At 39.4% G+C, this 288,358-nt stretch overlaps 1 protein-coding gene across 5 annotated transcripts; it reads left to right on the top strand.

The window, feature by feature from the left end:
* Window positions 1–142,246: 142,246 nt before the first annotated feature.
* Phactr2 (phosphatase and actin regulator 2) lies at window positions 142,247–277,513 on the top strand. 5 transcript variants are annotated; one of them, XM_071612956.1, is made up of 14 exons: window positions 142,247–142,465; window positions 164,864–164,938; window positions 179,908–180,075; window positions 210,237–210,317; window positions 215,282–215,440; window positions 220,719–220,958; window positions 225,148–225,682; window positions 231,892–232,094; window positions 233,360–233,516; window positions 238,656–238,711; window positions 243,803–243,864; window positions 246,505–246,642; window positions 258,024–258,100; window positions 270,148–277,513. In XM_071612956.1, exons 1-14 carry the CDS (start codon window positions 142,420–142,422, stop codon window positions 270,161–270,163), a joined length of 2,013 nt encoding a protein of 670 aa, XP_071469057.1. In that variant the 5' UTR covers window positions 142,247–142,419; the 3' UTR covers window positions 270,164–277,513. The 5 variants fall into 5 exon arrangements, with proteins under 5 accessions (XP_071469057.1, XP_027794341.2, XP_071469060.1 ...); XM_027938540.2 differs by lacking the exon at window positions 164,864–164,938; XM_071612959.1 differs by lacking the exon at window positions 220,719–220,958.
* The last annotated feature ends 10,845 nt before the right edge of the window (window positions 277,514–288,358 follow it).

The raw sequence follows: 288,358 nt of genomic DNA, 5'->3' as shown, positions 1-288,358 counted from the left end.
CTCTTAGATATTTTAGTGTGGTAAGAAATTGACATAATCTTGTGAGCCATAATGTAGACTTTATACAATCTTTCTGGAAAGCAATTGTATTTCTGGATTGTTTTACTTTATAGTCTTAAATTTTTATGAAGTCAAACCTATTGATTTTTTTCTTTGTGTGATTTCTTACATTACTTTCATTTCTAGAAAGTGTTTTTCATCCCATATTTACTTGTAACTATTTTTGTGATTTGTGTTTTCTTTGCATTTAACTCTTAAATCTATATTTAGCATGTCTTTACTATTGAATGTGCTAAAAATAATTTTCAAATACTTTGGAAATAATGAAGCCATTATTGATTAATTTTCATTGATTTGTAGTGATACGTTTATGATAGACTAAGATTTATATATATCTGGGATTTTTGAGGACTCCATATCTTGGTCTAAGGGCCTAGCAGTCTAATCTGTAGCCACTGATGAGAAACTACAGGATGGGGTGTATGGTTCCTGGCACTGGAACCAGACTACCTTGGGCACCTGCTCCTGAGCTTTGTGCATGGACATCCTACTAACCCTTTCTGTAGCTTTGCTCTTCATCTGTAAACTAGTGCTACTAGTTATCTGTCGTGTGCAACTTTTTAAGGATTAAATGAGTTATGTGTATAAAACAGAGTAAGGCCTGGTCCATTGTACAAGTTAAATAAGTGGTAGCCAATAGCACATTTCTTCAATGATTACAGCTCTGTCTTTTTTTTTTTTTTTTTTAGTTGTTGATGGACCTTTATTTTATTTATTCATTTATATGTGATGCTGAGAATCAAATTCAGCTCCTCACAAATGCACTCTACCACTGAGCCACAACCCCAGACTCTGTCTTGTTTTTAAAATATTGAATAAATCCTCTTAATTTTTAATTCTTTAAAAAATAGGCTGATTTCTTCTCAACCCCAAAATCTTGAAGCTGTACCTCATTCATTGTTTCCCTTTATTCCCTGCCTCCTGTCTATCAGTACTTACATTTTTTTAAAATCCAGAGCAATATTTATTTATTTAGGTACTGGGGATTGAACCCAGGGGCACTTTACCACTGAGATACATCTTTAGTCTTATTTATTTATTTTATATTTTTGGTTGTCGATGGGCACAATACCTTTATTTTATTTATTTATATGTGATGCTAAGAATCGAACCCAGTGCCTCACACACGCTAGGCAAGCACTCTACCACTGAGCTATACCCCCAAGCCCCCTTTTTATTTTTTCTCTGACATAGGATCAAGCTAGGTTTCTGAGGCCAGCATTGAACTTGTGATCTTCCTGCCTCAGGCTCCCCAAGTTGCTAGGATTATAGGCATGTACCTCTATGCCTAGCTAAAAATCCAGAGTGATTATTTCAAATGCGATTCTGACGATGCTCTTTCTGTTGTCAATGTCTTCCTCTTAGACTAGTGGGGGATGTGGGCCCAGTTAACCTCTGTCACCTAGACCCATCCTCTTACTCATTGTACCCCTGCCTCCCTTCTGTGGCAGTTTTTGCATCTGCTGGCCCCTCAGCCTGTTCTTGGTATGAGTGATGCCTCATGTTTTAAGTCTTTTCAAAGGTCCCATCTTCAGAAAGGTAACTCTAGTTAAGGTGTCCCCTCTTCCAGGTATTTTCTACCACACCACACTATTTTCTTCCTTCAAAGTAGTTACACCTCTGAGAAGTAGTCATACCTTGTTTGTCTGTTGCTATGATTTGGATATAGGCAGACTGTGACCTCCAAGGTCTCATCTGTTGAAATTCCATCCCCAATGTGAGGTATTGAGAGGGTGGAAATTCAACCTGACTATGGTATAGAGATGGGGCCTTTGGGAGGTGATTAGAATTAGGTAAAGTTATTAGGGTGAAGGCCTGTGATTGAACTTTCATGGCTTTATAGAAGAGGATGAGAGACCAGAAAATTTGCATATACACAGGTAGAGTCTCTGACTCCTGTCTAGGATGTCCTGCCTAACCTCAGGATGCAGTAAGCCAAAGGCCATTACCGATGTGGCCCCTCCACCTTACACTTCCAAAACCCAGAACCCAAATAAACCTCTTTTTGTAAAATCTTATCCAGTCTGTGGCATTGTTATTAGCAAAGCAACAACAACAATAAAAACCAGACTCATGCTTCAGTCTTCCTTTCCTGTGCTTGGGTTTCATTGGAAGCTCCCTTTAGGGCCTCTTGCCTCCTCAAGGCCAGGAAACAGGTCAACCTGGACTAGAAATCCTAAACCGGGATGTTATGCTAAGATACAGTGTAGCAGAAAATTTACCAAAAGGTTATTTTCTTATTTCTTTGCAGGTGCAGTCTCCCTGAGGAATTAAAGTTAATTTTTAATCTGACCTTCCCTCTTTGGGGAGTTCAAACCTAAAAACAAATTGGAAATTGCCAAGACCCATAGTAACCCTTAAACTAACCTGTTGTGTCTTTTCATTTTTTAAAATCTTTCTTTGCCTCCATTTCTTTTTTTCCTTCCTTTCTTTCATCTCTCTCTCCCTCCCTTCCTCCCCTCCTTTTTCTTCTTCTTCCCCTCTTTTTCTCCTCCCACTCTTCTTCCTCTTCCTTATTTTCTCTGTGTATGTGGTGTTTCCCGTGCAGCTGGAGAGGCATCAAGAAAGGTAAAAGATAGTCTTTTCTCTCTTCTAGAAGGGAAGCCAGACATTTGCTTCCTGGAAGCAATAAAAGAGTAAAAACAAAACAACAAAAAAAAATTTTTTTAATGTTTTTCTATCTCAGCTCAATGTTCTCAAGTCAGAGAAGTTTCAAAGCACAGAACAAGCTCTAACTGGCTCACTGTTTGCCCAGTCTTTTTCATTCAAGAGAATTAGGTTGGATTGTCTCCAAAGGGAAAGTAAGAGGTAATCGGATGGGATTTGTTGTTGTTGGTATAATTCACACACAGTAAATTTATTCTTTGCATTTAATTCTATGCTTCTTAACAAATAGAATTGTATAACTATCACCACAACCAAAATTTAGAACAGCTCCAGTATCCTCAATGGTCATCCTCTTCCCTACTCCCAACAACTGATAATTACTGATCTCTCTTTCTGTCCCTACATCCTTGCCTTTCCTAGAATATCTTTTAAATGGGACAATATGGTATGGCCTGGATTCTCTGACTTGGTATAATGCATATGAGCATCTTCCATTTGGGTGTATTGGTCGTTCTTATCATGCCAAGCTGTATTACATTGTATGCATGTACTGATTTGGGGTTTCTGTTTTGGAGATTATGAAAAATGCTTCTATAAATACTTGCTTTCAAAGTTTTGCAGGAATGTCAAGCTTTCATTTCCTCTGGGTAAGTTGCTATGAATGGGGTTATTGGGTCATATAGTAAATAGATATATGTTCCACTTTCTAAGAAACATTAGTTTCTAAAGTATCAGTGCCATTTTGTGTTCCTACCAGCAATTGATTTTAGTGTTTTGAGGATTAAACTGAGGAGGCCAGGTCCCCAGATGTTTTGAACACCTCCAACCCCCATCAGAGAATGGGGGACCTTTAGAATCTGAGTGATGGACATCTTAGCTTTCCCTCCAACAGCAATCTAAGTAATCAGAACATGGTAGGGGTGGCTTCCTGGTTTCCTGGGTGTCCTGAATATGACATGTGGTGCCTTGGAAGTCTAATCAAAGAACCACACTGAGCTTGGCATGAATGGAAGGTGCCAGTAGAGACCCCCTGCCTTCAATGGGAGAACCAAAGAGCAGAAGAGGTGTGGACCACCAAAGCAGTCCCCACCTGTCTTCCCAGACCCATATGCCCCAAAGTTTTTGTTTGGACCAAGGAGAAGGAGGGAATCCTGGAAAATGTCTGTTTGAGTCAGCTTTTTCACAGCTATGACAAAAACCCTGACCAGAACAATTGTAGTGGAGGAAAAGTTTATTTGAGGGCTTACAGTTTCAGAGGTCTCAGTCCATATACAGCTGGCTCCATTCCTCAGGGCTCCAGGTGAGGGAGAAAAACATGGCAGAGAGTGTGGCTGAGGAAAGCAGCTCACTTAGTGATAAGAAAGCAGAGCGAGAGACTCCACTTGCCAGATACAAATATATATCCCAACCCATGCCTTCCAATGCCCCACCTCCTCCAGCCACACCCCACCTGCCTTCAGTTACCACGCAATTAATCCCATCAGGTGATTAATTCACTGATTGGGTTAAGACTCTCACAACCCAATCATTTCTCCTCTGAACCCTCTTGCATTGTCTCACACATGAACTTTTGGGGACACCTCACATCTAGACCATAACAATGTCTTTTGGGTAACCTTTGTAGAGGAGCTGTGCTTGGTTTGACTTATAGAAATAAATTAATAAAATGTGTGTTCCAAGTTTCTTCTAATAAAATGTGTGTTCCAAGTTTCTTCGATCATTATATTGAGCTACCATTATATGTAAATCTTCAACTTGACATCTTCCATATATTTTTTCAATCTTAAAACAACCCAACAAATTAAATATATGCATCATTTCAGTATTAAAATTGAAGAAAAAGATGGTGATTCTGATCATGTTATAATTCTGCTAAATCCTTCCACAGCCCCCCACCCCAATTCATATTCCACGTCTCCCCACTCTCCTCCAAGGCTCCAGGCACATTTACCTCCCACGTCCCCTCCTCTGCTTCCTACCTTGGGCCCTTGTACATAGTATTTCCCTTGCTTAGCATGACTGTCCCCCCCTTATCCTTTTTAGTTTTCTGACTGATTTCTTGTATCCTTTCTGTTGCAGCTTTCCCCAATCTACCCCAAAAGGGGCAATTTTCTCTTTCCATTGAAATTTGAATAACCCTGTCTCCTAGGTTGTTAGCACAAGATAGATTCCTGTTCACCTCCATATTCCTGGAAAATAGTCTGGGAATAGTAGGAGGTATTATCTTGGTTTTATGCATTTATTTATTCTTAAGTTTTACTTTGTCATTGACAAATAGTAATATATATATTTATGGGGTAAAATGTGATGTTTCCATACATACACATTTCTGTAGACTGTGGGAGGATCAAATCAGGCAAATTAGTATGCCATCAACCCAAAGATTTATCATTTCTTTGGGGCAAGAACATTGAAAATATTCTTGGTTATTTGGAAATGTAAAATGCAGTGTTATTAACTCCGGTTTCCATGCTGTGTAATACAACACCAACTTATCCCTGCTTTATAACTGAAACTGGTTTACCATGTCTCTCATCTTCACAACCCCTCCCCAGCCTCCTCTACTCTACTTCTGGAGTTCATTTTTATAATGAGAAGAGGAAAGGAAGGGGAGGGGAGAGGAAGGTCAAAGTGAAGCTGTTGACTTTTGCAGACTGGTACCATAGAAGGAAATGGTAGGGTGGGCTCAAAGCTATGAACCAGCTCTGGCCTCTCACAAATAATTTCATCTTCAATTTTAAAATAAATGCAAACAAAAATTTTCATCAAAATCCCAGACCAGAAGAGGCCTTAGAAGTTATCAAACAAATTTCTTGTTTTTCTTTTATTTCTAACAATGCAACTTTAAATTCAGGCCTATTTTTAACTGTATGGTGGTGTTTTATCTCTGCTTTGTTACCAAGTTCTGCTTGTTACCTGAGTTCCTTGCCTTTCTGCTATTTAATTTTGGCTGCATATCATTAGTTCTGATCTCTGCCACTCTTTTCAGATATTATTTCAATCTCCTTTCCTCTACCCACAGTGATTTTTATCTACCTATATTAAGGAAATGCTACTGTCAATGAAAGATGCTGATATACAGTGCCACATATTTTGGAAGAGTACTTTATAATAAAATAAATTGTCTTTTGTATGCATGTTTTTACACATAAAGGATGATAAATTAGCTGGGCACAGTGGCACACAACTATAATCCCAGTGGCTTGCAAGGCTGAGGTAGGAGACTGGAGATTCCAAACACAATATCAGCAAAAGCAAGGCACTAAGCAACTCAGTGAGATTCTGTCTCTACATAAAATACAAAATAGGGCTAGGGATGTGGCTCAGTGGTTGAGAGCCCCTGAATTCAATCCCCGGTACCCGTCCCCTCAAAAAGGATGATAAATTGGGTGATATATAAACATATGGTGGTGCGGAAGATAGCAATGGAAAGTTACAAATATAAAAATACATAAACTTACAAATATAAAAATATATCTCTGCCACTCTGAGATCAGAACTGATGATATGCAACCAAAATTAAATAGCAGAAAGGCAAGGAACTCAGGTAACAAGCAGAACTTCCAATCCAAGTTGGAAGGGGATTGATATTGCTAACAATTAGAACTTCGGGAGTTTGATTTTAACCTGAGTAGCTCAGTTGCTGGCATTACCATGAAAAATCCATGTTTACATATATAAAAATTATCATAGAGTACTATGAAATACCAATACATAAAGTTACAAAATATCTTTTATCTCCCTAGTTTGTCTAATTCAAGAATTGGTGACACCCTTTCTTGCACATCCAAGTCTGAATAAAAATTTCTTCTTCCACCAATGAAACTGTAATCTATATAGGGCCTTCAACTTAGTCCACTGAGGTTTTTGTTTGTTCTATTTTAAGAGACCTCATCTTCCTGGCTTGGGACTCCTGGCCTCAAGTGATCTTCCTGTGTCTTCTGAGTAGCTGGGACAACAGGTGCATGCCACCATGCTCCATGGCCACAGATTAGACATCTTCCAGACCACATCCACTCCCCTGTAGAAAGCACTAATGCATGGAATGGACTAATTGATAAAATTTCCTTTGTCCTTTATGATATTACATGGTTTATAATTTTAAAGAACATGCTAAAACAATGAGGTTATCTCTTTTCTTTTTTCTTTTTTTTTTGGTTTTACAATTGAGGCATGATACTTGTACATTTTGTGGGATATGCTACAGTGATTTGACACATATACAATATGAGACGATCAAATCAGGATTGGAAACATTTCCATCTTTTCACACAAGAATCTTTTTTGGGGGGTATTGGGGATTGAACTCAGGGGCACTCGATTGCTGAGCCACATCCCCAGTCCTATTTTGTATTTTATGTAGAGAAAGGGTCTCACTGAGTTGCTTAGTGCCTTGCTTTTGCTGACGCTGGCTTTGAACTCTCTATCCTCCTGTTTCAGCCTCCCGAGCCGCTGGTATTACAGGCGTGTGCCACTGCACCCAGAAACAATCATTTTTATATGTTGGAAATTTCATACACTTCTAGCCTTTCGAAATATATCGTAGATTGTTTGAGTCTACATTTACCCTACTCTGCTGCAGAGGAACCATAAGTAATTCCTCTACTGTGTTTGGACGCCTCTTTTTGAACTTCCTTCTGTCCCCCTGCTGCCTTCCCCAGTCTCTAGTGACTACTCTTCCACTCTATTCTTCTACAAAACTGACTTATTTTTTTCCACAAATGAATGACAATGTGTCCTATTTGTCTTTCTGTCAACATTTTAATTATGTGATTAAAAGCAATTATCTTTATCTTCATTTTTTATTCCTAATCTTTTGTGATATTTATTGAAAAGAGCTGAATTTAACAAAAAACACATTTAGAAATATTTTACTTTGAAAAAACTGAACTCTAACTCTCTCTCTCTCTCTCTCTCTCTCTCTCTCTCTCTCCAACTATCTATCTATCTCTATCTCTATCTCTGTCTCTCTGTATCAGTTTGTCAAATGGCTATATTTACTAGGAGCTAGGCAAAATATTGTGTTTGGTGTTGAGGGACATTTTTAAGGAAAAAGAAATCTTACAGGAGTCAGGATGCACAAAATTGAGAACAAAAAAGCCCTCACTTAAATAGAAATTTCATTATTTTACCATTGTGCAAACATATGGTATTTGAAAATGAATCTTAATTAAGCTCCCTTTGGGCTGGGATTGTGGCTCAGTGGTAGAGCACTCACCTAGCACGGGCAGGACCAGGTTCGATTCTCAGCACCACATAAAAATAAAGGCATTGTGTTGTGTCCATCTACAAAAAAAAAAAAAAAGATATTCTCTCTCTCTCTCTCTCTCTCTCTCTTTCTCTCTTTCTCTCTCTCTCTCGGAAAAAAAAAAAAAAAAGCTTCCTCATCTTCAGTCCCACATTACCATGTCCTGAAAGCCTTAGCCAAGTCTCTCTATCATTGCATATCCCTACCTCATCTTGGGGTACCTTTGCATCTCAGATGCCACTTCCTCTGGGAAGCCCTCCCTGGTTCTCTGCTCCAGGCAGGTTAGGTGTCTGCTCCTTCAGGTTTCCAGAGCACCTTTCATCTACATCTCAGTTTTACCCATTGCCATAAATTTCCAGATGATCATTTGTTAATGTCTGTCCCCCAAATAGATTTCACTCATTCATTCATCCACTCTATATACAGTGGTGCTGGGGGACAAAGTCAGGTATTGGTACTTCCTGCCCTAAAGTAGTTCACAGGGAGTAGGGAAGACAAACCTGCATGAAAGGTAATATAAGAGACCTACATGGGCCTAATGGCACAGTTCAGCAGGGGCACTTAGCCTGGTGTGGCAGCTGGGGAGAGTAAGAAAAGCTTCATGTATGGGGAGACACTTGAACTAAGGGTGGAATGATAAGTGATGGTCATTTAGGCAAAGTTAGGGAAGAAATGGAGTGATGCTGCAGACAGAGAAAACAGGTTCACGGAGGTACCATGAGAAGAGGAGCTGGCTGCATTCCAGGAACTACAAGTGATCTGCTTGGCTAGAGAGCAGAGCAGTGGTGCCATAGGGAACAGCAGGGAGGGAAGAGCCTGGGCAGGATACAGAAGCCCTGATACACATGCTGAGGATGTATATCTATGTGTCATGGGCTGGGGGTGTGGCTCAGTGGTAGAGTGCTTACCTAGCATGCGCAAGGCCCTAGATCAATCCTTAGTAACACACACACACACACACAGACACACACACACACAGAAGGAGGAGGAGGAGAGGTAAAATCATCTATTTGACTGCACACTGTGTTAAAATAATTTATTCATTTATTTAGATAGGTGCTAGGGATTGAGCCTTGTGCATGCTAAGCACGAGCTCTACCACTAAGCTACCTTCCCAGCCTTCTGAAAAGAATTTAAATGGAGGGGAAGCAAAGTCTTGAGAATGTTTTAGAAAGATCATATTAGGAATGAGATGGGGGCAGAGTGGGAGAAAGTGACTATAGAGGCAGAGAATCCTTTTAAAAGAAAACAGAAGATGAAGGTTCTAACAATACAAGTGACTGAATTGCAAGAAGAAACTGATTCTGAAGACACTTAGGATTGAGAATAGGCAGAGCAGACTTTCAGAGAAGGAATTCAATTTTGGGAATGTTGACTACCCACCCAGTCAGTGTCAAGGAAACTTCAAGAAGGGAAACCCAGTAGGCAGCTGGACATTGGGATCTGGAGCTCAGGGCAAAAATCCGGGGTGGAGATTTGGTAGTCATCTGTGCATAGCTCAAAACCCCAAGTGAGATGTCCCAGGCAAAATCTGTTAATTGCAAAGAGAAAAAGATTGATGCTGGGACTGTAGGCAACACTATGCAAGGGAAGGTGGCAAAAAGAGACCCTGAGAAGAGGGTAAGAAGGAATCAAAAGGCTGGAAGAACATCTAGAGAAATGAGTGCCCTAGAAACCAGGATGGTAGAGTCTAGAAGAGGGGCAAATTATTGAACATGTTAAAGGCTGCGGAAAAAGTCCAACTAAGTGAGAACTGAGAGGTTCCCAGTATACCAGCATCTAGGTGCTTCAAAGTGACAGCTGCCAAAGCAGCATCATGCAGTACTGGAGGCAGAAGTCACACTGCAGACAGCAGAGGAGTGAGTGGAAAGGGAAAATAACAGAAGCACAGGAATTGCAAGTGTAAGCTTCTCTCTCTCTGGAAGCTTGGCTGCAAAGGGAAAATGAGGGGAGGAACACGGGGCATGGAATGTCTAGCACAGTGCCTGGCCCACAAAAGGCTCTCAAGTACATATTTCTTGAATAAAAGTCAAATTAATGGATTATTGGAATACCTGAATAATGAGTCAGGGAAGACTTCTTGTGTTTTGAAGTATTTAATTACTCATTTCTCTTCACAAGAGATGATATGGAAGATACCAGAGACCGGAGAAGCAAGCAGCCTGGAAGACTGAGCACTCACATCATAGGCAACAGGGACAGCAGATGGTGGGGAGACCTACATGGAGCCTCCGGGATGTACACTCCGGGGAGGAGGGGGATTGCACATGGCTGAGCTAGCTGTTGAGGAAGTGGACATAAGGGGAATAGACAGCATTGTCACCACCCATCCAGTAATACAGTATACCAGATTGCCAAGAGCAGTGAGAATTACCATTGTAATCTAGCATTTATTATTCAAGGTTATAATCTCATGTTGTAATCTAATAATAACTCAATGTAACCTAATGTTAATTATTTGGAGGTAAGTATAAAACCCATCTAAGTGCCCTTTTACTTTTATCATTGAAGTGACACATAGCCCATCATTTTAGTATCATAAAGTATTCACTATATCTAGAAAGTAAAGTGACATTTGAGGTAGTATAAATTTAAAGGGTTCATTAGTAGGAAATATTTAGAGCAAGACCAGGCAACCTTGGCTGGCTTTGTGGAAAGGGACCTGTATTTGGACAGTTTTCACAGTAAAGCTGGAACACTTATAACCTTCCCACAGAGTTGCTGTGAGAATATGGGGAACAACCTTTTCAATTATCAAGGGCAAACTATTATTATGATGATGACCTAGTTGCTTTGTAGGTTTCCAGGGGCTTCTCCAGTTTGCACTCCTGGTTTTTGTTTTTCTCTTACATTCACTGTTTGGGTTTGTTCTCTTATTAAATAATATATTATCTGCAAAGTGCCTGATGTAGCGCCTGGAATATGGCTGTGAATGTGTATGGTAAGTGGCAATTGCTAACTCTCTCCTTCCCCTCCATAGTCTCCTTCTCTTCCTGCCCACCCTCTGTGATCTGCAGGTGAGCCCAGGGATATTCCTTCTCTCCCCGTAACTTCCAGAAGTGGTGACTCCTGAGCTTAACTTATAGCCTTTCCATTCTGGACAAGCCACAACTGAGGGACCTATCTGTAAAACCGATTAAGCTCAGGTTCTGAAATCACTGAAGGAATTAGCAAAAATCTCCATTGGGCATTTTGCAACACCCTACAAGATGCGGTGTCAACCAAGATACTTCCCATCAACTCAGCTTCATCCCTGTTAGAAAGCGTTGACTCAGACATCCAATCTATGGTGTTTGTTCAGTTCTCAGAAGACTGGCTTTTTAAACATGACATTTGAATTTGACCCAGCAGACAGAAACCCAGGAATGTGGACAATGGTGAGAATAGAGATGGGCTTTGAGGGCAGGGTGCTTTAGTGGTGGGAAAGGTCATCAGGCTTGACTTTGCAAACAACTCCAGATTTGCCACTAACCCACCGTGAGCCCAAGGACCCTGGGCGCCAGTTTCATACCCGTAAACTGGGTATGATGGTTGCTGTCCTATTACAAGACGGTTAAGTGCGTGCACAAGTCGTCCCCCGCGCCGCCCCCCGCCACGGTGTAGAAAAGGTACCGTCAGCCCTGACTTTGCATCCCAGCTCCTCAAGCCCAGACTCCACTCTTCTGCGGCCAGCCGACTGGGTGAACCGCGCCCCACCAGGGGGGACCCTCCGCTGCGGTCCTGCAAAGGGGCAGTGCCTGGCGCTTGGGGGAGGAGCAGCCGGGCAGGTTCACCGGCACCGAGGGCCGCCCAGCTTCAACCCTGCGGCTTTCGCCCGCGGGAGCGAGAGTCGACTGTAGGCGGCTCCTTCCTGTGCAAACTTTTCTGTCCTCTTCCTCCTCCCGCCCTCTCCACCCGCTTCTCGGCACCGGGCGTCCAGCCTCGCCGGCCTCGCTGCCTCGGGGTCGCGACGCGCGGGGCAGCACCCGGTAGCGCAGCCCTCGGCGCCGGCGCGCGGGCCCGGCTCCCGGAACCGATGGCCGAGGCGGGGAGGAGTCCCGCAGGGCTCCCGGGCGAGCCGGCCGAGCAGGCGGCGGCTGCTCCAGCCTCCGAGTCCGAGGCTCCCGCTCCGCCGCCGGCGTCTGCCCTGCGCTGGCTGCCCGGAGACCTGAGTCCCCGCGGCCGCTCCCAGAGCGACCTCTCATCGTCCTCCAGCAGGGGCCGCCCGCTCCGGGTCCACATCTCCGGCTCAGGTAAGGTGGCTTGGGACGCGGGCGGTGGAGGGCCAGCAGCGGGCAGGTGGCGGAGAGAGCCATGCAGCCAGCCCGGGGCGCTAGCGGGCACCAGCCGGGCAGGCTGGTGGAGACGGGGTGAAGGTGATCTCCCCCGATTGCCGCTTCCTGCTCGGCTGCGGAGGCTTGGTGACCCTCGGTGGAGGATGCTAAATGCAGACAATGAGGAGGTGCGCCCGGTGGGTGCGCGTTTGGCCAGGGCGAGTGCAGTGTGCGGTCTCTGCTGGTTTACCAAGTGCTCCCTCTAGGCTGTATGGCGCCAGGCTGCGCCGGCGACAGCTTTGGTTCTTTAGGTTTGTCCATCAGGAAGAGGAACCTTCTTGGTCTTCAGTGCGACTTCAATCCCTCGGAAGGGTGCGGTCCACGTACTTGAGGGGCTGGGACTAGTGCGGTTATAAGGAGCCCTCGCAGCTACTCAGGTTTCTGAAATTAAGGGTTCTTTGAATGTTTGCTGGTAACAGGACCCGGGATGTGAGTTTTCCTTCCTGTAAAAACCGGTACAAGTGGTGGTGAGAGTTTGTCCAGGCTGTTCGGGTATTTCATCCTTCACTGTTATTTGGAAAAGACTGGAGCCAGCATCGCTGCTGTAGCACTGGCCCTCTACACTGTGTCCTCAGAGATTGCCTGGTGCACCTGGATGGCAGAACCAGGAACTCAGCTGAGGCCCCATGCTGTCAGGCTGTGCTGTAGAATGTTGGGCAAATCACTTGACCTTGTCTCTCATATATCTGTATTTAAAGTGGGAATGATATTATGGAACTATCACATGGGGGAGGTTACATGAATTAAATAACTAATAATTCAAAGTGTTTTTGAACAAAGTATTATCCCCAAAATTTTAGATGATGATGATTGTATTTATTTCCAGTGCTGGGGATCGAACCCAGAACATCATGCATGCTAACAAGCCGTCTATCACTGAGCTACATCCCCAGCCTGTAGAACTAGTTTTTTTTTTTTCTTTTTTAAGTCCACAAGATAAGTTTTCACTGACTGTTTAATAATTTGCAATCTATGGATATGCAAGGGAGCTGGAAAACTCGAAATGAAACTGACATTGCAACCACCACCACCAACAAAGGCCCTTGCTCTGGTGTGCCTGTATGCACTACCTGGGTCACTACCTCTTTCTGGCTGGGTGTTCTGGGGTCAGGCCTTCTGTGATCTCTAACTCAACCTCACTGCTACATGAGGCCATGTTCCTGCTTCACAAAGAGCACATTTCTATGCCTCTATCTCCACTTCAGCTAGCTAGCTGTTTTCCACAAAAGCCTACTATTGTCTTATTCTTTTAATACAGTTTTGCCACCCAGTGTGTGTACTTAAAAAGCATCAAAGCCATTACTGACCTGGTTTTGCAGATCACCATGGATAAAGCCAGTTAGAATTATTAAATACAAGTAGTGGGATGTTAATCATGGAATTTGTGTAAAGAGTCTTCCTCTGAATTTATTTTACGAAAACACAGAATAAAAATGAATTTTACCTCCAGCTTTGGGTGTCTTGAACTAACTGAACTCAAGCCATGAGTAATTTTGATTGATTTTTTATTAGATGGTCCTAAGGAGACAACTGAATATTAGTCCTGTTAATACTATAAGTAAGCATGTATAATATCTCCAATTTGTGTATTTACAGATAGAAATTAAGTCCTGTACTCAGAAAAAGGACAGTAAAAGTCTTTCAAATGTGATTGTGCAAAATGTACATCATGTGAACCATGTTTATTAAGTTAGTTTTACTTCCAAGGATTCTTGTCTTTTCTATGCCTTCTTATAGGATGTTAAGAAATGACAACTTTCAGCTCAGTGTTGCTCTGCCCCATAGCTAGGAGAGTGAGCGTCTTCCATGTGACTGGATTCCATTATCAGATCAGAGCCTTGAACATAACCAGGATTCCTCCCCCTCATCCTTCTTAGAATCTTTGAGAAAAAGAATGAGCCAGTCCCTCACTGACAGAGTATTTTCCAAGAATGCCGCAGCCTTTGATGGATCAGAGAACCAGCAAAATGACACCTGAATTTTCTTAGATGCACATTAAGGAGTTGACACACTTTGTGAAAACATTCCTGGAATAGCCCAATTTCCGGGCCACCCCCAGCAACTCTGGGTACACTTGGAGGCAATATTGAGAGCTAGCTCCTATGTGACTTTGCCAGAACCCAACCCTGGGCCAGCAGCATCAGCCTCATCTCAGAATCTCAGCCCCACCCCAGACCTACTTAATCCAAATCTGCATGTTGATAAGATCCCCAGGCTGTTCTTGGGTAGCTTAAAGTTTGGAAAGCCTTTCTTTTGAACACTGGATACACATAGGAATCTCTTGGGGAATTGAAAAAAAAAAAAAAAAAACAATTAAACAATTTGTGACTGGTCCCACCCCCAGGGATTCTGATTTAATCGATATCAGGTGCAGTCCAGCATTAGGTGAATCCCTGAGGCCAAGCTTGAGAACCGTTGTCCTATGGCCATGTATTATTATGATACTGTGACTAAGGCTGGCCTAGGCAAGTGTGAGCTTGAAGCACTGAAGTACCTTCCCCCGTCTCCATTAGTCCTCTTTTCACTACGCAACCTCCCAAGCAGCCTTTCTCATTCTCATTCTTGATTCAGCTGGTTGTCAAATCATTCTTCCTATGGGATCATTTCTAAGATCTCCCCGGTAGGAGTCCCTGGGAGAGGTTGAGGGGAAAAGGAAATCGCCTTTTGCAGTGCTGTGTTCCCTGCAGGGTGAAGGAAGGGGAAGGAAGTGTTTTCCCCATGAGTTGTCAGAGAACAGCTTCATTCCAAGACAACTGACCATTGCCTGCTTGCCACAGCTGTCACCCCACCTCCCACCACCAATTCCCCTCCATTCTTTCTTCCATGAAAGAATATTAAAAAGCTAACATTTTACCAGGTACTGCAATTACAGTCTAATACCAAACATATTTTTAAAAGACCTGCTTAGTGCTGGCTTTGTGTTTCTGCTGTGGGGATCTCCCTAGAAAATCCCCATTCCCTGAGAGGTCTCTATTATTACTAGGCTTTTGTCAAGAAGCCATTTCAGACAGGGCATGTGGTGTACTCCTGTAGTCCCAGTGGCTCAGGAGGCTGAAAAGGAGGAGGGCAAGTTCAAAGCCAGCCTCAGGAAAAGTGAGGTAGAAGCTACTCAGTGAGATCCTGTCTCTAAATAAAATACAAAATAGGACTGGGGATGTGACTCAGTGATTGAGTACTCCTGAGTTTAATCCTTGGTTACCCGCCCCCCAAAAAAGTCATTTCAGACTTCAGGGGCTTTTATTTGATTCCTGGTTTGAGGAGTTCATTTTTCACATAATAAAAATGCATGTGCTTTATCAGCAAAATCTTTAGTTTTATATTTTAAAATTCATACAGAAATGTTAAGAAACACAAGTGTTTTCAAATACAGAATTAAAAAGAGAAAATTGAAATGACAATAGAACTGATGAATAAGCCTTTTTATTGACCTTATTAAAAAGTGGAATTGCTTTGGCATTATAAAAGCTCCAACTGATTTTTGTCTTATGGTTTTTGAACTCACAGTTCTTAAGTGCAACAAAAGGTCTGGATTTTTTAAAATCTAGTATTTCTTTGTAAATAAAGCAAGGTTTTAATTAAGTTTTAAAAGTAAAATTTTGAAACAAGGTTTACATAGCTACATAGTTCTTTTAATTTGTAGATTGGTCTTGTTCCAAGTTGGAAGCTTCCGTATGATTAGCTGTTTCTTTTTCAAATTTTTTTAGTTGTAGATGGACAAAATACCTTTATTTTATTTATTTTTATGTGGTGCTAATGATCGAACCTAGTGCCTCACATGTGCTAGTCAACTGCTCTGCCACTGAGTTACAGTCCCAGTCCTAAATTAGCTGCTTCTTATAGACTCTTATAAGCCCAGTGTTTAGGAAGCAGAGAGCCTTTGGACACCACCTAGAATTCCTTTTGTAAGTGTCCAGAAATTGATGGCTGTAACCCCACTGTATGCTAAACACCGTTCTGTGCTTATGGGGGCTAGCGGTCTCTTCAAGTGATGCACACTGGGCTCATGGAACAGAAAACCATTTCAGCCACCTCCAAAAGGTGCTGCATAAACAGATGGTCATCTTAGTGAACAAAAACAGTCTCAGCTCTTTTTTTTTTTTTTTTTTTTTTTTTTTGGTACTGGGGATTGACCCCAGGGGCACTTTATCACTTTACCAGCCCCCCTTTTAAATAAATATTATATTTAAATGTTAAGACAGGATCTCACTAAGTTGCTGAGGCTGGCTTTGAATGTGTGGTCCTCCTGCCTCAGCTTCCTGAATCACTGGGACTACAGGCATGCACCACCACGCCCAGCCAGTCTCAGCTCTTTTATTATTATTACTCTAATCACCCCCGCCTCCGCCAGCATCCCATGTGTTGGTATATCTAGGTATGTAGGGAAAGCAAACTCATCTTTTTCTTGATCAGTACTGAGTGAAATGATGAATCTAGCAACCTGGATGTCCTGTCTGTCCATACCCTCTGCTTCCTGGTCACTGTCACGAGGTGCTGTGTTCTCCCAGGGCAGTTCTGCAGTTGATGATCACCTACTCCTTTGGAGGAGGCCTTGCTTGTCCATACCTTGGGGGTGCTCCCAGGGTGCCTGTCAGATACCTCTAAGGTTGTAACTCTTTAAGTTGATGCTTTGCTCACCAAAGCATAGTACTGTGCCAGGGTGACTGGGTCTCAAGGGGTTTCTGGGTCCCAGCGACAAGCTAGACTGGAGGTGCCCTAAACCAGGGACAACAGACACCTGCTCACTTTAAGTTTGTGTGTCTCAGAGTAGGTTTTTGCCAAACAAAGACCATCTGTGTCTAAGTTTACTTTCGGTCTCTGCTTGGTGACAGAACAGCAAGGCCACCCTGCCGGGAAAGGCAGGCAGTGCAGAAGGATGCCGGGTGGAGCGGGTGCTGGAGGGCTCAAATCCAGCCGGTGTTCTGCCTTGGCCAAGCTGTGCACCTGGCATGGACATGTGTGCCCCACCCCCCAAGGAGGGAAACAAGGGGAACTTTCTCTTTGCACAAAGGTCAGTGGCTTCTTACCCAGCTGGGAGGGGCACCTTTGATCTAATTGTCACAAGGTCACCATGTGAGTGAATGGTGCTCCTGTACCTGAAGCTGGCACATTTTAAAAATCAGCCTCTCCTGAAAGTAAGGATGCCCCCTCTAAAGTCAGTTTGCACCTGACTGAGAGCTGAAATGAGAAAATTATCAGGAACTGAGGCAACTGGTTCCTCTTTCTTTAGCACTTGAGGTTGGCATGGGCTCAGCTGACATGCCAACTTCTGTTGGCCTCCCTGCTGACCAGTTTTCTTACTCTCCTGTCTGAGCAAAGCTCTCTTGCTCATAGGTGCATGGATCCTACTGGCACTGCAACAGTCTGACCTTGGTTTCTTTTAGCCATTGACCCTGTACTTGCCTTGGAATTTTTCTTGATCCTTCTTAGTTCAAGTTCTCTAGAAAAGGATCTACTCTGTGAAGCCAACTTTTACAGCAGATGATGGATCATAGATCACAGAGAATCCTGCAGATAGGCTGCCGTTAGTTAGATACCCACCCCAGCCAAGCTCATTTTACAGGGTCAGGTGCCACAGTGACAGTGTGGACACTTTGAAAGGATTGTGCCTAGGCAATTTTCACTCACTCATTCATTCAACTAGTATTAAGTGAAAGTCATTGTGTGCCAGATATTGTTTTAGGTACTGGACATATGGAGATGGGCAGATATGATTCTGTGATTTGAGGTGGGGGTTAGACTGAGAGCAGAGAGACCACTCTGGAAGTATGTAGCAGGTCAGATACAAGCATCTCTAGTGATCTAAGACATCTGTCATGCATGAGGGGCAATAGACGACATGATGGTGATGTTACTGCTGTCCTTGTTTTCAGAGGCAGCATGAACTTAAACTGGGTAAGCTCTAGTTTGCACTCCTGCTCCAGCAGTGGCTCTGAGGCTGCTGGAAAGCTGTGGATTTCTTGTGGGCCTTGGCTACTTCAGAGGGTGCTCCAGGCAAGGAAGTCGTATCTAGATGTTCATTTATTCACTCAGTCAACAAACAGCCAATGGGCTAAACACAGGTCGCGAAGACATCCCTAAGGAACTCACAGTCTAGCAGGAAAGACAGGCCAAGAACCGCAGAGTCATCAAGGATGAGCTGTGATTCGTGCTCTGGCCTGGCAGAGGGAGACCCAGGGCACTAGCTATAGGAAATGGCTTGGGGAGGGTAGTGCAGAAGGGGCCTCCTGGAGAGGGTGAAACCTGTACTCTCCTCGGGTATGAGGAGGAACAGGAAGATGGAGTTGGGTGGGCGGGGGAAGAGTGTTTGGGGAGAGGAAGCAGTACCCACAAAAGCATCAAGGCCTGAAACAACCAGGCACAATCAGAGTCTGCTGGCTCCGAGCTGGGTTCCTGGGGGAGAGAAAGAGCCAAGAGGGGAGGCCAAGGTCAGAGCACACGAGGTGGCCATGCCTGTCTCCTGGGAGACACAATTCAGGTGACATTTGTATGGCATTTGCAAGTTTGATAAGATATATTCTGAATGTGTTTTCACATGGACGCTGAGAGGCAGAGACAAAGACAGAATCGTGGTTATCATCCGTGTGATTTGGTCAAGTTACTTTGCCTCCCCGTGCTTGGCTTCCTTGTATCTGACCTGGAAATGATTAGTAACAGTGACATCTGGCTCATCTGATGATTATGAAGCTGAAATGTGGGAAAAGTGCTTTGAACTTTGAAGTGCTCTGCAAATAGTGTTCGCTTTTGCATACTTCCAACTATGATGCATTCAAATTAGGATGGTTTTGTCTCCTTCCCCAAGCTGGGAAATCATTGAAGACAGAAAACAAGTTTATTTTTTGCATTCTAATGCCTACATATGACGCTCTCATTGGACATTTACGGAATCAAGGGACAAATTACTTAAAAGTCAGCTCTTTTGACATCAAGTGTCTATAATTAGAAAATTGGTCTGGGTATATGAGTGAGTAAAGACATAATTTCAAAATATTGTAAATTTTTAAAATTACTAAGCAGAGTTTTTTGGTTTTGCTTCTTAAAGAGCCAGCATGAGTTCATTCAAGTTTGCATAGTAGGTATCGCACAAGCCTCCTTTGGTGACACCTTTAGGAGGAAGCTTGTGGAAGGGAAGTCATCCTCACTCTGACTTTCATCCGGCCTGAGGCTAGGGGTGATGGCATCCCATGTCTTCTGAGACACTGTACTGGGTACCAGACGAAAGAGTATGGGAAGGAGGGTCAGAAGGCGGTGAACTCTTACTGATCTGGTCCTGCATTGTTTACACACACTGTCAGACTTCATCTTCATAGCAGCCCTGTGACAAGGTGAGGTAGCAGCTTCACTTAAGAGATAAGGAGTCTGGTTTCAGAAAGGCGGAGTAACCCACCAAGCACCACAGGAGGCAGGCAAGTACAGAGCCAACATTCAAGTCTTGATGACCTCAAAGCTCACACACACCCTTTTTCTCCAAGTTACCATAGTATATCCCATCACCCCTGTAGGAGCCACACGGTCATTTTCTCAAGTAGGACAAAACTGATCATGTTTTTAAAACTCTGCGAATACCCTTGTATGAGAGAGCATGAGAGTAAACATTTCTTTCTACCAAAAAGTCTTTTAAGGCCTTAGACAATTGTCTGTCCACTTGAAGGTATGTGTAGTACCTCAAATTTCTACTGTAGACAGCAAATTAGACTTCCTCGTGATGAGGTTCTGCTAATATTTTCAGGCTAGCCCACTACAAGGATCACGCCTAGGTGCACTCTTTATAAATTGAAAACTTCTCAGTGTTGGAATGGTGTATAATTCATGCACAAGAACCATATCTCAAAGTACAAGTGTAGTTTCAGTTACAGTGAAGCTCAGGAAAAGAAAAAAACATCGAAGCAGCTTTAGTGTTTTTAAAATACCACGCTGGATGACTCATTATCTTTGATCACACTAGCTGAAATTTGCACTAAGAAGTAGGTGGCACTGGCTTGTCTTAGGATGGTTTCTGAGATCTAACTCACTTTGTGATCAATTGGCTAAAACTTGACATTTATATACCTTACTTTGCAGTTTCTTGATGCCTCTGTGAAGTCTTAAAAAAAAAAAAAAAAAAAAAAAAAACGTGGCTACTGCTTATCCCTCATAACAGGAAGAAACTTATGACTTTAAAAAAAAAAAGAGTACATTATATCTATCCAGAGCTCTGGACTGTGGCGAGGGCAAGAGTTTCAGAGGCCCAATACTTTGACTTTGGATCAATGGCTAACATAATTGGGTGTGATATATTATGACAGTGAATCAAATTATTGAAGTTGGTCTGTAATCTTCTTTTGTGTTCATATATCTTTTGACCTACCTGAATATTTGACTCTTCTTTAGAAGTACAATTTCTATTGAGTAATCATTTTAAGGAACCTAAACACCAAAAATAAATTTATATTAAACCCTACTTCTCCAATATACTGGGCATCATAAGTCTTTGATTTCTACTCCAGAGGCCTGAATGACAGTGACAGAAAGAGGTGATGATGACAAAGAATGTGGCTTAAATTTAATAAATGTAATAGAACTTATGTTTACAAATTATTATCTTAAGAGTTTGTCCTATAGGAAGAGAATGTGTTTATTATAATTATGAGCTTAATGTGTGTTTGATATCAAGTACTGTAGAGCACCCTGTTTTGCCCAATAATATTAGTAACTAAAATGTGTGACTGTTCTTTCTATCTACCTACCCCGACTAAAAGACTTTTACTCTTTTGAAAATCATGTCAACCTGTGGGAGTGACGGATTCACTATTACAGAGGAAAAGTTGAACAGGCATTTCAGAAATGGCAGGGACAGTGGCCACATGTGGAAATACAATTACTGTGTCATAACATGATTATTTTGTGGTAGTAACAATCATTTGGATGGCTAAACCATTCATATTACTTTCTAGTAGTGCCGCCTATCCCCCAAATATGAAAGCATACAAGATAGCACATGCTAACCAAGCAGGTTGGTTTGGACTGTTAACACAGAGATGGTGAGATCAAGAGAATAAAGAAGTTTTGAAGTTGCCACTGTGACATTTGTGGGAGGGACTCAATAAGCTATGACTGAAGATTGCTAAGTATTCGTGAAGTTTGATCAAAATGAACACATTTCCCAGCCAATCATAGAGACACCCTTGTTTGAGTGAAAGATAAGAGCTGATTTATTTTTATTTTTTCCCCCTTCTAATGAGGATACTAGATCAGCCCCAAACCAGGCAGGAGAGTTGAGCATCATGAGAACCTAGAACCAGGAACTGGACTCTCCCTCACTTTTTTTTTTTTTTTTTAACCTGGGGATCTAGCTAACTATCTAACTATCTTAGTCCATTTGGAAGCTATAACAAAATATTATTGACTGAGTGACTTTTAAAAATTTATTTCCTACAGTTGTAGGAAGTCCAAGATTAAGGTACTTGGTGAGAACTGGGCTCCTGGTTGATAGACAGTCATCTTCTCACTGTGTCCTCACAGAGAAGAGGAGGCAAGTTCTCTTTTATGAACACAGTCTCATTCACGAGGGCTCTACTCTCATGACCTCATATCATCCTAATTACCTCCCCAATACCCCACTTCCAAATGCCTTTACATTAGTGGTGGACTTTTAACATTTGCATTATAAAGGGACACAGACATGTATTCCATTACATGTCTGTGCAATCTGTCTTTCATTCTACCCATCCATCCCAGATTTCTCTGCTGCTATGAGCACATGCTCCCCTCAAAGTTCCCAGATTGACCTATCGTCAATTCATACCAGCAGAGACACTCACTGACCTTGGATCCCAGTTCTAAACACAGCCTGAACCAAGTAGCCAGCCATCCTGTAGCCAGTTGCATCGATGACCTGGGTCAAGTGAAGTTCTGGGTTGCTCTTGTAGGCAAGAGGGTGGTTCTTAAACAAGAGGTAGAGGGACTGAAAATACCCCCAAAGTATCTGTTACCTCACTGTATTAGGGGATCTGAGGTAAGGAGTTTCTGAGTTTTGGGGAAGCATAAGTGTCACTGAGAAAAGTCAGTTGTTCAAGTAAGAAAGAAGGAAAAAGGTGGGACAAGAAAGCTACATAGAAAAGTTTGTTTACAACCAAGTGGGTGTCTCATAGTGTGTGTGGGCTGTGTTGGAGATATAAGGAAGAAAGCGAGAAAGGGGGTTTCCCAGGGAACACCAGGGCAAGGATGGCAAGGGGGTTGGAAGTCGGGGTGGCTGGGGTGCAGGCTGAAGGCCCACATTAGAGGGCAAGTCTTATGGCTGGAGAAGTATCAAGAATCCAGGGGGAAGGTTTGGCATGAAGACAGGCATTCTTCACTCTCCTTGATTAACAGAATGCCAGCCCCCTGCCCTCCACAATGACCACCACCCAAATCTGCATTGCCACAGTGCCTTCTGGGTCCTATTGCCATCAGGATGCTCTCAATGGCCATTTTACCAGATCTCCCCTTCCCTCAGGAATGTCGATGGTGGTGGTGGGCCTCACACACCAGGGCAAGCCTGTGCTGCTTTCCAAATGGAGCCACAGGACAATGGGGCTGATTCAGACCCTGGCTCTCTGGGGATCATGTATTCCCATGTGGTGACCCTGGCTTAAGGGGCTGTTCTGGCTATGAGATGGCATTCCTGTGGCCCCATTTGATCAGACATTTAGCAAGGGTTTAGAGCTGGCATGAGGTCATGTGTGATCACCCCGATCAAGATCTGTGGGTTTTCACTGGGATGACTACCCGCCAGGCAGCTGACAAATTCCCCGAGGGCTGGGGTCTGAAAGTCATTTAGTGGCCTCAGGCAAAGGCAACAAGGCACAGTTTGCCAGGAGCCCAGGTTTGTCATGAAGTTGTTCCAGCTGCAGAAGGAAAACGGTATGTTTTGAACTTTCTGTTTTTGGACAGCCTGCCTCATGCATCAGAATCTGCATGCACACATTCCTGTCCTACCTCCCCTTCTGGGCTGCCTGGCCACTACACCTCCTTCCCCTTCTATACTCACCCACATTAACAGTTGCTCTTTGAGTTTTCGTTCTCACTGGCCGCCCTCGAAGTTCACCTTTGCAGGCCCTCACCTGTGTTAAAGCCTTGCTGAGAAGCAGGGGGCTGTCTTGGTATGATTCAGCAGGTCCCTGGGTCTCACCAAGGGTGCTCTTAATCCCAGGCTGGTTCCCAGCCATCAGCACTTGGCTCTGTTAATAGGCAATAGCCACCAAGGTACAGCACAAAGCGTGGGTGAGTCCTAGTGAACCACAACAGAAAGGAGCAACTCTACCGTCCTCTGCTAAATGGGCAGTGGGGCGATGTTTCTGTGTGACAATGAATGATTCAAATCAACTGCAATGGCCTGTTGATCGAAGTGCTTACCTGAGTTCATACATGCTTTAGTGACAGAGTCATATTATCTAATGTAGCATTTCCCAAATGTGCCGTGCTTAGAAGTCACCTGGGGGATGTTGTTGAAATGCTCTGGGTTTGGGGCAAAGTTTGAGTTTTTGCTGTTATCACTCCCAGACTAGGGCTGTGGCCAAAGATATGGGAAGGAAGGGAGACCTTGGAATCATTGTCTCCTCAGGAGATGGAAGATGCTAAGATACACTTTAGTATAAGAATTTGGGTTACCAGGATGTTGGAAAATATGTGGTTTGAACCTGAAATTAGAAGATTCTGAAATAGAAGTTATGTTAGTTTGGCTCACTGTGGTTCATACCCATGGGAAATATTGTACAGAAGTAAGAAATGTAACAATGGGAAGGTTCCAGTTGTAACTGGAGAACTTTAACTTATTGGTTGTATCAATAACATGACAGTTTCTTATTGCCTTGGACATTGCCAGAGTTTGAAACATTGCATAGTTTGAAATTCTCTTCCATAGCTACTTCATTTAATAAGCAATTTTTAATTATATATGACAGCAGAATGCATTACAACGCTTATTACATATATAGAGCACAATGTTTGATATCTCTGGTTGTATACAAGGTATGTTCACAACAGGCACTAGGCTGTCACCTTTAACTTTTTGTATGAGCATAGACTGTCTCCCCTCTCTTTCAGTGCATCCTTCGAACTAGAGCTTTGTGATCTCCATGGTGCCTCACCCTTAGCAGTTCCAGCTAAAGCATTTGTTACTTAATTTGTTACAAGTCACTGATTATATTGGCTAATTGTAGTCAGCTAAAAATGATGAGGAGCCATGGCTGGAAAGAAAAAAAGAGAAGATCAAGGCAGAAAGAACATGGCAAGGGAGGTTAGCAGCACCCATATCACCTAAAAGAGCCTCAAGAATGCTGAGAGCCACGGCCGAGTCTGTATGGCCCCTGGCATTTTGCCAACAGTATTGATTGACAGGCGAGGCATTACTATCCGCCTCTGCCGCAACTTTTGAGTTCTCACACTATTTTGGAGTTCTCGTGGGGATTTCCGGGGATTCCCCGAGAGTTCCCATTGGTTGGGGAAGTGCAGGAGGAGGGATTTCCGGGAGAGATATTTCCGGCTGGGGGTTCCTGGACAAGCCGCCTGGCGTTCGGGAGGATTCTCCGGGAGCTGTGTGAAGTGTTTTCCTGCAGTTCAAAAATAAAGTTTGTTCCTGCTTCAGTGGCTCGTGATTTGTGCCCAGCCAGACTGCGGCACAAGAACAAGTACTGAAAAGACATCTTTGGAATGCATCTGAAGGAAGTCACTGGAATTCACAGCCACAGCCCCTTTAATTGAATCCAGGGCCTTGCACATGCTACACATGTGCTCTCGCACTGAGTAACACCCACCCCCTCAAAGCACTCTGGATTTCCAGAGAGAGTCTAGGGGAGTCAAGGGTGCGGAAGTAATAATAAGAGCACTGTGGAGTTGATGCTTTTCACGGGGTACCTTTCAATCATCTTTTAGTTATGTGGTATTCTTTGCTGGGTTGCATATGTTTATGGACGGCATTAAGCATGTAGTAGATGGTGCCCTGTCAGGATTTAAAACAAATTAAATGTAAGGTAGGAAAACTGCTATGATCTGTGATAGTTGCCCACCTGGTACCACTAAGCCACATCCCCAGCTCTTTTTGTATTTTATTTAGAGACAGGGTCTTGCTGAGTTGCTTAGGGCCTCACTAAATTGCTGAGACTGGCTTTGAACTCATGATCCTCCTGCCTCAGCCCCCTGAGTTGCTGGAAATACAGGTGTTCGCGACCACACCCAGCTGGCCAGGTGTTTAAAGTCTGAAATAAGCAATGAAATTTCATACAAAAACTTTAAGGTGCTTATCCCAACCTGGAAGTGTAGCTGAGGAAGTTTAGACCCACATGCCACTTTTGGTCCATTCGCCATGTTCAGCAAGTATTTACTGAGTCTCTGTGATGTGCCAGTGAGAACACAAAAATGCCACTCTTGGAGCTATATGTGGAGGGATCGAAAAGGTTCACAAAGCTAGACTCTAAAGTAACAAGGACAGGTTTTGGTCATCGATATGCTGTCATGAAGTATGCAGGGCTGTGGTGTCTGCCTCTTCCCCACTTCCTGCCAATTAGTTAGCCAATTAGCGGATACTCAAGTTGACATTATGTGGAAGTAGCCAAACTAATTGAAGTCATTCTGAAATATCTTTATCTAAACTCCGATTCATCTTTGTCATTGAAGAATACGTAAAACAGCAAACTTGGTTTATATTTGCTCTATCATTACATTCTTATAGTAAAAAGTCGACCGAGGACAGACAAGTATGAAATAGGAAGTGTAACTCCTCTCATGTGCCCCAGCCTCCTTCCTTCTGAATGACCCCACTCGGGATCAGCTTGAACTTTCTGACTACTTCTGTGGGAACACAATAGGAATAACTTTATCCTCCAAAGATTTGGGACTATGCTGTGCGTATTCCTTGCCAACTCCATTTCGTGCTCAAACGTGTCTTGAACATTCCTTTATGTCAATATACATGATTCTGCTTCATTCATTGCAGAGAATTTTATGATCTAGACATACATTTTATATAAGCACTTCTCTGTTAATAGCATTCAGTTTTTCTGAGTTGTTGATATTACATTTTCCGTAAATCTTGGACATCTGTGTCTCTTTGCATATATGGGCATAATTCCATGAGAAGACTCTGACCTTGCCAGGCTGGTTTTACTAACATTTTGTAGTCTCATTTAAAGAAACTTTGTTCCATGAAGCACGTAAGGCAGATTTTATTCAGATACACCACAATGGGATTTTGTAGTGGAGAAGGGAGACTGGGCTCAACTTTGAATACAAGGAAAAAGTGGGAATTTGTAGCCAAGAGCAGGGTGGGAGTCAGTGGATGAAAAATGACTAGGAGGAAACATCAGGGTCAGGGGAGATTCTGGCCAAACTAACCTAGCAGTGGAGTTGTTGAAGACAGGCCAGGGTGCTCAGATATCACCTGGGACGATGTGGGATGTTCTTGCCAAAACTCTATTCCATCTACATGTGCAATAGTTTGAAATTCCAAAGAAAATCATTATGAAATGCAATTTTTAGAGAGCATTTTAACCTGGAGTTGGAAGGCCGTGAGGGAACCAGGATCCACACACTTGTCAGGCTGCTGTCTGAGAAGGTGAACCCTTGAACTAGGCCTGAGAAAATGACAACAGAATGCTAATTTTTGAATAGGGCCAACTTCTGCAAAGCATCTCTTTTGGGGACCAGCGATTAAACCCAGGAGGGCTTAACCAGTGAGTCACATCACCAGTTCTTTTTTTTTTTTTTTTGTATTTTATTTAGACACAGGGTCTCACTAAATTTTTACGGCCTCGCTAAGTTACTGAGGCTGAATTTGAACTTGCCTCAGGCTCCCAAGCTGCTGGGATTACAGGCATGTGCCACTGCGCCTGGCACCATTAGCATCTTTTATTGGCAGTTGCAGCTGATCAACTGTCCCTGATGACTAGCAAACTTTACACCTACAGATAGCTCTGGCAGTCAGTTGTGGGTAGCCCAGGCACGCACAGCTTGGTGCCAGGACAGCTTCTCTGTACCAGACACTTTTCACAGAAGATGTGGAATCTCTGTCCTCAGCTGCTTCTTTCCTGTCAAAAACACGTACAATCTGCGCATCTATGGAGTAACTCATTCCAAACTTTCTGCATCTATCTATCCTGAATTGCAGTTCTCAAGCTCCAAATAAAATACCTTTGCTTCTGTAGTTTCTGAGTTTGAATTGATTGACAACAGATGGATCAAAGTAGGCTCAAGAGACTGACTCAAGTTTGACTAAGCAAAGAATCTTTGTCACTGGGCGTCTAAGAGGTCAGAGTATATTTCCAATTTTGCATTTCCCTGATCACTATTGAACTTGGGAAGTATTTGATAATATTAACCAGTTTTATTTTCTTTCTCTGGGTCTTTGTAGTCAACTCGTTTGCCCATTTTTCTGTGGCAGTTTTCTTAGCTCTTGGTCTCTTGAGGGTAACAAATAACCCTGTGTCTGTGTCTTCATGGGAAGTATTTTCTATTTCACTTGCTTTCACTTTGTTTTCAGTACCTTTTGTTGCTCAGGAACGAATCCAGTTTTGATGTGTGAAGGCTCATGTTTATGTACACACACGAAAGATTTACAAACATGCCGTAGATGTCTATATTTTCTTTGAAATGTCCATCAATAGAAAGAACATGCTTCTAGCGTTTGCAGTTCTTATCTTCCCTTTCTGGTGTGGGAAGCTTCCTGCTTTGCCTTGTCTGCACAATTTACTTTGAACCTGCAGAGCTTAATTTTAACCCAGAGAAAAACACAGAAGAGATTGCAGTCAGGTCATATTACTGTGAACACCTGTGAAATTGAGGATATTTTCTTGGGGGTGAGTTGAAATGTAGGACATCATCTGGCCTGAAGCAAATTTCTATCACCAGGAGTCCTTGTTATTGTGCAAATTTGGAGGTGTCACTGGAAGCCAAAAACCTTATCACTTCCACACCAGCTGCTTTGAAGTTTCATTGCCTTCAATCCTCAGTCCTTTATACTAGTTCAAAAACAATTAATGGAGCCATTTGTTGAAAACCTATGGGGACAAAGTGTCTTTCTGCTCTGTTTTAGATTCTTCCATGATGATCATCAACAGAGAGATTTTAAATTTTATATGTCATTGTATGTTTCTGCTTTTTCCTCTTGTACCAGTTTGTATTCTTAAATTTCTAGCCATAGAGAGGGAAATAAAATGTCTACCCACCTTATATTGTGGAAGCGTCAAACCATACTTATCAAACAATGGCCCCAACCAACCGTGTAAAAAAATTTTTTTCCTACCTGATCACGTGCATTGTCTTGTTGTTTTGGTGAAATGTTGACACCACCACCTACTCCTATCCTCCACCTCCATGTGCAGATAAAATCTAATTATCACCTCAGAATGGTTTCGTGACATATAATCTAATCACACACAAAAGAATTTAGGACACTTTGACATTTAGCTTTTTTTTTTTCATTGAAATGACTGTTGTTTTTTAAACTGTTGTTTTCTAAGTTGCTGTTTCACAATTAATTAAAAATGAAAAGAAAGAACAAAAAGAAAAAAGAAACCAAACCTTTTAGTAATTAATCTACTTGTAGTATTACATTGAAGGTAGCAGGGGTAGTGTAGAAGGGATGGTGAGATTCATGATGTTTATGGAATGAATAAGTGAAGGAGTGACTTTTAGGATGTCAGGCGGGTTTCTGTTCTCTATAGATAAGATACCAAATTCCCTTTGATTAGAATTTTGTGATACCAATTACAGATATAATCTAACCCCAGCTTATTCTGTTTTTTTTTTTTTTCCTCCCCTCTTCAAATTCATTCATTTCCCTCTTCAAATTCATTCAGGACTTTAAGGTATGTACTTTTGGCATAGGCATCTCCAAAGCTCCTGGATAACAGGCCCAAGAAATCAGCTGCAACAGTGGAAATCACAGGCCATTATAGCACATAGTACATTTTAGTAAATGGAGAAAAGATTGAAGGCAATCATCTTGATAATATAACCAGAAATAACAATTGAGGAATAAACCCCAACTAGAATACACATTTACAACTCTGTATGTCAGATTGGAAAGGGGAAAAATGAAAATGAAAAAAATATTTTGAGATAAAATTTACTAGCCCTCTTGTAGGGACAGCATCCAGAAAATCAATATAAATAAACCTCTAGAGCACCAGTTGGGTTTCCCATCTTGGAGTCCTCTAGGTATGAAGCTGAGAACTTTCTAGCTGCTGTCAAATGGAAGCCTCTCAACCCTTCAGGTCAATTAGAATGGAAGGCAAGGTGTGGGTCACTAGAGTAGCATGGCAATGGGCCATCATAAAACTTTCAGGCTGGGCTCACTGGCCACACCTTGGAGTCCAACTTGACATGATCTAGTCAAGTGAGTTCTGATGTGTGTCATTTAAGAATCAATAAATATTTTGCTTAAAAAAAAAGAAGTGGGCCAGGAAGTAATCAAAACAATGCTCAAATGTTGCCAGTGCTTGCCTAACTTTCTCCTTCCAAGAGTCTATATTTCTGTTTGAAATAAAAAGGAGGTCGGATGAAAGGACCTGCCTAGCCCTAGCCTCAGTTTCAGAGGAACTAGCCAAGGACTTGTCTTAAAAATATTTTCTCCATGTAGTTCACCAATAGGAGATTCATGAACTTGGACTTGCTTTTCCTTTGAAAGACTAAACAATATCAAAAGGGTGAAGGCCATTTAGTGACCATTCACATTTGTGTGTGTGTGTGTGTGTGTGTGTGTGTGTGTGAAAGTCACTCTAATCCTCCACCTTGTGATCAGTATTGAAAAGAAATTGAAGAAGCTCCTCTCTCTCCACTATGTTTCATTCTCCTGACCTGTGGATCTGGTAGGACTAACATTTCATTGCACAGACGAGGAAGGTGAGGGGTGGGTAACCAGTGCACCATCAGTAAGCTTGGAGTCCTGATCTAAACCAGGTCCTCTGAGTCCAAGACCTGGGGTGTGGCCACTTGTCCAGATCATCAGATAGATGACATTCCCACACCCGTGGGAGCAGGAGCTTTGTGAGGGCTGGGAAGAGGATGGGGAAGCGGGGAAGTTCAGGGGAGGGCAGGTAAGGTAGGCCTGAGGGTGAGAGGACAGGGTCACCACATGGCCCTCATCCATGGAGTCAGTGCCTCACTTCGGGCTTGGTCCAGTCTTCCAGACTATGATCATTTCCCTGGGCTGAACTCCTCCTAGAGTCTTGTCACAGTCCCTGGAGGCACCAATCCTCTGCATGTCTCATCCCACCTGGTTAGCATTTTGACACCTTTGAGATAGAGGCATCCAGTTTCTTTTACCTGGAAAGAAAATGTAAAAGGTTCCTCTGGCAAGTGGAAAGAGAAATCTACTCCTGCCCTTGAACAGGTAATGCTTAGGCTTATTATTCATGGAATAAACTGGAACCATCTTCCATACATGAAAACCACTTTTTTCCCTTCTTCCCTTTGTCCCTCATTCTTGCACCAGTAACCTTTGGAGGATGGGTGAGCATCTCAGGTCCAGGCCCAGCCTCGTCTGCCACAGGAGACCCAGCCTGAGCTCTTCCCCCGCCTCGTCCCTGTCATCCTGCCTCAGAGCTGGCGCTTTGTTACCTAACAGTCTTTGTGTCTATATTTTTGCTCCCGGTCAGGAACCTATAGATTGAAAGAGACCTAAAAGAAATTCTACCATTCAAATGTATGGGTTGTATGGCTTTATTTGTATTCTTACTCAAACTGTAAAATAAGTTATACTAGTATTTGATGATATTAAGGAATCAGTAGTCCTTGCTTTTAAGTATGAAATGCTATTGTGGTCATTTTTTAAAAAAATGCATCTCCCTCTATTTCCACAAAAAAGTATATAATAGTAGAAAAAAACATTTCCATCTTTTTTTTTCTCCAAAAGATTTAAATCTTTTACTTCCCTCCCTCCCTTTATTCTATAAATGTTTTATCTGCAATTAGAAATACTGCATTTCTAAATTAATGTGTAGTAAAAGTCATGAGTATAAAATCTACTCTAAGAACCGAATTCAGTGTTTCAATCTAATTAAACGTCCATTTTCACGTTTTAGGTTATGTGACAGAGACCAGGATGCTCACCGTCTTATTTATCCATATCATCTTTGTCCCTCCTTGGTAATATTCTGGGAGAGGATGAGGAAGTGAATTTAGTAATGGCAACATAGACTCATTCTGGTTTTTAAAGAATTAATCTGTCTTGCCATTACTCTTGCAAATTTGAGTTTTCTGCTCTTTGCTTCCCCACTGGCCTTTGAGCACAGGTACTTTTGAAATTCTAGGCATTTGAAGAGAATTGCAACAACTTGCAGCAAACTGGTGATCAGGTAGCTTGGAGGTACATAAACACCTCCTGGAAGATTAAGCAGCTGGAATGCATGGTGTATGGCTTAGGTCTCCCCACCCCAGTCCTTGGAAGGAGGGAGATCCATTAGCATCTAATGAAAGGGTTTCCGGACTAGTTGGCAGTCATAAGCAGATATAGAAGCTTGCAGCTCCCTTCCCCAGGTGCATCACAGCACCCCTCCACCATGGAGGTCAGGGAGGGGTGCTGTGCCAGATAAGGAATGGCCTAATCTTTCATGGTCTGAACGATGTCCTGGAATGGGATTGAGTCCCCAACTATAATACATATAAGACTGTGCAATGGAGTCTGTTACCTTTATATGCCACCCTTTGGGCTGGAACATTCTCATTGCCAGCATCTGCTTTACTTTGCATCTGATTGAATAGGTCGGCTCCAACTGCATCTCCCTGGCTACCAAGAATTCAGAGTCACGATCTCCTAGACTTAATGTGAATTGGCCTGTTTCAAAATTGTCACAGATCATCCAAAGAAAATATCTGGAGAAAGGAAGGAGGGCAAGACATGGATGGTTTATGAGTTATTTATGAGTTTGCGATGCTCTGGATGTCAATGGTAACTCTATCCTAGCATCTCTCCCCCCACTTCTAACTCTTGCTGGGTCTGCAGTAGTAGGACAATGGAGAAGGGAACTGAATATAATTCATTCATGAACATGTCAGATAACTCCTTCTCCTCTTTCCTCTCTTAGTTTTGCCATATGGCAAATATTATTAAAAGTACCAATTATTTTCTAATATAAAAAATTTGCAAGCATGGACTATCAGGATTGTTATGAGAACATTACCAAGATGTGGATTTCGGGTACATATAAGGATTGCTTTAGGAAAACAAATACTTGGTATTTTTTGGAATTTTTGGTAATAATTACATAGTATTTTTATTAAAATAAAATTCATTAGGTTTTAAAAATGATGTCAAATAACTCAATACTGGGTTGAAATTGTGGCTTAGTGGAAGAGAGCTTGCCCAGCACATGTGAGGCACTGTGTTCAATCCTCAACACCACATAAAAATCAATGAATAAAATAAAGATATCTACAAATAAAAATATTTTTAAAAAATAACTCAAAATAACTCAATACTCATGGAGAGAGACTTTGGGAAAAGTGCGTTACAGAATTTACATTCTTACAAAAAAAGTCCTGCAGTTCCAATGGACTGCTCTAATCATTGTTTAATTGATTTAAAACTGAAGCAAATATTCAGTTCTGTTTCTTTCAATTCAACTCATTCACCCATAAGCCATGTGACTGTCAGCTAATTAAAAACGATAAGAAGTCAAACCCCATTTGTGGCAACTGTCTTGAGCCCTCTTTCTCACAGTCTACCATTTACCCATTAGTTCATGTAATCAACTCTGAATAAGACCACTATCTGGAAGGTGCCAGGGGCACAAAAGGAAAGAGATGTCATTAGTCCCTGTATCTAGGAGTTTATTTCTGAGGCCTAAACAGACCTGCAACAGGTCCACTTCAATTACATTTCAACACAAAGTAGTATGGAGGAGGGAGACCTGACCTAGACCTGGGTGGCCATGTATGGAGAAAAAAATGAAAGTGAAAAAAAAATGTATTACTTAATGAGTCATGAAGTAGGCGATGGCCAGGGGAGGAAGAAGAGCTTGCTCCCTGCAAGGAGCAGTGGGTATACAGAGGAGAGGGTGAATTGGGATTCTGGGGAATGGTTAAAAAACAAACAAACAGACAACAACAACAACAACAAACCCTGGATGATTATAATATAAAATGCAAGGTGTGTGAGTGTGTGTGTGTGTGTGTGTGTGTGTGTGTGTGATGCACACACAATATTAGGTATAAGGCATGGGCAGGGAATAAGGTCAAGAACTGAAGGAGTTCCAAGTCAGAACCTCAGTGTATGCTATCAGGCATGAGGCATGGACAGGAAATGATATCAAGTGGTGAAGGAGTTCCAACTCAGAACCTCAGTTTGGGCTCAAGTTAGGCTTAGCTAGCAGCCAGCCTGGGGCAGGCCCAGTGCATCTCAAACACAGGCAAGAACCAGGGGAGAAGACTGAACAGGCACTGGCTATCCTCTGACCTTGGCCTGATGCCAGTGTGTGTGTGAACTGTGTGTGCAGGCTGGTGAGCCGTTCTGTCTCCTAGAAGGTTCTAGCCATGCTGAGCACAGCTTCTCTGTCCACCCTGTCATAGCAGCCTTAGCCTTCAAGATGCCATGACCTGAATCGGGGGCCTAGTCCATCTAGCACCATTCAACCAGGCTTCTTGCTTACTGACTCTCTGAGCTTGATGGTGTGAAGACCCTCAGATCATCAAAGACCAACATAGGCGTCTTAAATATGACAAAGGTGTAATCTCTACTTCTTGAAGCTTATTCCTCCAAAATTGGACTTCATTCAAAAAGACAGGGTGACCCCACCCCTGTCAGAGGCCAGATAGGAGGTGGCCTTTAAGAAAATGACCAACCAAAAGGTCTTTTCTTCTATGATTTCTGTGTCAATGCCTTTATTATGTATGGAGAAAAAATGAAAGTGAAAAAAATGTATTACTTAATTTGAACATGGAATATTATTAGTGTATAGCATGACTCTTTTTATTTATTTTATTTTATTTTGGGGGTACCAGGGATTGAACTCAGGGGCAGTCGACTAGTGAGCCACTCCCCAGCTCTATTTTATATTTTATTTAGAGACAGGGCCTCACTGAGTTGCTTAGTGCCTCGCTTTTTGCTGAGGCTGGTTTTGAACTCTCCGTCCTGCTGCCTCAGCCTCCTGAGCTACCGGGGTTATAAGTTTGCACAAAAGAAGTTTTGTAATTCTATTCTGAGATTAATTTTGTAATTCTGAGAAAGATATATTCATAGACTATTATTGTTAACTTGCTTTCAATCTACTCATGGTTTTTGTGAAGGTTCTGGTTAGAAGATAACATTATTCACAGGGAAGTAGGTGATGTCTTATGATTTGGGCACAATCTTAAGTGGTTTTGCGGGAGGGCCTGACTGTACCTCCACCAGCACCTGAGGTCATGTGCCTCTACCCTCCCTGGCTGGTTGTTTAACACAATCCAGCAGTCATTCTCTCCATGCTAATGTATTCTACCTTATTAAAGATATCAGTTGTTAAAATTGCCTTTCTGTACAGAATTTTATACCTGCTCAGAATTCGTATCCCCCTCTGTATATACACAGATGCTAAAAAATAAGCTTTGTGAGATCAGGGACTTCTTTCTTTGACTTTGTCTCCAAGACTTAACACATTAGGTAGTTGCTTAATAAATAACTGAATGTAGGAGGTTGTTGGAGAAGAACTTTCAGAAAGAGTTTTTGTGGTGGGAACCAACCAGGCCCCCTGGTGTAGGTCTCAGCTCTCTGCAGAAAGGAGATACAGGTTTACCTGGACTGGATTTCCGGGGCTGCCGTAGCTCTGAGCACAGGTGACATGACAGGGCCCCTCCTCTGCTTAGAGCTCCCTGTGCTCTGCACAGTAAAGTCTCTGGGGACTGTAGCACCTGTGGGCTTCCAGAAGGCTCTGCATTCCCACAACAGTAAAGTGAGACATGCCATCAAGAGACCTTGAAGGCACAAACCTCTGGGGGGAAGGAAAGACAGGGAGGAAGACTCCTGGATTCATGGGGACAACCTTGTGGGGCACCAGGAGGCCTGGGCAGAAAGCCCAGGAGAGTCGGACTGTTACCGCTGTGTGATCTCACCCCTAACCACTGGCTCAGAAATCTGAGGAAGGACAGATTGGTTTTGATGTTAACCTCCATGAACTATGTATAATTGATTGACATTCAGGAGCATTTTCTCTTCCTTTGATTTATCCATAGCATAGCTCCTGGCCTCTCAGTTTCTCCCTGTTCTCCAATGTGCCCTCTGTTTTGCTCCACGTTTCAAAGGGTGTCACTCCCAGTGATTGGAAGCCATCCAGCTCTTCTTTTTCTGACATGGAAATTCCACTCATCTTTCAAAACCCTGGCCAGTCAATACTGCTTCACTCGAAATTCTTATAGCCCCGCCATCACATTCTTATAGCCCATCACAGTGCTTCTCCCTTGTGCTTTGGAGAGGCACACTGGATCCTGTTTTGAAATTTGCATAACTGTAGCTCAAGTCACAGAATCTTATGAAGGGGGGAAAAAAATAAAGACCGTATCTAAGGCATTGGAACCAGAACATCCACAATTGTTTCTGAAAGGCAGTGAGTAGCCAGAAAAGCAAAATGTGCTTTTTACAACACCGCAATACACGGCAATATCATTAGGCCAGCCAAAGGAAGAACATTCTGGTACATGCTGCAACATGGATGGGCCTTGAAAACATTCTGCTACAGGAAAAAAGCCAGACACCATGTGACTCCATGTACAGGAGGTACCTAGAGTTGGCAAACCCAGAGACAGAAAACAGAATCTGGGGATGGGGGAGGAGGAGAGGGAAGGAATCACTATTTAACAAGTCTGGAGTTTTTGTTTAGAAGAATGAAATGTTTTGGAAATGGTGGTGAGTGTACTTCATCCCCTGAATGGAAAAACAGTTCAAATGTGTTATGTGTCTTTTACTCTAGACTTTAAAATAGCAATGCATGGAAAATAAAGAAATTTTTAAAAATCAGCAATAAAACAATCTAACGACCCAATTGCAGAGAGTATTTTGAAAGTATGCATGCCAATTAAAGGTGACTCACTACAGACTCCTCATCAAGAGAAAAAAAAAAAAAAAGACCTGCATTTTTTTCTTGACATTTTTTAGGGAATCAGTAAGATCTCATCAAAATCAACATTCTGTGATATTATTTTTCTGCAAAACTATCATCAGCAAGTATTTTTTTTTTCTCAATGTTAAATTGAGAAAAATTTTAATGTTAACCTCCGTGAACTATATATAATTGATTGACATTCAGGAGCATTTTTCTCTTCCTTTGATTTATCCATGGCATAGCTCCTGGCCTATAAAATTCTATTTCAAATAAGCTGAGAGAACTCAAATTTGGGTTATTGAAATTCCTTAGAAATGAAATAAATTGGTTACTTTTAGTTTTTAATCTGTCTTAACTATGTGTATCTAAACACTCACACAAATAATGTTCAAGAGTTAAATAAGCAGTTATAGCAAGATTTATGATATATTTTTATTTTTCTGGTTTAGATCCCTCTGTTATCTCATTAAAAACTTTTGCTTGGGTTTTGTATTTTTGGTACTTATGCCCATTTATGGGTACTCCCTAGAGGGGGAAGTCCGGATTTTAAAATTTTCCCACATGAAACAGTTAAAGAGCAGGAGATAGATTGTGTGGGACACAAAGCAGCACAGGGAGGTCCGACGGGGCCTGGGGCTGTGTTCTGGATAATTTCAGGGCTCAAGCCCCAGAGAAGGTGTCTAGAGATTGCCTCTGACTGATCAGATGGCAGTTCTCGGAAAGGCTTCTGATCAGAAGCAGAGGCTACGGCAGAATCCAAATGGCAAAGTCACAAACAGTAACAGGCCCTAAAAATAACAACTGCAACCCCAGCAAAATGAAAGCCCTTCTGTGTGGGAAGTATAATGGGAAATGTATTGATTGGTATTTTTATCTAGATACATGAAGAGTGATCACAAGTAGAGATCCCCTTTTCTACAGAGTTTGGTGGTGTAAAATATTGATCACTGTCAGCACAGTCTTCGAGCAGAAATGACAACTCAAGTCAATGATGCAGGTGAGGAATTTTCTGGTTGCAAGTGGCTGGGATGGATCAAAAGTCAGCTTTCATGTAGCCATTCTCTCATGTTCTCATGTTTAATGAGCACCTACTATAGGCCAGGCATTTTTCTAAGTTCTTGGAACCAAACCAAGTTCTTTGTCCTTGTGAATCTCATGGTCTAGTGAGAAGAAGTAGCAAATAAGGAATAAACATTGCATATAAGTAAATGATATAATCTGTTAGCAAGTAGTGTTACAGAAAGAATAAAAAAAACAAAGCAGCAGTAAGAAGTTCAAGAGTTCCAGAGAAAGGAGAGCATGGGCAAGGGGCAGTAGGTGGGGCTGTGCTAGGTTGACCTGGGTCACTGCCATGAAACAGTAATAATGGGACAAAGGATTGGAGCAGGGAACTAGTAGATACTGGGAAATGCATGTTCCAGGACAAAAATGGGGGAAGGACCCAGAAGGGGTCCTGGTCCACCCAGCCAGTGTGGCTGCTGCAGGCCAGGTGGGGCGGGTGCTGGAGAGAAGGGCCTCATGATTTGTCAATTCAGTGGAAGGGAGCACATGCCAGTTCTGAGCAGAGGAGTAAGCTGTCCCGGCTTGGATGGTCAAAGGGTTCTGTGGGTTGCTGAGTTGGAAATTGATGGCTGGGGGCAGGGCTGGAAGGAAGGGGGCTTTGAGGTTATTCCTACACTCTCATCAAGACATGGTAGGTGGAGCAACAGAACATGTGGTGGTCCTGAGTGTGCCAAGAAAGGGTGCAGGACTAGAGGACTAGCAGGACTTTTTGGAAATGGAATCTGCACTGGTGCAGGAGTTGGCATTGAGGAGCCACAGCCAGCTCAGAAGTGTTAGCTCTGAGCAACAGAAGCATGGAGCACCATCAGTGACCATCGGAATGGAAGGCCATGGGGGTAGCAGGTTCCACGTGAACATCTGCAGTTCATTTTGGACACATGGAGTCTGAGGTGTCTCTGAGACACCTAGAAGGCAGAGGTTGGATAGGTGAGTGGTGTATCTGCTCCTATTGATGTTGTGACACCTTCCCCACATTTGGTGGGTACAGTATCTCAGTCGTATTGTCTTCCAGTTTTTTAGGTCAAAAGTTCTAAAATAAAGATGTTGGCAGGGCGGGGATCCTTTTCCCCAGAAAAGGGGAATCCCTTTCCTTGCCTTTTGCAGCTTCTCTAGGCTCTGGCATTCCTTGGCTCCTGGCCCTTTCCTCCATCTTCAGAGGTACCCCAGCCTCCCTGCATCCTCCTGCTCCTGCCGAGGCTCACCTCTCTTCCTCTTCATGTAGATGAGGACATCGGGCTCTCCCGAACCACCCAGGATGCCCTTTGTGTCTCAAGATCATTGACTTAGTCCTATCTTCAAAGTCATTCAGTTTTGGAGTAGACAGCTGTCATTTAAAGTGCTTAAGAGGGAACTTGAGGCTGGCCTAACATAGCACAGGGTAGAACTTGATACTCTTCCCAGTCTCCTCCTGCACCCACCTCCATCCCCAGTGTTCTGGCTCCCCATGTCCTGGATGGGTTCATTGCCTCCTTTGCAGGATCATCAAATATGGTTGCCAGTAACTCCATACTTCAACTGGCCTCACGGAAAACCCCAGAGAAAAAAGAGAAAACTGCTCTCCTATGGGGTCCACACCCAAAAATTCCATAGAAGGGTTCTGATGGGGACTGAGTCACAGAGCAAGTTGGATGGGACCCTGGTATCACCCTAGTGGATGTGATTGTTGGTCCCAAAAGAACCAAATGGAGTGGGAGGAGGGGCAGTTCCCAGAATAAAGGGGAAGCAGACTATTTCTAGAAGAAGGGATGCTGGTGTAGCAAAAACTAGAGTCATACCCAAAATGCTTCTAACTTTCATTTTTCAGCTTGTTCTTTAGCATTGACAGAATAGTCTAAGGCACCTCAGGTGCCCGTTCCCTGCAGTTACTAACTCAAACGTCTTTCGTCCATGTGCCCATCTGCTCTCCCTCCCCACTTCAGAATATTTAAAACTAGATTCCAGACATTGTATCTGTTTTCCCGTAAATATTTTGGTACATGGTGCTAAAGAATAAGGACTCTTTAAAAAAAACAAAGGCACAATACCATTATGGTAATTTAAAAATGTAATATTAATACCATTATCTATTCAGCCAGTGTTCAAATTTCCCCTCATTGTCTCACAAATGGGATTATTTGAATCAGAATCCAAATAAAATTGATCTATTTCATCTGGTTCAGAATTTCCTATTGAAATGCAGCCGCCAGTTGTTTGTTTAAAGCTATTAGCAGCAAACACTGTGTTCCTCATGGTGTCCACGTCCTTGTCATTATCGGGTCTTTTTCCAGGGCAGTGGCCTTTCTCTTGTCACACTAACACTTTCGCTTTTTAAAAAAAAAAAAAATTATTCAAATGATCAATTTATTATAACTATAACTGATGTGGTAAAAAAGCATAGCGTGTTATAAAAACATGTACTTGGGAGGATTAATGACCAAACAATCTTAGGTATTTTTACAATAAATAAAAGCTAGAGCTATTCCCATTTTGGAAAAAGCATATTAGTAGAACATGAATTTATTTGTGTAAAAAAATGAGTGATGGACCTGATTTATATTAAAAAATAAATAATGGTTATAAGCTATTTCACAAGTTTTGGGGACAGTATATTCATTTATTTTTCCCCCGTTTTCTTTTTATGTTTTTCAAAATGTTGATATACATGACAGTAGACACTTTCACTTCTTGAACTCACTGCCTCTAAGCACTGGGGTGGCTTTAATACCCCAAGTCTCCTGGAGTCATTTTGAAAGTGGCAGATGTGGTTTAGATGTGTTTGGCCTTTGAAAACCCCGGAAGCTCTAGATATGCAGCTATCTGCAGGTTTCCAAGAGGAAAACAGAGCCATTCCTGCTCATGATTCTCTCCACCTGGGCTTCTGTCTTATATTTAGAAATGCCAATTTGCTCCAGGTAGAACCTTCCCTAAGGAGGTTCCCTCTGGATCTTGCCACAGGGGACTGATTGCTGAGTTGAGGCATGGCCTGACTTTGCTCTTCATGGTTGCCATTGTAGACGTTTGACCTGTCCATGTATTGCTCAGATGTGTGAGAGCTTAAGTCATGCTCTGCAGGGGGGATGGAGAGAAGGAAGGGATCTTGAAAATATAGACGAAGGAGACTCCGAGTATCAACCCCACCTTCAGGAAGGTCCCAGCAATCCCCTGATCTCTCCATCCCATGGAGGGGATTGGGGGTATGCTTGCTATACATCCTTTGCACGGAACGGCAGTCATATACATGATGTTACTCCTTTTTCATGATACTATAAACAATTCTTTTATGTTGTCACAGAGTTCCCTTGACCTTGATTTTTAATAGATCCAGGGTGTCCAGGAACATCTTTCCTGGTAGAAAAATGAGTCTCCTTGCATTCTGAGAGGAACACTCAGAATCAGGAAAAATCTTGTGCCTGCTTGTCCACAAATAGAGGTACGACCAAAGCCATCCATTTTGCAGGATTGTGACTGAGGTGAAATGAATTAATAAGGTTGTAGGGCCCTTGTTGGCTCTAAATTAATATTTGGAAATAATTTGTTAGTGTCTATGTTTAGAGGCAGTGAACGAGGCGGTAGGAACTACATAGTTCATTTTTCTGGTTGGTCAAAGGCACCCAAATCCTGCAACCGGAGCCTGACAGCAGAAGAGGGACCCTGGGGCTCCGCCAGTGCTACAGATGCCAGCTCCAAAGAGGATCTGGGTGTGTGGCTGTGGGGCTGCACCTGAGGAAGAGGCCCTCTCTCCTCATCCTCCCCTTCCTGTGGATGAGCAGGGGGAATTGCTCCAGCATGGTTTAAATGTTAAATCCAGAAGGTGATACAGTGGCAGACTTGTAACTGATGGTTTGTAAATGCAGCCTCGAATCTCAGATGCTGCTAATATTTTCATGAAGGTTGGTTTTGCTTTCTCAATCTTCATGTGTCCTTGTATTTTTATTGCTCACAATGGAAGTACTTCAAGCTTTGCATGCTCCTTGCACATTGTAGGAGTCCAATAGATATGTGTTGCCCTAAATTAAAGCTAGATGCAGAAGAGAATTATGCATGCAGTTATGGCAATTATTTGTTCTCTTATCATTGGACAAGTGACTACAGCATCTTGGCAGTGTAATAGATCAAATGCACATTTTGGATCTTATGACTCAGAGTTGCAAAGGAGGTCTCCTGTCCAGTATTCAGCTATGTTCCCTTAGCTCTTCTCTCTGTTTCTGTTCCCAGACCATTTCTCCTCTGGTCTCCTCTCTTAATCTTCCCAATTCATATTTGGTGGAGGCATAGTTAGTGCTCAACTCAGATCCATGAATAAGGATTGCACTTTCCTGCCTCCCTTATAGCTGGGCAGGGTGCATGATTCATTCTGGCTGGTGATTTGGGAGGAAATACTGTGTGTCCCTTATGGTTTGAACCAGTGAGAAGGTTTAGCCTAATTACCTTGACTTTCTTTCCTCAACTCTTAAATGGAGGAGACCAGAAGTTCAGGATATTGTAGCTACATGCCAATAGAGCCTCTATCAGCCTCAACTGTGAGGCATATCACATGAAGACATTTCCTTGGAGAGTTACCTGGCACTTGATGTAATGTTGGCTTTGTCAAGCCAATGAGGTCTGGGGATTATTTGTTAATGTAGCACAATACAGTCTGTTCTGACTACTACACATTCCATCTCTAACATTGCCTCAGTCTGCCTAGTCTTTGATTTTCTTATCCTACCTGTATGTGGACAGTAAATCTTGAAAATGTTGCTGTATTTGCATTTTTTACATTATATAGGAGTGTCTTCCAAACTGGATATGCGTACCCCTCATTGTATGTGAAACAATTTTATGTGGATTATAATCTTGTTTGTATTTTAGATATTTATTTACACTTAAAATTTGCTTCTGCTTAAGGCAAACGATGCTTCCTTTCCATCCTTAGTGCTTGCATAAATTCCTCTTTTAAAATGACTTTGGAGAACATGAAGTAACTGAAAGAGAAATATGCAATGGATAAAGTATAATTGATATGCAGCTATGGCAAAAATCTGAGAGGCGGTATTCAAATGACCGAAGGTATGGGGAACAGTGTGTATGGTTAATTATTTGGTGGAATGTCTACTTAAGAAGATCTCCATGATATAGGGAGTTTTCATTTTTGATACTTAGAGCTGAGCATTAGGGTCACTGGATTCCATTTCTTTCTTTCTTTCTCTCTCTTTCTTTGGTAGTTGTAGATGGACAGAATGCTTTTGTTTTATTTTTTATTTTTATGTAGTTCTAAGGATTGAACCCAGTACCTCACATGTGCTGGGCAAGTGCTCTGCCACTGAGCTACAGCCCAACCCCAGCCCCAGTAGATGTTATCAAGCGGATAGTATTACACATTTTTTTTCTTTTTAAATCCAGGATCTTAAATAGTAAAGGTCCCAGGTCAGCCCTTTAAAGTCAGTTTTGTTGTTTCCTCTTTCTTCTCTGCCCTAAGAAGTTCTGTTTTCAGTACATGTGTTTGGGCTCAAATCAGATTTAACATCCAAACCAGGATCGCACAGCCAATCTGCATGCCCTGACCATGGGCTCTGAAGGCCTCATTCTGCTGTGGCCTTGACTACCTTGATGCACAATAGAAAGGTCCCTGGCCCTGCAGAGCAGATCTGCCAGGGGCTGTATTGGCTACATCAACCTAGAACACAGTGGCTTATGAAGCCGTCTCACCTTTACCTTGGATGGCTATTCCTTTTTTTTTTTGTATGTATTATGGGTTTTTCTGGTTTTATCTTTTAAAATCCAAGTGCAGGGTTTTATTGCGTTTTTATTGTTTTTTGTCTTCTTCCTCCCCTCCCCCAGTCCCTTCACACTGTCCCCAGTTCTGTCCTCTCTATTCTTGCTCAGGGATTATTTCTTATTTTCTATTTAGGCTAATCATTATCCAAAGAATCTAATTGTATTGATTTTTAGAACTTTTAGGATCAAAAGCATTGTGTTCATATAAAGGCATGATATACTTATGTGATTGTACAGAAAATAACCTTTTGGAAGTTCAAAGTGTAAAGAATTTTTCCTGGTCAGATAACGGTTCCTACTTTAAAAGCTTTCCATGCAATAGCAGAATAAGTCTTTTTTTTTTCGATCTAAAAGTATCAGATTAACCAAAAATTCACCTTAATGGCATCATGACCTTTAAGAATGTAAAGCTGTGTGTGCATAGCGGATCTTTTTTAAATGATGATTTGGTGTTCTTTCATTCAACATGTTCTTTCATTCATATTGCTGTGGGTCTGATTGAAGTCACAGGGGTAGGTCCATGGGTGCCTCCATTCCGCCAACCCTGGCCCTAATCACAAATGTCTTTGTATTCATAGTCATTCTGTGCAGTTTTGTACTCTGACTTTCCTCACCATGCTGAATATTAAAGTGTGAGACAAGCAACCTGCGGTCAGAGACAGGGATGACAAACTTTGTTCTTGTGTGATAACACTGTATATTGCATTTCAAATGCAGCCAAGAATGTGTTGTATCAATAGCTTTGTAGTGATGGGTTTTAGGCAAGTGTTCTACCAAGAAAGTTACATTCCCAGCCCTTTTGGTGTATTTATTTTGAGAGAGTCTTGCTAAATTGCTGAGGTTGACCTTGAACTTGGATCCTCCTGCCTCAGCCTCCCCAGTCCCTGGGTGGGGAGGTGCCCGGCTTTGTTGCATGCTTTAATGCTTTTCTAATACAGCCACCAGAGCTGTTCCTGAGGAGGTGACCAGCACCTCACACTAGGTATGTCAGGCCCTCCTCACTCTGCTGTGGGTCTTCCCTCTCCGCTTGCCCTCTCTCCCTTATCTTCACACATTTTTGTGGAAATTAATTATTTTAGTAGCAGTTTTAGAAATTTTCCCAGTGGAAAAGGATCCACAAAATGGTGGCCCTGGGTGAGATGCCTGGGCAAATGGAGAAGGAGCATATCCTCCCTCGTGCTCCGTAGGAGCCTCTACCTGATCCAGTGTGGATCACTTAGATACTTTTATCAGCTGAGTCTCTTCTTGACGGCCAAAGCTCTTCTCTGTATCTCCCCTTCCTCCAAAATTCAGGTGGATGACATTGCCTGAATTTCCTAACCAAAGTCATGGCTCTGAAATTGGTGCTTGATGTTCACATGATGACCCTGCAACCTGAAGATTAGGTTCATATCTTTCAAGACATTTTTAAAACCTTAACTCTTGGGAAACTAGCAAGTTGAGTTCTCATATCCTTTTCACTGGCTTTCCCCCATACAGCATCTTATAGAACCAGAGCACAATTATTGAAACCAGGAAATGAACATGGATAAAGTACTCACTAATCAAAACACCTAATGCAAATGTAGTCGAACACCCCACTGATGACTTCCAGTGATTCTTACCTGCCACAGTTGTTAACTGTGGTGTTTGCCAAATGGTGACTTCCTATGTCCACCATTTCTTCCACATTTATTAATTGAAATTCTTCTGTAAGGAAGAGCTACCTCTTCTGAGCTATTTATTTATTCATCCACCAGGCCCAGAGCTGTCTGGGTCTCAATAACTGTGGAGTTGTGAGTTTTATAGACTACTGTGTTCATTTTCCATTACTATAGCAGCTAACACAAGCCAGCTGGGTCCTCTGCTCAGGGTCTTCCCAGGTTGCAGGTCAGGGTGTCAGGGAATGTGTTCTCTTCTGGAGGCTCCACTGGGAAAGAGCTGCTTCTAAGCTCATTTGGCTGGTGGGCAGAGGCTGGTGGTGCAGGGCCCTAGTGTTGCTGTCAAGTAAAAGCTGCTAGAGGCTCTCGTGGGTGCCCTCTGTTGGCTGCTCACATCTGTTACCACTGGGCTGGTTCTGACCAGGCATGGTATGCCAGTCACCAGAACAGTGAGTTTTGCCAAAGTTTATTCAAAAGGCAGCCAAGAGTATGGAGATGGATGGAGTTTAGGGATATTTGTGGGATAAAGAAACAGGATTATTTAAGGCATGAGTAGGGTGTTTGGAGGTGAAATAATCAGTGATCCATCCATGTACAATTAATCTTCATAGATATAAATAGGACACATGTTTAGAAAATGGCAGCATTGACATGATCTGAGAGTGGAGTTTTCAGCCCTCTGATGTTCAAAAGAGCAGCCTCAAGTCCCTGAAAAGCAACCCAGGCAAACCAGGCAAGATGACATCGTTGACCTACAAGTCAGTCTTGTCAGGAGACTAATGATACAAGGCTTTGCTGTGTGATTTCACTAAAAATTAGTGATTTTTAAAGTCACTGAAAGCAAGTAACTAAAAGCTGGAAAGTTAGAGGATTTTTTTTCCAGATTTTTCTTCTGTTTCACTTCCTCAAGCCATAAAGGAGAATCTCTCACTCTGGTCTGCTAAGACGGAGTCTTATAGAGGGTGCCACACTCAGAGTGGCAGCCCATTCCCATTGCCACGTTCTCTTGGCTAAAGACAAGCCACAGGTCCCATGCGTATTCAAGGAGCCAGGATCGTGCAACTGTATGGGCTTCGCAAGTGACAAATCACATTGGGGTTTGCCCTCCACATTATCCTTACTTGATGTGTAAAGTATCTTCTTTTAGCTCCATGAGTGAGTTTTATGTCATTCAGTGTGCTAACATTCATAGAGCTCAATTAGAATTTTAAAATTCTATTTTTTTTTTCTCCTCAGGAAAGGTCTTGAGTTTCAACTTGAAATTTCTTTTTGTGACCACCTGCATTTTCTTTAGGCTGAATCATTTTATAATAAGATATTCATAAAATCAGTCTCTGCAACATGTTTAAATTTTCAAAACCTTTTTATGATGATGGGAAAAAAGCACTAACTCTGAGTTGGTTGCATTGGAATCTCATGTGGACATATCCAAAAAATGCAAGACCCCAACAGCAGTACTGGAGAGAAGCCCAAAGGACTGTGTGCCCTGTCACATACAGATGTTTCCTTTCTGTTAAATCTAACAGCTGCCCTCTGTCATTTGTTTGTTTTTCTAATACCATACAGAAGAAAAAATCAAATTTCTCATAGAGTCCTGTGAAATTTGGATAGATTTTTATCTACGCACAATGGCTCCATGTGACGGTCAGATTAGATTTCTCAGGGATTTCTTGCCTAGTTATTATAACAAAGTATCTGTACAAAGTATTATTGTATTATAACAAATTATCGTATAAGCAATAATAATGAACAACTCTGAAAACATTTCTAGCCAATAAATTATTTCTTCATGTATGTTTTCATATTTTTATGGGTTTAGCTTTATATCTGCTAATTATCTTCCCCATTTTATTTGTATAAATAATAGTCTATGAATGCCTTGATTCCTAAAAATGACTCATGCTTCAATAAGCTATCTTATGTTTTTCTTTTACAAAAGATCTTTAAAAAATAACTTGGTTAACTTATTCCTACCTTTACCTGTGTTTTAATATATATATATTTAGTATGTGTGACTGTTTAGGTAAAAGATCCTAATTTTCTAGCACCCTTGGAAATGTTACATGGTGCTGAACAGCTTAGACACAAATGATCTATCCTTTATATTCTTGGTGATAAACTGTTCAAAAACTAGTTTACAAAATACCATTTAGAAAGATGAACCTGGAGGGAAAAAAAAAAAAACCCTTTAACTGCCATTTGAAATTTGGACACTAGATGGCACAGTGGTCACACTGATAAAATAAGTCATTCGGATTTGGAACTAGATGTTTGGGCTGAATAGCTTCTATCGAAAAGATAGATGTACTCTACCTATAAATATATTGTTTAAATATTTTTCTCTTGTAAAGTACTATAGTCCTTGAGAAGCACTATTAGGTTATTGCTCTTTGTTTTTAACAACTTAATGTTTATTTATCTTCCAATCTATTAAAATCATTATTGAATTGTTTTGTTAAATAAAAATTAAAAATGTCTAGCTCTTCCTGAGGTAAACTGTTTTCAGGATACAATTGATTCTTAAGTACATTAAATCTTTCTAAGTGGACATTTGTTTTCAATTTAGGGGGAAAAAAACCTGTGTTCTAGTCTGTGAACAAATGTTTAAAAAGTTTTTAGAAACATTAAAAAAGTTGCTGTTTTCAGCCAACTGAGTATAATCACATTTCTGGAATGAGATATGTCAGAGAAAGCCAATGTCCTTGGATGAATTGAAACTCATCTAAATTGATGTCCAGCAGGATTAACATCGATGTATACATCCAAAGGCTGTTTCTTTATTTTGGCTGGAAATTCGGAGCATCTGCAAACTTGACGTCTTCACCTTGGATTACTCTTTGTGGGATGGAATTTGCAATCCAAGCCCGAATCTCTTAATTACCTCTGAGTTATATAACGCCCAGGGGACAATCAGTTAGAGATGCTGCTGTAGAACACTCAGCTCTCATGACAGTTTTTGGAAGGTCTTTCTTCTCACGCATTTTCTAGATTACGTATTTCACAAATCACAAGATTTTTTTTGTTCCTGAAAAAGCAAGTTTGCTAAATTATATTCATTCAGCAAAGAACCTGGGCTTTAAAATATAAGAAACCAGAAAGTTTAACAGGTTTTACATTTATTAACTTTTATCATTGTGTTTATTACCACTAACTGGCTTAGAATGCAAGACTTTTAGCATTTAGCTTTTCAGTCCTAAAGCACAAGTTGAAAAGGGCAACATCTCCTTTCTCAGGCTAACCTGAAAATTCTTTGCAAAAGACCAAACTTTTTATGACACAGATGTGGCACAGATATACTGTACTAAAACTCTATGCCCCACACATAAAAAAGCAAAACACTTTTATATCAGATTGTATGTTTATGTTCTTTAATTTTTATAAGACAGGATTTATGATTCAGAATTTTTGATTTGCTTTTGTGAAATGTATGGAATTCGTCTTTGAGAAGTTGAATGAAATGTTTAAAAATCAGTTTTGCTTTTAAAATTCGTATTTCCAGGACACCAAGAAATTTGTTATGGTGACTCTCCTGATAAAGGGAAGTTTCAATCAATGGCTTTTTGTTTGAGATGTTCTGTGTGTATAACCCTGTGCCGGGAAACATGGAAAACACAAAAAAGGAGATAGCTTGGTCCCTGACCCTGAGAACTCACAGTCCAGGGCAGCAACATTTTAAAATAAAAATACTACCTCACAAAGGGAAATGAAGGTGTGATCTTAAACAATAAGATAAGATGAGAGAAGGACTCCAGGGGTTAAAGGAGCCAGGAGGGGCTTTGGGAGAAAGAAAAAAAATACAAGTGGATTAAAGACTGGCTCCAATTTAGACTTAGCAACAACAACAAAATGTGGAACAAAACCCAGTCAGAGAAGTGGGGTGAGTGGGGGCGTTGAGATGAGAAAGGTGGAGGTGAGTTCTCAGCTTGGCTGCAATCACAGGCGAGGGGAATGGAAGATAAGCCAAGTGGACATGTTGGGCCCCTGTTTTGTAAGGCCTCAAGCCCCAGGCAAAGGATTTGAATAGCCACCAGTCGTCGATGGGGAGTCCGAAATGTTTGTGCACCAGAGTGACATCCTGAAAACTAGGTTTAGAAGAGATAAACCTGATAACCACATACTTAGTGAGAGAAAGAAAAGAGAGAAGGCTAGAGAGCCATGAAGCACCTATTTAAATATGATACCATGGGAGCCTCTGCAAGGTTCCAGCCCTTCAGAAACAAAGGGTGCATGTGAGGCGTGGTGAGGGAAGTGTGGACATAGAGACTGTGGCCCAACATAAGGTACTGAGCACACCAGGGCTCCTTAATGATTTTCCTAAATTAATTTAGGTCTGACCACAGACCATAACAACCAAGCACTGGGCTCCACTGTGGCTAGAGATGGACCCCTAGACCAGCCATCCTCCTGGTCAGGCTAGGGAAGGCATAGCCAGATTTATCAATTCCTCTTTATCAATGCAAAGCCTCGTCCTCCATCTCTCCTTTTCTTGGAAGATCCAGTATGAGTCAATTCTTTTTAGTTTTTACCTTTCCTTAAGGAGGAAACTTAAGGAGGGAACTTGAACTCAAGAGTGCAAATATCTGGCATGAGGCTTTCTTTGTGGAAAGGGTCGACGAGGGTGGGAATGGAAGGATGTGTAGGTTGTTCACTGAATAAGAGCATTGGCTGTGAGGGAGAGTGAGGCCGGAAAGCCGGTGTGTACCCTGCTTGCCAAGCTGGGCACAGGACCATTTCTGCAAGAGGAAAAGGCACCTTCTTAAAAAAAAATTGCATAAAGAAGCCTTATGGGATAAATGAGGTCCTAGTTAAAGGAAGAAAAATATTTTCACTTGGAGGAGGAGGTGATTCTTTAGTAGAAAACAAGATAATAATGAAAAAATAAAACCCAAACCTGGTAAAAAAAAAAAAAACACAAACCAACTTTAGCAAATCACCCTTTTACGTGTATAGTTTTAAATTAGATTTTCACACTTAAATCTGTATGTTTTTAAAAGACAACACTGTAAGCCTGACCACCAAAGAAATCTTATTAGACTGTGTCTTAGAAATGTTCATATCCATTCATGGTACATTCCTTCACCACGTAGTTATCAAGGGCCTCCCTCATGTGAAGGCTGATGGTAGGAACTGAGAATAGACGACGAAGATGCTTGCGAGGTTCTTGTCCTTGCTTAGCTTATACTCTTGGGAGAGAGACAAAGGGAGAAGCAACACTTAAGAGTGATGAGGAGTCCATGAAGGGCAAGATCCCAGAGGAGCTTGTCTGGGGGGCACAGGTAGTCCTGGGAAGAAGGGATGGCAGGAGACCTCTTCCCCCAATGGCTGACTGGTGGAGAGCTCCTTCTCCATTGCCACTTGGGCAGCAGCAGGAAGGATGAGTGGGCGTTTGTACTAATTACCTGTTGCTCTGTGACAAATGACCCCAAAATGCAGCTGCTTAAAAAAATCCACTTATTTATTTCTGTGGGTCAAGAATCCAGGAGCATCCTAACTGGGTCCTCTGGCTCAGAATTGCTCCCAGATTGCAATCAAGGTCTCTGCCAAGACTGCAGTCATCGCCTGGCTCAACCTAGGGAGGATCTGCTTCCAAGCTCACTCGCATGATTATTGGCAGGATTCCGTTTTCTGTGAGCTGTGGGACCGAGGACCTCAGTTCCTCCACAGGCAGATATCCGGTAGACCACCGTGTGTCTTGCCATGGGAAGACCTTTCCATAGCTTACAACATGGCAAGTCAGACAGGAAAGCAAAAGGGAAGAAGACAAGACAGAAGTCATACTCTTTTTGCAACCTAATCTCAGTTACTTGGCCCAGTCCCTTCTTAAAGCAAGGTGATTATTTAGAAACAGGATGGGGAATATTAGGGATCTTCTTAAAAGAGGCTGCCTACATAGTGTGGTTGGTTTGAAATTTGGTAACAGGAAAACCTAAGGAAGAGAGCTGGCACCTCTTCTGGGAGATAAGAGGACTGTTCTATTGTGAAGCTTGTAGACAGAGTCACAGGTTCGCTGGAAGAAATTATTGTTCTGTGTTGGGGAAGAGAGAATTAACTATGGAGATTTAAAAGTAGTGTAGGGCCACCAGCTACAGAACTTGAATTCAAGAGACACAGTTTCCATGGGTGTGTGGACTTCCCCAGCAGTCTAAGCAAAGGAGTGGAAAGAGCAGGCAGTTGGAATCACAGCGTTTTGAACTTTTGCTCAGGTGGGGGCAACTGAAGGGCAGCAGAACAAGACAGTGAAGTCTGAGAGTGAGGGCTGGATCCCGAGATGGAAACTTGATAGGCAGGAAGGGAAGACAGGAGGCACTGACTATGGAATGAAGGAATCATGGGTCCAGAAATGTCAGAGCTAATCAAATAAGGGAAGTGGAGATATAACAGGTTGTGGAACAAGAGTGACAAGATAGAATTTCAAATAATTGAAGGTGCTACCATTGATGTAGTGGAAAAACGTTCATAGTGTCGTAGCTGAGGGAACATGAACACAGAGGTCACTAAAGATGAGCATTACAAATAACTGAGAGGCTAGAATATTGGATGAGTCACCCACGTCAATGTTGAAGTGACTCAGAACGAAGAGGGACCTGGAGCAGAGGTAAGCTGTGGGCTGGATGCTGAAACTTCTGGGGAGTGAGAGAAAGTGACAAGAGGTCTAGTGATTAAAAAAGGCACCACTCCTGGCACTCCAGTGGATGAGATATCCTGGAAAAGTCTTCCATTTCAGGAGCCCTACAAATCAGAGGATCAAAAATAGATAAATCCCTTTGCAGGTTTGAGGCTGGAATTTATCCTTCCTGTTCAGGTCTGTAAATGCCAAACCAAACCAATAACTTGAAGTAGCTCTAGATTGGAGCTTCATGGGATATGCAGCACAACCCAGGGCAAATCCTTCCTGGAAATGGAATCTCAGCTGAAGTTTTACGCCATTCCCATACATGAAGGATTCAATTGAGACTGAACAGGAGCTCACAAATCAAAATTGCAAAATAGGCTAGGAAACAAATCACAAGGAGAGGGAATCAGAAGGGAAAAAATCAGAAATTTAAATTCCAAACTGTCAGGTACAGATAATAGATACCAGGAGAGGAAGCAGGTAATTCGATTCAATGACACATACCTGGAAGATATATTTGGCTGTTTTAAGTAAAAAAAAAAAAAAAAAAAAATCTTAAAAAAACTTTCATTCCTTTTTGTTTAGTCCCTTTATTCCTGCAACTTGTTCTGAAAAAAAAAAAAAGATCAGATATGGAAATATAGGGATATTCATCATATTGTTATTTATAATCGTTAAAAATAAACCCTTGGAAATAACCTGCATATCTAAGAAGAGGTAATAAACAAGTAAATGATTAAAAATTGTAGGGTATTATTCATACTTAAGAACAGTTTTACTGCTATGAGAATGTGCTTATAATACAATATTAAAGGGCAGAAGTTAGATAAGAAACTGTTAAATGTGGCAGTGTTCAACTCTCCAAATTATTTAGATAAACAGAAATATTTTATTCTTCTAGAATTCTGTTTAAGTAGGTATTTGATCTATTCTACAGAAAGAGAACAGGAAAACTGATGGCCTTGCTAATATTTTGTTGAAGGATTTAGGTGTATTAAAAGAGAAAAGGCTACAGATAATTTATATGTAAGGACATATAAATAATAGTGTCTGCAAATAGAATTTAATTTCAAACTCTGGTGTGCTTTAAACTGGCAGACAACATTCACATACTTTAATTAGCAACACTGTCCTGAGTCTTTCTATTTTGGATATAAAGACTTCTCAGAGAATTTAGAAGTGAGTTAAGTTTCTGTTCTTGTCTTTGAATGTAATTATGTGGCAACTATTCTTCCATAATAGCCAGGATACAGGCCACTTAGGTACCGACAATGTCACCATGGGGACACACAGCAGCAGTAAAGAGCGTTCCTCCGTACTCTTTCCATCTCTGTGAATTGAGAAGATGGAATTCTTTTTTACTACACAGTGATTTCGTTAATGAAAGCACTTGTCATACCACACGGGGATGGATTCCAGAAATGCCTGCTAGCAGCAATTCTCAGATTGTCGTCTGCACAGAAACATCCACAGCAAAAACACAATCCCTTTCTCGCTTTTGTGCTCGGTGGAAAATTGCTTTATGCTCTCCAGGTTTATCCCACAGTTGCCGAGTGACACAATAACATGTTTGTACTTTGCTTAATCACAAAAACAGGGACTCTGGCAAGAGTTTATGGAAAGAAATCTATAGAGTACAAATACACAAAACTGCAGCCAGAGCTGTATGTAAGCCACCTCTCTCTTGATTGCAAGAGGGCTAAAGTGGGTCTTGTACACATTACCTCCCTAATGCTATGATTTTCCCAGCTGTTTTGCCAGTCCTCCACCCAAAGACTTTGGACATTGGTCTAAAAGTATATTTGCTTAATACGTGTTAAATGCAAACTGTCATTTATTGATTGCTGCACTATTTAAAAAATACCCGGACAGAAAGTGATAGGCATCATATTGGGGAGAGACTGGGGAACCAGATAAGGAACCAGGGTTTATGCAAAGGAGTTATTTCCAAGATTCTGAGGGTCTATAGAGCAGGAACTGTGTCTTATTGATCTCCTTTACTGTTCTGCCTGCCATTATGCCTGGCACCCCCAGGATATTCTTAGTAAAAATTTGATAAAGGAATGGGTTTGCAAATGGTGGCTCAGGTTCTGTTAACAACTGATCGAATATCCTACTGAATGTGCCTCCCTCCTGGTCTGCCTTTTAGCTCGGATGAATCCCTTCCATACCAGGCTTTCCCACTGCCGTGCTCTGCCAAGCAGCTCTGACTCATCACCATTTCCATGAGAAATGTTCTTCTTACCTTGCTTCCTGCTGTAGATGTCAACTGTTAATCACTCCTTGGGGTCATGGTCATATTTTTGGAGCCCCACATGGACTGGGACCGGAAAATTGAAGAACCAGTATGAACAGAGCTCAAAAAGTGATTTCATGTGGCATCTCATGGTGTTGGATAAAGCATCCTAAATCCCTGAACTGTCCAGGAAGGATTGGTCCAGCTATACAGAGGAGGAAGTTTCCAGGGAAGGTCAGGTAGTCTCAGCTCTGGAGGAAGAAAGGGCAGAGTCGATCAAACAGTGTCAGATTCAAGTAAGGCATCACTCAGCAAGAGGTGGCCTTGACTTGATGGTGTCCCCTGGACAACCTAAAGCAGAGTGTCATCATCCCAGAAGACTTTAAGAGATCTAAATGATATGTAGGATTTGACAGAATTATTCAGCAATTGTTGGTCAGTTTTTAACCACATGGATGAAAGGAGTGAGTACATGTGTCTGTCCACCAGTACTGAGCTCTTGACTTACAGATATTGGCCTGAGACTGTGAGATGGGAGTGGGAGTTCATCTTAGCCACAGCTCTCATGGAAGGGATGGGTGTAGGGTCAGAAGAAGTGGCTGAGTTGGGGACAGAAGATCCTTCCTTGGGACCCTGCAGCTCAGGGATCATATAGGCATCTGATGGTGTCATCTTGGGAATACTGTGTTCTAACAAAGACTAACCACGAGCCTCAAGCCAGGTCCATGAAGACAGGCATTTTCCTTAGTGACCCTCAGGCATGGCGCCTAATAGGTGCTCAAAAACCATTCGGGAGTGAATGAACTCCTTGAATTTCACCCCCAAACCCTTCTAGTGGACATGGAAGGATGAGACTTCTTAGGTAATCTGTGTTTCAGATTAGATTTGGCCAAGAAGTTAATGCAGCCCTGGATGTTGAAATGCAAAGCGGAGAAGTCCTGCCGCAGGGGAGTTTAAGCTGGGCCCACTAGCCCTTCATGGCAAGGATACATTTTGTTTCTTCTTTAAAACAAAACATAAACCTTGGAAACACATTATCATGTGTTTGGATGAGACCCTGGCCTTCTGCATCATATTAAATGGAAGAGAAGTTTTTATCTTAGCAGTTGATATTTTTGTTATTGTTGAGTCATTTTTTTCCTGATGGTAATTAGCTAACAAGTCCAGCTAATTACTGCTCCTGGTTCACATCATCTGTGTGAAGACAGACAATCATCTACTTGCCACGGTGGAAAGACATGATAATTATTCCAAAGTTTAAATCACATTACTTGGCTGCAAGTGTGAGAGAGAAAATGCGGGGGTAACAAGACTCAGTGCTATTCTATAACATTTGAATTTCCATTTTATTTTTCTAAGAAACCATCATACTTTAATTTTTGGCGATGAGATAGGATATCGACATTCTAAAAGCATTTATAGACTGTGTCAAAACATATTCATAAGCCCATAAATTATTTTGGTCAATGGAATCAAATGCTGATATTAGATGATTAATGTTGTTCAAAGTTTCATATTAACAAGTGCACTCTGATGTTAACTTTAACTCATCTCTCACAACATGGAAGGATTTACTGCAGGGATCTATAATGCAATAATTATACCTACAGCTTGTCAGCTCCTCATATAAGATTAAACTAAAAGATTAAATCTGCTGTTAGTTGAGAACAAGAACAAAAATCTCTGAATACGTTTTTTTTTCATGGGCATGTTCAAGAAACTAATGAGAAATGGGAAATCAAGAGTTCCATTTGTTTTTGTGGTGCTGAGGATCAAACCTAAGGCCTCATATGCTGGGGAAGTGCTCTACCACTGAGCCACAGCCCCAACCTGTGTATATTTCCAAATTGCAAAACACTGTTCTTTCATTCATTCCATAAGAACTCTACCCAAAGGGTTATCAAGATCAAAAAATTAGTCCACTACTCAGCACAAATTCTAAATGTTGCTGGCAATGAAAGATCTAAAGCTTTTTTGTACTTAAGATAATTGATCTTATATAAGTGGATAGAATTACAGGATCCCAATTTAGAAGGATTCCTGGCATTGATGAATGTAGAAAGATTTCCCCGGCTATAAATTGGTATTTAGTAATGTTGTCAATAGAAATATATGTATCTAAGAGTACTAAACATTATGATATGGGGGAAATAGACCTCAGTGTCCCAGGAGCTCATTAGTCTTCAAAAATTTTTTAAATATTTTCTTTTTAGAAAATGGAACCTTTTTTTTTTTCCGCCAAATTTTATGAGAGTCTTATAGGTGAAACTGATCAAAGGAGAACTGCTGTGATGGTGACATCTGAGCATTCCCAAGGTGCAAGTGACCCTCTACAGCAACCACCAAAGAGAATACTAGGGTATTGCACAACTAAGCTACCCTGCATGGCCCGCATGTCAGTCACCCTGGAATCCACTCAGAGAGAGAGGAGGAAAGAAAAAAGATAAGTGCAGGAATTTGTGAAATCGCAAATATATGAGGATCCACAGAGCCAAAAGCTGGCTCTGTGAAAAGACTAAAAAAACAACAACACACCTGGAGATAACCTGGAAGGGAGTATGGAACAGCACAAATAAGCCACATTAGCATGAAAAGGGAACACACCTAGAGAGTCTGCAGAGATTAAAAGATGGCCAGAGGATCTCATAAACAAGATGACAGCTAGAGACTCCAAACCAGAAGATATGCAGGTTTCTAAAAAAACCTAACTTACAAAAACTGGTTCAAGAAGAAAGAAAAAAATTGACAAGTTCTGTGTTAGCTAATTTGAATCAAGGATCAAAATGTCCCACCAGATTCAAAAAATTTTATTAGTGAGTTTCACTAATTTTGTTGGTTTGCTGAGGCAGCCATCAGAAACACCAGACTGTGTAGCTTAAACAACAGTCACTCGTGTACTCAGTGTTCTGGAGGTTAGAAGCTCAAGGTCAACGTGATTTCTTCTGAGGTCTCTCTCTTGGGCTGTGGATGGCCACTTTCTTGCTGTACCCCATCTGGTCTTTCCTCAGTGTTCATCTCTGCTGTCTGTTTTGGGGTCCAAGTGTTCTCTTCTTACAAAGACACCAGACCAAACTGGGGCCCACCCTAACAGCCTCATCTTAAATCAGGCATCTTTTTAAGGTTCCTATTTTCAAAAACAGTCATATCCCAAGGCACTTGGGTTAGGGTTTCGACATAGGAGTAATTCAGCCCGTAATGCTAATCTTCACAAACTATTTCATATTGCATAAAATGATAAATTACATTCCATCTCTTTCTGAAGCTAGGCAAGGATAGTATGACAGTAAAATATGGCAAACCAATCTTTACAACAGATTTACATGGAAAGCCAGGTTCAGTGGTATGTACCTGTAATCCCTGCGGTTTAGGAGGCTGAAGTAGGGGGAATCACAAGTTCAAAGCCAGCCTCAGCAACTTAGCAAGTCCCTAAGCAACTCAGTGAGACCCTGTCTCTAAATAAAATACTTTAAAAAAAGGGCTGGGAATGCAGCTCAGTGGTTAAGTACCTCAGGTTCAATCCCCAGGACCAAAAAAGGAAGGAAGGAAGGAAGGAAGGAAGGGGATGGAAAATTTATAAACAAAATCTAACCTGAACCAACAAAGTATTTAAAAATCTAATAATCATATTGTATTCACATAGAAATACATAACACCAAATCCCGTCAATATATACAACCATAATGCACCAATGAAAAAAATCTAATTATCACGCCTAAGTTTAGTTTATTACAGAATCTCATAGTCATTAAAACCCTAGGCTTGGCGATTAAAATTCATGGTAGCAGAGTCTAAAATCAGTTTACCAGTAATTAGTGATTGAAGAAAATGTACTTATTTGAAAACAAATTTGATTGACTTGAATTGAAAGTTTGAGTGGTCTTACATTCATTAAAACCTACGAATCTTTTTATAAGTCCGAGTCTTACTTCAGTATTGTCCCTGTTTTTGGTCTTAAACTCATTAAAACTCTTCAAGTGCTTTCGAGGCCTTTTAGGAACTCAACTGCCATGAAGCTGAAGGGTCCACGTTCATGAAAACATCCTGGAGTTTCACGCAAGTCCTAATGAGCGTCTGGCTGAATTGAGCAGAGGAGAACGCCTGTCTGTGGCTTTAAATGTGCTTTGGGAGCAAATGTCTGTTAGCCCACGGCTGCTTAAGCCTGTTATTTTCAGACACTAATCAAGAAGAACGCAGAATTTCACCTCCCCCATGTTATTTACATGCCTCAATATAAAATCAGTGTTAGAAACTAATCAGAGCATCCTGGATTGTGCAGGGGCATTTGCGATCACAAGTGGGTGCTATTGAAAAGGAGAAAAGAAGAAGACTGGGCCAGGCGACACTATTCAGTGAACTTCTTGGGCTTAAACTTCACCCCATCTACCATCGGTCTGTCTGTCTGTCTGCCTGCCTATATCTCATCTCTTGGAATAAGCTGATATATATATATATATATATATATATATATATATATATATATATATATATGAACATCTAAAGAAAAAGCCTTATGCCTTATTAGCTAAGATTACTGTGGTCAGAAACAGGGTGTCTTAGAATGTCTTTCTGTGGATGAAGCAGTTTCACTCTGTCCTTTGGCCTCAGTCCGTCCCCCAACCTGCACTGGTCGCCTTGCCAGTGCTGGCTGCTTGCCCCTAGACCAGAGTCGTTAGCAGGGCTGGCTGGCTCCGAGGGTGTTCTGACAGCAAGTACCTTATGGACATGAGAGGTGCATGCACCCTCTTACAGGGCAGAACAGACATGGAGGTGGGCAGAGAGGAGGTGGGCCTCCAGCTAGGTGGGCCTTTCTGTGCCACCATGTTCTAGGCCATCACAAAGGTGCACTTGTTAAAGTTGGAAGGTAGAACCTGCTGCAATTAGCAGTTTGTGAACTTGATTTTTAACTTTCAGATATGTAAACAGAGGATGTGGACTTTCCTATGTTCACTTGCCCCAAACCCTATAACACCAATGTTAAGAGCAGGCTTGAATAACACCATGGTAAGATAATGTAGGTGGGGATGTGGGGGAAAAGATACTCTCATACACTGCTGGTAGGATACAAATTGACACAACTTCTTTGGAAAGCAGTATGGAGATTCCTCAGAAAATTTGGAATGGAACCCCATTTGACCCAGCTAGTTCACTCTTTAGAAGATACCCAAAGGACTTAAAATCAGCATAATACAGTGACACAGTCACATCAATGTTTATAGCAGCTCAATTCACAATAACTAAGCTATGGAACCAACCTAGGCCCCCTTCCACAGATGAATGGATAAAGAAAATGTGTTATATATACACAATGGAATACTACTCAGTCATAAAAAAGAATGCAATTAAGGCATTTGCCAGTAAATGGATGGAACTGGAGAATATCATACTAAGTGAAATAAGCCAATCCCATGAAAACCAAAGGCTGAACGTTTTCTCTGATATGAAAATGCTAACTCACAATTAGAGGGGTGGGGAGAATAGAAGGCTTTGGATTAGACAAAGGGGAATGAAGGGAAGGGAGGGAGAATGGGAATAGGAAAGACAGTGGAATGAATTGGACATCACTATCCTATGTGCATATATGATTACATGACCAATGTGATTCTACATCATGTACAAGAATGAGAATGAGAAGTTATACTCCATATATCTATAATATATGTCAAAATACATTTTATTATCATGTATAACTAATAAGGACAAAAAAAGAGAGTGAATTGAAGATCAGATAATGCAAATGTACTTGTTAGAGGGTGTTGAGTCTCATCATAAATAGGGATCCACTAGGTATTGAAGCCAGGTTACATTCCCGAGAAAGAGAATTCTAGTCAGAGGAATCTTTATTCAAGAAAGGGGAAAACCTACCCCAAACAGAAGAGGAGACATTGAAAATCATATTATTCCCTGGCAAAGAGTATAAATTGAACTTGGACTTAGGGATAAAATTAGTTCTTCCCCCTCTCTATCCCACCACCTCTTACTTCTCTCTTTATCCATCAATGTAGATAATAAGCAATCAATAAAATGTAAAGCAAGTAAACTAACAATTAATGAGCATTTTAAAAAAGATAAACATCCTTTTCATTCAGGTCCCCCACATATTTCTTATTACTTAGCAAAGTTTCTAAGCTTCACCTGACTCTAGGGAAAGAGAAACACAAGTAATGGTAGGAACCCCAAATTAACAGATTTTTTTCCGTCTGGAGGCTTCATAAAACATATCTTATATACAGAGATATGATAAATTGTGGTATAAAGGTGTATTAAGAATTGTAATGAAAATAATAATAATAATAAGAGAGCTCATGTAATTAAATAAATAAATAAAAAGTAATTTAAGCTTAAAAAAACAACAACCTAGCTCTACCATTCACAATGCACCTGTGCTCCAAGGGGCACAGATCATGTGGGCTAATCCTTTGAAATCAGAAAGAGGACCCTTGGCTCAGCCACAGGTCCTCTTTCTGACTGCTGGCCTATGCTGTTTCCTTTAGCCTTATAATATCCAACTAGTCTCTAGACTAGAACTTTTCGATCCTTCCAAATTTATTGCCTGTGTAAGTTAGCTGTTGTTAAGAATCCCCAGCTTGTGAGATTGTTGCCTATTTGAGAGAAGAAATTATATCATATATATATATATGATATATTACATATATTTGTATACTCATTGAACAGGTATTTACTGGGCACCTGCTACGTATCAGGTGTGTATTAGATGCTGGGAGTTCAAAACCAATTATGGCCCTGTCCTTACAGGAAATCCTGTGGTGAGGTAGCCAGGTGGCTGCTGTACTATAGATGTGTTTACGGTGATGGAAGAACAGGACCTCAAGGGGGACACAGTAAATGTCTAGCTGTCCTTGGTAGGCCAAGGAAGGTGTTCTAGAAAAACTGGCATCTCTAGTTGAATCTCAAAGGAGAAGTTGTGTGATTGAGAAACGGTATCTAAATTTCTTGGAGATTTTTGGCATGTCTTCTTTTCTGTTTCAAATAATTACAGGAGGGACTTTTGGCTCAAATTAACAGCATATCATGTCTATTTTCAGATCAAATGTATCCATTCTTTTCCTACCTTCAATAGGTCTTCGGAGGAACAAAACCAGTAGAAACTGGTGAAGCAACTTAAGGGAGACTTACTTAGTTTTACCTACAGTCCTGGAGAAATTCCTCATGACCTTGTTTATGTTTAAAGTGGGGAGCACTTAATGCTTGAAAAGTGATTCCTACATCATTGGATTAAGTTTTAGCTAAAACATCAATTCGTTCAAATTTTGAATACCAGTGAAGGCATGATAAATGTGGCAGGCCCTGGGCTGGACACTCTCCCTACATTAGCTCACTGCAAAAGGCGGTGTCAGAGCACTTGCTTAGAATGTGTGAGGCCCTGGGTTCCATCCCCAGCACCACAAAAATCAAATGGAAAAAGACCATAGTGACATGCAAGTTCTGTTTCAACAGCATTCATTTCTCCAAACTCTTATAGTCAACAGTATCTCTACAGCAGGCTTTTTCTCTGTTCTCCCCACTGTTATCAGAGGTACTGAAGTAGTCCTGACTTTGTCAAAAGACACTGCACTTGTCTGTTCTGCTCATGTCACTACCTATCAAAGTCGTTGACCTTGCACCTGTGCTGCCCCTCCGTCCCACTGTGACTTCTCAAAGCTACATTTGGCTCACCACTGAGTGCCCATCTCCTTGCTCAATGACTGGCCTCCTTCTGTGCTCAGTAAGTGTTGACAGAACAAATTTGTAGAACAACCTTGTATTTTTTTGACAGCTGTCCACCTGAAACTCCATTAAAGGACTTGTGTTTAGAACCCGCGAATGCATTCTGGTGAAAATGGCTCAATGCACAGGGGTTTGGCATGGGGTGAACACCACTCATTCTCTTCTAAATGAAACTGGTAGGATGGCGCCCCCAGGGAGGTCAAGTGGGAAAAGCACAGCCCAAGGAGCAAGCCCCAGCTTTCGCAAAAGGCGCCTTCGTGTACACTGTGCCGACCAGCATATGGCGTCCCCTTGAGCTTACCATTGTTGGTCTGGAGCCAGCAGCCTGAACGAGGGCGCATGTGCGCAGAGCTGGGCTGAAGCCGCTACAGAGCACTTGGCCCCATTTTCCTCTCATTAACCAGGTCAGAATTGCTGGCTGCTGTTGGTGGTCAGGTGGGGCGAATCGGGTCTGTGGGGACGTTTGACATCATAGGGCCCCTCTTATTCTAATCAGCCTGTTTTAGCAGAGCTTCTTTGTATAAACACATCAGCAGAGGGAAGAAGTTCTGAAATTGAAGACCGTTGCATAATCACTTTATGAATAACATACAGCTTCCTATAAAGTCAGCCTTTTTTTGTTACATTTTCAAATCAGGTTTTAGAAGCAAGACAATTTTAGATTCTTATAGTAAGAACAGATTTAGAAACCTTCCTAAGGTGTGACGCATTTGATGCAAAATATAGATGGACAAGGAACAATGTTTCTTATTAAAAAGTCCAATTAGAGGATGGTCACTAAAATATATATGAAGGAAGGTAAGTATGTCAGATGTCACGCTGAAGGCTAACTGGGTAGAGTAAGCAGGGTATGTGATAGGCTTCCCATAGTCTAAAACTTTTTAAAACTAAGGTAACTCTATATTTCGGGCAGAAAACTAAAGTGCAAGGCTTTGGGCCACATTTCCTTGGCTCTGGGGGAGTTTTTCAACTCTTGAAGCTGAGCAGACAAGCCTGTGACATCTCCAGGGTCATGAGCTTTCCTCTGGTGCTGCCTGTGTTTGCAACTTAATTATTTAAATGTTTCCAGACTCAAATGACCCATGAGCTAACATATTTTTAATTCAGACTTTCAGAGCACAAGCTATACAATGTGCCCTGAAAAACTGATGTTTACTTAAAGTTCCACACCATGTCTTTTATTTCAGTGCCCACGTTTCACATTACAAATGTAAACTTATCCAAATTTCAAGGGAATGGGGTCCCACATTAGTGCTAGTCCTCCGTGAAAGCTTTCAGGAAGATGGCTAGAGGTGGTCTGTTGTTGATTTCAAAGAGAAAAAGAATGCCGTTAGAATAAAGAAAAAGAATGTTACCAGAACGTTCTACTTAATTTAGCCCTCCAAAGATAAACACGATGGTGAATCATTACATGCGGATGGTGCTATTTTAACATTAATTCCGTAACCTTTTCCTACTCCCTTCCGGTTGACTGAGTGGGTGGGTTATAGGTAGATTTACTTCTGGAAGAGTTTGTTCCTGTCAGGCTCCTTCTTAGTTTTCCTATGGTTCAAACTATTTCTGACATAAGCACTATTTGCTGGGGGCTCTTAAAAATAGGACTTGAAAGGATAAGAGAATATTTGAGAATTATTCAGTTTGTAGAGATACTATAAAGTTGGGCAATGTACAAATTATTAATCCTATTAAATAATTTAACTCTCCCAAATGAATTACAGAAACCTTATAGCACTGGACATATGGCCATTGAATCTTGATCCATAACAAAATTGACCATGGAAAACCTTGACCCCAGCAAGTGAGAGCTGAGAGTCCCTCTATTCTTTTCTCCTCTCAGTTCCGATATGGTATCTTTTTATCTCATGGTCCATTTCCTGAGCTGGGGTGGCTAGGGGAAGGGATCAGCCTGTCTTAGGTTTGTTTCTCGGTGATTATATATTGTGTTGCTGAGATTCTCATTTGCCTGAATTTTACTAGGAAAGAGACTCTTTCCTTTGTTGGTATCCCCAGATTATAAACACCGCATCCATGATAAATGTTTAATAAGCAGTGTTTTGGGGTGCATAATATAGATTTTCAGGAGGAGAATGTTTTTGGAAATAGCGAAACTCTCTATCAAAATCACCACATCCAATCATGAGGCTGTTGCTGGGCCTCCGCAGTTCTTGATGTGAATCCTGTGACCTGGCTGGGCTGGCCCGGATCCCCTGCCTTCTGGCCTGTGACTTGCGTCAGTAGCTCCGTTGCTGTCCACAGCCGCCTTTCTCCCGGCCTGCCTTGTTACTCCCAGGAGCCACATCAAGCCCACATCATTCTGCTCTATGCTCTGGATCTTTCTTTCTTTCCTTCACATGTATTTTCCTCTCTGTGTTCTCCCTCTGCACGCCGCGGAAGAGCACATTGATTGCCCCCCCAGTCTTAGGGGAGGAATACAAATGACCTCCAGGAAGACAGTTGCTTAGAAATGCCACTTCGGAGCTCCCTGCTGTCTCTTCCTTTAGAATTGCTTTGCTTTTTCACACTGAGCAGTTGTACTGAAACATGATTCTGGCTTCCAGGTGAGGGGTGAAGGCCTCGTGCATTTTTATGAAATGTCCAGATAGGAGTTCTTTCATTCCAGATGAGCATCATTCTCTACCTACACACTGTCCTGAAAATCAGGTGAAATCCCTCCACCCTACAATCCAATGCCAAATGTGGGTATGCAAGCTTGGAATCAGATGTGATGCATCTGTGGACTTTTGCAGAGTTCAGTTTTAACTTTTCCTGGACTCTTGAATCTCTCTCCTGCTCTGTTTTCCATGATGGGGAGTCAGTGATAAAGGCATTAGAGGAATTTGATTCCCCCATTCTACCCTCACTTAACACATGCCATTTGGGGTTAGAATCTTGGAAATTCCCTATCTCCATCATATTGATATTCTTCATTGTTTTTAATTCTTCTACTCTTTTCTCCTGCTAAATATTCTTTCAGTACCTGTTTAAATCCCACTACCATCACCCCTCTTGACAACTCCTCAACTATAGATTTCCGTGCACCCATAGGGACTTTGGCTGCCTTGAGCTTGTTTCCAGGGAGAGGAAACTTTATTTTAAGATGACTTGATGACATGTAGTTTGTTAAAACAATGAGGATATGGTTGGTTGAATAATAGCGCCACAAAGAAGCCTACATCCGACTTTCTAACTCTGTTAATACGCTACTTTATATACCAAAGGGACTTTGCAGATGTAATTAAAGATATTGAATTGGGGAAACTATCCTGGATTTTTCAGTTGGGCTCAATGTAATCACAAGGATTCTTATAAGAGGGAGATAAGAAGGTCAAAAGAAGAGAAGGCAATGGTTTGAAAGGGCGAATTTTGAAGAGGCTACAAGCTGAAGAATTCAACATAACCTGTAGGGCTAGAAGAGACCAAGCTGGAGCCTTCAGAAGGAATACAACCCTGTCAACACCTTGATTTTAGCCATGTAAATCTTTATTGTAGATTCTGACCCAGAACTGTAAGAATGAATTTGAGTTGATTTAAGCCTCTAAATGTATAGTAATTTGTTACAGCAGCATCGGGAAACTAATACTGATAAAAAAGACAGTCAAAGAAGGAAACTGAAAAAAACTGAACTAGGTAGAAAAAGCAGGCTGAGGATGGCTAAGAACTTCTCAAAGAACAATTGCCCAAGCCCCTCACCCTCTCACTCACCTCCCCTGCTCCTACACTAGAACCTGGTTAAGCCTTGATTGTCATCCCAGTGCCTCCCATGGTCTTGCCTCTCTATCAGATTCTAATGTTCATCTCCTTTTCTACCATGGCTCCCAGGAACTTTTCTATGACCATCTTGCAGGCATTATTACTAGACCTCACGTTCCTCAAAGGCAGTAGCTAGATGTGTGTTGTGCGCTCAGCAATTCTTCCTAGAACCACTTAGATGAATGGCACTGATGTTCATTGTTTGCTGTGCCAGGTTTAGTGGTGAGCCACTAGGAAATCCTATCGTGACTGAACTTGGACAGAATCTCACCCTGACCCTAGAATAGTGGTGGCAGTGAGAGAAGTCCAAGAACTTAGTCCCAGTTAAGTCAGCCAGGCATTTATTGATTACCCACTGTGTACTCAGCACTTTGCTCTAGATGCCCTGACATATTAACATATATTAATATGTTAATATTTAGAATTCAGGTAAATTGGGAGAATGATTCTTTTTCACATTGATATTTCATATCTCCTTGTCCAGGTGCTCATTGGAGAAAAAAAAAAAAGCAGAGGTGACCCAAATCTTTCCCATCAGCCCAGGGCTTATAGTACCTTCTTTGCTGAATCCCAGAGGGATAGCTCATGTTAGGAACTTTTTTGGGTTGCAAAATTGCATTCCTGAAAGAGTGGTTCATTAAGAGACAGTGTATGGGGCTGGGGATGTGGCTCAAGCGGTAGTGTGCTTGCCTGGCATGCGTGCGACCCAGGTTCGATCCTCAGCACCACATACAAAGATGTGTCCGCCGAAAACTAAAAAAATAAATATTAAAATTCTCTCTCTCTCTCTCTCTCTCTCAATCTCTCTCTTTAAAAGAAAAGAGCCAGTGTATGTCTTTCTATCTTTTCATGTTATATAGATAATTAAGGTATACCACTCTTTATTTAGAGAATCATGAATCCGGAAAAGATGTAAGAAGCCATCAGTTAATTCTGCTAACTTGAGCACAAACACTTTTCAGGAGTGAGGCAGGGCACATAGATGTTCGCAGCTCAAGTAAGACTATACGGAGTGGTGGGGACTTTGGCAAACTCAGAACATATGACTTATCTAAAGCTTTCAAGGTCTGGCCTGGTTAAATGACTGTGTCAGTGGGCTAGATTTGACACTAGACTGCCAGTAGGCAGCCCTTGATTGCTCATCTGAGAAAACAATAGTCTGACCTCTAACCATCACAATTTTTTGGAGATAAGGTCTTACTATCTCTTGAACTTCTCTTGAGCTCCTGGATTCAAGTGATCCTCCCACATCAGCCTCCCAAGTAGATGATGCTATAGCAGTACCCCACTGCACCCCACTCTTGACCCTTTCTTATATCCTATAGAGAGAATTGTCTTATGAGTATGGGTGGCAGGCTGCCCCTGAGCTACCAACCATCTGTCATTTGAAGGGAACATCTCTCTAGTTGGGGTGGGTAATCATTATACTTTTAACTACATGGTAGCCTGCACAGAGAACTAGTTTAGGCTGTATATTTCTGGAGCAGCTTCTCAGAGCATTTTTTCCCCTTTGTTTACTGGTTTTATAACAATAGACTCATCTGCAAGCAGCTGTGAGTGCCCCGTAGGCCACAGGCCACCCTTTGGTTAATCGATAGGGCGAGCTCTTTTTGGCCAATTACTCAGCACTGAATCAGATAGATGCTTTCCTCTACATTCTGGTGACCTGGTTGTATTGCTGCCAACTCAATCATTATTTGAGCATTTGCCATAATAAAGTTTATGCAAAGTTCCTGAAAACTATATTAAAAACTCCTCGAAGTGATAAATAAATTGATCTGAATAATGGTGAGCATATATCATTCTGCCTTGATTTATAGATTTATAATTCGGTCTTCCTTCAGAAATAATTTTTAAATGTAGCTGTCTTCTGGACTTTAGAAGGAAGCTTGTATTTTAACACAATGAGGCAGAAATTCTACCATGTTTATATTCATACCAAGATCACTGAATGCTATTGAAAACCAAGAGCTTCCTTTTTTTTGCCAAGGCACAAAAATATTAGCTTTAAATATTTTATTTGTTCAATTGAGACAAAACCCTTCAGCTTTAAAATAAATTATTCTTTCACATTAAAATCAGGAGTTCAATAAGATCAGATTTTATAAAGATGTTGGACCTATACATTGAGCCTTGCCATTCCTGATCAATGTAGACATTGAAAAGGAAGATGCTCCAAGAAGAAAGATCTGAGACCAGGTAAGGTGGCATATACCTGTAATCCCAGTGGTGTGGGAGGTTAAGGCATGCACATTGCAAGTTCAAAGCCAGCCTCAGCAAAAGCATGGTGCTAAGCAACTCAGTGAGACCCTGTCTCTAAATGAAATGCAAAATAGAGCTGGAGATGTGGCTCAGTGGTAGTGTGGCCCTGAGTTCAATCCCTGGTACCACCTCAACCCCAAAAGAAAAAAGAAAGATCTGAGTTTGAATCCAGGTTTACCGTTTGTGCAACTTGAAGCACATTTCATAACTTCTCCAAACCTTAGTTTATTCATCTAGAAAATGGAAATAAAAATTGTACTAGACTAAATCTTCTTGTTAGATTTAAATGAGAGCAAGTCTAAGAAAAAAATTCAGCTGCACCTGGTAAAAAGTCAATGCTCAAAAAGCATATGCTGCCATTACGGTTCCTGGACTGAGAATCAAAGGCAGGTGTCAACTCTGGGTTACAGGTCTGCAAACAAGAAAGAAAACTTATGAATGGTTTCCTGAGTAAGAATCATCTAGAAAAAGGCCTTTTTAGGATTGTGGATCAGGATAGGTTGCTGGTCTGATAAACTGTCATTGACTTCACTACCAGAGCTTTTAGTGTCTTAGTGACCAGGTCAACATGAAACTTCCTTCTCTGGGGGCAACTTTCAGTTTCTGTAGGAGCAAATTCTGAGGCTCAGACACTCTAGACAGACACAGAGGAAATCTAATTTGCATGTCAGAATTTGCTTCTTAGGGTACACCCACGTGTATTGACCTTATTTACAAAGCTAAAATACTTTACATATTGAGAACCCACTGCTGTATGACTTCTTTCACTGAGATGGGATGCTGGGGTTTTGTTTTGTTTCATTTTTGGTTTTGTTTTAAATTCTATAGCCAACTGTACATTCACTTTGAGGTTCACAGTTAGCAAGTGTGTATTCTTGCGTCTCAGATGGTCCTTCATTCTCTCTCACTTTTTTTTTTTTTTTAATTAGCAGTGAAACAGAAACACATTCCTGGACCTTCTTTTTGTGACTACAGAGGGATTGCTCTACTTAGGACCTTTCCCTAGGCACACACTGGGAAACCTGTCTCTTTCATGCTATGGTAGCAATCTAAGCAACAGACATAAGCACTCAAAATGTTCAAGACCAAAAAGTTGTGCTAAATGCTCATGTTTAAAGTTAACTTGTCCAGGCTGGGGAAGTGGTAGAGTGCTTGCCTGTCATGCAAGAGGCCCTGGGTTTGATCATCAGTCTGCAAACAAAAACAAACAAACCCTGAACTTTCCTTTCAATTCCCACATGAACATTAGTTCTTTGGGAATTGTAAGAGTTATGCCAAAAAGGGTGGAAGACAGGGAAGGTTAGCTGAGTTGAGCGTGAGAAACCCTTGGTAGATCACACTTAGAGAAAGAGGCGTTCACACCTAAGATCTCTCCCTGCCTCCGCCCCCTCCCTGTTTTATTTTATTATTTGGGTACTGGGGATTGAATCCAGAGGAACTATAACACTGAGCCATGTCCCTATCCCTTTTTTTATTTTGAAAGAGGATCTCATGAAGTTACTGAGACTGGCCTCAAGTTTGCGATCTTCCTGCCTCAGCATCCAGAGTCGGTGGGATTGCAAGCATGTGCAGTCACACCTCGCCTATGATCTCTTTTCTGAGAAGCAAGATTTGGGATCTACAGGAGTTAAGGGGAGCGTGTAGAAGAAAGATGGTGGACGATGGCATGGGGGCCTAGCTCAGTGGTAGAGCCCTAGCCTATGGTGTGCAAGGCCCTGAATTCAATCCCCAGCACTGAAAAAAAGGGTGGTAGTGGGAGGTGGAGGTGACTCAGTGATTCAAGTGTTTTGACAGCTTCCTGGAGACTGGTTATCCCAAAGGAATCGTGGTACCAGTTGTCCTTTGGCATCACAAACTTGCACAAGGATTCCAGCTTATAAATGAAATGAGGGACTCTAACCCAGATCATCTGACACCTTTTTCCCTGGTTCTAGATTAATAAAGAGACTGCAGTCCATTCGCTGCATAGAAAAAAATACAAAGAACTTATTCACAATGAATTTTTTAGAACACATTAAATAAAGTGTCAGTACGAACAAACCAAGCAGTGATTACGGTCTGTGTGGTGGTGAGTAAAAATAAAGTAATGGAAGTTTCCTGTGCGTCCTGTTCATTAGGGAAGGTTCCATAGAGAAGGTGAGAATGATGTAATTTCTTGAATGAAGGAAGGAAAGTGATCCAAAGATTGAGTAGGAAGAAATGTGCTTGAGAGTTCAGTGACCAGCAGACAGGACATATAGACCTCATCGGTGGTAACAGCAGTGGACCCTACCTTTATATAAAAAAAGTAATGCAGAAGAGAGTCAAGAAAACAAACAGAACTTTGATGGAAGGAGTGTGTGTTGCAGATGGCTGGCAAGCAAGGCACTGTGGTAATTTGTCACAAGAAAATCAGCATGTTCTCTCAATATATGCATATATTTTAAATTAAAAGTTTTATATTTGGACTGCTGTGTATCATGCATATTATGGGGCATAAAAATAAAACATCTTAAAGGCCAAGATCAAGGTGAGACAATGTTTCAAAGACAGCAAAAGTTTATTGCACTAATAAGACATTCCTATGGACAAAAAAAAATGTTTGTTTTTTTTTTTTAATGAGGGCGATGACTAAGTACATATCATAATTTCTAAAAATTTAATTTGACAGTTAATGGAATAGCAAGTTCATGACTTGATTCTAAAGTTTATTTTGATACTGGTTTTAATGACAATCAGAGTTGAAAGAGAGAGCTCAGTGAAGAAGTGTATCATTGGCTGAGTTTGCCAATCATCATCTAACCCCCTCGACCTTTTGTGCATGAGGCACTATTGAAGCTCAGCTAGTGCAGGGCTCTCCTCTGTTGCCCTCGGTTATTCTTGAGAGCTAATTGGTATGTGTTCCCTCTTTGTATTTTAGCAAATGAGTTGAAAAATACACTGGAATTCTTCATTTCAAAACTTTTACAATCAGATTAAGAATTCAGCTTCAAAATCTGTGTCAACTCCATACTATGGAACTCCTTTCAAATCTGACACATGGAAAAAGTGAAAGTGCCAAGGAAATGCATGTATTAAATACTATAATAGCTTAGTGGTTTCATCTTTGTATTTATTTATTGGCAGTATTGGGGATCCAACCTGGGACTCATGCCTGCTCTATCACTGAACAACACCCCCAGTCTGTTTTCTTATCTTTTATATAAAATAAATGTTAATAGAAGTTCTAATGTTCTTTTCCCTCACAGCACTGAACCACTTTTCACCTTCCTCTGGTGCACATTTAATCTATGATAGAGACATTTGGTTTAAGGAACCAAGTTATTCCCGTTCTTCAAGCAGTTGCTCCTAATTTTCGAAACGATATATAACTTTACATGTTTCTACTAACTTAAAATTTAAAACCATTCATCTTGTCTGAGCCTAAACTTAAAACAATCCAATATTTCTATTCTCCTTTGACACTCTGAACCCCATACCCACATTTCATGATGTTCAGCCAGTTTTATGCCTTTTTGTAAACATTTTTGTTATTTATGAAAGCATTGTTTCATAATCCAAGTATTTCCATATACTGATATATCATAGCAACTTACTCACTGTGCTTTTTGATCTTGTACCAAAGTCCCACACATCCTTTAATGATTTTAAGCTCTGAATCTATAGGGCTTAAAGGGCAGAGTTCTGCTGATGAATGGTAGCATAAAATGTGAGGGTGACAGTCATTTTCTTCCAGCGTCGTGCCTTCTGGCATCAGTAACTGCTCATAAGAAGCCTGCGTCAGTCTAAATGTCATGACTTTTATTTCCAAGATTTCCTGCGGGTTATTTTCGGTATCCGTCTGTTTTTTTTTTTTTTTTTTCCCCCGCCTATCAACCTGTTTTTCTTTCATATTTGCCTTTTTGTTTTGGTAGATGTCAAGCCTTTACTTATCTCTTGGATAAACTTACTTATTTTAAAAAATATGTATTAGGCTCTTCCACAACATGGACATCATTCTGATCCATGCAATCATGTTATTTGGTTATTTTATTGTCCTGCTTTGGTTAGTAGTAGCAGTCTTAAGACAGGCATGCACTGTGTAATGGTGTCTCAGTCGACGGCAGCCTGCATGTGTGACAGTCGTTCCATAAGACTAATGGAGCTGAAGAATTGCCATCGCCTAGGGACCCTGGAGCTGTTGTGATGTCCTAGCCCAATATATTTCCTGTTTATGGTGATGCTGGTGGGAACAAAACTGTGGCACTGCCAGTTGCATTGAAGTCTAACTCCTACAACTGTGTACAGTGCACGATACTTGATAATACATGACTATGCTGTTGGTTTCTGTATTTACTATACTAAACTTTTTATTGTTGTTTTAGAGTGTACTCCTATTTAAGAAAAAATTTTTTTCCATAAATTGCCCTCCATGTCACTCCATCAGTAGCCTCATCTGTCCCATTCACGGCATCTCATAGTTGTACCAGGAGACCAGTGATTGCCCTCTGCCATCTAGGAATGTGTACTTAACGATATGATTTTGCACAGGGACAAGATTGCCCAGTGGTATGTCTCAGGCTGTGTCCCACCATTGGGTAACGTGTGACTGTACTTTGGAATTCAGCGGGTGTATTTATTTTGTTTGCTTGTTTTTGCTTCTTTGGGTTTGGCTTTGATCCCTCTCTCTTGCCCTCTTCAATAATATTATGGTTCCAAAGTCACCTCCACCTTGTCCCTGTGATGCTGCTGTCTAGTCAAGTTTTCTCATGACAGCTTGGAGCTCCTCCCCTATTTGAAGGGGATGTTGTGGATCCAGCATTTAGGGAGTCAGTATGAAGCGAATTTAATTCTTCATGATGAAGATGTATCCTCCCATCTCAGCTTTATAGAGCCATGATTCCTGAAACTAGGACAGTAGCCATTTTTTTTTTCCAACCTCATTTCTTGAGTCATTCACGCAGCCTCTTTTGAACAGAATCTAGCCCTGTCCATTCTTTCTCACCTGGTGCATTTAAACCCTTACCACCCAGGAGCTGAGCAATGAGCCTCTACTTTTGTGTCTTGCACATAGCAAGTCTCTGCAGGCCTCTCATTCACTGCTTTGGGCTCCTTTCTGACTTGTGGCAAGAGTCGTCTACCTCTGTGGGCCCAACCTGTGACTTCCCCATGTGATATTTTACCATCATTACTGTGTGCCTGGAGCAGTGGGCGAGGTCCCACCACATTCACCACATCACCTTGACCAAACATTCAGACTTATCAGGGGACCATCAGTGTGCTGAGAAATTTCCTGGCCTCCAGATAAAGATGCTTAGGATATTAAGTGTAGCTCGAAGGTACAGACCAAGGACCACAAATAAGGAAAGAGAAGGAAATGTTAGCAAGTGATTCAGGAGACTCCCTCCCCATACTCTTTGACACAGGAGAAATCTCAAAAGGAGAATGGTTAGGAAGAATTGAAATGTAGTCATGTCAAGTAAGTATTTTCTTAAAATCCCCATAATAGAACATTAGATAAATGTTTCATATTTCTTTGCCCAGAACTTCCTGGAAAGACTATCTGTAGTAAAACTTTCTCCAATATACTTTTTTTTTTTTTTTTTTTTTTTGGTGTGTGTTTGTGTGTTGTTAATAGTTCAGGGATTTGGAGAGTTATAAATCCAAGCGCTCTGCCCATTGAAACTATCTGTATCCGATAGCTGTTTTTGTAAAAGCAGTGGCCGAAATGCTTTCCAAACAGATTTCCAGTAGAATTGTTCCAAAAGGAACTGGGAGCAAGCTTTCTCTTGGGCAGTTAATATTTTGGCGCTTTTTTATGCCGTTGGATGAGTCAGAAGGTGAAAAGGTCAAGAAGGCCACATAGACTGAACTGCACGGCAGATATGCTGGGCTGAGCAATAGTGTTACTTGGGCAATTCATTCTCTTACTTTTCCCATTGAAAAGAGCAGAGTCTGCCCTTGCAGAGAAGGATTGGTCTTCTGAAAGCCAAACCATGGTGTTTCTAGCCTGAGACTCTGCATTTGCTCTGCTCCTTGAGAAGGTGTTTCTGGCTCTTGTTCACAACATCCACTTGAACTGCCCTTAGTGCCCCTGGGCTTGGAAGTCAGTCAGAAAAGGCAGGTTGTTACTATCATCAGCTTTTCCTGTGCTCCCAAACTATGAAGAAGTCGTGCAAAGGTCTGGGGTGTTGATTGGTGGTAGAGCATTGGCCTAGCATGCACGAGGCCATGGGTTCAATGCCCGCACTGCAGAAAGCCATGTGAAACCCACACAACTGTCGTAGGAAACTAAGATACTCTTCTCTTGGATATTAGGAGAGACAGTTGCTAATAGGGTTCTTTGAGGAAAGATGTGGTTTGAAGTGATATATTGGAAAGTACTAGATATCACTGGCCTTTGATGTTGCTACCTCAGCTGGACAAGTCTGGAATTACCAACATATTTTTTTTGTAATAAACAAAAATTAAAAAATAAAATTGAATTAAATTTAAAAATTTGATTGACACATAATAATTGTAGATATATACGGGGTACGATGTACTGTTTGGATACATGTATACATCTTGTAAATGAGTCAGTAAGTGTGATTAGCTTATCTATCACTTCAGACATGTATCAGTTTTTTTGTGTGTGTGGTGAGACATTCAAATTCCCTTGTGCTAGTTTTTGAAATATACATGTTGTTGACTGTAGTCACCTTACTATGTAATGGCACACAAGAAATGATCCCTCCTGGCTAACTTTGTACCTATTCACTAATCTCTCTCCTTTTCTCTACTCACCTTCCTGGTCTCTGGTAATCATTGTTCCATTCTCTATTTCTGTGAAAACTTTTTTCCCCCTAGTTCCAAGGATTGAACCCAAGGGCACTTAACCACTGAGTTACATCCCCAGCCCTTTTTATTTTTCATTTTGGGACAGGGTCTCGCTAAGTTACTTAGGGCCTTGCTAAGTTGCTGAGGCTGGCTTTGAACTTGTGATCTTGAGAACACTGTTTTAGATTCACAAATGAGTGAGCTCACACAGCATCTGTCTCTTGGTGTCTGGCTTATTTCACTTAACAGGTGTCTTCTGGATCCATCTATGTTGTTGCAAATGATAGAAGTTCATCCTTTTTATGATTGAATAATATTCCCTTGTTTATTGATGGATGCCTAGATTGACTCTACAACTTGGTGTAGGAAATAATGCATTGATGAACATAGGAGTGCAGATGCCTCTTCAACACATTAATTTTATTTTCTCTGTATCTGCACCCAGTAGAAGGATTGCTGGATCATATGTTAGTTCTAGTTTCAGTTTTTTGAGAAATCTCCTTACTGTTTTCCATAATAGCTGTATTAATTTACATTACCAGCAAAAGTTTATAAGTAAGGGTTTCTTTTTCTTCATATCCTTGCCAACACTCATCTTCTTTTTGGTTGTAGCCATTCTCACTGGAGTTAGGTGATATTGCACTATGGTTTTGACTTGCATTTCTCTGATGATTAGTGCTGTTGAACATTTCCCCCCATATATCTGATTGGCCATTCAAATTTCTTCTTTGGAGAAATGTCAATTGAGGTCTTTTGCCCATTTTTAAATCACATTATTTACTCTTTTGCTATTGAGTTCTTTATATATTCTGGATATTAATCCCTGGCCAGGATTATAGTTTGTACATATTTTCTTCTATTCTGTAGTTGTCCCACATCCTTGTGCAAACAATTTCTTTTAAAAACCATAGGGTGTGGGGGGGTTCTTTTTGAAGGTGGGACACACTGAGGGTCCTTTAGGTGTGGGTGTTCCAAATTACCTCCGGTCTCCAACAAGTTAGTCTAATTCTAAGCAAGCTGAGTAGTATACATATGGGAAGGTGAATAAAAACAGGAACTCAACTCATATTTAGAAACGTAATATAGAACACTGAGGTATATTAGCACTGCTTCTATGCCACACAGCATCTCTGGGACATTTATAAAGGGCCCAGGAAAACATTTTAGATTCAAGCATTCCCCAACTAGAGCATATTAATTGTGGCTCTGAATTAAGTCGGGAGGGGGGTGAGGATGGGGGGTGGATTCTCCTGGGGTTTGAGGAAAATGGTCCATTTATTGTGCTTTTTCTTGCACTGTGGCTTTCTGATACTGGGGAGGGGCAGATGGTGATTCCAGTGGCCAGGATAGGAAGATGGGAAACAAACATAACCTTGGCTATTTAGGCAGCATTATTTTTTTAAATTGGTTCTTTTTAGTTATGCATGATATTTAGGCAGCTTTTAAACACAACCTGATTCACAGTAGACACCAACACCAGTTGTGTCCTCTCTGGAATCTTCCTGTATGGCCCTTCCTTTGTCACCTCTTGCATCATCAGTGGGGAAATTTGGATGCTGATAGGTGAGGGCAGAAGAAAGTGAATTCCTAAATACGTGGAGGGGACCCTGTGGCAAGCCAGGGTCAGTGACTGTTTTCTACCATTCAATGTTATTTTAATTTTAAGACTTTTTTATGTTATTGTAAACTGACAGATTTTTGACTCTATATATTCATGGAGTACTGCATGATGTTGTGAGATATATATATATATATATATATATATATATATATATATATATATATATATATATAAATAAATAAATACACACACACACATACACACATATACATATACACAACGTGAGATGATTAAATCAAGCAAACTAACCTATTCATCAGCACAAATACTTGTTACCTACCATTTTAAATTGCAAATATGTACATGTTTTTTCACTCTGAATGGAATAAGAAAAGATTTCAACAGGATTCAAGTCAGGTTGGGACATCAAATGTATTTTGGAGCCAAATTAAAAAAAAAAAAAAAAAGATTCAACCCCCAGTACAAGGAAGGAGAAAAAGAGAGGGAGAGGGAGGGAGGGAGGGAGGTGGAGAGAGAGAGAGAGAGAGAAATATCAAGAGAGGGAGGGAGACAAAAAGGAGAAAACTTTGAAAAAACTGAAGATTCTCAGAACTTTCTGGATTTTAGAATTATCTTAGGGGCTGTGGACCTTAGACAAATCACATCAAAAAACATTTATTGAACCATCTTCAGAATCTGTCAGTATTTAAGAGAAAAATATGTTTCAAATGCTCAACAAAATAAACTTTTGGAACAGAATCTATTTGTCATTTGGGGACTACTATGTTAATAAAGATAACTGACACATTTCAAACTACAGACCAAGCTAATGCAAACATATTCCTATGAGGCAATCTGAACTCTCAGTAGATGAGAGTTCTTAGCTGTTCCTTACCAGAACCTCAGACTTGGTGATAAATTGTCTCTCTAGCTTTCCTATTTCCCTGTTACTTCCCCCCACTCTTTTTTTTTTTTTCTCAAAAATAGTTAGTTTGCCCTAGATTCTGTGCTGATAACACTCACTCTGGGTAGCTGGCAGGTCTTAATCAGGGCAAGCTGCAGAGGTGTGGAAGCCACAGTGATTTAAATCTTATGGGATCCAAGCAGTTTTTTTTTTAACTATGAAGAATATTTTTGAAAAAATATTCAATTTTTAAAATTCATTCATCCTTAAAATCATTTGACAAAATTAAAATAACAGGCATAAAAAATCTCAGGGCAGAATCATTGAGAAATTTGAATTAATACTGATATCATAAATGAAGTATTTTGCTTAAGCTCTAAAAGAACCTTAATTCTACAGTCAAACCTGAAGTTCATGAAAAAAAAAATATTTAAGCTCAGAAGCTGTTGTAATTGAAGATTAGGTTGTGAGTTATTGGTGTGTGGTTTGTCACTAGGAATTCTAATGCCATCCAGAAATGCTTAATAAACAAATTACTTTTTGAATTCACCAACTGTGGGGCTACGATAGTATTATGAACTTAAAAAAAAAAACAAAACTGTCAAAACACCTGTAGAGACTTGTACTGTTGGTTCATTGTATTGTAGGTTACAAGAGGTCATTGTAAATCATTTCCTTTTATTTGAGAAAATGCAGAAGACAAAGTTGTGCTGTGCCCAAAATCTAGTGTCCTAATAGCCACAAGGCCTGACACATGATTTCTTCAGCACCTTGCTCAGCCCTGTCCCCTGATTTTGGAAGCGGTTTTTGGTGTCTTTGGCGGGGGGTCGGGGGGGTCACATTCACTTGATTAAATTAAAGAAGTGAACTGTCTTTTCCTGGGTTAGTTGATGGCTTTTTCTTGATCCTCAGATTTCCATTTCCCTGACCTCTTTTGATAGTAATTTCTTGTATGATTGATGAAATTCCTTTGAATTTTGCTGTTCGGATAGGTGGATAGAAATTTTGACCAGAAATAGGAAAACTGATGACAATGAAAACATAGCCAAGGTGGAACAGAATTCTCAGCCTTAGCCTTTAGATAGAGCAGAGCTATTTCAGATAGTCTTTATTTTTAAATGCTTTATGTTTACTCCCTGCTCCCTCCCCCAACAACAACCAAAACACTTTAAGATTTTAAATTGAAAAGTTGCCCAGTCATTCAGTGATGTCAGTGATAAAGACTGAAGCCTATTCAGACTAACCCCAAAGAAAGAATAATTTATTGTAGTATTTTTAGAGATTCCTTTTTACCTTTTAATTACGTGTGCCTCTTCCTGCTCCTGTTTGCTCTGATATCTTTTGGAAAGCATGGTGTTTTACAAAGCATGTGCACTTTTTTTCCCCCTAAAATGTGCAGCACATTCAACATTGCAGGGATTTTCTTTTTTTTTTTTTTTTCCCTTTTTTTTTTTTCCTTCTTTGCTTAGAACAGAGGTGGAAACCCCAGGGGATTCAAGTACCCACTTGATAGGCTCAGTCTCTCTTAATCAGCCTGTAATGGAGCTAATGGCTGTTTGTCATCCTTGGAGATATAAATTTCCTGGCGGTGTCTCCTGCAGACAGTGCATGAAGGATGCTCTGTGTGCCAGCAAGGGCTGATAATCAGCAGAAGGGCAGGGTGCTTCGTTAGCCAGAAGAGCCAGGGCTTCCCGCTGCCAGCCGCAGAACTCGCCTCGCCACTCCTGAGACATGGACAACGCCGGTAGGTAAAACAAGCCTGAATTCTTCATAGCTGCTGGCTTCCTTTGCAGTCTGCATCCCCTGCTGCAGAGGTTTGCCTATTTGTTGCTCTCAGCCTGCACTTCAGTGCTCAAGACTGGGAGGCATGTCATATGTTAACCCCGATGCATCCTTCACGAGGCAATTAGCGTTCGCTTTGAAGTTGAAGAATTGGGAATGCAGATGATCATGCCACATTCACCTTTGTCAAGGCTGCACTGCTATTTTATTTAGGCTGCAGGAAGTGTGTGGTGTTTGATCCTTTTGTGCTCAGCACAGGGGGTTGAAAATGCAGAGTTAACAACAGAAAAGGAACTATTGCTAAGGGATGGCAAAAGGTAGAGTTAATGAGCTCAACAGAATAAATTTAATAATATTACAACGTGTACCGTGCAGTACATAAGGATTCTTTGGGTCTGATGCTTTCGTATTCATCTTGGGGTGCAATGTTGAAAATGTTCCAATTTCAGAGAATGGACTTCAGTGATCAATGGTGTACCTTTCGAAAATGTATTTGTTTTTAATACCTTTACTTGACAGCGAGGCAAGCATGACTGGAGAAGTAGTTTAGTTAACTAATTCTTAATTAATTAAATCATTAGCCTAGAATTACTTCTCAGGTGGCCCTTTCTTTTTCTTTTTTCTTTGCTGCATTGAACTTTTAGAGGCTATCCACTGTAGAATTGCTCCCCATTCTGGTGCTTTTCAGCCCTAAATGCAGACTTCATTCTCCCAGCTGTGTTCTGGATTCTCTGTCTCCTGAAAACTCATTAGTTCAGTTACTCAGGTGGTGTCAGCTGTGCAGCGATGCCTCTAGTACCTGGATAAACGACCAGCTCTTCTTCCTGGAGGGTGCATCATTTAAGACAAATTCTATAGCCCACAACCCTACACTGCTGGTGAAACATATCCATTATGGAATTTTGCTATTTCAGTCCTGGGGGTAGGTAGTATAGGCAGGGAGAGATTTTGAAGTCAGTGTGTTTTTGCATTATTTATTAAAATAGCTTACCAGGAATGAAACTCTGTGACTACATTTTATCCTTGCCACAGAAGACATTGAAATAAATAAGAACAATGTGATATCAGGGATGAAAACTCTAGGGTAACAGATGAAACAAAACATGTTAGGGGAGTGCGTGTGCACGTGTGTAGGGTAGTAGGAAGACTGGGTCCGTGCATATGTATCACACCCCCATTTCCATCATGAAACCATGCTCTAGTGCTTGTCCCGAAAGCATGTAGGTATGACATTCTATGACAAGGCACAATTTCAAGATCCACTGAAAGCTTCTCTAATTACATCAGTAGAGTAAGTGAAAAATAAATAAATAAACCAGAATCCCTAATTTAGCCTCATTTAAAACTTCTGCCTCCCACAATTAATTATACTGACATCCTGGCAGAATTATCAGTTTAATTCAAGCAAATGCCTTTCTTAACTGACTCATATATTTATTTAAAGGCCATTTAAGAAAGGGCAAGTGACTACTGTTAGCAGCCTTTTTGTAGGCTTCGAAAATGCAAAGGGTTATTATTTTTTTTTTTTGGCTGACTGTAGCTGCAAGGGATAAGTGTTTGCATAATTTGTGGCTATATTTGTTTATGCTACTAAATGCCATTAATAAAAAAAAAACCCTCTGCTCCTGACAAGTGTTCAGAATACACTAGGTCGAGTGACTATTGAAAGAGCAGTTTCCATACCATTTTCAACTTTAGGTTTAGTCACCAATATAGGCATGTAGCCCTTTGAACGGAATATTAGGTTTTTAAATTTTATTATTCAAACAGTTCAGAAATAGCACCTTTCTTATAATAGTTTATAACTGACTGTCAATGATCAACTTTCCATGGTCATTGTTTGATGAGGTAAGCATCTCTCTCTTCCAGGAGGGAAATGTATACCTCCATGACACACTTTCCCATTAATTATACTGAGTGCGATGGGGGGGGCATGTACCCTAGTATCTCAAAACCTGAGACATCTTTGACATTATACCGGGGGTCGGATTAACTTGGAACACTGCATTTTCTCCAACTTAAATAAGATAATGAGGTTGCATATTTGCCTAAATTTTTCTAATCAGAAATGGCTTCAGGCAGTGGATATCTAAGCCTGGCAGCTCAAAGCTGAGCACCAATCTTAACAATCGGACCATCAGGTTTGTTTGCTTTTGTGTTTGTTTGTTTTGAAGTACTGGGGATCCAACAGGGGCCTTGCACGTGCTAGTGGACCATCAGTTTTAAGGATCCAGGTCTCCCTCCAGCAAGGCTTTCTGGGTAGGTGTTAGGTAATTGTTAGGCAGAAACACGCAGGGTCTGTACATGTCTAATGCTTCTAATTTATTAAAATCACTCAGAACATGGATTCAGAGAGATGCATATGTGGTTTCTGTTGTTAAATAAGGAAAGAGGAGCAGCTGGGGACTCCGGCCTTTTTGGTGGGATGTGTCCTCTTCAGCCTTTGTGAACCTGCCCAATCTCCCCTTAGCAACAGAGAGCTGACATTCCCACTGCCTTGGAGAAGGAGACATCCCTTTCCCTTAATTGCTGGCTTAGTTATTCCTTTAAAAGCTTTTCCTGGAATAACAATCAAATATTTATCAAACTGTGTGTGTGTGGAATATGTCAGGGCAATTTCTGCTATACCTAACCTTTTCTTTCTTGTCTTATGGTTATTTCTTCTTAGAAGTTATATAACAACCCAGATAGATGGTCCTTTGTGATGACAGACCTATGGCTATGGCTGCAGTCCATGTTGTTCTGCCAGTGCATTTGTGTCCCTCTGCCAGCTCTCACCTAACTTCAGAAGCGGTGCTCCTGAGTGAGCTGTGGAAAGAGGTGCTGAGGAATGTTGATTAGGAGGGCATGGTGCTCACCTGAGATGCCGTGAAATGTAGTTCCACCTTCTACAAGGCAGAGTATTGTAAAAAGTTCTGCAGCATTTACTGGACTCATTTTTCCATGCTTGATATAAAGATCTTTTAGTGACCGTGTGTGAGGCCTGAGAGGGATCCTCATTTGAAGAGGAGGTGGCAGCTACCAAGGACCCCCGCACCTCCAACTTACCTTCCATCCAAGTGTCCAAAGGATTTTTTGGCCCTTGATGTACAATCTCTGAATTTGAGAAGCTCACAGTCTTGTAGCTGCCTGTACAAAGAGACTGGAAGTTTATTTGGGAGAAGATTTAGGAAAGGTTCACAGTGGCAGTCAAGAGCGTCCAACCACCTTAGTAAATGCTGGCTCTACCACTTGCCATGTCAATGACTGTGAACACGGGACAGAAACTCCATGTGCATTGATTCCTCATTTGTAAGTGGTGGCCATAATTATACCCTCAGAAAAAAAGAAGATAACACATAGGAAGTTTTTGCAACAATGGTTGGCATATTATAATACTCAACGCATGTTGGCTGTTTAGAGAACCATCCAAACAGTGAAGCAGATTAGTTTATGACAAATGTCTTCTCTAGCAGGATGGCTGTGAAAACAGTGCAGATGAAAATGAGGAAAAGTGAGCAGTCATAAGCAAAGAGAGCGTCAGGTGGCTGTCCCAGGAGTGTACTTGGAAATTGATGTGGGTGTGCAGTGGCAGTAGGATTGAGGGTGATTGCATTGGGTATGTATCAGTGGAGCATGGAGAGTGGATATGGAGGCAGGGAGAACTATACCAGGGAGACCTTTGAGGTTTTTATTTGGAGAATCTAAGACAATAGTCCTTCACTGTGGAATACAAAGTGGGTTTTAAGGGAAAGACATGAGTTGCGTTTTAGAACTTGTTGCGCTGAATTATTTCTATGATACCTACTTGTCAGTAGCTGTTCACTGATGATTTTGATCCGTTGAAGGGTATACACACACACACACACACACACACTCACACAGAGACACACACGAAATTCCTTACTGACCATCAATTTGAGATAAGCAGGATGTTTGGTTTATTTGGATTTTTACCCCCAGTTTAAAATCTTTCTGTTTTACATATGTTTTGTTTACTTCAGTTTAGTAAACCCAATGACAGCTAACCTTTCCCCTCAGCCTGAAGGAGATCCCATGGGATTGTGTAGAGAAAAGAGACTTTCTAATGCTTCATCTTTTCAACACAGATGGAGATAAGGCCCAGAGAAAATGCCCCTCAGCACTGAAATAATTTGGCAAAGGCCAAGTTGTTCCATAAGAAAATGTTAGTGCAAAGATATTTCAAGCCAGTTTGAAACTTTAGTGGGAAACCTAGTAGCTCAGGCTGTCAGGTCAAAATCTCTGAACAACCAAAGATGGTGGTTCAGAAGAAGGGATACCAAACAGAATAGACTTCTTATGGAGATTAATGCATTTTGAAAGAAGATACTTCCAAGAACAATTAACTTTGCAAACTATATTTTCTGCAATTTCAACCTTTTTCCTCTAATTCCCTACTTTGATGGTATCTTGGTTTTATCTATAATTCTGTTAACCATATCTTTTACAGATATAACAGAAAACATACACACACATAGATGCATATGCAAATAACATGTACACAGGTGTTTGCATGTGTATACTTCCCATTTGTACCTGTGTAGATTCTATTAGCTCTACTCAGCTCTGATCTATGGGAATGTACTTTTTAACAAACTTATTAAAAATTTAGAATAGATTTTCTTTTTAATTAAAAAATCTAATTTGTTCTTATTCTCTGAAACACCCCTTATACTTTTATTGAACATTTTATTAACTATGAAACAAACAGTGACTGTATATATTTTTTAAAAGCCCATTGTAGTATTTTAGCATTGTATGATTCATTAAGTACATATTTAAGAGTAATTTAATAAGTATTAAATAAGCATCTAATTATGAGCACCTGGGATTTATGTAAAACTATTTTTCTAAGCAAAAGATTAGTATTTGATAAGTTTGGTTTTTGAAACATCCATTTTCAAAATGCTGGTATTATTATAGAAATCACTGTCCTTTAAAACAAAAAAGCCAAAAGGAAAAATAGGTTTATGTTGAAACTTGGCTCAAGAGTGAGTCGGAACAGGGCAATGTCTTTGTTTCAAAGACAAAGTTGTTTTTATTTCGGTTTTCAGAATGTTTGAATTTGTTCTGAGCGGTGTTTCCTTTATAACCACTCATTTCCAGTGGCAAAATAAATTCTGATTTTTCTGTATCCATAAGATTAAAATAAAAAAAGTTTGTCAAATGGCTTCAATTAAGAACTATGGAAAAGGATGTGGAAAACCAACTAGAATGCAATGGATCCAGCATTTTCTAAATTACATGCCATTTTATATCAATTCCATGGATATCAATGAATCCCCTCCCCCACACACACAGTGTAGCGTTGGGAAGCTGGAGAGCCTGAGCATGGGGCTCTTGGTGCGTTAATAGGCACATGCTCACATGCTCACAGAATGAGCATGGAATTCCTTGTCTGTGAAATTTGTCCAGTTTGTTGTGAATTCCTAAAATGGCATATTAAACGCAGCAGCATTTCCCAGTAGCATTCCCCCAGGTTCTTGCGGGGACACCTGGTTACCAGGGAGGGAATCTGTTGGAACCCCCCCACTCTCATTGTTGCTTTCTGTCTTCATCTAATGTTTCCTCTCCTGAATTCTTTTCAGTTCCCTGTGTCCTAATATAGGAAGCTATCTGTGGTAACTAGCAAAGCTAATTACTTCCTTAAACGTCAGAGCTTGGCTATTTGGAGATAAACCTCTAGTTCATCCATGTCCAGGATTTCTCTTCTTCCTTGTTGCTGGGCTGTGGGGCATATCATTGCTCATTAGCATCACCATCTGATGGAGGAGAGAAGGGAAAGGAGCCAGGACTTCAACCTGGTTTGGATGGGAGTGGAATTCAATTACAGCCATGAAATTGGGGATAATGCACATATTTTATTTATCTGAACGTTTCAAATAGATTATTAAAAATTGATGATATAGGCTGGGTGTGGTGGCGCACATGTGTAATCCCAGTGGCTTGGGAGGCTGAGGCAAGAAGATCTCGAGTTCAAAGCCAACCTCAGTCAAAAGGAGGTGGAAGCTACTCAGTGAGCTCCTGTCTCTAAATAAAATGCAAAATAGGGCTGGTTCAGTGGATTTGAGTGTGGTTCAGTGGTCAATTGCCCCTTAGTTCAATTCCTGGTACCCACCTCTGCAAAAAAATAAAAAAAATAATAAAAAAAAATTGATACTATAAAGATTTTATGTGTAAAAACACAAAAAGTGGTTTCAAAGTTCTATTTTTGCAAATCAGGCATCAAGAACATAGCAAATCCTATTTAAATGTTAAATGTGTTAAAAGGAAGGAAGCTTACTTTTTATGAATGCCTGTTTTGCCCTAGGCACAAGTTAAGTATTTTACACATGTTGCAAAATTAATATCTGCAATCACTCTGAATGTAAATATCATTTCCTCCAAGATATATATGAGGAAACTGAGGCTAAGTAAGACTTCACCCAATAAATAAGTGGGTGATTTGTAAACAAATCCAACAATAACAAAATTCAATCCATCATTTTCCATGTCATCATATTTGCCTTGAGCATGGGAATTCTTGATCTTTGTATCCTCCACATTATTGAGTGCCTAGACTCTAGTACAGTATATAATAAATGTATTTTTTTAAGCAAGTTGAGTTGGACATGGTGGTGCATGCCTGTAATCCCAGCAGCTTGGGAGGCTGAGGCAGGAGGATTATGAGTTTCAAACCAGCCTCAGCAATTTAGTGAGGCCCTAAGAGACTCATTGAGTTGCTTGAAATAAAAAATATAAAAGGGCTGAGGATGTGGCTCAGTGGTCAAGCACCCCTGTGTTCAATCCCCAGTACCAAAAAAAAAAAAAAAAAAAGTCAAGTATGGGATTTAACTAATATGAGCAAGTTTTCCAAAAGGAAATCAATTTTGAAATATCACTATCAAAAATGATCCCCTCACTTGTTTGAATACCTCAATGAACAGGAGTCAATATATGGTTAAGAAGAACATGCAGTTGTGAAGTACTTCCTTCGTAAACTTCGTACATTTATGACAATTTTAAAATAGTGTGCTTTTTGGTAGAGTTCACATGTGATATCTGGCACCACTGTAAAAAAAATCATTCAACATTTTCACTGAAGCATGCAATAATATTAGGATCATTAACAGAAATTATTTTAAAATTCCCTCCAAAATTTTCAACAATGTTTAAATCAAATTCAGACACATCTTTGTGGAATATAAAAGAATTTCAACCCCTTTTCTTCTCCCTGAGAGATCAGGATGGGAGAGAAGATCACAGAGGAACAGTGTCTGTTGACTTCTCCACACCTGTTCACGGCTTGTTCTTTCTCTTTCACCAGCCGTGCTGACATGTTCATCTAGATAACTCTTTCAAACTCTGTTATTCTGTGAATAACTACAAGATTTGAAAAACACCCTGTGAAACAGTCATCTTGCTTGCGTTTTGATATATATGTCAAGAGGAGCCACGTTCTCAAAGATGGGCTGGCAGATTCCCCGACGGTTTGCTATGCAGTCAGCAGAACTGTTTGGATAGATAGCTCTTTGGTCATCTTTAAAAAGAATTCCTCAATATTGAGCTATCTGTCACCTAAAAAATCACATTTGGAATTTCTTCACATGAACTAATTTTTCTAAGTATTTACTCTAGTTGTGTTTAAGATTCAAATGATGCCTCATGAGTGTAGGGTCATAATTTCCAATCTTACACCTGAGTCGCTCAGTCCCAGCCCGGTTTTTACACCTCAGCAGGTACAGAGTTCGAATCTGGACATTCACTGGGGCTAGTGACGGGCCATACTTGACTGCTTGCCCTTATCTTCTGTTGTCTCTCCTGTGTCCTCTACTTCACCAATCTCACCTGTGCTCTTCTGCACACACAAAAATGGGTGCATATTCCTCACCTCCGTTCTCGCTGGCCCTCCCATGTAGCATGCCTGTTCCTCCTGCCTTTGGGTGTTCCTCCTTCCACACTTCCAGGAGACGTTTCCTGGTCACCCACCCGAGCCAGGCAATGTGCTCATCAGTGTGGAAACAAGAGAGTGAGAGAGCTTCTGTCTTCCCAGATCTTTTTTTCTAGCAGAGATGCAGAAGTTAAGATGAATAGATAGAATACTTGAACTGTGGTCAGTGTTGGGGAGTTAATGAACTGATAAAGGGTGAGTTCCCCTTATCTGAAATGCCTGGAGCCAGAATATTTCCAATTTTTTATTTTTTTTAAATTATGAAATATTTACATATATATGATGAAGTGTCTTAGGGAGGAATCCCAGGTCTGAACTTGGAATTCACTTATGTTTCATACACACCTTATGCACTGGTGTAATTAGACTCTTAATTTTTTTCCCAAAGGCCCATGATATGGAGGCCTGATCCCCAGGGAGGCACTATTGGTAGGTGGTAGAAATTTTAGGAGGTGGGATCTAGTGGGAGGCTTTTAGATCACAGGACATGCCCTTGAAGGGGAATGTGGGGCCTCAGTCCTTTTCTCTTTCTTTCTTTGACTTGCTGGGCCATCAGGTAGCAGTTTTGCTGTACTGTGATTAGCCACCACAGGCCGAAAGCAAAGGGCCAACTGATTATGGACTGAAACCTTTAAAACTGTGAAACAAAATAAACCTTTTATCTTTATAAGTTGCTTATCTCAGGCATTTGTTATAGTGTCAGAAAGCTGACTAACATGCATATTGCTTGGACGTAATTTTACATAATATTTTTAGCGCAGCTGTGTTTTGACTGTAATTCATCACATGAGGTCAGGTGTGGGATTTTCCAGTCACATCATTTGGTATCCAAAGAATTTCAAATTTTAAGGCATCTCAAATTTCAGATATTCTTTTCTTTTCTTTTTTTTTTTTTTTTTTCTTTTTGTTACCAAACATTGTACCCAGGGGCGCTCAACAACCTAGCAACATCCCCAGCCCTTTTTATTTTTTATTTGACAGGGTCTCACTAAGTTGCTTAGGGCCTTGCTAAGTTGCTAACGCTGGCTTTGAACTTGTGATCCTCCTCAGCTTCCTGGACCACTGGGCTTATAGGCATGTACCATGGTGACTGGCTCAAATTTTGGATTTTCTGATTAAGGATGCTGAACCTGTGTTTGGACAGGGAATGAGGAAGGGTTGGAGGGCTACTCTGGATGGGGCCATCAGGGAAAGCTTTTGAGAAATCAGCATGCAAGCTGACACTTGAGGAATATAAAGAAATCAAAGATGTGAGAGCCAAGGAAAAACGGATCTCTAACTGAGAAGCTAACAAACCCATAGTTCCCAGTGAGGAAATTTATTGGGATGTATGGTCAACAAAAAGCAAGGCTAGATGTTTCTGAGGACTGGTGAGGGTCATGAGAAAGGGCACCAGATGAGGGCGAGGGGCCTCAGGCCAACCGTAAAGAGCCTTGGTGTCTGCCTTTGTCCTTCAGTTCAGGAGCCTGTGAACAGGACTTGATCCTGGCTGATGATGTCAAGGCTTGACAAGACGAGGCGGAGTGGACTGCAGAAAAGCGAGGATGGAGGGTTCTGGATAAAGTCCATGACGGTCCTTGATGGAGACAGCCACAGTTGGGGCGGGACAAGGCACTTCTTGCAATCTCAGCCACATACCCCTTCTTAGGACATCTTCCCAGCTGGTCAGCCAGCCCTGGCTTTCTCAGGGCATTGATGGAATTCGTCACCCTGTTTTGAGTGTGAACACCTTCCATTTGAGTCTTGAAACACCTTGTGGGCAGATATCTTCCAAAGAGTTAGAATGGTTGTTCTGACTCCAGCCACCTATTAGTTTATTAGTCTTTTTAAATATCCCAGGCTCTTGGTCCCATCTTGGACAAATACAAACAGAGTCTCTAGAGGGGGAGTCAGAATTGTGTTTTGTTTAAAAGCTCACCATGATATCATAGTGGGGTGACCAGTGTGAGAAGCCCCATCGCAGGCCTGTCTGCCTCTCTCCACCCGCTTCCTCCCTCCAGCCCTCCACAATGAGCAAGTGGTCTAGCTGAGAATTTGCATTTGGGAATGATCTACTTCCAGGTGGAAGGTGAGGCAGTGAGCCTGAACTAGATCTCCGAGAAACTGGCTGAAACGAAAGAGCAGAGGTGGAAGAATTGCTTCTGGGTGACATAGCAGGATAGGAAAAATGGTAGCAGATGTTCTGTAATCTGTCCTTTAGGAACCCATAGATCTGACAGAACAAGGTGTTACAGAGAGACCTGGTCACTTGCTCCCCATTCAGGAGGTGGCTTTCTCCTGCTGCATCTTCCAAGCACATTAAATGATAAGAGTGAAGATTCCCCACAGCAACCATAGTTGTCTCTGGTGAGACTTGACATGTGAATTTAAAAAAAAAATTTTTTTTAAATACATGATAGCAGAATGTATTACAATTTTATTACACATATAGAGCACGATTTTTCATATCTGTATAAAGTATTTTTTTCATTGCAATTCTTTCTTTTAAAGAGAGAGAGAGAATTTTTTAATATTTATTTTTCAGTTTTTGGTGGACACAGCATCTTTATTTTATTTTTATGTGGTGCTGAGGATCGAACCCAGCGCCCGGCGCATGCCAGGCGTGCGTGTTACTGCTTGAGCCACATCCCCAGCCCAACATTACAATTCTTATTACACATATATACCACAATTTTTCATAAGAAAAACTAAATTTCCCTTGTCAAGTTTTATATTGTAAAAAGACACATTAGTAGACTCTAAAAAGCACTGCTATGATTTAATCATCAACAATTCTGTGTCTGTACTGAGCCACTACTGGACCCTGATGCCACCTTTCCTGCATTCATGTAACTTACTACTGACACACTGCTTTAGTGAGAGAGAGATGGATCCTCTTCCTTCTTATACAGACTATGCACACACACGCACACACACACACACGCACACACACACACACCCCAAAATGAATTTAGATCATTTTCATTTTGAACTGACAAGTGATCTTAAATATTAAAGCGCAGGTAAGGTTTTCTGAAATTTTGGCTAATAAATTTTAAAATCGTGAAGACCATCTTTTGATAATATCTGACTTAACGATCTCACATGATCACCAGGGTTACTTGAGGAAGTGTCAGTGCAAGGGTTTTTAACTCTTAATATTTGTATAAATGAAGCATCTAGTATTGGGAGGACCCCTTCCACCATGGTGGACAGAAGAGCATGCAGGGTCCCATTCCTGCTTCTGCTGACAGCGTCACTGCCACACGGATGCCCCTCTCATGCCAACCAGCTGCCCCTCCAGCTCCCGCCATGCCTCCCCTGGCCCTCCCTCACCCCTCTCTATGGTTGTCCAGAAAAGCATCATGTCACATCCAACTCAAGGGTGCTCTTCTCCTTTGCAGTGTCTGCAGCACCTCTGGACAGAATTAGTGTTCTCCCCCCTCCTCCCAGCCCCAGGGGAACTTGTGTCAGGGGTACGCTTGTCCTCTTTTATGGTTCTGGCCACATGCTTCTCAAGGACAGGGCAGGGCCACTCTTATTCCTGTGTGCCATGCCTAATGCAATACTCAGATGAGGAGGAAAATGAATAAGAAGGCAAATGAAGATCCTATCTGAAATAAGGTCTGAGGCTTGTCTTTACTCTGAAGAGAAACTATGAAGTTACTTTTACTGGCAATTGAAGATGTGGCCGTGCGGTCCTTAACACAAACATCGGTTTCTAAACTGGAGACTCCATCAGAATTACTCATAGAACTAAAATATGTATATCTGCTTATCTGTCTGTCTACCCACCTATTGTCTATCTGCCCATCCATCCATTGAGAGACCTCATAGCCTCACAGCAGATCCACTAATTCAAAATCTCTCATGGGAGGAAAGAAGTAGCTTACTTTTAAAGAAGCGTTTCATGGATGATTCTAGTAATTGTCCCTGGTGAGACCCATTGTCAGTCTAAGGGACATGTAATGAAGCCACTCAGACAGAGTGGGTTGCTTCTGCTTTATGCGGTATTAAGACATATAAATGTTGCCAATGTGAGCACCTTATTATTAGAATAATAAAGGTCTTGGGCATTGTGCAAAATGCTCTGCTATATACTATTAGAGGCCTGGATTGGCCTGAGGATGAAGAAGCACCTCTCACTGAGACTGAAATGGGAGCAGAACAAGAATTCATTCAGCATAGAAATTCTGTAATCTATTGCTCTGCTCACTCGCCGGGGGAAAAACGCTCACTAGGTTCTGTATCATTACAGAGGCTTATGTAAAACGTTGTCTATCCAGCTTGCCTTTAATTTATCACCTGCTGCAGGGCTGTTTGTATTTTATATATTTGAGTCTTATTTTCTTAGTAATGGGAATTTGGCAACCATCCATTTTTAAAAGCAGCTTAATATAGGGCATTTTTAATAAGGGCATAAAATGAAAGATTGCCAATCCAGACCTTGGAGAACAGTTAATGTAGTATAGAGTGTGAAAATATCTTTGGTTTCCTGTAGGGACTTCACTCTTCACAGCACCCATCCTGTTTTCCTGTGGGACCAACAGAACAGATGTCAAGAGGAGGAGGAACTGATTTGTTTCCTCAAACAATAAGCATTTTACAACACTCATTAACCTAAGGGTCACTTTTTTAAATTAAGGAAGTTCAAAGACATTTGTTTAAATAACTGTGTGACTATGATGATGGTTGAAAAAAGCCAGAGAGTTGAAAATTAAAGCCAACCTCATCTGTAAAATTCAGCCTTTGTGGAAAACCAGGAGCCCTGTAGCATACATTTAGGATGAAGTACCACTTCTAACTTCTACATTTCCTGGCTTATGTCAGTTTTTTGTCATAGCCTTAAAGCTTAATAAACAAAGGTATCCCTCATACTAACAGATGTGGGCTTTACCCTTCAGTCTCAGGTAAGGTTTACTTGAAACATCAGAACTTAAAAACAAAACAAAACAAAACAAAAAAAACCTCCTAACATGCTTTTGGGTGCCTGGGTTATTTTAAAACAAAATCAAGCTTCACGAAATTATGTTTAAATGCAGAACTGCAAATAAGTGGAATTTTTGAATGTTGTACATACTTCAACAATATCCCTTTCATCTTCAAAAATGCTTACAAATATAGCTCATTTCTCAAATTCTACAGTGAATTGTATAAACACTTCAAATCATCGGTTCTGCTGTTTCAGATATGAAACTAAGGCAGAGAAGTTTATTTATGTTTTATTCAGAGAGCGGCCTCACGCACAGCTTAACTGCACATGGAAAATGTTGCATTGACATATAAAATGTACGTCCGGTTGAGTATAGGCTTGGCCATTTGCCAACCCACGAGGCATGGTCATGCCAAATCAGATTCCCATTGACTTTTATGCAGAAGGAAAGCCAAACACAATTTACCCTTTGGGTTTGCAGGCAATATTATTTTTCAGGGAAATGTAGTTATATTTGTCCTGGTGACAAAGGCTGTCTCTGAGGAGGACAGCCACAGGGCTTTGGTCATCATGTCCACGAAGCACAACTGTCTCCATCTGCTATCTTGAAGTTGTCTATACTAGGACAGGCAACCTGGTGATCAGGGACTGAAAATCATGCGCAGATTCCAGTGATTCCAATGGGGGCTCATTAATTCGGAGACCATCCATATGGAGGGCATGTATTGATAATAGCAGGTGTCAGCAAGTGAGGGCAGAGCACAGACCTCCAAGGAAGGGACAGGAGTGGGAGCACGGGGGAAGCCCTAGCATTTTCACACACAGATTAAGCATGGAGATTAAGCTCCAGAGTAGAAACCAGAATACTGGACAGGGACATGGGCACATTATAGCCAGAGGGCAAAGCAAATGCCTAGCTCATGAAAAGGTAGAAGAAGACCTCAGGAGAACCCCACAGGTTTTATCCTGGCTAATTCAGTTTAGGGTGATCTGGCAACAAGGAAACCTCAGGAGAGCAAAGCCAAGTTCCCATGCACTGATCCCCTCAGCAGCTCCTTCCTATACCACCACCTCCCCCCGTCCCCCCGGGGAGCAGCACAGGACTTGGGAAGCCAGCCACTACTGAAAGGAAAGTGAGAAAGCGAGAGACAGGCAGTGAGAAAAGGAAGTAAGAAAATAAGGATGGAGAGCAGGCAGAGATCCACACAAAGGATTACTTGTTAGAGCTGACAATTAAAGGCCATCCCTGTATAGAGTGGACAGAGGCCCTGAGATGCTGGGTGTTGAGTTTTTGTGGGGTAGGGGTTTGGAGTGGTAGCTATGGCACTATGGGATGGGCTGGGGTGCTTGCTTCAGAGCTAGGCAAGTGTGGAATAGCATGGGATTGGCTTAGGTCAGTGGCACCATGGGACTTTCCAGAGTCAAGGGGTCATGTCCTTCTGGGATTGGCTTAGTGTTATGGTACCGTGGGGTAGGTCACTATGGGGGTGGGGGGAGTTCGGGTAGGAGGAAGTACAGAAAAGCTAAACTTATCTCATAAGATGGCAGTTAACATTTAAGATGGCTGCTCAGATGTTAAATCAAGACCCTATATTCTTCCCTTTTATATTTTTTATTGCGTGCCCTTAAGGGACAGGGGAGTAGATCAATTCTTGTAGTTTCTTCCTGCTGGGAAGGGACAGTGTCTGGACCTTTGTTATGGGTGTGGGATGTCATTGAGGTAATGGTGACAGTCAGGAGGTATTGGCCATGTTGACTCCTGAAGGCCCAATTTTGGTGAGGGGTTGGTAGTCTTGTAACAGAAGCTGGTTCACAGTTTGGTTAGAGATTTTTTTTTTTTTTTTAATCTGGTCTTGAACAAAATCTAATGACGCAGGGGGCAAGCATTAGCAGAAGGCCTGTGACAAGGAGAGGGGTCAGGAAAGGAAGTGCCCACTGAAGAAGGGGGTTACTTAGCTGCCATCCTCCAACAGAGGAGAGCTGTTGTTTCCCATGTTCAAGGTCCTGCTGGAGTTGTTTTATCTTGTCTTTGACTACCAGATGGACTGACATAAAAATAGCATTCTTCCTGTAGTATAGACAAAGTCCGCCTTATCTGACCTTAAGAAAATTGAGGCCCCTTGGATTCTGCAAAACCACAGCAGCTAAAGAATCAAGCTGAGATTGCATGGTTAGCATGGTTTGAGCAAGTTGCTGTAAGTACCCTAGAAACTGGAATGATAACTCCTGATAATAGTACACGGAGGTGGCTCTACCAGCTGTACCCGTGGCAATGCCAGCCATGATCCCTCTGCTGTTAATAGGTCCAGTCCACGGTGGTTTGGGGGGACCGCAGAGGTTAAGGAGTTCAGTTGATTCTGAAGGGTTAGTATAGACTCAGGAACTTATTGATCCCCTATCAGCTGATTGGAGAGCTGATAAAAATAGATAATGGATTTGGTTCTTCCTGCCATTCCTGTGGCTAGGCCTGCCAGGGCGGCTAGGAGGGAAACAAATTGAATAGCTTGTTTGTGTTGAGGGCTCATATGAGCAGGGACTTACCAATGAGCTGTTTAGGCTTAGAAGACCTGCTATTAAATGAGAGAAGCCAATAATCTCTTGCCAGGAGGTGTGAGGGCTGAGAAGCTGTCCCCATAACAAGGTTGGAGAGGTCAAGGCCTTTATTTGGGAATATGAATCTTTAACATAGCCAGAGTTATCAGGAATGTAAACACAACATTTAACTTTTAATGTTACAGAAGTCCATCCCCATAAGATGTAGTTAAGCTACTTAATGTCATCTGATCTTGTAAAACCTTTCTACTGGTATGACCTCTGTGTCTAGTAAAGAACCCTTTATTTCTGTTACTTATACTGGATAATCCTACTAGCAAACATCAACCCTACTTGTGTAGGTTAGGAATATCTGTAGGCCGGAAACTGAATAAAAACTTCTGGCTTTGGCCATTTCTCTTGATTCTTATCAGACATTCTTGCCTAAGAATCTCTCTTTTGTAGCCTCTAGGCTTACATATTTTGGGTGGCTAACACAAATGTATAAATCTTAAGTTACATTTAATATTATTATTATTTTTTAAATGCTCAGGAATGGCTGTATTTTGATCTTAACATTTTTTTTTCTAGGTGTTTAAGATGAAGCAGGTCAAACTGACTTTTGTTTCTATCTGCTGTTAAGAGTCTGCTGAATTCCCATTTAAAAGTCATCCTTGGGGAACTTGAGAGCAGGTTTTTTACCTCTGCTAATGCCATTTGCACTAGGATGGGTCCAGGTCTTACTGGCCACGTGGCTTCCTTTGGAAGCATCAGGATGTCTCCCTTCTCCAATGACCCTCCTCTTCATAGCAAGTGCACTGATTGGCTTTCTTTTCTCTGGTGGCCTCATTAATCTCCCCAATCGGGAGGTTACGTGGCCCAGAGTTGCAAAGGTCTTTAGAGGAGTTTCCTGTTCTCTGGATTCAGACTGACTCAGAGGGCAAGAGCCAAATATTGGTTTTCTTGGCCCTTTTAATTTAACTTTAATCTTTAAGTCTTTATCTTAAACATCAATTAGTCTCACCAGTCTTAAATTAAAAGTACTGGGCTTCAACTTTAATGTCTATAACCTTACATTCATTTACCCCATTTATTAATTGGGGTCTGTATTATACTATCTGTTCTGCAGGTGATGGCTTATTATCTTAAATTAACCCTGGTTATGTGTTCTTAAAGCACTATCTCTTCGAGACATTAATAGGCAACATTTAGACAGTTTATAAAGAAGATGAAAAATAAAAACAAGAGTAAAAACATATTTAGTTTGTGTAATAACTATCTTGAATTTTGGCTAAGTTTTATATTATACCCCCTGTTTGAGATCCTAGTAATCTTAACAACAAAAATCAATCCTTTGAACACAACTTTAAATGAACTGAAGTCTGGCCTACTTTGGAGTCATTCTGGCATGTAGTAAGGTGGGAGGCAGAGCCTTATCTCAATTAAGGTGGGGTTCTTGTAAATTTCTGAATTTAGATAAATTATTTCATTTTAATAAAAAGAAATGCTTTATATGTTATTTACAGTACTCTTAATTGGAACAGTTGAAATTTGGGGCCTTTGTATATAGAAATCTTCACAAACCTTTGTATATATAAAATCACATCTGTTTACCATTTCATTAAAACACAATGTTCAAGTATATAGAATTATACCTGCTAGGACTTTAAATTTTTAGTAACCCTGTTTTCAGTGATAATAAAGCAACTTTAAATCCTTTTTTAAAAATGTATCAATTTATGAAAGCATTAATCATGTTACCCAATGGAATTCAAGGAGTTAAGAGTACTTGATGGTATATTTAACAGTTAGCATTTTAACCTTGTAAGTTAATCAGATGTCTAACAAACACATTTATGAGTAATCCCATGTCAAATCTACTTTACTTATTTTTACCAAGATGTCAGACAAGTATATTGAACAGCATTAGCCATTCCTTCCATGTTGAAGAAAAGTCCTAGAAACAACGGATATTAGAAATTCTATAGATATTAACATTATATTAGTTCTTTGAGCACCTAGAGAGACTTGTGAGTTAAGTTTAATTTTAAAGATCTCTTTACTTTCATCTATTTACCCAATTTAAATTGAACCATTTTAAATCACATTAATTAAAGGTATTTGAATTCATTTTTTAAAATTTATGAGTGCTCATTTTCAATCTGCCAATCATGATATCATGTTCATGACATGTGGACTCACACACATATGGACAGACAACACACAGTGTGCACACATACAAGAGTAAAGGCCTTGTAGCTCTTGGGGGATGAATCTCCATTGCAATGTTACAGGTATTTAAAAACTCCAAAATTGAATAAAAAATAGGACTGGTCAGAAAAACATTAACCTAGGTGCACAGGACCAAAGTCATGAGCTCCAAAAAATATGGAATTTAAGGAAAAACAACAAGAGTCCTAGAAAAAATGGCTGGCTGATAATTATTAAAGTACCATACAAGTTACTTTTTAGCTTAGTATAGCATGAGGCTTCTTCCATTTACATTTCAATGTAAGTCCTGACATAGGTCTGGAAGCAACTGGGGAAAACTGCTGTTCTCTGTCCCTGCTCCCAAACTCGCCTGCGTTCCTCAGGTAGGAGAGTGTTCAACAGGATCATGGAAAGTTAAATCGTATTATTGCGTTAGTAATGGGAATTCCTTAATGTTCCCTGAAGGATTGGAGGTGACGGACCCTAGCCTCCTTTTGATTTGGGAGAGGTCACTAGAGGAGAAAGGGACGTGTACCCAGACAACTCCCTCTGTCCCTGCTACTTCACAAAAAGGAAGCAGAGTTGCGGGCTGGGTGTGGGGTCTGTGGGAGGTCCTAGAGGAGTCAGAGCAGAAGGTGGAGAACGGTAGGGAAAGGGTTCATCAGCGAGGTCGAAGTCTGGGGTTTTGGGAGGGTCCTGAGGTTGAGAAGAGAGGGTTTAACAGCTAGTAGAACCTGGGCCCAAGAACAGGAAGAGCAAAGGGACGATTTGGAAGGAAGGAAAGAGAAGGCCTGAGGATAGGGGATCTCTTTCCAGTTTCCTAAACACACAATAGTTGAAAAGATCCCTGATAATATTGGGAGCTAGAGTGCCATTAAGTGGCCATTTAGAGTCATTATCCAAATGATATTGAGGCCAGATCTGATTGCACAAATAGATAAGCTTTGGGGGCTTTAGGTCCCGGGTAAGAGAGAGAGAGAGAGAGAGACCCTAGGTCAGCCAGGAGGCAGCCTAGAGGACTATGGGAGGGAATGAACATGGAGCTGCCCATGGTGAGACATAGGAGGTGAGTTTAGAGGTGAGGCACCCCCAGTCTCTAGTACCACCTGGTCAAGACGACAGTTACGTTCGGGGGATCATCACCATCGCTGGGTAAGCGTGAGGGCAGGAGCCTGTACAGGTACTTGGGCACCTGGCCGGGACTATGTACTAGGGGCAGAAGCCCATAGAGATTAACCCAAGGCCAAGAGATCTCCTAATCACCCTTGGTGGTTTTTTCTCAAAACCCAGGACCCAAATAAAAGACCACCTCTAGACTCGGTGGACAGTAGGGATCAGCCATAGCTGTGAAAACTGTGGCTGGGGGTGCCCCTGACCACATGGTAACCCTGGAAGTGCAGGACATTAGTCTCCTGCATGACAGGCAGAGATACTCACCGCTCAACGGTCACTTCCCAGGACCCATATGTCATTTAGGTCGACTGGAGACAGGGGTCTTACCTAAAATTTCTGGTGGTGAGTCCAGAGAGGGTGTTCGGCAGAATGGAGGGCCTGGTCCCATGATGGAACCTGGATTGGGGCCCAGGGATGCTCAGTGACCCTTGAAGAGGGAAGCGGGCACACCAGGGAACCCAATCCTGGGTTTCAGCACCAAAATGAAAGAAAAGAGAGAAAGCAAGAGACATTCGAGCAAGAAATGAAGGATGGAGACCAGGCAGAAATCCACACAAAGGTTTGTTTGTCAGAGCTGACAAGTAAAGACCATCCCTCTGTAGAGTGGACAGAGGCCCTGAGATGTTTGGGTGTTCAGCTTTCATGGGGTAGGGGTTTGGAGTGGTAGCTATGGTGCTATGGTATGGACTCAGGGTGCTTGCGTCAGAGCTAGGCAGGCATGGGATTGGCTTAGGTCAATGGCACCATGGGGCTTTCCAGAGTCAAGGGGTCATGTCCTTCTGGGATTGGCTTAGGGTATGGTACCATGGGGTATGTCACTAATGGGGGTGGGAGGAGTTTGGGTAGGAGGAAGTACAGGAAAGCGAGAAATTTATCTCATGAGATGCTAGGTAACATTTAAGATGGCTGCTCAGATGTTAAATCAAGACCCTGTGACTACAAGGAAGCACACACAATCCACCAGCCACCAACACTTCAATGTCTATTTCTCATGCAAATCATTCCTAAATTGCAACTTCTTTCTTATATTCAGTCACAGTTACTTGCCTTCTCAAGTTAAACATACTCTAACACTTGGATAGTGGAAACTAGATTTGGAGTCAGAAAAGAAGGCTGCAGTTCCTGGCTAGGCCTCTAGCACTTGATGGCCAGGGGCCTTGGGCTTATCCAGGGACTCAGTTTCCTCATTTGTAGCGTAGGGTTGATTGGATGAACTATCTAGTATCGAGTGTAACGCAACAGTAGACTCATTTAGCATCTATGTGAATTTTCAGTATTCATTGATCTCAACTCACTTCACCCCCTGAGTGCTGCCCTGGGTCTCCCCCCCCCCCGGCCCCCCGCCATGCCCCACCACACCCCCCACTGTCCCCCTGGTGTCCTCAGCTGGGTTCTCACATTTTGCTGCTGTGGGTGCACTTGCTTCTGGCAGCTCCTTCTCCCTCCTTTGCAACTGCTGTTTTGTCCTCCTTTGTGGTCTAGGAAACAATCAAGATTGTTATTCTTCTGTCCAAATTAACTGTGCACGGACCCTGAGGGCCGAAGTCCTTTCCCTGTGATTCACACACATGGGCTGGTCCTCATGTACTTTCCACATTTATTTGGACTGAGTCCGTTTGGTTTATTTCCTAGTTGTTGACATAACTGAGGTGGACAGCACATTCAATCTTTTCATGTTACCTCTTGATTGTATTTAGAGATCTTCAATGATCCCACCCACGCCCTTAGAATAAAATTCAAGGTCTTACACATGGCTTTTGTCTGTGTGGCCCTTCTGTGTCCCCAACACTGCTTCACGTAGCACAGCCCTGGGTCCCAGAATCCCAGACCCTTCATCTCACCCCAACTCTGTGTGTTCTTGCTACTTTGTTCTCCTTGCCTATGTCCATTTTTTGCACCAGCAGAGAATAGCCCAAAGGCTAAATGACCTCCCCCTTCGGTTCCTTAAGGACAGCACAGTATGTGGCACACAGTAACTACTTAACACATGCTGGCGGACTCGCAGCTTGTTGTCATTGTTACCAAGCTGCAAAATGTTCTATGGAGCACAATGATGTATTTATACCATCTCATTACACAGATTTAAAGGAAAAAAAAAAAAAAACATTTAGGAAGAAAAGGATAGTTAAGAGAAATGCATTTGAATGCAAAGATGCAAAAGGTAACTTAGTGATATTAGTAAGATGTTTACAGATCCAGAAATAGGTCTTCGGAATCTTGATTTTTTTTTTCTTTCTGTTTGACTGACATTAAACCAAATTTAGAATTTTAAAATGTCTATCTTTGTAGAGATTCCTTGCAAGGAAAGCTGGAATACGTAGTAATTACAGTAGCAAGTGTGTTGGGTTTGATTTCTCATAAAGACAAAAACACCACACATCTAAAAAAAAAAAAAACAAAACTCAAGGGAGATTTGATTATATCAAAGGAAGAAGACTTGTGAAACTTGTCTATAAATTGAGAAGTAGAAAGAGCCCAGTCTGATGAGTCTGATTATCTGTTTCTTTGAACATTGCAAATTACCTTCCCTAGAAAGCATGTATTTCTCAAAATACATACCATCATCAGTTGCTTAAACTGTCCTGCTCTTGATATATGGAAAGGAAAAGACCTTAATCATAACACCCAAATGAAATAAAAGTAATTCTGAACTGTTGTGAAAATCAGTTGATATGAATATAACTCATAAAGTTGACTTTATATAAAAAACATTTTGTGTACATATAGAGCAATATTCAGAAAGAAAATATCCCCAGCTATTAGCAGTTCTCAATCCCTGGGGACTGAAAGGAAATTTTTTTATATTTTACTTTATACTTCTCTACTTTTCATTTTGTTTTTATAATTAATATGTACCACTTTGGAGATGTTTACAAAGACAATAGATTACCTTTTAATCTGTTAACTGGAAAGTAGCACATATTACACTGACTTACCGTGAACAATGAATACTATCCTGTGTGGTATGTCTCATGTTTTACCATGTGTGGTGCATAGAAGCCATGGTAGATCAGAGGACAACTCAGAGCTTTCCCATAACAGGACACTAATGGCATAGCCCCCACCCCAGTGTAATAGCATGAGTGGTTTGAAGGCCCTGCCTCCCCACCCTCTTCCCACCCTGGCCCATTTTAAGCTGTTATTGAACTTTTTCCTTTATTAATCATGAAACTGTGAAATCATACTAATTCTTATGCTCAAAACCCTACCACAATGATGAATTAATATTCACATGCAATATTACCACAACATGAAACTTTTAAACTAGATTTTTTTCTACCTTTCTAAATTGAGGGTCAACTTGAGGCCTATGGAGTAAAATAAGCAATTTGGAAATATACTTCTACCTTTTTGTAACTTTATGGGAAACAGTTAATTTTTATGATATCATGAAATAGCTCTGCTCAAATGAGTCAGTTCCACCCTGTGTTTGTCTAGGTTGGTGGGCGGAGCCGAGGTTCAGACTGTCCTTGAGGAACTCTAGGCCTTTTGGAAGACCCCGCGGGTGCACTGGAACCAGGGGAAGAGGTGACAAGTCTGGCTGAGCCAGGAAGGCATAGGGTGAATGTGTAAAGGCCTGGCCAAGGAGCTGAAGCTGAGCTGGTCATTGTGCCAATGAATTGAGTACAGTGGCAGAAATGAGAGGTGGGGACCACCGCCAAGGGCTGTAAAAACAACAGAGTCAAGAAACATGGCAGAAACAAGTCTAGGACTGTCATCCTGATCTCTCTTATAAATACTTGCTGAATACATCATGTAGCTCATGTTAGAAATAAGTGACCATGATGTGACCACATGTACAAGCAATTGAATTAGATAATTCCTGTGCCAGATTTGTTGTTTTTTGTGATATTTATCAGTACTTGCTTTGATGGCTCAGAATTGAAACTAGACCACTGCTTGGATAGTTTATTCAAATAGTACATGATAGCTTACCAAATAGGTATGTGCTTTATTTTGATTTCATTTTCACCCTGTCCAGTGTGTCTCCAATGTATTCCATTCCACTAGTGAATGTGTGAATTTCTCAGCTGTTAAAAATGATTTTGTGCAGAGCTGGAGTTGTGGCTCAGTGGTAGAGCACTTGCCTGGCATATGTGAGGCCCTGGCACCATAAATAAATAAATAAATAAGCCATTGAATACCAGAAAAACATTTTTTTTTAATGACTGTGTACAGCATATTGCCATGAATTATTTCAAAATACCTTCTTTCTTATTTCCATTACTTATCACAATTTTAGAATATACTGGAGATGAAAGACATATTCCACAAACTTGAATTAAATACCTACTGGGTCAGGCCTTCTTCTGGATGCAGAGAATATGGCAGTGATAAGACACGTGAAGTCCTTGCTCCCATGGAGCTTATATTCTACTGGAGAAAACAGACAACAAAAAGATAAACAAATATATATGCAATAGAATGCCAGGAAGTAATAAGACCCCTAAAGAAAGTAAAGCAGAGTGGGCATGTTATAGAAGTGCTCTTTTAGGTTCATTCCTCACTCATCCATGGTTTTGCTTTTCATTGTTTTAATTAAATGCCAACTGTTGCCTGAAAATATCAAATGAAAGAATTCCTGAAATAACTCATAATTGTAATATTGCATATTATTCTGAGAATTATAATGAAATCTTGTACTGTCTAGTCTAGGACATGAATCTTCTTTGTGCAGCGTATCCATGCTGTATATGCTACTGCCCATTGGTTGCTGAGTGGCACTCTGGGCTATCAGATCAACTGTTGTGGCCCCACATTTCTTGTATTCAAGTAAACTTTTGTTTTACTTACTAATGACCCTCAAATGCAAACTCATATTGTTATAATTGTTCTATCTCATTATTGGTTACTATTGTGCCAAATTTGTAAATTAAATTTATCATAGGTATGTATGTTTAGAAAAGAAACCATAGTATTTATAGGGTTCAATGTTATCCTAGGTTTCAGGCATCCAGGGAGCCTTGATTTATCCCCTAGTTTGAGAATTTTTTTCTCAATGTTTGGTCATCTAATTGGATCTGAGCTACAAAACCCAGGAGATTTGTAAGCAGAGCTTTGTGGAATCTTCTTTTATCAGTTTAATGTGGTTTCAGGTGAACTCTGTTTTTTCTGATTTCAATTTGCTTGAACCCTTTAAGTTTCATGCTGTTTCAAGTTTCAAGAAGTGGCCCAAGGTCAAAGAAAAATGCTAAGAATTTCACCTTGCTTTGTGTGACAACAGAATGAAGGCACATAATTACACACCCGTCCCCACCCCTGCCAAACCTGCAAGTGACCCAGATTTGTTTGAAATTTAGCACAAAACTGCATTGTTTTCAGAGGATGTTCCCATGAGATAAGAAAGGCCTGGAAAGTGAGGTGGCAGCTTGATTACACAAATATTAAAACATCTCTTCTTAGTGACAAAGACCTGTTGTTTACTCTAATAGAGAACAAATTAACAAGTGTTTATTTCTCAAAAGCTTTGGACTTAAGAGCATCTGCCTGGCTCTGCTAAGCATGCCAGTTGCCCCAGGGGGATTCTGTGTGATGTGTCCATTAAAGAAGGACAGGGATGAATTTTAACAAAGACCTAAGAATTTAAACAACCAAAGAGAGTTTTCTTTCAAGAGTCACTTTGAGCAAGTATACATTAATTTCAGAATGTTGGTATTACCCAAAACAGGTTTGGAATTCCACTTTCAGAATATTCTTTAAAGTCAGTGTACAAAACAGATCAAAGGCCTACACTGTTCTCATTCAGTTGTTCATTAGTTCCTTCACTCTTTCGTTAGATAGATGTTTGTGATGCCTTCCATCTGCCAACGCAGGGCTTCTTGTTAAGTGAATGTCAATAAATTGAAACTACCATTTCTTGCCTTTGGGGAGCCGAGACACCGTTGCAGGGAGACAGGTGAAGTGTAGGACCAGAAATGCTTAAGTATCTGTGAACAAAACAAGGTGGACCGCCCAGGAGAGAAGCATGGCTTGGGGAAATGCAGGGGAGATTTCCCAGGAAGATGACATTTGTGCTGGAGTGTTCTAAGAGCAGGTTCAAGTTTGCTAGGCAAGGGGAAATGTGCGTCTCTGTCAGAAGTCTCTTATTTTGTAGATATACATTGTTATTTTCAAAACTAAAGTAGCCTTACTCAATTTGATAATCTAATTTATTCATCTGATTTGACCTAGAATAATCTTGACTAATTGAAGAAAATAAATTTACTTGCAGGACATGATCCCTTTCCTAATCCCCTTGTTTTGTGTTAGTGTCCTCATATCAGAGAGAACATTCAGCCTTTAGTTTTTTTGTTTTTTTGTTTTTTTTTTTTTTGGATTGGCTTCTTTCACTTAGCATGACAGTCTCCAGTTTCATCCATTTAGTGGCAAATGCCATAATTTCATTCTTCTTTGCGGCTAATATTCCACTGTGTGTATATATACCGCATTTTCTTTATCCATTCATTTGTTGAAAGGCACCTAGGTTGGTTATATAGATTAGATATTGTGAATTGAGCTGCTATAAACATTGATGTGGCTCTATCACTATTCCATGCTGATTTTAAGTCCTTTGGGTATATGCCAAGGAGTGGGATAACTGGGTCAAATGGTGGTTCCATTCCAAGTTTTCTGAGGAATCTCCATACTGCTTTCCATAGTGGTTGCTCTAATTTGTAGTCCTACCAACAAAGTATAAGTGAACCTTTTCCCCCACATCCTTACCAATATTTATTGTTACTTACTTGTATTCTTGATAATTGCCACTCTGGCTGGAGTGAGATGGAATCTCAGTGTAGTTTTAATTTACATTTCTCTAATTGCTACAGATGTGGAACATCTTTTCATATATTTGTCGACCATGTGTATTTCTTCTGTGAAGTGCCTGTTCAGTTCCTTTGCTAGGTTATTGACTGGGTTATTAATTTTTTTGATGTTAAGTTTTTTGAGTTCTTTATATAGTCTGGAAATCAATGCTCTCTCTGAGGTGCAGATGGCAAAGATTTTCTCCCATTCTGTAGGCTCTCTCTTCAGGTTCTTGATTATTTCCTTTGCTGGCCTTCACTCCTTTCTGTGGCTGAATCACGTTCCATTATATGGTTAAACCACATTATGTTTCTTCATCTGCCAATGGACATTTGAGTTGTTTCCATCATTTAGGTTTTGTATACAGGGCTTCTATGAACACTTGTGTACATGGGTTTGTTGGAGCATCTGTTTTCAGTTCTTTGGGATATGTATCTATGGTGGAATTGCTGAATTGTATAGTATTACCATCTTTAATCTTTTGAGGAACCACTAAACTTTTGCACATCAACTACACTGTTTTGTATCTCAACCAGTAATAACAAGGATTCCAGTTAATCCATATCCTTCTAAATGCATTTTTTTCTTTTCTTTTTTTCATCTTAGCCATCCTAGTGGATGTGAATTGATATCTCACTGTGGGTTTTTTTTCTCCCCAGTGTCAGGGATCTTCTCTCATGTATGTTAGAGAAGAACTCTGCCACTGAGCTACATCCCCAGCCCTTTTTATTTTTTTTATTTTAAGAGAAGGTCCTACTGAGTTGTCCAGGATTGCTCCAACTTGTGACCCTCCTGTCTCAACCTCCTGAGTAGCTGGGATTATAGGTGTGTGCCACCACGCCCAGCCTTGTAGTGTTGATTGGCATTTCCGTATAACTAATGGTGTTGGGTTACTCTTTGTGTGCTTTGGCTATTTTTATATCTCTCTGTCTTTGATGGCAATTCCAAATAAAACAAGTTGTAAGAATGTTCTGAGCAATGATAGTCTTAGAATAAATGAAGTATCTTACAAGAGGACTGACTTAAGGAATAAAATGTTCATTTGCCTCTGCAAATTATGACAGCAGTTGGTTAAAATGTGAAATCATGGGTATCTTCTCAATCCTAAACATTAGCCTATGCCTTACAATAACCTGGGTCTTATAGGCAGTTTGAACCAGACCTATGATCTACCCATTTTTTCATAGCATTTTGAGATGTTATAGATTTTGCCTATTAGATGGTTACATAAACTCTAGTCAAGTTTGTCTATCTGTATATATAAATCTAAATATATATCTATATCTATCTATCTATATGTGTGTGTGTGTGTGTGTGTGTGTGTATTTTTGCTAAAAACTCCCTGGGTATATAGAAACGCATGGGACAAGGAAAGATCTAAAGCTAATGTCTTTATCTAGAGAAAAAGAGAAGATCCCAACATTATTTACTGTAGCAATTGATACTTACCATAATACTTTTTTTTTTCTTTTTTGTATTTTATTTAGAGACAGGGTCTTAACCAGTTGTTTAGTGCCTCGTCGTTGCTGACGCTAGCTTTGATCCTCCTGCCTCAACCTCTGGAGCCACTGGGCCATAATACTTTTATATATTTAAAATTTTTGCATTGAGCAAAAAGTACAGTTAACGATTGTCTAGGCTCTTAGAATACAGTAGTGACAAAACAGCTCATGTATGTAAAAGGGCAGACTGATGATGAACACACATACCAGGTAGTTGTAAGCATTGGGAAGCAGAATGAAAGAGGTGTAAGGGGCCTGGCAGGCTGCTGCTGTAGACTAGACAGGCAAGAAAGACCCCCTGAGGAAATACAGACACCGCAACAAAGTCAGGGGAAAGCTGTGTGGACACTGAGGGGAAGGAAACAAAGCGCACAGATTCTGCGACTGCTCTGGTTTGAATGTGGTTGTCCCTTCTGAAGCTCTTGTTGAAATGTTGCTGCCATGCTGCTGGTGGTGGAAGGCATGGCTTAAAGAGGTGCTAGGTCGTTCAGAGTGGTGGATTTTCCTGAGAGCGGGTGGTTGGAAAGCAGCCCGAGCCCCTCTTATTTTCTTTTCTCCATGGACTTGTTTTCTTGTCTGCTTTCCCACCATGTTATGATGCAGCCTGAGGCCCTCACCAGTTGCAGCTGACTGGTCTTGGACCTCTCTTCCAGAACTAAGAGCCAAATAAGCTTTTTTCCTTTATAAATTACCTAGTCCCCGACATTCTGTTACAACAACACAATATGTACATGCTTTACCCATTTCTTAAAGTTCAAAACAGGCAGAGTGATGAGATTTCAAAGCAGAGTAGTAGGAGATAAAATGAAAGAAATAGCTAATTTAAAATAGGACAGTGCTAAAGACTGACTCAGAATTGCAAAAATCAAATTATCTGTCTCTGTGCTGGGAACCAGCTCTGGTAAAGTTATTAGTTTCCTATTGTTGCTGTAAGGCTTAAGGCAGTACAAATTTACTATCTTACAGTTCTGGAGGTCAGGAGTCTCTAATATGTGTCAGAAGAGCTGCATTCTTTCTGGAGCCTTGAGGGGAGAATCCATTTCTTTGCCTTTACCAACTTATTCAAGGCCTCCCATTTCCTGCCCAAGGTCCCTTCCTCCATGTTCCAGTCCAGAGGGTAGCACCTTCTCCTCTTGGACATTGCTCCTGTCCTTATATTTTCTCCTGCTGACTTTGACCCTCTTGCCTACTTCTTGCAGGGACCCTTGTGATTACACTGGGCACTGAAATACTTCAGGATAACCTCCTCATCTCAAACTCCTTGATGTAACCACACCTTGCAAAGACATTTTTACCTTATAAGTTAACATATTCACAGGCTCTAGAGATTAGGACAGGGATATTTCTAGATATGGAAGTGGTGAAGAGGGAGAAGAAGGAAAGTGCTATTCAACCTATCACAATGGTCTTTCTTGCCTGAGCAAAGTATGATTTCTGAGTTCACGGTGTATATTCTATAAGTAGAGAAGATGATAGTGGTTGGTTAGATTATTTAATGAGGGAGGTGTCCTTTCATAACTTTCTTAAAGATATTCATAAAAAATAAGATTCTCTTATTCTAAGCAGGTACACAGATTTATTCCATAAAAGCATGTCACACATATGTCCTCTCCCTGGACAGTTATCTGTATGGACACTGTTCAGACAGGTCTGCTGAGGATAGAATTTTACCACCTTCCAAAGAGCAGAACATATTTCTGGTACCCAGTCTACATTTTCCTTTCAGTAGTATTTTAAAAATCAAGTGAAGTTTCTGCATTCAATTATTATTAAGCTCCACAGTTGGCAAGGAATTTGCCAAATATTAAATTCAGTGTCTTGGGCTTTACTCCAAATGAACCAGCACTTCAGTGTGATGGAGGAGTACAGTTGGTGTCATAAGGGCCTCTCCATAAAATGTCTGGAGTGTTGGGGTGAAGCAGATGCAAATCAGTGAGAACAGTGGATGAGTAGCCTGAAGATTTCACTCTCTGCTTGATGGGGCAGGAGGATGCTCCACCATGTAGATGGCGTTTAGCTTGAAATGCTGCTCATCAAACATAAGTGCTGCAGAATCGCTCCCATGTTGTGGAACTGCCAAGGGGAGGAAAGAATTCCAAGAGAGCCCAGAACAGCATTTTGCTCTTCCACGACCAATATGAAGCTGTGAGATAATGAAATTCAAATTAAAGGAGCGTTGTGTTTGCTGCTCAGATTCATCTGGAGTGTTCTCTGTAATGTGCTATTCATTGCTAGGAACAACCTGTGAAATGTGCCGTCTGCAACTTGTGGCATCACAGACTTGCTGAGTGAGCCGATGGTGTGGCCCTGCGGACCTCTGAGAAGCAATCAGCAGCATCATGGTTCTTATATATGTTCTTCTTCTTGTAGTTCACATTTTCTGTCCAGGTAATCTTTGTGACAAGAGAAGATGAAAAACTTGAGTATGTGACCAAAATAACTTCAATAAGAGATTCGAGTCTTTCTTTCCTCTAATACATAAATTTTCATAAATATTCTTTGATGGAATAAAGGTCTTTATTTTATTATCATTTAAAAATCCTCTTGTTTTGCATGGATACAAACATTCAGGAAACAACGTATGCCCATAAAGCTATCATCAGGCATATAAATTTTGCCTGCTTTTAAAGAAAACTTTAAAAATGCATTTTAATGTACTAAATTTCTGATTTGGTGACATGTTTAAATTAGGTGTAATGGCAGGATCATTGTAAATAAATAGTGTATATTTATCCCATTTAAAATTTATCCAAATTTTATCACTAACCTGAAATCACTGTCTCCTAATTATGACTTTAAAAATAAATTAAAATTGTCATAATAGTTGTTATTGATCCAGTAAGCAACTACCATTAATTCTTCATAGAGTTGTTGCAAGGGTTAAATGAGTTAATATTTGCAAAGCCCCATTCCTGACATTTTATAACAGAAATGACAGTCATGGGTATGAATTCCACTTGTACAATGCTCTCTGTAAGGCAGGGCATATTTCTTTGTTTAATTGAAATGCAGCAGAGCAGGTGTAAATTGTACTGAAATTACTCAGGTAGATCTGGAAAGATCTCTGGTGCTCTAAGTCTTCCTCGCAAAAGTCCCTTGTAGGTCCTCTTAATCATCAGCTTCATGGAAGTTGTGTTTTCAGTGGCTGCTTGAAGCAACACTGCCGCATTGCATATGCCACAGATTCTTTCTTCTTTCCCTCCTCAATGCCAGCCTTCTTGGCTTGGAGGCATTCTGAGGCAGGGAATTTAATAAAGTGCTTTGCATGAAGCAAATGCCCAAGATAGCCTCTTATAAAAGGAAGTTTAATATCTTATCTAACTCTCCGCCCGTTGCATCATGTCACAGAGATGGAAGCTTCTACAAGGAAAATGTGTTTCATCCCTTTTTGGCTGCATCTGTATACCCAAGTGGCAGTGCCCTGTGGAACACCGTGTAGTGTGTGATAAATTGAACAGAAGACTTTCTCATGCTCACAGGGAAAAGACATGGCCATGAATTCAGCTGGCTTCCTGATTGATGCCATTCGGATTCATTACCAAAGCCTTTGAACCAGGTCTCAATACCGAAGGCCAGTTTGCAGCTGGTCCTTGGAAGGCTGTGTACATTCTGAAAATGAGATCATCCTAGAAATGTTGAGCTTAACATAAAATGCACACCCTGGAAAAGAGACGTGGTCAGTGCAAAAGAACAAAAGTGATGGAAGTGCTAAGATTCCACCTTGGTTCTGCAATCCTTTGTTCCATCTCTAGGTTTAAGAATCTACCTCTGTTATGGAGCAATACCATTTACAAGGAAAATTAAAATGGATATAGGAAAATAGGTAGTGAAGGAGCTAAGTCAGAAATACACTTGTATAGCCCAGTCCTTGGAGTATGAAAGGTCCTGAGAAGGCTCATCTCCCAGGTCTGGCTCCTTCCCCAAGTCCACCTCAGTCCCACCTTCCTTGAGCCTGACTTTCAGCTGACACTTAATCTCCTTCTTCCAAAAGTGAAGAAGCAGAAGTATTTTTACCACCAGAGGGAAAAGCTTGAGCTGTTTCCTCCCCTTGATCCCCAGCACTGGCTAAAACTCACCTAAAGAGGGTTGAAGTCTGCAAAATATTGTTCTTTAGATTGCTTCAATTTAAGGGAGAATAAGAATGTTTTCATACCTTATCTTAGGTATCTATATTTTACCTACATTTCTGTTATATTTTTAAAAAAAATATTGGTCTAGAATTTGTAAGCATAGGCAGAGATAATCTTTGTGAATGTTTGACTTTAATAAAATTAATAGACATTTTAAAAGCAGTTTTAGGCTCTTAGCAAAACTAAGCAGAAAGTACAGAGAGTTCTCATATACTCCTGTTCCCACACATCTACGTCATCTCCCATGTGGTCATCTCCAGAGTGGTGCATTTGTTACAATGATGAATCTACATTGTCACATCCTATCACCCAGGCCATAGTTCACATTCAGGTTTACTCTTGGAATTGTACATTCTGTGGTCCAGACAAATGATGCCCGGTATCCACCACTATAGGATCAAGTAGAATAGTTTTACTTCCCTAAAAATCCTCTGAGCTCTGCCTGTTCATCTCTCCTTCTTCCCTAACCCCTAGAAACCATTGATCGTTTCACTGTTTCCCTAATTTCATCTTTCCCAGAATATCATATCATTGGAACCATATAGCATGTAGCTTTTCCAGATTGGTTTCTTTCACTTAGTATTAAATATCTATTTAGTTTTTTCCATATTTTTTTCATGACTTAATAGCTCATTTCTTTTTAACACTCAATAACATAGCATTTTCTGGACGTATTATTTACCCATTTCATCTACCTAAGGACATAGTAGTTTCTTCCGAGTTTCAGCAATTCCAAATAAAGCTGCTATTAACATCTATGTATAGTTTTGTTTTTGTTTTGTTTTCTTGTGGACATGATTTTTCAACTCTGGGTTAAATACTAAGAAATGTGATTGCTGGATCACAAGGTGAGAGTCTTTCAGTTTTCTAAGAAACTAACTAATTGCCATAGAGGCTGCACATTTCTTATTACCACGGACAATGAATGAGTGTTTCTGTCACTTGACATCCTCACCAGCATTGGATAATTGGCAGGGTTCTGAATTATGGCCATTTCCATCAGTATGCAGTGGTGTCTCACTGTTGCATTAATGTCCCTAATGGCATGTAATGGTGAGCATCCTCCACATGCATACTTGGCATCTTGTATATCTTTTTTGGTGACCTGTGTATTCAAGGATTTGGCGTGCGCGTGCGTGTGTGTGTGTGTGTGTGTGTGTGTGTGTGTATTGCTGGGGTTTGAACCCAGGGTCTTGTGCATGTGAAGCAAGCACTCTACCAACTGAACTATATCCCTTAGCCCAGTTTCTAAGAGTTCTTTATATATCTTGAGCAATCATTATTTAGCAGGTATGTCTTTTCCAAGTATTATCTCCCAGTCTGTGGCCTTCCTTCTCATTCTCCAGACTTTGTATTTCTCAAAATGCAAGCTTTTCATTTTTAAGAAGTCTAGCATTCCAGTTCTTTCTTTTATGAACTACACCTTTGATATTGTATCTAGAAAGATGTCACCCTACCAAAAGTCATAGATTATTTTTCTCTTGTGTTATCTTCTAGGAGCTTTGTAGTTTTGCATTTTAAATTTAGGTCTGGGATTCATTTTGAGCTAATTTTTGTGAAAGGTATAAAATCTGTGCCTAGGTTCATAGTTTGCATATGGTAGTCCAGTTACTCTTTTATTATTATTTTTTATTTAGTTTTTAGTTATAGGTGGGCACAATATCTTTATTTATTATTATTTTATTTTTATGTGGTGCTGAGGATCGAACCCAGTGCCTCATGCATGCTAGGCAAGCGCTCTACCACTGAGCCACAACCCTAGCCCCTCCAGTTACTCTTTTAGAGATGAACTTTTAAGATAAAATTTTTACAATGGAAGGTTAAAGTAGAAACAGTCCTCATTTAAATTGGTGGAAATTAAGCTAAGTAAGATAAGAAAGGCCCAGAAAGACAAATGCTTCATGATCTCACTTATAGGTGAAAGCTAAAACATTGATCTCATAAAAGTATAGAATTGTGGTTACCAGAGCCTGGGAATGGTGTGGGGGAGAAGAGGATGTTTAATTAGTACAGAGTTATAGTTGCACAGGAGTAAATTCTAACATTGTATAGTGCAGTAGGATAACTATGATTGACAACAATTAATTGAATCTCAAAATAGCTAGTAGAAAGGATTTTGAATGTTCCCAACACAAAGAAATGATAAATGTCTGCCGTGATGGATGACAGTTACCCGGATTATCATTATACACTGCATATATGTATATATGACATGAAATGTCACACTGTATACCAGAAATATGTACAATTACTACATGTCAATTTTTTTGCATTTTTATTAAAAAAGAAACAATCCTGCTTTAGAAGCAAATATTTTACCTGTCAAGGCAGTATCATGAAATGTCTATGATAATTATATTTCATTCTATTTTAGAAAACACTAGGGCAAGTAGATGTGTCTATAGATCTCAACGTACAGTATCCTAATAGGTCTTTGAATGAAATGTAAAATAATCTGGTATCAGAAATGGCCTAGAAATTTTTAAAATTTTGAGTTCCATGTTGGTGTTTTTCTTTATGCTAACTGTCAAAACAAAATGTTTTCCCTTGCAGATAATCCAATAATAAAAATATAATCACTAAATGGCAACCCTTTCAGGGAAAGCCATGCTATATGTTCCAAGTTCTCTTCTGAAAAGTTATATCCTAAGAATGCATCATTCTCTTCAAAGGCTATCATTAAAGAAATGTATTTTCCTGCTGTTTGATCTTTCCAGAATAGAAACACTTAGTCCTGTGCATTCAATAAGACAGCAGTTTTGTGGAAAATTTGTAAATTGTGATATATAGTACTGCATGTATTTTAAGATGGCATTGGTGTACTCAGAGCCTGCAGAAGAGCTGGTCTGATTTTTCAGTTAGGTCTTGCTGCCATCTGTGACTTCACTCCTGAACAGTCTGTGTTCCTTGTAAGATAAGGGTTCACAACAAAGGAGACTGATGATAGTGAGGTCAAGGGAGTTAGATGATTTATCTCACTTATTCCTTTGGAGAATGAGCCTTGGCTTCATTCCAAAGATGATACAGGAAAATGGCATCTGTATCGTAAGGTGTCAGACTGCAGCTGGGCACGTACACGTTGCTGCAGGCAAATCCCAGGTAATTTGCATGCCACAAATATTTGCTCTTTGGATATGGCTAGCAGATGAAGCAGATACCACTGCAAATAGAAAACCTGGCCTTGTCCTCAAGGGATCTCATAGCCACAAATTAACTGGTCACTACACATTTTAAAATCAGCACTGATATATTAACTTTCTTCTCATTTATTTAGAAAGACTAATTTAGGTAGCCCAAGGAAGTGAAAAAATGTCTATGAGCAGAACATGTAATTCACTAGAGGAAATTGACCTTTCTTATGTTCATTATTATCATTAAAATGATGAATAAGGAAAGGTAGTAGAATACAACAGTTACTAATATGGCACATTTTTATGTGGATGTGTAACCGATGTGATTCTGCAATCTGTATTTGGGGTAAAAATGGGAGTTCATAACACTAACTCTAATGTATGAAATATGATATGTTAAGAGTTTTGTAATGTTTTGAACAACCAATTAAAAAAATGATGAATAAATATTCAAAGTTATGGCATTTATCTCCACATTCTTGTTATTTGCAGATAGCAAATATTATTTCATTTACATATTATATCTTTTCTTTTTTAAATTTTTTAGTTGTTTATAACCTTTATTTTATTCATTTATTTATATGCGGTGCTGAGAATCAAACCCAGTGCCTCATGCATGTGAGGCAAGTGCTCTACCACTGAACTACAATCCCAACCCATCTTTTCTTTTGTTCTAATTGGATTATACATAGTTATGCAATAATTTTTTACCTAACAGTACCCATTGGACATCTATTCATAATTACATGTATGGAAATTTTAAATATTATTTCATTGTTTACATATACTCAAATGTATTTCATTAGTCCACTTTTGATGGGGGCATTTAGGATGTTCAGGTGTGTGTGTATTCTGTTACAAAATACCAGACAAAACACACACTTCAGAAACTTTCAGTCACTTAACTATGTACATAGGACTGATTCGTACTTTCACAGATAATGTATTTGAGTGCTTCTTTTCCATACCCTCAGCAATATCTGGTTTTTAAATATTTGGCAACATGATAGATGAAAGCTGTTGTTTTAATTTGTTTTGTTTAGTCCTGGTCATAGGAATTACTTTTCTAAACCCGTGAACCAACTCTTCATTATCCTTGTCTTTTGCCCATTTTACTGGAAGGCCCTTCAATTCATTTGTAATGACTCTTTATATATTAAGGATATTATGCTTTTCTTATAAATGATGCAGATGAAAAACTTTTAAAAATTTCTATTTAATCACCTTTATAAAGCTTGTTTTTTAAGGATTCTGGGTTTTATAGTCTGTTTAGAAAACTCTCCACTTTCCTACTTTATTTTTAAAAAATTGAACCATGAAGCCAGGTATGGTGGCTCACACGTATAATCCTAGCCACTTGGGAAGCTAATGTAGGAGCACTGCACATTTAAGACCAGGCCTGGCAACTTAGTGAGACTCTCAAAATAAAAAAAAAATAAAGAGGGTGGAGGATATAGCTCAGTGGTAAAGCACTCCTGGGCCCAATCCCTAGTATTGGAAAAAAAAAATTGAGGCATGCTTTCCTCTGATGTTTTTATGGTCTCTTTTGTGACATACGTGAAATATATATATATATATAGTTTTATACATGTTAAATGTATAAGAAATGAAATTAAGATCCTCATTTATTATCTTTGCCAATTACAGCTACATTCCATTCACTAGTTTTTTGATTCCCTTGAAATATCACCTTTAGTATATAATCTTTGCCATACATGTTGGGGCCTATTTCTGAATGCCTTATGTCAGTGTTTCTCCAAGAGCAGTCAATAACTCATCTGATCATCTGTGGTCTATCAGGCAATCTGTAAGCAGTGATTTCCAAGAAAAATGTAATGAAATCATCTTATTCATAAATTTTAAATATAAGAAAAATTATGATTTTTGTAGAAAATCCTATTCTTTCTTAATCATTTTCATGTCTTTCAACATTGTCCATGTATTGGCTCATCTTGGCTAACATAAACTCAACAGGGACATTTGGTCATAAACAAGGAATTTTTAGATCACTGTGTAATATTATTTTCATTATGAAATTTGCTTCGTTTCTTATTCCTATTGGGCTATGATATGTACCTAATTCACATGCAGAAAAAATTAAGGGTTTCGAAGTCATCAAAATATGAATGTTGCCTCCTGACTGTCGTACCTTAGTGCATTTTTATATGGGGGAATATAATTCTAACTGAAAGTCCAGTGGACACGTCCTCTCCCATCTTTTGGCAGCCAGCACTTGGGCACATGGCCTGGGTGTCATCTTTGGATGCTCTTGGCCCAGGTTCTCAACCCCGTGTGTTGCCACAAAGGCACAGGTCTGTTGGAGGTTTGTCATGGTGGCTAAGACAGAATGCAGCGCCTGGCAGTAGGGAGGGAGGGTTGAGGGGCTGCAGCACTCAGCCTCATGGCTGCTGGCCTGCGACCATGTCCTGTGTGGTGGCATCCTGAGAAGGTGGTTCTTCTGAAGGATTTTGCTATGCCTTGTTACCTCATTTTTGCCCTAATTTCAATTCCATGAGCCTCTCAGTCTTCTTTCAATTAATTGTTTTTCTGTCTAGAGTAACTTTTTTTGTTGTTTGCAGCCAAGGAAAAGGGGAGACAGAAAGAGTATAGAAAACGTAACAATGATGTTCAGATTTTCTTGTGCTATTAGTCCATCCACTCCTAGTCCTCAATATGTTCTCAGTAGTCAAACTTTGCCCAATAGGATTTTATTCATTTTGGGGGCTGCATAGCAAATCATCACAAATTAGCAGCTTAAAACAGCACAAAATAGTTCTCAGTTTTCATGGACCAGGAGTGCAAACACAGCTTAGCTGGGTCCTCTGTAAGGCTGCAGCCTAGGGGCTGGCCAGGGAAGAGTTCACACACATCTGAACTCTTGACTGGGGAAAGGACTGGTCCTAAGCTCATTCTGGTTGTTCTTTGGATCTGTCACACTCATGGCAAACTGCTTCTTCAAAGTCTGCTAGGACAGCAAGACTCTAAAGCGAATCTGCTCAGAAAACAAGAGTCTTATCTAAGTTAACACATATAATAATATGACACAGCAAGAGAAGCACCCCATCACCTTTGGCATATAAAGGATCATAGTCATGGGGCAACAACCTTTGCTGTATTCTACTGGTTAGAAACAAATCATAGGTCCCATCCACACTGGCATGAACACCAGGAGGCAGAGATCATGAGCATCACTTTCAAATCTGTGTATCACAAAACTTTCAAGTCAATTTCTTTTATTCTTGGGGTGGGGGGCAGAGTACTGGGGATTGAACCCAAAGGTGCTTAACCACTGAGCCACATTTCCAGCCCTTTTTATATTTTATTTAGAGACAGGGTCTCGCTAAGTTGCTGAGACTAGCTTTGAATTTGTGATCCTCCTGCTTCAGCCTCCCAATCTGCTGGAATTACAGGCGTGTGCCACCATACCTGGCTAGTCCTGGTATTTCTGAGAGCCCTATAGACAGATACAAAAATCAAGGATCACCATAAAAAGAAGCAGAAGGAAAAATAATAGGGATAATGGCTTGTACATAGGTAGCACTATGAAAAGAGTTGTTAAAGAACGGATAAATCTTCACTGGTAAGAAAGGGAAGCAAGGAAAGCTATTTAGAAAAAGCTTTTACAAAATTATCAAGTGGCAGTGCTCAGTGGAGAAGCTAAAATTTCAAAGTTCCAATCGTATTTTATGATTGTTTTGAATATCTAGTACCTTTGGCAAAGCCTACCAAAACTTGCTTCCATTCCCAATGGCCTAGTCTTGTGAACTTGGATTTGCAAACCAATTGGAAATAGAAATTAAGGAACCAGTTCAATGTGGAATCTGACCACATTGGCTCAAATGTATCAGTGTGGATATGCCTGTGTGGCTGGAACAGAGACCTGAGGAGAAAAATTGAAGGATGGATGGTTGGGGGCTCATGTCAGGCCCTGTAGGTCAGTAGAAGATGTTTTTACTTGGAGTAGAGTGGAAATGTTTTGATAACATTTCCATAAGACATAAGTGACAGAAGGCAAAAAAGAAAAACAGTCTCCCAGATTATAGCATAATTTTATAATATTTTCTTATACAAAAGCTAGGCATGGTGGCACATATCTATAACCCTAGCAGCTGAAGAGGCCGAGGCAGGAGAATTGCAAGTTTGAGGCCAGGCTGAGCAACTTGGTGAGACTCTGTCTTAAAACAAAAAGGGCTGGTGAGATGGCTCAGTGGTAGAGCACCTCTGGGTTTAATGCCCAGAACTGGAAAAAAGACAGACAATTTAGATATGAATCTTAATTTAGCAGGCTGATTCATGTTACTTTTTTTTTCAAATATATTAATACTCAATCCACAGACATGTTTTACTTGTAGGAAGTACAAGTGTCAGCTATCTCTTTCTAATAGCTTAGATAAATCCCTTTGTCCTTCTCTGTCCATTTTTTTGTTCAGTTACCAAACTTGTTCTTAGCAATCAGTAGTTTACATAATTTATTCCATTCCAAAATTATAATTGGGATTGTAGCTTCCCCAACAACTGTGAATGGCACTACCTCTTTAATTATAATGTTCCATTTGCCCAGTTGTAGAGAACGAAATTATTCTGTGTAGCATCTAAAGCTTCAGCCAAGGGCTTAAAGTCAGTTGAATCTACATAATTATGCCTGTTTTTTTTAAACAGAGTCCACTCTTCTCCTGAATAATTTTTGAATCATTATATCCTTCTGGTTTATAATCCATCAGTGATAAAGCTCATAAAATGCTGCAAAGTACTTTGAAGTACCATTTATCTTTCCAAAACAAATTTGTGGGTGACATGTGCTTATAGTAACATAACATTGTCAAACATACATACCAGAACTTCCTATAGTCCAAAGAGATTTGATCTTCAGGTTCACCACATTGAGCGTTTTTATTTATACCAACAAGGCTACCATGAATAAAACATTTTTGTAACCACTAACATTTTATAAATGACACAGACAAAAAGAAGCATCTTCTTGAATTCACACTTTGTTTTATGTTCTACCAATTTTCACTTTGAGTATCTAGATGATATTTGGCTTTTTGAAGAGAATCAGTTGTGCTAGGGGAAAAGTCTTTGGGTTTTAGTTGGTAAAACCTGAATTATGTGGAGAAAGATTACTAACTATCCATAAGATGAAGAATGGAACATATCCTAAAGTGGGTAAGGATAGAGATAATTTGAGTATCATGATTCACAAACCTGGGCTAATTGATCAAGAACTCCAAACCTAACAAATAGATACACATTTACTTTTACACAAATGGGGAACATATTCAAATACTGATTATTTACACAGTCACAAAAGAAGTTTTAAGGACTCCTGAAAATTGATTTGGTATAAAAAGAAATATATATATTTTTGTACTAGCGATTGAATCATGAGGCACTCAACCACTGAGCCACATCCCCAGCCCTTTTTATGTTTTATTTTGAGACAAAATCTCACTAAATTGCTTAGTTAGGGCCTTGCTGAGTTTCTGAGGCTGGCTTTGAACTTGCAATCCTTCTGTCTCAGCCTCTTAAGCCTTTTGAGCCACTGGGAATTACAGGCATGTGCCACCATGACCAGCAAAACTTTTTCTGAGTATGTTTCCAATAAGTCAAAAGTCAACATAGTTACCCTAAGGTAAGTGTTCCCTGGTTCACAGACTGAATGATTGTCATCATTATTGTCTTCATTCTACTCTATTGATTCTCATCTTATATTTTCTATCTGGCTGATAGTATATAATACTATTAATTCCCATAGGAAAGACATCACACACAGTTTTTTTTTTTTTTTGTATGTTTGTTTGTTTTGTTTTGTTTTGTTTTGTACTAGGGATTAAACCCAGAGCCTTATGCATGTTAGGCAAGTGCTCTATCACTGAGTTACATCCCAGCCCTTTTAATTTTATTTTGAGATTTTAAGACGGGTCTCACTAAATTGCCCAGTCTGGCCTTGAATTTGTGACTCTCCTGCCTCAGTCTTGAGAGTAATAGGGATTATAGGGATGGTTGTGGCTCCCAACATAGATTCATTAGGCCAGGAACACTCCTAGGAAAATGACTCTTGAGCTGAAACCCAAAGGATAAGCAGATGAGCAGTTAACCAGACACCCTGAGTCAAGCAGAGTAGAATAAGCTCCTTGTAAGGAGAGCAGATTGCTGTCCAGCTGTGGTGCAGAGATGGAAAAGAAATGAACAAGGAGAGGACCACAGGTAAAGCAGACCTAATGGCACTGGTGAAGCCTGTGAAAGGTCAATGGATTTTGTTTCCTCTCCAATGAGCCCTGAAACAAATACTTCCTGTTTCTGTGTTCTGTTAGATAACCAACTAACAAAATGCAACCATTACACTGAAACATCACTACTTAATTTGGAAAAATGTCGTTAAGGATCTTGAGATGAGATCTTCCTGGTTTTACAAGGTGGATTTTAAATCCAGTGATAAATATTCTTATGAGAGACAGAGGAGAAGAAATATAGACTCCCAGAGGAGGAGGCAGTGTCTTGTTCCATTTTGTGCTGATATAACAGAATTTCTGAGCAATTTATAATGAGCAGAAATGATCTCCAACTTCCAGCCTACAACAGCTTTGAGACCATAAACATCTGTTGTCTAGGCCACCCGGCCTCTGATGCTTCACTACATGGAGTTTGGTATTCCCTGTTCATTTTCATGGGAAATGTTCATGAACACCAAGATGACTCATAGCAATAGAAAATAAAAGACTTGATTTGAATTTTATTTCAGGTAATTTCATCTGAATTATTTTGGAATTAACTACATTAGTAATATTTTCTATTTCATACATATTAATGAATTCAGTACATTATGCATCATTATTTTATAGACATATCAGTGAGAATATTTATGCGTATTTCTTTTTAAGCACATTTTTAGGGCAAAATATTTCATAAATGATCCACTCCTTCACTCCTTGATTATTCAGAAGTGCATCGGAATAGACATAATCTCAACCAATTTAATATTACATCTATTTGGAGAATGTTTTAGTTCCTCAGTTCAGAAGTATTTTTTTTAAAACAAGTAGTTTATACTGTGAACAGATTACTTATAAAAATTGGTTAGTTTATAGTCCAAAATTAGTATGCCGTTTAGTTTAGTTATTCATTAAATTTTAGTAACATTCCTTTTATGGTGTCAAGACATTGATTAGAATAATATTCTAACAATCAATTGTTTTTAGTGAGTTGTTTCATCTCTGTTTTTCATTGAGGCATAATAATGTAACTTCATCCAACTGGTAGTTCCAAGAAGCAAGGATGTTATTAGAAGTGAACAAAGTTATAAAAATCACTATCATATGGCTCATAAATGTTCAGATCTAGGTATTGAAATTGAATCTCTACTTTTGCTTACCATTTACAATCAAACCTCTAGGTATCTCTAATTTAGCTCTTTAGAATGTTAAGTGTTTTATTTGAAATGTGCATTTAGTTTACAAGCAACAATTCAGTGTTCTGTCTCCATGAGGCGTTGATATTAAGCACTGGAGAGCAGCATGTATTACAACCTGTGTCTCCTTTGTGCAAGCCTTGTGTCTTCTGATTGCTTGCTGGATATCAAAACAGATTAGAGGCAGCATGATTTCTGATCAAAGAATAGGCATCTGCCTACCCCAGGGCTTACAATTTTTAATTTTTTTCTCATTAAAGATAAGTAACTCAACAGAATTTTAAGTAGGATGCAATTTTAAGGAATGAATATAGAACAGTTAATACTGTAAGTTATTTTTAAAGTCACCTTTTTTATTATCTTGAAAGTAAAAGTCAACTTATTTGCTAAAGAATACTTCAAATACACTGTAATTTTGTACAATGGTACAAATATCAATCTATTTAATTATACCACATTGCTGGGGATGTAACTCAGTGATAGAGCACTTGCTCAGCATGTGCAAGGCCCTGGGTTCAATCCCAATACCTAAAAAAAAAGAAAAGAAAAGAAAAAGTATATTATATTTAAACCCAAATGACTCCTACTAGCATTTATTTGGACTTACAAATATTTTAGGCTTATTTTGTTATCCTAATAGAAGGAAAGTTTTGAAGGTAGTGAAGGTCTTTGGCAACTTTGTATTACTGAGGGGTAAATTTCTCATAAGATGATAATTATCCTTAAATCAATGGAGAATAAATAAATTATTTATTAAGAAGTATTGTTGGGCTGGGGTTATGGCTCAGCAGTAGAGCATTCACCTAGCACATGCAAGGCCCTGGGTTTAATCCTCAGCACCACATAAAAAATAAATAAATAGAATAAAGGTATTATGTCCAACTACAACTGAAAAATAAATATTCAAAAAAAGAAGTATTGTCATTGTTAATTACCAATTTGGAGGAGACTGTCTATCCTTAACTTACAACATGTATAAAGCTAAATTATAGATGAATTAAAGATATACACCTTAAAAATTAAAAGTACCAAAAGAAAATCGTTTTTAAAATATATCATCATACCATTAGTGTGTAAGTCATTCCTTAATATGATACTAATATCAAAAGCCATAAAAATTATTCAAAAATTTAACTACCTAAAAATTGTCTCAAAAAAATGGAAAGATAGATTTTTTAAGACTGGGGAGGTGGAGAGAGTTATGCAGGGATAAACATGTCAGAAGTAATGACATATATGCTTTTCCAGAATGTTTTCTGTCAAAATGTATCTATGATCTTTTAACAGATGTTCAGTGAGCATCTGACATGGCTGAGGTCACAGATGAGACAGAGGAGAAACAAACTAGACCCAAGTGGGGTCTCCAGAGAGCTTCAAGTCTAGTTTATTTCCATTGTTAGAATGTCTATGTCAGTTAATGGTTATTTTTAAATTATTAAAGTATATCTCACTTTAAAACCTCTCAACAGAACAAGCGCTATCTAACATTAATATCATCGTTCCTTAAAACTTATCTACTGTAATACAACTAAATCTACTAGCTCCCAAGTATCCATAGTGTATGTGTGATAGAATCCCAAGATCTAACTATCCTTATTTTTTACACAAAAGCAAATACACAAACACATATTTTATTACAATACAGTGACCACTTAGACATAACCTCATCCTTCAACTACACATGGCAAACAATTCACAATAGCCAAACTACGGAACTAACCTAGGTCCTGTCAGCAGATGAATAGATAAAGAAAATGTAGTCTTTATACACAATGGAGTTTTATTCATCCATAAAGAAAAGTGAAATTATGTCATTTGTAGGAAAACAGTTGGAACTTGAGGCCATTAAGTGAAATAAGCCAGAAGGTCAAGGTTTGCATGTTTTGTCTCATATGTGGAAGCTACAGAGGAAAAGGGGAAAGAAAGGTCGAGCAGGGGGTCTCATGAAAATCGAAGGGGATCAGTAAAGTAGAGGGACCACAGGGAAGGCAGAGGGGAGGGAAAGGGAAACACTGGGGAATGATACTGGTCAAATTATAGTGTATATTATTTGTATGTACCAATAAATAACAACAAACCCTGCCATTATGTACAACTATAATGCACCGATAAAAAATATGGCTGAAAAGAAACAAATACAAATACAAAAAGAAGGTGTTTCATTTTGTACAATTTGTCAGTTCCCTATTCAGGGTTCATGGAACGGGAGAGAAGATCATTAGAATTCCACTTTCCTTGAAATGTCAAGAAGGGCAGGTGCACTCTGACCTCAGCTTTAAATTTAAGAAGTAGATGGGAGGATTTGAGGCTACTTGACATGTTTCTCAAGGAATTTCCCCCAAGCGCTAATATCTGAATAGTCTGAAAAATATGCAAGAAATTCCTTATTCTCCCTTGACATGAAGTTATGCTCAGCATGCTAACTACAATGCTCAAGCTTAGCTTTGGAATAGCAAAGAACATTTTCCCATTCTTTGTTGTGTTTATGTTAAAATAACAGTCTTGCAATCATTATTGTTCTGCATAGTCAACATGTCTTAAGTACCCACAGTGGGATAAGGCTTACTTGTAAAGAATTTTAAAATGTGTTTTTAGCAAGGCTCTAAAGATTTAAGTCTTTGCCATGTTGTCAACAGTTACATTTGTTTCTAAGGAGTAAAAACACAAAACATGGAATTTTTCTAGGTCCCTGTGAAACTATAGAACATTCTGTGGTGACGAGTTGCTGGCGAACTCTATTGATAATTGGAAATATTGTTAATCTATTGTACAGGCACTAAGTATTATCTATCATGATATATATCCTTTTCTGTGAATGTAGGTACTATTACCCTCATTTTTCAGGAAACTGCTTCAAACCCAGAACAAGATCACTCCAAAGCCCTACCATTAACCAATTACCTTTTGTCCTCTCAAAGTTTCTGCAAGGAATGGGAAAGATTTAACATGCGTTCGTGCATCCACACTACAGTGTGCCTGCTCTGGTCTAGTCTAGGGATGCAGCGGTAGGGAGAAAGGCTAGATCCCTGTCCTTATAGGCTTGCATTTGAGTGGGACAGATAAATCCTTAATTTAGGTTAATGCTATGGGAGGAGAAAATAAAGGCAAGCAGACAGAGAATCTTGGAAATTTTAACTCATGTAAGGGCAGAGGAAGACCTCCCTCAGACTTTGCTTACTAAAAGGAAAGGGTGGAGGAAGTGGGGGAGAAGGAGAGTTTGCAGTTCACTGGGCAGAAGGAACAGTGGGTGCTAGGGTCCTAAACTGGGAATATGCTTGTGTCTGAGGAACGCAAATAAGACCATCGTGAACTAAAAAGGGGCAGGAGAAAGAGACTGTGAGGGGAAACAAGCACAAAGGGCCAGTCAGGGCGACTTAGGGAGGCCTTGAAGGCCATGATAAGGATTTAGAATTCCCCCCCTTTTAATTTACCTGTGTGATAGTAAGCTAGTGAATGGTTGGGCTTAGGAGACAGATGGAGTCTAATGACCTTAGCTGTGTGCAGAAGAGGCTGTGGAGGGGCTGCGGTGGACACAGAAGGGCAGCTGAGAGATTACTCCTGAGCCCAGGGAGAGAGATGTGGGGACTGATGGTGGGGACCCTGTTGGGTGAAGATTTGGGGTGTCTATTTTAAGAATTCAGGGGATTTATTTTCCAATTGGTGACAGGCACAAAACTCACATCAGAGTAGTCGAACAGCCAGGACAGTGTCCTCTCATGAGCTGCATTGTTTGCTGTCAGTTCTTTCATGCATCTTCTGCACATTGCCAGGGGAATGCAGGGTCTGGTGATGGGTATTTTGAGAGGAGAAGGTGGTGGTAGCCTCATTTGCATTTCCCAGGGCGGCTCATGTACTCCTCACCTTGCCTTGTTAATTAACAAGAATCCATCAATTCTAAACAGAGATCTCAAGAGAGCTAAATCTAAAGGGCAAAGGGATAGTCAGTGCATCTGATTGTCTCTATCGGGAATCATTGGAAAGGGAGGAAGGTGAGGGGTGGAGAAAGCAGAGCAGGGCTGGTGTGGAGAGATGGCTGTGAGAGTGGGCTCAATGGGGAAGGACCAGAGAAGCTGGCTAAGGCTGAGCCATGAAGGAACCGAGTTACTCCTTATACTCTGAGAAGAAAGGATCCAGAGCTAGTGGACATTAAATGTGCTCCAAAGTACCAGTGCGCTCAGTGTGGAACACCATCATGGTGGTCATTGAGACAGGCAGACGACACTCTTCCTTCCTAAAACCACTTCTCCCCAGAATGGGTGTGTTTGTGTGTCCTCAAGTGTCTGCTCCATGCAGCCTCTTAGATCTCGCCTCCCCTCCTGACTTCCAAATGGCCTGGGCTTGACCAACCTCCATCAAAGGCCCATGGCTCATTCTTCCCAAAGAATACTACTTATTTTGGTTTCTGTTTGTAAACAGTGACATTCAAACCCCAGGGGACAAGGGCAGAGTGGATAAGGTGTGTATGTGTGTAGAAAATAGACTCAAATATGAAAAAGAAAAATTAAGAAATACTATTATGAGGTTTTTACTTTACCTTTAAAATGTGGGTTCACTTTTTTGATTCTTGTTCAGACTGAAAGTGGGCTGTATGTGTGTGTGTGTCTGTCTGTCTGTCTGTCTGTCTGTCTGATTGTCTGTCCACTTGTGGATGGAGTGAGAGTTTACCAGAGAACCTTAGGATATTAAAGGCACCACCTGATGTGCCCATTTCTTGACATGTGTTTATTGTTTTGTGATTCATGTAAAATCCCCAATAAAATCTTTTATAAATTCTTCCAAGGAAAAGCAGCTTTACCTGACTGTCTCTAACAGGCAAGGGTGCTTGGGCACCTGTGTCCTTCCCCCTCTCGTCTGGATTATTTTAGCTGAAGGGTTTTTGAACCAGCATTTCTCAAATGAAAATCTCAAAGTAAAACAGACGGTGTTTTTCCTCCTGGGCTGTGTGAATTACCTGTGGACGTTTGTTTGCACTCAAGTACACATTGCTTTTGTTTCCCATCTGATAAATTCCCTCTAAGCCGGGTCAATTTTCAGTTTTTGTTAAAAAAAACTAAGAGTTTTGGGAATCCAACTGTGCTGCTAATTCCTACTGGTGAAGAAGACTAGAAACTGTGACAATTCTTGAATAACCCATGAGGTAAAAGGAGCTGAAGTGGTTTTACCAAAAAAGGATACTTTTCACATCCAAGGACTGAATCAGCCCAGTGACCACTTGGAGATAAGCCTTGGATGCTACACCTGGACTGGTAGTATGTGTGTGTGTGTGTGTGTGTGTTTGTGTGTGTTTGTGTGTGTGTGTGTGAGAGAGAGAGAGACAGAGAAAGACATAATAGGGTTGTTTTGTGATTGAGTATAAAATATATCATTGCAGATTAAGTCTCTTATAAAGAACAATTACAATACAATAATAAAAAGACATCCCAGTTTTAAAAATGGATCAAAAATTTGGAAAGCCATTTCTCTGAAAAAGATATTTAAATTCTTAATGTACATATGCAAGGCTGCTCACTATCATTAACCTTAGAGAAATGCAAATCAAAATCACAATAAAATTCTACTACAGTTTATGAAATTCAGTTACTTTCAGCAGCCATTCTAAGTAGGTATTCAGGGTCCCTAAGCAGAGACTGCACCCAGCAGCCTCTCAGGAACATCCATGCCATTTGCAATTAAGTTAGGCTGGAAGTTCATTGACAGACAATAGGAAATGCCAGGTATGTTCAGCAGCCCTCAACCTTCTCCCTGCAAGCTGTAGCTGGTAAGTTCCCAGAACAGGAGAGCTGCACTTGATGGGATTGTTGTCTCCATGCAGGAGGCTTTGTCCCAGGTGCCTCTGGACACATCTGTCCCAGAAGTGGCCCTTATCACTGAACCCTGGCCCTTTAGAAACAAGGTCAATCACAGCATACATCAGGAATCGGATTGATACTTAGCAACTTGGGTTGCTTCGAGATTTGCCTCTGGATTTGGATAAGGCTGCTACAACCTAAGTGGCTTGGTATCTTCACTGTTGTATAAGGCAGTGGCTCTGACTCCTGTTCGTGAACTCCATCTTCTTGCCTTGAGTGCTTAATAGACTGTGGAGATAGATGGGTAAAGGAAAAATCTCCAGGCTGTTGGCTCTAGTGCTTTGAAGTTTACTAATGGCCTGAAAGAATTCATGTAGCTTCCCACTTGGAAAGCTTATTTTAGAGGGATAGTTTATATTTGGAATAAATGGAATAGACTTGAGAGCCAGTAATAAACCCTCACATTTCTGAAATATTGACTTTCAGCGAGGATGCCGAGACAATGGTATGGAGAAGGAATCATCCTATCAGCAAATGGTGCTTGGCAACTAGATATCTACATGTGAATCCCTGCCTCATGCCATATACAAAAAAAATCAACCTAAGATGGATGAAAGACCTAAAGGAAAGAGCTAAAACTACAACTTAACAGAAAACATAGGTGCAAACCTTCATAATTTTGGGTGAGGCAAGAGCTTCTTTAACATGACACCAAAAAATATAAGAAACAAATGAAAAAGTAATTTGGACATCACTAAACTAAAAACTTTAGTACTTAAAGGACACCATCAATAAAGTGAAAAGACAACCAAAGAATGGAAGAAAATTTTTGCAAGTGATATATTTTATAAGAAACTTATGTCTGCAACATATAAAGAACAATTACAATACAATAATAAAAAGATACCCCAGTTTTAAAAATGGATCAAAAATTTGGAAAGACATTTCTCTGAAAAAGATAGTTAAATTTTAATGTACATGTGCAAAGCTGCTTACTATCATTAACCTTAGGGAAATGCAAATCAAAATCACAATAAAATTCTACTACATAAGGACTAGAATGGCTGTAATCAAAAAGACATATAGTAACAAGTGTTGGCAAGGATGCAGAGAAATCAAAACCCTCTACACTGCTGATGAGGATGTAAAATGGTACAGACACTTTAGCAGTTTGGCAGTGTTTCTCAAACAACTAATCATAAAGTTGCCATTTGCCTGGCAATTCTACTCCTAGGTGTACATCCAAAGGAAGCAAAAGCATGCATTCACCAAAAACAGGCCCATTAAATTCACAGCAGCATTATCCATAGTACCGAAGGGCAAAAACCAAAGTCCTTCAAACTGATGAATGGATAAGTAAAAATAGTATATCCATATAGTGGAGTACATTGGACAGTAAAAAGAAATTAAGTACTGGTACATGCTACAAATACAGGTGAGTCTTGAAATCATACAAGTGAAAGAAACAAGTTACAGAAGGATAAATATTGTATGATTCCATTAACACGAAGATTCCAGAGTAGGGAAATTTCTAGAGGAAGAAAATACACTTGTGGTCTCCTAGCACTGCAGCCAACCATTGAGAAATAAAATGATGCTGATGGATACCGGGTTTCTTGTTGCCACGGTGAAAACATGATAAAATTGATTGTAGTGATGGTCACTATAATGAATATACTAAAAAATATTCCACTTGATCATTTTAAATGGGTGAATTGTGTACTATGCAAATTATATCTCAATAAAGAAGATATTTCAAAATTTAAAAAGAGATGAGTATACAATATGGGATATGTCATCAATTATAGGTTTTCTTTGTGTTTCCTTGCTTTTATGTATTTTCCCAGATATTTCTTAGAGAGAGGGGAAAAAAACCCATCTGAACTAATAAAAAACAAACAACAAACAAACAAACAAAAACCAACTAAACAAAGATTTACAACCAATTGTATGAAAGTCACTAAGTTTTCTAGGAAAAATTAATTGTAACATAGTGGTCTCACTTATGATTTACTTTTATAAATTATATAACGACATGCCAGTTATTACCTTTCCATAAAAATGAAAGTTCTTTGGAATTTTTAGTAAAATGCCCTTAGTCTCTTGGCCAAACCTGTCTACTAAAAGTCACATGTGGTTTTCACCAAAGTTGTTTCCTACAAATTGCTGTATGAGAGGAAGAAGAGGAGAGCCAACAGCTTTCTCCTATATTGTGCCAAAAATTAAATCTCTATTAAAATCAAAAGAGTCTTGTACTCCACTAACTAAAACTTCTTAAGTTGATGACTGGAGGGTTTTAAAATAAGAAACATAAGTAGAGGGAAGGAGAAGTCTGGGACAAAAGACATTCATTGACTTTCTTTTCCAAACCAAACTGCCAGGAGACAATCGGCACAGAGGAACTTCCTTTGACCTTAGCAATTCACTTACCTGGAGGCTAAGCTTTCTCATCTGCAAACTTCAGGAGCTTTCAAGTCTTTCCTAACAGTCTATAATTTTGTAATGTGATCCAGAAAAATTCTCTGGGACATCAGTGCTTAATGACAATACAGGTAGATGAATTTATAGTTGAGTGCATCTTGTACCCAGTGCATTGATGAATAGATTGCATTGTGGAAAAAGCAATTGCATGAGTTTTCACAGGCCTCTGGAGCTGTGAAACTGAAATAGCACGTCTATTAGTTTTTGAAATCCATAAAAAGATGAGCACAATATACATGTTAATTCACAAACTTATGCTCAAAAACTTAACTGCCAGTTTCCAAATGAACAGTGAGTGCTTGATTGGCCACAGAGAAAAATCTAAATATTTTGAAGGTTGGATGACCATAAATTCAATCTGAACCAAGTTCAATATGATTTTTTAAAAAAATCTTTGCTTTAAAATATGTAGACCAATTCACAATAAAATAAACAGATTTTTTTAAGAGAATAATTCAATGAGTTTTGACAATTGCCATACATCCATGTAATCACACCTCTATCCAGATGTAGAATGTTTCCATCTTCCAAAATATCCTTCGTGCCCATCCTGGGACAAGCATTGCTGATTTCTTTCACCATGCATTAGCTTTTCCCATCCAAGAGCTCCAAACATGGAATCACAGAACATGTACTCTTTTGTGTCTGGTTTCTCTCACTCAATAAAATGGTTTTGAGGTCCTTCGTTTTGTTGGGTTTATCAGTAGCTTCTCACAATTTGGATTTCCTGAGAAGAGATGATGACGAGCATGCTGGGAGGAGAAACGAACAGAATTGGGCAGAGGGACAAGTGGAGCTGTAAGGCAGTTCCCTGCAACCTTGGCAGACCCCAGTGGAAGAACTGGCACTCGACTGGCCCATCCATGTCACCTCAAGTTGTGGCCTGGGAGCTCTTTTGCCCACCCCATGTTGATCAGATTGCTTCTCTAGGAAGAAGGTAGTAGACTCTGGTTTCAGCCAGAGGACCCCGCCCCCAAAAGGGGGAGGGTGACTGACAGCTGAGGGCTGTCTCTAACATAGTCCTGGCAGGTGACTATGTTACTCCTGAGGAAGGTCTGGAAAGCACATCACAGTGTTTTACTGTTGAGTTGTACTCCATTCATGGATATGCCACATTTTATTTACCTATCCTATTGTTAGACATTTGATCTGTTCTAGGTTTTGCTATTAGAAATAAAGCTGTTTTGAGTGTCCTGGTATGTGCCAATTGTCCCAACAACCCAGGAAGTTAAGGCTGGAGGATCACTTGAGTCAGGAGTTCAAAACCAGACTGGGCAACCTAGTGAGAACACCATCTAAAAATAAAATGATAAAAATAAAAATAAGTTTAATCAATAGAGCGCCTATGAACATTCCTGAACAGACCTTTTTATGGATGTATGTTTTCATTTCTCTTGGACAGATGACAAGTAGAACTTCTGAGTCATAGGATAGGTGTATGTTTAACTTTACAGAAACTGCCAGAGTAAATTTCCAAACTCCAAATTATCATTTTTCACTCCCACCAACAATGTATGAGAGTCCCAGTTGTTATATATCTGTGACAACACTTGGGATAACCAGTCTTTTTAATTTTAGGAAACACTTGAAGCATTTCCCAACCATTTGGATGGGATGTCATAGTTGCTAGCTTAGGGTAAAGTTTGGACTATAGAGATTTCAAATCTGTGATATATGAAAAGCATGATTTAACATTAACTTCTATAGCAAAAACTGCATTTAGCCATTGGCTTGCTTTGTTATTTTGGAAAATATCCAATATTCTAAAATTACTTTAAATTATTGACATTTGGGGTAAACTTAAATAGAACTTAAAACTGAGCCTGATGTTAAACCTCTAATGGTAAGGGATTCCAGTATTTAGAAATGAATTACAGCACTTAGTTTCCTTTTCCTAAGAGGTTTCTTCAATGAAACATATTAGATAATGTGCTATAATAATAGTTAAGTTTTACTGATCAATTACTCCATGTGAGGCTGTGTTCTAATCATTTCACATATGTAAGTTAATCTTCAAAGTTGATTCAAGTATGATTTGAAAAATGAGGAAATGTTAGGGAAATAGTGAGCTGCTTCTTCATTCGAAAAATATGTACTGATTGCCACCATTGTGCAAGGGGGTTAGGAAGTAAACAAAGATTTTACTTTTTTCTCAAAGTATGTATTCCAATAGTAGGAGATTGGATCTATGTATCCACCTATTTACTAAGAATGAACCATTTCACTCTTCTTGAGCTCTCAGCCTGTGTTCTCCATTTGGAATAGTCATTAGAAAAATATGACCATGTATGCTACCTATAGCTGGATGTGTAAGAGTTGCTGGTATGGGCTCAAACAATTATCTGAATATCTGGAATGGATTACAATTAACAGTCTTTGGGGCTTGAGCTCACACTTTGGTCTCTTACAGATTTAAATGACTTCCTAAGGACTGCTTCTGCAATTCAGATATGCTGGGTGGGGTGTATAGTTTGTTGGTATCATTATAATATTTCTGAATGAAATATGTTATATGATCAAAAAGCTATAAATTTTTGATATGTAAACTACCATTCCCATCAGCTATTGGCTGCAGTCTATTTTTTATGGCTCTGGAGCTCTCTGAGCTCACGAGAAAAGTGTTAGGTTAACTCTTCTTGGCTTCTAGGATGTCTGCCTGTTCCATGCTATATCTCTCCTTTGGTTCAGATTAGACTTCTCATACATAATCTTCTTTTAGTCCTCCAGTTTTACCTAGTAGATTTTCCTGCCATGAAATCTATACTCCCCTGTGCTATATATAATACATTTAACTGAACAATATTGCCACAAATTTAGCAGCTTACAACAACATACATTATCTCTCAGATGCTGTGCTTCTGGTAGAGTACAGTCTAATGATGTCCTCTGTTTTGAGTCTCAGGTTCTCACAAAGTTGCTCTCGAGGTGAGGGCTGGGGTCCTTCCCACCCAAGACTTCCCAGCTCACATAGTTGCTAGCAGCATTCCTTTCCTTGGAGAATGCCAGACTCAGTTTCTTACTGGCCATGAGCTGAAGCTGCCTCTGCCTCTTGCCTCGTGCTTCTCCATGCAGCACCTCAACAACATGGCAGCTTCATTCTTCAAAGCCAGTGAGGGAGAGGTCATCTCCTAAGGAGACAGAGGCTGTTTTATGTAACATAACTACACACACATAATCACATACATCCTGGCCACTGTCAGTGGCCAGAAGAAAGTCACAGCCTCCACCCACTCTCAAGGGAGGGGATTACACAATGGTGCGAGCACCAAAGGTCCACTTTAGCATCTGTCACCACACCACACATGTTACCTCAGTCAAATGTTTCCTTCCTCCAAAAGTAGAGTTCCCTGGACCTCTCCCTCTAATTTGTTCATGTTTACAGTGATTTAGCAGTTAATGAAGGCCAGTGTTTAGCTTTAGCACTGCTATATTTCAACCAAATCAATTTTTAACAAGACAGAGGCCAATTAGTTCAGAAGAGAAACTGAACAGCGCTTTCACTGGACACATTGAAAATTTAAATGTATGGATTTAGGAGATGGATCTTAAACATGGTTATGGCAATATTCAGATCCTATGTTTTCTCAATTACTTCATGCAAAAATATAAGTGCTCATGTGTAAATGGTATTCTACTGACACTTCTGCTTAATGGTAGGCCTGAGAGTGAGCCTGCCCCTAGTACTTCCACTGTATCCTCAATTTCCTTTTCCTGTTTTCCCTGGTTCTTGCAGATGTGAACAGTGTATTGCTACAGACCAGATTCATTCATTCATATATAAAATACTGAGCACTCAGCCATGTGCGGATTCAGCTGGTGTTCCAGTGGTAAATAAGACATGGCCTCCAAGTGACATTCAGTCCAGAGAGGGAGCTAGAGGAGGAACAGCCATGAGATAAATTCCACTAAGGAGGTTGCTATGGAGATATATAGATTAAGGGCTCAGAGGATTTGATGTCTAAGTGGCATATCCCTTAGAAAACAAATGTAGAACAAGTGGTGCCCAGATATTGATAAACCCAACCAAGTAGGCACAGAAAATAAAACCATGAAGATCAATGAGTCCCTACGATAGTATAGAAGATAGGGACAAACAAAGGTTTGCAAACCAAGGCTTTAGGAAAACTCAGAACATGCAACGGAAATGAGCCATAAATTGCAAGTAACTACAGTGTTAGTAAGCCATGAAAGTAAGTTTCACTCTTCACATGGCAGTATCAATGGTCAGGGACTAGCTATTTCTATATTGTCATAAATAATGGAAGACACCTAAATATTCATTGCTTTTGCATGAAATGAGACACACTAGATGAAGTAAGACAATTATTTAACATGGGAGCAAAGTAAAAATAATCACCCTGAATAGACCCAGGTGGGAAGTCTGGGTTAAGATTAAGATAGCTGTTTTCTTTAATAAATGTAGTTGAATATTATTTTTAGCATTGATTTCCAGAAACAAATCACGAAGTGTGCTGCTGGTTTGCAACACTGTAAACATACGTATAGAAAAAGAAATCAAATAGTCAGAAGGAACATTAGAATCTTTGAGGCTTTATGTGTGCAAAGAGAAATCTTTACAAAATTTTCTCCTGCTAAATAAATAAACAGATCTTTTAAAGTATAGCAATAATTTTGCAAATAAAATAGAAACCTCTCAGATAAAAATTTTTTTCCTTATTGTCTACTGTGTCCTTTCCTAACTTCTAAGAACTTCCCTTGTGCAGTCTCAAAACTGAAGTCCCTTTACTTGGAGAAGCTGGGAAATAAAAACTCTTCAGTTGAAAGAGTCATTGCATTGGGGAGCATGAGTAGATTTAAAATGGCGATTTTGTATGTCTACTTCTTAATTGTGCGATTATATGATTTCTCCCTGAATAAATCTTGTTTTGATGAAACATTAAGTCAGAACACCTGCTAGCTACGAGGCTGCCCTCCCTTTCCGGCTCCCATCTTTATACCTGTTTAGAGAATGTGTCAACCTTCCCTAATTGAGAAGTCATTTGCAGTTACTGAAATCCATTTTATATTAAAAAGTCTCTTCAATATGTTCAGTTTTCCCTAGAGGGTTATTTGACTTGGAGGCATTTCTTAGGTTTAGATTTACGTCCTTAAAAAACTAAGTGTTTTTAAGGAACTAACCTTGTTAGTTTCCCCCCCCCCCTCCTTTCCTGTTTTAAAATTCCAGGGACATAAAAGTAAAGAAAGTTGAAGTTAAACCTGGCTGAGAAAACTGCTTATTTTGTTTGTGATTCCCCTAAGATGTCATTTGGAGCTTTAAAGACACAATTGTACTACAAATAAAAAATAGGACAGAGACATATTGACTCTAAAGAAAATAAAAATAAGCAGTGACTGTTTCTCATTATTGAATGCTGAGCCATTTAATAAGGAAAGTGGTTTAAGTGAGACTAAAAACGCATCTATATTTTCCTCTGAAAGCAATAACAGTAAGTTTTAAATCGCCTTCTTATAACTACCAGATAATTCTGGTTTTCATCTTAAATTGTCTTCACCTATATTTAATTACTTTTTAAATTCATAGATGCAGGGCATTCTCTTAACAGATTGAGTCAACGCTTGCTTCTCACTTGGATGAATCAAAGTACTAAATATTCCAAAGCAGGGACTTTGACTCTTTGGATTTTTATATCCATTTTGTTTGTGTCCCTCCTCCCCGCTTTTTTATTATTGCCTTTCATAAATCTGTTTTCTTTTTTTCCCCTTTTTTTTCAGCTTCAACTATTTAATATTTACCTAATTTCTTGGTGTGATTATATTATTCCTCCTTGAATAAATGTTTCTTGTTTTTTTTATAAAGGCAATTAAAATTTTAAATATATCTCTAATTACTATGTTAGCTTCACCCCACAGATTTTGTAGTATTTTCATAGTTGTTTAGTCCTAAACAACTCATAAATTACACTTTTATTTTGTATGTTATTTGTGTGGTTTTGTACTTTATTTTTTTTTTTTTTAGTTTTTAAAAATGCATAGTTAGTTTTTGTTTGTTTCTATTTTTTACTATTGATTTCTAATTTAATTGAACCATAGTCAAAGATTGGGGATTGTGTGATAAAATTCTTTAAAATTCAAATTGAGATTTCTCCTATGATCCAGTATTTACTCAATGTGTACTTAATTCTTTCCTCTTGCTTTTTTTTTTTTTTTTTTTTTTTTTTGGTACTGGGATTGAACCCAGAGGTGTTTAACCACTGAGCTGTATCCCTGACCCTTTTTAATATTTTATTTAGAGCCAGGGTCTCAATGAGTTGCTTGGGGCTTCGCTAAATTGCTGAGGCTGGTTTTGAACTCGCAATCCTCCTGCCTCAGCCTCCCAAGCTGCTGGGATTACAGGCATGTGCCACCGTGCCTTGCCTTTTTTGTTATTGTTGTTGTTATTGAACCCAGGGTCTTGTGCATGCCATGTTTTCCTTGGTATGGAATTCTAAATTGATGGTTATTTTCTTATAACTAGAGAAATATAATTCTGTTGACTTCTTGGATTTATTGTGTTTCCTTTAAGTAGTATCTGTCTTTTCTACCCACTATGTAAAAAATTTTTTTTCTCTTCATTCTTCATACTCAATTTCACTAGGATGTGCTTTTTCCCTCTTGGGATCCATGATTGTTTTCATTCTCTATTTGAGTGTCTCGTGGACACCTTCTAATTTTCCACTTCAGAACTGCTCCACTCATTGTGGCCCTACTTTATTTAATTAGTGGCAACTGGATCCTTCCAATTGCTTGGCAAAAAAAATTTGAAGTCCTTCTTGCTCCTTGTGTTTTCTCCCACACCCCACATTTAATTCATGAAACAATTTGGCTCTGCCTTCAAAACGTGTCCAGTGTGCAGGTATGTTTCCCACTCCCCCTGCTGCTGGCCAGGTCTAAGCCACCATTATTTTGTAGTCTCTGTCTCCCTGCTTCCAAACTTGTCTCCTCTGTTCTCTAGATAGAAGCTATAGTGATCATAAAACATGAACCAGATCATGTCAGGACTTTGCTTAAAACCATCATCACTTCTCCCTCTTTCTTGGACTCAAAGCTGAAGACTTTACAGTCAATGGCAAGGCCTTGCATGGTTTATAAATCCCTTCTCCTTATCTCTACCACACTTGCTCTGCTCCAACCTCGCTGGCCCTCAGGGTCCTCAAGCATACACCAGGCGCCTCTCCTTACTTTAACTGCCTTTCTGCTTAGAATGCTCTTCCCCCAGCTAATCAATGGTTAACTCCATCACCTCCTCTTCTCAGAGAAAACTATTGTCACCACCACATGCCAATCTAATCTCTCTTAGATCCTTTTCTACTTCTTAACACTTTTGAGTTCTAAATTTCTATAAATTTACCGACTTATGTTTGCCACTTATTTTTTTGTCCTTTCATTAGACTGTAAGTTCTAGAAGTATGGGCATTTTGCTTTTTGTGTAATTCTATATTCCAAACACTTAGAACAGAGACTAGAACAAAAGAGATACGTAATAAAGATTTGTTAAATGAATGACGAACCAATAAATCAATTTTGCTAATATAGGACTATCATACACATAATACAATATAGATCCAATGTATTTTCATAGAATTGGAATACATTGAGATACAGTTACAACCCAAATGATCATTAGTGGGGAATTGGATAAACAAACTTTGGTAGAGCCATATAATGGAAGATTACTTAGGACAAAAAGGAACAGAATGTGGATATTCAGAACAACATTGGTGAATATCAAAAATATTAAGTGAGAGAAGCCATTTAGAAACAACATATGCTATTCTTCTTATATGAAACTTTAGAAAAGTCAAAACTATAGAGATGGAAAGTAGGTAATGCTGGATGCCTAGGATATGACCAGGGTCAGGGTGGGGCAGGGACCACCTGAAGAAGGCATGATAGGATGCTTTAGGGTTCTCAAAGTTTTCTGAAACTTGATGGTGAAGTTTAAAAAACTCATGGAACTCTTTACTTGAAATGGATACTTTTATAGTTCAAGGATAAGTTTAGCTGCAGCACATCATCAAATAAATATAGTTGAATACATATAGCTAATACAGACTATATACGACCAGATTTTAATCTTGCTTCATTTGGGAAGCAGTCCACAGTCATGGGGTGTCTTCAGAATAAAACACCATCTCTCTGTGTGGAAGATGTGGATTTAGTAATGAGTCAAGTTCAGAGTCTTCTCTGTACCATTTCACTGTGCATCCTTAATATGGGAGGAACGAACTTCTATCATTGTACTCTCTGTTAGTCCTTTACTAGTAAGCTACAATATTACCTTCCATCATCCAGCCTCCACTGTGAGACTCTACCAGGGAAGGGTCTCTCTGTCATGTTTCATTTATCCTCACGTCCAGGCCTAGAGATGCTGCATCCAATTCCAGTTGAATGGATGATTATTTAATGGAGCAATACATACAGGAATTGATATATACAATCACTGAGGGACTTGACATCTTCTTGCTATGGAATCAACGTTCTGTTACCAAAATCATACATACATCCACAGATGAGGGGTATTTTGGTCCACACTCTAAGTCGCTCTTACTAAGATAAAATGAATGCTTACTTATTCTTTTATTGACAAATGGATGGTTGTGACAGTTACCAAAACACAATTAACATTTGACTTTAAGCAATTATTTTGTGTAAATCAGGCAGTAATTGTTAAAGATGCCTTTAAGGACTGTTCTCTATATATTTTGGTTTGTAAATTAAAGATTATCAATTGTATGGCAGTTGAATTTTCAAGTACTATGGATGGTAATTTGTTTTGCTTTAAAGAAGAGCAACAACTTATAGACAATTTTCCTTCTAGAGTGGAGGGAAAGTTTTTGGGAAAGGAAATTCCAGCACTGTGCCTTGAGGTCTTTATTTTCCAGAGTAAATCTTCCAGCTGTCAGCTTGGTCACTAAGTAAGCACACGTGAGCCTCACCACGCCCTCTGCAGAGACTGACTCAGGGAGGGGCAGAAGTAAGGTATTTTGTTAATCCTGTTAGCTTGAGCAAGCAGAAGAAGGGAAACTCGGGAAATAAATCACATAAAAATATGAGAACAATAGGAAAGAAAAGCTTGTGTTACAGGTTGGTTTCCTGTTCTGCCCAATATTTATGGAATGTGGTCTTCTCTTCTACTGATGCTTAATATAACTAGTTGTGATGCTTTGCTTTAAAAAAGATCTTTTTTAAAAAATTGGTTAATATCATGTTAAAACTACTGTCTTTCCTAATTGTCAAAATAAAAGGTATGGTAAGTAGTTAGTTTGCAACTGCAGTAGGTTACATTTTTAAAAGTAAACACTAGTTACAATCCAGAAAGTCAACTGAAAGCATAATATCCAGTAAAAGTTCTATTTACTTTTAGATGGTCATGTTTTCCTAAGTAGTCTGCCCCTTATAAAAATGTACCCAAGTTTTGAAGAAATGCAAAGTTTAAAAAACATTGGAAGAAATTCTAGTACAAAAAAAAAAAAAAGGTTGGAGGGAGCCTACCTGAATACTTAAAATTTTTTTGCATATCAGTTTTTAGTTTGAGATTTTTATGTAATATATATGTATTATTTTACTAATTATTAGAAACTCTTGTTTTAAGAAATTCTTATCACTTAGAAAAAAATTACCTTCTAGCAATTCTATGAAAGGAAGAGAGAAAAGACAGATTCCTGCTTTTTAGTAAATCTGATAATGGTAGGTGAAATAAAATAATTAGCTAAAATGATAGTTTTAGATAATCTATGAGTTTCCTTTGTTTTTTTTCTGACCGGTATATGAAGAAAACAAACAGATAAATTTTGGAAAATTCTATTTGGAGAATCAGGCTCAGTGGTATGCACCTATAGTTCCAGCTCCTCAGCAAGCTGAGGCAGGAGGATCACTTAAGCCCAGGAGTTCAAGGCTAGCCAGAGAAACAGAGTGGAACCCTAAAAAAAAAAAAAAAAAACGAAAGAGAAAAAAAATCTTTATTTGGAAAATTTCTATGTTTGAGTTCATTTACCGTCCACTGGGAAAGGGTTCTTGCTACAGTTCTCATTAGCCAAGGATATATCACTAGCTCTATCCTCATGGCCAAATACGGAACTAAGGGTGTCAATTAATGTCATCTTCATGTCCTCGTATGTGCCCACAATCAGCAGCCATCTTAGCTTCCAAGACCACTACTGTCCTGATACCCATCTCATCTGCTGGAACTCTATCTAGTCCTTACTTCCCATCATGAGCCCCCACCCCCAAAACAGTGGGTCCTAGCAGAAAAGGTGCCTGGCATGAATGCTCTTGGGGGAGGAAGGTTCGTGCTTCCTGCCTCTGACTCCAAGCTTAGATTTGGCTACTTGGAAAAGTCTAGTGGTGACTGAAGTTTCAGGATTTGCAGTAGTGGTTGTACTCATTGTCAGCCGTCTTCTTGAGCCACCAAATTGTATGCCTGTAATTTGAATCTTGCCCTGGTAAGAAAGGACTTTTCCACAAAATCTCCATTGGTAAAGTTTAGGTTTATGTCTGCTTTAAATTTTATCTAACAAATATAGTGACTTTTGTCCAGGACAAGTGTAGGTGTCACTCTGGGTACTCCAGATGGATGAGCTTAATCACTCCTGCATCAAACAAGACAGTGAAATCTGTGTTGTAGGGTAGAATACTTGAAAACCTTGTAAGTACTCAGAAGGGGAAATTCCAAGTAATCCCCTCAATTTTGATTTTTTCTAGAAGTAAATGAATAAATCATAATTCTTTCAGGAGTTGAAAAATGTTTAGATGGGTGTTCAGTGGAAAAATAAGTAAATGCCATTATTCTATATTTTTAGGAAAGCTTAATAGAAACTGTTCCTCAAATTCAGTCATGGTATGATTTAATGGCAGTGTATCATACCAGATAGAAGTCATGGTGGGGGCTGGGGATGTGGCTCAAGCCGTAGCGTGCTTGCCTGGCATGCGTGCGGCCCGGGTTCGATCCTCAGCACCACATACAAACAAAGATGTTGTGTCCGCCGAAAACTGAAAAATAAATATTAAAAAATTCTCTCTCTCTCTCTCTCTCTGTTAAAAAAAAAAAAAAAAAAAGAAGTCATGGTGCATTGAAGACGACTCATCCAGGTTTGTGGGCCAAACTGTTTCGTTTCAAAGACATCTGCAAGCCCATGACTTCAGTTCTGCTAGCTGTTTGGTTGTTGGTAGAATTGACCATTGTTGGAGTATTTACATCATGAAGATCAGCAAACAGTAGAAATCACAAATTGATCTTGTGCTGTCCTCTGTCTCCCACCTCTAGCCTAAACCAGCTGTTAAGCATTTACTAGGATACCATGGGATAAAAGATTGGGTTAGCAATACAGAACAAAGAGTGAGACCAATGGGATAAATGCTGAAGAATTATAAATAGATGGCTTCCTCAGAGTTAGTATTGGCACTAATATTGCTGAGTATTTTTACAAATTCCCTAGAAAGAGGTATACAGAGAAATGACCATATTTTTCAGATGACATTGAGTGTTTCCAGTGTTCAACTATAAACCCATGAGAGTAACACCCAGTCCTATTTGTAAAGCTGCACGAGTTCTATTAAGCCAAGAGTAAGACAACTTGGGGAGGAATTACATTAAAATACCCTTGTTAAATGATAACACCTAATCTTTATGTTATGACCTCAAATGGAATTTAGGGACTTCTTTATAGACTTTTCTATCCTCCTTAGCATAATTTGTTAGCTATGATTTTTTTTTTTAAAGAGCCATTTAAACACCAAGTCCTATCAGTGTGAAAACAGAATAACCATCCCACCCTTATAAAGAAAACTTAGTGGGCTGGGATTGTGGCTCAGCAGTAGAGCGCTCACCTAGCACGGGCGGGACCTGGATTCGATCCTCAACACCACATAAAAATAAAGCTATTGTGTTGTGTCCATCTACACCAAGAAATAAATATTTTTTAAAAAGAGAAAATTTAGTGAATACTTCCTGCCATTTAGGTTGACATGCTTCAAGGATAATGTAATGGAACTGGAAGAATTTCAGAGAAAATTATGTAACCTGATCAGGGATTATAAGACTCCCAGATGAGGCTAAAGATTCTATTGACTAGGAAATCATGAAAGGTCTTGTATAAGGTAAATATGGATGTATTAAGCAAATCCTGAAAAACTAGAACTGAAGAGCACCCTTGATGTTTATAATAAGAATCTGTAGAAGAAAGGGAAAAAAAAAGTACACCATTGTTTTTCAAGGAAAAGAAGTAGTGATAGCAAAAAATAATATTGTACCTCAGTGTTTAACTTTTATCAATTTCTTAAAATTATTATATCTATGTTTTTTTAATGTATAAGATTTAACGTCTATTTTCTGGAATTACTGACCCTCTTTATCAGTTAAGCTCTGTCAATAGGAGGAGTAATAAGACATTCCCTCCTCTGACTTAGATTTAACTATTTTGTTTGTTCCTTAAGGCAACTTAAAGCAAAGATATGGAAGAAAAAGCAAATATAATTGCTTACTTTCACTACTGGATTCCCCAGGTGGACTGTTTTCCTAAAACCCAACGTTTTTGTATTTTGCAAGGAAATTCAGGATTAATTTGATTGCCCTAATTAGAACTCACATTCTGATTAAGTCCCATTTCATTGGAAATATCATGATTTCTTAGACTAGGGATGTAGCTCAGTGGCAGTGTTTCCCTAGCATGCTCCAAGGATTTGATCCCAGCCCCCTCCCCCAAATCAGGGTTTCTTCAGAGTGAATGAGGCAAAGAGAAGCAGAAAATTGATCACACTATTTTAAGAAAAGGCTCTTCCATAAACCAAAGTTTCCGCTATTTGGGTGTGAAAAAATACAGCAATTTATTTAACAATAATGAAACAAGCATTTTTCAAAAATAAAAATAAAATAAGGCCCTGCCTAATCTTAATACAAATGGTAGGAAAATGATTATGTTTAAAGTATTAAAACTCAGATTATCTTGTAAGACACATATGATAACTGCTTTTTTCATAATTTCAGAGTTGACTAGGATAAACCACGAAATGAAAGCTGGTGTCAGCGACCCACTATATTGCACTTTTGTTTTTCACTTCTTAATGAAGTGTATGCATTTAGAAAGATGCTCATACCAGGACACAGCTCAGTGAATTTTCATAAAATGAACACATTGATGTGACCACTGTTCCATCTAATGCACCATACATATATTAATCCAAATGACTCAATATACTAATCATCAATTGTCAAGATGGAGTATTTATTTGTAATTTTAGTTTTAAGAAAATTGAGATTTAAGAGGATGTTATAGTAGGGTTTACTTCAGCTTTCAGGGGATAGTATCTTTTAGAATATTGATTGTTGTTACTGTTTTTTCACCTTCTGTACATTTTAAACACCTTGTTTAGTGGTGATTCTTGGAGAGACAGGAAATGAACACCCCGGGAGTTTCTGTGGTCCAGCGCTAAGTGCATCATGCTTAGTTGACTTCACACTTGATACCCTCATTTAGATTTGTTGTCCAACCTGAGGCCATTAAGATCGTTTTTTGTTTTAATCGTATTTGTTAAAAGGAAGATGATTATTAAAAGGAGCAAACCCCACATCTCGCACATTCAACAGCGCTGCAGTACTTGGGAGTATCAGGAAGGAACTAACTTTCAAGAGAGAAATTTTCTTAAATTAAGTACCGTGACTAAGTACTTTAATTCCTTTTTCTTTTAGCCCTTAAGGATCATTTGACATTGAACCTTTTAAATTAAAGGGGAATATTCTGATAATCTGGTTCTCTACTACCCTGAGGGGGTGCGGGTCTCCCAGCCCCCTGGGTGCCACCGGCCCTGCCCGGGGCCTCCCCCAGGACCTTTCTGCAGCTTGTCCCCCCAACCCCACTGCCCCTCCTCCCCTCCCTATCGCCCTGGCCCCCTCCTTTCTCCCTGTGACCCCTGACCCCAGCTAATCTGCATAGAGGAATGACAGGCATCCGCTGGGCTGGATCCGCCGCGCCGGCTACGGCCGGCCGGGCTGGGGACCCGCGCTCGGGAGAAGGTGCGGGGCCGGGCGGGCTGCTCGGCTCGGGAGGGGAAATGGACGCTTGGGAAGCTGTCTGGGAGAAGACCCATGATCGAAGGACCGAAGGAACCGCGTGATCCCTGGACCTGGCCCTGCGACCCTGGCCATGGGCCAGACCTCGGTCTCCACGCTGTCCCCGCAGCCCGGCAGCGGTGAGTCCCGGCGCGCGCGATGCGCTCCCGCAGCGCGGGCGCGGGGCTAGCGGGGCCCCCGGGGCAGGCCGGGGCTAGCGGACTCCACGGGTTCCTCTCGGACCCGCCAAGTCCCTCGGAGAAACCCCAGAGGTAGCGCTCGCCAAACTCTTTGTCGTGAAAAGTGGAATGTCTTTTGGGATCTGGCCGATTTTACCTTAAAGGCACAGGCCTCACTTCTGCGCGACATGCTTTGGCTTTGGTTTTTGTCCAAATTTCTTTGGAGCCAGAAACTTACGAGAAACGCCATTTGCGTATTACTGTGTTTTTAAAACGCGAAACTTAGAGAGCAAGAAAAACATGCGAACAGGTTTTTCTGTATTTACCCTTGGCTAGAACTGAATTCTTTCAAGCTTGTCAACTGATTTATGGTTTGTTTTTCGGAGAAGTGCCGATGGCCTTCTCCTATCCTGGCAGGACGCTGAATACTTAATAACTAACTACCAGAAGAAACCCGTAATTGTTTCAAATCATACTTGTTTTGTTTATGTTAGACACAAACTATAAAGTTTAGGGAAACATCTCATGAACATAGTTCTTGTTCGTTTTATGGAAATGTGTGTGACGTTTCTGAGTTACAATGCCCTGTTTTAACAGTTTCTTTTTTCCATCTTCTTAAAAAAAAAAAAAAAAGGAAGGAAGGTACGTCTGGTATTTCCCCAGCTGTATAGAGATAAACACTATTCTATTCGGTGATGTGCCACGTGATTGGATAATGAAATAAATTTGAAAGTTATTGTTTTGATATTTTCCCATCAACAATTAAAAAACCCGGTAACCTCAAAGGAACCATCTATGTTGTTCATTGAGATATGTGATACACTTTTTAAATTGTGCAAACATCAACAGGATCTTGCTGAAAGGAAATGACAAGGCACAGAGGAAGGTTTATTAATCTGCTCCAGGATGTCTAACTAGATAGCATTCTCTCATCCCACCCCCACCCCTCACCCCCAATGGGTTTGTTTATGTTACACAGCTTCAGTCCCTGAAATATCCTAAGCTTCACTGAGGCTTCTGTTAATGCCCCAAAGAATGACCCTCTGTAAGGGAGAGAAATCAATCCAGAAGGGACTGCACCTTCCCTTACAGACAGACCATGACATGGCTACACTGCTGCAAACATCACAAAGACCTCACGTTGATGGCTTTTGAGGGACTGGGGGGTGGGGGGTATTGATTAGGATCTTAAATTTAGAAAAGTGTTGGGTGCAAATAATAGTTTTTTTCTTTGTCTCATTTTAAAGCAGTGTGATGTCTTTCATTTCAAGTAAGAGTTATATTTTTAACTTTCTACACTAAAAAAGATAGAATTAAATCATCACTCCAGTACAACAGGTAGGCAGGAAGTAGTGTCCTAAATTTAGTTCGTCACAAAACATTTTTGGAGTGGTTAATGGAAAAGAAAAAGATTTTGCATTTACAAAAATCAAGGAATATGACATAAAAGAAGTGCAGAAAACAAGCAGAATCCTAAATGTAATCATCCTACCTCTTACCAAGCATAGCAGAAAACAAACAACAACAACAAAAACAAAAAACAAATAAAAAACACCCAGAGTGCTGTGACTTCTAATAAAATGACTAACCATATGGACAGATTGCAAAATCTATTTTTTAAAAATATTTTTTAGTTGTAAATGGATCTTTTATTTAATTAATTTATTTATTTATTTATATGCAGTGCTGAGGATTAAACCCAGGGCCTCACACATGCCAGGCAAGTGTTCTACCACTGAACCACAACTCCAGCCCCCAAATCTATTTTAATAAAAAGTGATTTCAACAACAACAAAAAATATGCTTAATGATAAAAGGTATTTCAGAGAAATAGCCATAGAATGGTGCTATACAAGTGGGTTCTTGGCTTTGTGGATTAAAAGTTTGTGTAGATTGAAAGGACCAGTCCAGATATCTGAATAGAAGACTTTTGCTTTTGGTTTGTCCATTGGAGGAATGACAGTGGTTATAACTTAAGTTGCCATATTTCAGAAGTGGAACAATTTTCTCATGGTATCCACTTTGGATCTCTAAGTCTATGAGATCTGAAGTTTTGTCATCAGGTCCTAAACAAAAACAAAAGCGAAATAACATTTGGTCAGTTTTCTATTGATGTCTGTGTTCTCTGAATCTGGGAATGTCAAGTTCTCTGCTCTTCCAAGTATTCTGTTCACTCCTTGTTAGCTGTTTAACTGGGATTACAAATGCTGTGAAGGTCCTTGTCCTGTTTGATGGCAGCCCTGCTCTAGGTTAAGTCTGGAGCAACTGCTAGGGATTACAGTGTAAGGATGCTTGGGGAAAACAACCTGCTTGAGTCTGGGACATCGATAACACAGCGTCCAACAGTTCCTCTTTTCCCTCCATTTGAGCTTTTGTAAAAAAAAAAAAAAAAGAAAAAAAAATCTTATCTTCATTGTAACCATAGTTTAGCTTGTTTCTCCTCTTTTGATTTCAGGCTCTTTTCATCTTTTCCCTTTAGGGCTGTGCCTGTTTTTCTGGTTTCTACGAAAACTCAAGTTATTTCTGAAAATAAGTGGTCAGACCACATTTCTTTTAAAAAGTTGTCTTCTAGGGGCTGAGGCTGTGGCTCAGTGGTAGAGCGCTTGCCTAGCATGTGTGAGGCACTGGGTTTGATTCTCAGCACCACATATATAACTAAATGAATAAAAATAAGGGTCTATACATCTAAAAAATATTTTTAAAAAGACAACTTTATTGACATGTAACTCACATACCCTAAAGTCCACCTACTGGCATACAAAATATTGTTTTTTTAGTATATTCACAGTGTTGTGATACATTGGTCCCTATTTCCACCCTACTCACTTGCCTGCTCCACCCCAATTAAATACTAATCTACTTTTTGTTTCCATAGATTTGTGTACATGGAACCATTACATGTCATTTTGTGAATGGCTTCTTTAAGTTGACATGTTTTCAGGGCTGCCTATGTTATAGTAGTATCAGTACTTCATTTATTTTTTTTATTTTTTATTTTTGAGAGAGAGAGAGAGAGATTCTTTTAATATTTACTTTTTAGTTTTTGGTGGACACAACATCTTTATTTTATTTTTATGTGGTGCTGAGGATCGAACCCAGTGCCCCGCACATGCCAGGTGAGCGCACTACCGCTTGAGCCACATCCCCAGCCCTTCATTTATTTTTTGTTGCCAAATAATATTCCACTGTATGAGTAGACCACATTTTGTTTATCTGTTCATCAGGGTTATTTCTACTTTCTTGGGTATTATGAATAATACTTGTAGGAATTATTGGTGAAGATTTATTTTTATTTCTCTGTAGTATATAACTGGGAGTGAATTGCTGGGTCACATGATAGGTAATTCTGTATTACCTTTTTAGGAACTGACAGACAATTTTCCAAAGTGACTAGCTGTGCACTCTTATTCCCTCCAGCAGTGTATGAAGGTTCCAAATCCTTCACATCCTTGCCAACAACACTTGTTATTGTCTAGCTTTTTTTTTTTTTTTTTTTTTTGCCCTAGCTATCCTTCTGAATGCCAAGTTGTATATTGTGGGTTTTTTTTTTTTTTTTTTTTTTTTTTTGGTACTGGGGATTGAACCTAGGGGCATTTTACCACTGAGATACATCCCTAGGTTTTAAAATTTCATTTTGAGACAGGGTCTTGCTAAATTGCTAAGAGCCTTGCTGAGTTGCTGAGGCTGACCTCAAACTTGCCATCCTCTTGCTTCAGACTCCTGAGTTGCTGGGATTATGGGTCTACACCATTGTCCCTGGCCTTATTGTGGTTTTGATCGGCTTTTCTCTAATTGCTAATTGCACTAAGCATCTTTTTATGTGCTTATTGGCCATTTTTAGATCTTCTTTGGGAAAATGTCTATTCAGAACCTTTGCCTAATTTTAATTGGGTAATTTGACTTTCTGTTATTAAGTTTTTAAAACCCATTTCTGGATAAAATATTATTCAAATTGGACTATAGATTTTAAACATGGATTGAATGTGAGTCTCTTATCAGAAATATGATTTGCAAATATTTTCTACTGTTTTCCTGGTTGTGTTTTCAACTCAATAGGATGATTTTCAGCTCACAGTTTTAAGGGTTTTTTTTGATGTTGTTGTTTTTAGTTTTTGATGTCATATCTAAGAAACCATTGCCTAACCAAAACCAGAAAATATATAGTCCTATGTTTCTTCTAAGAGTTCTATAGTTTTAGCTCTTACATCTAGGTTGGTTACACATTTTGCAGGGTTTCCACTTCATTCTTTGTATTGGATATCCAGTTGTCTCAGCAACATTAGTCATAAAGATGATTCTTTCCCTATTGATTCACCTTGGCACTCTTGTAGAATATTATTTGACTGGGATTTTGATAGGTCGTGTTGAACCTGTAGTTCAATTTAGTTACTATTGCCATCTTAGCAATGTGAAATCTTCTAATCCATTAACACAGAGGTCTTTCTGTTTATTTAGATCTTTTAAAATTTCTTTCTACGGTTTTGTATTTTTCAGTGTATTGGTCTTGCCTTCCCTTGTTAAAGTTCTCCCTAAGTATCTTATTGTTTTTGATGCTAATACAAATGAAATTCTGTTCTTTTTCTTTCTTTCTTTTAACTTTTTTTAAATTATTTTTTTTCTAATTAGTTATACATGACAGCAGAATGCATTTCGTTTCTTTATACACAAATGTATATACACGTTGTACACAACTTTTTATTTCTATGGTTGTACACGATGCAGAGTCCCACCATCTGTGCAATCATACATGTACCTAGGAAAATGATGTCCATCTTATTTTACCATCTTACTTACCCCCATGCTCCCTGCCTTCCCTCGCTCTCCTTTACCCAATCCAAAAGTTTCTCCATTCTTCCCATGCCCCCTCCCCGCAATATGGATCAGCATCCATTTATCAGAGGGAACATTCTGCCTTTGGTTTTTTGGGATTGGTTTACTTCACTTAGCATTATAATCTCCAAGTCCATTCATTTACCTGCAAATGCCATAATTTTATTCTCTTTTAATGCTGAGTTATATTCCATTGTATATGTGTGTGTGTGTGTGTGTGTGTGTTTTCACAGTTTCTTTTCCCATTCATCTATTGAAGGGCATCTAGGTTAGCTCCACAGTTTAGCTACACTGTAGTATGCTGATTTTTGAAATTCTATTCTTAGTTCATTTTCAGAATGTTCATTGCTGGTGTTTAGAAATAAGGAAAAAAAGATTTTTGTACATTTATCTTATAACTTGCAACCCTGCTGAACTGCAAATAGTTTTTTTAGTATATTCCTTTGGATTTTATATATATATATATATATATATATATATATATATATATATATATATATGATCATACTACATAAAAGATCTATATACAAGGTCATGTACAAAGAGAAAATTTTACTTCTTCCTTTGCAGTTTGGATGGTATTTCTTTCTTGTCTAATGGCCCTGTCTAAAACCTGTAGAATAAATACAAATAGCAGGAGTGAACATTTTGTTTTATTCTTGATTTAAGAGGTGGAATAGTCTGTCACCATTAAGTATAATGTTAGCTGTGCCTTTTTTCATAGATGTTCTTTGTCAAAAAGTTCCCTACTGTTCCTGGTTTGTGGGTATCTTACCATGAAAGGATTGGCAAACACAAGTCTTGTGAAAGGCTTTTTTTTCTGCCTCTTCTGAAAAGATTAATGGCTTTCGTTCTTCATTTTATTAATATAACATGTGACATTAATTGATGTTGGGATGTCAAAGCATCCTTGCATTTGGGGATAAATTGTTTGGGTATGGTGAATAATCCATTTTTTTAATAATGCAAGATTAGGTTTGCCATTATTTTATTGACTATTGAATCTATTATTTCTAAGTACAGGCTAAACAGGTATCTGCATAGGGTGGTTCTAGTACCTTCTGGCTTCATGCCCAAGGAAGGCTAAAACTTCTGTTTGTTTCATTGCCAAGTACAAGGCATGAAGATTGAGCTCAGTATTTCTTGAATATATGAATAAATCTATAAGTATTCTCAATGATAGCTTCACTACTTTAAGGCAATGATGTGTGAATGAGACGTATGTATTCTTTTTATTTTTTTTATGACCTCAGAAATTATGTTACTCTGGCCCCATTATCGGAAGGGTGGTGTCTGCATCTAGTAACTATTTCCCCTTTTTCAATCCTATCTACCCTCCTTGTGCCACAGACCCTTTTTTGGTTACTTTTTCTTAGCCCTTAGGTTGGAAGGCCAGTGTCTCCACTTCTAAGAGAAAGGGAAACAAGTGAATGCAGGGTGCAGGATCACACTAGATTGCAGTAGAACCTGTATCTATCTGTCTGTGTTTCGGAGTTTCTGGTTTTGTTGAAGTCCCTGTATATCTTTTCCAGAATATTTATCCATTTCCTTGTAAACCAGGCATAGAAAGAAATCATAGAGGCAAAATAATTTGTTTCTTTTAATGAAAAGAATATGCACATGGTCAAAAGTCAAACATTACAAGACTACTTAGGATAAAAATGAGTTTATTGGCTAGGTGCAGTGATGCACACCTGTAATCCCAGTGGCTCAGGAGGCTGAGACAGAAGGATCGCAAGTTCAAAGCCAGCCTCAGCAGTTTAGCAAGGTGCTAAGCAACTCAGTGAGACCTGTCTCTAAATAAGATACAAAATAGGGCTAGGGATGTGGCTCAGTGGTCAGGTGTCCCTGAGTTCAATCCTGATGCTCCTTCTCCCCCCAAAATGAGTTTACTGCCAGGCATGGTGGTGCACGCTTATAATCCCAGCTATTCGAAAGGCAGAGGGTGAGGCAGGAGGGAGTTTGAGGCAATTTAGTGAGAACTTATCTCAAACTCACTAACTAACTAACTAAATAAATAAGAATTAACTTCCTCCTAGATTTCTCAGCCCTCACCCCAGCATGAACAATTTTGTTTTCATTTCACACATTTTACATATGTGCCTTTATTAAAACATAAACAAGATATACTCTACTTATTCTTCTGTACTTTGGGATTTTTCATGTGATAGGGCTTGAAAATATTTCCATATTGACCCCTTTACTCCTATAAACAAAAAATATTTTAGTATGTGACTATATAGAAATTTCCTTTAAAAGAACCCTATATATTATTAATTAATTAATTAATTTTTTGGTGGTATTGGGAATTGAACCCATGGATGCTCTATCACTGAGCTTTATCCCCTCCCATTTTGACAATTCTTATTTTGATCAAGGGTCTTGTTCAATTGCCCAGACTGACCTATTACTTATAATCTCCTGAAGCCTGGCTTGGAACCCTATATGTTTATATTTTATGCTTGTATTTTTATATCATTTCTGGGTTCTTCTTGCATGTGTGTGCCGTTATGAACAATGGTGAAATGAATATCCTTATCTAAACATCTTGGTCTACATACACCCATAAAACCTAGCAGTGGAGTTGCTGGGTCAAACGATTTCTGTGTTTTCTATTGACAGACTTTGTCAGATTACTCCCAAAGAGCCTCTCTCAATGTCACTGTTTACTGTATGAGAACTGTTATTTTCTGCACTCTCATATTTCCGTACATCAGGGTCTCTCTTAGCCCATATTGTGCTTTGTGAGAAATAAAAGTCACTTCCTCAGAATGAGGCAGCCCTGCAGGCCCATGGCTTAGCAAGTGGGACGTCCACAGGAACTGGCTTCCCACTTACTCTCTCATCCAGGTGCCCCTTGTGCACTGGAATGTGACCACAATATTGTGCAAAAAGAAGTTTTTAGAATCTTAGTAAATCCCTATGTAAAAAAAAAATGGCATCCCTTTTTGATTGTGAGTGAAGTCAAAGCATTTATAGTTCTTTTCCTCTGAATTGCGCATTTGTAGTCTTTGGCTATTTTTATGGTTTCTTACGGATTAGTATGTTATGGTGATTTGCCTCGTGTCTATCATACGTCTTTGATTTGTTTGCACATATTTTTCCCATGTTTGTCTTGCACCGTAAGTTTGTTTGCAGTATCTTTTCACATAAGAACTTTAAGTTTTTAATGGAGTCCGATTGATTAAGCCTTTTCTTTCTTACAAATTAGGGTTATTAAGCAACATGTTTCCTCTGCTGTTTGTCTCTTATTTCAATATTTGATCTCCAATTTATACTGGCTTATGATGAAAAGATTTGATGATCTAAAATTTTTAGACAGCTCCATGGCAAAAAAATTCAAAAAGACGGAAAAAAAACTACCTCTACCACCAAAAACCAAACATGCCCACCCTGTCATCAGCAAATTGAAAAGGAAAATCTTAAAGCTGAAAGAGATATTTATTTGTACTATATATGGAAAATGATGATTAACTTCCTTAATGTAGTAAGACCTCTTAACAACCAGTAAGAAAAAGGTAAACACCCAGATAGAAAAACAAATTAAGGACATGAACGGGCAGTTCTCAAAATATCTAATGGACCAGGGACTATTCAAACGCTTTGCTCGAATTAAGTTTTAAGTCCTAACAACATTCAGATTACAGACCCCATCTTATAGATCAGAAAAACTGACATAAGAGTTAAGTAACCTGCCCATGTTACTTGACCCAAGAAGAAACAGAAGAGACCAATTGGTATATGAAACTTGAAGCATTTATATGAAAAAAATATATGGGATGCCATTGGTCACCTATGAATTTAGAAAATGAGTGATTTTCCCAGGATATGATTAGCTTGTGGTAATTTTAATTGGGACAAGCTATCAGGACAGCAGTTTATATATATATATATTAAATACTTATTTTTTTCAATATATTTATTTATTTATTTTTATGTGGTGCTGAGGATCGAACCCAGGGCCTTGCATGTGTTAGGCGAGTGCTCTACTGCTAAGCCATAACCCCAGCCCTCAATATATATATTTTTAAATCCTTAAAATTTCCATACATCCAGACCTAGCAGTTACACTTCTAGTAAAGAAAGTCACTTGTTGCTCACTGGAACAGTGTTTATCAAAGCTAAAATTGGAAAATAATCTAGAAGTCAAATATCAAGAGCTTCATCAAATTAATTGAGACCAGTCATATAATAGAATAAGCCATCTGAAGAAGATGTGCAAAAAAGTTTAAAAAGGTGATTTTCATGATAAATAACATCAAAATGTAAAAAAGCAGGTTTCAGGAGTAATATGATTTCCTTTGGAGGTGGTGTGGCAGCCGTGGCCTTCCTCTATGTGGTCCCAGCCAAGGTTACAGCATGCAGTATCCACCTAGGCCTCCACTAGAATTAAAGACTGTCACCCACCATGGTCTCTGCTTGTCCCCAGCTATGTGAACACTGAGCTTTACCTTCAATGCTGTTTTTCAACTATTTTTTTTCCTTGCAAATTCAATGATGAAAACAGAAACATAGGTCCTAATATAGCCATCTTCCTTAAGGTTTAATTTTCTTCCTAGTGTGTTTGATTACAATGAAAATATTGCTCACTCTTTTTTTTTTTTTTTAATGTTTTACTTTGAGGCAGGGTCTCACTGTGTCCTTAGGGCTTTGCTAAGTTGCTGAGTCTGACCTCGCACTTGGTGATCCTCCTGCCTCAGTCTCCCGAGTTGCTGGGATTACAGGTGTGCACCACTGTGCCAAGCCAGGCTACTCAGTTTTAAAGAAATAAAATAAGCAGAAAGTTGGACATTACCTTTGGTCCATTGCTCATCAGGTCTGATCCATAAGGAACATCACAAATATATTTAGTTTTATTTTATCTTCAGCAGTGTGAAAAAACAATAATGGATGGGCAAGTCAGATTTTGTCTATTTCCTACTTAAAGGCATTTTAAGAAAGAACATAAACCTGGGTTGTTGTCCTATAATTAAGCCTGTTTATTTCAAATAGAGGAAAAATTCTAGCATGTTTTCTTTTCTCGGGGGACTTTAATATAACAGACCAACTGCTAGTCTTATTCTTAGGAGAAAAGATTAATATTTAGTGAAGACTCAACTGATGTAAAAGTGATATTGAGGTAAAAATAGTCTTAAGAAAATAAATACTTCTTTTTCCCTCCACTCCCCCATCTGAAGCAGGGGAACAAAAAACAAAAGCCACAGTAATCCAGAAGGGAACAGGCAAGTGACATTACTTATCAAAAGGTTGGTCTGACCATTATCAGTTATATTTATAAACTGCCCCTTGGTTTATTTTCATTTCAAGGAACTGGATATTTTTACTCACATAAACCTTCTGGCAAGTTTAACACTGTAGCCTTTAAACACTAAGGAAATTTGGGTTGCCAAAGAGAAGGCTGAAGTGCTATTTTGTTTAAGAATATCTTGGAAAGCTACGCAGTACTGCTTGGTGGGTGTATTCCTGCAGATCTGCTTATTTTATGGGGGGATATGAAGAGGGAGAAAGAGTGGCTCCTTTATCTAACAAGAGGCTCCTCAGCTAAAGGTATGATGTGTAAGGTGCTGTGCTGAGCTGTGGGGTGGGGGGGGATCAAAACCTAGGCCCTCCCCACAGGTCTGAGACTAGCAGATGCTTAGTGGAGATGTGAGAGGGAAGGGAAGGGACAGCTAGAGAACTCTGGAGACACAATCAGAGGGTTTGAGGGGATGTGTCTGCCTGCCACATGCAGCATAGATTTCACAGAGATGGATGGTGGTGCCCAGGGGCAGACAGGCCACAGGGATCCAACGGGACAAAAGGAACACTTGATCTAGGGAGATGGCTGGAGAAATGGGAGTATGTTGCCCAAATTTGTGAGTCTGCCACTCTGACCTGTCTTTAAGTTCTAGGTTCAAATCTGTAACTGATTTGCTTGACGGGTTTGTTTGAGTACTTTGTGGGCATCTCCGTGGTAACATTTCTAAATAGAAGGATTGGTTTTGAGCCCCCAAACCAGTGCTTCCCTTGACTTTCTGCATTTTACCAAATGATACTCCCAGCCACTCCCTTATACTAGCCAAAAAATCTAGGAATCATCCTGTGGTTTTTCCCTTTCTCCTCCACATCCATCCATCAGCATGTCCTGTTCATTTTGCCTCCAAAATATATCTCAAGATCATTCTCTTCTTCCTGTCTCTACTGCCTGCCACCAGCCAAACCCTGGTCATCCATTTTTCTGGACAACTGCAGAGATTCCAGACAATCTCATGCTTTTGGTCCTACCCTTCTGCAGTTCATTTTTTTGCACAACAGCTTAAGTAATTCTTTAGAGCATAAATCATGTTACTTCCTTACTCTAAACCTTGCTGTCTTCCCTTTGCATTTAGAATGAAATCCAGATTTCCCAGTCTGGCCCTCAAGTCTCCACATGATCCTCCATGACCGCTGCCCACCTCTGTGACCTCATCTCCCACCACTTTGCCCCAGGTCCCCTGTCTGCTGCTACAGTCTCTGCCTTTTTCAGTCATCAAAACCTGGACTCTCTTCTACCCGTAGACTTCTGCAGTTGGGGCTCCTGTTGGAGACACTCTTCCCCTGACTCTACAAAACTGGCTCTTTATTTCATCTCCACCATTTTCCCCTTGTGGAGACCTTACCTACTTTCTCCTCTAGGATAGCCTGCAGCCACAGCCCTCTGTATTGTCTGGCACTTATCACTCAGATTATCTCATTTATGTTTATTTGTTTATTGTCTCCCTTCACTGGAACATAAGATCCACCAGCTACGGACACTCTCTGTCTTATTCACCAGTGTATCCTCCATCTACTTTTTCCTACCCATGTGCCTGACACAAAATCTCTGTCAAATAAATGAGCTGCTCTGGTTGGCTGGGTCCTCTATTAGCAGAGTGGTGGGAACTGAGTAGAAAGTTAACAGCCTCCAAGAAATGGTGAGTGTTTGAGGCCAGGTCTTTAGTATTTACCTCCAGTCTCTAAGTGGCATGGTTATGTGGCCACTTATTGATTCTTCAGCTCCACACATTACCTGCTCACCTCACAGTATGGAAAACTGAAGATGGGGCTCCCTTTGTCTCACTGTCCCAACCCAATCCCATCTTTCCTGTCCTGTTTCCTCATCTTCCCAGCATGTCTGTGCTGCACTGTGATCAGCTCAGTGGTCCAGGTACCTGCGTAGGAGCTGATGGCAGCTGAGCCATGTGGTGTGGCGTCATGTTGCTTTTACTTCTCTACACAGCTTCTGTTCCCCTGATGATCTTCTGCATGTGCTTGACTGGTGTTCCCACCTTTGTCGGGTTATGTAAATCTCTTTTCAATATGTTCAGACACTTGGGTTCTTCTTTTGAGTTCATCTAAGCAGTTTATCCATAGTCTTTGCCCTCTTCCCATTTGGACAGGATTTTCTCTAAGCTGCTGCCCAGCTGTTGCCTTGGGTTTTCTCAGCACCACGCCCTGGAGTTCCTTCCACTTCCTTCTTGTGCTGATTCTCCAGATTGCTGGATCCCACATCTTTTTTTTTTTTTTTCCTGGATATATTTCCTTATTTTGGCAGAGCACGCAAGGAGCGTCTTGAGAAAGGCTCCTGGGGTAAATATTTTTTTGATTCCTTGTATTAGAAAGTGCCTTTCCTTTGGCTTCATGCTCGGTTGATAGCTTGGCTGGATCATAAGGTAGAAAAGCAAACTTGCTGTAATAAGCACAAACAGCCACCATCACTTACAATTAATCTTGATTACCATTTTCCCCAATGTGAAAGACTTTTTTTTTTTTTAATTTCTGTAACAAATTGCTTTTTAACTCATTTCAAAAGACTTTCTTGGACGATTGTCACACAGGATCTCAACTTTGACCTGGCTTGTTGCACTAGCCTAAAAAACATTTTACGAAAGTTTAAAAGTTTTGTGGGGAAATAGACTAATTTAAAAAATATGTTTACTGTGGTATTAATGTGCTGACATTTTAAAAATGATTTACTACTTAAGGTCGGCATAGAATAACTGTAGTTTCCCTATTTTTGTGTGTTTTTGTTTTAACAGTACATTTACTTTTCAGTATGCATATCCCTGTAAAATTGGGGGGTGTTATAAACTGTGGGGTGACATTTCACAAGTTTATGCAATTATGAGAATTACCTACGGTGCTTGGCAAACTACTTATTTCAGGGTTTCATATTCTAGATCTAGAATCTTTTGGAGAGGGGCCTCCGAGTGGTTTTCATAATCATTCTAGGAGTTTCTTAAACTGAGGCACATTCTCTGGAAAATACATTCTAGGGCAGCAGGATTTTGAAAATGATGAAAATTTTACTTCACGAACTGCCTATCTTTCTCATTACTAGAGGTAAAAGTTACAAAGTGTTCAGTTCAGAGCCTGATACTCTTTACTTCATGCACTGCTGAATTTGGCCATTAGTATTAGCTTCCCAGGAGCAGATATTCCCCTTGTCAAGTATTGTTTTGGGATTCTGGCATGATCTCGTCAGAAAACTTTTGGCTGTGTACATTTTTCATTAATATTATTAGCAGCAAAGTAACCCAGTTCCCTCAGCAGCCATGTTTGAAATAACTGCGGGACACGGAAGGTGAAGAAGTCATCACACAATGGCAGTGGCCTAGGGAAGGCTTGTAGAATCTCTGCCTTTTGCTTTTCAAGAGGCTCCTGTGAGCTCCTTCTGATTGTTTAAGGGAGGAACCAAAGTCAAAGACCAGATGAAAACAGGTGTTTCACAATGAGTGGGAGGAACTGCAAGAAGGGTTTTAGTGCAGCACCTTTCTAGAAAGGAGGCTGAGCCCTTTTCCCTTATGGAAATGTGGGCAGCATTTTCTGTAAACTCCAAAAGGAAGCAATCATTTATTTAAAAATTCTTTTCATATGTTCCTTATTAAACAATGTATGGCTTTTAATTTTCGCCTCTGTACGTCAGGGGGCATTCCTTTCAATGTTATGCCTCTTCGCAGAACATAGCCCAGTGTGAAGCAAATTCCATTGAGTCTTAATTGGGTCCTCTAAAAGCTTTTTCTGATGGTTGCTCAGCCCCCTGTGGAAGGCCTCTGTTTGTTGTCTGAGGTGTGTGCTGAACACTGCCATGGAGCAGGGAGGCCACCAGCTCTGGGGGTGGGCTCACAGGATGATTCAGGAGTGCTGTCACCAATTTCTTCCATTTGAGGGATTTTGTGTTTCTCAAAATGTCTTCCACATCTGTAAGACTAACTTGTGCTGACCTGCCAACCTGTTTACTGAAGAGCTGGGTGAGGACGGAGACTTGGAATGAACCAGGACAAGTTAGGTGAGCCCCTGCTGACGGTTCCTGTCGGCCCTGCCGAGCTGTGCTTCATCTTCCCGGGGCTCCGGGGGCTGGCCTGGTGCACCTGTGCACATCCAGTGTTCTCTTGCTTGGAAGGGACCTGACTGTCCGTTTTCAAATGCAAACATGAAAAGAATAAAACCCAAACATGAGATTTTGAAAGGAATTTAGAAGTGTACTCTTTTAAAAAACTGAATTCCCTTCAGTCGTCCAACCACAGCTTGTGAGAACACATGCATGCCTCAGTTTACAGATGAGGACATTTTAATTTCATAAAGCCATTTAAAGTGTTCATAGCAGAAGGCTTCAGAGAATCTTTCTTTTTCTCTCTTTTAAGTGGGTTGAGGGTGAGGTTGAAAGCTATGTACTATTTTCACTTCACTTTCAACCTACTAATAAAAACTTACAGACCAAAGTGAATGTCTGTATTGGTGTGGTAGGGCTGCTATAACAAAGGACCCCAGTCTGGGTGACTTAAAAACAGAAATTTAGTCGGGTGTCTGGTGCATGCCTATAATCCCAGCAGTTTGGGAGGCTGAGGCAGGAGGACTATGAGTTCAAAGCCAGCCTCAGCAAAAGCAAGGCACTAAGCAACTCAGTGAGACCCTGTCTCTAAATAAAATACAAAATAGGGCCGGGGATGTGGCTTAGTGGTTGAGTGCCCCTGAATTCAGTCCCTGGTACCCCCCCCCCAAATAAAAATCAAAAAAATTCATTTGCTCAGAGTTCTGGAGTCTGGAAGTCCAAGATCAAGGGGTCAGCAGGGTTACTTTTTGCTGAGGCTTCCCTTGTTGGCTTGTAGACAGCCAACTTCTCTCTGTGACCTCACATGGTTATCCCTTTGCACACAAATCTGTGTCTGAATTTCCTCTTCTTACAAGGACCCCAGTCCTATTGGATGACATCAGTCTACCCCAATTGGCTTTTAAAGAGCCTGTATCCAACTGTGGTCACATTCTGAGGTACTGGAGGTTAGGGCTTCAACATATGAATTTGGAGTGGAGAGGGACACAGTTCAGCCCACAGCTTTGTCCTTAAAACCAGTGTTCACACCAGTATGCATAGACATGTAGATTTATTGTCTTCTTTCTGGCTTCTTCAATTTCATCCCTTAACCTTTTATAGTCTCTTCCCACTCAGCCACGGTGCCATACAGGCAGTAGAGGTGAGATGAATGAGAAGATGCGCAGAAGTGACTTTCAGCACTGGAAATTAGCCAGTGTCACTAGGCGATGTCACTTTGAAAGTAAAGCCCAAGAAGTAAAGGGCATATGGGGTAAAATTAGAAAATGATATATGTGAACATCATGTTTCGGCTATAATTGTGTAGGAAATGGTGAGCAGTATCTTTTGATTGAGTAATGCTGTGAAGGAAACCAATAATAGTTATCAGGATTCCAATCCTAAGCCACGCACCTATAACCCCTGGTTCTTGGGAGGCTGAGGCAAAAGGATCATAAGTTTCAGGCCAGCCTGGGCAACTTGGCGAGACCCTGTCTCGAAATGAAAAATAAAAACGGTTGAGGGCATAGCTTAGTGGTAGAGCACCACTGGGTTCAATCACCTGTGCAGCAAAAAAAATTTTCAATCCCATTATTGTGGTCAGTAACTGTGTATGTGCCGCTTGACTGGTTTTATAATCTTCTTTGAGGTCTTGGGATGTGAGGCATTCTATTTAGAAAGTGTGTTCCCACATGTCACTCTGGGTATCCCTTTCCTTTTCTGTGTTTGATTTTTCTTACCTTGTGTGCTTTCAGTGTCTTAGGCATGTTTGATACCCAGCAGATTGACATGTCTCTTCACAAAGAGCCTCTAAAATAAGAAAGACAATGAATAGGGATGCTGGAGAATGATGGTGTTTAAACACCTGTCAGAGTAAAGCCAGAACAAGAATGCTCTTGCCAGAAAATGTAGCAGATTCACTGAGACAGGTTGGTAGTTCAAGATGACTCATATGTAGGTAATTGCATTTGTGCTCTGGCTGTACATATTGTCAGATACCTAGCAGGCTTCTCATGATGGCCTCCTAACTCTGGTTAAATTTCATAGAAACTCTTAATGGGGACAGTCAGTGGTCAGTTTGGGTGCACTGCCACATTGTCACAAGAAATGAAGGTAGTGATTTAAAAGCACATTCATCTCCTATTTCTTTTCAGTGCTGGGGATTGAACTCAGGGCCTTATGCATGCTAGGCAAGCACTCTGTTGCTGAGCTGCAATCTCAGTCTTCAAAATCCCTTATTAAAAATAGAACATGTCTCTCAAGCCATCTCAGCACAAAAGTAAGATTTGGGTGCAGCAGAGTCTAGCAATCCTCATTCCTTTGGTAAAAGGATTTAAAACCCCCAATAACCTCAGAAATTAATTTTATAGCATCTCCTTGGACCAGGAGTTGGTAGAAGTAAGTTAGACCTTGACATGACTGAGATGCAAAGCATTCCCCCAAAAGCTGCGTGCAAGACCCAGTTCTTTTGGGACCTGATCTGAATCCAGATAATGATGAGGTGGGCGTGGGGTGAGGGTGTGAGAAAGTCTTAGCCAAATTTCCATGCCTGTTTAGCTGTGCCTCTGTCATTTTAGTCTTTGAAGACATTTTGCAGATTAGAATATGCGAACATTCAATCTAAGGAAGGTTAAAAGTCACAGAACATTGGTGTTTTTCCAAGTGAGAACAATTCACTTGGATCCAAGACCCTATTTCAGATTCAAAACTTACTGTCATATGGGTTACAAATGAAGTCTTACTGTATAGAATGCAAATAACTGTAAACATTTAATTAGCAATTACTTGTAGTTTTAAAGTCTTATTTTTATTTTGGGGTATTCTAATCCTGTGGTCAGAAAGAGCACTATAAAAGGGATCATAGAAGGGGAAGGACCCAGAATAAACCAAAGCCATTTTAATAATGATTTCTTAGACAGTCTCCTGGGTAATGATTCTTGTAGTGCCAAAGTCCTTTTAGACTTAGACATCTACATTGAGTTTAACCCATTTTTTCCCTGTCACCCCTCATAAGGAACACCTATAAGAAATTTGAATTGAGGAACAAATAAACCAGTTATGGTCACTTTGAAATAAATGCCTTTAGAGTTCTAATATTTTGAAAAAAAATAATGGGTGAAGGATTAGAGCACTTGCAAAACCTATGTATTTCCACATGTATACAAATATAAATATAAAGAGTATATTAAGTTCTAGTTTATAGTTTCCAACCTATTTGAATACGCCTGTGTCAATTTTGTTGAAATATTTACAGATTGAAAACTTGAAACTTAAAGGGTTAAAAGTGGTCTTAAATGGTCTGAGGTTGATGAAATCATGGATCAAAACTTTTTTTCCCCTCTTTTCAGATTTTGACATTAGGCATATTTGGAAATGTGCAAAATGCAACTTCCTTTGTTTGGCAGCTGTAGCAACACACCTTATAAAGTGCAGCCTTTTCGAAACCCAAAAGCAACATCAACTTGTATCTGACTCAACGTAGACCGTTCCTAGTCAGATTCTCAGTACAATCCATTAGGTGTTGTATTAACCAGCATGCAGCCAGACTTTTGAATACATTGGTTTTTTTTTTTTTTCTTACATACATGACAATAGTGGAATACATTGTTTTTTGTTTGCTCATTTTCTTTTGCTCTTTCGCTTGCCTGTCTCCCTCCCTCCCTCCCTCCCTCCCTCCCTCCCTCCCTTCCTTCCTTCTTCCTTTCCTTCTTTTCTTTTTCAGCTACAAGCATTGAAATAAAACCAGCAACTTCCCAGATGGTAGGTAAGAACCAAATCTCTCGTTCTTGTAGGTCATGTCAGCCTTCTTATTCAGTTCCTTTCTTTAATGGAGGGCATTTGTGCTCCAGGGTGGTGGTGATTTCTTTTGAGTGTCAGTTGGTCTCAGTGGCTCCTGGCTATTGTCTTGAGGTTAGTGGAAGAAGCAGGTGTGTACTCTGGGTGGGTATATAGGAGTCTATTTTCCAGGGTGTTTTTGTTTTCCTGAAGACTTCTCAAAGAGCAAGAAAATGTTTGCCAAAATAATTCACTGTTCCACTCACTGATTCCAACTCATGCATAATCCACCCTCTACTTTTATACCCTAAACTCCTTGATTGCCCTTTTTCCACTTCCATATATTGTTTTTTGTGTTATCTCTATTAACCCTAGCTGCAGTCCATTCTGTGCATGAGGAAGAGACTCTGAAAGGTTGAATTAGGTTAACAGCTAGGAAGTGGAGGATCAGATTATTAAATTTATGTCTCTCTGGCCCTAGAAGCCCATGTTTTTTTCTCCACAGTACTCAGAGGTCTGGGTATATACTAAAAATGAATATTTCTTGTTTTTTAAGCATACAAAGAATCATACTGCGATGCCAAATAGCCAGAGAAATAAACAAAACACACTGTTTTCTGACTACTCTGGAAGCTTGGATATGGAAATGCCTAAGTGTGAACCATCTCCATCCATTTCTGTCTGCTGCCTGGGAGACTCGTCAAACAGCAGAGATTCAGTTCTCAGTTGAAGGGTGGGATGGGAGGTGTAGTGTGGTCTCTTTAGATTGGAACAAAAATGTGTTGCTGGTTGCCAGTCTTAAAGAAGGAGTCCTAGTGATCCAGCGTGTTATGGCACATGCTCAGCTGTTTGCCAACACTGAGCTACTGCATGAAATAACTTTATCTTTTAGTTCTACTAGATTCTCCAGCTTAAGTGAATTGAAAGTCTAAAGCATTGATTCTCAGCCAAGAATCTGTAATCATGTTTAATCAAATAATTTAATTTTAAGTAAAAAATACATTTTTAATTATGGAAAGGGAAAGGGACATGGGTGGAGAGGATAAGTGAGGATAGAAGGGAGGATGGATGTGCTTAAGATGCAGTATATTGCATGTATGGAAATGTCACAGTGAAACTCCTTAACTTGTACAGTTAATATGTGTTCATAATAAGAAACAAAGTAAACAACCAAAAGGCCATTTTAGAGTTTCTATATTGTATCATAGTTTTTTAAGAGATTCAAATTCCCATGTGTGATGCTTTAAAAAAAAATGGAAAAAACAAAAACAATTTGGATTTCAATCCAATGTAGTCAGGTAATCTCCTCTTCTGCTTTCTTTACTTTTCTTTCTTTTCTTCCTGAACTTCTCCAGTTAGGGGAAAGAAGGTAAGGACAAGAAGCATCTGAGATGCCTAATAAGAGTGTTTAGTGGAAGAAAGAACTGTTAATGGAGTGGGTGGGCATGGGATGGAGAGACTCTTGAAAAAATTCATGTTCACCGCTCATCACTGTGGGAAAACAGAAACTTCTTAAAAGATTATTTCACATATAAATTCTTCCAGCTGTTTTTCAATTATTTGTCTTTGATGAAGTGTCTTTAAATTCTACTGTAAGCAGCAATTAAGTGTTCACTTACCTGAAAAATATGTCACCCCGCCTGTACTGTTCTTATGAGTGTTAATCATCTTTCCTGCTGGCTTTGATAGTTTCCCAATTTCAAACGTTAGTGTTTGTTATATTATCTTTCAAAATGTTTGGAATTCTACAGGAAGGCACTGTTGGAAACAGTTTCCTCTGTGGGAATAGTCTAAAGACCTACTTGAATAAATCATAGCCTAGCTAGGCCAGACCCTGCAAATGATTGCTACACATGACTTACATTTTCATTTTTCAAATATTAATTAAGGACCTTCTGGGTTATAGGTATAGTATGGGGGCATCCCCAAAATGAAAACCAGTTTGTCCCTCATCTCATGGGACTCCTGATACAATGGGAAAGATTATTTTTTCTTCATAATGAGACAGTCTTTGCCCCTATTCACTTAATTACAACAACAACTAAAAATTATTTTTATGGCTTCTGGAAAAGTTGGTGAACTACATCTAGCTACTTTTGAAGTGCAGTTACGGACTTTTCCCCGCCACTGTAGCACACGGTCAACATTCCTTCAATATTAAAAATCTTAATAAAAATGATATGAGAAAAGAATTTTGGAATAAGCTCAGTGGCTGGATAGTGTCCAGATTGGATTCAGGAGCTTTCCGAGTGGTGTGATACCCAAGTCCTGCTGGTGGGACTCGTTTCCTGGAAAGCTTGCTCAACATGCATGCCATTCTAAAAAAGAACCAGAATAGGACATCCTGCAGGTGGGATCTCCTCGGTGATCCATGCGGGAGAGGAAAAGATACAAAGTCAACACTGAAGATATCATTATCATAAACTTGGTTTTTAAAAAACTAGTGGGATTGTTTCTCTCTCAAGAACATTAGGTGTACAAACTAAGGAATGTTAATCCTCAGTGACTTTTAAATAGTTTCCTATTTAATTTGAACAGGTTATTTCCACCTTTTAAGCAAATTTATGAAAATAGCCTAAAATTATGAAACCCTGGAACAATTTTACCCCCAAATTTTTACTCATAATTGGGAGACTTTTGCGCCATTCATGTCAGGGGAACTATTCTCTTGGAGTTACCTACACTCCTCTGCCCGCATTACATGCTGTGAGTCTAGGTTGGAATGAGGGTTGCTTCACTAGTGTCATCCTCCATCACTGACCATAAGCTCCCTAAGGGCAGAGATCAGCTCCACATAGAACCTTCTTTACAATGGTTGCTCAGTAAATTAATTGTGACTGAAATGCTTCCATTCCATAGTAGGCACATTTTTCTACATGGGCATCTTTTTATAGACTTCCTCCTCCTCTTCCTTGCCTTATCTGAAACCTGGCTGTCCTTGGTAGTAGCACAGCTTCTCTGATAAAGCTGTTTAATGGAGGTTCTGTGGTCCTTTGCCCCTTATACCACAGGCACCATTGACGTTACCCCAGCTTCCCAGTGCCATTTTCCACCATCTTGTTCCAGGACTGTGCACACCTTCATTTGAAGTACATTCCATCCTGCCAAGTATTCTTGCTACCATCTCCAGACTACCATCTCATCTTCCTATGCACCAGATGAGATTCAGGCTTACCCTCTCCACCTCATCTTCCTATTACTCAAAGAAACTCAGTCTCCCTGTGGCTGGTCTGGCATTCTGGCTGGTGCAGTACTGTAGCCCTTCTGTCTCATCTTCACCCTCTCCACCCCTGAGGCTCCTTCTCCTCATCCCATAAACATTCTTGAGTGTCCTTCACACTTTGTGAATTTTAAACAAACAGCAAACAGAACCTTTTCTTATACTGGATCAAACTCAATGCCAAAAAAAGTTCAAGGTTCCTTATTGCGCAAAGCCCACTTGCTCCTAAATGTAATTGTTTCTCTGAGAATTTACCCCTGGCCCTCAACAGCTGCTTTTGTTTGGAAGATTCCACCAAACTTCACTCCAACTTTTTGCTAGTGTGTCAGTAATGAATTTCTGACTGTCTATTGGACCTCTTCCCTTGGATGTCCTGCCAACACCTGAAGTTCATAATGTCTAAACACGATCTGAAGGTCTTTCCTCCAAGTCTTCTTTCCTCCTGACATCCCACTCCACCCCTGTGGAAGCTCAGGCCATGGAGTCCTCTGTGACTTCTCCAGGCAGTTCCTCGGACTCTTTCTCTGCAATGTCCCTTGGATCCATTCATCACTTTCAGCCCTTTTCCACTGCTCCTCTCCAAGTTCAGATGCCTGGGATGTTGCAGTCACCTCTTAATCGAACTACAAGTATATAAATCTGGGTGCCTTGGGAACACCACATGACAAATTGACATAAATTCTTCTCTGTGGAATCTATCTCCCGGCATCCTGCTTTCCATTGTATATGCTGCACATTTCACCTCTGCCCTGGGGAGAGAGTCCAGAGTGCTACATGTGGCCACCTCTTTGTAAAACCAGGCATGAGGACTTGGTGTGACTGCCAGGGAACTGTTGGACATGCAGACAGGGTCAGTCATGTTATATGTAGATTCTCAGGGCCCTTACTTATCCACCAGCCTTTTGACGAAAGACATTGGTTCAGATTTAATGTGTTACTTTTTAATAATATTTCTGTTACTTTCATCCTCCTTAGGAATTTTTTTTTGTCATTTTGTCAGAAGCAAAAATTTAGTCACTTACTTAAAAAATCACGATGATTTTATTGGATTTTATTTTACAATTATATGGAAGGCCTGCTGGCCTCGCTCCTGCGGTTCCATTCACCTGTGCATAGGCTCAGCACAGGCAGGGCGATCATTATCCTAACACGGGTGGATTGCAATCCTTTTTTACTTGGCTAACTGTCCACTAGAGTTACATATGGACTTTTCTTCCTTTTCACGCAGCGCACCCTCTACATACCCTGGACTCTGAGAGTCGCCTCAAGGAGATGACTAGCCTTCAAGGGAAGCGAGGTAGAGGTCGGTGGGTTCCTTAGTTTTTCTCTCTTTCATGTGCTTCCTGTCCTTCCTAAGCAGAGCTATCGCTGTCTTTGTGGAGAGAACCCTTTGCTCCTCGTGAAAGCAGCGCTCTTCAGAACTTCAAATACTGTCATTGTCACTAAAATTTATTTTTCATTGTAAAGTGACCCTTTTCCTACTCAATCGGAGTTCCTTGAACCCTCTAACGTGAGTGACTTTACTTAATCTGTTAAATATTCTGTGGCAGGTCTAGGGGATATTGTTCGTGTCAGTGAATCAGGATGTCATACAGCTGCACAAACATACTTATTCTGCAGGCCTTTTGGCCACAAGTTTAAACTCTGGAATTCTCTGTCAGTACTTGCAGGCAGATGGAAGTCTTTAGTAGCTTCTCCCCTTTGGGGGTTTAGAAAGAATGACTGCCTGTGTTAGAAAAACAAGTTTAAAAATTGATGGTATCAAACTTCTAAAATTAATACTATGGTAAATAAAGATTCTATACAATCAAAGGTAAATATAAAGTGAACAGAATAGTCTGCCTACAACCAGCATGTAATTAACTGTGTTAACACTGATTGCTGTAGAGAGCAAAAAAGTACCTGCCCTAGTTTGGATTAGTGCAAACAAGTGGTTCTGGGTAGAAATGAATTATTGTTCACTAGGGTTTCTGTCTTGCCTTCTCTTAAAATATACTCTCATCCATAACCCTTCTCCCTATTTTATACAAAGGACACTCTGGAAGCAAGCTGCTGAGTTTAAATCCCACTTACCAGCTGTGTAACCTTGGGCAAGTTGCTTGCTCTCTCTGAACTTCAATTTCCTCATCTACAAGATGGGGCTACATTAATAGCACTTACATCACAGAGTTGTAGTGATGATTAATGAGGCAATACTCATGAAGTCCTCAGAACAGGTCTTCCTGTGATCTGTAAGATTGATATACTCAGCACAAAACAATGTGAAGAATCATCGAATTGTTAAAGTTGGAAAGGCTCCTGGAGATTATTTAACCTAGTCTCCTAATTTCAGCATTGAAAAATTAGGGTCCTTGCTCAAGGTCATGGGGCTAGTTAAGTAGCAGCGTTGGATCTAGGATCCAGCTCTCTTCTTGGCTGTCCCTTAACCATCCCAGTTGGGTGGTCAAAATCCAGAATAATAACCCAGATTTACTGCCTGTGCAGATTGTGCAATGTCTCCTTCACTTTCTGTTTTACAGTCTTACTGTTAGAGCCATGAGGAGGTACTCCTAGTTCACCAGGAACTGAACTATCATATTCCAGTGAAGACAGCCTGGTAGAGGGGGACAGTACCCTGATTAGGAATCAGGTGACCTGGACTTTCCTTTTTGCCATGAGCTAACTCTTTGGGAAGCCATGTGGCCTTTTTGTGGCTTGGTTTTCTCCTCTATAGGGCCTTTATACATAGAATCGGACAATATGGAACTCCTAGGTTAAACGTGGTTGTAGTTCCCATCGCGGGTAACATTGAAATCGAGTGCTTTGGGAAATTACATTGCTCAGAACCGATATGCAGAGTAAGACTATAGGTAAAACTGTCACTATTTACTCAAAATAAACTTCTTCTCCATCTTTAGTCTTGCTTACAGGAGCTTCTATTTTTGTACCACTTCAGGGAAACCTCAAAAGCAGGTGTCAAGGTAAATGAGCTTTTCCAGAAACCTGGTAAGGGAAAGGAGATATTATTTTCATTTTCCAGGTAAGGACAGTAGTAATGATGTCCTTGCTCAAGAAAAGTCATGCAGAAGGCTCATTATTTTCAAGTTCTCTGTCTTCTGAGGTCTTGCTCAGACAGCGTTTTGATTTTGTAACTGGGTAGCTTTGCTTTGAAATGCTCACGTACTAAGATTAAGCTCCATAGATGAATCTCACAGTCCATGAAAGAAAGACACCAAAGGGTATGTCGTGTGATTCCATTAACTGAGAGTTCAAGGAAAGGTGAAACAAATCTGTGGTGATGGAAGTGGTTGTGGGATGAGGGAATGGAGGGAAGCAAGTGGGACTCGACTGGGGAATAGCACAAGGAAGATTTCTGGAGCCTGGGAATGGTGTGTGCCTTGCTCTGGATAGGGACTGCAAATGAAGAATCATTGTGTGTGTGATACTATATGTATCATGCATATTGTACGTTATACCTCAAAAATGTCTATCTATATGTTGTATTTCAAAAAATTTTTTTTGGGTGGGGAAATGCTGCATAGTATTAGTATAGTTTAGTTTTTAATCTTCCTTGTGGTACTGGGAATGGAACCCAGAGGCACTCTACCATTGAGCCACATCCCCAGCCCTTTTTATTTTATTTTGAGACTGAATCTCACTAAATTGCATGGGCTGGCCTTGGACACGCAATCCTCCTGCCTCAGCCTCCCAAGTTGCTGTGCGAATTGTGCAATGTCTCCTTCACTTTCTGTTTTATAGTCTTACTGTTAGAGTGATGAGGAGGTACTCATCGCTAGCCTGTAGAACAGTGGTGCAGAGGGCCATTTTATTTTATTTATTTATCTTTATGTGGTGCTGAGGATCGAACCCAGGGCCTTGCACATGCTAGGTGAGCACTCTACCACTGAGCCACAACTCCAGCCCACAGAGGGCCATTTTAGAGACAGACAGATGTGAGTTCTAATCCAAGCTCTGTCATCCACTGCACCTGGCTCATAGTGCTGGTTTTAATGACAGTGTACTGATCTTATTTGAGTTCTCTTTAGAGAACTTCATAGTTTCTCTCAAGTTTAGAAGGGTCAGAAATTGGTAAATTGGGACTCAAGTATGAAAGCAGCCTTAGAAGAGGAGTCTTCCTTTAGGGAGGGTAAAATGCGTTCATCATACACTGTTACAGTAATGTTTCTCACATCCTATTACATTTCTTTAAATTTAATTTAACTTCTGGTTTGCATTCTGTTCTTTTATTCTTGAGAATTTAAAAAGAGAGTAGCTAAATAATTTTTAAATGTTAACCATGATTGTTACCTTAATGCTAATTATTTTTTAAGGAAATATCTAGTGATTAAAAGTAATTTTTTGGATTAGCTAAGATCATTTCTATTTCTAAAATTCTATTATTCTCAGAGTTTTAAGAGGTAGTATACATTTATATAGAGAAAGTTAAAAAGTTCCTTTTAGAGCATTTCACATTTGACCATTTCACATGTACAAGGACATGACTTTATAATTAGTTTGTTTCTTTTTTCCATAAATATAAGTCATGTGCCGATTCTGAGCAGAGCACTATGATAATGAGAAAGTGCTTCTTGGCATTACTTTAAAAGGTCAGTCATACTTGGTCTGTTCCCCTGTGGGCTGTCCCCTCCTTAATTTCCACCTGGAAGTCTTCCTCATCTCCATGGCTGGAGTTCATGGCTCTCAGTCCCTGGGAAATATTCTTGGGACACCCAGCCAGAGTTCACTGCTTCCTCCTGGGAGCTAGCTACTCTGCTTCCACCTCTGTTCTTGGCTCACATCAGTGACCACTGGTCACATCTGCTTCCCTGATCACACTGAAGGAGCTCAGGGAGAAAATCGTGCTTGGCTGTTCCTGTGATCTTCCTGGATCTTGCACGACAAGCCACAGCCCCAAGTCGTCAAAGCTAGCCTGGAGAACAGTGGTGCAGAGGGCCATTTTATTTTATTTATTAATCTTTATGTGGTGCTGAGGATCGACCCAGGGCCTTGCACGTGCTAGGCGAGGACTCTATCACTGAGCCACAACTCCAGCCTACAGAGGGCCATTTTAGAGACAGACAGATGTGAGTTCTAATCCAAGCTCTGCCACTTGATTCAGTGTGTCACTGGAGGAAGATACCTTGTCATTATCTACTCAATAAATCTTTAATCTTTCTCATTGTAGAAATGCTACCTATCTCAAAGGTATTGTAAAAATTCGCATGAGCTAATGATTCAGGTAAAGTACTTTGTCCAGTTCCTGGTACGTAAGAAATACTAAAAACAACAACAACAAAAAAAAACATGAGCCACTATTAATTCTGCAATAATAAAGTGCTCCTGACTTTAACTCTTGGGAGACAATGAAACCTGGATGAGTCAATGAATAGCTCATTAGTAGGTGCTGCTCACTAGCCTTCCAAGCAAAGCTTAAGTCATGGAGTTTCTGTTCCTGCATCTTCCCACTCTCCTCACATCCCTGGGAGTTGAGGGATAACAAGGATGAGCTGGGAAATGCATTCTCAATAGGTCTGCAATAAACACTTAACTCCTTTAAATTGGATTTTTTTTTTTTTTTTTTTTTTTTTGGTGGTACTGGGGATTGAACCAGGGATGCTCTTCCACTAAGCCACATTCCCAGCCCTTTTAGTTTTTTTTTTTTTTTTTAAATTTTGAGATAAGGTCTCACTAAGTTACTGAGGCTGGCCTGGAACTTGCCATCCACCTGCCTCAACCTCCTGAGTTGCTGGGATTACTGGCGTGCATCACTGTACCCGCCTTAAATTGACTTTTGGCCCCAAGTAAAATTTTATTATTGAAAAGAGTTCAACTTCAATTATGTAGAAATAAAGTATAGGGAGCCTTTTTATTCCCAGATTTGTCATTCTTTGTCAGCACTCCACGAGAACATGATGTTAATCCCTGTGCGTGTGTGTGTGTGTGTGTGTGTGTGTGATCTCCGCTCTCTGGTGTGGTCTCATAACTGTAGCTGAATACTTCCTAATGTTGCAACTGGGCCCATTGTCTGCCTTTTGCAAGATGTTTAATATCCCTTAACTTTATTTGGGTTTATCACATGCTAGAAAGTGTTGAAATAGAAATATGATGACCTGTAAATGTTCTCTTCATGATGAGCTACTGGGAACTGAAAGTATTCATAAAAGCAGTTTTGGAGGGAAAGCCAGGCAGCCCTGAAACATGGTACTTTCCCAAACTCCCTTGAGCAGAAATCTTTACTCTGAGCACCCTTCAGGTCTCTTAGAGCAGTAGTCCATTGACTCCCAAGAATCTGCTAAATCTTCATGCTCCTTCCCATACATGCCGGCTGATACCAAATTTTACAATAGAAACTCTCTTTTAGAATAGTTTCAAACTTTCAGAAATGTTGAAAAGGTAGTACAGGAAGTTCTTATGAGCTTCCAACTCACTTTCTGCTATTGCTGGTATCTTATGTGTATGATACGTTTGTTACATCAAGGAACAGTCATTGGTATGTTATCACTAGCTAAACTGCACAGTCTATTAGGATTTCACTAATTTCCACCTGATGTCCTTTTGTTTGTTCAGGATTCCATTAAGCATACCACATTTTTGTCCTCATGACTCCTTAGGCTCCTCTGGTCTATGTAATTTACTCAGATTTTTCTCATGTTTAATGACCTTGACAGTTTGGAAATATACTGGCCAGGTATTTTGGAAACATCCCTGAATTTGGTGATGTCCTGGTGTCTTTCTCGTGATTACTCTGGGGTGGTGGGCTTTGAGGTTCTGTTCTCATCACATCGTATTAGCTTATTGCTGATGTTGTTGAACTGGATCCCCTTGACGAAGTGGTGCTTTTTAGTGTTCTCTTCAGTGAAGTCATTCCTTTCTCCCCTCTTTCCATACTGAACTCTTGGGAAGGAAGTCACTGTGTATGGCCCATATTTAAGGCAGGGAAGTTAAGTGTCACCTCCTTGAGAAGGGGACATTTATATAAATTACTTGGAGCTCTTCTATACAGATATAAATCTTACTCCCATATTAATTTACTTATTCAGTATTTATTTTTATCAATATGGACTTATAGATATTTATACTTTGAGTTATAACCTAATACTATACCATTTGTTTTATTTCCTCAAATTGTTCCATCTTTGGCCTTTGAGGACCAAAGATCCTCAATTCAATTTGAATTGGCTTCTGTGTTCCTCTAACAGACTCCTATCACTTAGTGTTTTGAGTCCTTCCTTATTTTCCGGCTCTGTAAGATACTGCAAGGCTCATCTAACATTTTCCCTGTTCCTCCTTTTTTTTTTTTTCTGAGAAGGGTACTGGGGATTGAACTCAGCAGCACTCGACCATTGAGCCACATCCCCAGCTCTAATTCGTATTTTATTTAGAGACCGGGTCTCACTGAATTGCTTAGTGCCTCGCTTTTGCTGAGGCTGGCTTTGAACTTGTGATCCTCCTGCTTCAGCATCCCAGACTGCTGGGATTTCAGGCGTGCACCACCATGTTCACCTTTCCTCTTATTAAAGAATGCTATTAGAAACTGTGTTGGCTTTCTGTCACTGTGATAAGATACTTGAGAGAATCAATTTAAAGGAGGATATGTTTATTTTGTTTATAGTTTTAGAGGTTTCAGTCCATAGTCAGCTGACTCCATTGCTTTTAGGCCTGTGGTAAAGCATAACATTAGCCTAGAGGATCTGGTGGAGCAAAGTTGTTGACCTCACAATGGCTGGGACGTAGAGAGTGGGAGAAAAAGAGGGAGTAGAGGAAGGGGCAAGGGACAAGATATACTCTTCAAGGGCACATGCCCAAGGACCTACTTCCTCCAAATGGGCCCCACATGTTATTTCTCTGTTTTTGTTATTATTGGGCCCCTAAGTGTCCATCACCAGCTGGGGACCAAGCCTTTAGGGACTATTCCAGTTCCAGAATCTCACAGAAACCAAGATCTGAGTCCTGCAATGTGCTCATTGCTAGTGGGATGCTATTGCTTCTAGTTCCTCTGAGAAGACAGAGCTAAGAAATACATGTGGGTGCACTCAACAAAGTCTATACACATATCTACAATCTGTCTTTCTACTGTCTCTCTATCTGGCCCAACATGAGTTCGTCCAGATGTTTCTAACTGTACTTGGTGCCTCATGGATCATTCCAGATTTCCCCACTTATCTTTTTTCTCCAGCTGGGAGAAACCTGGCTCCCACTGTTAGCCAATTACTGACTTGTTGGATCTCAGTCTACAGATGCAGCAGTTTCAGGATTTCTCACATATACCTCTCATTTTTGATTCTTTTGTTCTTTTATGTATTTTTTTCTCTCTCTCTTTCTTCTCCACTGGCCACTGCTTTTATTCCCTTAAAGGAAGTGATTTGGCCCAACACAATGTAAACTCTAGTAAGGGAGAAAGTAAAGATCTCCTTTAAAAGTGCAAGGCCAGGATTGCTCCTTGGCTGCCTTAAAAACCATTATCCAGTCTACTCTGCAATGGCTCTCAGCATCGCTCCACTCTGACCTTGCTGTCTACTTGGATCTGTGCCCAGAACCAAGTACCTTGTGTGTCACGCATCTCAAGTCATTGTTTCAGTGGAGAGAGATACCTCCTGTGAATGTAGGAAGTAAAGCCAGGGCTTCCCATTTTTTTTCTTATGATCTGTGGCCTCAAAGGGGTAAGGGGCAGAATTTTAATGGAAACATAATAGAACAGAAATAAAAAATAGAAATAAATTCTATAGTGATAATCTTAATGTTTTATGAACATAATAAATTCCAAAGATACACATACATCAAAAAAATGATAATAAAACAGCCCAGAAACTATATTTTAAGGAAATTAAGGCTGGTTTATTTGGGTATTTTTTCCCTTTCCTTAAAGCACACAGTAGGGCAGGGGGCTATCAAAGCATTATTTACCACATGATATTTCTCTGTTTTTGTTATAATTGGGCTTCAGAAATGTATTTGCATTTACCTCCAAATATTTAAGGATTTTTAGAGAAAATTGAGACCATCTTTATCATTTACTTTTTTCATAGGGGCTCTCAGCCTGCACCAGATCAGGACCAGGAAATCTTTTACTGAGATTCTAAATGATCTTTTAACTACAAAATTTGTGATATGGAATAGTATGCATAATTTGTCTTACTTTCTTGGTGACTAAAATAATTATGTGTACAGAAAAATGGATTTTAAGATAATATTTAATGTTATATCCAAAATATAACATTAAATATTACTTTAAAAACTACAAACTCTTGCTGGGTACAGTGGTGCATGCTTATAATTCCAGCACCTTGGGAGATTGAGGCAGGAGGATCTCAAGTTCAAAGCCAGCCTCAGCAAAAGTGACACACTAAGCAACTCAGTTAGACCCTGTCTCCAAATAAAATACAAAATAGGGCTGGGGATGTAGCTCAGTAGTCAAGTGTCCCTGAGTTAATCCCCAGTGCCCCCTCCCCCCAAAAAAATCTATAAACTCACACATTAAGTACATTTACCTTTTCTAAAAAGATCTGTCATTCAGTTCTCAAATCTCAAAAGGGAGAATATTCAAATATATAATATATTTTATATGATAATTATCTAGTCTCTTTTATTTTTTGGCCCATACGATCACCTTTACACTGAGGCTGTGTAATTGATGAATTTCTGTTTAAATGAAAATAAAACCTGCATATGTTCTCTAAATACTTATCATTGGGTGGTGTGGGCTTATTTCAACAGGAAAATAGATTGAGGTGTATGTGTGTGTGTGTCATTTAAGATTTTTACATTCGAATAGCTAATGACTGTATTTCAGAATATGCTATATTTAAAGTATATATCTCTGGCATGAAAAGGAAAGTCCTCATGAACCACTCCAATAATATGAAAGTGAATCACAATTAACATTGAAAACAGGAAATTTCCACTTTCATCTGGGATACATCTGGCAATTTGTTCTCTGTGTGTAAATGCGAAATTCACTAGACTTACTATGAAAGAATTTATAGAAAGATTCAAATGTGTTTTAATGATAAATTGATTCAAAAGAAAAAAATATAAAAGTATCAATGACACTACCAGTATCCTGAATGTGCAGAAAAGAGAAAAGGCAATATTTGGCTCATTAACTCAAGAGTAGGTGATAGCCCTCTTCATTTCCGTGCTTTCTGTGAAGTACAGTGGCATTTTGACTAACTGTGCTGTCATATAGTCTCCCGTTGCAAATGTGATTCACTGAAATAGCCCAACAATTATAAAAATCACAAGTGGATTCTATTCAATCAGGAAAAAGAAGTGTGTGTGTGTGTCGGGGGGGGGGGGGGGGGCACTGGTGCTAGCTCAGGCCCTTTACAGACCTGAGATAAAGATAGAACCACATAAGCCTTATCAAGAAATCAAGAAAGATAATAACTTAACCTTTGGATTTTTTTTCCCCTCATGGTGCTGGAGATTGAACCCAAGGCCTTGTGCATGCAAGGCAAGTGCTCTATCAACTGAGCTACGTCCCCTTTGTCCCCAGCCTCTGGGCTTCTTACACAGTCAAGAATTTAACATTAAGGCTTCATTTTTCACTCATCCACCCTCTCACTCCATCTCAGTAATGGCCACCTTCTGCAATCTTGGGAGTTATTTAATATGGATTTTTAAAATGTATTTTTATTTACAGGAGAAAAATAAACTGTGTTTCACTGATTCAGATGGAAAAGCAGGATTTTTGTGACACATCAGGGAAACAGATATGGTTTGGAAGATCAAGTCCCCAGTCTAGTGTGAGAAAAATGAGAACTAGATGTTTGTAGTCACAGAGATGAATTTAAGGTAGAAACTTTACTTCCACTGATTTATAATAGTCCTTTTGTATTTTACAGCATTTAAACTGTTGAAAATTAAAATCTTTTATGAGAGTATAACGTAGAGTCTCATGAAGAAGAGAAACCACACACTCACTTCCTCCCTGGGTTTGCCCCCTGGTTCACAGAAGGCCGTTGGACAGGAGCAGAAGTGAAGATTTTACTCTGTTACTGTGGCTTAGCTTCGAAATCCATCTAACCCCCTTCCCTGCCCCCACATCTCTGTTGAGTCACAGCTGAAGGTAGGGTTAGGACACTTACAGAAGCATCCCTAGTGCTGCATCTCCAGGTGACCCTAGAAATGCAACAGTCTGGTTACATCTGCCTAGATAGCACCCAAAATTAGAGTAGACCTCACTAGGAGGAGGAATGGGATTTATCCACACTCATCTGGAAGGAGAACTCACAAGGATTGAGGAGTTGGTATCTATTGAATGTCCTTTAACATTCACTTTGAGATTTTTCTTGGTTCTTGGTATGTCAAGTGATTTCCACCCCCCTTCCTGCCCCACTGGAACTTAAACTTATTTATATTATGTTACAAGACTCTAGACTTTATTGAAACCTGCTTTCATTGGCTTTGTCTGACACTTCTTCTGCCAGGCAAGCAGTGAGTGTCCCTTGTCCCCACTCCCCTCTCCCACTCCCCTGTGGAGTTAGAATCCATCTTCCCTTCTTGTTCTCTGTTGGCACACTGTGTATGGGGGTGGGGGGTCCTCATTACTGTTGGGTAGGTGTGGGACTGTCAGATACCCACATGGTCTTCAAGGACCCAAAGGGATGGTGACCTTGTTCCCAGTGGGCAGTGTTTTGACACCAGCCCAGTACTGGGAGTAACATTTGGTTATTGTGGATGGAGTGGAAATCCATGCTCCTGGGGATGGTTCATTAGCAGATGGCAGATGTGAAGGTCCTGGCTCCCTAGCTGGTCTTTTCTCACAAGACTGGATTCTGACTCCAACTCCCTCAGGGGTGTTAGGGTCCCTTGTTGGAGCCCAGTGAGAGTGCAAGTGTAGTTCCTCCACTCAACTTTTTCTGGCATGGTGGTCACAGTCCTTCTGTGATGTTTGACCACTCAGAGCAATTACCATCTACAGAGTTTCTGTCTTGCTAGGTACCCCCTTCCTTGGACCCATGGCTAGAGAGAGGCTCTTCTGACCTGAGCCCATTGGCTGTGTTTCTGGGTTGCCATCTTCTTTAGCTGCAAGTGTGGGGTGTGTAAGGCTAGAAGCAAATCTAGGGAATCTCACCGCATGCTGGTTCTTGAGTTTTGAGGTCCCAGACTGCGCTACTGTTACTTCACCTTTCACAGTCTTCTTACATTTGTTAAATATATGACATGGAGGTGATGATGTTCAGCAAGACACATAGGAATAAGTAACTGTACTCCATCTTTCTGGAAGCAGGAACACTTGCTGCAAGTTCAGCTTCTGCTTTAAAAGAAAAAAAAATTGTTTTGCCCCAACATTTTATCATAAAAGTTTTAAAAACTACAGAAAAAAATAGAAGAATGATACTCCCCCCACATATCTACCACCTAGACTCAACACAACATTTTTCTCTATTTCATTTTATTGCACATTTATCCATTTACTCATTTCATCTATTGATCCACTTATTTATCCATTTACTCATTTTTTGATGGATATAAGTACAGCTAACCTCTAAACACTTTAGCAGGCATGTCATTAATTAGATTTTACTCTTTTTATGGCTTTTCTAAGGTAAATTTTACCTAAAGTGAAATGCACAAAGTCATAAATACCATTTGGTCAGTTTTGCATAATCCAACCACTATTAAAATTCCATCACCCCCATAAGTTCCCTCAACTCCCTTTTCAATTAATTCCTACCTCCTTCTCATCCTCAGAAGGAATTATTATTCTGATTTTCTTAGGTTTTTGTTGTTGTTATTGTTGTTTGTTTGTTTTTGGCATTGTTGTTGCTTGTTTTTGCCATAAATTCATTTTTCCTGTTTTGACCTTTATATAATGGAACCACACATGCACTCTTTCTCTCTGCCCTTTCAGCACAATTTTTTTTGAGATGCATTCCTGTTGTTTGTGTCAGTGTCTTGATGTAATGGAGTTAGCAAGAGAAATAGTGATAAGTAAGCTTCCTGCATCTTCCTGGAAGTACAAAGCTTTGCTGTTCAGTTTTTGGTTTTTATTTGTTTCTCTTTTTAAATTTTTAAATTTGTTTTATTTACTTATACATGACAATGGAATGCATTTATGCATTTTGATATACCATACATAGATGGGGTATAATTTCTCATTTTTCTGAGTCTACATGTTGCAGAATCATATTGGTCATGTAGTCACATATGTACACACAGTAATAATGTCTGTTTCATTCTACTATCTTTCCTATCCCCACATCCCCTCCCCTCCTGTCACTTCCCTCTACCTAATCTGAAGTAACACTATTCTTCCCTAGTGCCCTCTGCCTTCTTGTGAATTAGCATCCGCAAATTAGAGAAAACATTAGACCTTTGGTTTTGTGGGATTGGCTTATTTTGCTTAGCATAATATTCTCCAACTCCAACCATTTACTGGCAAATGCCATAATTTCACTGTTCTTTAAAACTGAGTAATTTCCATTGAGTATATATACCACATTTTCTTTATCCATTCTTCTATTGAGGGACACCTAGGTTGGTTCCATAGTCTAGCTATTGTGAATTGAGCTGCTATAAATATTGATGTGGCTGCATTACTGTAGTATGTTGATTTTAAGTCCTTTGGGTATAAACCAAGGAGTGGGATAGCTGGGTTAAATGGTGGTTACATTCCCAGTTTTATGAGGAATCTCCATACTGCTTTCCATAGTGGTTGTACCAATTTGCAGTCCCATTAGCAACATATGAGTGTACCTTTTAACCATATCCTCACCAACATTTATTGTTGCCTGTATTGTTGATGATTGCCATTCTGACAGGAGTGAGATGAAATCTTAGAGTAGTTTTGATTTGCATTTCTCTAATTGCTAGAAATGTTGAACAGTTTTTCATATATTTGTTGATAAATTGTATTTCTTCTGTGAAGTGTCTGTTCAGTTCTTTAGCCCATTCATTGATTGGGTTATTTGGTTTTTTTGGTGTTAAGTTTTTTGAGTTCTTTATATATCCTAGAGATTAATGCTTTATTGGAAGTGCATGTAGTAAAGATTTTCTCCCAATCTGTAGGCTCTCTCCTCACATTATTAATTGTTTCCTTTGCTGAGAAGAAGCTTTTTAATTTGAATCCATCCCATTTATTGTGACTTGATTTTACTTCTTGTGCTTTAGGAATCAGATCCTAGGTCGACGTGGTGAAGATTTAGGCCTATTTTTGCTTCTATTAGGCACAGGGTCTTTGTTCTAGTGCCTAAGTATTTGATACACTTTGAGTTGATTTTTGTGCAGGGTGAGAGATAGAGATTTAATTTCATTTTGCTATATATGGATTTCCAGTTTTGCCAGCACCATTTGTTGAATAGGCTGTCTTGTCTTCAGTGAATGTTTTTGGCACCCTTGTCCAGTATGAGATTACTGTATTTATGTGGGTTTGTCTCTGTGTCCTCTATTCTGTACCATTGGTCTACAAGTCTATTTTGGTGCCAATACCATGCCATTTTTGTTACTTCAGCTCTGTAGTATAGTTTAAGGTCTGGTATTGTGATGACTCCTGCTTCACTTTTCTTGCTAAGGATTTCTTTAGCTACTCTGGGTCTCTTATTTTTCCAAATAAATTTTATGATTGCTTTTTCTATTTCTATGAAGAATGTCATTGGGATTTTAATAGAAATTGCATTAAATCTATATAATGTTTTTGGTAGTATGGCCATTTTGACAATATTAATTCTGCCTATCTAGGAGCATGGGAGATTTTCCATCTTCTGAGGTTTTCTTCAATTTCTTTTTTTAGTGTTCTGTAGCTTTCATTGCAGATATCTTTCACCTCTTTTGTTAGATTGATTCCCAGATTCTTTTGTTGTTGTTGTTGTTTTGTTTTGTTTTTTGAGGCTATTGTGAATGGAGTAGTTTTCCTAATTTCTCTTTCAGTGGATTCATCATTGATATATAGGCATGTGTTTGTTTTATGGGTGTTGATTTTATATCCTGCTACTTTGCTAAATTCACTTATTAATTCTATAAATTTTCTGGATCTTCTAGATATAGAATTATGTCATCAGCAAACAGTGATAGTTTGAGTTCTTCTTTACCTATTTGTATCCCTTTAATTTCTTTCTTTTGTCTAATTGCCCTGGCTAGAGTTTCAAGCATGATGTTGAATAGAAGTGATGAAAGAGGACATCTTTGTCTTGTTTCCATTTTCCACTGGAAAATGCTTTCAATTTTTCTCCATTTAGAATGATGCTGGCCTTGGGTTTAACACACACATATATAGCTTTTACAGTGTTGAGGCATGTTTCTACTATCCCTAGTTTTTCTAGTGCTTTGAACATGAAGGTATGCTGTATTTTGTCAAATGCTTTTTCTGCATCTATTGAGATTGATCATATGATTTCCCAATGTGTTATTATGCGAATTTTCAAAAAATACAGAAAAGACAAAAGGATCATACCTCCCCCACAGACCTAGCACCTAGATCCAACACTTAACATTTTGCTGTATTTAGTTTTATTGCATATTTATCCATCTGCTCATTTTTTAAAGTGCTAAAAGCTATTTCATTGAATGAATAATACTGTAGTTTATCCATTCTGGGCTGCTTCTAATTCTTTGTCACTAAAATCTGGTAGTTGGGGTAATGTAAGTCATTGTTATCTCCCTTCTGTTTAGAACTTAGTGCAAGGAAACAAGATTTTGTGCTTTTCTTCTGATTAATAAAATGACAAAGGCATATCAAGATATGTTTTATCACACACAATACCTGCATCTTCCACATATTTCTTGCTGTTAGTGATAGTTATCAGATAAATTGAAGCTGAAAACTTTTAATTTTTTTTCCCTTGTAACAGGAGCAAAAGATAGTTTTAGCATTGTAAAAATAGCGTTTAGCTTCCTGGCATCAAATTGTATTTTGTGAAGGAGAAACTATGGTTTTAACTACACCATAACTGTGATATTCATTACTGAGAATGCCAAACTAGCCTCCAGAGGAACATCCTATTTCTGGAATACTTAGAATCCTCTATTTCTGCACAAAATATTGATGTGGTTGTTGCCGATGGATTCAGCTGTGTTTTGCAGAACTTCACTTGTCTGTCCCCACCTGTTATGTAAGTCTCTTGCTTTCTTATTTCCCAAGTACCATTACCTAAGGGGACTATAATTTCTGACGGATTGATTAACTGATTGATATCAGGGGAGTCCTACCAGCTGTGAAATGGGACAAACTCAACTTTATGTGAGGTTCAATCAGAGTAGGTATGCTTGCTGTTAAGAGTCCAGGAAGAGATAGTTGATGCTGGTTTTAACTTTCATTGAAGCCTTTCTCTGATTTGACTTTTCTTTCTATAGTTGATGGACTGGACAAAGCCTCTATAGCCAACTCAGATGGCCCCACAGCAGGTTCCCAGACGCCTCCCTTCAAGAGAAAGGGGAAGCTCTCCACCATTGGTAAAATCTTCAAGCCTTGGAAATGGAGGAAAAAGAAGACTAGTGACAAATTCAGAGAAACCTCAGCAGGTATGAGTGTCTGAACTGTGTTGCAAGACAGGATAAAATGTTCCAAGTTTTCAAAAGGTAGAAAACTGTGTTTTGCGGACTTCTATTCAGAAAAACGTTCATATTTGGAATGAATTTTTCCAAATGAATAAAATTTAAGGATAACATAACTTAAGAGTTCTGGCTTCCCCTATTTTTGTATTGACTCTTTAATATATTCTTGTTTTTAAATATATATTTGTAAATTCATATAGAAAACTAAGGTGTGAGGAGGAGGAAGCAGAAGAGAAGATTAGAAATGAAATGTTACTTATCCACATTATGGTGACGGGCGTCCATGTTTCTGTATATACTCACAATGACATCCCTATTTACTTAGTTCAGTAGTACAGTCTTATTTGTGAATTAAAACTTCTAAATACAGTCTTTTTTGATGTATTTTTTTTCCTATGGGCAAGAATTCAGTGGCTGTACAAAAGAAAAGTATTGCTGTATTTATTGTTTAATTTTAAACTTCCATTCTGTCCTTAGGACAAGTAAATCATCTCTGCCCTAGGACAGCCATAATCCCATTGATGTGAAAATTTGTGGATTTATTAAAATTAAGAATTACATTGCTTAGTGCCTTTCATATGGACTCATGGAGGAAATTGACTTTAAATCTCAGGCCAGATCTAAGCCCAGTTTAGCAGGTGCTCAATGTCAATGGTTTTTCTTTAAGGAAGAAATGTGTTTATCTCTTGACATAAGTTCAATTTTCTTACTGTCCAAACAATCCCTTCACCAGAATTCCTCACTGCATGAAAGTCTAATATTGTCAGTGCATATATAGGGTCACAGAGCAACTTAGTAGTCTTGCTAACTGGCCACTAGCACTAGAGCTGTGAAATTAAATAGAAAATATACGCACAGCTGAAGGGTATGCAGTAGAGACCTAAGCTCCCTGAAGAAAAGTGCCTGATGCATTTGTAGCTACATGATTTCTTTAAGTATTTACTACTTAACAAGAAATAATGATACCCAAAATTTGTTTCAAAATTCTCTTTCCAGAGTGATAAATTGAAGATTGTTTAAGTAGACAATATGTACCGGGGTTTGATTATTCTCAGCTTTCTATTATACGTATTGGAATATACCTATAATTTCTAAAAATGGCAAAAGAAGTGAGACTCGCCTTGGGGGAATTAATGGTGGCTTGGTTATTGGGTCCTTTTCAGTGCTGGGTAGCTTCCTGGATTAAAAGGCCCTGGGAATCGGTGGACAGAAAGCAGTGCTATATGAGGACAACAGGGTTGTGTTTTTGCCAGAAAGGTACCGAGGGTACCAAGTAATATTAATTAAGGAAGATTCAGCCTCAGCTTCCTCAATTTCAAAATCTGTAAGTAGAATGGACTAACTTCTCAGGTGTTTGTGTTAGTCTGCTTTCTGTCATGTGACAAAACACTTCCGATGACTTGAAAGGAGAAAAGATTTATTTTGGCTCGTGGTTTCAAAGATTCAGTCCCTGGTCAGCTGACCCCATTACTTTTGGCCTGTGGTAAGACAGAACATCATGGTGGGAACAAACGGTGGAGCAGAGACACTCAGCTCATGGCATCTGGTGCTTTTGTTTTTTAAATTATTATCGTTTTTTTTATGTGGTGCTGGAATTAAACCTAGGTCCTTTGACATGGTAGGCAAGTGCTCTACTACTGAGCTACATCCCCAGCCCAGCTCATAACTGGTAAGCACAGAGAGAAAAAAAAGGAAGGAGCAGGGATCCAAATGTACCCTTTCTGACCACACACCAATGACTTACTTCCTCCAGCTAGGCCCCACCTCCTAAAAGTGCCACCACCTCCTAGCAGAGCCATCAGCTGGGGACCAAACCTTTAACATATGAACTTTTCAAGGACATTTAAACTTCAAATCATTAGCAGTGCGCTAGTACCAGATTCTGCTGTTTCTCTGAGAGACACTGGCTGAGCATCTTGTTCTCCCCTGTCCATCAGGTGTAGGAGGAACCACAGCAGCCTTCTTAAGTGCTCCCTCTTATATTTCCTTAAGCATTAGGAGAGTCTGGCTCTTTAGTTACCATGGTTACCCAAGATGGGACTAGGGCTCTAGACAGTAGCATTAAGAAGATGAGAAGAGGGGCTGGGTTTGTAGCTTAGTGGTAGAGCACTTGCCTGGCACTTGTGAGGTGCTAGGTTGAATCCTCAGCAAGATATAAAAATAAATACACAAAATAAAGGTATTGAGTTCATCTACAACTAGAAAATACTTTTTAAAAAAAAGATGAGAAGAGAGGATGGGAAACTTCTTCAGCTGTCATTCTTGCCCTTTACCTGAATCTGAGCTAGTCTTCTGTCCTCACAGAAGACACTTTCAAAGAATTTTGCTTGTTCTTTCCTTGTCACTTCTCTTTAATGAAAAAGTATGTTATTGTCACCTTATTTGTATATTTATTTAAAGACTTTAACTTCTGCTGAGATATGTGGAAAGTATTAGTGAAGCTTTAGACCAAAGCAGCAAATGGCATATAACATGAGTTTTTTTCCATATCCAAGAAAGTTGTCACATATAGACCAAAACTGATATATTTGGAAACAGCCAAGGAAAAGGTATCTTCTTTAAAAAAATGATCTCTAACAGTTAAATTGAGCTATTTAGATGTGATTGAAGCCATGTGCAACCTGACAATCTGTGAAGCCCACCTTGGGCAAGACTCACAGTATCTGGAGGTAGAAAGAGAGTGAGAAAAGCACACAGATGGCAGGTTAGAGGACTCTTCTGCTTCTTGTAAGACAGAACCAGAACAACAGGCATGTAGCTGCATGTTGAGGTGGGTGGTCATAGGAAAGTGTGGGCTTGCAATAGTAGAGATTCAGTGACCAGGTGAAACCCAGATATATTAGATATTAGTGTAGTAAGAGAACAGTGTCCCGGCACCCAGGCTTGAAGGCTTAGCAGGGGGAGGGGGAGTTCCCCGCCAGCAGGAGTACAGGTGAGGAGGACAGAGCCCTGGTGATCTCCACAAGCCTAGAATCTGACAATTTGAAAGAGACAAGAGACCTGGGATCTGCACAGCATGCTGGTGCGAGAGAAGATCTCTGCATTTCCTGCTTATACATACAGTGCCATAACTGGGAGCCATCTTGAGAAGGGTTCTGTTGTTTGACTTGTTGTAAAGGGGATCAGAAGTACCTGCATTTTTCTAGCTCCAAGATCCAATGGCCTTTTCTTATCCCAGGCTCAGTGGGCATTTATTCCAGGAGACAGTTTTGGCTCAGGTGCAAGACTTCTGCACAAATCCGCTCAGAATTCTATGTGGTGGGAATTGCAGTCTGTGGTGTGGAAGGTACTTTCTTGACAGTTGACAGTTTGGGAGATCTGCTGTTAGAATGGTGGTAGCGTGAGGCTGATCCCTTGAGTGTGATTTCATGTCAAATCCAAAATTGGGGCTCTAGCAAAATGGATGGTAGATCTCATGGAACTTGCTACCTCTGCTCCCAGCATAGATCTTTGAACCCCATGGCCTCTCCCCACCTGCCGCGCTCCTGGTGACATGCACTAGTGTTTGTCCCTTGAAGCATACAACCCAAGGAACTCTGGGAAGAATCTCTGCCTAAAGGCAGAGGCTTGGCTTCACCCTGGGATGTGTAGCCCAAGAGACTAGGAAGAGATTGTTGCTTAGTGAGTTATACGTTCTGTGGTGGCTCAGTCCAGTGTGCAAAGCAGCTTAGAGGGACTCCTAAAAGCCTCAGCCACAAAGCATTCCTGCCAGTCACCTGGAGAGCACCACGATGAAAAGAATTGGGGGCTGAAGAGCCCTTAGCCAGTATGCTATTATTTTTATTTTTCTCTTTTTCATTTCTTCCCTTTTATAATTGTGATTTTTTTAAATTTTTCTCCTGCTTTCTTTTCCTTTTATAAAAATATTTTTATTCTGGGGCTGGAGTTGTGGCTCAGTGGTAGTGCACTCATTTGGCATGTGTGATGTGCTGGGTTTGATCCTTAGCACCTCATAAAAATAAATAAAATAAAGATATTGTGTCCATCTACAACTAAAACATTAATACACACACACATATATATTCTATTTTTTTACCCTTTCTTTTCGGTTATTGTTTTTACCCCCTCCCCTTTTTTTTCAAAACTGGGGACTGAGCCCAGGAATTAGCAGATATTGGGTTGCTGCACTGTCACTGAGCTACGCTTCCAGCCCAGCTGAGAGGAACTGCATCTAGCATGACCCAATCCTGCCTGAATCTTGGCAGATACATCAACTTAAAGAATGCCCCTAAACAATGATATGATAACAAGTGTGCACAATTAGAGGGGTCTGATGTTCTGTTCCTCGACAGTCACCCCATATAAGAGCAAAGAGAAATAATACTTCTATGTGGATATGACACCTATGAGGTTCCTCAACATCACTTGCTCCTACATCCTGTCAACCTGGACATGAGTGCTGCAGAGGGTGGGTTCTAATCTCAGCCTGTGGCTCTCCATGTGAAACACCAGGAAGTATACTAAGGGCTAAACAGAGGATGAAAGCTTCAGGTCCTTCACCCCAGTTGAAAGAGTCAATATCAGAATTGCTTTCACCTAACAGAGCCAATTTCAATAGTGGCAATGGAAACCCTTACCACATGATAAGGGCTTCCACTCCCAATGTAGGAGTATTCACAAGGGTGCATCCCTCATGGTCTGTGGTGTATGCCACATCAGCCTAAATTACCAGAGAGACCCACTGTTTCACGAACTACATATTAAGCATTCCTCAGGCTCTGATACAGTGTGCCTTGTGTCAAAACTTACTAATCACAGCCAAAGAAGCCATAGGGAGAGTATACTATGAAACCCAATTGGAATAAAACTCAACACTACACAATAAAACCATACTTCAAACACATTGTTAAGAGAAGGTTGCTTATTAAGACAGCCCTCACGTAAAAGTGGAAGAGATATCCGCCCCAACAGATACATAAATCTTAGCATGGAACCATAAGTAATATGAAAACACAAGGCAGTATGAAGCCTCCTAAAGTTTATAACTCTATAGTAACTGATTTTAAAGCTATCAAAATAGATAAAGTGTCAGACATATAATTAATTGAAAAGAACAATCTTTAAAAGCCAGATGAATTCCAAGGGAATTCAGGTAAACAATTGAATGAATTAAGAAAGGCAATGCAGGATATGAATGAGAAATTCAGTAGAAAGACAGAAATTTAGGAAAGAACTAAGCAAAAATCTTGGAAATAAAAATCTTAATAAATCAGGTTTAAAAAGAAACAAACAAACAAACATCCTCAGTTGAAACCTTATAGTCAAACTAGATCAATTCTTGAAGACAAGTCTAATGAAATATCACATTCAGATGATAAAAAAGGAAAAACTAATAAAAATGAAAAGAACATACCATCTCTAGGACACCATTAAAAAAACCAAGCACTTGCATAATTGGAATAGATGAAGGAGAAGAGCTATAGGCTGAAGGCATAGAAAATCCAGCAAATGAAATAAGAGAAAATTTCCCAAATCTTGGGAAAGGCATGGATCCTCACATTCAGGAGGCAGGTAGAACCTCAAAGAGACATAATCAGAAAAGAACCTCCCTGTGACCTGTTGTAATTTAAGGGCCAAAGTGTAGGACAAAGAAAGAATATTAAAATCTGGGAGAGAGAAGACTGGCTCAATAAATTAAAAAGTAAGAGTCAACAATATGCTACCCGACAAAAAAATCATCTCACCTGCATAGAACAACACAGACTGAAGGTGAACCGATGAAAATGATATTCTAAGCAAATGGAATCCAAAAGCAAGCAGGAGTAACTATAATGATATCCAATAAAAATAGGTTTTAAAGCAATCAGAAGAGATAAAGCAGATCACTCTATATTGATCAAGGGAATATTTATTAGGAACATATAATGAGGGCTGGGGTTGAGCTCAGTGGTAGAGTGCTTGCCTAGCTCATGTGAGACATTGGGTTCCTTCCTGACCACCACATAAAAGAGAGAAAGAGAGAGAGAGAGACAGACAGAGAGAGAGAGAGAGAGAGAGAGAGAGAGACAGAGAGAGAGAGAGAGAGAGAAGTTGTAAAAAGTTGTAAAAAATAAATAAGATATAATGATTATAAATATATATACACTGAATGATTGAGCATCCAGTTTTATAAAACAAGCACTGTTGGACATAATGGGAGAGAGAGACTCCAATATAACAATAGTAGGCAACTTTAATACTCCACTCTCAACAATAAATGAATCATCCACACACACACACAAAAAAAAAAATTCATTAAAAAACCAGAGTTAAATTACATTGTAGGACTTAACTGACGTCTACAGGATATTCCACTCAACAGCTTCAGAATATATATTCTTTTCATCTTTACATGTGGGACTTTTCCCACAATAGACCATAAATTAGGCCACAAAGCAAGTCTTAACAAATTCACAAAAACTGAAATAATTTATTACATCTTATTTATTACAGTGGAATGAAACCAGAAATCAACAGCAAGAGAAACTTCAGAAATTATACAGAGATTGAACAACAAATATTGAATGTACAGTGAGTGGGTCATTGAAGAAACCAAAGGGGAAATTTTAAAATTTCTTGAATCAAATTAAAATGGAAACACAACATACCAGAACTAGTGGAATACGATGAAAGCAGTACTGAGAGGGAAGTTTGTTGCAATAAGTGCTTACATAAAGGAGGGAGGAGAGGGAGAAAGATCTCAGAGAAATTACCCAATGATGCATCTCAAGTACTTAGAAAAACAAGAACAAACCAAATCCAAAATCAGTAGAAAAAAATAAAGAGTAAAGATTACAGCAGAAATAAATGGACAAAAAAAGAAACCATACAGAACTTTAATGACACCAAGAGTTGATTCTTTGAAGAGATGAACAAAATTGACAAACCTTTTTAGCTAAACTAACTAAAAGAAACAAAGATACAGATAACTAAAATTAGTTGAAAAGGGAGTATTAGAACAGATACCATTGAAATTCAAAGGATTATTAGGTAATATTTTGAAAAACTATATGCCAATAATTTGAAAAATCTAGAAGAAATGGACAAATTTCTTGGCACATGTGACCTAAGATTAAAGATAAGATTGAAGCAATATCTGAGATTATAGCTCAGTGGTAGAGTGCTTGCTTCACACACATGAGGTGCTGGGTTCAATCCTCTGTACCACATAAAAAATAAATAAAATAAATAAAGTAAAAATATTGTGTCCATCTTTAAAAAAAATTTAAAAAAAGATTGAAGCAAGAGGATATTAAAAAATCTAAATGGATCAATAACAAGTAATGAGACTAAAAAAGTAATAATTTTTAAAAATCTCCCAAGAAGAGGAGAGTAGGACTGAGTGGATTCACTGCTAAATTTTACCATCCTTTAAAAGAAGAACTAGCACCAAGCTCCTCAAACTTTTCTATAAAATAAGAAGGGAAGGAACCTTTCCTAACTCATTCAACAAAGCCAGTCTTACCCTGCTACTAAAACCTAATAATAACACAACAACAAAAAAGAGAGCTATCGACCAATATCCCTGTTGAACCTAGTGGCAAAAGTTCTCAGTAAAATATTAGAAAATCAAATTCAACAGCATATTAAAAAGATTATTCACAATAATCAAGTTAGTTTCATTTCAGGGATTCAAGGATAGTTCAACATATGCCAGTCAATAAATGTAATGCATAATACAGCACACAAAGAAAATAGGGATATGATCATATGATTGTCTCAATAGCTGCAGAAAAAGACTGTGATAAAATGCAACATTTCTTCACGATAGAAGCCCTAAATAAGAGAGGAATAGAAGGATCATACCTCAGCATAATAAAGGCTGTAGAAGACAAGACCATTGCAAACATCATGCTAAAGGGGATAAAATGGAAGCAGTTCCTCCAAGATCAGGAACAAGACAAGGATGTCTATCTCACCACTCTTACTCAGTTTCAGTACTAGAAATTTTAGCTAGAACAATTAGACAACAGATAGAAATTAAAGGTATACAATAAGAAAAGGAGGAAGTCATATTGTCCCTCTTTGCTGATGATATGATTCTCTACATAGAAAATCCGAAAGACTCCACTAAGACTTTTAGTTCTGATAAACAGATCTGTGAAGTAACAGGATACAAAATCAACAAATAAAAATCAGTAACATCCTTATGTACCAATAAGGAATCCACCAAGAGGATATGGAGAAAAAGGAATCCTTCAATCCTGTTGGTAAGAATATAAATTAGTACAGCCCCTATGTTATGGTGGTTCCTCACAAAACAAAATAAATTCATCAACCACTCCTGAGTATATATCTGAAGGAAAGGAGTCAACATACAAAGGAGATACCTGTATACCCATGTTTATTGTGGCACTATTCACAATAACCAAGACATGGAATCAGCCTAGTTGTTGTCAACAAATAAACACATAAAGAAAATATGGCGTATTTTATAAATATAGAATGGAGAATTATCCAACCATAGCGAAGAATGAAGTTCAGGGCTTTCATTCCAGATGGGTACGATGATGCTGGATGCTCTATAATGGACACAATAGAGAATACATGCAGTGCATTCCTGCCAACCCAGCTATTTTGCCATTGTACACATGGCTTCCTTTGGTATCTAGACATTACATTATGATGTTCTTTGACTCTTCCTTGTTTCTCACCATCCTTTACATTCTGAGTTCCAAAAATCATAGATTTATTTCTTCCAAGTGTAGAATCTTTACCATCAGCCTACCCTCTCCATCTCTGTTGTTCAGTCTTTATCACTCCACATCTCCATTCTTGCAGTGTAGCCTTTTTTGCTGTCCTTAGGTTATTTATTTTTAGCTAACTCTAGAAAACTAGAGAAGTTCAAGAGTGGCTGTGTTCTAGCAGCCTCTCTAGGTCTTACCAGCCCTCACTTCTAAGTCTGACAGGGAGATTCAGGATGGCACAGGCTTCCAAGTACCACAGAGTAGCTAAGATAGCAATGTTCCAAGGCTCGGACAAGGCAAATTGAGCAATGAGTGCAACCAAATGTGTTTCAGTTGGAGTCACGGAGCACCATGGGTGAGACTGGGAAACCCAGGCCTCAGTAGCCAAGGTGCTCTGTACCCTGGTCATAGTGTTCATGCACAGAAGATGCCTGGGCCAGGGGATCAGAAAGACCCAAACAGGACCCATCCTTTTTTGAAGGAGAAAGAAACAGAGCTGGTACCTAGGATAGGAACTTACCAAAGGAGTTAGGATAGGCACTCCCTGTATAAAGTGGACCAGGGGATGAATTTAGGGGAGAGGGTCTCCTCAGATCTCAAACCTCCAATGCCGGAATGGAACTACCCAACACCTCTGGGGATTGGGGGGTGGGCACAGAGAGGTGTGGTCCCCAGAAGCCTCAGATGAGTGGATCTGGGAAAACTGGTGGGCAAAGCACCCAATGCTCCCTCCCCTCCTCCTGATAATTCTGGATATTGCTGGGGAGAATTTTCCTTTTGTCCTGTTACTTCTTGACTCAAACTTGTGACTGACCCCATAGTGTTTCCTAAATGAATTCCAGGCTCTCCTCAGTTTAACCCAAACTGACCTCTTCTGCCTTACTTATCTTTCTTTAAAGAGTCCACATACCTTGGACTTCGTCATGCTGGGTCACCACAGAGCCTGCCCCAGGTATTTTTGATACCTGACCTTTCTTCCTTCTGTTCCCTCTTCCTCTGAGCTCCCTCCTGCCCCTGCTATACCTATTGAAATGCTACTGATCATTCAAGGGTCAGCATCATGTCTCTTCCTTCCTAAAGACATTCTTGACCTTGATTCTGCACCAGCTGAGTTGGAGCCACCACCTCCTTTATTTGTACTCCTGTTAGGACACGTATACAGTCAGCTCTCCATGTGCATGGGTTCCGTATCTCTGATTTCAACACACTGCACATCAAAAATATTTGGAAAAAATTGCATCTGTGCTGAATATATGTAGGCTGGTTTTTTTTCATTCCCTAAATAATGCAGTGTAACAATCATTTATATTAGCATTGACATTGTATTTGATATAAGTAAGGTAGAGATTATTTAACGTATACAGGAGGATATCCATAGATTATATGCAAATACTGTGCCATTTAATATAGCAACTTGAGCATTGACAGATCCTGGACCCAGTCCCCATGGAGGCCAAGAGACAACTGTCAAGACAACTTGATTCCTTTTCTAGTTTATGTGTTTGTCTTGTGTTCCTTATTTACTGTAAGTATTGAAGGTGAGATTATCCCAGTCACCTTTACTGCACTTCAGGAGGTACATTATAGAGTATCTCTCCTTGGTATAAATTTCTTTAGTATGCTTTCATTTGCTTATCTATTGAATGTTCCCTATAGCTACAAGTGGAGCACTGGGTGCTTCAGGACTTTATAAGAGAAACTTAAGATTAAAAAATCAAAGAAAAAGACAAAATGCTAACCCAAAATGTGCTTCACAATCACAACTGTGTATAACTGTTAAGAAGCTGATTTTAAAAAATAGGGGAAAATTCTCTTTCCTATCTTTTACCCTTATTTAAAAGTATGTTATACTCCTAAGTAAAGAAAATCAAGACAATTTATCTTCATTAAAATTGTGACTTTTATTTACATTTTTAGTAATGGGAAAGGAATGTCCATCTAGATTTTTAGATAACATCCTGATAAGTGTCAGCATTTGAGGAATCAGGACTAACTTGTACAGAATCATGTGGTAAAACTTGAGTTTACAAAGGTAGTCTAATAGTAATGGCTTTTATTGGATGCTGTTACATACCAAGTTCAGCTCTAAGAACTTTATTTATATTGACTCATCAAATCACTAAAACAACCATATGAAGTTTAAGTGCTTCTGTTATATAGTTCTACTGATGAGGAGACTGGGCCCAGAGATTCAGTGGACTTCCCCAACGAAACTTCTCTGGCAGGAGGCCAAGGCAGTATTTGAAGCCAAACAGTAGGGCACAATGATCAGTATTTTGGACCATTATACTGATGCATCTCTAAAGGATAACTTCCTACCCAGATCAATAGGGATCAGCCCTTGAAAGGTGATGTTAATAGATAGGTTTGCTTCATACTCTAGTTTTTGCTGGAAGAAGAATTTGGTCTGACGAATTATTTTGGTTCTACTTCACTGGACTGGTTTCAGTAGTAAACATGTAGAAAAATGGTTGGTAAGTGTTAAAATTATGTTTGATCCTAATAAGGTATAATATTGCTATAATTATAGAAGCATAATGCTGCTGCTGGGGATTATTTCTCCTATCTACGAAGTTAAAGGATTTGTCTAAGGTGATATTTGTTAAGGACTACTCTGGTTGCATTCATAAATGACAGTGTTTTAATTTATAGCTCTCATTTCACCAGGAGAGTGGAAGCGCTTTCACCCTCATATCTTATTGGAGGAAGAGAAGGGAATCTGTCTATTGCTTTACTATAGCAATGTTACATAACCAGGCACTGGCCACACATCTCACCCAGGTCTAGGAAGGGCTCCTTCCTCTCAACGAATATTTACAGAGCATTCTCATCCAATTATGCCAGTCACTATTAAGGACTCTAGGGACACTGTTAAAGACTCCAGTAACAAAAGAGACTCAGCTTCCTTCTCTTGTGGAGGTTACATTCTAGTAGGCATGAGTCAGAAAGCAAATCCAAACAGATTAGGTAGAATATTAGAAAGTGACAAGAGGAAAATACAGCAAGAAATTAGAATAGGCAATCTAGGAGGGAGGTTATAGTTTAGAATAGGGAGGTCAGGGAGGCTTTATTGGGAAGGCAACAGTTAAGCAAAAATGGGAAGGAGGGAGGGAAAGCCCTTTGATAAATCCTATTAAGTAATTGCACAGGTTAGAGATAGCATGCACTTCCTCCTATCAATAAGGATGTTAACATACAGTGATTCTTGTCCTTATAAATTTTAATTTATAATAATTTAATTTAACAATGAAAATGCCTCACAGTCATGAACCTTGTGATTGTTAATCTTGACATTTGCTAGGCAACACCAAATCATATAATATTACTCTATATTATATTTCTACCCGAAGAGGTATAGAAAATCAAAAAAGGGATTGAGCCTTACAATATAAACATTTTATAATGGCTTTCCTTCTCTCTCTCTCTCTCTTTTTTTTAACCAGGGATTAAACCCAGTGGTGCTTAACCAGTGAGCCACATCCCTGGCCCTTTTTTTATTTAGAGACAGGGTCTTGCTGAGTTGCTTTAGGACCTCTCTAAGTTCCTGAGGCTGGCTTTGAACTTGCAATCCTCCTGCCTCAGCCTCCTGAGCCACTGGGATTACAGGCCTATGCCACTATGCCTGGCATTGCTTCCTTTCTTGACGTTAAATCCAGGAGCCAGATTCTGAGAAGTCATTAAACCAAAAGTCAAAAAGCCAGCCTCCTAGAGTGCTAGAATCCCTCATATGTTGGTATTTTTTAATTTTATTTTTTTTATTTTTTGGTGGACCACTTTCAGTCACTGCTATTGTAATCATGACCTTCTCAAAAGATGTCATTCTCCATCATTTATCATTTGTTTGGTTTTTTTGGGGGGTGGGGGTGGGGGAGTGCATGTGTAAAGTTCTAAGAACTTTAGCATGTGTAGGTTTGTATAACTACTACTGCAGTCAGACTATGTTACAGTTCCATCACTCCCAAAATGTCCCTGGTACAATCCTTTTATAGTCAACTGCTCTTGGCACCCCTTCCTTTGTCACTAACAGATGGCATCACTGATCTGTTCTTCACTTTAGTCTTGTCATTTCAAGAATGTCACATGTGGGGGTTGGGGTTGTGGCTCAGTGGTAGAGTGCTTGCCTAGTGCATGTGAGGTGATGGGTTCAATCCTCAGCACCATATAAAAATAACTAAATAAAAGTATTGTGTCCACCAACAACAAAAACATATTTTAAAAAAATGAATATCAAATGGAATCCTTCAGTCTAAAATCTTTTGAGGCTGGCATCTTTCAATCAGCACAGCAGCTTTGAGAAGTTTGTGGCCAACCATGTTGCCACATTTGTTCACTATTCCTTTTTAAGGATAAGTAGTGCTCCATAGTATAGACCTGCACCATAGTTTGGTTATCCATTCACCCAGTGGAGGACATATTGTTTTTTTCCAATTTGGGTTAATTACGAAGAAAGTTGATATGCACATTCCTATACAGGTTTTTGTGTAAGCCAAAGTTTTTATTTACCGAGGGAAAATATGTAAGAGTAGGATTCTTGGGTTTTCTGTTAAATGTGTTTATAAGCAATTGTCAAATGCTTTCCAGAGTTTTATATTCCAGCAATGTAGAGAAGTTCTTGTCATTCCATGTCATTGTCAGCACTTGCTGTTGTCATTGTTATTTTTTATTATGGTAAAAAGCACATATGATAAAAATTCACCATCTTAAACATTTTTAAACGTGCAGCTCAGCTGTGTTAAGTGGTTTATACTGTTGAGAAAACAGATCTGCACACGGTTTTCATTTTGCAGAACTGAAAGTCTATACCTAGTAAATAACTTCCTTTCGTCCCCTGCTAAACACCCTTCAACTTCCTTTTTTTAAAAATCTCTCTCTCTTTTGTTTGAGTCAGAGTCTTGTTAAGTTGCCCGGGGTTGGTCTCAAACTCATGGGCTCACATGATCTTCTTGTCTCAGCCTCCTGAGTAGATGGGACTATAGGTGTGTGCCTTTTTACCATAATAAAAAATAACATGTCCTGCACCACTATTCCACTTTCTATACCTATATGAGTTTGCCTATTTCCCTTACAGAAGTGGAGTCATGCAGCAGTTGTCCTTTTGTGACTAGCTTATTCGCTTAGCATATGTTGTAGCATGTGACAGGATTTCTTCTCTTTTGGAGGCTGCATGATATACCACATTTTGTCCATCCATTCATTTGTCAATGGACATGTGCATAGTGTCCACCTTTTGAATGTGGTGAATAGGACCCCTGTGAACCTGCATACACAGGTTCTGCATACTGACAGTTTTGTTAGGCCTTCTGATAGGGATGAAGTCATATTTTGCCATGGTTGAAATTGGGATTTCCTTAACGGCTAATGATGTTGAACTTGTTTTCATGTACGTCCAGGTACTTGTCTACCATTCCTGGTTAGTAAAGTTTCTGTTTGGGTCTTTTGCTTATTTTTTAATTAGACTATGAGATTTGTAAATATTTTCTTCTAGTCCATACCTTGTCTTTTCATTCTCTTAAAAAAATCAATAGATTTTTCAGGCAAGATATTTAATTTTGATGGTCTGGTTGATCAATTTTTTAATATTGCTCTTGCTTTTGGTATAGCATCTCAGATCTCTTTGCTTAATTCCAAGTCATAAAAAATTTTTTCTCCTATGTTTTCTTTAAAGCTTTTATAGTTTTATGCTTTACATTTAGATCTATGATCAATTTTGGGATATTTTTTATGTAAGGTTTGAGGTTTAAGTCAAGGTTCATTTTTTTTAATCCCATTTTTTGAAAAGATTATTCTTTTTCTATTAAATTCTTTGCAACATTTTGAAAAATCAGCATAATTCTTCTTTCATATATCCTTTTTGGTAAAGGTCAATTCAAGTCTTTTGGTTAATTTTTAAGGGAAGTTTGTGTCCCTCTGCCAGAGGGGGGTCTGTTTGTTTTATTTTTAGGGGGATTGTTTTTTGTGGTGTTGGGGGGTCAAGCCCATGGCCTTGTACATGCTAGGCAAGAGATCATACTGAACTACACCCAAGCCCAGATAGTTTGTTTTCTTAACACTGACTTTTAAGATGATATTTTCTAAGTACATTGCTCATTTTAGATTATGTTATCTGGAGAGGTTTCCTGCCAGACTTATCTTTTTATTCATTTACAATGTCTTTTATAGAACATGAGGTCTTCATTTTGATGAGGTACAATTTATCATTTTTTTTCCTTTTTATATTGTGTTTTTGGTGTCTTGTGTGAGGTTCAGCAGTGTTGGTTGGAAAGGTTATCTTTTCCATATTGAATTGCTTTTGTGCCTTTGTTGCAAATTAATTGGCCACATGTGTGTGGTCTATTTCTGGGCTCACTGTTCTCTTCATCTATGTATCTGTTCCTTCATAATATCGTACGTTTTTGATTACTGTAACATTAAAAGTCTGCAAATTGGATTCTGTGATGCCTAAACTTCATTCTTCATTTTAAATTGTTTGAACTTACCTAGTTTCTTTGTCTTTTCATTTAAATTTTGAAATTGACTTTATTTTCTCAAAAAGTTTCTGCTAGGATTTTTGTTGGAATTTCATTAAATCTATCCTGCAGTTTGGGTGCACTTGATATCTTTTCTGTGTTGAAACTTCTAATCTATGAACTGGTTTGCTTCTCTATTTAATTAGTTTTTCTACTTCTTTCATCAGCATTTTGAAGTTTTGAGAAAACAGTATTAAGTTTACACTTAAGTAATTGTTTCCTTTTTTTAGCTATTGTGAATTATAACTATTTTTAAATATTTATAAATGTTCATCTCTACTTAATCATTTCTAGCTTATAGAAATATAAATGTATACCTTCTTACCAAACTGACTTGTTAGTTTTAGTAGTTCTAGTGAAGGTTGCTGGGGACTTTCTTTTATTAAAAATAATGATATCATCTTTATGTCATCTGTGACTGGGAAAGGTTTATCTCTCCCTTTCTAATCTGTATGACTTTTATTTCTTTCCTTGCAGTAGCTGGGGTGTCTACTCTAATAGTGAATAGGAGCAGTGAAAGAGGACATCCTTGCCTTCTTCCCACCCTTAGGGCGAAAGCATGCATTAAGCATGATGCCTGCTGAATGTGTTTTGTAAGAGCACTTTGTCAGTTTTGTTCTTGGTGGGCTTTTTTTTTGTTGTTGTTGTTGTTGTTTGATGTTTGTTTTTAGAGTATTTATTACATATGAATAGTTGTTGAATTTATTAAATGCTTTTTCAGCATCAATTGATCATGTAAGTTTTCTTCTTTAGACTATTATTATATATGGATACATTGATAGATTTTTGAATATTGAACCAATTTTGCATTCCTGTGGTAGACTCCACTGGATTGTGGTATTATTATTTTTATTCATTACAGGAATTTATTGGAATATATACATGTATATATATGTACATATATATACACATGTGAACATGTGTATTTATTTATTGGAATATATATACTTTGTGTAAGCCAAAGTTTTCATTTACCAAGGGAAAATGTGTTAAGAGTAGGATTCCTTATGTAAGAGTAGGGGTTTTTTTTATGACTGAGTTCACTTAGCACAATGTTTTCAAAGTTAATCTATCTTGCAAGATGTATCAGTACTTTACTTCATTCCACTGCTGACTATATTTCATTGTATAGTTATACCACATTTCATTTATCCATTCATAAGTGGATGGACTTTGGGCTGTTTCTGCTTTTGGCTATTATGAATAATAACAGCATTTGTGTATGTTTTAGTGTGGCATTATGTTTTCACTTTTCTTGGTGAATTCCCAGAAATGGAATTGCTGAGCTATATGGTAATTCAATATCTAGCATTTTGAGACTGCCAAATGGTTTCCCAAAGTGGCTGCACCATTTTATATTCCCACCAGCAGTGTATGGGCATTCCGGTTGCTCCACAGTCTGAGCCACATTTGTTATCATTGGTCTTTTTTATTATGGCCATCCTGATGGATATGCAGTTGTTTCTCCTGTACTCAGGATTCTTCTCTTTCCTCCTTACTTTTTTATTTTCCATAAGCACATTTTACCTTCTAGCATTTGTAAATCATTTTTTCAAACATTTATCCTCTGGCCCTGCTTCCAGGAGATTATAAATTCTCTGGGATTTTCTTTGTAATCTCTGGAAAGATCTTGAAGTAAGTAGAATTGAGCTTGGCTTATGTTGAGTATTCAGTAAATGTTTGTGAAACAAATGAATTAGTGAAAGGCTCTTGATGGGCCTTATCCCATCTCATCTATGGAGTGTTTGCCAGTGACTCTTCATAATTGGAAAGTGCTAGAATGGGTATATACCTTTTATCAAGTCTTCTTTAGTGTCATATCACTGAGAGTTACCTAAAAGAGCCTTCAGAAGCCTGAGAAAGCCATAATAGACAAAATGAGTATTTCACCAGGGTAATGGATGGGATAAAGACCTATTCCCTGATGAACAGATTATGAACTTAAGTGACTAAAGTTACCGTGTATGACAACATGAAGGTCAGCGTGAGGGCATCATTGACCAAAAAAAGGAGGCAGATGGGGTTGTGTTTTAGTGTACCTGTGTATTTTATAACTAAACCTAATCCAGCCAAATGAGTGTTAGAAATTCTGTGAACAACGATGATAACATAAGTTTATCACATATACTTTTTTGAAATTCTTACCCTGTTTTCCTAATAGTACAGTATGGTGTCAGAATAGATTTCCTCTTTATGTCTAACATGCTTGACATATATAGGAGACTAAATGTTCCTCTTTAGTTTTTTTCTCCCAATAGAATATTTTTTTTCTTGACTCAATCTTTATATACATATGTGGGTGAAAGAATCATTATAGCTCCACCTTTTATTTCTGAAGCATTTATTATTTATCGCAGGTCTATTCTAATAATGGTGAAGCCCATTTATGAGAAAGAGTAATATCACACTAGAGCTAGGTTTTGGTGCTTTTGTCAGAATGGAAATCAGTGGTTTCATACATATAGTAACTTTCCACCACAAGTTTAAAATAGCCAGCTGCACAATAAAAGGGCCAAACCATCAGGACCCACCTTCTACAGATTAATATGAACCATAGACTCTTGTTTCTAAATGGAGTTGAGAAGATTCCCTTGCTTCCTGTACATTTGGGAGAATGGGCTATTGCCTGTTTAATCCAAGCTCAGCTTGGGGTTTAAATCTGTGGCTCCATAGATCTGACTAGAATCTCAAGGGCCCAGACTTTTCCAGAAGGAGTTAGTTCTTCTAGGGCCGGGGAACTCAAAGAAGCAGTGTACAGAAACGGTCTCAAATGAACTGATTTCTGATTCTAAATGACATTTTTAAAAGTCATGTTCACTCGATTGAAATGTATTATTGTTAGCTTTGCTTTCCTGTTTAATATTTCTTTGTCACATTTGAGTCTTAAGAGGGATGTGGAGGAAAGGAGCAATGTTCCCATCAATCTTTTAATAAAATGAGGCTTCCATCGGGTTGACACAAATGAGCTTGCTTTGCTTCAAGAGAGGATCTGATTGTTTATATCCCTTATTTGGGTGAATAATTTCCTAATTTCATTTTCCTTTGGAATGGTGCCATTTTAAACCTGTCTAAGGGTACCACAGAACTCCTTCTGGCCTGGGTCAGAGAACTCACGTCAGGAAAGCCCATTATTTTATTTCCTTTGCATATTATTTCCCGTTGTGGTTCAGATTTGTTTTTTTCATCCTGTGATGAATCCGGTCGTTATCACAGGAGCTAAATCCTGGAAAGTGACTGTTTTCTGGCTTGCGTATTTTCCTGACCTGTTTCTCACTTGGAATACAAGCGCCATCTTAATTCCTCTTTCTTTTGCGGTAGGTGGAAGTCATTTACTCATCTAGACTTAGAACACATTTTGTCCCAAGTTTTCTTAAGCCACTTCCAGAATCCAGACTCTAGGTCTTAAAACTCGAACTCATGAAATTTCTTTTATTTTAAAGTGTAAATGTTTACTTGTTAACTCTTAATACATAGGATTTAAGAGGCTACCTGAGAAATAGAAGAGAGTAAGAAATATGGTTGGAAAAAAGACTGAATACTGGAAAAGTTAGGAAATTCGTCATGCATCAGCGTGGTTAAAATTCCTTTTCATTAATTTTTTTATCTCAGCATTTATGTAGTATAAAAAAGTTTCATAATTTAATTTTTCTAAATGGTAGGAAAAGTACATAACATAAAATTTACCAGCTTAATCATTTTTAATTCTATAGATCACTAATGTTAAGTATATTCACAGTGCTGTTAACAGACCTAACAAACTTTTCATCTTGCAAAAACTAAACTACCATTATAGCAATTCTTCAGCTGGGATTGTGGCTCAGCAGTGGAACATTTACCTAGCACTTGAGGCCCTGGGTTTAATTCCCAGGACCACCCAAAACAGCAACAACAACCTCTCAGTTTTTCCTTCTCCTAACTCCTATAGTTTGTTTTTAAAGGAAACCTTAGATGAAAACAACCAGGATGCCATCTAAAGTTTAATCATTGATTTTTTGGGGGCGGGGGGTATTGAACCAGGGATTGAACTCAGGGGCACTCAATCACTGAGCCACATCTCTAGCCCTATTTTGTATATTATTTAGAGACAGGGTCTCACTGAGTTGCTTAGTACCTCGCTACTGCTGAGGCTGGCTTTGAACTCACAATCCTCCTGCCTCAGCTTCCTGAGCTGCCGGGATTACAGGTGTGCTCCACCATGTCTGGCTAGTCATTGATTTTTAATCAGGCATTGCTGTATTGCTCACATTATGTACTTCTTTCTTTCTGCTGAGTTTTTCAATTCTTCTCATAGTTAAAAAAAAAATCAAATGAATTATCACCCTGAGATTTAAAAAATGTTCCCTTTGGGTAGATATCACCCTGATATCTACCCACATAATTTATGCAATTTACTAAATGTGCAGCATTATGATATAGAGTACTTTTCTGAAAAATCGAAAGCCAAAAAAACCCTTTTATTTATTATTCATTTGAAATTTTACTTAGGATTAAACTTAATGTTGGAAGATGAAAGGTAGGTATTAATCACAATAACTCATTCTAGTTACCTTTTTTCTGTGTCCGATGCTGTTTTAAATGCTTGCAATCTTCCCAGTTACTCTGTGAATATGTTACAATTACAAGCCAAGTTTTACTAATGAATGAGTAGTGGGGCACATAAAGGTCAAACAATTTGCCCTAAAATCCAGAGTTTATGATTAGCATAATCCATATTTGAACCTTTTTGGCCTGGCTCAAGATTTCATTCTTAATCTCTGTACCACGCTGCTTTTAGGTGGATAGGAACAGCAGAGTAAAACTGCCAGTTGGATGTTAGCAAAGGTCTATACAAAGGTATACGGAGAAAATGGAAAATAGGATGAGAAAAGGCTAATATATTTGTCTATATTTTATGTCAAGCGTATGATAAAACGTTTAATCACCCTGATATCTATCATATTATGGTCATAGTGCCTCTGTTCTTCTTCTTTTTAAAAAATATATATATTTAGTTGTAGATGGACATAATATCTTTATTTTGTTTATTTATTTTTATGTGGTGCTAAGGATTGAACCCAGTGCCTCACACATGCCAGGCGAGCGCTCTGCCACTGAGCTACAACACAGCCCCCCTTTGTTCTTATATGTAGAAACTAAGACTCAGAGAGGTTTAGGAGCCCATCTGGATTACCTGCTAATAAAATGCAGCATCTGTTTTGAACACAGAGGTGCTCTTAGAGGTGAGAATATGTCCTGTATAGAAGTATTCTGCTATGTAGAAGTCTGTTAAATATAAAACACATTTTTTTATAAAAATAACATTTATTCCATACCTCTATGTGAATATTATATATAATATATACAAAAACTCCTATGTAGAATTACTTCTTCACAGGACATGTTCTGACTCTTAAGAATTACATATAATGCACATGTGTGTATATTAAATAGAAATCCATTTTATAATATAAAATATACTTTACGTAAAATATACTGTTTTATATCATATTTTACGAGGAATATATACCTTCTGATCCATGTTCTATTTTCTGGTCTTTCAGTTTTACTATCCCACTCCTGAGTTTATACCCAAAGGATTTAAAATCAGCATACTACAGTGGTAGAGCCACATCAATGTTTATAGCAGCTCAACTTGTAATAGCTAAACTATGGAACCGACCTAGGTGTCCTTCAACAGATGTATAGATAAAGAAAATGTGGTATATATACACAATGGAATATTACTCAACCTTAAAAAATGAAATTATGGCATTTGCCAGTAAATGGACGGAGCTGAAGCATATCATGCTAAGCAAATAAGCAAATCCAAAAAATGCGAAGGCCGTGTTTTCTCTGATATGTGGATGCTAATTCACAATGGGAGGGGGGCACTAGGGAAGAATAGATGTACTTTGGATTAGGTAGAGGTGAGTGAAAGGAGGGGAGGGGGCAAGGGGTAGGAAGGATGGTAGAATGAATCGGACATTATTACCCTATGTGTACCTTGATTGCACAACAAGTGTGATTCTACATCGTGTACAACCAGAAGAACGAGCAGTTATATTACATTTATGTATGATGTGTCAGAGTGCATTTTACTGTCATGTATAACTAATTAGAACAAATTTTTAAAAATTTAAAAAATGGTGAGACCCTGATATTACCTGCATAATCAGAATTTGAAACAGTGGGAAGGGAGGTTATGGAAAGAGAGAGTATTTGTCGAAGTTGAAAATGACCTTTGCTCTCAAACTTTAATCGTTATAGTTTCAACCACAATGAAAAGGCATATTTACCCAAACCCTATTTTTTTTGTGTGTAATCTTGGAAAATAAAAGTTTTCAGTCAAGTTTCCCTTTGTCCTAACACTGCAAGACCAAAGAGGAATCAGGGATAGTTTACCCCTCCTGCTTTAATCTAGGTCCAGACCAGTTTTGCCAGAGGAAAATTGTTCTTTACAAATATTGTCATTCCATTGTGTAGGCAAGATAGTAGGGATAAGAGAGAAATGTGTAAAATGCTCAAGAAAACAAAATGTTTAATCACCCTGGTATCTAGTCTGGTAAGATATGTATATATCTTACAAAGTGTATATATCTTAAAAGTGATCAATGTGGGTTTTAGGAAATTGGTTCTCAAATCTTCTTACTAACTTATATTGGGTTGCCCCCACCTATTAGTCTGAGTTGATGATTTTATAATGTGTGCTGTTCGTAGATTAACTAAATAAAAAGAAGCTGTTAAGATTGTACACTCCCCATATAAAACAAATGGCCTATGATATGAAGAATTTCAGACACCCTAAACTCAGGTAGTAAAATTTGATATTTAAATGAGTGGGAATGTCCTGATCTGGATAGTTTAGTGTCACCACGATCTCTTTTGTGTCTAATCTTTCTTGTCACCGACTGCCAGATCTTTTTTTTTTTTTTCCCTGACTGCCTGATCTTAAGTGAAAGGAGATATCCCATCTTGATCAGAACTGTGGACTCTCTGAAATGCGTAAGAATATTTGAGCCTGAAGCTTCTCTTCTAATGGATATCATTCATGATCAAGTATGAAAACCCTCGTCACCATGAACAGCTAGGATTCACATTTGAGTCATTCCTCTAGCCTGTTCTTCTGGTGGGAGATTAGGATGCTGTTATATTCTAGGGATAATTATCACTATCCTCATTTCAAACGTCCTTTCCTTCTGTGGTCTCATCAGGTCTTGGGTGTATCCTCGTATTATAAAGTACCAAGAAATGGAAACGTACCATCTTTTCATTGAACTGGATAAATACAAAAGCACCTGTTTTGGGCATTTGTGTTTCCCACGAGTTGGAAAGAGTCAGAGTGGTAGGAGGAAGGACTGGGTGGGTGTGTTCCCTGAAGCACAGAGGCCCAGGCCTCTGATTACTCTCCTGAGATTACTTGTACTTCCTGAACCATCTGGAATTGAGCACTTGTTCATTGTTCAAGTCCTGAACTTTTATCCCTTGATAACAAATCCCAGGTCCCCTCAGGTTGATCTGCCGTAGCCATTCCCTGCTTGCCTCCTGCAGAAGAAGTGATTTTTGGCTTCTGCTATTTGCACAGGTCAAAGGCAGTCACCTCATCTCTCCTCCTGCCTGAACCTCTCCTGTCAATCTTGCCTCCTGAAATTTTAAAACTATTACATACATTTGTTCCATGAAAAAGCATGATGCTGAATGTTTGTAAAACATCTTTTATGCAAAAAGGACAAAATGAATATCTGATAATGAATATCTTTCCCCCAGGAAATCTAGAAGGAGACACGATACCCAATAAAAGTTGTTAATTGCTTGTAGAGTTGGAGGAGGTTTATTTGAATTGGTGAAGGGCAGAATGAGAGTAAGAATTATAACTTTAGCCCTTTATGATTTGAACTGTGAGAACACACAACCATCTAAGGGCTGGGGATGTAGCTCAGAGGTAGAGCGCTTGCCTAGCATGTGCAAAGCCCTGGGTTCTATTTCTGATACCATTACATAAATTAATAAAATGAACTTGGAAAGATTGTTCTTCCATCTGAAGTCTTAAAGAAAAATTAGAAAACATTGTACCTTTCATGGGAAAGTTGAAATCTTTTTAATTATCAATGCAGATTGGAGAAGGCAGAGTGGGTAGGCTTTTAGTTAGACACAATTAAGTTCAACCAGATTCTAGCTATGACTAAAAGGGTATTTAGCCTCTCCAAGTTTCAATATCCTTATTTGCATGGGAGTAATAAAAATAATCGATTATCCTATATTTTAGGTATACTGGGGCGGGGCCCAACGAGACAATAATTATAAAAATGCTCTCTAAGGACAAAATATAGAAATGATTACTCTTAGGTTTCTGGGGGGAAGTTGTGACACTAATGTCCCAAGAGAAGGGACATCTTCCTCTTTCTTTAGGCCTAACCAAGTTTCAAACTCAAGGCGGGGGGGGGGGGGTGCAAAAAAGAGGGTTTATTTACTTCTCCTTTCATATTTCTACCCTGCAGACCTAGAGGATCTTTGGTCTCTGCTAGAAGAAAATTCAATTTAAAAACTTTAGTTGACACCTTTTTGATTAGTCAGGGCTCTTTATTGTTGATGAATCCTAAAAGGCTTAAGCAAACAGAATGTATTGGTTCATGGAACATAAAAGCCCACGGTTATAGGGTTCAGGCATAGGGTTCAGCCCAGGGTTCAGGCACTACTGGATTCCGATATTAAAAGCTATTTATTAGGAATCTGTGTTTTTCTATCTGCTGAGTCTATGTTCTAATATGTTGGCTTTTTGTTTGTTTGTTATTGTTGTTGTTTACAACTTAAGATCTCCTCTTGTGCAGGTAAGGTGGTCACTACAAATCTAGGCTCATGTTCAGCAAGTTTTAACAGCTCCAGAAGGAGGAGAAAGCCTTGCATTCCTATTGCTCCAGCAAATTTCTTGGGCTTGGATTTCATTGGTGGGACTTGGGCATGTTTCCCTCTCTGAACCAATCACTGTACCAGGCTGATACCATCTCTTACTGGAAAAAAATCTGGGAGCCCTCAAGCCTAGAGGCTAGAATGGAAAAATGGTTTCCCAAAAGAGAAAAATCAGGCATCTGTTTCTAAAAGAAGTGGGAAAAGATGCTGTGCATGCCTTCTTCCCTGCCCCCACAAGACATTTAGATTACCCAATGTCTGCTCTGTGCAATATGATTATTTTTGTTAATTATGAGTAAAAAACAAAACAAAACAAACAAACAAAAACAACAACAAGACATCCCTCCGAGGGCCTCTACTAGAATATACAACTATGTGCACATGAATTTAGCAATAAACAATGTACAAGTGGCACATGCTATAAGAGAAATAACAGTAAGAGCCGATATTTGTTGGATGCTTTCTAAATTCTAGGTAATGGTCTGTGCACTTTATCTGGTTTAAGTTATTTGCTCTCCATAAGAACCAGTAAGGTAGCAGCCATGATCCTATTTTGCAGATGAAAAAGCTGAGGCACAGAGAAATTACATGGAAGGTGCAAGACAGTGAGATCGCCCAACAGGGGGCGCTATTTGAAGAGTTTTTAAATTCTAGGGAGGATTTCACCTAAAAGAGAGAGAGAGAGAGAGAGAGAGAGAGAGAGAGAGAGAGAGAGAGAGAGAGAGGGAAACAGTCGAATGCAAGGAACATTAAACGTAAATGAAGGAACAGAGCTGAGGAGTTGCCACAGATGTTTAGGAAATGATAAGAAGTAAAGTTTGACTTTAACATTGGACGTATTAAAAAAAAAAAAAAAAAAGGTACAAGAAGATTGAGGAGAAGATGGGTTAGCAGGGCCAGATATAAAGCTGGTTGCTGCTCCGAAGAGTTCAGCTCTGCTTTAATCTGAGCATTTTTGAGCAGGGGAATGGCATGATCAGATAAACAAGAAAATGGCCAGACCTCTGTGTGTTTTCAGGTGGGGGTGTTGGCTTTATTTCTCTGCTTTACATTCTTGAGATGTTTTGGAAGGCTTTTTCAATGTGGCTGTTGGGTGGCGCTGGGGTGGTTATTTCTTTAAACGACTAGCCACCTAGCCTCCGTGAAGAGTCTTTTAGAAAGCAGACCATTTTCTGACGTTCTATTTTCTGTAACTGCTATTGAAGAGGAGTAAAGCCAAGCCAGCTCTTATAGAGCACTTTCAACCCAGGACAAGTGGTTTTCTGTGTTTCTGTCACACTTTTACAGTAAGGCCATTCACTACTCAGAACCAAGAAGATAACAAGGCACGCTTATTTAATAGTCTCTATTTGCTCTTCTATTTTGTTCAGTCATTAAATGGTGTTGGAATTGAGAATTAGGACTCTCTTTCCTCGCCAAATGAAAACACAAGTGACTTGTTGACTACAAGATTTACTCCCACAGATACTTCCAGAGTAATATGAAATCCAGGCCAAGTATCCACTGAACAGAGCCAGTGGCATATGCCCTGGCCTTTTTTTTTTTTTTCCCTGAATGCAGGCTCCACGGCTACCACTTCATGCCCAGGACATCATAAATCACTTCTAATTTATGAAGCGCCCAGCCAGTCGTGTGCTACACCCTGCTAGCCGCTGGTGTCTGTCCTGTGCACACTATGGGCTCCCTTCTTCAGTGCATACAGAGCCTTTTTTCAGAAGATCCATAGGACAGAAAGCCCAGAATTTTCCCTTAGACCTTCTCAGCCAAAGAGCAAAGGAGGGAGAAGACAGAAAGCTCTTGTTCCTTAAAGTTTTCCACAAGCCACCCTTGCTAACTCCGAAACGGGAGGTTGGGAAGGGACAGAAAGTGAGACCGTTATAGTTCCTAGCCTATTTTCTTTTATTCACTTATTTAACAGATACACGTATATTCGGGGTGCCAGTAACCTGCGTACGAGTCACTACTGGAGACACAGCAGTAAGCAGAGTTTTGGTTCTCTGAGATTATACTTATACGTGTCAGAGGATGACACATTTTGCAAGGAAATAAGATGGATAAAGATGAGAAGGGGAGGTAGCAATTCAGGTATACCTTGAAAGGTTTCTAATAAGGGGACCTTTGAGCAGAACTTGAAGGCCATGATGGAGTGAGTCAAGCTGGGGAAATAGTCTCTTGGTAAAGACAGAGGCCACCATGAAGAGACATGCCTGGGGAAAGAGGGGACAGCAGGGACTGGAGGAACTAGAGGGAAATAGCCAGGAAGGGGTGGTTGGGAGACAGGCAGGTGGGAGAAGGGATATCCTCGGGAGGCTGCCTTAGTGACCCATGCTGAGGAGTTGAGATGCTGTTCAAACTGAGGTGGACAGCGGCTGGGAGTTTGGGGAAGATTGATCCTTTTCCAACACTTGAAAAACTGGAGTGTAAGCTTGAAGTCAGGAACATGGGGATCATGCTTCCTTCACTTTCAGAGAGAATCCAAATTAGCGTTGTCGTAATCAGGATTGAAATGTCAAAGCATTAATTCATCCAGTGCAGAATAAGAATCAGAAACCATGATTCTGCTTGATCCCAATATAAGAATCGCTCATGCTTTTTCAATTAGGAGAGAAGAGAGTAACTCTGAGCCATTTATTTACTCAACAAGTGACGGTCCTTTTCCTGGAGAGAGACTGCTACTACATCTAGTGACCTGCAGCCCTCAACTCTCATCCCTGGCAATATTTTGTTTATGCTACAGCTGAGGGGACCCCCACTCATATTATTAAGGTAGCTGTGCAGATTGGAATGAGCTTCAAAGTCAAACAGCAGCTGCTGCAATTCCTAGGACCACAAACAACTTCTAAATAGTCTAGAGCTACCAAAAACCTGTGTTTGATTAATGTGCAGAAGTTACAGAGAATTGAGATTTAGATATCTCATGAGGAACAACTCCCTAAAAATGAGGGTGATCCATAACTGAACTGGACATTGAGGGAAAGTCAGCATCCTGCCCCTGAAGATTTGAGAGCAGGTGAGCACACGTCAGAAACGTTCCTGAGATACCCCTGTCTTCTGAGGCACGTTGAACTAGAATGACCTCCCAGATTTGTTCCAATGTAGAACCCGTCAAAGTGCCCAGTGAATGTGCTCTGCAAACACACAGACACTATATAAACACAGGGCAAATATTTTAAAAGGTGAAGAATGAGATACTTGTACTTCAGGGAGAGCAGGGGTTGGAATTTTGTGCCCAACAACATACCTTCCAGGCTCAGTGGGCTCCAGTTTGTTCTCATTGGCCCTGTACACAGTTATCTGCATTATGTGTTAAAAATGCTTTCAGCCAGAGACCAAACAAATAGCCAATGGCATTTTCCTATCAGGGCCTGTTTATAGGAGGTAGAGCAGAAGAACAAAGCTGTTGCTTTTGATTGCTGGCAGAAAGCCAACCAACGCTGCAGCCTCAAAGCTCCAGGATTTATATAGAAAAAAAGGGAGGATTTTCTTTTTCTTTCTTTCTTTTTTTTTTTTTATAAAGCAAAGATTAAGTTAGAATTAAAGCAAGAGAAAACCCAAAATTCAAACTAAAAAATCCTCTGGGATCCATAACAGAAAGGCAGAAATGTAAACAAAATACGTTCCAGGCTATGAGGTGAGTTTTTGGTGTAAGAATGAAAGTTTTCTATGGTGCCCATAGCAGAGATTACAGAATGGCCTTCATTCATGATACAAGCTCACATGACATCTAAGCTGGACGATTTGTCCTTAGTGGTCATTGACTCTTGTCCCTCGTTTTACAGATCATGAATTAGAGGCCCTGGAAATTGAAGTGACTGCCCAAGGTCACCCAGCTTGTTGCAGAAGTTCTGGGACTAGCATCCAGAACTTCTGATAACTGCACTGTGTTTTAGGCGACTTTACTGACTTTCCTGAGCAGAGGGTGGATGAAGATAAGAAAGACAGCAAGAGTGGCTGCATTTGGATTTGGCAGTGTGTTAGGGTTGCCAGAATGTGACCGACCCTGGGACCAGCAGCACATGCTGCTGCAGTTGCCACCCCCAGCCACAAGTTTAGGGCAGAACAGCCGGGAGGTTCTGGCCCATCCCAGGAATGGGGGCTGAGACACCTGTTGCAAGAGGTCTCTAGAATCGTGCCGCCCTCAGATCCCAGGCGAGCCTGAATGGGCGTGGGCAATTTTTGGAAGGCTGCAGTGTCTGGGGTTCTTCTAAACTACCTGCAAAATCTCAGCAATGCTCCACCTGTCATTGTGGGTGCTGTAGTGTGGCTTCCTGCACTGATAAGTGTTCTCTCCTTTTAGACAAGAGTCTGAGCAAATTGAAACTGCATTTCAACAGCAGCACTCTTTGTATCAGAAAGAAAGCCAGTGGAAGAATCCCTCGCCTCCTGCCCTATTAACTTTGTCCTTTGAAATCATCAACCTTTGAGTGAGCTGTGGTTAGTTGCTTCTGGAAGAGAGGGTAGGGAACCGGGTGGGTGAGTAACCTAAAGGAAGAGAAGGGAAGCTTTCATGTATGTCTCCTCGAAAATAATGTGCTCATTGTCATTCTTTTGATTCTATCCAGAATATGTTTGACAGGACTTACAATAAGGAGCATAGACACTATACATATAAATGAAGTCAGAGAGCAGGGAAGGAGAAAACATGAATTGGCATGTGGAACCAGGGGTAAATCTCAAGTTCTATCAGAACTTTCTAGAAACGAGGATAAAAAAGAAACACACAACTGCTGGCTATCAGAAAGGGGAACAAATCCAATTTCTTCAAGAGAGACTAAGTGTTGCTATTCTGGGGCTCATGCCATTAGTAAACACTTAGGGAGACTTTCATGTACTTGATACTAAGCTTACTGCTCAGGGCATGTCTGCCCTCCCCTCTCTCCCATCAGTGTCCTTGCTTCAGGCCACCTGGAGCACAGGAGAAAACATGTTTTTAGTGTATCACATGCTCTTTTTGTGTTTGTCAAGGCAAGTCTGAGGGTAATGGACTTTAGTTTGCCTTTGGTTCAGCTGAAATTGTGTTGTCCAGAGTAGTTCTGGGATTTGCAGATTATAAAACCAGGAATGGGAATCTTATAGAAGTCAGATTTTAAGGCTTCCTGGGCTGCCCAGTCTCTCCCAACATACCTTTCTTTCTCCTCAAAGTGTCCCTTACCTTGCCCTTTTCTGCTGTGACAAGGTACTTTTTTGAACAAAGCATCTGGAGGGAATAGAGTTTTTCAGAACACACTTCAGGGGGAAGTTGACTCAGGATTGGTAGGTAATGTGACTTTGTCCCTGAAACCAGGATAGGGAGCTGATGGTTCCATAGACATTGTAGGGTACAGAAACCAAAATTATGCACATACAAGGTGAGCACTATGGATGTCCTGCCCCCGTGCCCTTGAGCTCCACTCTGAAGTTGTGCCAGGAATACAGATCCCTTCCAAAAGATGGAAGACTTGGTGTTATGACGGTGTCCCCCCATGTGCCTATGAAAGCTGCCAATTCTTAACACCCTTCTCTACCTTCCTAAGACTTGGGTTAGTCATACCAGAAGCCCCTGGAATTTGTGAATATAGGAGTGCAAAGAGTTACAAAAGTGCAAGTCGCTTTCTCTCATAGATGGTATGAGAGAAAACTCTAGAAATGTCTTCCCTTCTCACTGCGGTTCTGATGAGTTACCTGAATGTCTACTGGGAGTTTGTGGTTTGTTGTTTTTAAAAGCAAACATAGGTATCCTCTTCATAACTATATATCCATAAAAGCACATGTGTTGAAACGACTCATAACTAAAAGAAGCAATTTCGAAGCACGAAGTGGCCTCTATCTCTGTAGTTGGTATGGAATATTGTGTCTGGATCCTTAGCCACAGATTACCATTTGAAAGACCAGGGATGGTGGCTGGGCTAAAGATCATGATGTGGAGTCATTTGTCTTTGTCCTGAGTTGGTTCAGCTCCAGTCATACCTTTTGCGGGGCTGGGGTTGAAGCCCTCATGGGAACAGAATGAGTGTATTCAATTCTACTTGGAATGATGTTCATAATTATTTTAAGCAATGACTTGATTCTTACTTGTGCTTATTCTTTTCAAAAGTATTAGAGAGGAAGATATCCACAAGACAAAGTAGAGAGGAGCTGATAAGAAGGGGCGTGCTTAAGGAGTTGCCTGATCAAGGTGAGGACATTAACCATACCTTTAAAATAACTGACCCTTCATCCTCTGGTCCTTCTTTCATAGTCTCTTGAAATTTAAAATGATCATGCTCTGTGTCGGATAAAGCAGCAAGTAATGCTGCAAGAGTCTGCTCTGATTTGGAATGCCTTTGTGGGCAGCAGAGAATCTGAGGTAGTATAGAAAAGAAATCCAGTGACTTTTTTAGTGAATACTTCACTGCAGGTCACTCTGAACCCAAAACTCGGCCCAGGTGCATCAGTGGTTCGGGATGCAGATAAAAGTACAATGCTTGTATGACTCCTTCTCTTCTCTGTTCTTGAACTTGAGACTTTCTCTCAAGTTAAACTCGATTGCTTGAGTTAATGCAGTTTTAGCTTCTTCATGCCTTATTTGTTTCTTAGGACTATCAATAAAAGAAGAGATAGCAAACATGCCTCTTGTTTTTTACTCTTTGTGTTATGTTGAAATGTGCAATCAATAAGGCATGAATGGGCAAATTCACCTGCTTTATCCTTTCTTTCAAGTAATTTCTTTAGTATTGTTCTCTTTTCATTTCTAGTTGCCTCTCACCTTGTCGCTAACAATGCTATTTCCAGTTTTTGGGTTTTTTTCCCCTTTTCTTTTAACCTTCTTTCTGTTTTTCCTCTATCCTCCCAAAGAGGAATCATGCTAAAAAAAAAAAAAAAGTTAAGGATTAGATAGAAACTGAGTTTGACTCTATAAGAGAAGACACCAGCATTGGTTATTTCCCCAAATAATTCATACTGAGTGACTCTCTTTGTTCCTACTACTAGTAAAACTGGAAGACATTTGCTGCAACTTTGTTGAATTATTTCTTACCTCCCCCTTCTCTTGGAGAGGTAGAGTATTATCAATGAACTTTTATGGGAACAAATAACATGATATTTATTTGGAATCAAAATAATAGTATTTCTCTTTTTTCCTGATAAATGTTCCTTTGCAAAGAACTTAACATTTTTTAGCATTTGCTATACAAATATAAATGACATGTTTTTTCCAACATCCGAATAATTCCAAAATGGAGCTGGGAAATGCTTTACTGTTTTACTCCTCCTCTTAAAAAAAGAAAAAAAAAGTGGTGGTGGTGGGGAATCAGGAGTGAATAGCTCCATTTTTACTAAGCCCTCACAATTTGGATATTTTATTTCAATTTCTGACCTGTCAAACTTTTCTCACTCTATAAATGAACTTTATGTCTTCCCCAATTTTCTGTTACCTTGAAGCTATTTATTTCCTGTCTGGGACTTTTAAAAATAATAATTTTTTAAAAAATGCACATCCTTAGCCTTTTTAATTTGAAGGTAGACACACAATATCAAAATTCATGTCATGTCCAGCCCCTCTGCAGCCAGTAGAGAAATTCAGTGGCCACCGAGAGCTGCAGACTGACCATCAGAGTTACAAATTGACTATGAATTTGGTATTTTTTATTTGAAAATATTTTTTAAAAAGGGAAAAAAGTGAAATTTATGACTTTAATTTTTTTTTCCAATTAAAAGTTGTAGGAAGAAAAGATTTTGCTTTTTCTGCAATCGAGTAGCAATGGTCAATTTAAAGAAATGCTTAGTACTCTTGGTTTTATTCTGCCTAATCTGTTAAACGATTTGCAGCACAAGTTAAAAGTTCTTGGATTAACATGCACTTATTTCCCAGAAATCTGACTCTATCGACCTTTTTTCACATGTGTATATTGCTGAATATTAGAAGTTTTTAAATATTAATGAACGAGACAATTTTTAACCTAAACATAAGAAACTTACTGAATTTTGTTTCCCATCTTTTGCTTGGTCCCTGTATAGAACTATAAAAATTATCTAATATTTGAAAGTTCCCAGGGGTGCCCATCGGAAATAGAGCTCTTCCCCCTTTCAGTCAAAGGCTGGAGAAAAGAGTTTTCTGTCATTTTCCTAAAAAACAATTATCTTGAGAATTTCAGTCTGAGAGACTAGAAGCTGCGTTTCTGGTGACAGCCTCCTCGAATCAGCCAGTGAAGATTCATTCTTGGCCTTGATCTTCTTGACCTTCCCATAGCTCTTGACAGTGCCTGTCAATTATGCCTTTTATTACACCGGCCAGCTAGACTTTTCAAGTCCCTCCAGCTGCCCTGGGTGTGACCCGTCCCATCCTGTCCCATACCTCACTCTCAGCTATTATTATTATTCCCTTTAGATTGTCTTACTTTACACCAAGTTATAACTTCACTCTGAAAGTTCAACAGTTAATCTCCTCTCCTGAGAAGCCTGTGTGTGGTCTAGTCCAGGTTTAGTCCCTAATTCTGGTTCTTTCCTTCCATCTTTTCCCTAGAGGGCACTTTTGCCATCCTCCTTTCCTCTCTGCTGGTGTGGCTTCCCCCTGGTGATGAGCCACCTACCTTTGGTCATACATGATTCCCTTCTCCTGTACCTCCTTTAACTCTACCTGCTATGCCTCTGTTTACCAGAAAGCGGTAAACCTCTTCAAACACTCTTATGCTCTTATAGAACTGTTGGTTTCTGTTTATGCTTTATGTTTCTTTTTGCTTGAAGCTCAGTGATATTTCTGAGTTCTGGCTCCTTTGCATATGAAAACCCCGGCTTCTCAACCTCTGCTTGCCTCAGCATCGCCCAGCCCCTTCCTTGGCTTAGCTAAGAGACAGGCTCCATGTCAAGGATTTCATTTTATTTTAATGCTGAAACGACTTTTGTAAGACACAGCACTAGAAAAGCTTTTCAGTCTGCGAACTAATAGATTAGTATCTTCAGTTCTTTTCTGTTTTAGTCTTCAATTCCATATTTATTGCAACCATGTCTCTTTTTTTTAAAGTTATTTTTATATGCACTAGTTTTATTTTATGCCTCAAAGTAAGTATCTTCCCATGTTGTTGACTATTTTCATTATGTGATAATCCAATTTCTTCATATGACAAAACTAATTTTCTCTCTAGCTTTTTTTGTTCTAAATTTTTTCAATAATCAGTTATTTAACCTATTGAAGAGTATTCATATAATTGCTTAAAATTGTCATTAACGTGATTCTAATGTCTATTTATTACCAACTAAAGTCAAGTAATATACACATAAATTTATTTGCTTTTTTAAATTTTTTTTAAATCCGAAGATTTTTTTAATTTTTAGATTTTTTTTAGGTGTAAATAGATGCTTTTTTACTTATTTATTTAATTTATGTGGTGCTGAGGATGGAACCCAGTGCCTCACACACGCTAGGCAAGTGCTCTATCACTAAGCCACAATTGCAGCCTAATCTGAAGATTTTTATACAAAGAAGTGGTTTTATATTGTACTTGAAATTGTCTATCCCCAACCCCTTTAGTATTTTTTTTATATTTTTATATATTATATAATATATATTTTTATTTTTGTTTTTATGTTATTTTAAATTTGGTTTTTAAATTTTTTATTTTTATATTTTATATCTCATTGGAATTGTCTATCCCCAGCCCTTTTTATATTTTATTTTAAGACAGAGTCTCACTAAGTTACTTAGAGCCTCACTAAGTTGCTGAGACTGGCTTTGAACCTGCCATCCTTCAGCCTCAGCCTCCAGATCCCCTGGGAATACAGGCATGTTCCACTGCCCCTGGCTAAAATTGTCTATTCTTACATCATTTTAATTTTATCTGGGCATATTGTAACCCACCCTCTTCTTTTATAGCTAATTGCTTACCTTAATTTTATTGAAATAGGATTTACTGGCAGTGGCATTTCCTTTAATGATTGTCTATTTTAGTTTTATTGCAGAAATCAGATTATAGGTTCTTAGTAGTTTACTTGACTAAAAAACAGTTGCTTTTCATTTTGAGCATGACATAATTCCACGATATTTATTTTTTACTGGTCATGCCTTTTTGTTGTTGTTGTTAAGAAGGCCAATGAATTTTATTGTTGAATCAAAGCAAAGAAAACTTGCGAAATGTTTTCTGTTTTATAATGACTGTTAAAATAAAATTAATAAACAACTGCATAAAACCACCTCTAATCACGCATTTCTTCAACTTACTGTATCAAACTTTAATTCACTGATTTTTATTTTACAATGATAGTGCCATTTTTCCATAGATGGAGTAAGGGTAATCTTTCAAGCATCACTAATTAGAAGTTTCTACAAGATCCCTTTTACTTTAGAAAAGCTCAGGAATTATCGAAGTCCAAGATTAAAATTAGTTATTTATGATTTAGATAATACATTGGATGTTTTATTATAAGCTATGATTTTAGAAAATTCCTCTGTAATTTTTTTTTCCAATGTATGTTTTTTCGACTAATGTTTTCTAGTTATTATTAGGCTACCTTATGGACTTTTGGGTAATTCTATATAGCAATCACCTGAGTACATTTTAATCTTTCCTTAAATAAGACAATGAAAATAAACTTAGCTGTGCTACCATTGTCCCCCTGAAAAAACAGAGTGGCAGATACATTACTGTGTGAAGTTAATACACCGCATATGTAATACATTCTGCAGACAGTGGTGCTTGGAAACTTTCCTGTTCCACCTCTAATTGTTTGTATGTGTAATTACATTTCATGTTATTTGTGTATTTGCATACACCTTGTGTTTTTGGTGCATGTTAAAATGTTTATTTCATTTTTCAGATCATTCCTTTCACCATTCAGTTTCTGGATGACAAAGAAAAACACATAAATATTGACTTCAACAAAACCTAAGCACAAGAACACAGGAACTCTACTGCCCTGGGGTATTGTGCAATTAGGATAATCAGTCCCACTGCCTTGAAATGGCACATGAATTTTCCCTCCTCAGCTGCTTTCTCTCAAGACTAAGGATTTTCTAGCTCTTTCATTGTAGATAAATTATTTAATGAAATGGTGATTCGGCTCCAGGGATAGAAACACGAACTCAGATCCTACTATCCTGGTAACTGGGAAGCTGGATTTTAAGAAAGCCATCAAGTTAGACATCTAGGTGTTTCTTTCCCATTTTAGATGGAGATGTAACAGTTAACTTTGAAAATTCAAACGGGCACATGATACCCATCGGAGAGGAATCTACCCGAGAGGAGAATGTAGGGAAGTCTGAAGAAGGTAATGGCTCTGTATCTGAGAAATCACCACCTCGGGAGGAAAAGGCAGAAGATAAGAAAGGTAAAATAAAGAGAAAAACCCGTATTATTTCCTTTAGCTCAATGTCAAGAAGCAGGTCTCAGTCTCCAAATAGTGACCTAAAACCAGTGGTCCACAAAGAGGAAGTCTGAAATATAAAGAAGAGAGAAATGATAATTAGGGGGCAAGAAATAGGGTAATATCCTCAGGTGGATGCTTCCATTTCATATGGCATTGTTTGTTTTTTTATTATTAAAGAGGATCAATTAAAGGTAATCAGAAAAGGTGGACTCTTCAAGCATTAGGATGTCTGAAAATATTCTCCTTTTTCTAAGATTTTTTCTTTAGGATCTTAAAAAAAAAAATGAGATATTGGAACATCTTTCTCACCTGGTTTTAACTGGGCCCTGTGAAGAGCTCTGCATGGAGGAACGCCAAAACCCGCATGGCTCCCTCGAGCTGGCACTCCCTCTCCAAGAGTGGGACTTAGTAGGTGGCATCAGTAGACCCAATGTTGTAGGTTTTAGACATTTCTAAGAGAAACCCAGGAATGGTCCCCAGAAAACTGATTATTGCAGTCTCTGCTTTGTGATTGATCTGTGCAAATACAATTTCAAAATGTGTTAGAGGCAATGATACTATTCCCCTGAAGTCTTCTTTAGAGGCCTTGGTTTCTAGAGTGAATCTGCTGTGTTGGTTACAGATATCTGTGACATGCAGGTCTATCGTGTACCCCCAGAACCTTCACAAATTCCTCGGTGTGGGTTGATTACATCTCGATACCAATGGAATTACATGCAAGAGCCCCCACACTGCAGACTTAGACAAACCTTGAGCTGAACATCCCCACAAGGAGAGGTTTTACTGGGAGAGACTAGATGATTCCCTATGGCACAGAAAGGAATTCTCAGGAAACAGACTATTTTCTGTTCTATAAGGTCTACCTCTGCATTGAACAGCCGAAACTTGTCAAAACCTCATTTGCATTCTGTAGACATTTTGAGTATTCCTAGAAATTGATGAGAGTGAACTTCTCTTCCTCTGTTTTTGACCCAAATTGTCCAAAGACAAAGGGAATAAAAGGGCTTTTGATGGCTTTATTAAACAGACTAGGTAGCTTGACACCATCTTCTCTGGAAGTCCACAACCACTTTATTTGCACATACATTAGTCTTTTAAAAAAGCTTTAAAAGCCTCTGTTAATGATCTATTGGAAATTTATTATTTTGCTTTCTTCAAATCTGAAGCATAGTATTCCTGGGGCTTTACTTGCTCCATGGAAGAACTCCAGTTGAGTTTATGAGCACTGGCTATAAGAAATTAAGACTTTCAATGATAACACTTCTGGAACATAAAGATAAAGTAGACTTAAAATTGAAAGGAATTTAGTTTATTCATGCAAGTAGTGATTTTGTTGGTTTGTTGTTAAGTCCAGTTGTCCCATCTCACCAAACTGTTAAATTTCAAATTCATCTGTGCTTTCTCCCTGGTCCATACGGGTGTCAGTGTCATTCACTGATTGGCCAGACTTCAAAGGAAGTGTTTTCCTTATCAACCTAATAAAAAGTTGCTGACAGATTTATGCTAGTTAAACCAGCAGGCCTTGGTGTTCTAAAAAGATGACAGATCATAGTTCCAGGAATGGTGGAGAGATGTTTTTGTTTTCTTATTCTTTACTTCAAATCAGTACATTCTGTTCTTTCTGGTCAATAAGGTTCAGGTTAGCATCTTACTTGGCTAGTCTGTACATAAGGAGGTGGACATGCCAGCTGCCGGCATGGCACTCTAAGACTACAGAGTGAATCTGCTGTGTTGGTTACAGATATCTATGACATGCATGATACCTGCCATGCTGATAATGAAGAGAAGTGTTAGGTATGGAAGCCACTTCCTGAGACTGAAATGAATGTCACTCAAAATTAATATTTTGTGAGAATTATGTGAAGTAGAAAGTGTCTTAAGACAAAGACAAGACTTTATTTCTCTAGAAAGATATCATTAATTCTGAAAACCAACTCGATTCACTTATGCCTCTGCCCCTCTTTTGGAGTTTCTCCTTGGGTGAGCTCACTACCACACAAACCCACCATCCCATGAGCTAACTCCTCCTCACTGTTGGGATGCAGTGTTCCCCCTCCAGTGTCATGCCCAAGAGCATTGCTTCATCTATTAATTGGTTATATCTGCAAAAACATATCACATGCCTTTAAAATCCCAGATGTTTATTACATCTTTTTATAAAACAATATTTCAATACTTTAATATTTGAAGCCTCAATAACAAAGAAAGCAGAACAGGTTCTACCAAGCCATGTGAGTGTATCTGGGGCTGTTGAAACCGCCTGATTCTGTAGTTGGCACAGTGGTGTGAGGCCTCCTTTCCCTGAGGCTGGAGACTTTTTTAAGGTCTTTCGGTTAAACACAACGAGAAACCTGAAAATTGTTTAACATTATTTCTATTGAGTTACTGTAAAGGGCTTTATATATCTTCTTGACTAAGAAGATATAAAAAGAATAATGAAGATGAGACTGTAGGGGCCAGGAAAAGGTCAGTATATGAAAAATGCCCTTTGCCCTCCAGCTGATCATGATACAAGAGGAGAGCAGACTGCACACAGGTAATTGCAAAACAAGATACAAAGAACCGTGAAAGGCCCCAGTCCACCAAGACAGGGGAGTAGAGACCAAGACGGCTTCTCTGAGGTACAAACTTACCTTCCACAGTAAGACCCCAAGGAGTCAGGAAGGGGGTGAAGGAAAGGAATTGGAGCCAAAATGCATTCTAGGCCAGGTGCAGAGTGCACTCAGTACTGGGCCTGCTCTAAGTGTTGTTGAACTCAGCTTTCCACGTGCCTGCAGCTTATCTTTCAGACTGTGTTGTTGTGAAACCTCATGTCCTCATGAAGCCAGAGTGAGCAGGCAGCTTTTTCTTAACCTCCTGTAAAGATAATACTCCTGAACTCCATCAGTTTACATAGTGTCTTCAGATCATATGGTAATCCTAAAACACACAACTTAATTCATTACCTCCCACATGCAAGAATCTGTTTGCTATTGATGGCGTGACAGCAACGATCAGCTTGTTAGTCACATTTATTGAACTGATGATTTTTAGGGCATTGTGTTTGATGGGATACAGAATTTCAGAAAAGAGACATTTTTCATTTAGTCAGAAAAATATACTATTGTGAGTGCATGTCACACACACATACACACAACTAGGAGTCACCAGAGTGGCAGACACTCGCCGATGACGATACAGTTCAAAGAATAGAGCGTGGTCCATGTTTTCCAAGAAGCCAGCACAGAGTTTGTGTGCAGCGTGTTCCTTTTTTCCCCAGTGGGGACATTACTGACTGCCACACAGCAAGCATCTCTTCCCTCCCAAATGCAAAAGCCGAATTCCTTGGAGAATTTTATTTTATTTGTGGTGCTGGGAATTGAACTCAGGGCCTCACATGTGCTAAGCACATGCTCTCCCACTGAGCGACACCCCCAGCCCATCATTGGGGTATAATTTTAGAATTTAAAACCTTAAACCGAAAGAAAAAAGATCCGTCAGTGATATGCCATGACTGGAAAGGATAAGAGGCAGGGCTTTGAGTGTGAAAACAGGACTAATAACACGAAATGCCGCAGATCTGTTTGCTCTTCCCACCGCCAATATCATTGGGTTTGGCCTCCACGCTTGGTATTGTGCTTAGGGCTAAAATTGCAAAGACATACTTAAAGAATAGATTTCTGCCCTTTGTCAAAAGACTGGCAAGTCGACGTATGTTTGCTATTTTACATTCACATTCAGTGTGTTACCCGCGTATACACTTGTATCATTCTCCAGTCCAGTGGGCTTTTGTGACTAACTGACCTTGTGGTTCAGACCAGGCTGGAGTGGAGGGAGAACACTGTATTATAAATGATCAGCAGCTTAGTTGAGAAGATATATAAACTTGAAGACGTACGCTCCACACTCTCATGCTGAATGTTGAATGAGTCGCTCCTATAGTGAGGCTGAATAAGTACGGTGGCAGGAGAGATTGGCGGGGGAGGATTTCATGGCTGAGGCAGGATAAAATGGAGCTTTAAAAGAAAGGGCTTATTGATAAGTTTCTGTAACTTAAATCATTATCATGGGAGATATATAGGTGACTCAATGAAAGATATGGTTTAAAAAGAAATAAAAATGCTCACTAGAATAAAAAAACGAGGAAGAAAAAGGACTTTGTAAAATGTAACATGTGCCAGCATTAAAATTCTTACTTGGTCACTCAAAAATGGGAAGACATATCCAGGAAAGGCTGAGTCTTGTCTTAACGCACTGTCTTGTGTTTTTTATTGTGCTCCATTTTTAAAGAAATGCTGCTTGGTTCTTTGGACCAGAACTGTATTTTAATTTCAATTGGTCACTACTAGAAGTCTACATGTGACTAAATGAATAAAAGCCTCAGCATCTCCACTTTTGCTAACAAGAAACTGATAGTATTTCTCCTCCAGTTGTGCAAAAACTTGTGGAGGCTTCTGTTCTTAGGTATGAATTCTTTCTGTGAATTGTAACATTTGTCTTTTCCAAATCATTGTTTATGTTTATAATACAGAGCAAAGTTCATATTTTTTTGGATTCTGCACTCAGGTACCTACAGCTGTGGCATTAAGTTAAAAGGGCAGAGCAAATTATTGCAAAACAGGAAGCTTCCTCAGTATGCTGGGAAAGCTTGAGAACATCTTCATAGTGGAAAATAGTTCATCGTTCCACACACTGTGCACCATGTCATAGATCCTTCAGTCTACCATAGCTTAGAAAATCAGCAACATTTTATTGCACTTCTACCAAGCACAAATCCCTTTTAGCTTGATCAGGCTTGAGTCCAGTAGTTGCTGCTGCTGTCAATCAGTCCTCATCTGCGGGACGGTGTGTGTAATATGCTCACCTGTCACTCTTGAGGGTCCTTCAATTTTGCTAAATTGTTCAATTTGTTGGAGTTAGCACTCAGTGTCCACGTCCTCATCCAGAACCACAGATCCAAGACTGGAATTGGGGCATCTGTCTTGTGGACATTTACACTCCTTCTCAACATACCTTTATCCCAGTAACTTATGTCTCATAGTTTTATCAAAGGAGTGGTTGATGTATGCAGAGAACACATCTCCGTTTGTCCTTCAGCCTTTGTTTTTAAACCAAACTTTGCTCTCCCTGGTGCAGAGCTCCACCTGGTTCCCAAGGGCCAAGCAGCTGTGTGTGTGTGTATCCCTGTCGCCATGTCTTGCTCCTAGTATTTATATGGTGTATGTCTGCATCAGTCTGCTCTGTTCACTTTCATTTATAGAGAACACTGAAAACCACTCTGAAACACCGGCAGCTCCTGCTCCACCTCCTTCAGCTCCTCCTAAGCCTAAACCCAAACCTAAACCCCCCAAATCACCTGTGCCTCCCAAAGGGGCCACTTCTGGGGCCAGACACAAAGGTGACGAAGTGCCTCCCATTAAAAAAAATGCCAAGGCTCCTGGTAAGCAGGCCCCCGTCCCTCCACCCAAGCCAACAAGCCGAAACACCACCAGAGAGGCCGGTGAGTATGCCCTCAGTGCACTGCGGGGTGGAGTCCAGGATGCCTGGCTCTGGGGTGGGGCTAATTGCTTCTTCCAGAAGTGATGGTTTGGGGGTCTCTCAGGATGTTATACCAGGGGATTCAGCTCTGCCACAAAGACTGCTCAAGAGTGTTGTTTGTATCAAAGACAACAAGTTGATTAGTTCTCCCTTTTAGGATCTGGGTATTTATGCCTCATATTTATGCCTCATTCATCTTGGTATCCACTACCATCACATGAGACCCAGTCCAAGATTTCAGGGAGTAGGATACGTGTCCAATGAGTGATGATGAGCTGATATGACATTATTTAGGTATCGACTGATCTTGTGCCTATTAAAGTTGATGGGTGGCTTTTGGTTAGAGTTTTCTTCCAAAATATGTCAGGTTTGCGTATAAGAATATGACATACATCTTTAACGTTTGATGGATGTGTTAAATCCTCAGCATTCATGGTCATTTCTCTTCTGATAAAGAACAAATGGTCCAAATAGTTGGTTCAGCTCCTGCCCACTTCTTTCTACTCCAGTCAAAAATCACATCTGTGGAGTTGCAAGTTACAGGCTCAGCGCTCCCTGCTCCCCCACCCCTCCACCCTCCCCCACCCCGGTCAGTAGACCTCAATTCGTTGTGAGGCAAGCACCTTGGTGTGGCATTGTTTCAAGTTGCTATCACACATCGCCAGCAGACGTTTGGGTGCCCTGACTTCCTTCTCTTTGTGCACTCTTTGTCCAGCTTTCTTTTCACTGAACATGCTTCCTGCAAAGGGAGCTCCCATTCTTCTAGTGAAACAGAATTAAGATGCCTACCATGTGGTCTAGCTTTTAAAGGGACATTAATCGAAGTGAACATGCACCGAGAACATCAACATGTAAATAAAAATTCTCCTGTACAATCTCTTTTTCCTTAAAACTAGCAGCAGCTTTCTAGCAATTGACTGCTGCCATATGCCGTGGTGTTGATCTCTTTCCCCTCCTAATTTATACCCGCTGAACTCAAATTCAGAGACTGGCTGAGTTGACTGTATAACAGCTCTGCGTTCCTCTCTTCTCGCCTTTGACCCTAAGGTCTGGGTGTCTTCTAATCAGCTCTGAAACGAAACAGCTCAGAACCATGTGCCAACAGTGCGTAAGGGCCATTTCCCAGGGGTCTGGACGTCAGTGTTCATGCTTGTTGGTGTCAGTGTGTTTTTTCCCAGGCTGCCTCGTGAAGCCTCAGAACTGTGCCTGAAGTCGGGTGGGCACTGGTCAATCTCCTGAAGAAAAGCTCCACACTCTCATTCTACCTTTGGGAATGAAGAGTCTGATTCCCCACTTCCTCGTTTTCCTTATGGTGAAGGTTCACTGTGGCTGGGACGCTCAGAAGAAAGCCCATGATGAATGCAAGGGCAGGGGACAGCTTTCGTGACAGATTTGAAGTTATTTCCAGATATTTTACTTGAAGATTTATTTATAGACTCATGAGGTCCCTATGAGAATAGTACAGTCATTTTATCCATTGAATCATATATAAGACGGGCAGGCCCTTATACCAATAAGAATGTGACTGTTCCCAGGGCTGTCACAGAGAAACGGTTTGCACTGAAGGACACTAAGGCCATGTGCAAAGATCTGTCTATCAATCAGTAATAATACTTTCTTCAGAGTCCTAGGATATTCAGGGTGTATCCATTTGGAATTTTCTGCCTGGTAACTTTGTTTTATTTAAATAATGTTGACCTCAAAAAGTCAGTTCAAACATGCAGCTCTTAATTTTTTTTTTTTTAAACTGGGGATTGAACTCAGGGACACTCGACCACTGAGCCACATCCCCAGCCTTATTTTGTATTTCATTTAGAGACAGCATCTCACTGAGTTGCTTAGCACTTTGCCTTTTCTAAGGCTGGATTTAGAACTCACAATCCTCCTGACTCAGCCTCCTCAGCCATTGGATTACAGGCTTGTACTACAGGCCTGGCATAGCTCTTGATTTTCTTTCAGATGTTTTCAGTTCTTAAATCATACAGCCACCTATCAATATAGATGGTTCAGGTGCTTTACCACGAAAGTGAAGATAAAGCTCCCTTTTTTGTTTCTCATTGTTACACACGATTAGCAACAAAAGTTATTAACTGAAAGATGGTACTTCTTTTTCAATCATAGTTGGTTTCAGCAAAGTCCTGTCATGTACAAGCTTCTTAAAGAAAAACATAATATGGCCTGAATTTGCACTCCAGATGTTGAATTTTTTTTTTTCCATGAGACAGGCTAAAGTTAAACTTTTCTGTTAGAAATGAAAGAATTTTTCCCAGAAATATGACTAGAAGTGATATTCTTAGAATGGATTTGGAAGGGATTATGTTGAACTTACCTGAGAAAATAATTGAGCATTTTTAGGCACCAAATCCTTAGTGTCTTTGTTGCAAGAAAAAAAAAAAAGTTAGAATGAGCTTAAGGAGGCTTGATTGATTTGACTTATAAACAATAAAAGTTTTTAACTATAAAGATGTAATAACAAGTCCAGATTTGGTGGAGTTCTAGCTATTCTGTATTTCTAAAATAATAAAGACCTCAAATGAAGAGACTCCTTTGAAGCCTGGATCTTTTCACTAGCGGAGCCTGGCTTATTTGGCATATCAAAGTTAATAAAGTCTTACATCTCGTCGTCTGTTTCTTTATTTGTTCTTCATCTCTTGACTTTAATAAAGTTATAACCACAGGTAGGTTAAATAACATCTGTATGCAATATGGATTGTCTGCACAATCCTAACAAGACATTTTTTAATAGTTCTGCAAAAGATAATTTAACCTCTCGTGAGAAAAAAAGGAAGAAGCAGTCAGGAGAAATTATAGTTCATTAAAGCAGTGAAATGAATATTCTCAAAGGAGTTTAAGTAAACTTCCTAAGATGACAGAAAGGAGAGGGTAGTTATTTTGTTTTCCTGAAAATGATTTGGCAAACACGACAACCCTTTGAAGACCTGCTTGGAACTTAGGCCATAAGAAGAATTAGATTTGTGAAAGTTGGGGTCAGAAGTTCTGGAAAGAGTCAGGCATAGTGGTGTGCATCTCTAGTCCCAGTTACCTGGGAGGTTGAGGCAGGAGGATTGATTGAGCCTAGAAATTTAAGGCCAGCCTGGGCAACATAGCAAGATCTCATCACAAAAACAAACAGAAGTTCTGGGAGTGATATTTTCCCTTCAATATTTATTTATTCATTGGTTCTAGGGATTGAACCCAGGGGTGCTTAGCCACTGAGTCACATCCCCAGCCTGTTTTTTATTTATTTATTTATTTATTTATTTGAGACAGCGTCTCACTAACTTGCTAAGGGCCTCGCTAAGTTGCTGAGCCTGACTTTGAACTTGTGATCTCTTGCCTCTCAAGCTGCTGGGATTACAGGTGTGCACCACCATGCCTGGCTCTCTTCATATTAGTCAGACATTACCTATGTAAATATTTTTGGTAAAAAGCACAATGAAATACATTTTTCCTGTCTCATGATGATTTGAAGGGGACCTGTCCCTCGTGTGTGGCTGTCACCCCCATCCTCATCACTACTGCAAAATGAAAGTATAGGCCAGCATGGCTAGCTTCCTTCCCTGGAGCTAGGGGACAGCTGATTTGGAGTTTGCTCTGTTAGCAGTGGGATGAGTGAATTTGTTTTGGACCCCAAAAGAAACTGGCAGCATATACCCCAGCTCCTTCTGAATATGGACCTCTACTCCATTTCCAGAAAGACATCACAGGACACAGGTAATTTATGAAGAGCTCAACTGTGTGCCACCTGTACCTCACTACTGGTGACTGCCTCTTTGCACCAAGATATCTCTTCTTCAGGACCTACAATAGTTTTTTTTTTTTTTTCTAAGTGATGCATATGACAAGGAAGAGAGGGTTTCCCCTTTGCTCCAGCTAAAGACTCAAAGAGAGAGGAGATTGAAGGCCCCTGTCCCTTAATTCTGCCCCAAATGTTAATGGTGCTGACCTGCCTGTCTCTACCTCCTAGGTTAGAGGCAGAGAGGGTACAGAAGACAAGAACATTATCATTACTAGCTAGTTTTCTTTCCTCCATTTATCCAGCAGATTTTAAGTAGAGCATTTTAAATGTCATTAACAATTCCAGCTTGGTTACTTTATTTAAAAAGCTTTGTCTTCTTTGATTTTTAACGCAAAAAAATTCTCTATTTTAGCTGGTTCTTCTCATTCAAAAAAATCAACTGGCTCCAAAGCATCAGCCTCACCATCTACTTCATCCACCTCTTCTCGTCCCAAAACTTCTAAGGAGACAGTTAGTAGCAAAACAGGGACAGTGGGGACCGCAAAGGGCAAGAAAAAAGCTGGCAAGCAGCCGGTGACTTCTCGACTGTCCTCAGATGCCACCGCTGGTACATCTGACCTTAAAGGAGAGCCTTCGGAGACTGGAGTGGAGAGTGCCACACCTGAGCAGACTGTCCCTGGGGCAGAGGAGCAGACCGTAGGCAAATCCAAGCCTACAGTTCCTCCACCCCTGGTGGCTCCTCCACCCTCCCCGCCTGCCCCTCCTCTGCTTCTCGAAGATCAGTGCATTGTTGCCTCAGATGCTCCAGTTGTCCTGGTCAGCAGTGGCGCTGACCTGCCTGTCTCTGCCTTAGACCCGAGTCAGCTCCTTTGGACTGAAGAGCCGACCAACAGAACCACTCTCCACTCGGGTGCTGGTTTAAGTGTTAGCCGAGAAAATGCAAAATGGTAAGTCCGGGTGCCAACCCCGTGATGCATCTGAATGTTAAACATCAGTCAAGAAGTCAGGAATGATGGTGCACACCCGTAATCCCAGAGGCTCTGGAGGCTGAGGCAGGAAGATCATGAGTTGAAATAGAGCCTCAGCAACTTAGTGAGACCCTAAGCAACTTTGAGAGACCCTGTCTCTAAATAAAATACAAAAAGGGCTGGAGATGTGGCTCAGTGGATAAGTACCCCTGGGTTTAATCCCAAGTACTAAGAAAGAAAGAAAGAAAAGATCAGTGAAGTATTGTGTTAGAATGGAGGAGCCCTCCCTCTGTCATGTACTCTGGTGAACATTAGGTGAGCTCACTTTTGGCCACTGGTTTTTCTTAACCCTGCCCTGGGGATGCCATGAGCTGTGGAGACAATCACATTGATAATGGTGACAAACACCAATTCTGTGATTTTCAAATGCATTCAGAGCACAGCTCGGCAGCCTTTTTTCTTGTCCCTAGACAATTCCCTTCTCTTTTCTATGCTTATTTTAAATCTTTCTCACTTGGGTCCAGATTGCTCACCCACTCCTGCCCACCTTCATTTAGTTAAGTTATGTAGCCTTATTCTCTAAGAAAACTAAGACTGTCAGGAAAGAATTCTAAAATTCCAACTCGTTTTCTCCTAACTGTAGAGTGGCCCCCATCCTTACTCACTTACCTCCCCACCCAGCTGAGATTTCATCTTCTCTGTGAAGCTTTCCCATGCTTCTAGACAGAAGTGCTTGTTGCATCTTCCATACTCAGAAACCCCTCTTTCCTGACATGTGGGACAGAACAACCTAACATCTTATGTACCTCTGTGTCCCCAGCAGGCAGTATAGAGTGGAGTGTTCTGTGGGCACTAGGAATGTTCACTGATTTTTTAATAAAAATGAAGAAGTGGGCTAAGGAGATTGGTTATAGGGAACATCAGCCTACTCCAGTATGGTGGAGTGGTGTCAAAGATGAGATGGCCCTGAGGCTAGAGTTGATAAGCAGATGATAACCAAAGTTAAAAAGACCGTGGTCCAGTAGTCTTTCCTTCACTGAGGAAGGTTACCATGCAAAACAGGCCAATGGACATAAGCCTTGGTGGATTAGTGGCCCCACCATTATCTAGTTGCCCAATCCAGAAACCTGGGGTTCAGCCTAGGCCCTCAGGATCCTTTCTTTATTCATCACATCTGATCACTCACAAAGTCCTGTAAATATTCTACTCAAAGGTAAGTAAAACAGTTTATCCCTCCTGTCCCACAGGTCGGAAGAGAGGGCTATCAGTGTGTAGTTGATTCAATCATCAATCTGTCTAGGGAAGGCTCAGAACTCTCATGTCTAATATCTTCTTTTCACTTTCTAAGAATAAAACCTATAATCAGTTTTAAAATGTTTTAATAGGGTCTCTTTCAAAAAAAAATCTTTGTCATGTTAGACTATTTAAAAAATTACTGCATTAATTAGGTTGGTTTTGATCAAGCCACCAAAGTATCAACTTTATTTAATTGCTGATAGTAATGATTTTCATTTTACTGAATTCTTAATGTCAGGAACTAAGCACTGTATATTTATCATCATTTAATTCCTGTAAATCTTCCCTGAAGTATTTATTTCCTATTTTATCTATAAGAATATTGATATTGAGAGAAGTAAACTAGTTTGCGCAGGATCACCCAGTTAATAGTGGCAAAGCCAGAATACAAACGTAGCACTGCCCACCAAATTCTAGGCTTTGAAGAATTTCACAAGTTTTCCAAAATAGTTGCTTTTCCTTCTACTGCTATTTCTTTCCTAATATATTCTTATTTCTTTATTTTCATCATTTTGTGTAGTATAATTTGAAGGAAAGATAAATAAAGATCCAATTACAAATTATTTATCTGAGATTTTAAAGCAATACAGGGAAGATATTGAAAGGAAATGAAATGGTTATGGTTAGTGTGTTTTGGGCTACTATAACAGAATACCTGAGATGGGGTAGTTTATAATGAACAGAAATGTATTGATTCTCAGTCTAGAGGCTGGAAATTTCAAGATCAAGTTTCTAACATTTGGCAAAGGCCTTTTCTCTGCATCATCACATGGCAAAAGGTGGAAGGTCAAGCGCTCAAGAGCAAACCCTCTCCCTCAAGCCATTTTTGTAATGGTAATAATCTCTTCTTTGGGGCTTTGTCCTTATGATTCAGGTACCCCCCATGAGGCCTTATCTTCCAATGCTGTCATCTGCAGGGTTAAATTTTTAAGATATGAATTCTGGGGGACCCATTCAAACCAGAGAAGTGTTCTTAATAGTTCCAGCACATAGCAAATGACTTCCTTTAATTGTAGTGAGTGTTTTTTTTTTTTAAATATTGCTGTTATTTCCAATCTTAATACTGAACTTTATTCTTTCAGCATAGTTTTGGTTGGTCTTCTCTGTGTTGGGCAATGTACTACGCACCAGACATATAAAAGTGACCCAAACATGAGTAATTTTTATCAAAATATTGACTAGTGAGCCCAGGGAGTATAAATATTTCACACAACTTCTGAATTTTGGAAAAATAGATTGAACATATATGCCTTAATATACTGAAGAACAAGATATAAATCATATAAAATCTCCTTAGATAGTCTTAAGCATTCAGAAAGCCCATTTCCAAGAGTGACCTGACTTCCAGATCATTTTCACAAACATTTCAGGAGTGCACTTAACTGTACTGAGCTCTGTACTATGTGCCAGAGTTTAACATCTGTCTTTAGCCTGAGTATGTGAAGATCTATCAGACAAAGGATCAGTTTCTATTTCTCCTAACACTAAATCAGAAGGAGCAGACTTAGAGTATCATTAGACATTGAGGATATTTGTAATAGATGTCCTACCCATCAGGGTAACTCTAACAAATTCCTAGAAGAACTCAAAGAGATTTTCTTCTCTATATGTTCTTCAAAGAAAAAAAAATTAAATTATAATTCATCCTACAGGGGTGGTTTGTGTTTGCTCTTGAATTAATGAATTTGGAGTAGGTAGTGTCTCAGATTTTCTTCCAAATTCTTCCTGTTTCAAGTGGATATTTGAATTAGAATTTTTGGCTCTTAGTCACCTGCTTTTCTTAGAACTCTCCTTGAGTTATATTTAGTCACCTAATGTGTGAAAATCCTGTCATTTTATGAAAAGACTTCTGTGTGGAATACAAATATCAGAACTTTAAAGAGGGCAAGTGGTATGTATAAAAATACCTCCTTCTATCCCATATTGCAGGGTGCTAACTATTTGGTAGGTTTCCATTCATTGGCAGCTTTATCAGTAACATACAAGTCTTACATTACATGAAGCAGAAACTAATCAACCCATTTTGAGGCCTTGTTCAAAGGTGACTTGTTGAGTCCATTCCACATTCGTGGCATGCACTATATTGTCCAGTGTGCCCAGGAACCAAAGGGGAAAAACATGAGTGCCAAGACATGAGTTAATTGACATAGATTAGAAGCATATTTAATGTGAAATATAACTTATAGCATTAATATAATTTTTTTTTCTTTTGGTTTGGTACTGGGGATTGAACTGAGGGGCACTTGACTACTGAGCGACATCCTCAGCCCTTTTAATTTTTTTATTTTGAAACAGGGTCTCACTAAGTTGCTGTGGTTGGCCTTGAATTTGCAATCTTTCTACCTTAGTTTCCTGAGTGGCTGGAATTACAGGCATGCACCATTGTGCCTGGCTAATATAATAATGTAAAATAAAATATAACAATTAATAAATAGATTTAAGAGTCTTTAGTCTGGGTTCTAGCCTGGACTTGCTATCTTGATTAAGGTTCTCACTCATGGCCTTCCTTGGATCCATGAACTATAAATTACCTGCCCTCCTTATAATGTAGAACACTTGTAAGTTGTAAATATTTCTGAATTACTTGCCAACTACAAAATATATTATAAAATACAAATGGTGAGATTAAAATAATAATGTCCTAATAAATTAGCAAACTCACACACAAACAAATAACAAGACTCGACTCAGAAACATGTTTTGTTCTGCTGTATCTAGAAGGTGTTATTACATGTATCTTTTAAAGATGCTGTGGTCACCTATAATGGCAGTCTCTGCAAACAAAAATGGCTTCCAGTGGCAATGAACTAAGCATCCAGACTGAAAGTTTTCCCACAAAAATTAGTCTTCTCTCATTTGAGATGAGACTTCCTGCTGTAGCCAGCAGTATAACGGTTCTTCAAAAAATTAAACATACCATTACACTATAATTCTGCAATTCCCCTTCTGTGTGTAAAGCCAAAAAAATTGAAAGCAGGGAATTGATTTTTTTGTACCAGTGTTCCCAGCAGCCTCAGCCAAAACGTGGACACAATCCAGATGTCCATTGACAGATGAACAGATAAACAAAATGTGGTGTATACATTCCATGGCATATCATCCAGCCTTAAGGAGGAAAGGAATTCTGACACATGCTGTGATAGGAAAGAACCTCGCAAATCGAACACAAAAGAACACACACCGTGTAATTTCACTTGTATGAGGTACTTAAAATAGTTGAGTCATGAAGTCACAAAGTGAAATGGTGGTCGCCCAGGGCTGTCAATAGTGGGAATGGGGAGTAATTATCTAATGGATACAGAGTTTCAATCTGGGGAGATGAAAACAGTCTGGAGATGATTACACGATTATTAGGTATGTGTATCGAATGCCACTGAACTACACACTTAAAAGTGTTTAAAATGGTATGTTTTATGTTATATATATTTTACAGAATAAAAAATTAGATTTCATGTATCTCTTCTTTGAGAACAAGAATTTAGGCTGCTGGATTTTCCTAGTTAAAAATAGAAAATCTTGTAAGTGCTTAGGTTTATAACCACAAAGTAGAATTTTAAATACCTCATGTTCTGAAAAAGTTTACCTGTATTCGTTATTCAAAGCACTTTTTCTTTTTGGGTTTTTTTTTTTTTCAGTCAGTGAGAACAGCAAACACATGTTTTCTACTAAATAGTCTTTCAGAAGTGTGACATCTAAATACAGATTCTTCTATTTATATCAGAAAGCAACTTGGGGAATCTTCTTTATCTTAAAATGACGACTGTATTGTTTTTTTGCATGAAATATTTTTGATGTTGAGTATATTTTTTACTTTTATATATTTGTAGTAACTCTTTAAACCAGAGACTCTTACCTCACCTATTAACAGGAAATTATCACTTCCCTGAACATCATCTCTCTTCTGAAGAGTTCATTTAACTTCATATCCTCCATCTGATTATTACTCTAGTCCTGGGAGAAGCAGTTTTACCAATGAAGGAATGAAAGCACAGATAGGATAAAGGATTTTTGAACCTTGACACACTGGCTGGGACGAAAATGGGGTTTATTCACCTATTCATGAAAGAAGATGTACTTTCCTCTACCACTACTCTTCTGGGTGCTGTGGTGCACACAGTTACATGTCCCACTTGTTGAGTGAGGACCATGTGGAGGTGGACTGGGGGTTGGTCCAGGTGCAGTGTGTTAAGGTGACTACCTTAAGAGCAGATGAGCAGGGCAAAGAACTCAACAGACTCAAAAAGTTTTTTGAAGATGCTGAGGCTTTAACTGAGACTCACAGGTCAAACAAAGTGCAGACAAAAAGTCAAATAATTGAGGAGCTTCTAGCCCATTATTCTTTACATTGTGTCACCATTACTATGGAAACATAAATTAGCAAGACATAGTTTTACCTTATTCATTTTTACTCCCCCCCCACCCCTTGGTATCAGGAATTGAACCCAGGGGTGCCTAACCACTGAGCCACATTCCCATCCTTTTTTTTTTTTCTTTTCTTTTTATAAGACAGGGTATCCTAAGATGCTTAGGGCCTCACTAAGTTGCTGAGGTGGGCTTTGAACTTACCATCCTCTTGCCTCAGCCTCCCAAGTTGCTGGTATTACAGGTGTGCACCACCGCACCTGGCTACCTTGCTCATTTACTAAATATTAGACACCATCCGGTGAAGCTGTTTAGTTTTGCAGATGCAGAATGTAAGACCTGGAGAATTGAGTAAGCCAGCACTCACTACTCTTCCATGTCAGTGACGTTAGCTGCCCCAGCTCTGGTTTCTCCTCTCCCCAGTCTAAAGGAGACCCATGATAGATACTAGAGCTCCTTTCATGGAGTTGGTGTCCCCAGGGTTGCTCTGAACTTTGAGTCACCTCTGTGTTTTTTTGTGCTCTAAACAGTTTTACAACCAAAGACGAGCTGGGGAAGGTGGACACTCAGCTGCTGACCCCTGAGCTGATGGAAGACTTTTCAGAGTCCTTCAGTGCCCCAGAGAACGAAGGCCCAAGGGAGTACCAGGCCAACGACTCCGACTCTGATGGGCCCATCTTGTATACCGATGATGACGAGGAAGAGGATGAGGACGAGGATGGCAGCGGAGAAAGTAAGACTATTTTCAAGAGATAGGGAGGATAGCAGATGGTAAACAGTGGCTGTGTGTTGGAATGAGGAAGAACTTGATTAGCAGCCAGACACCCCAAGACTTCATTCCCCTTATCTTCCTTTCTCAAGCTAGAAACATACTTTAGCTGGTGAGGTCCAGCTAAATTTTAAAAAAGACAACAGGGGTGGATCAGGCTTTGATTAAATTATGAAGTAAACATGCATGTTAGTATCTGTATATAAAAAAATAAAAAAGATGCAAAGCTTTCTAATGGCAGAGTCCTTTTTCAGAAAGACCAAACATGGCCCTTCTACCATGGGACCATTCTTGAAGATAGAGAATCAAGGCGGGGGATTCACTGGCTTACCCTGGGAAAGTGTTAGAGAATTTCACTCATTTTATGCTGCAGTTTACTGAGAGAGGAGGAAAGAATGAGTCAGGAATGACAAATATCTTTTTTAGAATTAAAAAAAAACATCACTCATCCACCATAGGTACAACTGTGAACCTTCTAAGAAGAAATGACACCACAGTGGAGCAAAGCCTACCATTTATGTGTTACTTGGAGAAGTGGAATGTGCTGTTTTTTTATTTCCCCTTAGCTTTTGAGCAGGATGGCTTGAGGGGAATTCACTGTGAAATTTAATTTATAGATTATAAATACTTATTATTCTATTCATGACTAAACAGAAGTGTGTCGAATTCCCTCTAATTTGTACAGAGCAAAAAAAAAAAAAAAATTGTTACCTACCTGGTGTGAGCTATCATCTGCTGAGATTTTTCAGGGGCCCCTGGGTAACGGAGGGTTAAAATATTTGTATAAATGGTAGACTCTGCCAGCATCATGTCTGAGTGGAGGAAGGAAGGAGACAAGGATTAACTGTACAGTATGAGGAGAGGGGATAAGTTTCAAAACTTGAAAAGAAAGAAAAAGCATTGTGCAATCAGTAATTTCCATGATCCACCATATCAGCAAAATAAATTCCAACTATCTCTTTCCAAATAATGAGGTGACATGTCCAAGTTTTTTCATGGTGTCCCAATATTTTTCAGAACATTTTAAAAAAATAGTCTTCAGTTCTTTCAAACTGAACTACATCCAACTCAAAATCCTCTCTTCCTTAGGTTAATTAAGATTCCCCTCTTGCATGTGGATAAAGAATTTGGCCTGGACCCTGTTGAACGCCCACGCCACATGTAACCTGAGTGCTACAGGCTAAAACGCGCTTTATCTGCATCTCTGCTCTTTTTCAATCAATCCTCAGGTGCTTTGGCGAGTAAGATACGACGAAGGGACACTCTTGCCATCAAACTTGGCAACAGGCCATCCAAGAAAGAACTAGAAGACAAAAACATCCTGCAGCGCACATCTGAAGAAGAGAGGCAGGAACTCCGACATCAGATCGGAACCAAGCTCGTCAGGTAGTTGCCCAGGTCCTCATGCAGCTGGGACTGGCTCATACTGGTCTTCCTCCCTGAGTTTCTTACCTGATTGGGGCCATTGTGGCTTTCTTGTGTACAGGCACACTTGGCCCTCAGGCCTTGGCAAGTTGGTCTTGGAGAGCAAACCACTCAGAACCTGCCTTTTAGTTAGCCAGCCAGTGGCTTTGAGGTCATCAACCATAACTTTGAGGACCAGTTAGTGAATATTTTAGTCTCTGCTGGCCAGACAGTCTGTGTTGTAGCTACTCAACTGTGCTATTGTAATAGGAAAGCAGACATAAAAAAAAAAAAAAAAAAACATATAAATGAATGAGTGGGGACATGTTTCAAAAAAAACTTTATTTACTAAATATGGTGGCCCACAGGATTGGGCCTGTGGACCACAGTTTGCCCAATCCTGGCCTACTCCATGGATGCACTGGCATTTCTCTGAGTGTCCTGAGGTTCTGCCCCGTGTGCTGTGAGACTGTAGCAATGTTAGCCTCAATGTCCTGGCTTCATCTAGGTTGAGTAACCATTGCCCCCACGTCTCAACTTCCCCCTTTTAACTCCCAATAAGTGGGTCATCTGATATCTCTTTCTGCCTCCTGCCATTGTGTAGGACTTCCGCTTTTGCCACAAGTGACTTTAGAAGTCCATTTACCTGGCAGTTTTAATTCAAGCCAATGCTCTCATTTTTTATTCTGTTGAAGCACATTTAAGAGCTGACTTGTGTCCCTCTGCGTACCTATCAGGGTGCATAGGGAGGAGAAGGGAACCATCTGGAATACTAGAGCAGGGTTTGGAGGTGGGAGGAAGCTGCTGTCCTGGTTTGGAAGTGGACACTGCAGCACTGGAGAGCTGGCATGAGGTCTTCTGGAGGCCAGTGGCTGTTCCTCTGCGAGATCTTGCTGTGGTAAGACACGAGAATTTCAGAGGCAGCTGTGGTGCCCACCTGAAGGAAAGGCGCAGTCTCCCGGGGAATCTCGAAGAGGCCTGAAGGTCCCTCTGCTCTGAGACACCTCCCGACCTCCAGGACTTTGGAAGCCGTTCAGAGTAGTTTACTGATGGATGATCTGTTTCTCACTCTAGTCTTTTCATTTCAACCGTAAACTTTGACCATTTCCTACTTCAGGAAAGAGCTAGCCAAGCTAAAAGAAAACTAAAGGGATCTGCAGCATCAAGCTGGACAGACTTTACCTTCAGACTTGTCATCTTACTGAGTAAACACAGGGGCCTCTCCGAGGCCTGAGAGATTAAGGAAATTTCTGAAAGACTTGCAGTTATTTAATAGAAGGACAAGGGTTAAAATTTCTGTTCCTCAATTCTCTGCCCAATCTGCTTTCTTATATATACTCTCCTATTTTGTACTTATTGCACCATGTAAGAGAATATGCTTCTAGGTTTTCTGAGTATTTGTTTTATTGCCTTTGTTTATGTTTGGCCATGAAGAAGAATTTAAAGAACAATATTTGCAAGTAAGAATAATGCAAACTCATGCATTTTCCTTAAAAATAAAAAAATATCGTGACAGCTTATCATAGTAAGGGGTAAGAAAGCAAAATATTATATGCTCATCTCAGTAAGCATCTGAAAATTTTAAAATTTTAAAGATAATTTTGTGTTATAAATCCTAAATAAATCAGAAGTATAGGGTTTTTTCCCCAAATTATTGCTCAATATTTTAGTATATGGAGAAACTATAAAATTATTTTCTTTAAAAATAGAAGCAAACAAAAACTCCCTGCTCTTCTTATACTACAAGACTAGTGACAATCATTTCTAATGAAAAGAAAGTTTAAATTATAAGAAATACTGTTATACTTCATTATATACCTATAAAACTGAAAAACTACCAAAACTTTTTTACATCATAATTTCAACAAGTTCACAGATGTAAGATTAATCTGTGAAAATCAACGTTATATCTATATTATTATTGACACATAGCAAGAGAATCAAATGAATAAGGAAAATTACACTCACAATAGTAGCAACAAGTACATTTTAAATACTCAGCTACTCATTTAACCTGAGGCCCCAAAAAATCTACCTCCAGAAAATCATAATGGAAGGAATTAATAAATGGAGAGAGAAAGAGTAAAAATTTTTATCAGTGAGGAAAATTTAGTGGACTGGTTGATCAGGAGTGTGGGTGGCATGAAGTATCACAGGACTTTATTTATCACCTGAGGATTGATAAAGTACATGTACTTGACAGAATCAGGACATCAATAAAGTATTCGTTCCACAAAATGAAACCAAACAGGAATAAATGTCACCTCTCCCAACGTGGGCCAAAGAAAAATCATCTACAGAGACAAGATGAGGTGTCCTCCACTCAGGTTTTGGAAGATGTTCAAGGCTGTGATAAACTTAATAAGAACCATTGTGAGATGTGTCTGTTCCTATCAGAGTGTGTGGGCTGGGGATGCAGCCAGTGGTAAAGTACTTGGCTAGTGTGCAGAAGGCCCTCAGTTTGATCCCCAACATAAAAAAATAAAAGAAAGGAAAAGGAAGAAATACCAGGGTGTGGACTTATTTAGAACTTATTTGAAAATACTTGCAGAAACTCAGTATGGAAAACAAGGAAAGAGCCCCTGCTTGGATCCACTCCTAAAACAAGTGACTATCCCGGGAGCTTGCAAGGATTTAGATAAAATGATACACTTAAGGCTCTTTAGTGCCTGGATCAGTAAGGGCTCAACAAAATTTAATGTTTCTCATTATAAACTTAAATTATTATACATCTATTAAACTAGTAAAGCGCATTTAAAACTAACTCAGTGTTGGCAAGTTTATAGAGAAATAGGACACACGTACATTCTTGCTCAGTATTTTTGAAGAATAGTTTCACAGTATGATAAGAGAATTATAAATCAGTCTAATTTCTTTGCATGGTAATTCTATTTGGAGATATATATAAAAAGGAAATATTCCAGACGGATTTTTTAAAACCATGTTTATAAAGATACTTATTACAAGCTTACTTATATACCAATGACAAAACAAGCCAAGTGCTCAAAAATGAAGGACTGATAAAAAAATAATGTGAAAAATTGACCCCATGCAATCCCATAGAGCATCGTTTCATCAAGGATTCCTGGAGGTATGGGAGCCTGGGAATGGAGGTGTGTATTTGTGGTGGATGGACGAAAGCTTCCCATCCCAGGTCTAGTTATCCAATGGAGACAGTACCTCTTGCTTTTGTGAATTAGGACTCACTACAACCCCCAAAATTCAAAAGCCTTTGTAAACAAACACAAAGACTGTATGTATACAAACTTTTAGTGGAGTAGAATGTCTGCCATTAACATGTAAATTTTACAGAATTGTTTCCCAACACACACAGCACATCTAATCCCTGTCATTCAAAGATAACTCACCCACAGGTCCAGCCTTAGGGAACAGACATCAAAGTCAAAGGCCACAGATGGAAATCCTGACTCTTGTGTTCACTAGGCAAGTTAATTGATATCTCATTTCCTCATCTATAAAGTAGGAGTTGGCTGCTACCTTGCTAAATCGTTGTGAGGACTCTTGATAGTATACATTAAGCACCTATCATAATACCTGGGACTTTAAAAGTTTGAATAAAAGGTAGCTGTGATTGTCTTTATGATTTACTGTTTTCATGGATGTATAGTCTTGAGTAACCATTGTGTGGGGGGAAAGAATCAGGAAGCTTTAATTCTTACAGGACAGGACAAACACCTACCTTCAGGAGACTGATTTAACCATTTGCAGGGTTTTAGTAGCTGGAGAAGGAAAGAAAGGCATTGGGGAAGGAGGAAACAAGCTTAAGTACAAGAGGGGTGATACAGGTGTGGTTGGATACAGAGCCCAATATACTAGTAGCACAGGACACATGGGTAGGAGGGGAGCATGAAATACAGTGCAGTGATGTCCCCTGGGCTCTTTTGTGGGTTCAGTTACTCAACTTAGTTTCAAGGTAGCTCTGATAAAGATTAGATTTTAACAAAAATTTTAATCACATATTTAAAATGTCACTAATCTCATTTATTCATTGCATTTCTATGAGAGTCATAACATTTCAAATTAGTCATATATCATAGTAAAATTACCTTTCAAATATATTAGTCTAAGTTGTACAAACTTAACCTACATCCTGAGGAAGTTTTTTCCTTACTAACAACAAATTAATCATATGAATAAGACTGAGAACAAGGGATATATGAGGATATACTGCTCTCATGTACAAATAGATAACTCCTAATCCCAAATGAGCCTTGGTTATCTTAAAGGCAGAGGAGAAGGAACAATATATCTTGAAGATCACATTATATGTAAATATTCATTTGAGGTCCCGAAAGCAGCATTTCACTTAAACCCCTGTGCAGCATAGATTAAGCAATTTCTAAATGGGCATGAATGCTTGAACAGCAGCTAATTTTTAGACTTGAATGACCGCATGTTAATTAGGCTGTCAGCTAAACTCCTGTGGGAAACCAAAAAGTACAGTGGTTCTAACAAGGCTTCACCTAACTGTCCGGCCACGCATCATGGCTGGGAATCATGGCTCCCAAAGACTAGCACCCAGATTCATTCTGTTTCATTGATCTCCTGTCCCCTTGGACAGTTTCCTCTGCATGCTCAAAGCTGGATTACACCACCATGTTTTATGTTCTAGCCTGTAGAAGAGGGAAAGAGAAAGAAGGGAACACACTCGGTCATTTTAAGGGTAAAAAGAAGAACTTACATCATCTGGCTCACACTCCATAGCAGAATTCAACACTCCACGGCAGAATTCAAATCACATCCCCACACTTGGCTGCAGTCCAGGAGATTGAGGTCTGCAGCCAGGTACGCAGCTAAAACTTAGGAAGTTCTGTTCATCAGAGGAAGACAGAATGGATAATGGGGGTAGTTATCAGTGTCAGCCACAATCTGGGGTCTGTGAACGGGTGAAAAGGACAGCTTTATTTCATAGTTGTGAAAAATGGAATTTTTTAAATGAACCCCACCATTATGTATAACTATAAGGCCTTAATAAAAGCATAACAAAATGGATTTTTTATTTCTCAACTAGTGAAAAAAACAATCTAGCTTTGCTTCATGTTGCATCTCCATTAAAGGAGCCTCATTTGTAACCTGTAGTGTATTCTTCTTGTCATCTAGGAGACTCAGCCAGAGGCCCACAACTGAAGAATTAGAACAAAGAAATATCTTAAGACGTGAGTATCCTCTGCTGTTCAGAAATTCCTTGTGTACTCGTTCTTTAGACCATCCACTTGCAGAAAGGCAACCATCACATATTAGTTTACTACCAACTGACTGGACAGTCTATTTATGTCCCATCTCTATGTAGCTGTTCATGCATTTAAGAAATAATATTTTAATTTTACGTTTCCTTTGATGGCATTGAGTCTGAGAGCCTGCAGGCTGGAATCGTGGCAATAACAATTGTTTTTAAGAAAGATGGAATATATTCCTTATATTCTTCCCACCAAATATTAAGTGGAAGAAGTGCTGTAGTGCACTGGCAAATAACTGTCAAAGAAAAGGCCAAAGAATCCACAAGGAAATGAATCAAGCCTTCCCATCTTACCATAAATAATACAAATTGTTGCTAGGCTTAACAAATTACTTAATTTAAAACAAAAGTTTGGTCAGAGGACTTTTGCAGTGCATTTCATTTTCCTTTGTTGTGATAACTAACTCTGCTTCCCTCTTGAGATATTTATAAAATGTTTCTTGGCCCTTAAAGAGTTCTTCATTCATTTTCTTACTTTATTTTTCCATTTTATTTTTCCTTCTAGTCTCTTTGACAGGATAGTATGTGGAACTCTAATAGAAACGAGGTTTGTGCTGCCCTTGTGTATCGATGTACTTACTAACTTCAGAGAGTTCAGAAATGGATATTTTTAAATGGAGCCTAGACGCAGTTTTATTTACTAACTACAGTTTCTAAAAGCTTTTTATTGTATGAAATATCAAAGAACAGGGATAGATAGAACCCCGGATAGTAGTGCAATAGTAATGAGCTGCTGTCGAGAGAAAGATCCTTTTCAACCAGGCTTACAGAGTTCTCTTGGCTTGCTGGATGACCTATGCTCTCCAGCCTAAGTTATTTTTTTTTCTGAAGGAAAGATTTTTGTAACATATTTATACTACAGTTGCCATAGCTAAAGCAACCCAACAATAAAGATGTAATATAAGAGGACTACATCCTCCGGTCTATGGAATCTTTTTCTTATGATGCTTTTCTTCTGGTTGTTTGTAAGCATAACTGGAATAGAACCCAAGAAAGGATGTAAGTGCCTATCAGTGTATAGAAGTGTCAGTCTGAAAGAAGAAAAAAAAATATGGCTAGAAATGGGTAAATTTGGGGCTGGGGTTGTGGCTGAGTGGTAGAGCACTTGCTTCACTGCGTTTGATCCTCAGCACCACATAAAAATAAACAAATAAAATGAAGGTATTGTGTGTGTGTGTATATATATATGTGTGTGTGTGTGTGTGTGTGTGTGTGTGTGTGTGCATGTGTTAAAAAAAGAAAAGGATAAATTTGTGTTTTGACCTTTTGGAAGAATGATGAAAACAACATCTAATTTTGACAAAGAAACAAAATCCCAAAGCTTCACTGTTTTCAATAATAGGTTCCTGGGAAGCATTTGTTGAATCAAGTTTTAAATAAACTCAAATGCAGACTGTAAGCTCCTAAAACCCAGAGATTAGGTCTCCCTGGATGCCTGATGCAATACCTAGAAAAGAAAAAAAAAAAAAAGCCAAGAAAATTCTGGGTAATTCTTTCCTGCTCCTGTGAGACTAATGTGCCAAACCACACTGGAGTTTGGTTATTTGAGGAACTGTTTCATGGATCCGGAAATTTATTGCATGTTGATCTTAAGTGCTGTGTTGGCTTAGTACCCTCTGTTTTCCTGGAGGTTTGGGAAAGAGTGAAACACCAAAGTCAACTTCAGATTTGACTCCAGCTCTTTTTGCTTCCTTCTAAGTTCGTGTTGATTCTGGAAACAAAAGGCACATTTCCAGTCTGGAGAGGCTGATAACTGGCTCATGATCTCCTGACACAGGATGCTGTGGCCAAGGGAAGCAGACAAGAACTGGTAGAAGTTCTGTTCACCAGTTTTCCCAAGCTTTCCACTGTAGTCACAGGGACTGAATGGCTTCATTTGCAAAACACTCTGCTCAGCCCATTGCTTCTGGGTTCTTCCACACTGTCTGTTCTTGTTTGTATGTTTTACCCCCGGTTTTCACCTCCAGCAACAATGACCTTCTGTTCCAAGAAAAATCTATGTGTGATATGGTATTGTTTTTAAGACACATTTTAACTAGGTGCTCTTTTCATGACAGAGTAGGAAACTAATTCATAAAACATTCAACATTTCTCAGATCAGAAACCATCACTGCTATAATAAGCATGAGTGAGCTGACAGTAAATGCTGATAGCTTTCATCAGAGTCCACAGGACAAGTTGATTTCTTAGGGTCATGTCCCATTTCACTCCTTCCTTGATTTCTGTCCATCCACTGATCCAGCTATATACATACATATACACATATATATGCCATATATATTACATAGACCAAATTTTTATGTGTATTTGTATATTTCATTTGTTCAAAACACTCCCACGGAAGCATGTATAAAGCAAAAAGAGAAAAAACCCAACCAAAAAAATGTGGCTTTTTTTTTTTTTTAGCTCATTTTGTCTGAATTAATGACTCAAGAATATAACAATACTCCAGTTGCTGGTATTTCTGTACTTTTCTTTCTTCTTTTCTTAGCTCATCCATAAAATGCTCAGGCAACTCCCACTAGCCAGGCAGTTTCCGTAGTGCCCACTGCTCTTAGACCCCAGGCATTGTTTGTGTGTTGATGGGAAATGTTTCCTGTGGCTGTCTGAAGGGTCCGCCCCTCTGCTCTGATGAGAGGTACTGAGAGCAGGATTTATCAATAAGCCCCATCACTTCCTTCATGAATTCCCCTCTGTTTGTTTAAAGTGACCAGGAAAGTTTACATTTTGCTCTACAATTAGTCCTCTGATGAATCAAAGAGTGAAGGAAACATTGCAAAAAACAAGGTGACTTTTTAAATACCAAGCTTAAGGCTTAACCCTGACTCTTTACAAGAGATTTTACAGTGATTCTTCAATAAGATGCAGAAGAATGATCTAGTTGGCTTCCCTCCACCTCACCCGCTTCCTCTAATTTCTTTAGAAGTACAATTTCCAACGTGGGAAACGTAAGGAAGCCAGTTCCTGATGTCAGAAAAGAATTCCCAGATGGTAAAATCCTGTTTACTTAATTCCCCAACTGCAACTGGCTTTCTTTAAAAAAAAAAAAAAAAAAATCACTGGCTGTCACCTAGTGGTACAATGGCCTTAACTAATATTCCCTTCCAAGAAATGTCATTTTATGTATTAAATGAAAATCACAGTATGTTAGCTTTGAGGTGTATTAGATTAAAAAAAAAAAGACTTTGAAAAGTACCTTAAAAAATATATATAGCATAAGGGCTGGGTAGGAAGAGTTGACTAAAATGTCCTAAGGGTTATATTTTTCTTTTTATTAATAATATTATCAAAGCTCTCACCTTGTAAAACTCTGATTTCAATCACATAAACCATAAGTTTGTCATTTGTCTATGTATAATTGATAGTCCACAAACTTTATCCAATTCATATAAGGTAATCATTTGAACCTATGTTATATTGTAAGAGTAAGTATACATGCTTCACTTCATATATGAAAAACCTACAGTGTATTCATGGTAAAGAAATTAAATTGTAATCAAACTTGTTTGGTACATACAGGCACTTTATCCATTTTTTTGTCCTGTGGGTGATTTCAGTTATATTCAGTTATACTGTCTAAATCACCAGACTGATCATCTTTTTTCTTACAAATTAGTGTTTCAGAAGAATGTAGAAACTTTTTCCTATCTAAAGGAGGAAAATTCATAGAAATACCCTGTTCAGATTGGGGGTATAGCTCAGTGGGTAGAGTACTTGCCTCGTATGCACAAGGCTCTGGGTTCAATCCCAGCACCACCAAAAAAAAAAAAAAAAAAAGAGGGAGAGAGAAAGAATTACCCTGTTCATTTAACAAATATAGATGTTGCAAATATTAAATGCTAATATTTTATTCATGATACAAATAATCTTAATGATGGGAAGTCTATTTGAATTCTTAAAACAAATATAATTAAGGCTGAGGATATATAGCTCAGTTGGTAGAGTGCTTGCCTCACATTCACAAGTCCCTGGGTTCAATCCCTAGCAACACACACGCACACACACACAAATATATATTTTTTTTCATAGAAGAGATTTGTCTTCTTCAGCTTTCTAGTTGATTCCTTATACAATGTGACTTTCTTTCCATTGAATTCATGACATCATTTTCTGAAAGATGAGCTTTGATAAGCATTAGTATCTAAAAAGTAAAATCTGTGTTTACTTGTCCACCAGAGGATGAGCTCCAGGAAGCAAGAAAGAAGTTCCTTAAATAAGCACCCGATAAAAGCTGAAAGGGTGTTTGTTTCTTTAAAACTTCTGAACTTTTTTTAAAATCCCATCTGTTGGACAGCATTAAGTTGTACTACTTGGTGAAGCACTACAGAAAGAGAAGACTCTGGAAAGTTAAAGTCACAAGAAAATAAATAATTTCTACCCACAGTACACCATAACCCCATTCAGAACATTCTGGTTTGAAAGTAAAGCCCAAAGAAATGCTTACATTCGGCTTCTATGGAAACCAAGGAAGACAGATCAAATATTTTGGTTGGACTTGAATGGAAAGCAGCAGTTCAGACATGCATTGGATGGTTTTAATTTGCTCTTTTAATATGTCTCAGATTTTTTACATAAAGGCCAGATCCAGAAGTAAAGTTTTATCTGAATTCTGGTAAATTGTGCTTTTAAGCCCATGAGATATTCAGCAATAGAAGGCTTTCACCAGATTCTAAGCAGTCTTAGGGATTTTCAGAATAGAACAAGGAATCAGGAAGTAAAAAAAGTTAAAGTTAGTAACAAATCCTGCAAAGGAAAAAGTTATATACACATATATGCATGTGGGGTGTGTGTGTGTGTGTGTGTGTGTGTGTGTCTGTATCTGTGTCTGTGTGTGTGTGTCTGTGTGTGATTGATCTTTCTGCAAAATCTTTTGACAACTTTTTAAAGATATCAATGAAGTGTTCAACCAGTATCAGGTAGATTCTAGTAATTGTGGCCTGGTAGACTTTTCTGATTGTAAAATTATCTGTAGTAACTAAGTCATTTTGCCTTTTCCCCCCTTTATAAACAGAAAAGAATGAAGAAGAAGAACAAGAAGCAAAAATGGAACTTAAACGCAGGCTCAGCCGAAAGGTGATGACAGTGTGGCTGCTAATGAGCATTCATGTTGTGGGATATACTTTGTGGTTTTTTTTTTTTAATATATATCCACTTTCTTCAAATCTGATGTTGAGGAATAATTATTCCTATTAGTCTACTAAGTAATTGTAGACACTAAAACCAATGCAATGTATATGAAATGAATTCACTTAAATTTACATGTTAATTTCAAAAAGTTATTAATCAAAGGTTTTTAAATTGCATTTACTATGAAAAAAATATATTGTGTAAAAATTTAAAAATATTTTTAAAATACAAAGAGGAACAAAACACTGTAACTATTATACAAAAATCTGCTGTTCCAAGAACCATTATTAACACTTAAATGTATATATTTCCATTTAAAAAATAGTTTTAAAAAATGCTCACACTTTCCATGTCATCTTGGAAATATTAAAAAAGTATTTTGTGACTATGAAGATTTGCCACTATTCCATATCAGAACTGGGTAATTTACTATGTGAGTTTGACTGTCCAACAGTCTGTTTGCCAGTACTGCCCAAATCGACAAATGGCTCTAAAACTCAGAAGATTGTTTCCACTTATTTATGAAAATATAAATCTGATTCCAGAGCCATCACTCTTTTTTTTCTGTGTTAAAATAATAGTATTTGGAGAAATTAAGCACTCTCCAAGTATGTATTTCATTATAAATCCTTGTAATAATTCTTCAGATATACTTTTCATACCTGGAAAAGGGCAGGGTGACTAAAATATGGCACCACAGTCAAGTGTGTGGCCTGACCCACATTTTTGAGGGCTGGCTGGGGAGTTCAGAGCAAAAGCATTCTAAGGCGGTTCAGGAAACACTCCACTCCTGTGGAACAGTTATAGGGACTGGATTTGGAAAGTTTTAGGCTTTTTTTTCCCCTTGCAAGAAAATATCCTTAGTTCATTTCTCTGGTTTTTTTTTCCCCCTCAAAGCTTCTAAATGTCAAATAGTGCTCAAGCTGAAAGACTCTTTAAATTTAATTTCTAGGGATGATGATGCTAGCATTCAGTGGCCCTTAAGTTACCAGCCACAGACAAGGGGTCGCCCCTCTGCATTGCTCTGGGCTCAGTTCTGAAATATATAGAGCCTTTTTTTCAATCCACCTTGGCCCCTCCATGAAGCACCTCCCCACCTTTCCCCACCATACAGTACTCCCTGCCATAAGTTGAAAGTCATCCTGTAAATCCTGGGAGCTACCCCATGACTGGTACAGTTCTCATGGGAAGACTGAGTGGAGAATTTCTGATCTGTGTGGCCACTGACCAGTGGACTTGCATTCTGACCAGTCCTCAGGCACAAGGGTTTCTTTTCCTCCTTATTTTCATCTGCTCTAGAAAGGCAAAAATACTAGCAGTATAGATTATGTGGCATCTCAGGATGCAACTGCACCACTTTGATTATTCTCTCCTTTATCCATTGCCTGTCAGAGCTACATGAAGACAGGAGCTACAGTTGCTCTATCCCAGCTCCAGTGAGCTCAGGGTGTGTTTCCAGGCCTTCTGGAGTCCTTGAATCCTTGCAGTATTAGAGCTCTAATGCAGTTCCATCCCTGGTTTTTCTCAGGAGGAAACAGGACCAGGAAAGGGCCTGTTTTTTCACTGTAGAGCACAGACGCAGTTCACATCCCTGAGCCAAAGCAAGTAAAGAATGTGTCCAAAGAGGAGAGTGTCTGGCTATACACAGAGTACATAAAGTGAGGAAAGGTACTGAAAATAAGCCCTTTAAGTATAATAGAGGTCTAAGTCCACCTGTCTGGAAATACTATGAGATCTCCAAACTGGAAAAAGCCTCCAAAGGCTTTGACTCTCAATAGCAGAGAGCAGATAATGCCTGTCAACCAAGGGCTAGGTTTCATTCATCCATCAGAATTGTTTTGGTCTTATTCTTGGGATTTTAGAAAGGACCAAGAAAGGACAGTAAATACCCACAGGGTTGGCAAGATTCATCATAATTATAAATTTGAATTGGACAAAGACCATAATGAGGAACTCGGTGATGACCGGAGTCATGAAGGCTGCCGGCAGGGCAGTTCTCCAGCAACACTCCCTCGTCATCTTGAGTGTGGTCTTTATGGCAGGGGATAAATGTCAGCATGAGGGTCCTTCTGTCTAGGGGCTGTGCTGTAGGCAGACCCTTCTCCAGACTGCTCTGTGTCATAGCTTTGTGCATTTCTGAATATATATTGGTATAGTAGGGGCACAGATTTTTATTCTCATTTCTGAAAGTGTCACCGCTTTTGTCTAGGCTACTCAGCCACCAACCCAGCCATCCTGAAGCTGGGTTACTGTCAGGTCTGCATGTTCCTTGTATGGGTGACAGATAAATCTTTATCGCCATGCCAGACAAGTTGAGGGAAATAGTATAATACTCGTGTTGTCAAAGATGTGACCTATCTAACAATGATGATTTTTTATAGTCTCAAAAATTAGGGCACACTGCTTTCTAGTTCTCATTACAAATTCCCGAGATGATGCTGCCTTTTTTTTTTTTTTTTTTTTTTTTTGATACCTGAAAGTGACCTTATTTAACCATAACTTTGAAGTGTTCTCTATAGAAAACTTGCCACCATGAAGCAATAAATGGTTTACTGATCTCCACTTTTTCCCTCTTTCCTCCTGCAGCTCAGCCTGAGACCCACAGTGGCAGAGCTACAAGCTCGAAGGATCCTGCGGTTTAACGAGTATGTAGAAGTCACCGATTCTCCCGACTATGACCGCCGGGCAGACAAGCCCTGGGCCAGGTTGACACCTGCAGACAAGGCAAGACTCTCAGTGGTGTTGATGTTGATCACACTGCTTTCCCCAAAGCTCCATATTCACCCCTCTTCCACTTGGTCATCCTAGAGGGCCAGATCTTAACCAGTAGTCCAACAGTTTTCTGTCTCTGATTATTTCAACTGCTTAAATGACGTATTTAGCAATAGTAATATAGTTCTTCCAAGTAAATCTCAAGGAAAACTAGTCCTTGGTTACCATATAACCTGTCTTCATTCAAACCTGGATGAACAGGGCTTTCCCAGAACCAGGGTTTATCCTTTCTCTTAGAAAATATAAGTTATTCAATTTATCATTCTAAAGAGATATGTTAACTATGGAAAACTGGCACACTTCTTCTATAAATGGCCAGAGAGTAAATATTTTTGGTTTTATGGATCATACAATCTTTCTTGCAACTTCTCAGTTCTGCCATTGTAGGATGAGAACAGCCATAGACACTATGTCATTGAATAGATGTGTGTGTATGTTCCAATAAAACTTTATTTACAAAGACAGGGAGCAGACTAGATTCAACCCACCAACCACACCCATGAAATAGCACCTCTTTGTGCTTGGGCTTTGTCCTCTTGCTAATTATTCCTGAAGTTAAACCTATTTTTTGTATGTCTATTGGGCATTAAGGTTCCACTTCTGTGAAATGCCTTGTCTTTTGCCCATTTTCTTTTGGGTAGTCAATTTCTTGTTGAGTCACAGAGGATTTTCATGTATTCCAGTTATATATGTTACAAGTAAATATGTATCTTCTCCCATTTTTTGATATTTCAACTCTGTTTATGGAATCTTCTGATGAAAAAGGGATGCCTTAAGATGGTTGTTTCAACAGACTTTTTAATGGCTTATGATTTTGTTTCTGAAAATAATGTTTTCTCTCATATATGGAAGCTAGATGAAAATAAGGGAAAAGTGGGGGATCCCATGAAAATAGAGGGGATATCAGTGGAGCATTAAAAGGAGATTGAGGGGGAAGGGAGAGGGATGGGAAAAAAATGGTGGAATGAAATTGATCAAATTATGCTAGTGCATATATGAATATTCCACAGTGCATGTCACTTTTATGTGTATTTATAAAACACTTATTTTAAAAAAACTATAAATAAATAGAAGGAAGATCAGTAGAGTGAAGAAAGGAGGCTGGGGAAAGAGACACACCAGGGACTGAAACAGAACAGATTATATTCCATGCTTGTATGATTATGTCAAAATAAACCCCCAATATTATGTATAACTAAAATGTACTAGCAAGAACAAAAAGAATTCTTCCCATTCTAAAATCATAAATATATCCCCCATACTGTCTTCTAGACCTTTATTGATTTGTTTTTCACATTAAATTTCTTGATTTACCTGGAATTAATTTTAGAGGGGAAGCGGTAAGGTGACTTAGCTTTGTTGGTAATCTCTGTTATATTTCTTTTCTAAGTTACAGAAGTCTCCCTATATCTAGGGTTTCAATTGACTAATAATGAAAAATATTAAATGAAAATTTCCGTATGTTTTAAATTGTGTACTGTTCCCAGACAGTAGCATAACAAAATCTTGATTTGTCCTGCTACATACCACTACTTCCATCCTGGATGTGAATCATCCCTTTGTCCAACATACCCTTTCTGTATACACCTGTTAGTCACTTAGTAGCCATCTTGGTTACCAAATCCACTGTCAAGGTTCCTCAATGCTTGTGTTCAGGTAATAGAATAATTATTCTATTTTATTATTAGTTATTGTTTTTAACCTCTAACTATACCCAATTTATCAATTCAACTTTATTTATCATAGGTACTATGCATAGGAAAAAACAGTATATGTTGGGTTCAGTATCCATGGTTTTAGGCATCCAATGGAGGTCTTGGAACATATCCCCCACAGATAAAGAGAGATTACTGTTTTTGCTCTTTTTTTCCCTTTCTTCTAAATTTTCTGGCTTTATTTAACTTGTTTGTTTCTAACTTAAGTTAGAGACCCTATATAGTAACATTTATCTTTTTTTTTTTTGTACTGGGGATTAAACCCAGGAGCATTTAACCACTGAGCCATATCCCCACCCTTTTTATATTGCTAAATTGCTTAGGTCTAAGTCTTGCCAAGTTGCTTAAGGCCTCTCTCAGTTGCTGAGGCTGCCTTTGAACTTGGGATCCTCTTGTCTCAGCCTCCTGAGCTGCTGGGATTTCAGGCGTGGCCCACTGCACCTGGCCTTCCTTAATTTTTAAAATAAGCACTGGAGGCTATAAATTACCCTGTATCAGTGGTTTGCCAAGTTGACTGCATAATGGTATCATCTGGGGAGTTTTAAAAATGTGGATGTATGAGGAAATCCTGATTTAATTTTCCTGGGGTGTGGCCTTATGTATTAGGATTTTTAAAGTATGTGGTCAATAATTTTAAATGTCTTTATATATCTTTGAAAACAATATGTGTTCCACAGTTCTGGATGTGGTATTCTAAATGTGTCTATAAGATCAAGCTGGTTAGTTATTCAGATTTTTCTATCCTTATTTTTCTGTCTACTTGATCTGTTAATAAGACAAGTTAAACCTCCTACTATTTGGATTTTTCCCCTTTCTCATAATTCTATCAATTTTCATTCTGGCATTCCAGGTGTGTCGTAGGTGTTTAGGATAACTATATTTTCCTTTGTTATGAGACTCTATCTCAAGAAACCTCTTTCATTATAATGTTTGTTTCATTTAACAGTATGTTTTAATGAGATTTTCAAAATGAGTTACATTAGACTACCTTAGGACTGTGAATTCTGGCTGCAAACCTACATGTTGGCTGACATGGATTCAAATTCTCAACTAGCATCTATACTCACACACACCCCTACCTTACTTATTGAACATCTGTGTGCAGTTTTCTTTGCTGTCCTTGGAGTATGCCATCGGTCCCCACTTTATAGAGGGAGGATTATTTATTTGACTTAGGCAGTCTCTTGTCTTCTACATCTCAGCAGGCTGTGAAATGACCTCTCAGGTTCACCATGCTTAATACACCTGCCCTCAAGGTTAAGAACAGTTTCATTGTTTGTCTACTTTATTCTCTCATCATTTACCCTTTTTTATCAAAATAGTTTTGGCTGTTTTAGGAGCTCTTGGATGCATTGAAAACAATTTTTTTTTCCTTTTTTTTTTTTTTTTTTGTGGTGCTAGGGATTAGAACCCAGGGCCTTCTACATTTGAGGCAAGCACTCTACCAACTGTGCTATATCCCCAGCTGAAGACAATCTTTTAAATGCTACATTTAGCATGTTCTTTTCAATAAGAGGATGAATCAAGGAATCTGGTGTGCTGTTCTGCAAGAAATGGTGTATACCTTTGTGTGTGTTTTTCTTTCATCTGTGGACCTTTGGCTACTCACCCCTCATTTAGTGGCTTCCAATTGGCCCTGCTCCAGTCACTGTTCCTGTACAAAAAAAAAAAAAAACCCACTTGAATCAAAGTGTTAAATATGATATATCAAGAACTATGTAATGTTTTGAACAACCAACAATAAAAATTTTTTAAAAAAATTAAAAAAAAAAAAACTAAACCTAGTGGTTGAAAACAGCAACAATATTGAAACAATATTTCATTGTATTTTTCAGATTTCATAGGTTGAGATTTGGTCAGGGGTCAGTTGGGCAGTTTCTCTGCTTCTCCTGAGGTTGACTGAAGTCACTCCATGTCATTCAGCTGACAGATGGGCTACTCTGGACTGTCTAGGATGGCTTCTCCACTGTGCCTAGTGTTGCGGTGGGGTTGGCTCAGAAACTGGGCTCAGCTGGGGCTGTCCACCAAACTACCTACCTGCACATGTACTCCCACAGTTGCCAGGCTTCTTACTTGGTGGCTGGCTTCCCCCAGAGCCAGTGTTCCAGAGCCAGGTAAGAGCTACCTGGCCTTTTTTGATGCAGCTTTACTTCCACTACATTCTATTAGTTGTAGTAAAGTCATAAGGCCAGCTCCGATTCAAGGAAAAGGGAATCGGCTCTATCTCTAGACAGGGAAAAGGCAAGATCATGTCACAGAAAAACATGAGCACTGAGGATATTGTTTTATCCATATTTGGAAAATATAATTTGCTACATCCCCCATTACCAGCTGTCTTATTACTCAAATGCTGAACTCCAGAAAGGCAGGAAGGGCCAGGTAAATGAATAAAAATATCGAAACAGGTGTAAATTGTACAAGCAGTGAGAATCCAAGTGATTAACGACCCTCATATAAAAACTACGCTTTTCATACCCTAGAATAGTTTTTCCTAACGCTGGTTCTGTTGTTGGGAGATAAAGCTCATTCATCTCTAACTATAATAGAGAGGACTTTATAAAAATGTATTGAGACAAAAATATGTTTTTTGTGTCAGACCCCTAGGCTGCAGGGGACATGGGCTTGGTCAGGGTTTCTCCTGCAGGCTTAGTATTTTGAAGGCACAGAACTTTTACATCTCCCCTGCAGATCCAACCCCAAGACCCAGAGCAGAGCCAGAGCCCTTCCCTACTCACAGGGGAGACTCATTTGCTTCTGACATTTCTTGCATTTCCCCTGAGACTTTTTAACGTGTAAAGGACATTTTCAGAACTGGTTTGTGTGTGTGTGTGTGTGTGTGTGTGTGCGCGCGTGCGCGTGTGTGTGTGTGTCCATGAGTGTTTTCTAGAAGAATTTATTTCAGATAGAAAAAAATTCTATATTTTTAAATTTCATTTATATAACTTAATATATATTTAATTATATATTGAATATATATTTATATATTTGATTTAATTATATATTTTAAATTTATATATATTAATGGTAGAAAATAGAAAAGAATGCAAAAATTTAATATGCTGTTAAATCTAGTATGTTATACAAACACAAGTGATTTGTGTTCATTGACAAACATCGGAGTATCCAAAAATTCAAAAAGAAGAGACTAACAATTAAAATGCACATTAGTGTGTGGTATTTTTAAAATTGATGCATTATAATTGTACATAATAGTGGAATTTGTTATGCCATATTTGTACATAGTGCATAGTATTTTTAATAATTTCAAAAAATAATATTTTCTACATAACAGAAAAATAATTATAATGAAGTATTATGGCCCAGAGATACTAAAACCATATAGCATTATTGTGTATTTTATTTTAGAATGAGAATAACACAGGCCAGTCATTTTTACAGCAAGTTATTCTGGGTTTCTATTGCTTTTTACCTTAAAATAAACCACTTCATAATATATATTGATCAGATTCTAAATAATGTATTTTATATAGTAAGTTAATGGGTATAAAAATTCATAATTTAACTATTATGTTAAAATGAGTTTTATATTTTAACTTTTGAACTCTATATTTTATTTAAAAAAAAAAACAATTGCAAGTAAATATTTTCCATCTCTGCTCTCAAATAAACACACCTGCCTATCTAAAACCATCCTTCTCTTTTAGTGCCGCTTTCACAGCCCTATTAAGATTCTGCCTTGTGAGCCAGGCAAGGTGGTGCACACCTATAGGCCCAGCTACATGGGAGGCTGAGTTGGAGCGTCACTTGCGCCCCCAAGTTCAAGAGTAGCCTGGGCAACATACCGAGACCCTGTCTCAAAAAGAAAAGAAAAGTAAAACAAAAAAATAACACCTTGCATTTTAAAGATCAGTAGTCAATCAGTCAATCACCAGTTAATGCCTATTCTGTGAGATTACTTGGCAGGGTGCTGTGCGGAATCTCACCAATCTGGTAGTTTGTTAAACTCCTCATGCTGAGAAAGAGAAGTGGTGGGAGAGTGCCTTAATAATTGTAAGCTTTATTAGTTTAATTCACCTTTAAAAATAAGGTTTTCAATTTTACAATATATGTGCTTAGGTGGAGCACTAGAAACAGATACAGGTACAGTAAGATAAGATGGCCTCATTTCCTGCACTGAAGGAGATAAATGAGCCAGCCCTAAAATGACAGACAGGTTTTCTTAGTAGATTTTATATTACTAGTCCATAGAACCACAGACTAGTTAATTTATAAAGAAAAGAAATTTATTTGGCTCATAGTTCTAGTTGCTAGCCAGTCCAAGATAGAGAGGCCACATCTGGTGAAGATCTTTGTGCTACATCATCCCATGGCAGAAGGCAGAAGGGCAAGGGAGCATAAGACAGCAAGAGAGGGCAGAACTGGCTTCTTAAACAACCCACTCTTGGGATAACTAACTCATTCCTATGATATCAGCACTATCTATTCATGACAGCAGAGCCCTTTTGATTTAATCACCTCTTTTTAGGCCTTGCCTACCATGTTGGCTTGGGAATTAAATTTCCAACACATGGATTTCAGAGAACACCTACAAGACACAGGGAAAGCAAGAAAAGACCATCCAGTAGGCTCACTTGAGTTACCATCCCCATGGGGTGGAGCATGGAAGATCCAGGATGGAGAGAAGACAGCCCACTTTGGAGCTGGGCAGCTGGGTGTGATTCTTAGCCACTTGTTTTCTGGCCAAGTTGTTTAACTAGTGCCCTCACTAGTAAAGCAGAGCCAATTATATCTATTGAGAATTACATGGAATATCTGTCTTGACCCAACTCATCAGTATTACATTCATAATCAGTATTACATTTATAATCTTACCATTATTACATTCATAATTAGGTTTAGAATTGAAGCTTTGTACCCCATTGGAGACATTTTCATTATTTATTAAAGCCTCAACTTATAGTCTAGTGTAAAATTTTCTAGTGAAAGAGAATGCAAATTTTTTCAGATGGTACATGGATTTGCCCAGTGGATCACTCAGTAATGATTCATTAAAGCCCTTACATGTTAAATATGTTAAATATTCCCCCAGACTCTAGTGATACAAGGATGAGCAGAACATACTGTCTTTTCAGGAAAGCACTATCTACATAGGTCTTAGGAAAGACTGAGATTTTAGCCCTCTATAGTATAGTCTTTGGCCAGCTCTCATTTGCCTTGGTAGCAAAAGGTAGTCTGTTTACCCTCCCATGGCATTGAACTAATGAGTAGTCAAGAAGTCCACTCTGTGCTGCACATCAGAATTCTACTGGAAAAGTTAAAGCATATCAAAATGGAAATTTTAGTTAATTCTGGTCTCACATCCTTGCTATTTGAGAAGATTGCATAGTAGTCAAAAAATCTGCTGGTGCTTCTTGTCAGGATGCCCCCTTAACTGACGGGCTGATGAAGCAGAACTGTTACTACTCACCACTGGTCAATTTTATACCTAGTTTTAGTCATTTTCATTTCCTTTTTCCTTTAATTCTCATTATACCAAAAAAAATTAATATTTTTTAGTTGTTGATGGACTTTTTATTTTATTTATTAATCTTATGTGGTGCTGAGAATCAAACCCAGTATCTCACACATGTTAGGCAAGCATTCGACCATTGAGCCACAACCCCAGCCCCATAATACCAAATTTAACTACATATCTGGTCTCAGTGCTATCTCCTGGTGGTTTTTGGTTGGTTGTGTCTCTCAGTGGCTTCCCATGGTGATCCAACCCAGCACCGTTTGTCCTCCAACCCCACTATTTCAGCCCACGTTTTTCTATCTCATATCTTTCAACAAAATCAGTCCCATTTATAGTTATGTGAAAAGTATTAGGGCTAAAATCTAGTTTCATTTGTAAAGAAGAAATTTAAGATTATGTACATGCATTTCACCAATAATAAAAAGTCTTAATTACTTACTTTTTCCCCTCTTTTTAATCTCTCTCAAGAAATCATTCTCTTTATTAACTCCTGGAATTCATTCTTCAGTGAATTTTTTAAAATAAATATTGCATTTCTTCTATGTCCTGTAGTTATATCTTTCTGATATATTTCTCAACTAGACCCTGCAATTTTACATAACATTTATTGCCACATCACTCATATAACTGACTTATGATTTTTAATTACAAGACAGCACACAGAGCATAAAGATCTGAGGCAATTATCTGGATGAGTTAGGCTCATTTTACTGGAAAGTGTGTAGGGCTTGAGGCCCATATAGGGGACCCATCCTTGTCACTTAGTGCACACTTGATCTCCAACAGGTCACATGAGTGTCTAGGCCTCGATTTTATCTTCTGGAAGATAAAAGTTACGGAACAGGATTGACGGACGTTAACCACAGCTTTTCAACAAACAACCCCAAAGCCAAGTGGCTTAAATCAACTATTTTATTTTGCTCACTTAGGATGAGGGAACATCCCTGCTCAGAGGGTTGTTTCTGATGTGCATGGCATCAGGTAAAATGCTAGTGCTAGATTCCACTTCCAGGAACATGCCTGTGCCCTCTGGCTCCTTGGTGCACTCACTTACTGTCTCATCCTGCCCCCTCTCCCCTCTCCACCACCCCCTGTCTACATAGGGTCTCATCCTCTAAGGCCTTTCCTTGTACCTGGGATTTCTCCAGTGTGGTTTACTGAGAGAAGTCACATGTTTTTACATGATAGCTGACTTCTAATAAGCAAAAGGTACCAGGCTAGGAAAGGGCTACACCCGAGACTGACAGACACAGTATCACCTCAATTGTGTTTTGTTGTCCAAAACAGTTATAGGACTCACCCAGATTCAAGGCTGGAGAGCAAGACCCCACTCTTGATGAGGAAATGGAAAGGTCACATTACAGATGAGAATGTGGGGTGTGTCCCTAAGTGTTTGGCTCTCTGCATAAAAAAGCATGTGTGTAGATATATGGTCATTAAAGAATTGTACATTTTATTAATATAAAGGATGTGTCACACACAATTTACAATTGTGCTAGTTTTTAAGTTCCATATCCTAGTTGATTCTCTCAGAATGCTTTCATTGGTTTTTGCCAAACTCTTAGAACAATAGGCAACCTACTATTGCAAGTGAGGACTTTGTCTTATATATCTTTGAGTCTTCTTCAGTGACATCTTCTTGAACTCTAGTATTTAGAGTATCTAGAAATTTTAAATGAACATTTGCAGGAGTCTCTGCCCCTATTCAAATGAAAATACTTCCTTTCAAAGAAGAACTTCTTTTAGATGTGCATTGTGACTGGGAATGAAGCATCTTCAGTTTTTCCAACTTCTGGTTCTAGGAATCAATTTTTCTATAAATGAAAATGAAGGCATTATAAGTCACAGTCACAAACCCAGATAATTTATTTATGAATGCCTCACAATAATGACATTATTGATAGCTTTATAGTATACAAAGTACTTCCAGATATGTCCTTGAATTAGTACTCATAATATTGTGAGGAATTCTCATTTGAATTTTCCAGGTGAATGTCATAGTGTTTTCTATCACTATAACAAAATACCTGAGGCAATATCTTATAAAGAGAAAAGGTTTATTTTGTCTCACGGTTCTGGAGGCTCTAGTTCAAGATCAAGTGACTCCATGGATATGGGCCTCTGGTGGGGGCGCTAGATGGCAATGGAGAGTACTATATGGTGGAGCAAACCACTTACATCATGAACCTGAAAATCAAAGAGAACACAGGCCAGATTCTTCGGAGGCATAACACCAGTGATCTAAGTACCTCCCATAAGGACCTGCCTCCTAAAGGTCCCAAGCATCTCCCAATAGCATTACCCTAAAGAATAAACCTTTAACACATGGACCTTTGGGGAACACTTATTCAAGCTGCAGCGATGAGAAAACTGTGGCTTGGGAGCAGAGTGACTCCCCGAGGGCCACACTGCTATTGAAGGAGCAGCCAGGTCTAGAATCCATGTCTTCTGACTTCAAGCGTGAAGCTTCTCACATCCTCTAGTAAGACCTCACATTTGGAGAAGAAATTTAAAGTGAACATTGGCAGGATTCTCTGCCCCTCTTCAAATTAATATACTTTCTTTCAAAGAAGAAATTCCCCTAGATGTGAATTGTGAATGATATGGGGCATCTTCAGCTTTGCCAGCTTCTGGTTCTGAATCAGTTTTTACAGGCAGTGAGAAAAACAGCCGTGTCTGAGAGGACACAGGCCCACAAACATTTCTCTGCTTGCTTTAGCTCTTCCAGAAATCAGTAGTGTGAATTATTACCACCGTTTCCACACCCAGATTCCCCATAGAGACTACAGGGGCTGAGGAATGTATTTGGGGAGAAGAGAGGTCTGTGTCAACAGGATTTACACAGAACACTGGAAGGCACATGGGCGGGAAAGCTTGTGGATTTCACTGTGATCCGTTGGGGGAGAGGGCCCTCCAGGCTTTCTTCTGTCTTCTCCCTCTTCTAAAATTCATTATTTTCCAACCACAAAACAGATTTTCTTATCTCTCAGCAAAATCACTCTCTGTGATTTATATTGTCACTCTGTGTTTTGACTGAAGAGTCCATTTTTTGCCTAGAGGTTTCAGGGGTGTTTTATTAGTACTTTAAAAAAAAATGAATAAGACATTCTTCGTAGAAAAAATGAGGAAATAAAAATAAGCAAAAACTTGAAACCCAAAATCATGCGCCATCCAGTCACTGTTCGTTAACGGATAAACTAAAGTTAACATTTTGACGACTGTCTCAGCTTTTTGCTCTGAATGGCATAAGCATCTCTTTGTACACCAAAGTTTACATGGCACAGGTTATGTGTTCTTTAAATAGTAATGCATCTGATTTGATATTTTCCTTGAGTTGCTTTGCCCACTGTGCTGAAATTTCAAGTTCTGTTTATCTAAACTTTCAATATTAAAGAATAAATAGCAACTGCTTTCCCAGTAGCTCTGTGGCAGCTCGTCAAAACTATGTTATTGTGGGCGGTAATAAGTGCAGAACTTTCATAGGAATCTGATACTATTTCTCAGAAAAATCTCATGCCCAGCACTTTCTTGTGGTCATCGAGGTGGGGGATATTCTGTATGCTGGGCCATGAGTCTAGCCAAGGCTCCCCTCCCCACCCCCGTTGTCAAAGACACTTGAAGAGGTCAGTCCTGATTTTAGTTTGGATTTACACCTTAAATATCCCTCATCTGAAATGCTTGGGACCAGAAGTTTCTCTGGTTGGGGAATTTTTTCCTACTTTGGAATATTTCCATACATATAACGAGATATGATGGAGACAGAGCCCAAGTCTAAACACAAAATTCACTTATGTTTCTTCTACACCAAGCCTCAAGGTCACTTTCTCCAATATCGTTACTGCACTTGCCTTTTGCAATGATCACATGAGGTCAGATGTGGAATTTCCCACTTGTGGCATGGTGTGGGCACTCCAAAGCTTTCAGATTTTTCATATTTCTAATTTCAGATTTTCATATTAGGGATGCTTGACCCATAATGTGATATTACAATTATTATTCTACCTTTACCTCATGGGAATTAGGAATCCCTTTGTCCTGGCCATTCCTTAAGAGGATGTCTGTTTCATTGATGCTGTATAGACTTGGAGAAATATGGGACCCAAGTAATAAGTGTACTTGCCTATTTTTTTTCTCCTGTTTAGGCAGCCATAAGGAAAGAACTAAATGAATTTAAAAGCACAGAAATGGAAGTACATGAAGAGAGTCGACAGTTTACAAGGTAAGTAGTCAAAATGCAGTGTAGCATGCTGAAGATACTTAAGATGGCAAATTTTATGTTAGGTCTATTTTAATCACAAATAAAAATTTTAAATAGTTTTAGCATAAAATCTTCTCATGAAGATTTCTGCTTCTCCCACATTCATCCTTGTTTGCTTTCACTGGTGACCTAACAGTCAGTATGTCAGTTTTGAAGATATGATAAGATTATGAATAACACTGTAACTAACCAGGCTGAATAAGAATTTCTAAAATTAAATATTTCTTTTCCTTTCAAAGAAGTCTGAATCATTCCTAAGGGCTACATTTTGGTTCCCTTTTTAGTTTCATTTTCTGGGCCAGAAAACAAGTGTCAACAGTGTTCATTCTGCTTCGGCTTTTAAAGTTCTGTGCCCAGAACAGATGCTGGTGACAGTCAGTGTGGGCACATATGTGTCACCTTGGGCTCACAGTAGACATAATTTAGGATAGAAACTGAATTTTCAAATGATACAGCTTAGCATGGTAATCCAGTTTTTCTGGAACCACAGAAGACTGTTAGGTTAGATTCCCATTATTTTTTTTTTATTTTTTAATTGATTTTTTAAAATAAATGACAATAGAATGCATTATAATTTTTATTACACATATACAGCACAATTTTTCATATCTCTGGTTGTATATAAATTATGTTCACACCAATTCGTGTCTTCATACATGTACTTTGGATAATGATGTCCATCACATTCTACCATCCTTGTTAACCCCTTGCCCCCTTCCTTTTTCTCCCACTCCTCTGCCTTATCTAAAATTCATCTAATCCTCCCATGCTCCCCCTCCCTACCCCACTATGAATCAGCCTCCTTATATCAGAGAAAACATTCGGCATTTGTTTTTTTGGGATTGGCTAACTTCACTTAGCATTATCTTCTCCAATGCCATCAGTTTACCTGCAAATGCCATGAATTTATTCTCTTTTATTGCTGAGTAATATTCCATTGTGTATATATGCCACATTTTTTTATCCATTCATCTACTGAAGGGCATCTAGGTTGGTTCCACAGTTTAGCTATAGTGAATTGTGCTGCTATAAACATTGATGTGGCTGTGTCCCTGTAGTATGCTGCTTTTAAGCCCTTTGAGTATAGACTGAGGAGAGGGATAGCTGGGTCAAATGGTGGTTCCATTCCCAGTTTTCCAAGGAATCTCCATACTGCTTTCCATATTGGTTGCACCAATTTGCAATCCCACCGGTAATGGATGAGTGTACCTTTTTCCCCACATCCTCGCCAACACTTATTGTTGTTTGTCTTCATAATAGCTGCCCTTCTGACTGGAGTGAGATGAAATCTTAGAGTGGTTTTCATTTGCGTTTCTCTAATTGCTGGAGATGATGAACATTTTTTCATATATTTGTTGACTGATTGTATATCATCTTCTGGGAAGTGTCTGTTCAGGTCCTTGGCCCATTTATTGATTGGGTTATTTGTTTGTTTGTTTGTTTTGGGTGCTCAGCTTTTTGAGTTCTTTATATGAGATAACAATTTAAAAAGAGAAAAGGTTGATTTTGACCCACAGTTTTGGATGTGTGAACCCATGATTTGTTGGCCCTGTTGCTTTTGAGCCTGTAGAGAGACAGCATATCATGGTGGCAGCAAGTGTCAAAACCATTCACCTCTTTGCTGGGGAGCAGAAAGAGACAGGAAGAGACTAGAGTCCTACAACCCCTTGAATGACATGCCCTCAATGACTGGAAGACCTACCCCAAGACCCACCTCTTAAACTTTCCACCACCTCCTAATAGGGCCAAGCTGAGTACTAAGCCTTTAATACACAGGCCTTTGGAGGACTCCTGAGATCCAGACAGTAGCAACTATAATCCTACTCTTTCTCCTCCCAGTACCCTTCAGTTTCACAGACTACTAACACTAGAGTGGACCAACATGAGTGACCATATTATCTGATGCCCACTCACCACAGGTGTCCTGTTTATTTCTCTCTCTCAGCTGTGTGTGCTTTGCTCTCTATAACAGGTGTATTCCTAAAAACTTGCACAGAAATCAAATCTTTAAATTGAATTAAGGTTAAAAGATACCAGGACAGATGCTTACAGAAGGAAGACCATGTTCCGTCTTTTCAGAGAACACATGCTGCTGCTGTAGGTTAGAAACAGCCTCTGTAGGGCAGCCATACGCCATGGTGCTCCTGTTCCTGCAGTGGTTCCTGTGGTGTGGGGGTAAAGGAAGCTTGGTGCTGGGTAAAGGAAGTAGCAGTAGGAACTCGTTATTTAATAGCAAACTCCTTCCACGGAACTCGTGGTGGCCTCCATTATTATAGATGTCCTCCACAGCTGTTCCCCATACATTAGTCTCATGGACAGAAGAAACTCCCGTGTGTCTAAGGGACATTGCTTCTTTATTTGTTTGTTTCCTCTTATATCCTGTTTGGTTGTATCTGCACACAGGGACTTCTGCCATCTTGAAGTGTGGTTTTCCCTCTTTGAGGGCTCTCTCCTCTTATAATCTACCCTTGGACCAGTAACGGCCAGACTTACATTCTCCCTGCCACTTCTGGGGTCAGGAAAAGTTCATGCTAAAATGAGAAACCTGAAGATGTACTTCTCAGTAAAGTTGATCATAAGAAAGGGTGGAATATTTTTGTGACACTGAGCTGGCTAGGGCCTCTGGGTAATTGGGAAAGGGCTTGTGCTGTGTCCCTCAAGACCTGACCCCTGGGCTGCAATGATTGCTCTCAGCCCACTCTTTGTCATTCAGAATGGTATCTAATGACCTTATTTTCATCTGATAGCATGATATGAGGAAAAAGTACAGCAAAGGATAACCAAATTAAAAGAACAATGCATTTTTACAGATTTTTCATTTTATGAAAAGTAAATGTTTATTCTGAAAGAGGTTCCGCTCCTGTTCTGTTAAACACTGTGAACAAATATACCAGAAGTAGGATACCGGGAGAAGTCCAGTTCATTTCTTTTTTTCTTTTTTATTTTTTGTATATATACATATATATATTTTTTTTAGTTGTCAATGGACCTTTATTTTTATTTATTTATATGTGGTGCTGAGAATTGAGCCCAGTGCCTTACACGTGCTAGGCAAGTGCTCTGCCACTGAGCCACAACCCCAGCCCCTCATTTCTTCTTTAATATGTGTATTTTGATGTAGAAAAAGAATATATTAATTTAGGATTCAAATAGTACAAAATTTTATCATATAAAAATGAAACCACCCTTGACTCCTTTCCCAGACTTACTTCCATTCCCCCCAGGGACGCTTGTACAGGTTTGAGGTACTATGTAGATGTTTCTATGTATCTACGTAAATAGTATATGTGTATGTACACACATGTGCTTACATGTATCCTCTCACACACAAACAGAGCATCTAGAAATTCCTTCCATATCAGTATATATCACACTCATTTGAATGACTCTGTGGCATCTCATAGATAATGTACAATAAATTATTGAACAGTTACATGATTGATGAATGTTTATGGAGTTTCCGTTTTTCATTATCAAACACTGCTACCTTGATTTTGCACATATATTTCTGGGTACACATGCTAGTATTTATGTATTAGTCCCATTAATAGATTGACTAAGTCTCAGGATATTTTTCTTTCTTTCTTTCTTTCTTTTTAACATTTTTGAAAGATACTATTCTGTTATCTTCCTGACCCACAGTTGCTGAGCATGCCAAGCTGCTTACTCACCCTTGTCAGCATTTGGGGAGTGGTTGGGAGATTTATATTCTAAAGGATAAACAATAATGTTCTGTTTCATTGATTTCTATGAGATTGGGCATCTTTACTTATGTTTACTGAACATTTTATTTTTGATTTGCTTATTCAAAATGTTTGGCCAATTTGGGGGGATTGTCTTTTTTATGTGAATTAGTAAAATCCCCTTAGATATTATAGATATTGGCCCTTGGTTATATATGCCATGGTATTTTTCTCCAATCTGTTGTTAACCTTGAGAATTTTTAAATGATTTTTGTTTTAATTTTTGCATATTCATATCTTTCCTGTTACTTTTTACTTCATTGATTGCCTTGTGGAAGGAAACAAAGATTATAAAACCACTTGTTTCAACTTATTATGTGCTTTTTTATGTTTTGATTCAAGAGAGTAAACCAACTTTACTGTTTTCTGAGTCAATAATGTGTTGTTTCCATGCCATTAATCTCCCCCTGGATGTGAAATCCTTTTTTATAATGCACACATTGGTCAATTTCTGAGTTTCTTATTATGTTCTGATGAGCTATTTGTCCATTTCTACTGTGTCACTCTGTTTAATGAGCATAGATTTGTAGTGTTTTTATAGCTGATGGGATATTTTTTTCACCTTCACAATCCTATTGGCTGCTGGGCTCAGTGGCACACATCTGTAATTCCAGTAGCTCGGGAAGCCGAGGCAGGAGGATTATGAGTTCAAAGCCAGCCTCAGCATCTTAGTGAGGCCCTAAGCAACTTAGCAAGACCCTGACTCAAAATAAAAATAAAACCATCTGGGGATGTGGCTCAGTAGTTAAGTGCCCCTGGGTTCAATCCCCAGTACCTAAATAAATAAATAAATAAATGTGTTGGCTACTTCACTATATTTACTCACTTAGGGAAATTTAGAATATGTTTGTTGTTAATAAAATAGACTGTTGACATCCTTAGTGTTTAAGCTAATATTAATAGATGTAAGTAGATAGGCTTTGGGGGGATAACAACTGATGTCAAAGGTAAACTTTAAAAGATTTCCAGAAAAAATATTGATTAACACTCTTTAAAATGTCTTTCCAGATAAGGAAAAATTAAATATTCATATCACTAAAATAAATATGCCTTGCTTAAGTAGTCTTCAAAACTTGGCAGTAGAGCGAATGTCTACTGCTATTTTTCCATTAATTTATATGACATCATTAGAACTGCAATTTCCAGCCGGGAAATGTTTCTGGCTTTAAAGACAAAAATCGTGCTTATTGTTTTCAAGTTGTTTTCAGTATTTCTTTTAAGAGAAAAACATTGAGGGAAATGCTGCTGTTTCTAACCAAAATAATACAAAAATATGGTAATCTTTTACATTTAGAAAATTGCTCATGTAAAAAACAGTGCTTCTCTTAGCACCAGCCACTCTTGGGGGTATAAACACACTATGAATCATTACCTAGCCTTTAAATGCAACCTAGATACCTAGCAGCTCTTCTTTCTTCTAATTAGTGCCAGAATTTATCTCTTCATACCAAGTAAGCCTTCCCTTCAAAACCTAAATCTCTGTGCTCCCTGCAGATTTGAGGTGGTTAATAAATGGGTTGAGACAGCTCTGCTGCTTCTGCTCACGCACCTCGCATCCAGTGACAGCTCCCACATAGCAATGTACCAGGGAGCACTGGATGGATCCGTTCCCATATATAGCTTTCTTTGTTTCTGTATCTTTGGAAAGATACACAAAATGCTGATAGCATTGCTTCCCTCCCAGGAGGAGATCTGGTGATTGGGGGCAGGCATGGAAGGGAGACTTCCCACTACTTACCCTTTGGAACCTTTCAGTTTTTGAAACATAAGAATGTTTTACCTCGTCAAAAACTCTTAAAAGAAAAACTAAAGGTTCATTCCCCAAATCCTCATTTCTGTAGGTGAGGATCTCATCATGGTGGCTTGTCTTGAATACTGGGCTGGTACTAATATTAATTGTGACTGTCCCACTGAGGTCAGTGCATAGAGAAGACACCTCTGAGACTCTAAGCCCAGGAAACATGCTGTGGCATGTTTAATCTGTCTTGATGAAGAATTGTGGTGATCTTTGACATAATTTCCCCAGCACTCCCTGGAATCGAAATGTGTAGAAGACCTTGCAGCAAGAATAGGCTCAGGTACTCCCCACAGAATTCGTCCTGAGGACTGATAGGTACCAAGCTAGAACCTCTGGTTGCTGCTTATCTGGTCACATCCTGGATATTCTAACCCCCAGCTGGCCTTTCAGCCTTCTGCTCAAAATCCCAAAATGCACTTGAACAGTGGGCTATTTATCAGATAGGTTCGTTGCATTTTTTAAAGAGACCACCATCATTGCATTTTTTAAAGGCCACTATTGCCCTTTCCATAGTAAATGGACTTTCTACAATATAAAATAATTCCATAAATTATAAAGACAAACTGCATGAAAGGTCAAATGTTACTTAAAAACTGAATTTTTAAATGATTATAGCTGAGTGGTAAGATGAGGAGGAATTTTTATCTTCTTCTGGATAGCCTGTTTTCCAAATTTTTATGAATTAGTAGGTTTCAGATTGAAACTCGAGAGAGTATCACTTTAAAAAATACATTAATTTTGTAAATAATATTTTAGAGTATGTAAAGTACTTTGAAATATTTACACACATGATTATCTTATCAATTATTTGCTTATTATATTAAGGGAATTATCACAGACTTGGCATCATTAAGTTGAAGCTCTTCGAGTTACAGTAGGTCTCCAGAAGTCATTGCATCACATCAAGCAGGAAAGTCAAGATATTGACTAAATGCATATTTAACAGCAGTATATTTAAAATTCAGATGCACAGAAAAATATTAGAAAATGACATCCAAAATTCTTCATGGTTTATTATAGAATTGTGGGGATTTTGACATTTCTCTATTTTTCAAATATTTCTAATGTGCCACAGTTGGACCCATATACATATATGTGTAGTTTAAGGCAATTATCTCATTTTCTTTTTTCTGTACGTATTTCCATCCTATGTGGATTTACAGATAAAGTAAACCACTCTTTCAGCTGCTGGATAAGCATAGTTTATGGAATTGTGACAGTGCAGCAACTGTACTTAGGACTGCAATTAAAATTTGTTGAGGGGTCCTCCACAGAGGAATGAGAGGGCTGTCTCAGGACTAAAGAAGAGTCTGACCACTATATGGTGTGACCTCTCAGATGGAACAGGAGCTGTGGTTTAGGAGGGCCTCTCCATTTGGTTTCTATATGTGTACATGGCATAACAGTGAAAGTATTGAAGACAGCAGGAGGGAGTGCTGGGGAGGTAGCCCCGTGGGGGAGCCCTTAATGGGCATGAGTGAGGTCCTGGGTTCCATTCCCAGCATGGCAAAAATAAATAAATAAATAGATAGATAGATAGATAGATAGATAAGTGATTGATTATTCAGGATTTAGCATATATCAAATAGGGAAGTATGGTGAAGTAATATTTTTACATTTGGGCGTGATTCTGTTTTTATAGTGCCCAAATGAATTTACAGGAAGATGAGTAAATTTTTTAAAATTAAGTTTTAGAGGAACCATCTTTAGGGAAATCATTATCCTTATCTGAATTCCATGATTTAAAAATAGCTTTTCCATCACAACAGTATGAAAATAAGAAAAATGTATTGCGGTATTAAAAGGAAGAAGAAAATATAGATAAGTTCAAAATTGAGTCTCAGAAAAGTTCTGAAAAGAGGGTGGACAAAAAGCTTAAGTGTCCTTAGGGCACAGTAAATCTATTTATTGCTCCACCAACTTGAAGCCTAAAGCCAAAACTGTCATTCTGTCAGACAGGCAAATTTCTCAGTAGGTAAAGCTGAACTTATATTTTTAAATGAATGCAAACTGCTCAGTTGGAACACACTTAAGGATAGTTTGCATTTCCATTACCTCTAACCATGAATTTTAGAGCTGAATTTGAAGATAAGGTGCTTAATTTAACAGGATATGATTATGCTTTTTCTGATCAGACAGAGAAGAGAAGACATGAGTTTTTTGTTTTACCAAATCTGGACAATCTATATAAGAGGCTGCAGCTCTGCCCCTGGGTTTTGTCAGCATCTTATTGCATTCACAGAGTTGGTTGCTCACCTCCTTCTCTAAGCCAGCCCTTGAGACTGCTGGTGTCATCTTTCCACGCAACCCAGGCTGTGGAGCTCATTATCTACTGCAGTTCCTGGGCAAATGGTGTCTGCAGGAAAAGAAAAAAAAAAAGTGTGATAATGTCCTTGCTAGGTTTGGAAATCTAAAAGCAGGATACTTTTCAGGAAAATGCTGGGCTTTAGAAGATTATCTCTTCCCAGTCCACTGTCTACTTGCTTGATTGCCCAACCTAATTCTTTGTTTACTTCTTCATCCCAAAGACGTCACGGATGGGATGGGAAGAGAAAACAGTTTATGTCCTTTGTCCCACTTATACTTTGAATCCAGGACCAAAGAACATCTGAAGATGGGGACATTGTGGAATGTTTGGTGTGCAAAGGCGAGCAAAATTGGAGAGGGCTGAATAATTGCTAAATTAGATGAGCTTTTATTTAATTCCTAAAGTTGAACATTAGAAAGAGAGGCTGATGGCTCCCAGGATGAGGATCCTAGCGGTACAATTTATCTTGTGTGCCAGCGCTCCCAGGGCTCCCAGGGCTCCCAGGGCTCCTGCTCTTCATGTGGCATAGACAATGCCAGTATGTCTTCCTCAGAGGGAGGGAGGGGATACTGCTGATTTCAACCCCAGGATCGGGCTGAATTTGCTTCTCTAGTTACTATAAAAAGTTGGAGAATAGCCCATTGCCATTGATTCCCCTTTGTGGAGAAAGGTGGATGTTTTTGAGATAATTGTAACAAAGTGTAGGGTAGAAATGGATAAAAGGATTTTTCTCTGACAAAATTGATCAAAACTTGGTAGATGTAGAAATCCAATTAGTTGCCTTTCTATTCTACTCTACCCAGAGAGCACTAAAAACACTCCCTCTTTTGAATGAAAATGCAGATTGGAGTACATTTTAATCTGTACTTTCGTAGAGTCTAGATGCGGTAGCACATGCCTGTAATTCCAGTATTCAGAGGCTGAGGCAGGAGGATTGCAAGTTCAAAGCCAGACTCAGCAATTTAGCAAGGCCTGAAAGCAACTTAGAGAGACCCTGTCTCTAAGTAAAATACCAAAAAGGGCTGGGGATGCGGCTCAGTGGTTTAGCACTCCTAGGTTCAATCCCTGCTATCTGCTCTCCCTCAAAAAAAGAATAGTGCCTGGAAACTAGCACCTCCATTTATGAGCTCTCTTCCCTTGGCAAGTGACTTGACATCTTTGGGCTTCGGTTCCCATACCTCTACAAAGAGGGAACAGGAGTCCCTACCTTATAGGGTTATTCTAAGGATTAAATGAGGTGATCTATGTATATATGACAGTTGGATTTGTGCCCAGCCCAGTAAATGTTAGCTATTGTTATTATTTTCTGCCTCTCTTTCATATTTTATATAAAAAGTTTGATTTAAGAAGTTTTCACTTGCTCTTTTAAAATTTTTTATGGAATTTCTGTATTTTTCTTTAGCTTGTGATTGACCCTTCCAGAAAGCACTTTGGAATGTTCTGTCGGATGGGTTATCATGTATTACTATGCATTTGCTTATAATTAAGTTTGGGGATCTTACAATTGACTCTGCACTTATATAAGAGTATTTATAGAATGAGTGATCCAGGGGGCTGGGGTGTAGCTTAAGTGGTAGAACACTTGCCTAGCAATTGCAAAACTCTGGGTTCCATCCCCAGCAACACATGCACACAAAAGGAAGAATTATCAAATGGCTTTCTAAATGCCCCCATGATGTGTTCAGCTGTTTGTGCTTTGAACAAATGCTTAGTGAGCACACAGAGTGAGCTAGATTGTGTTTGGAGCCTGGGAATTTAGAATACATCATTTGAGGTCCTTGTCCTCAGGTGGTTTGGTTACATTCTGGTGAGAGAGACAAATCATTAGCAAGTAAACAGACATTTCAGTTTGAAGTACCGTGAAGAGAATATAACAGGACACCATGAGAAGGACAAGGGGAGAGAGAGCGTGGGTTGTCCCAAAAAGGAGTCAGTTGAAAAAAATGAGACTTGTTCTGTGATTTAAGCAACAGGAGGAACCTAGTTATTCACTGCTGGGGGAAGAGAAAAGCATGCCACCCCCAGGGGAAGTGAGCTGATGTAGAAGAAAAGCTGGTGCCTATTGCCCACCTCCTGAGAGGGGAGAGCTATGCATGGCCAGGCAGCAAAGGCAGCCCAGGTGACCACACTAGTAATGTCTATTTATGAGGTCACACATCTGCCCAACAGCATGGCCAGTGGAAGAGTTAAAAATTGAACTCCAAGGGGACACAGTCCTGCTCCAGCCATAAGTTATTTACCAGTTTGGGAAAGCTTGGCGTATCTTGTTTTTATTTTGACTTTTGGGAAGTTAAACATACTGAATTAGTGTAAGATGTCCCATGCATCCACAAGGCAGCTTCTCCAGTTATCAACCACAGCCAGTCTTGTTTGTATTTCTTCTTATGTCTTTATTTTTTCATTTCTTAGTGCTTTGATTCAACATAACAGCGTGTATTAAGATACATCACAGCCAGGCTCAGTGGCACATGCCTGTAATCCCAGAGGCTCAGGAGGCTGAGGCATGAGGATCGTGAGTTCAAAGCCAGCCTCAGCAAAAGTGAGGCACTAAGCAACTCAGTGAGACCCTGACTCTAAACCAAATACAAAATAGGGCTGGGGATGTGGCTCAGTGGTTGAGTGTCACTGAGTTCAATCCTGTGTATCCCACCCCCCGCAAAAAAGAGATATACCAAGTGCCAGATGGTGTATGTAAAAGCAAATAAAAACAGTCCTCTGCTCATTTCCCATGGCCCGTTAGCACAGGCCCTCCTGCACAAGGACCTCATCACGATAAATAGTTGGCACAAACCAAAGGTCATAGGAGTACAGAAGAGAGAGTGATTCGTGCCTCCCTGAGAGGTGGAGGAAAGGGAAATTGGGAACCTCAGAGAGTGAGATCATACAAAGTGGAGATGGGAAGAAAGATGAGGGTGGAGGAAAGAACATGAGCACAAGAGCATTTGGGGGCAAAAGATTAGAACTGAGCACATTGGGGAATAGTAATAAAGAGAGATCTAGCTAGAAACATGGGTTGGGCTACATTCTAAAAGGCCTTGATCACCAGTCCAAGAAATTTAAATTTTATTTTGTAGAGAAGTAGGAATAATGTAATTCTTATGACAAAAAAAAATAAATAAATAAACTAGAATAGTGGGATCAATATTTCATAATGATAATGCTAGTGACAGTGACGGGGTTTGATGGGGGAGAGCCTGGATAGGAAAACCAGTTGAAAGACTCGTTCAACAGGGTAGATGAGCACGAGATTATAATAAATGGGACACTGCCAAGTAGAGTTGCATAAATGTGAATCCCAGAACTAGTCTGAAGGGCTGGATAGATAAGACTTTATAGAGAAGATGGCTTTTGACCTTGATCTTGACAATGAAAACAGATTGGACATGAAGGGAAGGAGTTGCGGTAATAGGAACAGCATGTTCAAGAAAGTACAGGTCTACAAAAATGCAGGAATGTTCAGAAATTTGCATGGAGGGAAATGAAGCTGCTGGCTGACCAGCAAGCCGACCACTAAAGTGGTGCCAGCCAAAGATGGCCAGGGCTTTCATAATTCATAGACAGGCTTAGTGACTGATGGGCAGTGCCGGGTGAAGGAGAGGAATGAATTGCAAAGCTGAGGTTTCTAGGCTAAAAATACTTTAAAAAGTAGAACATTAAACAAGATAGAAAGTGCAAAGGCAGGTTAACAGGAAAAACTTTGTGTAGCTGCAGACATGCTTGATATGTTGTTACCCTGGACCGTCTGGGTGGGAATGCCCAGTAGGCATTTGGAAATTCAGGTATGGAAAGTGAATTTGGAGTCACCTACAGGAGCTGATGAGAGGCAGAAGCTAATGAAATAGTGACTGAAGTCTTCCTTTGTTACTACAGACCAGGTGTAACCAAATCGTTTTGTGACACATCTCATTCTGTTTCCTATGGGTTAGAATGTCCCCATCAAGGATGGTGATGTTTTACGCCTTGATTGCTCTGTGACCTGAATGATATAACTACCATCTTTTGCACAGGGATTGTCTCTGTTTTCCAACATTGTGATAGTATTCAGCTGCGGGACATCTAGAGCTACCTGCTTTTCATTGTGAACATTGCTGCCCTCAGTTCCACCCAGGTAGAGTGCGCCTGGGCCACCACGGACTCACAGTTACCTTTCTTCCTCCAGGTTTCATCGTCCATAAGGAAGTGCGGAACTATTTGGAAACAGCAATGGATCGTCTTTTGGGGAAGCCCTTCTTCCTGAAAACCTGATATTGCACTGAGATTTGAGTGTGTGTGTTTCCGTTGAACCTGTGGTGAAGGAGACATGTGACTCAGCTTTGATCAAAAGTGCTCCTCACCTGTACAGCCAAGATGGGCCAACAAGCAAGCAGAGGACACAGTGAGCCTTGCTGCCCAGAATGTGTATTGATGGTAAGGCGCACTGTGGTTACATCCGCTGTTCTTCATCAGGAGTTGAAATCACAGAAGATGAGCAGAAGACAATCGCTGACTCCCTACCAGAAAGCCAAATGTTGTCACACATGCGGGTTAAAGAAAAATGGAGATTGGAATTGCTGGGCACCAGAAAGGGGTGGGAGTTGAAAATCAGAAAAAAAAGGAGAAAAATACTTCATTATGTTAATGAAGAAGAGAGAAAATTGAAGCATATTTGTATTTTCAAAATAGGCATTTGGTAGCTGAGAACTTACTAAGGGATTTGGGAATCTAATCGACCAATGTGGATTCCTTAAAGACTTGATTCTAGAATACTCTTGTTTCACCATTAAGTTGGTACACTGTAGTACCATTATTTTATGTTGTGCCAGTGAATCCAGTTGCCAGAAACGTCTGAATGTTTTCATTCATCTTTTTCTTAAATACAAGAGGTTTCTATTGACTCTGACCAAGCATGCTTACGCAAATTTTGTTGCATGCTTTAAGTAGCATGGCTATACACATTTGACTATTTTTTTTTTAAATACTTCTTTCCTAGTGTATCAGTGTATCAGCCCTCCACAAGGATAACAGGACTGGACATAAAGTCAGATGTCATGCAGCTGTATAAATCTGTTGCAAGCTTTAGAAATAATTCTTTCAGCCTTTCCCTATCTTGATTATCTCTAGAGTCAAGCAACCATACTTGTTCTAAAGAAGATACTATTGACAATCATGACACCCTTTAAAAAACCTGAATCCAAAGTTAAAATGTAAGCGAGGTGCAAGTGTGTGCTGTCTGCTGTTAGTTTGGAGCAGGAGGCAAAGGACCAGTTATGGAGGATCATGAATTCAAAGCCAGCCTCAGCAACAGTAAGGCGCTAAGCAACTCAGTGAGACCTTGTTTCTAATTAAAATATAAAACAGGGCTGGGGATGTGGCTCAGTGGTCGAGTGCCCCTGAGTTCAATCCCTAGTACCAAAAAAGAAAGAAAGAAAGAAAGAAAATGATGGGTTGCTGCTATTTAAAAATAAATAAAATAAAGCACATGAAAAAAATACCCCAATGCTTAAAGAAAACAGAAAATTTTTGCTAAGTTGTGTGTGAGGAAAACCTCATCGTGTATATCAAGAGTCTACAGACTGCATCCATAAATACAGTATTTATTTTAATGCTAAAAGACCAGTGAGGTAAAAGTCATAGATTTCCCTATGATCCTGCAGTCAGTATTGTTTACATTTAAAAATAAAACAAAAAATACCCTCTATAATGAAATTGATCTTTTTCATGGAGTCAACCCCAAGCCCAGAATGACTTCTAATCTCAAATGCATTGACCTTATGTCAATACCTCCTCGCATTGAATTGTTCTTTCACAGTTATTTTGTGTCCCTTCTGTTAAAATCACATGAAATCTATAAAAAGAAGGCAAGACCTAACTAAAGGATATATTATTCTTTAGAACATGGGTGAGAAGAATTTTCTGAATTGTTTCTGGTTCAAAATGTGGAAGAGTGTAATTTTCAATTTCAACTCCAAAGTAAGCATTTCATGTGCTGGATAAATTTTGATCCTACCATTCCTTGGCATTTTAAAGAACCACTTGAAATTGGGTAATTTTATTTTAAATTTTTAAAATATTGACCCCAGTTGCCATACTATAAAAAGCCAGGACCATTTTATAAATAAGAAGAGTAACCAGCATTAATGTACCTCTTGCTGAAGTCAGCTATGTGCATTAACAAAATAAGTCTGCTTTCCATAGCGCTGTCATTTCACTAATAGAATAAGACGTACCTTGCTTTGAAAAAGATGTTTCTGCATCTCCAAATCTGTGGCTCTATATCTGGCTATGGTATTGTCTGCTCTGTTGTTCTGCAGTGCTGGGGATCAAACCCAGGGCCTTGCACATGTTAAGCAAGTGATCTACCACTGAGCTACATCCTAAGCCCTTGTCTGTTTATAAGGTTTCAATCCAGCCATAAAAGTTAATTTTGTTCTCATTTTTTTTCTAAGTTATCTTTTTCTTTATTTTATCTTATTAGCATTTTAGTGACTTGGAAAAAAAATACCAGAGAATATAATGTTCCTTTCCTTTTTCTATGCTTATAATCTTTGAGTATTTTTTTAAATTTCTAATTACAAGGTCTTATATAATGTTAAATATAAAGACATCACTGATTTAGCACTCAAGATACACGTCAGAGAAAGTTCCTGTTGAGTTTATGGAAGGAACTTTTCTTTTTAACCATTAGTGATACATAAAATGTAATTCTTTTATTTTAAAATGAGATTCACCCTGGACCAAAGTGAAAAACTGGGCAGTAAGTAATTCAGTAATTTTCCTTGTGTAATTAAATCAGATTTATGAAGTACCCACACTTTTTTTTCATACTAACTAATACATTCGGAGAAAATTTTATCAGAGAGAAATTTGAAAGTAAATAATAAAATTAACCACTGCTAGTCTAATATTTAAGTGACTAGAACCACCAATTATTTCATTAGCAGGATCCGCTAAATAAAAAGCTATGGAAGGAATTAAAGGATTATGTGCTGAGCTGTATTTCGCAGAATGAAGCTCTATTTTCTTGGTTAATTTTTAAAGGCACAACTGCATATCTCCCACCAGCAGCCCATGCAAGGGTCTCCTGCCCAGCAGGCCTACAAGAATGCAAAGGTCTGTGTCATCCTCCCTGTAATTATGCCTCTGCCCACTACCAGCATTTCTGCAGTCTAACCACTATGTTTCTATTCTATAAAGAAAATAAATGTGTGTGGGAATTGGTTTTCTTTTTTGGCGCTGGGGAATCAAACCCAGGCCTTGTGCATGCTAAGCACCTTCTACCACTGAGCTACATCCCCAACCCCTGTATTTCTTTCTTTGTTGCTGCTATAACACAGTTCCAGGTTTTCACTGAAGTGTGACATTAGGCTAACAAAGAACAAGTGAGTGACTGTTCCTGGATTCTTGATATATGATTAAAGAAGAAAACAAACCCACCTCTAGGAAGGAAAGAATAAAATGTGAAAACCAAAGTGACCATTCCATCTTTTTTTTAAAAAAAATAGGGGGAAAATAATGTTAAGGTGGTAAGAAAATGCTAAATGAACTTTATCAACATCCTCATGGTCATTACCAATCAACGTGGAAAAAAATGGTTCTCTAGTGATGAACATGCATTTAAGGCAGCTTACTTGATAATTTCCTGTGTAAGAGAAGGGTTTTGCATTTTTTTTTTTTACATTAGCTGTTATCTATCTTTATGCTAATTCCTTGAATCATTTAACTGAAATCTACAGTAGTTAGAGAACCTATCTTGGGCATTTTGAATAGCTGTTTAATTAGAGAAAAAAACCAACACATCTATTTCTCTGACTTACCCAGAAAAACTGATTTTCTGGTTGCATCTTTGTATCCCTTATTAGCAGAATGAGTGTAGTTACTTATCTTTCTCTAATGTCATTAAACATTCTGTTAGTAGAAAGTTCTAAACTTCTTTTTTTTTTTTTTCCTTTTCTAGTGCTGGGCATCAAACCCAGCTAGGCAAGTGTTCTACCACTAAGCTGGGTCCCTAGCCTGGAGTTCAGAAATTTAAGTTAAAAAATCAGCTTAAGAAAATAGAAGGATTGAATATACTCTTCAGAAATCACCAAATATTGAAATGACTCATAAGTCCATAAAACCATAAGTCAGGTTGTACATCCTGCAGTTATTTCAGTGCTGTACTAGCACATTAAAAGGAAAAAAAAAAATCTGGGCACCGTAGTGCACACCTGTAATCTCAGGTATTCAGGAGGCTGGGGCGGAAGGATCCTAAGTTTAAGGCCAGCCTTGAACACTTGATGAGACCCTAACTCAAGATAAAAAATTAAAAGGATAGGGATATAGCTCAGTGTAAGAGCGCTTGCCTATTATGCATAAGGCCTGGGTTCAGTCCCCAATACCAAACAACAATGATAACCCCAAAATACTACCTTACATTTGAAAGAGGAAAAAAAATGGCATTAACACTGCATATCCTGATACATACCACACAAACATATAACATGCATTTTACTTATACTTCATAGAGTCAAACACAACTTGTAAAAATTCACAAAAGGAAAAGGCATACCACATAGTAGTATGTCATTTAAACCATGAAAACTTTCTTTCCTTTCTCTCTCACTCAAAAATGTTTATAGTCCTAGCAGCATATTTCATACAAAGTAAGAAACTTCCCTTATAGTAGTTAAGGTATATTTAAACAAATACAAGATGTATTGACTATGTCATTCTCATCAGTGTGGCATAACTATTCAAGCATTCCTGAATTCCAGTATATGAAGCCTGTCCTTACTCATGAAAGTATATTGAGATCATTATTTCTTCACAGCATTAGAATATGTTGTGAGCATTAAGGAACCACTTAGACACAATTTGTTTGCAATATTCTCCCTTAGCCCTTAGAATGGTTAATCTTTCACTAGCAAGTCTTTGATCTGTACTGTCTGGTGGGGGATACTATATTGTTTTACTTGACAAAGCAGAACAAACTTCTGGAATTCAAATATGTGCTAGAGGAAAAGATAACAATAAAGTAATCATGTTAATAGGAGCATCTTCCTGAGAAAAAGCACATCCCTAGATAATTCAAACTCAAATTCCAAAGAGGAACTTTAGGCAGGCAGTGGCCAAAGGGTACTAGGGACCAAAAAAGGAACCCCGCAAACCATTCTCATTTTCACCTTCTTTTACTTTTTGTAGTCATTAAGCTTAAGATCTGTTTGAAAATGTGAACCATCATTAGCATTTCGAGAAAGCAGCTGAAAATAAGCCACATCTGTGGGCACTGTTTTGAAATCAGAATCCTCCCAAATTAAGAAATCCCATTGCATACATTGTAAGATTTCTGGCAAAGAAATGAAGATTTCTGTGGCAGCTATTCCCTCCTAAAGATGACCCTAGAAGAAGGGCCATGTTTAGCGATGCTAGGATTTCCTGCACACACACACACACACACAAATGTCATTTAGTTTGTGGCATTCCTCGCACAGCTGCACATAGGAGACAACATTTGTCAATTGATGTTTCTCCGTGGGGATGTTGTAGTCATTTAGATTTGGGCAATTCTCTGTTACACAGAAATGTCCCACACCTTGCAAGGTGTTTTAACATCCCAGTCCCCTGCTGACAAAATGCCAGTAGTGTTCCCAGTCAGTGTAAAACCCACAAGTAACAAGCTCTTCCCCAGCTCACTTGCCCTCATAGGGTGGTACCTCCCCACTTGAACATAATTGAGAACACACAGGCAGAAGTGCCTATCCCCAAAACATTGTCTCTACTGCCTTGTGTTTCTTTGGGCCCATTCATTTCTCAAGCCTTCTGCTTCCATTCAGCTTTAATTTGCCAATTTCTTCAGGCAGGAGTTTCCCAGCAGCCTTGGCAATTCTGTGTGCAGTGGGCATGGTAACTTGGCCTGATCCCTGTGTGTACTTAAGGGAGAGATTTTACATGAAGCGAGCTTTCTCCCCTCACAATTTTTACTCCAAAACTACGCTGTTGGACATAGTTCTTGCAGTGTTGTGAGGATTGTCACAAGAGTTGAACACAAACACAGTGACTCTTAACAGTCCACATAAACAAAGCAGGGGGTCTTTGGAAGTCACCATCAGATTTCACATGGTAATGTTACATCCCATGAGTTCCAAAAGAGTCTCTTCTTTCTCCTGTTAAGGAAGCATTTAATGCGCATGCAAATGCTTGGATTCCCCTGTATAAATAGTCACGTGGTTCAGCTCTTCTAACAAGGTCTGTGAGTGCTGCATTATGATGGAAATGTGGATTAACTGTGGATTGCATGCCTGTAGTTCAACTGCAGCAATGGTCACACACAAACCTCCTTTTACCTGGGTGAAACGTTATTAATCTGCGCCAAACAATACAGAAACACATTTATGCTCTTTGTCGCTTTTTAACACCAAAACTGAATGGTTAATGTCTTGAAATTATTCCAGTGAATTGTAGCTTGGAGAATGGAATTAATTTAGCCACTATAATTTTTTAAAATAGTAAAACTCCAAAAATATTTTGAGGCCGAGCAACTCAGAGTTGATAAAGGTGGTTGGTTATTTTGAAAATGTATAGATGGTGCTTAGGAATTGTTATCTTTTTTAATAGCAGTGTTTTTTCTTTTTTAAGAATAAATTGAAAGGAGTAAATGAGGCCGATTGCCACTCCACCCTCAGGTCAATTTTATGGTATATTAAAATGCCAATAATGTTTGTGCCACTTGCCAATCTGGGGGGGGGGGGCTTCTCCCTTACTGGATGATGTTATAGTTTGGCTATATCATTACATTGCTTAGAGAGCTTCTGCACAAGAAATTGCCACTGCAGTGCTAATCAGCATTCAGAAAGAACCAGACTGAATCAAGGGTCAAACCACTTTCATCACTTAAAATATCAGCACTAATTTTTCTTTTTCATGTTTTAATATTTCTTCCATGGCTTAGAAATGTGCCAGTGTGTTAAAAAGTTTCTGTACCAATGTCACCAGTGAAATACCAACTAAAAATTCAAACTAGTCATTTTTTTTCCTATGTAATGGTGATTTTGAAATTCAGGGCTATCTGCATTCTTTTTGTTATTTAAAATTTCAGTTAAAGTTGAAAGAATGGTAAACTGTGATCATTATCAGACTAATTGAATGGTTCCTGATTTCCAGTGAGTGATCTTGTCCACCTATTACACAGATGTAATATCTGTGAGTGTAAATAACTGGAACTGTATACTGATTAACATGACAGTTTCTCTTTTTTGTCATTTTTCTTAATCTGTACTGTATTATAGTATGTGGGTATAAATATCTACAAGTATACACACATATGTATATGTATTCCACTATTGTAACCTGAAAGATAAACTATGTATTATCTTTTTTATTCCATATTGGTGTTGTGTTATTTAAAAAGCAAAATTTCGCTCTATCTAGTGGTATACTATAATAGGATACTTTGCTGTGCACAATTCCAAGTGCCTTAGGACATTGTTTAGCTTTCCTAAATATATATAAATGCATATATGTATAAAACTGGGAAAAGTTACCTCAATAAAATCATTGGGAAATCCCCAGCTTTAGTTTGTTCTAATTTGTATTACATTCAGATAGTGCTCAGTCTTTTTAAATTAAAAGTTCACAGTCCTCGCTTGTAACACAAGAGTAAAACAACTTTCTTAGTTTCCTGTTATTTTAACAACACCTAAATTTTTAACATTTTTTTGTGTATAAGGTTTTGTGATTTATAATGTTTATTTAAAATATCTGTCTAAAGATTATTGCTTTTAATAGCAACATACAGTATAGTTTTAAAACTTGCTATCTTTTATATCTAAGGGTATTTGATATTGATATTTTATTGACATTATACCATGTAAACATAAAAGAGCCCTTTTAGAGTCTATGACACAGAAAATAAACAGACTTCCTCATTGCGCTTAGTTTTTAATGCATTACAAGCAAGGAAAGAAGTTGGGAGCATATTTTGACCAGAAAAGGAACTGGAATATACTTTTCATGTTTTTTAACAGTGCTTACAAATAGTAACTTAGCCTCCTTTGACTCCAGGACAAGGTCACAAATGTGAGAGGAAAGTTGAAAAGCATTGCATGCGCCCTGGTCCTAGACAGAAGACATATTATAAAGATTAGGACCAAAAACATGAAAAATGATTTGAAAAATTGGCCCAGGTGTACTATTTAAAACAAGAAGCACCAAAGCCAGCCTCAGCAAAAGTGAGGCGCTAAGCATCTCAGTGAGACCCTATCTCTAAATAAAATACAAAATTGACTGGGGATGTGGCTCAGTGACCTCTGAGTTCAATCCCCAGTACCAAAAAAAAAAAAAAAAAAAGGTACATCTCCAAGGCTGGTATGGTAGTTTTTGCCTTTTTATTTTTTTTCTAAGACAAAACTTTAAAACATTACTTGTAAAATCCAAAGGAGGTAAGAAGTGGAGTTTCCCATTTCCACAGTGCTGTGATGGCCTCTGAATTACTGTGACTTAACCCTACACTGATCTCAACTGAGACGCCTGCATGAACTTGTGCTACTAGCCCTACTGGTGCAGACAACCCAAGCCCTCACTCAGCTTATGAGATTTGAACCCTACCCTTTAAAAGAAGGACACTAAAAATAGAACACATAAAATTCTAAAGAAAGGCAAGAATCTCAAGTTTGTGCGATGGTTTTATTTTGGGGTTTTTTGCTCTTTTGCTGAAAACAGGCACGATTTCCTAGGATTTTAAGAGGACAAAGCCACAAATGGTAGCCTTTTTTTGCACTTAGATATATATCACAGAGAGGAGAGAACTAGCATTTTCTGTGCTTGTCCATCTGAAGATTTCTTCCTCGACAAACTATGGGCTTTGATTGGCCCCAGTCAGGCAAATGGGGGTAGCGAGCTCTCAACACTGGCAGGAATTTACCTCTTATTGTTCGTGTGGCCAGACTTGGGAACCAAAGCTTCCAGTCACCTCTTTCCACAGTCCAGTTGTTTCCCTCTTCAGTTCAGACCCCTGTATCAGGAGGTATCCTCTGACCTCTGAATCATCACCTGAATCTTCCCCGACCAGCACATTCTGCTCCCTAAAGGACAATGTTTGTAACATTCCCACCCAGAATTTTCCAGTGAGTCCCCCTTGTCTACAGAATAACTCCAGTTACTGGAACCCAGCCCACAGGAGCTTCTGTAGTCCACCCTCAGACCATGCTTCTAGATGACTCTGCCTTTATTCCTCACTTGGACCAAATCAAAGTTGTCCCTGAAGTACATTCGTTATGCATGCTTCCAACATTCGTTTAAGCCATTCCCTGCAATGGAATTCTCCTTCACTTGTTCACATCCCACAGATCCTTCTTGGAACAATCTGAATGTTCTTACCAGCTTTTATAATTTCTTTATACTATTTCTTTAAATGTGTAAATTTAAAAGATTTGATTTTCCTCTAGGAACACTTCAAATGCCTGAATATGACTATAACAATCATTTGATACGTTTAAATCTAATGCATTATATTTATAAATGTGAGAATTCAAATGTTCTTAAACAATTCAGTATTGTTCAGCAATGTAAAAATTTAAATTTTGACTTTATAAGTCTAAAATCAGGTACATGGTTTAAATTGGAATCACATGGCTAACGGATCCGATTCTACAATATTCCTGTTTTTTTCAAAAAAAATTAGAAGTGCTTTAATACCAAATACGATATGGATTACCCTGATAATTATAAAACAAAGTAACACAGGAGTATTACTTTGGCTTTGACTTAACATCTATTTTTAATGGTAAACCTTTCCAGGCCTGTAAAAACAGAAACTAAGAAAGGCAGGATTTAGAACCCCAAGCAAACAAACTACGAGATTGGAAATTCACCATTTGCCTAAAAAAATCTGTGGCTGAGAAATGTGTCTTTAAGAGTTACATACTTCTGGGAAGAATCTATTGAACCACAGAGACACTCACTTTTCAAACCATATAACATTAAGAGTTCTCCAAATCCACAGCCTTCAAAAAGCTCTGGTTTTGTTAAACCAGATTCAAATTACATCCTAAACATATCTTGTCTAAAAAGTAATTTTGTACTCTCAACTCGTCATTAATTTCCTTCAAAAATCTTGTACTAGCTTACATGAAATTTTAATTTCTTTTTCACATTCTTTTTCTGTGACTGGATACAACTTATGTAAATGACATCCAATTAGTTTCTACGTTTGTTCCATATCAATGTCTAGTTTTCTTTGTTCCTGAGACTAGAACTCTATAAAGTTGTGCTCAGGATGGCAAAATTAAGTTTTAAAGCTGAACCAAAGAGGAAGCTGTCATGGAATTATAGAGGTAAACAAAGGCTATATCTTGAGGGTCCTGATAAACCTTGTCAAAGAATTTGGAATTTATCCTTAAGACTATAGGGACCCACTACAGCATTTTAAACTCAGTGGTAGAATCTGTTGAGTTGCTCTCATCACCCTGGCCATAATGGATTGGATTGGAGGAATTGTCTGGATTGGAGGAGGCAATATTGATGCCTGGTGACTGTTGCTATTGCCATAATCTGGGAGGTGCTGGGGACGCAATCAAGATAGTAACTATTGGTAAAAGAAACATTAGTAACTGTTGGTAAAAGAAACATGAGTGAATTCCAAAGGCAGTTATGAAGTAGAAGCGATTGTTACATATGGAGAACAGGGTGAGAGGGTGGATAAGTTAAAAAAAAAAAAAAAATATATATATATATATATATATATATATATATATATAGCTGAACCATGTATGTATATGTGTGTGTATATATATACACACATATATATACATACACACATACACTATGTGGCTGTCTTAGGCAGGTAGTGGTGATGACACTCATTGAAATAAAAAACAGTAGAGGTAAGGCTTACCTAAGGTAGAGTGGGGGAGCAGAAGAGGGGAAGAAGAGGGCAGGAGTGGAGAAGTGAGGCATTTGATTTGGGACACACAGTTCAATTTGATTTGCCTTCTGTTGGGATGTCCACAGGTAAATAAATGCACAGGATTCAGTTGGAGGTATGAGTCTGAAGGTGAGTGGACAAGGCTGAGCTAGGTAAAGTGCTTGCCTCACATGCACAAAGCCCTGGGTTTGATCCATAGAACTGCAAAATTAAAAAAGAATCTAGGCTACAGAGACGAAGTTGAGATTCATACTGCACATATAATGGAAGCTGTGGATAGGGACAAACCTCTTCAACAGTGTAGCTTAAAACCATGAAGAAATTACTACAATAAAATTTTAATCAACAATTATTTCATTGCCTGGCTTCATCTCCAAGACCATAACATCAAATTGTTTACACATCATCTGTGTGCTTCCAATATTTGTTTGCTTTTACTTTAACTGGGTTTTACTGGTTAGCTTAATTTTAAATAAAAAGGAGTAGCATTTTATACAGTAGGTTGAGGTGCAATGCAAAAGTCATACTTAAAGATTCCATATATTGCACGGAGCATTATATACTAGCCCAATAAATCTAACACAGCCAATTTTTACTTCAGCATCCAAATAGATGGCTAGTTTGTTGTTGTTGTTGTTTTTTAACATTTATTTTTTAGTTGTAGTTGGACATAACACCTTTATTTCACTTATTTTTTTTTTAATGTGGTGCTGAGGATCGAACCTAAGGTCTCACACGTGGGAGGCAAGCGCTCTACCGCTGAGCCACAACCTCAGTCCCAGATGGCTAGTTTTTTAATTTGGCCACAGATGAAGAAGGTAGTTTACATTTCGTTGCTTTATTATATATACATGCAAATGTATACAGGTTGAGTCTCATTTCTCTAAAAACCTTGGGACAAGAAGTGTTTCTGATTTGGTTTTTTTTTTTTTTTTTTTTCAGATTTGGAATATACATAAACATAAGAAAATACCCTGGGGATGGGACCCAAGTCTAAACAAGTATTATGTTTCATATATACATTATATACATAGCCTGAAGGTAATTTTATATATCGTTGTTTTGACTGCAACTTGTCACATGAGGTCAGATGTGGAATTTTCCACTTGTGGTTTCATGTAACCTTACCTTTAAAGTTTATATTCAACACAGTGTGATGCTCACACAATAAGCAGCACAGAATGCAGAGTGACTGTAGAGGGAAAAATAGATCAATGTTTCATGTCACCCTCATTTTGCAGATGTGCTCATTGGTGCAATGATAAGCAGCATTGCTGAGCTCCCTCAATAGGTAATGGTGGTAATCTTACTTCTCTCTCTTTTGCTAAAAGCATACAATGCATTACCCCGTAATTTTAAAAAATTGTTTCAATAATATCTGTTACTCAAAGAAAAGGGGACTGGTAATGATTTATGAGACACTTATTTCCTAAAGCGAAAGTGAATGCAACTGAAACCTACCCAGGAAATCTTAGAATCCATTTTAGAGCTACAAAGGCACAGTAAAGAAATTTTGGATTAATATTTCCAAGTGTATCCACCCATCAAAATGTACAGATTTTGGACTCTAAGAAAGTTAGTAAACAGAAGCTAAGAAATATGAAGAGGCTGAGCAGTTAGAATTCTAAACAACATACAATTACGAAGGACTAGAAGCAAGTAAACAATTTGGAATCTAATTATATACTATAAAGAACCTTAAGAGTACCAGAAACTTAGGGAAAGTAAAAGGATAAGATCCAGGGAAGTGAAGAAGGGGGTTTAGTTTGCAAATGAACAGCTTCCCACAAAGCAGGTGATTTGATGCAAAGCTTGTATCTCTTGATGTATCCTAGATGCTGAAAGTCCTGGTTTTAGGAGATGGCCAACCTGAGACATAATGTAGATGGGTGAATTACTCCCTTTGGCTGGGAAGAAGACAATAATGCATGTTCATCAAACACTTATTAAAAGCCAGGCAGTCCACAGAAGTCCAAGCATTTCCCACACGTTCTCATCTAATCCACCAGCAATCCTATGAGGTAAATATTAAGAATATTACCATTCCTATTTTATATACAGATGAGGCCCACTTGCCCCAAGTTGCACAATAAGAATGAACCAAGACCAGAAACTTATTTCAGTCGGTGTACAATGCATACTATAGTTATCATGTAATACTGTGAGGGAAAGTTTGAGCTTCTGTGGGAAATGTCACATTACATAGACAAATACACCCCTCTCCATCTGACTTTAGGAGGGTTCTGTGCCTTTCCTCATTTTTGAGTTATTTTACAACTCTGTAAGTTCCAGAAAACTGACAATAATGTAAAATAATCCTTATCTCTAGGAAGGAACATAAATTGTGTCTTGTGGTAGTTCAATAGACTTCTTGTTCACTCTTTCTGTTTGTATATTCTTCGCAATTTTCCTGCTCTAAAAATGTTTCTGTTCTCTGGACTGACCTTTGAACTAATTGTAACATCTTACTGGCCACCTTATTAATAATGCATAAAATAATATCCTTAGCACAATCTCACTTTATATGAGAATCATAAGTTTACCATTTGAAAAATTATTATTTAACAATATTTTCTGAGCTAGGGTATATGAGTTTGTAACCTGCTCCCTCTTTGCTTTTGTTGTTAAGTCTTTTTACTTTTTATATACTTCAAATGCATTACAGTCATCCCTCTGTATCCAAAGTTTCAGTGTTGGAAGATTCAACCAATCACAGATCAAAAATATTTATTTTTAAAAATTGTGCCTGAACTGAACACATACAGATTTTTTTGGTTCCCTCCACAATACAAAAGGATAACTATTTATATAACATTTACTTTGTATTGGGTATTAACAGTCAGAAAGATGATTTAAAATATATAGGGGTTAGGGGGAAGATGGCGGCGAGGGGAGTGCATTGCCCCCGTGTGCTGCTTCACTGTGTGGGAGTATGACAAGTCAGGACGGCTAAAGGCTATCTTGTTAGGAATTTCCAGCAATAGTGGGGTGCTCCGGAACCTGGAGGAAGGATTTCCATCGCACGAGGATCGGCTACGGGGACTCAAACGCGAGAGGTTTGTCGCACGGAGGGTAACACTGCTTATTCAGCAAATCGCCCCGCGGCTAGAGTCTGCAGTGCGCGCTGGGAAACAAGGAGATAGCGACGCAGGGATACAGCGCTGCAGTTTCTGCCAGCCGTGCAAGCACCGTACTCAGGGCTGAATTCTGGGTTTGAGACGGGGGAAGGAAGCGGTCCATCTCGGTTCTCCACACCGGTCAGACCACAGAGGAGGCCAGCAGCCACCATGTTCGAAAGCTGACGTCACCATCCCTGTTTTCGACTGACCGCAGCTCATTCAGCCATAGAACAGGGGAACGAAATGCTGCCATTCGCATAGGATACCAACATGGCAGAGATCTGATGTCATCAGAAAGCAGCGGAGGAGAGAACTTCATCAATACCAGCGGCGACAGAAACAGTTGGTCTCCTGGTAGGGGGGGTGAGGCACAGACACCCGAGTCTCCTCAATTTGTCGTCGAGCCAGAGGGGAGGAGCCGGGCCGCCGCCAGCGCCCGGAGCAGGCCCAGCGGCTCGCCAGCGTGGTGACCGCGTGACCCCAATTGGAGAGGGGGTGGAGCGGAGCCACCACCTGCACCCGCAAGGTGGGCAGACCCGGGACCCAGTGGTACATGGGCGTGGTAGGAGGGGCAGGGCAGAGCCGCCGCCCGCGCTTGCAAGGTAAACAGACCTGTCACAGACTGGCGGGTCAGGCCCAGTGGCCTGCCAGTGTGGTACACACGTCACCCCAACTGGAGTAGGGGCAGAGCAGATCCTTCTCCCACGCCCGGATCAGGCCCTGCCGGTGTGGTGGCCACGTGACCCAATTGGAGTGGGGGCGGACCGGAACCACCACCCGTGCCCGCAGGGTGAGCAGACCTGCGACCAACCTGCAGATCAGGCCCAGGGGTCCGCAGGCGTGGTAGGAGGGGCAGGGCAGATCCGCCGCCCGCGCCTCCAAGGTAGGCAGACCTGCAACAGACCGGCGGATCAGGCCCAGGAGCCCGCCGGCGTGGTACACACACCACCCTAATTGGAGCAGGGGCAGAGCAGAGTCGCAGCCCATGCCAGGAACAGGCCCAGCGACCTGCAGGCGGGGTAGTCACGACACCCCAATTGGAGTAGGGGCAGAGCAGAGCCGCCACCTGTGCCCGAAAGGTGGGCAGATCTGCGACCGACCAGCGGGACAGGCCCAGTGGCCTGCCGGTACGACAGACACGTCACCCCATTTGGAGTAGGGGCAGAGTAGAGCCGCCGCCCGCGCCTGCAGGGTAGGCAAACCTGCAAACGACCAGCGGATCAGGCCCGGTGGCCTGCCGGCGTGGTACACTCGTCACCCCAATTGGAGTAGGGGCAGAACAGAGCCGCCGCCAGCGCCCAGAACAGGCCCAGTGACCTGCCGGCGTGGTAGCCACGACACCCCAATTGGAATAAGGAGAGAGCAGAGCCGCCGCCCGCGCCTGCAGGAAAGATACGCAAGCAGTATGAAAAGACAAGGAAAGAAAGGACCACAAGCAATGCAGGTCAACGCAACTTTAGAAGAGGTAACAGCTGCAGCAGATGGAATGTCAGATAAAGAATTCAGGATATACATGCTTCAGATGATCTGGAGTATCAAGGAAGACATTAGACAGCAAAATCAGACAATGAAAGATCACTTCGACAATGAATTACGCAAACAAATCCAGGAAGCAACGGATCAACTATACAGGGAGATAGAGGTTATAAAAAACAAACAAACAGAAATCCTAGAAATTCAGGAAGCAATAAACCAACTTAAAAACTCAATGGAGAATACTACCAGCAGAGTAGAACACTTAGAAGATAGAACATCAGACAATGAAGACAAAGTATTTCAACTGGAAAAGAACATAGACAGCTCAGCAAGACTGTTAAGAAACCATGAGCAGAACATCCAAGAAATATGGGATAACATTAAGAGACCAAACTTAAGAGTCATTGGGATACAGGAAGGTACAGAGCTCCAAACCAAAGGAATGAGCAGTCTATTCAATAAAATAATACAAGAAAACTTCCCCGACTTGAAGAATGAGACAGAATCCCAAATCCTAGAAGCCTACAGGACGCCGAATGTGCAAAATCATAAGAGATCCACACCTAGACACATTATAATGAAGATGCCCAACATACAGAAAAAGGAGAGAATTTTAAAAGCTACAAGAGAAAGGAAGCAGATTACATTTAGGGGTAAGCCAATCAGGATAACAGCTGATCTTTCAACACAGACTCTGAAAGCTAGAAGATCCTGGAATAACATATTTCAAACACTGAAAGAAAACGGGTTCCAACCAAGAATTGTGTATCCAGCGAAATTAAGCTTCAGGATGGAAGATGAAATTAAAACCTTCCACGATAAACAAAAGTTTAAAGAATTCGCAGCTAGAAAACCATCTCTTCAAAACATCCTCCGCAAAACATTACAGGAAGAGGAAATGGAAAATAACAATGAAAACCAACAGTGGGAGGTAGGACAGTAAAGGGGGGGAAAATAATCAAAGAGGAAAACAAACCATGTTTAGTAACAGAAATAAACAAATATGGCTGGAAGAACAACCCATATCTCAATAATAACCCTAAATGTTAATGGCTTAAACTCACCAATTAAGAGACACAGGCTAGTAGAATGGATCACAAAACAAGACCCAACAATATGCTGCCTACAGGAGATGCATTTGATAGGAAAAGACATACATAGGCTGAAGGTGAAAGGTTGGGAAAAATCATATCACTCATATGGACTTCGGAAACAAGCAGGAGTGTCCATACTCATATCAAATAAAATAGATTTCAAGCCAAAGTTAATCAAAAGGGATAAAGAGGGACACTACATACTGCTTAAGGGAACCATACACCAACAAGACATAACAATCATAAATATTTATGCCCCAAACAATGGTGCAGCTATGTTCGTCAAACAAACTCTTCTCAAGTTCAAGAGTCTAATAGACCACCATACCATAATCATGGGAGACTTCAACACACCTCTCCCGCCACTGGACAGATCTTCCAAACAAAAGTTGAATAAGGAAACTATAGAACTCAATAACACAATTAATAACCTAGACTTAATTGACATATATAGAGTATACCACCCAACATCAAGCAGTTACACTTTTTTCTCAGCAGCACATGGATCCTTCTCAAAAATAGATCATATATTATGTCACAGGGCAACTCTTAGACAATATAAAGGAGTAGAGATAATACCATGCATCTTATCTGATCATAATGGAATGAAACTGAAAATCAACAATAAAAGAAGGAAGGAAAAAGCATACATCACTTGGAGAATGAACAATAGGTTACTGAATGATCAATGGGTTATAGAAGACATCAAGGAGGAAATTAAAAAATTCTTAGAGATAAATGAAAACACAGACACAACATATCGGAATCTATGGGACACATTGAAAGCAGTTCTAAGAGGAAAATTCATTGCTTGGAGTTCATTCCTTAAAAAAAGAAAAAACCAACAAATAAATGATCTCATACTTCATCTCAAAATCCTTGAAAAAGAAGAGCAAAACAACAGCAAAAGAAGTAGAAGGCAAGAAATAATTAAAATCAGAGCTGAAATTAATGAAATCGAAACAAAAGAAACAATTGAAAAAATTGACAAAACTAAAAGTTGGTTCTTTGAAAAAATAAACAAAATCGACAGACCCTTAGCGATGCTAGCGAAGAGAAGAAGAGAGAGAACTCAAATTACTAGCATACGGGATGAAAAAGGCAATATCACAACAGACACTTCAGAAATACAGAAGATAATCAAAAACTATTTTGAATCCTTATACTCCAATAAATTAGAAGATAGTGAAGGCATAGATAAATTTCTTAAGTCATATGATCTGCCCAGATTGAGTCAGGAGGATATAGAAAACCTAAACAGACCAATATCAATTGAGGAAATAGAAGAAACCATAAAAAGACTACCAACTAAGAAAAGCCCAGGACCGGATGGGTATACAGCAGAATTTTACAAAACCTTTAAAGAAGAACTAATACCAATACTTTTCAAGCTACTTCAGGAAATAGAAAAAGAGGGAGAACTTCCAAATTCATTCTATGAGGCCAATATCACCCTGATACCTAAACCAGACAAAGACACTTCAAAGAAAGAAAACTACAGACCAATATCTCTAATGAACCTAGATGCAAAAATCCTCAATAAAATTCTGGCGAATCGGATACAAAAACATATCAAAAAAATTGTGCACCATGATCAAGTAGGATTCATCCCTGGGATGCAAGGCTGGTTCAATATACGGAAATCAATAAATGTTATTCACCACATCAATAGACTTAAAAATAAGAACCATATGATCATCTTGATAGATGCGGAAAAAGCATTCAACAAAGTACAGCATCCCTTTATGTTCAAAACTCTAGAAAAACTAGGGATAACAGGAACATACCTCAATATTGTAAAAG

The sequence above is a fragment of the Marmota flaviventris genome, chromosome 6 (genome assembly GCF_047511675.1).
Source record: "Marmota flaviventris isolate mMarFla1 chromosome 6, mMarFla1.hap1, whole genome shotgun sequence".
NCBI classification, from domain to species: Eukaryota; Metazoa; Chordata; class Mammalia; order Rodentia; family Sciuridae; genus Marmota; species Marmota flaviventris.
The sequence above is the reverse complement of the archived record's forward strand: the minus strand, read 5'-3'. Positions and strand labels throughout refer to the sequence as shown.

What these genes read in the sequence shown, in the direction of transcription:
- Phactr2 (XM_071612956.1), top strand. Translation starts at nt 142,420, where the DNA reads ATGGGCCAGACCTCGGTCTCCACGCTGTCCCCGCAGCCCGGCAGCG. An exon ending in ATTCAGAGAAACCTCAGCAG is followed by an intron (nt 180,076 to 210,236) that starts GTATGAGTGTCT and finishes TCTTTTCAAAAG; the next exon opens with TATTAGAGAGGAAGATATCC. An exon ending in ATCGGAACCAAGCTCGTCAG is followed by an intron (nt 233,517 to 238,655) that starts GTAGTTGCCCAG and finishes CTTGTCATCTAG; the next exon opens with GAGACTCAGCCAGAGGCCCA.